The sequence below is a fragment of the Sturnira hondurensis genome, unplaced genomic scaffold, assembly GCF_014824575.4.
Source record: "Sturnira hondurensis isolate 20B ecotype Veracruz unplaced genomic scaffold, ASM1482457v3 Scaffold0008948, whole genome shotgun sequence".
In the NCBI taxonomy this organism is placed as follows: domain Eukaryota; kingdom Metazoa; phylum Chordata; class Mammalia; order Chiroptera; family Phyllostomidae; genus Sturnira; species Sturnira hondurensis.
This window is the reverse complement of record NW_028081579.1, coordinates 2,087,654-2,376,011: the sequence shown is the minus strand read 5'-3', so window position 1 is coordinate 2,376,011 and position 288,358 is coordinate 2,087,654. Positions and strand designations below refer to the sequence as shown.

At 39.9% G+C, this 288,358-nt stretch overlaps 1 long non-coding RNA gene, 1 other non-coding gene and 1 pseudogene across 2 annotated transcripts; 2 read left to right on the top strand and 1 right to left on the bottom strand.

The window, feature by feature from the left end:
• The first annotated feature begins 49,702 nt into the window (after window positions 1–49,702).
• Window positions 49,703–176,122, top strand: LOC118993875 (uncharacterized). The gene is made up of 3 exons (XR_005067960.1): window positions 49,703–49,776; window positions 175,110–175,190; window positions 175,860–176,122. It is a non-coding gene; the product is annotated as an uncharacterized LOC118993875 (long non-coding RNA).
• On the top strand, window positions 60,327–60,484 carry LOC118993946 (uncharacterized; annotated as a pseudogene).
• Window positions 176,123–221,257: 45,135 nt separating the features above from the next.
• LOC118993944 (U1 spliceosomal RNA) lies at window positions 221,258–221,421 on the bottom strand. Its single transcript, XR_005067969.1, has one exon. It is a non-coding gene; the product is annotated as a U1 spliceosomal RNA (small nuclear RNA).
• Between the last annotated feature and the right edge of the window lie 66,937 nt (window positions 221,422–288,358).

Genomic DNA, 288,358 nt, shown 5'->3' with positions numbered 1-288,358 from the left:
GGGTGTTGAGCCGCAAGGTCTTCTGTGCAGACTGGTGTCGGGACAGAGGGACAGAAGTGGAAAAGTCCAAAAGCGTGTTTAGGAAGTGGCTGGGGCAGAGATTTGGTGGGGAAATGGGTGGAAAACATGGTCACGTAGTCGGAGTGAGACACCCGGAATCAGGAGGTACAACTCAAGGAGTTAAGACTTCACTGTGTGTGAGAGAGAAGGTGAGCGTGGGGCAGGGAGGTTTCTATCCCCTTCATCCCCTTCCATCCCCACACTAACGGACTGGAGATATTTTGCCATCAGCAAATAACACTTAGACATGAGGAAACTGATCAGCGCTTCATCGGTGCTCTCCAGGAAGAGGTTTGCTGTGTCCTGCGTGTGCTCCATTCCGACTCAGACCATGTCAGTCTTGTCTGACGGAGAAGATCGCGAGGATACAGGGGAAGCCAGCACGATGAAGGCACCTGGACTGGGGGTCGAGACCAGGAAGGGACTCCCAGATGGACAATGGAGCAGAATCAGGCTCCGAGGATCCCAAAGAAGAGGAAAGAGATGTCTGGATTTCGTCTTTTTCTCATTAGCTGTGTGAATGCTGACCCTTTCAGCAGATGAACTGAACCTTTGTACTCTCCACTACCGTAGAACTTAGTGACTGGCTTTAGTTTTCTTAAAATGCACATACATACAAGCACACACACACAACTGTTACTAATGATTGTCTCTGGTAGGTAAAATTTGAGGGAGAAAAAGATAAGGATGGTTTTACTCTTTTGCATCAAGATGAAAGAAGGACTGGTAGGATTATAAATGGCTTTTACTTCCAATTTTATGCATTTGTGTAACTTGTAGGTTTTTTGTTAATTATATTAATTGCATTTTTGTTACTTGTGTTAACTGTATTTTTTCTTCAGTAGAATATAAGCTCTCTGAGAAGTTTGTCTTTTTTATTTAGTATCGCTTCTTTTTTGTTTATAGGGGCTATTTAATAACACCTGGAAAGTAACAGATGCTTAAGATACACGTATTTGTTAAATACAAATCAAAGTACAAGTGCACTTACTCAATAATGTTCAGATATTGTACTGAATTGTCTGCTTTTCGTATGTTCCTTTCTAATTCTTGCGTGGTGTCTTCTAATATAATACAGAGAATGAAAAGCTAAGAGTGGTGTCTCCCAAATATCTTCACAGCCAGAATTGCCGATGAGATTTCATTTCTGCCAGTTTGATACAGTCCTGACAAGAGGCAGTGTCATGCAAGGCCACCTTCTGCTGCTGTTATAACAGTAGGCTCTGGGTGGCTCCAGAGTGTAGCCGTCAGATTTAGCAAATAAAAATACGGGACCCCCAGTTAAATTTGAATTTCAGACAAAGGAGGAGTAATTCAGGACCCCCATTAAACGCAGGACCCCCAGTTAAATTTGAATTTCAGAGCATCAGTTTTTTTTCCAGTATAATCTGTCACGTTGCCGGGGATGCACTTATACTAAAAATTATTTATGGTTGATCTGAAATTCAAATTTAAATTGGTGTCCCGTGTTTTACGTAGCAACCCTACTCTGGAGCCAAGCACGATGGCCCTGGCTTCCTGACCTTGGGTGGATGGTACCTTGTCCCAGAACCAGCAGCTGCTGGCCCATTGCTTGACTTCCTGCTGCTGCTTTATGGAAGAACAGCCTCTCACCTAGTTTGGCCTGTTTTGCATCGTTCTTCTAATGGCTCCGCTGAGTACCTGCTTGCTTCTCTAGGCCTCCCGATGATGATGTGTAAAGACCTTTGTATTTATCCTTTGTATAAAATATCTGCTTAAAATGATAAGGGTGGCTTCTGTTATCTACAGTGAACTCTGACTGATACGGTTTCACATATTCAAAAAAACTAAGGGCTTTTCTCATGAATAGATTTAAGAGTAATAGTGTCTTTTCTACCATGAGGTGTATAGTTTTGTCATGAGCAATAGATAAACTTGAAAACAATAACTATAATAATCCTATTTTTAGCACTTATTTAAAGCAGAATATAATGTTCCATGCCTCACGTACATTGTCTCTACCTTCTAAACAGCCTTGTATGGTAGTGGGTGTCATTAGATGAGGAAACCAAGGCCCAGAGGGTCAAGTTTATGATCAGGGTCACACAGCTAGCAAATGGTAGAGCTGAGTGAGGGTCAACCTCTTTTCTAGTTTAAAAGCCTCTGCTTCTCTTTTTCCTTTTTCACCTAGAGAGAAATAAAACAAGCTTTTTATCTCACTCATATGAAAGCTCTCTGCCTACTGACTATTACTGTAGAAAAGGATTTCCAGTCTTTTAACACTTCGTATTGTACTGACTCATATACATATATATCTGTGTCTATTTCTACGTATCTGTGTATCTACCTAACCTAACTTTAGAAAATACACTATGATAAGATGATCTCAAGCTTTTATTTTGAAATACAGTCAATGGGCAGTATCTTACATTTTATCATTAATAGTAAAAGTCAGTAATTGGCAAGAAGGTCAGCGTGTAGACAATAAGAAAGTGAAGAAAGAGGAAATGATCATTTATTAAAAACTTACCGTGTGTCAGCAACTCAGCTATGGATTAAAGACATGTTAATTTTATCAATATCAGTGAAGCAGGTCTTGTTACTCCCACTTAACAAAAGAAATGTGTGTTCTGTAGAAAGGTTAAGTCATCCGTCTGCGCACTCCTGCTCCCATGACGTTACCTGAATGTTGCTTTACGTTTATTTACTCAATGTATTTCTTTAAATTGACTTGCTAGTATTAATTGAACTCATTTAAAAGGAAGGAATTTATAAAAATAAATGCATAACTGTCGAAAAGTTTGTCCTCATTCTACCTAAGTGTCTTTTTAAACGAGTTACTTACACTGTATTTTGGAAAACGTCATATTCTATAGTATTATGGTTTGATGGGTGCAGCCAAGAGAGAGTTAGGGTGAGGGAGGGAAGAACATATAATGCTTGTTGAGATGAGAGTTAGGGTGATGGAAAGAAAATGAACAAAAGCAGAAGTTGATTGGCACCTGGACTGGTAGATCGGAACCGGAAGTAATAATCTTGTGCTTTGAGAGTCATGGTCTACATCCTTAAGCATGTTGTAACAAGATGTAACAAGAACCTTCTAGAGGTTCTCCAATAGCATAACAAATGCTTTGTTAGTCAATATCTTAGAATCATTGATTTCCAAAAACAATAGGCATGTTATGAGCATTTGTTAGAAGATTCTAATATTCACCATCTCTTATCCTCACCCACCTTGGCTGGCTTACTTTATCCTCTGGAATACATTCCTTCCCCAACCCAGGAGGGTGGCTCAGTTCTTTTTGCTCTACACTTCCAGAGCACTACTGCCTACTGTTTTGGAATAGCCTTCATTCACGTCTATACACCCTTGGTCCATGGCTATTTTCCCCACTGGACTAGAAGCTCTAGGAGGGCCAGAATTAGGCCATTTTGTTCACCACTGTATCACCACTGATCACCATAATTCATGGCAGATAGCAGCTGCTTCATAAATATTTGATAAATTTGCTTAAATAAAATGCAGGTCTGGAGACTCATAATGCAGGACAGTATGACCCAACACACTACAGCTACATGTTTTACTATTTATGTCTACAATGAAGTGAGCATTATGTGAGAACCTATGTAAACCCAGAATCTTCATTCAAAGGTCAAGCAATGACAACATGCATCCTAAATTTTATCCTTACTTCACATTTCCTTTGAGTAGAGAGTTCCTTAGCATCCACACATAGCTTTCACAATGCCTAACTCTCCCACCCCCCTCACCTCTTAGAACCATAAGATAAGTTGAATAAGCTTAGAAAATGAAATTAGGAAAAAGCAAAATGTAATGAAGAAGAATAGTCTGACGTGAGAACATCGAGTACTAGCCAAAGAACAACTCTGTCGAGGTGATGAGGATGAAATGTCTGAAATTGTGATGTATCAACATCTCAAGGTAATCACTGTCATTTTTATCACTGGATGATGCTATGACATAATTAAACTATAACCCAATCAAGTATGGGAAATAAGAAACCAAAACAAATTTTTCATTGACTACCCTATTTTACAGATTGCACTAATCAAGGGGACATGGTGTGCACTGAACCTAGAATGGGGGTCGGGAGGAGGGAATAGTCAGAATGCAAATGTTTACATGCACGATCCTGGCTCTGTCTGCCGAGCTGGGCCTCCAAAGAGCAGACAGGAGCATTCTGCTCCTTTGGGCTCTTGTAGTTGGTTAATTCCCATAAAGTAAATGGAGCATACCATTATCATAGCCTTAAGCCACTAAATCATTAGGCGATTCAACTACTTTTTTTTCCTGATTTTGCCAAGAAATCTTGGGAACATGTAGAACAATATTTACAGTATAATTGTATTTTACTGTAAAATTGTACATATATACAAAAATATGCCTATTATATTTTCATAAAAAGTCATTTAATTTTTATACATCTGCCTTTAACAGTGAGTACCAGTGGAGAATATCTTGCTAGTGTAGGGATTTTTGGTAGAGGCTTTGAGGAAGGTTTAAGAGAACCTCAGGTTGTTTTTTTTTCCTTTTGACACTTTTGCATTCTCTGATTTATTTATTTTTTATTTTTATTTTTATTTCTTTTTCAAATATTTTATTCACTTATCTTTAGAGGGGAAGGGAAGGAGAGAGGAAGAGAAACATCAATGTATGGTTGCCTCTTTTGCATCCCCTGCTGGGAACTGGCCCCTGCCGGGAATTGGCCTGCAACCCAGGAATGTGCCCTGACTGGGAATCGAACTGTGATTGTCTGGTTCACAGGCCCGCACTCATATAAAAATATTCTCCTTTGACCTCTAAGTTGAATAGTTTATTTGAGACAACATTTAAGATTATAAAAGTTGCATTGCCGCCTTCTCTGGGTGTTCACAGTGGGCTCTGAACTTTTGCTAGTGGGCAGTGGCCTTGTAGATGTCAAGCTGGTTCAGGTAGGTCTCACCCACAAAACATTTCAGGTCCACGCACCCAGACCATCTCTTCAGAAAGCTTAGCCTTTACAGTTTTTATTTATTTATTTATTTTTAGAGGGGAAGAGAGGGAGAATGAGAGGGAGAAATATTGATGTGAGAAAGAAACATCAATGGGCTGCCTTTCCCATGCCCTCAACTGCACACCCTCAACTGAGGACCTGGCCCACAGCCCAGGCATGTGCCCTGACCAGGAATCCGGCCAGTGGCCTTTTGCTTTGGGGCACGAGACTCAACCAACTGAGCCATGTGGGCAGGGCTGGAAAACTTAGCCTTAAAAAATCTTTAAAAATACATACAGTAATAGTCATAGTTAAATTTCCAAGGAAAATATAAAATTGGCGGTGTATACCTGTGAGTCAGTTGAGGTCTTTTATCTTCCCAGGACTACATTTTAATTTATTTTCAAAAGGAGAAGATACTAGTATGCATGTGCTCACATGGCGATTTTGCTTTACTTTAAAACTCTGCTTCTTCGGAAGTATAAAGATCTCCAAAGCTTCAGATGAAAAGAAAAAAGTACTCACTGAAAACTGTTGTTCACATATCTGTCAACTTCATGGCACAAATTTTAATAGGAAAAAGAATATTAAGAGACAAGTGTTTGTGCTGAGTGTATGTATACTTTTATAACCATCACTTAAAAGAAATAAATTATTAAGTGGAAAAAACATCATTTGCATTCCAAATATTAAAATGCTCCTTAATTCTACTTCAATTGGTTAATAAATTATAAAATTCCATTTATTGTTATAGCGTGTATAAATTTTACTACTGGCACTCTAAAAAGTACAGTTTTTACTTTCTGTGGTTCTAAGACCTAAGGAATAGATCTTGGTGACATTGCGGGAACCATTTCCTTTTTCCCATAACCTTCCCATAGGAGAGCTACAAAGTCTATAAATCAACTTAGCTTGACTTATATTTAGAGAAAGAAAACTAATTGAGAGTTTAACTTCATGTTTTATGGCATTATGACTGTTACATAGTAGAAGTTTATTTTAAAAGCTTGTTATAAATCACAGAATTCTAAATTTATTAGACTGGGATACCACCATTTATTATAAGCTCTGAACAAACCTAAATTTGTCTTTTAGATTTGAAGACCAAGATAAAAATTTTAGTGTCCACATTAATGTATTTTATTACACACAAACTAGAAATGAGTTCTTCTTTCTTTAAAAATGATAGAGCAATCATTTCAATAAAGTCTTGGAGCCCTATTCTGAAAATTTACCAATTCTATAGGACAACTCTGTGCTTTTGAAATGTGGGAGACATCCCACCCCAAATTTCTGGGGAATATTTCATGCTGAGCAATGAGTGTCTGAGTCGTGTGATAGTTCTGTGGCACGAGCTCGTCCCCACGGAATGCTGGCTTCCCTAGTGTTGCTTCTCCTGCTTCAATGCCTGTGCTGTGTGTTTGCACACCAAGATCCTATACTGGAGCTCTGATGGTGAGTAAAAAGGTGGGGAGAAAATACTTGAAAATTGACTAGTTTGCCACACTAGACTTCGAATTGTAGCTTGGTCGTGAAAATGTGATTGTTGCATGTCAGTGTCCTCTACGTTTTCTTAAAGGGATGTCCTTCCTCTGGTGGGGGGCGGGGTAAGTGGGGACCCAAGGAGCATCCGTTTTACTTGAGGAGTATTAGAGGAAGAGAGGAAGGAGAAAATCATGGAATTTAACTAAAAGGCAATTTAAAACATTTTTACATATTGGCTAGAGAAGAGCTGTATCATGGAATAGAACTATATATAAGTTTCCATGAATCTGAAAGGTAAAAGACAAGGTTTAGGAGACATTTCTCCTGTTTGGGCGGCTGCCTTGGGAGGTGCCACAGACCCATAGGTGTCAGTACTCACGTCCCTCTGTGGCTGAGGACGCTGGGACAGCAGCAACCTCTTCCCACAGTGACGTAGCAACTCTGTTCCTGAAGCGCCCTCCACAACAGGTGCTTGCTCAAGAGCCCATTTTACAGATTGGGAAGCTTCAGTCCAAAGAGATCAGGTAGCCCATCAAGGTCCTACATTTAATGCCAGAGCCCCAATACAAACCAGAAAACCTGAGAAATTTGAAAATGCTGTTTTACGAATACTTGGAATGGAAATACTAATAAAGCTATGGGGAAAGGGCTGAAGCTGCACTCTGAGGTCTTTTAGAATTCCAATCTAGTGAATTCTTGACTAGGTGAAGAGTGATTCACTTATCATGTATTTGAACATAATATTTAAAGTACCATCTTCATGTCTACTTAGATCCATTCTATGCTATATAAATTATGTGGAATAAGAAGAATGTTTAAAGGCTTACTAAGTGTCAAGACCTTTTCTACATGCTCTATGATCTCTTTAATTGCTACAAACACCCCATGAAGTTATTACAGTCAACGTGCCCATTTTATGGATGAGAAAACAAGCAGAGAGGTGTGGTGATTTGTCCAGAGGCACACATTCCTTCCCCTGTTGAGGCGTCTGGCCCCCAGGGCCTTTGCTCTTCACCCCTGATTCCGAAGTGCAGAACAGAGCACAGACACAGAGGCCTGGCTGGAAGGTGGGGCTGCCTGTGGGGCCGCCTGCAGCAGCCGGTGGCGTCTTACATTTCGGGAGACCTTTCTCTTTCCGTGCCCCTGAAGTGACATACCTCCTTGAGGACTTCAGGGATGCCGTATTTTTATCCTCTGTCTGGAGTAAGCCCAAGTGGGAGATGCAATTTTGTTTTAAAATGAGGATTAGAGGATAAAATTCAACCTTAAAACCTAGTAATTATCCTCACTATGCTATGAAGTTGTAGCTTCCACTGAGTCAGAACTTTATTGTGTAGATACTAAGTCTCTCTGAACTTTACCCTTAAAAGTTTATAGGAAAAAGAAAGGAACCTCGGAGAGGAAGTGACTAATGCTGACCTCGCTCTCTAAACAGGATGAGGCTTTAGGAGTAGTTTCTGCCATTATGCTCTCCTGTGACCCACAAGCAATAAAGAACTGTCCTTTAAAAACGGCAGTGGCTTATCCAGTTCTTGGGCATCAGGCAGGGAAGAGCATGAACGACTTCTCTACACTTGTAATGTCAAGAGGAGTCATACTCGGAGACCTGTGTTATAGAAGAGGAATTGTTTATGGCTACTGAGAAATCCTCATGGAGCTGTCTGTCAAACTTGATGAAATGCATGAGTTACTTGGGTATCAGCTTTCTGTATCTAATATTCTTTCCAGGGCATTCAGAATCAAACCCTTTCCTTTCTGGCTGGTTTCATATGGTTAAACATAAAGCAGTTTTACTTTCTTTTACTTCCTTCCCTACCTGTTTTTGTTGACTCCCTTCACATCCCTTTTTTCTTCCTTTCATCCCTATTCTGAGACTCTAACTCAGTGTTTCTCAGAATGGGGTCTGTGGTCCACTTGAGTCAGAAGAGGCTGGGGGGCTTACGAAAAATTCATATTTCATAGGGTTTTGTGAACCAGTGTCATTAATACTGCAATAGAAATGCACATTTCAGTCCTTACCTCAACTGTACTAAATCAGATTCTCTGGGGTGGGGGAGGGGAGCCCAGGATACTGAGAACATTCTTATTCACATTGAAGCAGAGGAGATCTAGTCCCCTGGTTTTCTAGCTTCATTGTGCAAGGCTCGTTTCCACAGAACCTAGATCCTGCCCGGCCCAGAGTTTCTCATTCAGTAGGTCCCAGCTGGGCACTGAGAATTTGCATTTTTGTGGTGTTCCCACTTGCCCGGAAACTTGGCTTGGAGAACTCCACAGCTTTTTGAGAATCTCTAATCTTTGAAGTGCTGAAAACCTAATAAAACATGCCCTAAGATATTAAATGTGAAGCATTTTGGCTATAGAACTAAAAATATTAGCAAAACACCCAAATTTCTATCTATAGGACTGTGTGGACCATTTCTCACGGCATCTCTCCATGTTCAACTCACCTCACCCTTCCGAGGGGGACTCCCAGCCTGGTCAGGAAGCCTTGAGTCACACAGCTGAGCGTCTCAGCTTGCCCCCACTCCCACCCACATTTCACCTGTTGGAGGACGTGATTCCTTTTCACATCGGGGTATAGCTATTTGTATTTGGGGAAGATATTTCAACTTTCCTACCACACTGCAAACTCCTTAAATACAAAGTTGGCATCTTTTAAAATTTTATCTTGCCTGACAATGGAACTTGGTTGATATTCACCAGATCAGATGTTTGATTAATGAATAAATGTTTCGATGGGAAAGTGATAAATTTAATTCTTTTAAATTAGAGCTAGACTGTTAGTGCTTTATATTTTTCATTTGAAGTTTCTGTCTTCAGAGCAATGATGGCCATTAATTCAGCTGAGACAGTGGGCAGTGTTTGGGGTGACCCCCTTTTCCAGTAAAACTTATTAAAATCCAAGGAACACTCCAGGAAGGTGCTGACACTTTTTATTGGTTTCCTAGAAACATTTCTCTTCTCTGGCTATCCAAAGGGGATTTCTGGACCAGCATCACTGGCCTCCCCTGGTAGCATGTTAGAAACAGAATCTCAGCCACCCCGGAAACCGAATTATAAATTATAAATTTCCTGCAGAATCAGAACCTGCAGGTGCTTTGAGCATTTGTGTTGAGAAGTCCTGCATCATTCAGAACTTGCCTTTTTACTGAATATGAGTACTTAAAGATAGTGACAAGTTAGTGCTAGAATCTTTGTGATTGGTGATTATAAGTTTGTTCACATTTTTTTTACAATATATCCTAGTGGTAACTGGGAGTCCTGTTGAGGTGTGTACCCACCATCAAAGCTGCTTCTTCGATGGGTACCGTATTGTGCTAGACACTCTTAAAGAAACATAATGAGTCTGAGCTGTACGACAAAGCCTGACGTCATGAATGATGTGGGTATGCACAAATGAAGACAGAAGTAAACATAAGAAACACAGACGCAACGTCAATACAACATGAGTGGATTTGTTTTTGAAAAGTTTTTAATATTCATTCCCTATAATCCACATTTCTTTGATTTGAGAGTTTTTAAAACCAAATATATATATAACCGTAATATATGGTTATAGCTCTTCGGCTACAGAAATTTAGTATTCAACAGTAAGCTGGACAGGTTATATAAAGATTGATATTCCTCAGTACTTTTCAATCTGTCTCAGTTTGTAACGAGGAAGAATAAATATCCTTTGATATGGAAAATTAGTTATCCTGTGGGGGAGTCACGTGGTCTCTCTGACTTTCATGTAGAGCATAACTCATGCATAAATGGGTCAGGCATCAAAGGCATAATTAAAAGTTTTTAAACATCGTCAAAAATAAGGAATGTTTATGTGCTTTGTATTAAAATGTTTACTCATAATTTAGGGTTCAAAGTGTGTCATTGTTATCCAAATATGAAAATCTTCAGTTAAGCTTCTTTGAGATCACCATACTTAGACTATTGATCTTTCCTACTCCCCAGTAAATGGATTATGCAATATTTAACGTGTGAGGCTTAACTTTCTTGGTTATTAAGATCTCTTTCCTTTTATGACAGTTGTGAGTCTTAAAAGATGTTCATTAGAAAGGTCAGAACGCCTGCTTTGAAAGCATGTTCAGTAATGGATGAGTGTTATCAGCAAGGTTATAGAAGGCATTTGGGAACTTTTTATGTCTTCTTCATTGCTGTGTTCTTTTTCATTTCTCTGGGAGGTTTTATGTGACATAATTTAACCAAAGAAGAACAGTGTCATTAAAAAGCTATTTAGGATATGGATGGTAATACCAGTTGTAAACATCCTGCTCTCTTAGGCCCAAAGTATTAGAACAAAGGAGTAGGGCCATTCATTATATCTTTTTCCATTTTCCATAATATAGTATTTAGATGAATTATTTCTTTACTGTTGAAGACTTTACTTTGAAATGATCTACCTATTAGTTATCACTGCGGTTTAACTTTTAGCACATAATAATATATTATTCATGATGATTTTGTTTCGTTGATTTTGTCTTTATTTGAGACTGTGGCATTAAAAGCGAACAATGCCTGCTACCATTTCAAAGTACAGGAAGGTGATCATTTTCATGATGAGCAGAAACAAAATAGCACCGACCACTTCTTAACAAAAGTATTAAAACATCTTCATATTTGATGTGCATTCTTCTAAGTCACATAAACATTAGGGTTGTCAACAGTCAGTTCACTTATAACCTTTATTTCCCCAAGGAGAATTCCTCAGAGAATTTCACTTTCTCTTCTTCCTTTCCTCAACATGAAAGCCAAGAAGTCTCGAATCAGTGATGGCTTGCACAGCACGTGCTAGGCATCTGAGGTGTGTTTGTGGAGATCCATGAACTTAATGTTTGGGGGAAGTTTTGACCTCTCAAAGAGAAAGGGGAATTTCAAATGCAAACAAGAATTTCCATGATTCACAACAAAGAGCCTGCATTAATGGCTGGGATATAGAAGGTAGTCGTGTGTGTTTTGTATTGGTATTAATCCACTGACATGCATTTCATTCTTATATTAATGTACTTTAATGTTCAGAATAATAAACTTCTATATAAAGGCATATAAATTCCTTACTCTCACTCTATGTTTTTTGAATCAAAGTAAATTTAAAGTAGAATAAAATTGTTCCCAGAGATGAAATAGTTCAAAAGACTGAGGATCTTTTTTTTTCCTAAAGTACCTATCTAGACTTAGGTTTAGAATTGCATGTCTGGAAGAACGATTCATAATCTGCTTTTCTCGCCCTTTCTTTTACTTTTGCACATATTTATTTTGGCCAGCTGGTGAGACAGATCTTTTTCAGGGCTCAGGCTTCCAGTCTGAGTGTGGTTCATTCCAAAACCAATCTTTAGATCAAATTCCTGTCTTACTTGCTCTGGTGTCTGAACAGTGTTGATGTCACGAGGGCATAGTGACCCAGTTGTCTGTCCCAAATGCCTGGTGGCTTGCCAAGTAAAGAGCTTAGTTAGGTGGCTACACGCTACCTCACTCACGAAAGGAAGAAGTTCGCAGTACAAGCCTTAGGCAGCTGGTCTCACCTTTGCATCTCCCAGGTCAGCTGTTTAATATGAAGGTAGATGCAGAGGTCTCCTGATAGAATAAATGGTTCCTTATTCCCTTCCTAGCTTGGTTGTTACCTTGGCAGTTCATCCTTGGGCTTACACAGGTTAGTTAGTTGAAAAAATCAGAGGCTAGAAGGTAGTTGTTGTTTTGGAACTGTTTTATTGCTTTGATTCTGGAGGAAAACTGTAAAATTTGGTTTCATTACAGGTGGAATTTGTTCTAATGGGTTTTCAAGATTTTTGACTAAGTTTGGACCTATGCATCACAGTCAGCCTTCGAGGTGATCTTTTTTTCCTCAGAGACACTGAAATTCCAGACCTAAGCATCCCCTGAGAAAGCCAGTGGGATTTACTGACTGGGACCTAGTGTTCACTGGGGGCTGGGAAGGCTGAATGAGGTGCTTTTCCCTTTTCTGTTGCCTGCACCATTGGCACACAAACCACAGGGGGTTTAAGGGCTTCTATACCTCACACTGTGGTGGTCTTGAATGTGAGGGTTTCAGCTAATGTCACAAAACAGACATTCTTCCATTAAAACCCTGGAGCACATCACTTCCTTTCCTTTCCTTGTGGTCAACTACAGACCGAATGGCCCTGCTTTAGCCTTCCCTGCTTGAGACAGATGAGGCATCATGATGTAGTAGAAAGATCAGGGTGTCAGAACTAGGGTGTTTTAGTCCCGTCTCTACCAGTTGTGTCAACTCACCTTCCCTGAACCCATTTTCTCATCTCCAGGGTAGGTCTTCAAGTTCCATCTAGCCTTAAGGTCTGTGGATTTGGTGGGAATAATATTACCTGCTCAGCCTACCCGACTGGGCTGTTGGGGAATTAAAGGAGATCGTATTTATGAAACTACTTTGTAAATCCTCTACAAAAGATTAAGGAATGTGATACTATTAAGTCTCTCCAAAGAATCAAAATAGCTTGCAATTTACTTTTAATCTTCAAGACTGTGTATATATTTTTTTGTACTTGGGTCTTGCATGATGTACACCGTAATGCAAGACAAATGAACAGACTAATCTCTCTCACAGTAGATGTTACTCCAAGTATTATTCTAAAGCAATGGGCTGGAGGGAAGAATTATTATCATTTTTTTTGAATAGAGGTGAAATTAATCCCAGGTACACAGGCTTCTGGCCTTTTTTCCTACTCCTTTCAAAGTTCCCAGAAGCAGGTTATTTTACCACTTCACCAGAGATTGCTTAAACAGAGCTGGGCACTCAACATACCTTTGGAGAAGAAAGTCCTGTGGTTTGGAACTCTCCACAGCTGGGGGCCTGGGAGGGCTGATTGCAGGGGAAGCAGACTCAGAGCTCAAGAGGAAGTAATGGCATCCTTCATACCTGGCTGCCATTGCTGATACACAGAGGCATTAAATTAGGTCTCCTAACCAGCTCTGCTATTAAAAGAACATTTTCCATTATTCTAATTCACCGAGTGACACGGAAACTAATGTTCACCAGATAGTTTTTATGTCTGCATCCCATCTATTATCTATCTATCATTGAGCTAGCTATATCTGTAATCTCTATCCTATGTATCATCTAATCTGTCATCATCATCATGTATCTATCTCTCTTGTGTATGTATATCTAATCTTATCTATCATCTACCTATATCCCATTTATGTATCATCTATCTATTTAGGTATCCCTCAAACATCTATTTATCTATCTGTAATTGGATACAGCTGAGAGGAGAATAGAAAAAAAGAGTACTCTTTAGAATGCTGATTTGTTCTTTAATTCTGCACATACATTAATATCAATCCTCTTTATAACTATGCTATATGTGCCTTAAGAAGAGAAACCATGTTGTAGGCTCTTTCCTCATTCTCTCCCTTACCTTCCAGCACGAGATCTAGCCCTTGGCCCATAATAGGGGCTTGGTAACTCCTACTGATGAGGGGAGCATGTTCTGAGAGGAAGGGAAGGGCACTGAGGTAGGAGCCCCTGTTCTTATTCTTGCTCGATCTTGTGTTCTTGAGTTTTGAGCATCTGGTTAAGGCTAAGGGTTAAACACTGTCCTTACAACTGCTAGCAGAACTTGGGAAGATGTGAGGCGATGCGAAGTGCCCTGGGGATGGCATCTCACAGGACTTTCTACCCTTTTTCCACTTCTCCTTGTGATGAGGTTGAAGACATTTACTCAAGGTTAAAAACCTGTCATATTGAGCAAAAACCAAAAAGGACTCATGGACATGAACAACAGTGTGGTGATTATGGGGAGGGGGCTGGCTGGAGGTGGAAGAGAGTACAAGGACAATTTTTCTTAAAACCTGTTAGAAGAAACCATATTTTTAGGAAAAAATAGAGCTTTTGAAGAGTGGGGCAGATCAAATGAAGGGGGCCAGCAGCGTTTATAATGGTACTGAAATTTAATTTCAGTGCTGACCTTTTATTTGACATTTTACATAATGCTATGGATGTGCTCAGCTATTTGTTCTTAGTTATTTCCCATCTTTTGGGGACACTAATCTACTTAAATTTAAAGTCAATAAAAGAATAAAGTAAATTTTTGCTTAAAAAATCAACTTTTGAAAAAGTTTTATTCACAATAGCAACAAAAATATGCAAAGCATATGAATTAACTTAAGCCCTGTTCAAGACTATTAAAAAGTGCAAAAGCTTATAAGAGGCAACAGATACTGGAAAGAAAAACCATGTTCTGAGATGGGAAGAGTTCATATTAATATTACAAATGTGCTAATTTTTTCAAATAGATGCATGAAATTACAAATTCTGTTAGACCTTGACAACACAATTCTAAAGTCCATCTGGAAAAATAAATTGATCAGGTTGGTGAGAGTGTAAAAGCTTGAAAAGACTAAAATCTGGTGAGCCATGGAAACTCTTACACACTGTTTAGCAGAGTACATGTACAACCGATCTGGAGAACAACAAGACAATACCTAGTGCCAAGTTTAAGACATGTACATCGTACACTCAGCAATTCTATTCATAATTATATGCAACCTTGAGAAATTCCTACATTTAGATATACAGATAGACACAAGAAAGTTTCCAGGAAAAAAAGAAAGAAACACGTACAACTTTGTTTACAAGACAATGGGTAAATAATTTAAAAGACACATTTCACTCATAGAATGGATTAGGAAGCAATGAAAATGAAAGATAGAGCTACATAAATCGATTCCCAAACATAATATTGAATACCATCAATGTTAAACAAGTGTATATATCAACATATATAGTAAGGATATAAATAAACTCAAAAAAGCCTTTTCGTGCATGGTGGGTACAGGGATGGTGGTTTTATTATTCTATATGCCTTTTAAATGGTTGAAAAATTTTACAACATATTGAAACATCTTAAAAACAACTGTGTGAGACCAGCACAGTTCCCATTTGAACGAAGCAAAACCAATCATGAAGACCTCACTGAATCATGCCAGCTCTTACAGGATTTTTTGAAGCCAAAATAAAGTCCACAGTCCTGGCTGAGGAATGGAATCCTGATTAAAAAGTAGTTCATTTGTTTATTAAAATCTGCTACAAAATTAAATGGGGGTACAGTAAAAAGGGATGGAATTTTTACCAAATAGTGTTGGGGCAACTGGATAGCTATTTGCAAAACACATAGGGACAAACACTACTTTGCCACCACATACCAAACTAAATTCCAAGTGGATTAAAGAAATTTAAGTGTCAGAATTTCATAGAATAATATGAAAAAAAATTGATGAATGTTTATTTAATCTTGAGAGTGCTAGATTTTCTGAAACTGAAAAAAATCCAGAAATCATGAAACAGAAAAGGGGATAGATTTGACTATGTACAAATTTAAACTAATCTGTATCAACAACTATATAAACATGACAAAATAAAACATTAAAAAATGTTTGCAGCATATATACAAATAGTAGTTAAACATAGAAAGGAAAAATGCCAAATATGAAAATTTAAAAATGGGTGAAAGATATAACTCAAAAAGCAAGAAACTACATGAATAATATGTACTATAAAATATTCAAATAAATAATAAAATATAGCCCTGGCTGGTGTGGCTCAGTGGACTGAGCGCGGGCCTGTGAACCAGAGGATCGCGGTTCGATTCCCAGTCAGGGCACATGCCTGGGTTGCAGGCTGATTCCCTGAAGGCCAACTCCCAGCAGGGGACACACGAAAGGCAACCATACATTGATGTTTCTCTCCCTCTCCTTCCCCTCTAAAGATAAATAAATAAATAAAATCTTAAAAAATAATAATAAAATATAATAATATCTAGTATTCAAGAAAATGGCCACTTTTATTTATTGTAGGAAGGAAATTACATTGGTCTAAGATTTCTGGAAGATTTCTCAGTATTCATCAAAACCCTTTATAGCCCTGGCTGGTATGGCTCAGTGGATTGAGCACTGGCTTATGAACCAAAAAGTTGCCAGTTTGATTCCTGGTCGGGGCACATACCTGGATTGGGAGCCAGGTTCCCACTTGGAGGTGTATAAAAAGGCAGTTAATCTATGTCTCTCTCCTTCTCTTTCTCCCTCCCTCCTCTTTCTCTAAAATAAATAAAAATAAAAATTAAACCCTTTATAATATGCCTGGCCTTTGACCTGGAAATTAGACTCCTGTGAATGAGCCCTAAGAAATGATTACTGGTAGCCTGATCATAAAAGCTTAACTTTTAAAATGAAGATATTGGAAATACTCCAAATGTACAGAAGCATGTAAGTTAAGTAAATCATGGCATATTTATACAATAAAATGGTATTTCTTTATTAAAAGGCATTCTATTTCTCTATATCATAGTTCAATATTTTTCCATGGAAAAATGTTCACAGTATATTGTTTAACACATACTTACAAGATAACGTGCAAGCAAGCTCTTGTCTACATCTGTATCTAGAAGGATATATATAATATTGGGTTACTAGTCATTGTCATTGAATGGGGAATGATTAAAGATTTTTCCTTATTTTACTTACATATGATTTTTCTAATTTTCTAAATAAAGATGTAGTTTTGAAAAGAGGAAAAATTTACCTTTAATTTTTGTTTTTTTAATTTTTCTAACTTAATTTTTTAATTCATTTTTTATCGGGCTTAATCCAGAAGCAGTACAGTAAAACTGATTGAACTCTTCTTTCCCTTATGATCAACCTATATCCAGATAGGATGTACTTGAAATTAAAAGAAAATATCATGAATGGTTGTAGGAAGCATTTTCTTTCTTTCTTTTTATCATTGTTCAAGTATAGTTGTCCCCATTTTTCCCCTATTAGTCTCTCCTGCCCTGCCCACCCCCACCTCCCACCATTGTCTTTGTCTGTGGGTCTTTTATACATGTTCCTTGATGACCCTTACCCCTCTTTCCCCCGTTACTCCCCTACCTCCTCTCCTCTGGTCACTGTCAGTTTCTTCTTTATTTCCATGTCTCTGGTTCTATTTTGCTTGCTTGTTTGTTTGGTTGATTAGGTTCCACTCATAGGTGAGGTCATATGGTATTTGTCCCTCACTTCCTGGCTTATTTCACTTAGCATAATGCTTTTTAGTTCCAGCCATGCTGTCTCGAAGGGTAAGAGCTCCTTCTTTCTGCTGCATAGTATTCCACAGTGTAAATGTACCACAGTTTTTTGATCCACTCATTTACTGATGTGCACTTAGGTTGTTTTCAGCACTTTGCTGTTGTAAATTGTGCTGCTATGAACATAGAGGTGTATAGGTTCTTTTGAATTGGTGTTTCAGGATGCTTAGGGAATAATCCCAGTGGTGGAATTGCTGGGTCAAAGGCAGTTTCATTTTTAGTTTTTTGAAGAAATTTCATACTGTTTTCCATAGTGGCTGCACCAGTCTGCATTCCCACCAACAGTGCACTAGGGTTCCCTTTTCTCTACAGCCTCACCAGCACTTGTTATTTGTTGATTTGTTTATGATGGCCACTCTGACTCTTCTGTGTGAAGTGGTATCTCATTGTGGCTTTAATTTGCATCCCTCTGATGGCTAGTCATGCTGAGCATCCTTCCATATGTCTCTGGGTCCTCCATATGTCCTCCTTGGAGAAATGTCTGTTCAAGTCCTTTGCCCACCTTTTAATTGGATTGTTTGCCCTCCTCGAGTAAAGTCATGTGAGTTCTTTATATGTTTTGGAGATCAAACCCTTGTCCGAGGTATCATTGGCAAATATATTTTCCCAAGCAGTTAGTTCCATTTTCATTTTGCTGATGTCTTCTTTAGCTATGCAGATGCTTTTTAATTTGATACAGTCCCATTTGTTTATTCTTTCCTTTATGTCCCTTGCAGTAGGGGACATATTGGTGAGTGTATTGCTGCATGGAATATCTGAGATTTTCGTGCCTATGTTTTCCTCTAGGACTGTTCTGGTGTTGCAACTTGTATTTAAGTCTTTTATCCATCTTGAATTTATTTTTGTGTATCATGTAAGTTGGTGGTTGGTTTCATATTTTTCCTGTAGTTGTCCAGATCTCCCAACACTATTTGTTGAAGAGGCTATTTTTACTCTATTTTATGCTTCTGCCCCCTTTGTCAAATATTGATTGACCATAAAGAAACTTGGCTTTATTTATGGGCTCTGTATTCTGTTCCATTGATCTTTGTGTCTATTCTTATGTCAGTACCATACTGTTCTGGTTACTGTGGCCTTGTAATATAGTTTGATATCAGGTATTTTGATACCTCCTACTTTGTTTTTCTTTCTCAAAATTGCTGAGGCTATTTGGGGTCATTAATGGTTCCATACACATTTTTGAAATGTTTGTTTTATATCTGTGAAATATGTCATTGGTATTTTGATAGGCATTGAATTGAATCTATAAATTGTTTTGGGTAGTATGGACATTCTGATGATGTTAATTCTTCTAATCCATGAACATGGTATATGAGGAAGCATTTTCTATAATAGAGATTATTATGTCTGAGTACAACTAATAGGTGTTGGCTGGATTTTATGGAATGATGATCAGTGTTCCTGTCTTATATTCTTGAAATATATAAAATAAAGTATATTGAGTCTATCATATGTTTAACGCCTCAAAATAAGACTCACATGGTATAGGTGCTATTACTGTTATTTTTACACAATTAACAAGGAAAATATCCCTGTAGAAAAAGATTTTTTCACCAATCTTCAGAAGAGAGGTTCTGCATTAATGACTTTATAAAGTGAGTAAATTAAGATTATAAACCTGGTGGTTGTGGGCCATGGAAGAAAGCTTCCCCTTCCATTTGAGGTGAGAGATGTGGAGCTTTCCAGAGAATGTGCATGGGTGAGAATCACGTTATATATAATAATTAGCTGTTCGTTGTGTTGTGCCCTGCCCCTCCTTCCAATGGACAGACCTCCTTAATTATGAATGACATAGGCTATTATTTACATGAGTCCACTTCCTGAATATACATAAAACTTAGTGGCCCAATAGACTATTCGGGGCAGTAGGAAGTTAAAAATGTGGGGTTAAAAACTGATGATCTTGCTTGCTCATGCTACTGAATACTTCTGTCACAGGAGTTACTATGAAGTTGGATCATGAACCTGGCCTGGTAGACATGAGTTTTCTTGAGCATTCAACAAAGATTAATCTTCCTGAAGTAACCAACTTATCAAGTCATTATTTTGCTATTAATCTTTTTATGACTTCTAATTACTGTATAAAATCTGACTCCTCGAACCAGCGCACTTGGCCCCCCATTTCCTGACCACCCCACTTTTCTGAGCATGTTTCCTGCTCTCTCCTTTTCTGTGTACCATTGCCGATTCAGGTGGAACCATCTGCTCTTACTTTTAAGCATGTCCAATCTTTCCCTGTTTCTCCCTGAGAATGCCTATGCCTCCATGCACAAGTTAATTTTACCTCAGATTTTAGGTAAGTTCTTACTCAAAACTTTCCCTCAAATATGGAGATCGTCTCTCTCCATGAGGTGAACCAATGCAGACTTTATCTGTGACTACGTAGTGATCCATTTCTAACCTGTGTTACGGATTTTTGTGTACTTACAGTAATGACTTGTGTAAGCAAGTCCTGTGTTTAATTTATTTTTGTTTTGGAATGCATTTAACCCAGTGCTTTGTAATAGAAACTTTTGCTGAATAAATGAATACAGGAATAAAATGCCTGACCATGACCTTGGCCACAAATCCCTAGCTCACCTACTTCTACTTCTCATTTCCTTGGCCACACCTGCAGGACGTAACAGCCAGTCCTGTTGACAGTATAGCACATACTTTTGGTTCTTGTCTCTGCTGCTGCTGTGGGGCTTCCACCTGGGTCCCCTCAGAATCTCATGGTAAGTTTTGGGGGACCCTGGGTAACATGTCATGGGGTTTCATAAACCTCAGTGGTTGTTGTCAATGGCTGTCATCTGTTCCTCTAAAATTCTGTCTGTCTTTGGTAACTTCTCTGATAGAGGCCTCTGTTGCCGATTAACGTCACTTGGGGACTCACCAATGGTGCCCATGGCTGTGAGTCCCCTTTACGTATCTCATCGTGGGCCTGACTCCATGGGCAGGGTCTGATGGCCCTGGGCAGTGGGGATCTGGGAGGTGGGGATGGAGAGGAGTCAGGAGCTGGACCACTGCTCTTCTCTGCCCCATCCGAGATGGTATCCCATCTGCTGGCTTCTTCACTTATCTCTTATTCTCTATCTATTTTTCTTATGAGATCTTTGTGCTCACAGTGAGGAGTCTTTGAGGTGGGGGATGGTTGGAGGTGGAAGAGGGTATGGGGGAGTAAATGATGATGGAAAAAATAAATAAAATAGAATAAGAAGCACATCAACATAATCCATTTCATCTCTACTGCATTTGAGAAGCAACTAAACTACGCAAAGCATTGCAGTCTTCTTACTGACAAAAGCACGGAGAACCCATCTCCTTTGCAGTTTAACCTATTGTTTGGTGTCCCTCCCGTGCTGCTTACCCTTTGGCCCACCTTTGGCGCATTTGGAGGAAATGAAGTATCCCTCAGTTCAGAGGAGTGCCCTCCGGAGAGACGAGACAGGCATAAGGGGGTCCTCCTCTACAGGTTTTCAGCATAAAGAGGCCTGCCTCCTCCCCAGCAAAGGAAGTGGATGCCTTACCATTTGTACGTGGATTCCTTTGAGCTGCTGCCCTCTCCTACTCTGGCAAGTGCACAGGTTTGGCAGGGAGGTTGGCAAGCATTTCACAGGACCGTAAAGGTTAAGGTACGGTGGAGGTTGTTTAGTACAGGATTGTAAATATTTGTTAAAAGGTTTGTGTAGCTGCTTCTTTTGATACCTCTAATCCACCGAGACAGAAATAACTTCAAAGCCGTGCCTGGTCTGACTTGGTCCTCAACCAAAGGGAAAGATCAGCTACTGCTAAGTGATGTTTTCACTCACACCAGGCAGCCTGCCTTAGCAGGCGTCCCAGTGAATGAATCATCATTTAATTGTCTTCGGGCCTGCTTAGAAACATCAACAGGGCAGGAGCTGAGCTGCATGAATAAATGTGAAGGAGCCTTTAGTTGACAGCGTTCCATGCGGTCAGCAGCGGAACGAGAAGTGAGGTTTGTGTCTGTTCAAAAGAATGGGCTGAGCCAGCCCCGCCTGTGCAGAGGATGGGGCAGCTGGACTGCCGCGCTGCTCAGGGTTGGGGAAGAGCAGAGGGCTCTGCCCTTCGGGGCTTCTCTGGGGGTCTCCGAATTGTCCTGTGAAATCAGGGCGGCTGAGAGAGATTGAGGGCGGAGGAGAGAGGTATTTGGAGCTTATTTTACACTCACAGGTAGATTTTGGCAATTCCGGTAATTTTCTTTTTTATATTTTAAATTTCTGTAAGGAATTAGTATACTGTTGTATCCAGTTTCCTAATTTTCTTCTGTCTTCAAGTTATTCTTATTTTCATCTCATAGAGTCTCATTCTTCCTTAAAACACTGAAGAACAGATGAGTGATTAGCACAGGTGTTGTCATCTATAGGGAGAAAATGAATTCCATGAACTTCACTGTCTAACAAACACTATACAAAGTGGAGATGTTTTTTACACTTTCCACTATTTCCAACTTTACTGCCATAAGTGTTTTACTCTTGCTATTGTTGCTATTTCGATAGCCAATACTATTTTCTACTTATCACAGATCATTCACTACAAAAAAAAGGATAAGTTCTACCCCATTCTGTTTTATGTTTAAAGTGTTAGTGTCATACAGCTTAACAGTTGAAGAGGCTTTAGAAACCTTGGGAGATCTCTGGCTTGTGGTTGGCTTCTTCCGCAGCCAGTGCTTCCTGGCTCGGAGGATGAGGTTCAAGGTCTGACTGCTGTTTCCCAGCCACTTGCACCAGAAGACTCATTCTCTGGGTGATCTTACAGTTAGTCCACGGGGAAGAGAACTGAGCCAGCAAGAGAGCTCACAGGAGGCAAGAGTTCTGACATCACGGACCATAATGTAGGAAAGTATTTCATCAAAGAGGGTGCTGTCAGGTTGTAGTGCCTCAGAGTTTGAGAAGAGATCTGGTAAGTCTTTGTGATTTAACAGAAAGAAGGCCAAGAATCATGTTGTTAACATGTACTAGAAGTTTGAGTGTAGAGAATCAGACCATCAGCTATGTTGCTCAAAGAGGACTTCACGAATGAAGCGAGGCATTGAACAGTGCACCTGGGGAACACGTTTGGGGAAGTGTATCCCAGTCGTGCGCCTTGGGTGGTAGTGCAGAGTAGCTGTCTCTTCACCAAACCTGTGTCCTCTTTTTACTGGACACTGCACTGGGCTTTCTGAGATGCTGTCATGTAACTCAGCTGTGAGACATGCCATCTCCAGGCCCAGCCCTTAATAATCTCCGTCGGGTGATTCTCTGTGCCCACTCGACTTTTGGAGTGAGCCTGGAAACCACGTGGTGAGGATGGTCGGGCCATAAGATGGACAGATCCTGAATCCTTGAATCCTCACTTGGAGGAGAACCACTTGCCAAATAGGAACACCTGTTTCGAATTTTAAGTGAGCAAGCAATAAACTTCTCTTGTATTAAGGCTTCGACATTTTGGTTTATCTATCATAGCATCTAATATTGCCTGGAAGTGAAAGACAAATTTGAAGGGCAAGAAACAGATTGATGAGTCCAGGTGGGAGGGCTGGCTGGCAATGGGAGTGACTGGAGAACAGGTTGGAAAAGTGGGTGACGGACAGTGTATGGACTTTAGATCCCAGGGGGAGTGCTTGGATTTTCATAACATTCTTCACCCATGTACTTTCACATTAAAAATCTCACTCACATTCATTACTGAATTTTTCCCTATGAGGCACACATTTGTATCATATTTTACAGATGATGACATTTAGGATTAAAGCAATCAAAGTTGCCTAAGTTACTCAAGCACAGGGCTAAGATTTGAGCCCAGGGTGACTGGTTCCAAGGCAACCATTCTCCCCACTTTAACGTTCCTGGTTCATAGGGCCAATTGAAAGTTGGAAACGACAACAAAAAGTGTATGTGTTCAAGGCAGCACTTAAGGATTACTGACTGTTATGGGAGCAACTGCTAGGATAAATTACCAGGGCAGTGATTCCAAGTAGTGAACTTCTGAGGTAAGCCAGGAGCAACGAGACAAGCTTGAGTGAAGATGGCGGTAGGTGAGGAGGAGGGGAAAAGTCAGGATGAAGTTTTACGAAGTTAACATTTCAAACACCTTATGCCTCAGTGTGAGAGTCAGGCTGAAGCAGGATTAGAGACTCCTGCTGAGGTTCAGGTCTATCTCGGCCTGCTTAGCAAATGGAGACAAGGTGCCAGAGGCGTTCATCCGCGTGGGCACTTTAATTTTTCTTGGAAGGAGAACATCTGTACCCCTTTGGATGATAAAGGAGGGGTTTTTTTTTAATCTATTCCCCGCACCTTAGTCTTGATCTGACAGGGGTGGAGAGAGGAGCAGTCAGTGCAGATGAAGATGTTTTCACAACAGATTTTGTAAGACATGGGCACAAGCCGGGCTGTTCTGGGGCCCCAAGAGCAAAGCGGGACACGCACTGGAATGGGAGACCCTCTCACCTTTTTGCTGTAGAACCAGCGTGGCTCTGACCTATGAGGCCTGGAGGGGACATGCATCTTTGCACAGCTGGTGTGTTTGCTGGTTTGGGAGCATGGGGACAGCACCGGGGCATGAATGGCATCTGGGAGTGGCATGCCCTCAGTGGGGCAGTCAGTACCTGTGCTCGCCGAGGGAGCAGGGGCAGGCTTCCTGTCCGCACTCATGAGATGTGCCCAGGGCATCTCGGGAGCACCTGTCTGGGGTGACGGGGGGCCTTGCTGGTGAGGACAGTGGGTGAGCACACTCTGAATCATTGCTATTGATGTAGTTATTTGTCTCTAAAGGTTGGTGAGCCTGGGGGACATTTTGGGTCCCATTGGGATCCACAGTGAGAATACGAATGTATAATTTAACACGGAGACACCTTCCACGCACAAGATGGGATCATTTAAGGATTGAGGCCTGAACAACAAAAATGAGCTTATTCATACAGATGTAACTTAATCCTCACCCATTTTAAGCTTCTTATTGTGCCTTGTTACTTGACAGGACTTGGTCTGGCAGCGTCCTTGGTGTTTAAGAGGTTATATTTTCAGAAAATAAGGATTTTTTTTTTACTCGAATGTTTCAAAATGCTTTCATGGTATGTGAAGAAAGCCACTTGATTAAAGCGTTTGTAGTTTACGTTAAATCCTTTTCTTCTTTCTAAAGAATTCAAGGTTCTGGCACAAACTAAAAGGGTTAACCTACACCTGGCCCTTTCATTGTGTTGTTTTATAAGCAGAGAATATTGTGAGTAAAGTCCAAAAATATGAGTCTTCATGATAGTTTCTCCCCCCAACGCCCCTCTGCACCCCCGCCCCGCCCATGTAGCTCACGATGTAAATATGCTACTTATCTGTCAAGTTCTGTGCGGTGATGGAGTGAACTGCTCTTTGTCACCCCTTCATGACTAAAGAAAACCTGTAGAGGCTAAACTTTTGCTCATTAATCTGTTCATTTTCCCTCCAGGATCTTGCAAAAACCCACTCACTAGAAGCCACCCAGGGATGGCTCCACATTTGTCAGCTCCTTCTCCCCGTGTTTGAAATGCAAATAGAAAAGGCAAGCCATTTCAAAACACACAAAACCCACCTATAGCTGAGTGGAGATGAGCCCATTCTAAGCTGCCCGCTATTATTTTTCTTGCTTTGAGTGTCGTTACCGCCAGCTCGGCCTTGCTCTCATTTGTCAACCTCCTCAAATAAACAGCTCCCAGGGGACAGGAAAGCAGTGCTACACCTTCTCAGCCCCTCTGAGCAGCCCCGCTTATTTTGACAGATTGCTCCATTAGCAGAAGTCTATTTACTTAAAAACATAGCGCCAGCCTTCTATAAACACCGGTGAGGGAAAGACAGAGTTGTTCCTTGTTCTCGGCCCAGCGACTCTCCACACTGTTTCAGGTTCTTATATTTTGGACTGGACGATGGAGTCGTGGAGCAAAATGCTATGTGTTTTCTGCAGTAGCTGTCCTTGGCACTCTGGGTGTTGCCAAGACCCTGTGGTGGGGGAGCCCGTGTTATTTTTAGGCCAGGATGCAATGCAAGCATTGCATTCTGAGGGAAATCCCGAGGGAAATGGGTTGGCAGGGCATCTTATACAGGCTCAATCCAGCAATGGGCTAATAAGTCAGTTTCTGCCTTTTTGTTTTATCCTTCACATAAGATGCTTTAAGGCAAAGTTAGCACAAATCATTCATTCATCCATCAAGCCTTTACTGAGTGCCCACGATGTGTCAGGCACTGTAGTTGGCAGTGGAGAAATGGTGTTGGACAAAAACAGATAAACATCTTTGTTCTTATGAAGCTTCTATTGGTGGGGGGGAGAGACAGAAAAACAGTGTATTAGACAAAAACAATGCAGTTAAACATAAAGTTATAGATATTCCACATCTTTCATACATCTATTTTGAGATAACAATGGCATGTTATTTTACAGTTTATAATTTTTTAATTTTCTTTTATTTTTAAATTTTATTTATTTATTTTTAGAGAGGGGGAAGGGAGGGAGAAAGAAAGGGAAGAAACACTGGTGTGTGAGAGATACATTGATTGCTTGCCTCTCTCACGCCCCCAACTGGGGACCTAGCCTGTAACCCAGGCATGTGTCCTTACTAGGAATCAAACAGAAGACCTTTTGACTTGCAGACTGGAACTCAATCCACAGAGCCACACCAGCAAGGGCTATAAATCATTTTGAAAGTATCAGGTTAAACCATAGGCAAGTTCACATGTTTCAACTTCCCTGTCACCTCGTCTCATCATTTTGATAACTCTGTGGGTATTAGTGTTCCTCCTATTTCCAAATGGTGAAAGAGGGGATTATGTTAGCCCGAGAGCACCTCAAAATCACGTGCTCTCACTGAGCGACTACAATAGCAAAACTGAAACCACAGATCCAGTGCATCGCCAAGTTTTGTAAAAATACTGATAGAATTTAAACACCCAAGGTTAGTAGTTGCTCTGTCAGTTTTTATGTGGAGGGAGATTTAAGGAGATTCATAAATCAAGCTATTATCTCTTTCCCTGACTTTTTTCATCCTTAGTATCTTAAGGAGACACACACCCAAGAGACCTATGCTTGGGGAGGGGGATGGGATATGAGTAGTGTGAACCAGCACCGCGTGGCGTTGCCCTCTTCCACGCACGGTGAGACCCCAGAGTGTCCCACCTTCTGGCGTCTATCAGAAATGCTGGAAGAAGAGTTGTTCTGGGCCACACATTAAATACACAAACACTAATGGAAACGGATAAGCAAAAAGCAGGTTTTAAGAGAATTCACGATTTTGTGTTGGGCCACATTCATAGCCATTCGGGACCACAGGAGGCCCGTGGGCTGTGGGTTGGACCTCCCTGGTTAGAGCTTCCATACCTGAGTCTGAGCTGAATTTGTGAGGAGCTGGAGACTATGATTAATGGGAGGGTGTCTGGGCATCTGGGTTCTAGTAGAGCTCCCTTCAGAGACAAAGGTCTGTGCCGAGGTGAAACTGCTAGGAGTAGATCCCAGTTGAAAATGTAAATAATGCAAAAAAATGAAAAGTTCTGATGAAAATGGGAGAGGAGGGCAGAGGAGGCACATCCCGAAAGCCTAAGTTGGTGTGTATTAATTAATGTCTTCAAAATAATGGAAGAGGAAAATCTAGAGCAAGGAATCTGCAAAAGCTATCCACTCATCTGTCTGAAAAAAAAGAGCAGTAGAAAAGAATTGTGAGTCAATATAAAGTTATTTTAAAAAGAGGAGAGAAGTTAGAATAATAGCCCCTCTCAATGAGAGATACCAGAAAAACATACCCACAAAACATGATAATTATAAACTGATATTTCAAAACAAGCTAAAAGAAATAAAGTGATAGAAACTATGAAAGAACAATAAAATAGAAAAACTATGAAAGAAAATAGAATTAGAAAAACTCAGAAATGAGAAAATTGGGAACAAATGTAAGTGATAAATAACAATTCACAAGAGAAGTAAAAATGAGAAAAAAATGCAGAAATGACAAAACTAGGAAGAAAACAAAAGCAAATAAACACGATGAATATGCCTTAGAAAACTAGAAGAGCAAAAAGAGAAACATTTCAAAAATCAGCAAGAAATGAAGGAAGGAAACAGGACTTGAGGGAAAGTGATAAATTCAAGGATAAGCAAAGAAGGTTTAATACACATATGATAGGAATCCCCAAAATCTATAAGAGAACTTTCCTGAAAAAAAAAGATTTCAAGCCTTAAATTAAAAAGGTAAATATTTGGGTAAACTGACACGAGAAAGCCAACACTGGAACACAGACTAGTAAGCATATTGAACTTGAAAAAGAGAAAAAGTCCCTAGGGTACCCAGGCTGACAGACAATTCATGTAGGGAAACAAAATCAATTTTCACCGGACGATTTAAGAGCAACATGTTATGCCAGGAAACAATGGGAGAACATAGTTAAGGAAAGAAATGTAAGCTAAGGAGTTTCTCTCCAACCAAGCTCACTCCCAGATACAAAGAATCCCCACCTGCTGTGAGGACCCCGCCAGACCTCAGGAAGCCTCGGTCCCTGGCGTTGTCGCTGAGAAATCTCCTCGAGAATGTGCTCTAGGCCACGGCAACGACCAGAGAGGCCTTGGCGCCAGAGCACGTGCTTCTTTAAAATGAGGGGGGAAAGCAGGAGGAAGGATCGGGTCCAGGAAACACGGGGCCCATCGTAAAAAGGGTGAGAGGCAGAATAATCCGACAGCCCCTCACCCCAATGTGGGAAGCTGTCTTTGGAAGAAACATTTTACACAGACGCCAGAAAATGCGGGGAAGTTAGTCAGATGGTCAAAGTAAGCCAACGAGTAATTCCAGGATAAACAGGAAGTTATGGGAAAATTAAATGTAATCATAGTATATTACTTAAATGATATTGATTTAGTCATAAAATGGAAATGGTGAGTAGAGATATAAAAATAAGATAAATGTATTTGGAGAATAATGAAGGGTAAGAGATGATGTCATTGATGGTATCCTAATCAACCGTAGTAAAAAGTCAGTAGCTACTGAATCAAATAATAGAATTATATTGTTCATATGTCTTGGAAATGCGAAGGCATATTTGGAGAAGAAACAGTGAAAGATTTCAAAGACATTGCTTTGGGGGGAAAAGTTGAGGACGATAAAAGGGATGAGGGATGAGTGACTTGTTTGGTGATAAGCCTTAGAGTCCTATTTGACCTTTTAACCAATTTGGATGTAATCTTTGATAACAAATGAAAACAATTTAAGAAAACACAGTGAAAATTCCAAAGTCTCCATAGATCCCTGACTTGCAGACAAGACCCATTCTTGGCCCATCCACCCGCCCAGCTGGGCCTGTCTTCGTGGTCAGCTGTCTGTCTGGCAGCTCTGAGCTCCCTTTGAGACCCCATCCCTACCTGTAGGATAAGGACCCTTCTGGTTTCCTCAGAGTCTGAAAAAGAAGCACTGATCATAGAATGTGAAGGTTAGGAACGCCCTTCANTCTTTGATAACAAATGAAAACAATTTAAGAAAACACAATGAAAATTCCAAAGTCTCCACAGATCCCTGACTTGCAGACAAGACCCTTTCTTGGCCCATCCACCCGCCCAGCTGGGCCTGTCTTCGTGGTCAGCTGTCTGTCTGGCAGCTCTGAGCTCCCTTTGAGACCCCATCCCTACCTGTAGGATAAGGACCCTTCTGGTTTCCTCAGAGTCTGAAAAAGAAGCACTGATCATAGAATGTGAAGGTTAGGAACGCCCTTCAGAGATCATCCTTTGCGTGTTTTCCTATTTTACCGGTGAGGGAGTCAAGGTTGATGGCCACCGAGTGGTTGGCCCAAAGGCACTGCTTACTCATTTCAGTGTCTGCTTTGGATCTTGGGTCTCTTGACTCTGTGGTGGGTGTTCTTTCCACTGTTACAAAGTTCACCGTATTGGCTGTTCATTCGGGCCCATGTGAATATCTTCCTCTGCACTACCGATTTTCTGTGTCCCCTTTTCTAGATGCCCTCTTCACCACACCGTTTTGGAATCAATTGCCTTCCAGGTGTTTGGCCTGAGCAATTCACCCTGCCCTCTGCTGCTCTCTGCTGGTGACAGATGGTTTTTGCTGCTTCCCCTTCAGATTCTGGCCCCACCAGCCGCTAAAATGTTTGTTACACTTGGCACTTCTGAGGCTACCTTCACTGAGAGTTTCTTCTCTCAGTGAAGAAACTCCTTTGTTTCAAGGAATGATTGTGCCCTCTGACCTGGGTCAGTCCATGACCAGCCCTGTCTGTTCTGGGCCCTGGCTTACTGCTTAACTCATGATCCTTCAATGGATAGTGAGACAGCAGCAGGAAGCTGGTTAGAAATGCAGAATCTCGGACCTCCCTCTACACGCACTAAATAAGAATCTGCAGTCTAACGAGATGCCCCAAATGATTCACGGCACACGGAAGTTTGAGAAATGCCGCTCCACTTCAAACTCAACTACAATTCAGGGGAAAAGTGGAAATCACTCTTATCTACTTGGTCATTATCTCTGACCATCCTAATACCTGTTCCAGTCCTGCCTCCTGGTGATGATGAATTCTGGCCCAGAATGGTTATGCTTTTTCCTGCTGCTTTTCTGCCAGGATGGTTGCCTACAATAATAGAGAGCGGGAAGTAGCATGCAGGACATTTAAAATTTTAAAAACCCACCAAATTGAAATAAACTTGATCCACTAACTTAAATGACAGAGAGGCAAAGCACATGAATTGTGGGACAATATTTTAATCCTTCTGCATATTTTCCCACATGCCTCCTGCAATTATTAATAGAAATGCTGTGTTTTGGCTTTGAAGATAGACTAAAATTGTTCTGTAAGTTTTTACCTAATCTATTTTGTTTATAATTTATAAAATCTATCTCCATAACTGCAATGGTATGTAGGAAACATTAATCTGGTGGGTTTTGAGAGAGCAAGAAATGGACTGTTACTACCTAAAAAATAACTCAGGGCCGAGCTGATTCCTGCTTTCATTGATCTCCAATCTCATGCGGAAGACGGCCATTCAACAGCTTTTGATTTAATAACAGTTGTATCAAGTGTGTAAAAAGAAAGTACGAAATGATGAAAGACCAAATTGGATTGCAAGAAAAATGACACCTAAAGGAAACTGGAATTGGTGAGGGATGGGGGGCCTATAACAGATGAAATTCTAGAAGGGGAGACCAGGGTTTGGCTGCAGTCAAAATCAATACGGGTATTTCTGTGGAACAGAAATGCCATCCCTGCAGGCAGCTTTGTAAGGGATCGCACACTTTCACTTCTTGGAAGAGATAACAAATACAATAAAACATGGGACTTTCTTTAGATGTTTGGGTGCTTTTTTCTGAGAGGTTTCTCTTTGTGCCTTTTTCTTTTTGTATCCACTGTTCTGTGTTTAAGAAAGGAAATGTGCTTCTATTATGACTGGTGGCAAAAGTGAGCCAGACTGACGTCTTTGCCCTGCCGCAGCTGTGACTTCTCTACAGTAAGATGCGTACTGTGGGGTCTGAGGCTGGCAGAAAGAATAAAAGTAGGTGAGGTTACAAAAGAGCCAGAGATAAAGAACGTGGCTACATCGACATTTAAAATGTCCTACTTTCTGCAGAGGCCCATGTAAAAACTAACCTCTGGGAGCCATGTTTGCAGGCTCCTCACAAGCTTGAAGATGAAAAACAACCTCACCTCCAGAATTTACTGACCTATTTCTCATTCCATTCTTGCCCCGGTTAGGCTTAGCAACGTTGACTACCCTGGTGAATGAAGAAGGGGAGAAATGGAAAGAGAGAGAGAGAGAGAGAGAGAGAGAGAGACATAACTAGAATGACAGTTTGAGATTTGAGGAGGCTGAGTAAACTTAAGTGTAAATAAAGGCCCAAGAGCTAAAACAACACGAGTGTTGGAAAAATAAAGAAAGGTACATTTCACAGATCCCAGTCTCTGTACATAACATGTGAAATTTATATCTGCTCCATCACTGAGCAGGGCACACAGCAGCATCTTTGTGCCCCAGATCTCCCCAGGGGCACCGAGGTGTGCAACTTAAAAACCACCCTGGCAACTTTCCCCGAAGAGAATCATCTCCAAAGGTAACCAGTATTTACCTGCAAAAATATGAAGACTGGTCCATCCTCGTTGGCTGCTCCTTTGCTTAAAAAAAGTTCTCCACCTGCCATTGACCAGTATTGTGATGCCTAAGCCTGACATTTGTTAAATGCATACAGCACCCCTGGTACTATGCAACACTGGGAAAGAGATAGGAATATAAATGCCATACAGTCCTGCCTGGGAAGAGCTTATATTCTAGTCAAAGAACTAAGATCGAGTAAATAATTCAGAGGACAGGGTATAATAAAGTCTTACTGTGGTACAACTGAATAATGACATTTATAAAGCACCTACTCGGTACCAGCTTCTGTATGAGTCACTTTATCAACTCATGTACCCTGACAATAACCCTATGGGTTAGTAGCAATTATTATCTCCACTTGAACAAGAGGAAACGGAGACACAAAAGATTTAACACCATCACCAGTCTAAGCAGCTGAACTAGCATTCAAAACTGGCGGCCTGGCCCCGGCCGGGTGGCTCAAATGGTTGGAGTGTTGTCCTGTTCACCAAAAGGTTGGGGGTTCGATTCTGATCAGGGCACATAGCTAGGTTGAGGGTTTTAATTCCTGGGTGGGGTGCACACCAGAGGCAACCAATCGATGTTTCTCTCTCATATCGATGTTTCTCTCTCTCCTTCCCTTCCTCTTTCTTTAAAAATCAATAATCATACCCTTGGGTGAGGATTAAAAAAACACACAAAGAACTGGTAGCCTGGTCTAGTGCTTGAACTCTGACCTCTAAGCTTCACTTCCTCCTGGAGTTAGAAGGGAGAATAATACGGGCCAACGCCATCGGGGTGGTTTCTTGCAAAAAGCAGGGTCCAAATGTACAATTAGGCAGGTGTGCATTGCTAGAAGCAGAGGCAGGAAGGGCCTTCTAGGTGGAGAACAGCACGCACATGGCTCCAGGCAGGGTGAGCAGAGGGGCAGGAAGGAGGCACCCACTCAGAGGCCAGGGTGTTCCAGTGGAATCAGAAGGGGCCCCGGGTTCTACCCATTTTAGTTCAAGTTCTAGCTCATTTATTCACTTGATCAACTTCCCCTGAGCCTCAGTTTCTTCATTGTTTATGGGGAGGAAATCAATACTCTCAAAGAGCCACTGCTGCAGGTGGTGTCTTCCTTCACTAATTCCAGATGTCCTGATGGGTAATAACTTCCCAAAAAGGCCCATGGCAATTTTGGAACACATGACTTTGTGCTCAGTGTGGATTAGAATCCACAGCACAGTGAGATGTGTCTTAGTCTTATCCTGCGGGGCGGCAGGGGCACAAATCGGTGGCCTGAGCCCAACGTGAGCGGAGAGGGGTCCTTTGTGAGAGCCGCACTCACCGCTTTGACATCAGGAAGCCCCGGGGTGAAAATGGTCTGAAACCTGGCTACCAACTTTTACAAATCTTTGTGTCCATTCAAAACTTCCTGAAGAAAATAAAACTTGTTTCTTGTAGAAACACTATTTTGAATGTTGTCCAATGAAAGAATTTTCCCCAAAGTATCTTTTCTCCCCCTACCGCCCCCACCAGTACCTTTTAACCTGTTTGATACGTTGTGTCTGTAGGAATTCCTCCTTCTTAGAAGGCGAAGGCAGGTTCTGAACTGTTGTCAATGGCAACCATGAAAGAAGAAAGAAAAGGCGAAAGGTGGGAAGCTGGAGAGGGGAATGTAAAAGATGCCTAATAAGTACCGGCTGATATTTTCAACCTAAAAAGATCTTGCCCTGAATGGTTCTGTCAGCGAGGTTCCTCTCTGCTCCTACTGCCCGGCATAGTGTTTTGTCCCCTCAGCCCAGGCCCTGCTCTGTCACTCGGCGTGGACACAGCCAGCCACAGTTCACGTCTGTCTGCTCTAGGGACTGTGGTGACTGCAAGGAGCCTTCCTGATTATTTACTGTTGCTTAATTTATCAGTTTTGTATTTTCAGCATCTAAAGTCTGTACTGTGCAATATTATAGCCACTAGCCACACGTCCTATTGAACAATTAAAATGCGACTAGTCCAAACTGAGATGTGGATTTCAAAGACTTGGTGTGCAAAATGTATGTAACATGCCTTATGAATAATTTAAAAAGTATTGATTATACATTGCACTGTTAACAGTTTATATATATTGGCTCCAATATAGCCTATTATTATTATTAACATATTATTAACATTAATTTTACCCATTTTTAAAAAACTTTTTATGTGACTACTAGAAAATTTTAAGTTACTTTTGTAGCTTGCATTGCATTTCTGCCCGACAGTATTTGTCCCAATAGAAGGTGAGAGAATTGACAAACTCTGTTGTCCTCTGCAGTGTCCCCTAATCAACAAAGCTACTTTTATTCATTCCTGATGTGTCCCAGGCTGGTGAATGTGACACGAGCTACTCCGGCCCCCAGCACTTGACTGTGAAGTTCGTTCTCTGCTTGGGCAATCTGATCATTTTAATGGTCCCTGCCAGAAATAGACCCCTTCAGCTCAGGGTCAGCGGGATGTTTGGGCTTTCACACAGATGTCTCATTTTCTTGGCTGGCTGTGTTCCAGGCTGTCTCTCTGTGGCTGTGTTGCACTGTCTCTCAGGCACCAAAGTCAGCGTTGCCTTGTTCTCCTTCAGATCCTTGTGAGACAATCCGAAGGGAGCTTTTGCGCCCTAAAAGGCTTGGCTAAAGTCCTGTTAATCTTCAGAAACGATTCCAGAAGCCTCTGGTAAACGGTGTGATTTGGGTTAAAATGAAAATATCTTCCACTTCCTACACAAATTCTATGTACTGACATCTGGCCAACCCTATTGTGATCCCTACACTCCCTTGGCTTAATGTACAATTCACCTCATACATGCTTGTAGTCCTATGTACTTTGAGTAAGCTTTTCATATGACCAACCAGATGCTGGTTTATGAGTTCCTTTGAATGATGAATAAAGCAGAAAATGCATACGTGCCATCTTACTGACCAGATTGCCTGTTTCAAATCTCTTTTTTAAAGAATTTAAACCATATGAAAATCTCATCATGTGTACTTAATTTATCATAGTATACATTTATTTATTCATCCATTAATGTAGCCTATACTGTGCGGTACGCACTTCAGAGTACCCAAAGGATACATGCTCCTTCCCCTCAAGGCATCCTTGGAAGGCCCATATGCAAATCAATACAATGAGGCTTAGTTTGAACCTCTATTTTGGGGGCAACAACAGAGTGCTTTTTGGAGTTTAGCGGGAAAAGAAACTTTGCTCCAGGATGACCAGGAAAAACTTCTTAAAAAGAGTTATCATTTGGACTAAACTTTAAGAGATCAAATGTTGTCCTGTACCCTACTAGGTTCTTTCAGCTGGTCTGATAATCAAATCAACATGAGGCAGATTAACAAGAGAAAATAAGCAAATTTAATTACCCAAGTACATAGGGGAAGTTCATCTACAGGAGAGAGTCAGAGGCCCCTCATGCAGAGGGGTCAGAGACAGGAAGTTAAAGTGGGGTGTGCGTGGCGCCCTGAGCTGAGGATGAGAGGAGGCCGAAGCTTCAGAGGGGAAGAGGGTCATTCACAGAATGATGAGAAGAGCACATGTTCAATAATTAGGTGTCTGCCCTGCTCTATAGATAGGTCATAAAAAGTTATTTCTGGCGATAACTCTCATTGTGGGCTAGGCTCCTAATTTAAATTGGTTTTTTATTTTTTAAATATGTTTTATTGATTATGCTATTACAGTTGTTCCATTCTTCCCCCTTCACTCCCCTCCACCCCGCACACCCCCTCCCACCCACATTCCCTCCCTGTAGGTCACGTCCATGGGTCATAAGTTCTTTGGCTTCTACATTTCCCATACTATTCTTAACATCCTCCTGTCTATTTTTTACCTACCATTTATGCTTCTTATTCCCTGTACCTTTTCCCCCATTCTCCCCCTTCTACTCCCCTGTTGGTAACCCTCCATGTGATCTCCATTTCTGTGGTTCTGTTTCTATTCTAGTGGTTTGCTTGGTTTATTTTTATTTTAGCTGTGGTTAATAATTGTGTTTGCTGTCATTTTACTGTACATATTTGTATCTTCTTTTTCTTAGAAAAATCCTTTTAACATTTCATACAATAAGGGCTTGGTAATGATGAACTCCTTTAACTTGACCTTAACTGAGAAGCACTTTATCTGCCCTTCCATTCTAAATGAAAGTTTTGCTGGATAGAATATTCTTGGATGGAGGTCCTTACCTTTCATGACTTGGAATACTTCTTTCTAGCCCCTTCTTGCCTGTAAGGTCTCTTTTGAGAAATCAGTCTGATGGGAACTCCTTTGTAGGTGACTGTCCCCTTATCTCTTGCTGCTTCTAGAATTCTCTGCTTCATTTTAATCTCGGCTAATGTAATTATGATGTGCCTTGGTGTGTTCCTCCTTGAGTCCAACTTCTTTGGGACTCTCTGAGCTTCCTGGATTTCCTGGAAGTCTATTTCCTTTGCCAGATTGGGGAAGTTCTCCTTCATTATTTGTTCAAACAAGTTTTCCACTTGTTGCTCTTCCTCTTCTTTTCCCGGAACCCCTATAATTCGGGTGTTAGAACCTTGAAAGATTTCCTGGAGGTTTCTAAGCCTCTCCTCATTTTTTAAAATTTGTGTTTCTTCATTTTTTTTCTGATTGGATGTTTCTTTTTTTCCTTCTGGTCCACACTATTGATGTGAGTTCCCATCACTATTGATTCTCTGTACATTTTCCTTTATTTCCCATGTGGGTGGGTTAGCGTACGTTCTGGGACCCTGTGGGTCTCCAATGAACTCTCCTGTGAGGCTGGGAGTTTCTTTTGCTGCCGCATCAGCCCCCACAGGTGTTTTCAATGAGTGATTTGAGGCTTTATTTCCCCTCGCTGGGACCCTGCATTGTGTGGTTCATCCTGCTACCCCTTTGTTTTGCCTGGTTTATCTGTGCGCGAATGTGGGACCACTGGGTTGGTTAGCTGCTGCCTTGCCCTGAGTCCTCTCCACCTTGGCTGCCTGACTCCACACCTCCTACCGGTCTGGGTGAATTTTTCTTTAACTCCTTGGTTGTCAGACTTCCATGCAGTCTGATTTTCTGTCAGTTCTGGTTGTTTTTTGTTTTTAAATTGTTGTTGTCCTTCTTTTGGTTGTGTGAGGAGGCACAGTGTGTCTACCTATGCCTCCATCTTGGCTGGAAGTCCCTAATTTAAATTGTTTAAGGGAGATGTAAAAGTTATTCACGAGCCTATGGGGTCAACTGCCTTCAGCTCGGTATAATTCATGTTCCAAAGTGTCATGAGGAGGGAGGTCTGTTCTGAACCCGCTCACAGGGAATCATTGAAATCATTATCAAGGCCTTTTCCTTACAATGCAACTTGAATGATGAGACATTCTAAATTCCTCCATTTTTGTAAATTTTCCAAATGTTTACAGTCATCTAATATAGTGTGACAGCAATTGTCACGGAAACAACTAATCTCTTTTTACCCACATTTTTGATCACTTTATATAACATTTAACCAAATTATAGATGAAAACAAAATTAACTAGTATAAATAGATTTGAGAAGAAACACAATTGAGTCTCGGAGAGTGAATAACTGAAGAGAGAGAAGTGGCTCAGATCTGCCAGCTGCTAGCACTGACCTGGCTGGGGTTCTCCTTGGAGCATCTTTAGAGGGACCCGGGAACCGCGGTGAGCCAGCAAGCTGCAAGCTGGATATGTGGAGGTCAGCTAGCGTGACTTTACCAGAGCCAGGCCAGGAATTCAGTTCTCAGATAACTGGGCTGGATAGAACATATGACAGTCTGAAAGGGCAGTGTGTCCTCCAACAATACTCCTTAAATGTTTTGATTTGACTTGAAGGGAGCTGGACAGCAGCTAAGTCAACCCTGTGCTTCGATCCTCTGTATTCAGTGTAGGCTCAGTGAATGGTAGCCACTGACCAACCAGTTCTGGAAGGCTCAATTCATCTGAACAGCCAGTGTGTGGTGACGTTAAGGCCATGGAATTTCTGGTTTCCACCCAGGAGCAAGACTCCTTGGGGTGGGGCCCATCAAAGCTTCTGTGCCTAGGCCCTGGCTGGTGTAGCTTAGTGGATTGAGCGCGGGCCTGCGAACCAGACGATCTCGGTTCGATTCCCAGTCAGGGCACATGCCTGGGTTGCAGGCCAGTTCCCTGCAGGCCAACTCCCAGCAGGGGACACACGAAAGGCAACCATATATTGATGTTTCTCTCCCTCTCTCCTTCCCTCCCCCTCGAAAGATAAATAAATAAAATATTTTTTAAAAAAAGCTTCTGTGCCTAACCAGTGGCTCACCAGGGACAGAATAGGACAAAATATTTTGAGCACGAAAGATGCAAAGAACCAGCGTTCAGCTGTGTGAAGAGCTCCTGCATATAGGTAAGAAGAAAAATCCAATTGCCAAAGGGGAAAGTATCTGACAATGTTATTTACTCAAGAAATTCTCCGGGAGTATAGATTAAAATAATCCATTGGATTAACAAGAATTTAAAGCCTTAGCACATCTAGTGCTAGCAAAAATTTTGGTCAATGGGCATGCCTACCCGATTGTTATTGGGCACTAGCAGCAGTCAGCCTTGGTTCACAGCTTGGCCTTGCCGGGACACCCCCAGTCTCAGCACACATAACAGCCACCTGCAGGGCACTTAGTAGCTTACACCGGGTGACCCCAAACATAACACAGGTTGTGGCTAACACAGGTTGTTGCGATTGTGATTATGTGGACTGATAAAGTCTTTCTGAGGGATAATCTCCCAGCATTCACTTATTAGAAAGCATGTCTGAGTGCCTCCTCAGGGCCAGCACCACTCTGAAGGCTGGGATTACAACAGTAAACCAACAAAGCCCTGTTCTTGTGGAGCTTCCTTTCAGGGGAGGGAGGTAGCTAATAAACACACAAATAAATGTCGGAAGTTGATTAAAGCTGAGAAGAAAATAAAAGTCAGAGACACGACACCAGATGGGGGTGGTACTGCTTTAGCCTCCTCCTTATTTTAGTTAGAGTTTAATCCAGCCAAACTGAGGACATATGCCAGGGAGCAATATCTCAAGTTTTGCAGGGTTTTTTCTTGATCAAATTTTCATTAATTTATTTATTAAAAATTCATTGATTTTAGAGAGCTAGAAGGAGGGGGCAGAGAGAGTGATATCATTTTTTGTTCCATTTATCGGTCAGTTCTTGTATGTGCCCTGACCAGGGATCTAACTTGAAACCTTGGCCTATGGATCCGAAGCTCTAGCCAAATGAGCTGCCCAGTCAGGGTTTTAGTTATTATTTTAAATCAATTTTAAAAATTCCAATTATGACTTACATACATTATTATATTATTTTAAGGGTGCACCCAGTGATTAGACATTACATAACTAAGTGGTCATCCCAATAACTGGTGCACCCATCTGATGCTGTACATAGTTATTACAGCGTTACTGACTGTGTTCCCTCTGCTGTACTTAACATTCTTGTGACTATTCTGTCACTACCAATTGGGACTTCTTAATCCTTTCACCTTTGTCACCCAACCCACCAATCGTGCTTCCATCTGGCAACCATTAAAATGTTCACTATGAGTCTGTTTCTTTTCTGCTTGTAATTTTATTTTGTTTTTTAGGTTCAATTATTGATAGATATGTATTTTTTCTTTTTCTTCTGCTTAGAGAAGACCCTTCAACATTTCATATAATAGTGGTTTAGTAGTGATGTAATCCTTTAGCTTTTTATTGTCTGAGAAGCTCTTTATCTATTGCTTGATTCTAAATGATAGCTTTTCTGGATAATTATGGTCGTATGTCCCTGCTTTTCATAACTTTGAAATTTTTTTTGCCAATTCCTTCTGTCCTGCAAAATTTCTTTTGAGAAATCTCTTTTGTTTTGAGATTTCTCTTTTGAGAAATCAAAAGAAACAGTCTTATGGAAACTTCCTTATGGTACCTAACTGCTTTTTATCTTGCTGTTTTTAAGATTTTCTCTTTGTCATTAACCTTGGCATATTAATTATGTTGTGTCTTGGTGTTGGCCTCTTTGGGGTCATCTTGTTTGGAACTGCTGAGCTTCTTGGATGTATATGTCTATTTCCTTTATTGAGTTAGGAAGGTTTTATCATGATTCTTTCAAATTAGTTTTCAATTTCTTGTTCTCTCTCTTCTCTTTCCAGCAGGCTCATGATGCAAATGTTGGTACATTTGAAGTTGTCCCAGAGGCTCCTTACACTATCCTCATTAAAAAATATTTTTTCTGTTCTGATTGGGTATTTCTTGCTTCCTTACACTCCAAATCATTGATTTGGTTCTTGGCTTCGTCTACTCTACAGCTGATTCCCTATAAATTATTCCTCTGTTTCTGACTGTTTCTCCTTCTTTTTTTAATATTATTTTTTTAAGATTTTATTTATTTATCTTACAGGGGAAGGGAAGGAGAGAGAGAGAGAGAAATATCAATGTATGGTTGCCTCATGTGCGTCCCCTGCCGGGAACTGGGAACTGGCCTGCAACCCAGGCATGTGCCCTGACTGGGAATCGAACTGTGGATCGAACTGGGAATCGTGTGGTTCGCAGGCCTGCGCTCAATCCACTGAGCTACACCAGCCGGGGCCTGACTGTTTCTTTTTTATGCTGTTGAGATTCTCACCTAAATTCATTGAGCATCCATAATCAGTTTTGTGAACTCTGCATCTAGTAGATTGCTTGTCTCCACATTGTTTAGTTCTTTTTCTACAGTTTTGTTCTGTTCTTTCATTTGGACCGTATTTCTTTGTCTCCTCAGTTTGGCAGGCTCCCTTTGTTGTTTCTCTTTATCAGGTAGAGCTGCTGCATTTCCCAGGCTGGGGAGAGTTGCCTAATGTAGTAGGTGTTCTGTAGGGTGCAGTGGCAGAGCCTCCTAATCACTCAAGCTGGGCTCGTGAGGTGTGCCCCATGTGGGCTGTGTGTGCCCTCCTTTTGTTGTTAAGCCTTGACTGCAGTTGACATGTTGATGAGAAGGCTTTACTCCCAGGCTAATCAACATCAAGGTCTGGCTGCAACCGCCGATCACTGACTTCCAACCACCATGGAGGGTCAGTTCTGCAGGGGCCCACTCCACAGAGCAGTACTTACTTCAGTGGGGCTCTGGTGCTCATTGATTCTACCCTTGAGTATGCCACTTGTGGAGGTACTTGGGTGGCGATCTTGTGGCATAGTCTGGATCTCTCTACTGGGTGCACTGGCTCTGGGGCTTCCCAGAAGGTGTAGGCCAAGGTTAGCCACAACCTGTGTTCTGTTTGGGGTCACCCGGTGTAAGCTACTAAGTGCCCTGCAGGTGGCTGTTATGTGTGCTGAGACTGGGGGTGTCCCGGCAAGGCCAAGCTGTGAACCAAGGCTGACTGCTGCTAGTGCCCAATAACAAGCAACTCTGGGAGAGGTGCAGGGCATACTGAGGCCAGATGATGCTTGTTTGAGGCAAGTCTGAAGGATGAGCAAGACAGTCCATCTGTATGGAAAAGTCACTGGAATCAGCTGGCGTGGGCCTGAAAATTGGATAGGGTGGGTTCTCAAGGAATCACCAGGAAACACTAACAGTGTGATCCAGGTTGACGGAGACTCAGATATGGCACCCACCGGCTGGCTTTGCCGGGTGAGGACTCAGAAAAAGAACAATGGATTTTGCCATCACTTCTGCCTGGGAGAAAGCTACCCCTTTCTGAGCTTCTTCCCTGGTGCTGGACAATTCAGTGCCCCCTGTATGTCCTTGTTCCCTTTCAAGTTGCCACACCAGCACTGGAACTCAGAGGGAGTAGGGCCAAGCAAGTCTGTGCACAGTCCCTTTTAGAGGAACTGCCTGGGACCAGAAGCCCTCTGTCTCCGTCAGCCTCAGTTTCCACTGGTTTTTACAGACAGAAGTTAGGGGACTTCTCTTCCTGGCACTGGAACCCTGGGCTGGAGGCCTGGTATGGGGCTGGGATCCCTCACTCCTCACAGGGGACCTCTGCAGCGGAGGTATCCCCCCTGAGTTTTATCCACCACACATGGGTGTGGGACTAGCCTATTCTGTCTCCATTCCTCATACCAGTTTTGATATGACTTCTTAATTCCCTAGTTGTAGGACTTTCATTCAGCTAGATTTCAGATGGTTCTGAATGATGGTTGTTCTGTAGTTTAGTTGTAATTTTGATGTGGTTTTGAAAAGAGGCAAATAATTGCTTTTACTTATGCCACTATCCAGTACTATTTTATGTAGGGTGGTCAAGGATGGCCTTGGATAAGATGGTGTTTGACTATTTGCATTGGAAGGGTTTCATGACCCATTGTTTATGGAAGGAAACAAGTTGTAGAAACGAAACTTGGGTATAATCCCTTTATAGTAAAAAGATATGTGTGTGTATTTAAATACATGCAGTACATAGATATTACACAATCCATACACAGAGGGGCACACACCCAGACACAGGCTCAAAACACTTCACCTTGGTCATCTCTGGGGCCGTGCACGGGCTGTGATATGAAAGGGGGGCATATATTACTTGTGTATATTATTTAAAGATCAACATAAAATACTGGGAACATACAATAACATTTGAAAACAATTACAAGTTTAGTAGAAGATGACCCTGATAAAAATGTATTAAAACATTTTTTTTAAACCAAGAAGTTGGGGGCTGTGACCTTAAAAAAAATCAGCAGGCTTAAAAAAAGGAGACAGGATATAGGCAAACGATGACCTGATGTCCCAGAGGAAATCACACGTGGGGGCCACAGCTCACACACTGGTATCCCTGAGGCCTTGGGCTACGTAACCTCTCCAAGGGTCAGTTTCCTCATCTGTAAAATGGGATAGCTTCTCAGAGGAGCTGTGAGTAACACATGAATTAATTCGCAGACAGTGTTGAGAATACTGTTTGGTACACAGTTAAGTGCTTCATAAATATTAGCTTTTAAAAGGGTCCTTAGTTCCACGAAGTTAGGGATGGCTTCAGACAAGGCAGGCAGCCCACCAGCAGGAGGTGGTGCCCCTTGACTTGCTGTTTAGCATCTCAACACTTCTCAGATATCTGTGAAGTCTGAGGAATATACTTTTAGTAATTAATCAGAACACAAGAGCCTGGCTGGCATGTGGCGTACAGGTCAGGGAACAAGTGTGGGACAACGCCGAGCTCTGCAAACAGTGGAGCTCAGGTCCGACTCGCCGCTCAATAGCCTCCACCTTTGTTATTTGAAAAATAAACAGGTCCCCAGACTCCTGCTGGGTGCTGTTTGCACTTACAGGGAGAGGGAAAACAACAGACAGGCCCTCTTCCCTTCGCTGACATTTGTCTTAAACAAGCCGCACTGTGTGGGCCCTCTGAAAATCGAGGGCTTTGCTGGTTTTCTAGGAAATGTAAGTGAGCACATCTCAAAGTGAGTAACTTTAAAATAAATGACTAGACATTTTTACATCCCTAGAAAGCAACTTGCAAACTCTGTTCAGTGTAAATGGCAGGTATCGGTGACACATTTAATTTCACCAAGGACAAATGTTAAGGAACCCTGCCTGAACTTCTGCTGAGCGAGAGAAAACCCAGAATTTCCCAGTGTCCCACTGGACCGCCCCACTGGACACCCCTTTTCTTATTACAACCTCTCCCTTTTCTCTCCGAATACTATTACCAAGTAAGCGGAAGTATGGAAGGACCCTGCCAGGGTCACTGTGCATTAAAAGCTTTGAGACAGAGCCAGGTGTTGAATGCATTCACAGGACACTCAGTCACTCTCTGCAAGTCCCGACCTACCACCTCCCCGCCACAGTGTGTGGTGACCTCAGCAGGGTTTCTCCCACCCTTTAACCTTTCTTTTCTGTCGCCTGCCTTTCTGTTCAAGTTCCCTCTCTTCCTTCATTATTCAGTTCTGGTCTCCATTCCTTATCCCCTGTTCTGAGCATTTCCTCTATTCCCCTCCCCCCCACTTGTTTCCTGTGGAGCAAACTCGCCAACATTGTACCTAAAAATGTATGTTCATTTTAATATTCTTTTGTGTGCTCAAAATAGACATATCTACAGATGTGTCTCAGCTGAAAGTTGTTACTTACCAAGCTAGAGCAGGCTTAGTTACATTGCCATTTCCCCGTGAAATCTCACTGTCTTGCAAAATGTTTCATAGCATCTTTGAGAAGTAACATCTTTAGGAAATGAGCTGTACTTTATTGGAAGAATAACTTAAGAACTCTCACGATAAGGACCCAAGCAAGATCTATCTCTGTCCCTGCGTGTTGAAGAACTTAAGCATAAAATCAGTAGCAGCGTTCCTGGAAGATGGGTGACCTCAGAGATAAAATGCTTCTGAAGATTCCAAGGAATTCCTTTGGAGACTTCTTGGCTAATGATTGTTGTGACAGATGCTTCTACTTTCTGTTCTTGACACTTGAGTTCGCACGTGGGACACGGTGGTCAGCTATGGAAGAGGGAGCCAAAAAAAAAAAGCAGTGGCTTTATGAAACTCGTTTATTTTCTTTATCAGGACTGCTTCATGGTTTGTCAACTCAAAATATTAGTGAGGATTTAGGAAATTATCCTGCCCTTTAATTAGATGACATTGGAGGTGGATTAGTGCAGCCATAAGTGCTCTCTGGGGTGTTCCTAATTCAGCTAAGTCTCAGATGCCCGGTTTGTGCGGCCTGTTGATGATATTATTCTAAGAGGCAAAGGGCTGGGGATCTTGGGGCTGATTAAGAAAATTGGTTTTGCTCATAACCTAATGATAACACTTGAGGGTAATGAAAAGCAATAGCAACTTCCAAAGTCAAGATAGGTCGTCCAGCAGTGAACTATTACTCATCTCCTTCCCACGATTCACCTCATTAAGCGCCCAGCTACGTGAGGAAGAAACCAATGAGTCCTCAGTGCTGTTAAGGCTACCATTCTTGTCTCATTGTTGGGTTGACAGGTTTGTGCCATGTCCTGGGCTCTGCAGGATGCAGATACGGCAACATTGCCTGGTGTGCTCTTCTCACAAGGGCCCCAGATGGCCTCTCTCCAGGCATGGTGGTCAGAGAGAGGCAAACACAAGCGCCATGCGGTGTCTCCCACACCTCTGGCATCAATAATCCAAGCTACGTGGTCTTGCTATTCTTTATCACCATCCACACTGCGCCTAAAGTTTGTTTTCTTAGCCTTTGTTTAACAGCATTGGCCCTTTGGAGAAGCGTTGTAAAAAAGATGAGGATATGTATACTTCGGTCTGTTTCTTTGATTTGTGTAATGTCTCCAGCATTTATTTTCCCATAGGGATGCTGGCTTTCTAGGAGCAGTCCTTCTTTATTACAATTGAAAGAAACTGAAAAGTGCAAAAGTGATTTGTACCTTCTTTAGGGCATAAAGATCAGAAAGTGCACGGATGCTGCATGGCCAAAGCGATCGACAGCAGGGTATGAACGAGCACTTTGGAGTCCATTCAATCAGAACTCAGTCCAGTGGGCCGATTCTGAGGCCGCCGCAGACCTAAAGGAGCTCCGCTAAGGGCCTGACCAGAGGCAGCCTCAGGCTTTCTGATGGTGTAAGCGATACCAGTTTTAGGAGCAGATGTATGTTTTCTAATAACCAGGGCTCTGTCCTTAAAATTAATTATGAAGCCTCTACTCTTGGCAACTCCCAAATACCGAATGCTTATTAATGCCACTACGATTGATATTTTAGGTGTGCTTTTTAGTAATGTTTCTTAAAAAGGGGTGGTTTTTAAATAAAGTTTACTTTAAAATAAGTGTTGGCCATATTTGCTGGGTGAGAGAAAGCCTTACCGACATTCTGAGGGAGATCATGAATCATGGTCTTTAACCTTAAGCACATAGGGCCACTTACCATATAATGGCCAGGGTTTCTTAACCATCTGTCAGGGTACTTCAGTCAAAGTCCCATCATCAGAACAGTCCTTGCAGCAGTGTTAGGATGGCCATGTCCACTTGTCCCCACACATGGAATTTCCATATACTTGTACCTCAAACAAGTATAAAAAGTAAAATATGTCGTTAAGCTTTATACACTTATCCACTTAATGACTTTTATTCTCAAAATTAATCACCCCCATGTCCAATAATTCAACAGGTTGGAGTCCCTAAGCAAATATCAGCCAGGTGACATCCATTCAATGGGAAAGCTCTGGAGAAATAGTTGATGGAGACAGTCAAGTGCTTATAGGCACCAACGTGAATTAAAAACCAGCACGCTCCTCACAGTGTCGTGAGACATCAAAACATGGCCGCCCCAAATCTGGTATCAGTCAGCCTCACAGAGGACAAAGGTGGGGTTTAAGAAGACACACCTTGCAGAACTGGTCTTGTTTGAGTGACCTGACTGTCAAAGGGCAACATGATTATGTACCTGCTTAAAAATTCTTCATTTCCAGAATATATTAAGCTTAAAAAAATTAAGCAGTATTCTAAAACTATCTATAATATGGGCTACCTTTTGTGTATAACCAAGGCAGAAGATGAAAGTAACTGTTTAATTTGCTTGTATTTACACAAAGAAGGATAAGCAAGAAGCTAAAGAAGTGGGGGGATGGGGAGGAGAGGGGCACAGTAGGAGCATGCGTTTCAGGGCATGCCTTTGCACTGCTTTGAGTTTTAAGCCCTGTAAGTGTATTACTCATTAAAAACCAAAAGGCAAAAGCACAACGAGTTGGTTTGGGGAAAACTTAAAGCCAAATGGAATACGTTCTGGGAAATGTTAAAACGTGATGTTTTAACACATGCACAACATTCCCATGCGATAGGTCTGTGCCCCGAGAAACAGGGGACCTGGGTTCAGAATTCGGGTTTTGTTTTTTCACAAATGACTTTGACATGTTTCAGCACTGAGTCAGCAAAGGGGCTTCATGTGTGAAGCCAATCATGTTTGTGACTAAATATGCAATTGCCTGCAGCATTCTGCTGAGACAGATTTTAAGGCTATGTCCAGGTTCAGTAGTAAATATTTTAATATTTCTTTAGTGATCTCTGCCATAGGTGTAGGAGTGACAACACGTATGCCTTTTATTTGTCCTGTCTTCCTTTTCTTACTCTTATCTAAAACGTTTTAAATTATAGCTCACATGTGATGTTATCCTGTATTAGTTTCAGATGTATAGCATAGTGGTTAGAAAATCATGTACTTCACAGAGTGGTATTTGTCCCTTCCTGATGCTTTTTCCTGACCTGTAGGATTAAGGGATTGGACCAGAACAGTTTCAGTGTCCTTGGAGTTCTAAGGTATTAGTCATAAACAGGACATATTCCCCAAAGATAAAATGAAGGGAGAGGGCAGACAACAATCACCTGTCTTAAGCGGAGTGTAAGAAAGACTAGTGTCCTGGCTGCTATGGCTCAATGAACTGAGCACCGGCCTGTGAACCAAAAGGTCGCTGATTCACATGCCTGGGTTGCAGGCCAGGTCCAGTAGGGGGCGCTCCAGAGGCAACCACACATCGATGTTTCTCTCCTCTTTCTCCCTCCCTCCCTTCCCCTCTCTAAAAATAAAATAAATAAAATCTTTTTTTTTTTAAAAAGGAAAACTAAGTTTCAGGAAAGTTCCATCCAACTGTGGGTGAAGAGGCCTCTGGGACCCAGGCTGAAATGGTCTACACTTAGTGTCCAAACTTTTCTCATCTCTGGGCCACACTGGAAGAAGACAAATTGTCTTGGGCCACACTTTAAGTACATCGTGCCAAATAATCACCAAAAAATCTCATAACATTTTAAGTAAATTTACAGTTTTGTTTTGGGACACCTTCATAGCCATCCTGAGCTGCATGCAGCCTGTGGGCCACATGTTGGGTGTCCCTGCCTTAGTCAATCAGCTGGAAGGCACTTAGGGCAGAGGTGCACCCCTTCAGAGAATTTGCTTAAGACGATGCTTGGAAAAGGCAGGCTTGGTAGCCCGCATTCCCACTTCCTTTTGGAACATTATCACAAATGAAAGAGGCAACTTGGAAGAGCCCCCAGACTGCCAGCCCATAGTGCAGGGAAGAACTGAGTGACAGAAATGGACCGGGCTACTCTCTCTTCAAAGTCTAGGGTGACAGGGCAGATTTTTGAGGCTTTTTCAGGTTCCAGCCACTGGAAGCCTCTGGATCCTCCTAAAAGGAGCGGGCAGCCTGCTTGCTCTGTGTGGTTCCTTAAGAGCTGCCTGATCTCATTGCCTCCAGAAGTTCGAGAGCCACGGTTCTAGTCTAAGGCCAGGACCCGAGCAGGAGGCCACGTATGTGTAAGGAAGGGGCCTGGCTTCTCATGACCTGTAGTGAAACAGCAGGTGGAGATCTCTCGAGGCCTGAGAGGGCTTTCTGGTGTTGTGAAACCTTCAGGGTCCTGGAGATGAGACATTTCTGATTTCAGGAGTCTGCAGAGAGACCACAGACACCTGGAGAGTTCATTCAGAGCCCATGTGAGGCGCAAATCTTCTACCTGGATCCTTCCGTGCTCTGGAGGTACTAGCAAAGCAGGCTGAAGGCAGCCGTGCCAGCCTCAAGCTCTTGGCCTTGACCTTTCAAGTAGGGGATCCTTATTTCTCAGTATCCCACACTGACAAAGGCATTCAAGCTATGCTGTCCAGTGTGGTAGCCACTGCCCACACACGGTCATTTTAATTTAAATTAAATAAGATAAAATGAAAGAAAAATTCCAGTTCTCCAGTTGCACTAGCCGCATTTTCAAGTGCTTAATAGCCGTTTATGGCTGGGGGCTACTGAATTGGGTAGCACAGACATAGAGCATTTCCATCATCTCAGAATGTTCTATGGATGGTGCTGTGTCTGGAAGCCACTATGGACAGATGGATCCAGGACAGTAAAGAATAGTGAACAGCAAGCCTAAAGTAAGATGAAAGGGACAAGGTATGCGTATTTCCTTTCATGTAAGATGTGAATGGGCTAAATTCATTAATCAGAAGAGAAGTTCAGGTTGAGTTAAACCATATGGTATATAGTATTTAAAGAAAGTCATGCGAAGTGGCCAGTAAAGGTTGAAAGTTCTTGTAGATGAGAGATTTTCACGTAGCACAGACTTTATGTAGCTGTTTATCATCTAATTTTAGGAGGAAGGTTGTCAAGCTGTGATTTTAGAGGAGAATGCAATTGAGCTGGGGGGTGGTCATGAGAGAGGAAATTAACAAACTCATGGACAAAAGACATCACTACCCTTTTGTGTTTCTCACTGGGAACAGTATTCTGTTAGGGGTGGGCGGAGCAGGAGAGACGGAGGGTGAACCAGTAGTCCCTTTGAAATATGTCTTGCCCTGGAGGCAGGCTTCCGACCAGCTGGAAGGAGCCCTGCAGTGGGGTGGCTGGTGGGCATCTTCCTGGGAGCCCTTATCCTGCCTGCCTTCCCTTTAAAACTTACCAAAGAGCCTGTCTGGGGCGGCATTAGCACGCACGGCCACCTTGGAAAGTGCCAGGTCTTTTCCCCTGTACTTGTTCCGGCCCTCGGGGCAGGGGCTGGAAAAGGGAGTCGGGGCCCATATACCTTGATTACTCTCATCGAAGCCCTCCAGATCCAAAGATAATATTTCCATCTGCGTTGTTGGATCGTGTTCACTGCTTAGGGTAGTCCTGTGCATTTGAGCTTCCTTCTCTTCCTCTGCTGCTCCTGAAGTTCTCAGGAGATTACGGGATAGACAAGAATGGGACTTGAAGATTTTGGATGTGTACAGTATTTTAGCGATTACATAATATAAATCTGGCATAATCATGCTAAGAAATTTGAGTAAACCATGAGTATTTTCTCAGGATGTAAATATAGAAGAAAAAAAGAACCATGATGTTGGAAACGAAGTACACTTATATTTTTGTCTGTCGGCCTTTTCCTTGTAACAGCACATGACAGGTATTCAATACATGGCATTAAATTAATTTCATTTAGAAAAGTGAGTTATGTCCACAAATTCGTATCTTAGTAGAAATGCAATTCAAAGTCTGTGAGCTAAAATGATAAAACCTGAGCTAAAAGCTGCAATGACATCTACCCAAGTAGAATCATGGAAGCAAACAGAATTACTTTGTTTTTCTTTCTTTCTTTTTTGTGGTGCTTGGAGATGTAAGTGGTAGGCTCTGCTGTTGACAAGCCGAGAACCTAAATGACCTGGGTGTTTGGTGTTAACTCTTACTCTTTCTCCCCCAGCTCAGGAACTGCTGGATTGCAGCCCGGAGTCCCAGCTGGTTGGAGTGATGACAGACCTTCATACTAACACAGGCGTAGCGTGAGGAAGAACTAAGTTCCTGTTCATTTAAACAACTGAATATTTTCATCCTGAGTTGGCCAGTGTTATATACGTTGGGCAAGAGAATATGTGCTTTGGATGTTTTCACAGTCATTGTGTGAATGTGACAGAAACTCTTTTCAGTTCCCCTCCCCTGCCCTGCCTGTTCCTTTCCTTTTTTCTCTTCTTCTCACCCGGGGACATTTTGCTCTTTGTATTCAGAGAGAGAGAGAGGGGAAGGAAAAGGGAGAAACATTGATGGGAGAGAGAAGCATGGATTGGTTGCCTCCCAAACCAGGGATCCTGTGTGCCCTGACAGGGGATTGAACCTAAACCCTCTGGTTAGGGGATGGTGCTCCAACCCACTGAGACTCACCAGCCAGGGCCTCTTTTTCTTTTTAATAGGATGGATTTGTCCCTACATGTGCTTGGTGGCGATTACCCTAGCCTGGATCGTTCCTCTCCATTTGCAGGATGCAATGAAAAGAGACAGTCCACCAGCACAGAGCCACAGCTTCTGTGGGCGGGTGTACCCTGTTAATGGGAAGTGGCAGAAAAGTAGCCTAGGTGGGGACTGAAGGTATTTATGACACTTCGCCATGTTACCTCTTTGTGTCAGAGAGACAACAGTTATACCACGTTAGACAGTTCTTATAAATGTTCTTTGCTTATGTGTGGTGTTAGACAAACATTGGCACATTTGGGATTTCTCTCATTGGTGTGTAAGCATTAGTAACAGGGACCAGCAAGAACCTAATATTAGATGGGTGTGTGTTTTTCACTCTCATAATAGCCTTAGTTAAAAATACTTTGGCTTGTCATCAGGGAACACGGAGGGTCCCCAATGCTGGCTGAAACTTACTGATGTGTTGAAACTTAGTAATTCGAGGAATTTGGGGCCCTTCCCAATCACCTGCAGTTTTCCCTTTAACTGAATCCATTACTGCCCTTCCTACATTCCTGGGCAGTCTCCCAGCAGGGAGAACTCCCCTTACCTCCTTTCTTTGCCCTTTGTCTTCGCTTCCCACCCCAAATCATAGAAGTGGCTGTAAAACAACGGTTTACCAGTAGGTGGTGCTGTCTAACATGTAATGACAGTGAAAAGGATTTCAATTTATTTCAACAATCATCCAATTGATACTATAGGACGTGGACGCTGTAGATTTTGAAAATATCTCTTTTTTTTGTTTGAAAATAAAGAATTGTTTCAGGTAGAAAAATTGGGAAATATTCAGTCCGAATTTTTAAAGTAAGCAAGAAATCAGTGTTTTATTTTTGGAGAGACAGCAAAAGAAAATTTTTTAGCAGGCAAAGTTTTCCCTGACTTATGGTAAATCTACACTTGCCAAATGACATCTCTTTTTCTCTTTAAGTACCCAACCCCTTAGTCAAATTGTGCTACTTGCCTTTTTTTTTGGCTATTCATAGACTGTCCCATGCTATTTTTATTTATAGAGAATCGACTTGCTCTCACAGATGAACTCAGATGCCAAGCCCTCTGTGAAACCTCACTTCACCTCACTCGGTCCTCCAAGGTGGGAGGACCGAGTCCCCTTCTGCACCTCTGTGCAGCGCTTTGTAAACGCCAGCTCCAATAATAATTATTCACATATTATCGTGAAAGCGAGGAGTGCAGTATAATTACCACACGTCTAGAATGGTTCTTAGAATGAGCATTAATAAATGGCAATGAGCTTAGTTAAGTGAATAAATTCATCATAATAAAAATGGGTACAGAAAGATTTGATTCTAGTTGAGTTTTGAACCACTGCCAGTTCACTGGGTGCTGGGAACTGGCCACACAATGATAATTAAAGAGTAATGGTGAAAGGCAGTGTACCAGTGTATGAGGAAGTGCACCCTACACAGTGCTGTAGGAAGCCAATTACCATGATTGATTTACTGGTCATGATAATTGATGACATGAGAAAGTAAACAGCTCATCAGTGTGTTAGCATCTCTATTCAGACCTTTCTGCTTTGTAGCCATGCTCCTGTGCATAAATAAGAAACACAGTTAGGAATACAATATACTCTCTCTGTATTTAATTTAGGAAATGCTTTTCCTTCATCCACCATATTCCTGATGAAACTGAGCCTCCCAGATAAATAGCTGGAGGAGCTGTGCTCATCTACATTCAGGACGAGGCCTGTGAGCGAGATGCGGTCAGAGCTGGCAACACGGTGGGAACAAAGGCAACACGGTCTCTGTGGCTTGGCCCTCACCCAGCCCAGTAGAAATTTTTCCTCAGTCAATGATGTATAATTAAGGGGTAAAACAACAACAGCAAAAAGGGGAACTCACTGCTACACAGTACTATTTTCAAAATGCATATGAAGATCATCATAGTAAAAGACAAAGATTCAGAATGCACCTGCTTTGAGTTATTAAAAGACAAAAAGGAGCTCTGGGAAAGAGTACTTGAAGGGGGGTTGACAATGACTGAAAGAGAACTGCCGATGGAGGGAAAAATGTTGTAGAAATTAAAACTCTATTGAAGAATTAAAATCCACATTGGGAATAGTTAACACAGCATCTTCTATATAATGCAGAAAAAATGTAAGAAAGAAAATGATACATCTATGGGATAGAAAATGAAGCTATGAATAATTGGTATCTTTGAGAAGGAGGCTGTATGAATAGAGTAGAAGCTATAATTTAGTGTATTATCAAAGATATATAAAGAAAAGTTTCTGGGTCTGAAAAAAATACCTAAGACTAAAATGAAGAAGATATTTTAGGCAAAATGAATAAAATGAGGAGTTTTAGGCATATGCTTGTGAAAATGTGAACTTCCAGTACAAAAACAATTTAAAGTTTTCAAGCAGGAAAAATAAACAGGTTACTTGTAAGTCTAAAACAAATTGGATTGTCCTATAGGACCATGATGAGGCATTGGTGCCAGCCAGATATATATATGTGGAGAGCCTTGCAAGACTTTTGGTTCTGTCTGAAATATCCACAAGGACATTTGGTCCATGCCACAAGGAACTTGAAATGTCTGCTCATATGGACTTGCAGGACATTAGCTTCTGTGCAAATATCAATGGGGACATTTGGTCCATGCTAAAAGGTCCTTGATATCTGGTCCTGTCCAAAATGTGCACACTTAGAAAATGTTCCTGTGTTCCAAAAGCTCATAATGTTTATTACTATGTTTGGTTTATAGGAGTAACACAAAAAATACTATCGAGTATTATTGGTCCAATAATTATGTTGTGGCTATATTGCCGATAATAACCATTGTTGTGTCCGTAGCTTAGCTGGGAACGACACATGGGGCCAGGTAGATAGGTGCTGGTTGGAATCCTGGAGAAGAGCAGGGTTTATACAACTCTAGACCAGATGTCTCCGTGAGCGTTTGGACAAAACAAAATGTCTGCTCATGGTATAGAGTTAAGCCCCATTAATTATTTTAAATTGATACCCAAATATAATGAAATACAAGAATAAAAATGAAAAGACAGGATGAATTCTTGGGATGTACTGGCAAGGACTGGGAAGCAGAAGAATATTAAACTGATCATTATATAACTGTTGGATTTTTATAATGAGAAAAAATAGAAATTGAAATATAATTTAGAAAAATCTTGATTATGTTACTTAAAAACTAGCTCTGTATTGCCTAAATTATTGACTACAATGAGTATATAAATGTGACTTAACTCATTAGCTGTTATGTACAGATAAGACTAAAAATGAATTTAGTAAAATGCTAACAGAGGTAACCTCTAGTTACTAAAACCATGGATAACTTTTATAGTCTTCCCTGTGTTTTGTGTTTTGATAGAAAGTAAAGCAACAATAAAGCTACAAGTTAATCAAAGTAAAGCACAAGCAATGTTTTCCATTCATAAAAGAAAAAAGCAGATCTAAGCCACTGTTAAAATATTCAGGCAGATTTACTTTTTAATTGCATTGGTGAATAATTATTGACATTAAGTGGGAGAAAGGCAGGAAGATCTCTGAACCCACTTCAAGGTTCTAATCATCTGGACAACACTTCAAGTTTGTCTCTTCTTTACAAAGCCATAAAATCTTCTTAGGGCCGTTGGAGCTGCCTTCTGTAATCCTGAAGGCTGTGTTACTCTCCACTATTACAAAGCTAAGCCCATTGTCTTCAATGGTGTATCATTAGTGATCAGCCTCTCAGCTCTGCGTCAGATTGCAAAGGTGATGTGTAACAGTCCTAAGTTCAGGTACAGATGGGCTATGAATAGCTGGAGGTTTAATTTCAAACTTAAATTTAGTTTTCTGGGGAGCTGACCTATACCATAATATGTCACAAAAAATGTTTTTAACCTACAGCAGTCAGAACGCCAGTGTGTCTGAGATGCACCTTAGCAAACACACTGAAAACCACAGCAACCACTGCCACACAGCCAAGAGTCTCACTGGTGTTTGTCCCCTAAGCTCCCACACTGATCAGCTGTCTGGGCCTCCCCATGCTGGTGCTGAAAAGAGGAAAGAAAAGACAACACTGTACTGGAGTCAGAGAGGAGGTGGTTTGTTCCAAGGCCTAAACAAGTGCTGGTCTCACACTTGGGCTGTCCCAGGATGGGGCCTCCCCATTGCCAGGGAGCCTCAGGTCCATCTAACTACAGCAGGTGCAGCGTGAGACAAGGACAAAAGCAATTCAAGGGAAGAAATCTAAGACAACCTTTCTATTCTGTGGCAGCCAGAGTTCTAGCTTTTCCCTCATTTCACCAACAGCTCTGTACCACCTCCATACGGCTTTGGACATGACCCATTTTTTAAGTATCCTATCCTCTGAAGTATAGGAATTCAATGAAGTAAGTAAAGAACCCAGATATACCAGTCCTTTGAATGATACACAACTGGTAGAGAAGTAACTCAGTCCGAATGCTACCGTGAGATTTGGCCATGTGGGGAGTCTCACCATGACCACTTTGCTTATTTCAAACTAGGTGAAGACATGCTCGCCTCCTTAGTCAAACACAATTTAATTTTCACATACTAATTGCTTAACTCAACAACATCCATCCTCATACCTTTCTCCCTGTTAATGCACTTCACACAACGTCACGGGCTGTCAGAACCAGCAGCTTCAGGGGGTCTGCTGGTAACCAAGTGAAATAATAAATGTCTGGGGAAGAATTCTGAAGGATGGTGAGTGGAACTGTGCTCCCGTTGCTCACACTCCTAATCCCAGCCTCTTTGCCTCCACTGAGCCATGCAGTTGGTGAAGCAGATGGGTAGCTGTATCCAAGTGAGCCCTCGGGCTGTGGGATTCCTGATGAGAAGAGGGGGTGGGCTTTTCTTCTTTGTGGACTGGGTATGAACTTGGGAAGCAGTACTAGAGAGACCCTGGGATGGAGCAGAGGCTTTTGGGAAAAGCTTGGTCTGCAGAGGTGTGTGCAGACCACCACACTGCCCAGAGTGTAGAAAGGGAGTCTGGCTTTGTAAACATATGTCAGATATTCCAGGCTGCGATACGCCAAAAATCAGCTGAACAAGTAGGCTGAGTCTTTCTAGGCAGGAGGCTGGGGGAGTGTCAGATATGAACTCTGAGGAATTAACAACAAAAGGAACAAACACACGATAAAATAACAGCTTATCTGAAAGCACCCAGCAGCAGAAAGGGGAGTCGCCAGTGCAAACAGAACTCATGCTTGGCCAAATAGAGTTGTAGAAGGAGGCAGACGATAACTTAAGCAAAATGATAACAACAACAACAATAGCAACGACAACAACCAGTGCATTTAAGAAGATTCAAGTACTATAATTTTCCAACTAATGAATCCAGTTGTTTATTTGAAGGAGATGGAAATTGCTAGGGAAAAGATGTGGTTGACTCTGTAAGATCCACTATATTCATTGTAAGATTTCCAGAAGGAGGAAGAGGAACTAGTCAATAATTAAATAGTAGCAAAAAGTGTCCATGATTTGAAAAAAAGATCTAAATATTCATAGTGAAAGGGCTCATCAGATTTCAGCAGGATGCATGACAAAAGATATATCGAGGAGTGGTAAAAATTTTTGAGGTCTGTTAAAAAAAGATCCAATATTTGGAAGAGATAGAGGAGAGTGTTGAATGCTTTTCTTGTGCAGGGCTGGGCTTGACTTCCAATGACTAAGCTGTTTCACGAGTCTGCAGTGGCTGAGGTGAACGTGCAGATATTTGTCTCCTGGAAATGAGATCATTTCTATTTGGTGGAACAGATAACCCCACAGGATAGAGTTTGCGGCTCTGTAAGATATTAAGCGGTCTTCTATCTAACCTAGCAATTTTATCCTAACATTCCTTTATTTAGAATCCCCTTTGAATCTCACTCTCTCTTTTAAAAAACATTTTGCTGTAAAGTTTTAATAATTTAAATTAGTGAATTAAAAATCACTGATAAAAGTACTCATACTGTACTGTGTGAGAATCATGGTTTTACATTTTAGGACGTGATTCCTGTATCAGATTTGGAGATCACCCATTGCCGTGTCTAAGAGCACTCGCCTGAAGAGATGCTTTTCTGGAGAAGTCGCCTCGGGGCTGCTTTTGCTCAAGCATGTCTTTTCTTGCCCCTTGGAGTAAATCCCAAGTAGCAATAGAAATTTAACTTTGCTCATCATGCTCTGTTTGTTTCGATTTTTTTTCTTTCTCGTTATCGATTTCTGTGTTTTTGCTTTTTCTGGTTCCTGTGTGGTAGCAATGGTTGAATGTTTGGTCTTATGATATGACTCCTGATGATTTCCATCAAATGGATGATGGAGTGAGAGATGACAATTGAATTTGTGAATTTTTTTCTGTTTTCCTACTTGTGAGCTCAAGTCAATCAGTTTTTGTGTGTGTGTGACCATTAAGAAGGACTCTAGCTCTTGAGACTTAGACTAACACAACGAGTTTTTGTGTTTCTGTTGTTTTTTTTTAAATCCTCACCCAAGGACATGTTTGTTGATTTCAGAGAGAGGGGGAGGGAGGGAGATAGAGAGGAAAAGAAACATTTCAGATAGAGAGGGAGGGAGAGAGAGAGGGAGAGAGAGAGGGGAGATAGAGAGGGAAAGAAACACCCACTCTCCAGCTGCCTCCAGTATGAGTCCGGACTGGGAAAGAGCACCGATACCCAGGCGCACGCCCTGACTGGGAATCAGACTCGTGACCTTTTGCTACAGGGACTGATGCTCCAACCAAATGAGCCACCCTGATCAGGGTATTTCTGGGTTTATTTTTGACCTGCAGGTGAAGTTGTACAACTGGGCTAAAAGCTAGGTGCTTGTAATTCAGAAAAACTTTTACCACTTGTGTGTGAATGTAAAATATTTTCCAACTTCTGGGGAGTATTAATAAGTTAGATTACAATGTCATTGAATTAAAGGAGCTCTGTTTTAAATGATTTTTAGAGATAAATATTACTGCTTACATAAATTCAATGTCCCCAGAAGTTGGAGAAAATAAACAAAAAAATCTTTTACTACTTTAGATGCACTAGGCTTTTGAGGAAAAAGAATCTTTCTTACAGAAACTGCTAGCTTAGGAACATATTAAGAATCCAAGTTCACATAAGTAGAGTGAATCTTTGGACAAACTATACTAGTTTAATACTTTTCTTTGGTTTATCAGGGTTCACTGTAATATAGCATATACGAGGTCTATCCAGAAGGTATCCAGCCATGTGATATGAAAAATACATTTATTGAAGAAGGTACAAAACACAAGAAATATGTACACAGGACAATGATGCCTCAATCCCCTTCTAAATGGGCACTTTAGAACCTCATACAATTCTTCCAATTGCCATCTGCTGGCCCATCGTATTTTCCTGAATCTCAGTGATGGTCTGAAATCTCTTCCCTTTCAAAGGCAATTTTAGTTTTGGGAAAAGCCAGAAGTCACAGGGCACCAAAAGCCAGAAGTCACAGGGCACCAAAACTGTAGGGAGGCTGAGTCACCTGGGTGATTTGATGTTTCACAAAGAAACTACATAAGATGTGATGCATGAGCAGGCATGTTGTCGTGATGAAGTTGTCAATCACCAGTTACCCATAGCTGCAGCCTTCTGAATCATCCAAATAGTTTCCACGGAGTAAAGTTCCAGCTTAATGCAAAATTTGATGCAGATTTGTAGCTCTACTTGCTCAGTCATTTTGAATGTGACAGCCACACAGTACACATGCTCACTCAATGTGTCTACCACCTCAACTGACTAGTACAGTGAAGTCATCATTGTTCACACATGCACATTCCAGTCCACTCTCCTTGGCTGCCAGGTTACATTGATGTTGTGCAAAATGTTCTCGTTTGGACTTTTTCTGGACAGACTTCTCATATATATATGTATGTATATATGATTTGGTGATTTCTAATGAAAATGCTAGTTTAATATAAACTTCCCAGACTACTTACTTTGGCTTACTGATCAAAGGAACATGTTAACATTACAGATACATAATGCTTAAGGTTATAAAAATGCAAAGTTATGTTCATAATTCTGACTTTAATAACACTAATAATTTTTGTAATGTGTCAGTTTGAACATCATTTATAAGATTTGTAGGTAACTTAAAACCTTGATATTTTAAAATTTTTATTAATCAACAGATCATTAATGAACACAGATAATTTATAAGTACTATTGAATCTGAAACATTGATTAGTAAGCATAATGTCAGGTTTCTATTCTTTTGTATCTGATTTTCATACACTATAAAGTAATTGTATCTTTAGGATATTTGTGTTGAAAAATGCTTTGTCTTGTCACTTTTTGAAGGTGTAAAAGGATGTGTGTAGCTAGAGAAAGTTTTGTTATCAGTATTCATGAGTTATCAGTATTTATGAATGACGATCCTTAAGTGATCCATTGTCTCAACTTTCTATCTTCTAGTTTGCTCTACAAAAGAGAAGCTACTGTTTTAGTTAAAAGTTATAATTAATATGGGTGCTTGAGACTACAGTAGGAGCCGTAGTGATAGGGAAATACAACTGTTCATGTCCACTGGGTTTTCAATAAAAAAGGAGAGTGATTTAATCCTAAATTAAAGTGTAAGTTTGTTCTAGAATATAAGGAAGGATAGTGAAGGACAAAATCTGAGCATGTATGGGAAGTTGTAGAGGTTTTGAATAAAGTGAACCTTATTTGTTTTGAATTGTAGTAACTGAGTCTGAGAAGCAGCTATAAAATGTAGTACTATTTTGGCAAAGTTCTTTTTTTTTCCTTTAAAGGATTTATTCATCAGATAATTTAAGAAACAGAAAGGAGCTTGTGACTCTTCTGCTGCCGAATATCCTATCAATGGAAACCTAAAATTTAGCTTTCTCTCTGTTAAAATGATGTTACTCAATCCCTCCACCCCCCTAACTGCACCTCTCCATCCCCAGAGCTGTCAGCCTGCTTTCTGTCTATGAGTTTGACTCTAATTTGCTTGTCAGTTCAATTTGTTCATTAGATTCCCCATGAGTGAAATCATATGGTATTTGCCTTTCTCTGACTAGCTTATCGCACGTAGCAAAATGTTCTCCAGATCCATCCATACTGTTGCAAATGGTAAAACTGTCTTCTTTTAAATGGTGAAGTGATAGAAAGGGGATAAACAGTAATGAAAAATATAATTAAAAAATAAGTAAATAGTAAAAGCTCCACAGTAGTGCAGATAGGACATTCTCACTTAAAGTTTACCTTATTTTTTAATGCATTTCCTGTTGGTTTAAACTTATACTCACTGGAATTTTTCTATATTAGATATGATTTTAATAAAAACAAATAGTCGCCCTGCAAAATGGTAAATTAGTATTAGAACTCTTAGTTAGAGACAGTAAAATATTATTCTGCACCCTCTGTGAAATCTATTCAGATATTCTATATCTCATCAGAATAATTTTCTCTGCTTTGTTTTGACTTTAATAAACTCTTAATTATTATTACTAGTGTTATTATTATTATTTATCCTCACCTGGGGATATGTGCTTACTGGTTTTACAGAGAGGGGAAGGGAGGGAGACGTGGAGGGAGAGAAACATTGATGTGAGAGCACTGATTGGTTGCCTCTTGGATGCACCCAACTGGGGATCAAACCCACCACCGGGTCAGGTCTCACGTGCCCTGACTGAAAATTGAACCTGCTCCAACCAACTGAACTGCACCAGCCAGGGCCTTAATTATTTTTTAAAAAGCAAAAATAAATAACACAGCTTCTCAATTTTGAAAGAGCTTAAATTTCTTATAATCATGTTACTTTGTTTGATATTATTTTAAAATACTTTATTGACACTTTGATTAAATAGAGTACCAAATACTAGCTCTCAGCATCCACGATGCTATTTAATCAAGCAACCAAATCTCCTCCAATAACTCTTTTGATTTTGCCTTCCCAAGTTCAGAACCTAAAATTAGAAAAATAAAATCAGTCTGGCTTTTTTACTTGAAACTGTCTTTGAAAGTTATTTCCAAAGGGCCTTGAAAAGTATAAAGACATTATTTTACTTTATAAAGAAAAATGCTAGAAATAATTAGGATTGTTTGGTATGTTCCACATTTCATAATTAGCTTGGCACTATTTTAAAAATTATATGGGAATAATTGCCAAATCAGAAGACATGCTCAATCGCTTCTCGGCCTTTTGGCTAAGATCAAGTGCAGAAGACATGCTCAATATTCCCTATTAAGTTTGTATAAATAAAATGTTATTAATGCAAATATTTCAGAAATTATACATTTTATGAGAAGACACTTGAACTTTACCAGTGTTCTTATTTTTCTCATTCTCAGGAAAAACATTGATGAAACCCTTATGAAATACTTATGTACTGTAGTTTGTTATTTTCCTTCATTCTAATACTTATGGCCACTGTAATAAGTTGACTCTGGTCATTCAAACAGGTTTCAGCTTCCCTTAGATGTTTGCCTGAAGGTTTTTGTGTGAGTTACATAAAAACAGCATTTTGTTAGTCCCTTCTCTTTTTCTTTCAGATTCATTACTAGTTTCCAGGATGACTTCTCAGGTTGCACAATTTGCTCCTATTATATCATAAATCTTGCTTTTGTTGAATAAATTGGTTCTAGTTTAAGCACGATATTTTCTATTTTATCATCACTTTCCATTTAAAAAATACTGAAAATAAAATACTATTCAAAGTGGGCACATACACAGATACCCATATATGCATCTTTTCATTTTTATTGTAATTTTATGCCCCTTACAAGAGTTTTAAAAATCACTTTCACTGCTTATGTCCTTATAGAGTGTGATAGGGATAATAATGTTCTTCAATGATTCCACATTAGCAACATATCTAGCCTAATACACCTGAGGCTAATGAGTAATGCAATGTACTATTCTGAAATAAATGTACAAGATTGCTAGCTGTGGGCAGGCCACACTGACATGCTTTTGCTTCTTTCATTCATATAAAATTTCTTAAGAACTGGAAGTTCACAAGTAGTGAAGATTCTGTAACTAATGGCAGTTATATCTGTACCCCTCATTTTTCCAGTTGAATATGTTTAAAACTTGTGTCCATCTTGGTCACTGCATGCTCATTAACAGTCTGAGCCCTGGCTGGTTTAGCTCAGTGGATTGAGCGCGGGCCTGTGGACCAAATAACCGAGGTTCGATTCCCAGTCAGGGCACATGCCTAGGTTGCAGGCAGGTTCCCAGCAGGGGACCCAGGAGAAGCAACCACACATTGATATTTCTCTCTCCCTCTCTCCTTCCCTTCCCTCCTAAAAATAAATAAAAATAATAATACTCTGAAAGTTAATAAGCACTGTATTTTTATTGAATTATTGATAAATTAAATCAATGCATGAAATAACGACTCATTCACAGTAAAGGATTAGAGACAACATGTTAATAGAACTGTTGAGAAGTCTGTATTTTAAAGGAGACTGGCATGTATCACACAAAGAAAGGGCAGTGGTAGATATTTTATAACATTTCTGTGAAAGACCACTTCACTTATGAGTGCTCTGATTATATCAGCAGCCTGGCAAATGACAAACCTTCCTATACCCTGTTATTCTTTCTATATTTTGGAGGATCAGAAACTTGTTAGGCTTCCATATGTGTTTTTAAATATTCATCATCTATAAATTTCCCAAAGGCCTGGGGGGAAAATCTGTGATCACTTCCTACTCTTGACAGGAAGATCACCAGTTAGTTGTGTGCGGTGAAGGCTTCAGCTCATGGACCTCTGGTTCTAGGAAACAAAAATCAGGTACAACTACACAGAACTTTATTATTTGCTTGTGTTTGTTATAATTATTTTCTGATTTGACCTCATTAACATGATTTTTAAGATTCCAGGAAATGCCCAGGAAGATAAAGTTGCAAATACCTGTTTAAGGAGCATTCCCTCCCTGACTGGTGTAGCTCAGTGGATTGAGTGTGGGCCTGTGCACCACATGATCGTGGTTCGATTCCCAGCCAGGGCAAATGCCTGGGTTGCAGGCCAGTTGCTAGCAGGGGACTCACGAGAGAAAACCATACATTGATATTTCTCTCCTTCCCTTCCCCTCTAAAGATAAATAAATAAAACCCTTAAAAAAGGAGCATTCCCCAAACCCATTGATCTGAATACTAGATTACTCAATTTAATGCATAATAGCAGAATAAATATCCTTATTCAGGATGATAAATAACTCCAGTGACTATTCTTTAAGATTCACTTTGAAACCCTTCCTTGCTGTGTCCACCAAATCCCAAACTATTGCTGTGAGAAAAACTTGACTGAACCCAATCAAATTCCCCCTTCTTCACCTACAAAAAACAAAAACAAAGCCAAAAAACCCTGCCTACATCAGATCCTAAAACATTATAAACGGCTTCTCTTTGTGCTTCTTCTAAAATACAACTAAGAATCTTTCTGGGAAGTGATCCCCTTACTGCAGTGTAAGGGCTGGAGGGTGGACAGGGAGAGAGAGAGAAACATTGATTGGTTGCCTCCCATACGTGCCTCCCATATGTACCCTCAGACTGGGAATGGAACCCAAACCTAGATATGGGCCCTGATCAGGAACACCTCAAGCTTTGGGTGTTGGGGATGATGCTCCAGTCAACTGAGCCACCTGGCCAAGCTCAGTAGTTATTTAGGGGCATTTTTAGCGATCCAGTGTTTGACTGTAGGGGCAACTTTTCCTGCAAGTGCCCCGGTCGGTATGCCATGGATGAAACTAACACTACCAAGACACGATCTGTTTGGGGAGGAAAGGTGGCTGATCCCTTAAAGGGGAAGGGCCAGGAGCCCCTTCCTCCAGGGGCTTTTATTGGGTTGTAATACACAGGAATACAGAGCGGCAAGAATCAAACAGTAGATAACATTTCGAAGAAATCTGTGGGCTTAGTCTGAGTCACTGTCTGTCGGGAAAGGGGATTTGCAGAAACTTTGGGAGGCATACTTATTTCCTGCTCGGACCCTTATCATATGAATGAAAGCACTCAGCAAAGCAGTGTTCACAGGACTTTTAGGAATTCTTTCTTATACCTGATTACCCCCGGGGAACCCGCCATTCCCAGCACAAGGCTGCACTACCCTCTGTCATTGTTTTCAGGCTTACGTCAGGTAGAGGAGGCAGATATCCAAAGAATTCTTGGAGACTTCTGGCAGACAGACTGAGGACTCAGACTTCATCAAAGGGGTGAGGGTCCATCACCCCCTTTCTCCATAGCCCCCCCAAGTCCTTCCCTGGGGCCTCCATGTGATCATGCCTGTCTTAGGTGATTCCCCTCTTGGGGAATCTTACCCGCCATTGGCTAACTGATCAACCACTGGAGGCCAGTTATGGAAAAAGGAGCAGAAGTGTCGCTCCTGCCAGGGAGATAAGCTTTGTCTCCTTAGTGCCTCATGGTCTGAAGGTCACTCACTCAGCCTTAGCCATGGGTGGGGGGGTTCCAGCTCCTGAAACCAGGCAGGGCAGTTCTCAACATTTGACAATTTAGAAGGAAGAAACTGTGGGCTCTGACTGATTTATCCAAATTATTTAAATAAAGAAGTTCAATTTCTGAGGTTGTTTAATTCTGTGATCCTTGTGTGCTGGAGCTGGTTTGTACTGGCTCACTCCCACTCATCAGGTTAATTTTCAAATAATCAAATATTTTGCAAACTCTTTGTTAAAATATTGGTAGCTTTAAATTGGTCATTGTAGGCGTTGTTACGGCATGGCAATTCGGAAATAACACAAATCAGGGCTTTTTTATTGAGAGAGTTGTACCAGCTCACCACTGGTTTATTGCTGAATTAATTTCACATGGGATCCTCAAGGCATCCTTTGCTCATATTGGGAAAAGGGAATGGAAAACATCCCCTCTTTGGAGATAACAAGAACTTTAAAGCCCCCTTATTATCAGAGATGCATTTATGTTTTTCCATCACAAATAATTGTTGTGGAAAATGGCACATGTACCAATGGGAGATTTATTAAATCTCACATCTCTGATAGATATTTTCCTAATTCCATTACTTTTCCTATTGATAAAATTTTAAGTAGGTGGACTGAATGCATAAAAAGGTCCTATATTTAGGGGTTTCAATTTATTGGATATCTTGCAGAAAGTTGACTCTGGAGGAACAAATATATTAAGGGAACACCCACGTGGGCAGGGAACAGTGATGGGTCCCATGTCAGGGCGTGGCCTTCACCCACTGTCCCAAGTCCGCAGGCCTCCATCCTGGCTTCCCAAGTCATTCCCACTGTTGCTCCTGACTTCCCAGCCATGCAGCTGGTCTTGGTTTTTGGTGAATTTGAGGCCTGTCGGTTTAAACAGGTTGAAACTTAAAAAAGAAAAAACTTCTAATAAAATTAATGTAAAAATCAAAAACAAAGTAAATGCATAAATATATAACCATGGTGATACCTTGTACATAATTCTTAACAGAAAAACAAAACGGGCTTTGTTTTCCTCTTTGCCACATTTCCCTCCACTTTTTCTCATTATCTTTGTTTCTCTGATTTGGCGAGAGGGTTGGAGTGAGAAATGGTTAAAGTCTCCCCCCTTGGTAAATGCTGGATGGTAAATAAATGGATAGATGAGATTTGTACATATTTTATTATTGCCCATATTTTATTTATTCCCTGGGCTATATTTATCTCTTCTCTGAGAACACCCTGACTAAAGGAATCGGTGACAACAACACTCAGGAGAGCCCCATGGCTCTGTCTGTTGGTTTGTCTTCCTTCTTTTCTTTTTGTTATAAGGGGTTGAATTATTGGAATGAAATCAAAACTAACCCCTGGGGGAGTTTGATTGATAGAGGACTTACAATTCAAACATAGTTATTGTGCTTATAACTCCCCTTGAGCTCGGCCGTAGAAGAGAGCAACTTTTACTGTGTACGTTAAAAACAAAACCGAAACCAGAAAACAATCTCTGAGATCCCTGGGTGGGTGCTCATTTGTAGTATTTTTCTCCCTGACATGAACCTCTGGTTTTCCTACCGAGAAAGAGGCAGAGAGGTGAGAAAACAAGGTGCTGGTTTATAGGCGCTTATAAAATCATAGAACTGGAAGGGGCCTTTGGGTGACCACCACCAGCCTCGAAACACGCAGAAAAGAAACAGGAGGTTGAAGTTACATCCTTAATGTCGGTCACACTGTTAGTGGCAGAACTGGAAGCAGAATGAGCAAGTGGGTGTCATGTTACCAGATGTTACAGAGTCCAAAGTTATTCTGATTTTTGGCAGTAATGAATGATGTGATGTTGAGTTTATAAACATATACATTTTAAAACTTTTCCATTCCCTTTTCCTGTCTAGACAGATAGGAAAAATAATTGCCTCTGCCTCTCTTCCTTCTTTATCTGTTCCTTTCATTGTCTTTATAATTTGCATAAGTCTCACCAAAAGCCAAAAAGGAACAAACTTTAGAAATAAAATAGCTTCAGGTTTTTCCTCTTGTTGTTTAAGGGTCACCGGTGACAATCCGTGTTAGAGTCCCACGTGCACTCCCATGTATGGAAATCCATCTGAGTCACAAATAAAGGTAATGGAGCACTGGGGTTCTTTTCCCAAGGGTTTCTCAAAACCAGCTTCCAGCAGGTGACACCTATTATATACCAGTTTCTCCGACAGTCTGGAAAGACACAGCCCGCTAATTTAATTTACTGCTCCCCATCCGATGGTCTTAAGGAGTATTCAGGCATACTTTTCCTGTGGGTAAACTCTGCATGGAAATTACTTTTGGAATTAGCCACATTACCTCTTTCTTGTCACTAGAGTGTCATTCAGTAAATTGCTTCTTTAGTGTTCCTCAGTGGCTGGAAAGAATTAATGAAGTTACTAGAGTAATTTCTACATTGTGGAAATCTGACTATAATCTGTTAAAAAGAAACTAACTCCATATTGCAAGCATTTCTGAACAGTAATTCTGTTTGTAGGTTTCATCATTCATTCAGCAAACATTTGTTGAGTACCTTCTACAAGGTAGGCATTTTATCAGGCACTAGGGAGACATTATAAACACAAACCATCCCTGACACCACAAAAATAAGTCTAGTGAGAGAGTAGAAGGTGACAATTAAACAGAGTGTGATATTGTCTCATGAGAGGCATCACAGGGTCACCTAGACAGGTGGGGTTGCAGAGGCAGCTGTGGAGGTGGTTGTAGCAGTGAAGGGTGTGGTGTTGATGGACCACAGAAAGGTTCTCGGAGAAGGTAATTACTAAGTTGAAATTATTTCTCAGTCATTATAAACTTAGGATAGAATAGATAAGATAGATAAAGAATATAATATCAGAATTAGCCAAATGAAGAAGGAGCATGTTCCCTGAGTCCTGCCTTACAGCACCTCAAACATACTTGCCATGCATTTTAGTGCAAAATTCCTATTTAGCTAACATGAGAACAGTTCTACGAGGCTCACCAAGTTCTGACCCCAACACTTGGCTTGGCTCTTCTGATGTGCGGCGTGCACCTCACACCCGCATCATCACAACTCCCCGCAAATCTCTCACCTGGTCCATTGGAGAATGTATTACGTGCCACCATTTTTGGCCCCATGTCAGAATTTGATTCCAAACACCTCCTCCATCGCCTGTGCTCTGGTGAGGGGTATACCATACATCACCAGACTGCCTAGTAACATTGACATTTTTATGTGTCCCTGAGAAATAATTTCTGTAGCTGAAAGGCCAGAAAGTTTGGAAAGCAGGATTTTAGAGAAATAAGCCAAAGGAAGGCAACCTGTTAAATTCTGTAGCATTGATGCACTTTACCAAAAAAATGGCCTTCTGGGGACTGAGGTCACTGAGGTGAGGAAAATGATGCATGAGGCTGTCACATAAATCTTACCTGTGTCCCATAATTTTTAATCTGCTCCTGGTCAGTACAGATTTAAAATCCTCACTCCTGGCCAACAGGAATGGGGCAGTCAAGATATTCTTCCAGGAATCCTCAGAAGAAATGGATATTATTTTACATCCTTCTTGCTACAAGGACCAAGGAACCATAGGGTCATCCATGATTCTCGACTTAACATACCGGCACACTTCCACTTCTGATAACTGGAGCAGTTATTTTTATTTTAGTTTTTGCAACCTGTTTTACATTTCATTAACAAATATTCTCTTCAACAGCTTTCCTAGGCATCAAAGACTGTATTTTTTCTCAGAAAATTAATTTGTGGTAGAAAACACTGCCTATTTTGGGTACTGACTTGAATTAAAATGATGAATCATCAGGCAAGTAGTGGTGGAGTGCTTTTCAATATTGAGAGCTGTTATTCAGAAAGTGCTTACTAAAGCACTTACTAAATGTGCCAGGTGGTGTACTTGTTGATTATCATATATTTCCACACTTATAACACCCCTATCAGGCAGGTATTATGATTTCACAACTAAACATACACATCCAATACAGTAAACAGATTTTCAAAGACCACATACTACAAAGTAGGAACTCAGAACCAATGTTCTATCTGTGACATTGAATAGATTTCTGTCTTTCACAGACATATGTAGTAAGCCATCACTGCATTTCAATTACGAGATACTCTCTAAATGTGAAAGAGATAAATTGGATCCTATTAAGACATTGAGATAATCATCCTTAAAATAAAAAGTTTGAAAACAGTAATGCAGGAGACTTTAGTGGAAAGGAGGGAAACTTCAGAGAGAAATGGAATTTGAACTAAAACTTTAAAGATGTATGGGACATAGAGAAGAAGAGAGAGGAGAGAATATGTAGCAAAAGGGTTATTAGTTTGAGAAAATGCCACAGATGAGGCTATGTATAAAATCTGATGGTAGTCTGACTTTGCAGATTCTAGCCTAAGACCTGGGCAAGACCAGGGTGGAAGTCAGGGCTGGAGAGTGAGTGAGTGCTTGTTGGTAAATGAGTGAATGGCACCAGAGACAGATTATGTTTGACCTTCTGCTGGATGTGAACACTGACAAATTATTTTCCTTCACTTCAGAAAGAAAAACCCCAGAGAATTTCTTTGTTATAATTGCATTTCAGTGGAACAGCCCTGAATCTATGCATGCTAGAATATCAATAGTGATCTATGCCTTTGGAAGGCAAAGTTCCATGACCTTCATCAGAGGTCTCGTGTATGAATCAGTTTATAATGATTACCCCCTCCCCTTGTCTTTACAAACACATCTGGTGCCCCAAATTTCTTTGACCAGAAACCTTTCAAGGCATGAAGTTAAGAAATGAAAATGAACCAGGTCTGACATTGATGTATTCTCTATGAGAAATGCTAAATCATCTAATAATATCCACAGCTATGGTAAGCTTCTAATAACATTTTCTCCATAAGCTTTTTTTTTTTTTTTCTGGAAAAAAATGCATTTTCATTGGTCTTTCCAGTCCAGACCAAGGAAAGAACAAAGATGGTTTGATGCAGTGTGGCGGTTTGGGAACAGTGACTGAGGGGAGGGGGTAGGCATGATGGCATGGGTCTGAAGGTGACGGTTTGTCAGGGGATGTAATGTTACACGTTTCTGTAGGAAACCATGTCGGCTCAGCAGAAAGCAGCAAGGCTTCTGTTCAACCAGCATGTTGCCGGTTCTACATACCAATAGCACCAATTTCCTATTGATTAGGTGCCTGTTCAATTAGGAGGGGCTCATGTTGTGCTCGTTGTTGAATATTTTGAATATCCACCCTGGAAACAGGGCCCACTATATTATGCATGGGCCTGGTGCAAAATAAAAATGTGGGGCCACTTGTTTGGAAATCAGGAAAAAATGTGAAACGTGCTAAGTATAAAGCACGTTTATACTTATAAACGTGTTTTATAAAACACTTCCCTTTTCTCCTATCTCAGCGTGTCATAATACACACACACACACACACACACACACACACTCCTAACCCAAGGACATTTTTTAAATTGCTTTTAGAGAGAGAGGAAGGGGGAGAGAGAAACATCAATGTGAGAGAGAAGCACTGATTGGTTGCCTCCCATAAGCACCTGGATCAGGGACCCTACGTGCCTGGAGCAGGGATGGGGAATGAACCACAATCCAGGCATGAGCCCGGACTGGGAATCAAACCCACAACCCTTCAGTTACGGGAAGATGCTCCAACCAACTGAGTCACACCAGCCAGGGCTCATGGTATATTTTTTAGTTACTATTTAATGCCATTTGTCATTTACATAAATTAAAAATGTAATAAATAAAATTGTTAAGATTTTTAAGATGGTGAAATGAGAAGCCTTTTAGGAGGTTCATCTGAGTGAGGGGCTCTGGATATAAGTAGTATGCCCATGAAGCCAGCCATGGGTATTTTTTTATTGTATTTTTCCATACTATTTATTACCCTTGTTCTCCCTTGCTCCCAGCAATCACTACACTGTTGTCCATGTCTATGAGTCCTTTTTCCTTTTTGCTCGATCCCTCCACACCTTAACCCCATACCTCCTTAGTTCTCTATTCAGCTCTGTATCCATGAATCTCTCCATATTTTGCTTGTTAGTTCAGTTTGTTCATTAGATTCCACATCCAGTGAAATCATATGGTATCCATCTTTCTCTGACTGGCTCACTTCATTTAGCATGATGCTCTCCAGGTCCATGCATGCTGGTCCCAAAGGGTAAAACTTTCTTCTTTTGTGTGGCTAAGTAGAATTCCATTGTGTGTATATCCCACAGTTGTTGTCTCCACTCATCTACTGACAAGGCGTTTGGCCTGATTTCATATCTTGGAAGTTGTAAATAAAGCTGCAATGAACATAGGGGTGCTTATGTTTTTTTGAATTAGTGTTTTGGGTTCCTTTGGATATATTCCCAGAAGTGGGAATGCAGGGTCAAAAGGCAGATGCATTTTCAATTTCTGGAGGTTTCTCCATGCTGCTTTCTGCAGTGGCTGCACCAGCGCGCATTCCCACCAACAGTGCTGCAGGGTTCCCCTTTCTGCCCGTCTCACCAGCACTTATTGTTTGTTGATTCATTGATGGCAGCTGTTCTGACAGGTGTGAGCTGCTATCTTACTGTGGTTTTAATTTGCATTAAATTAAAACTATGACCATCTCTATGTCCTCTTTGGAGAAGTGTCTGTTGAGGTCCTTTGCCCATTTTTTAATTGGGTTGTTTGTTTTTTTGGTGTTGAGTTTTATGAGTTCTTTATAAATTTTGGATATTAATCCTGTAAAAGACAACCCACAGAATGGGGGAACCTATTCATCAGATGAATCACCCATCAGATGAATAGGTTCCCCCATTCTGTGGGTCTTTTAATTTTGTTAATGGTTTTCATTGCTGCGCAAAATCTTTTTAGTGTGATGTAGTCCTGATTGTTTATTTTTCTTTTGTTTCCCTTGCCTGGGGAAATATATCTAATAAAATATTGCTATGAGCATTTTATTCTCCTATGAGGAGAGTATAGTGTCCAAGATTTTGCTGCTTATATTTTCTTTTTCTTTTTTAAAAATATATTTTATTGATTATACCATTACAGTTGTTCCATTCCCCCCCTTCATTCCCCTCCACCCGCACACTCCCTCCCCCACCATTCTCCCCCCTTAGTTTATAACCACGTGTCTCAAGTTCTTTGGATTCTACATTTCCCCCACTATTCTCGCCCTCCCCCTTATCTATTTTCTGCCTACTGTCTATGCTATTTTCTGTACCTTCTCCCCCCTTCTCCTCCCACTCCTGTGTTGCTAACCTTCCATGTGATCTCCATTTCTATGGTTCCACTCCTGATCTAGCTGTCCTCCTGGTTTGCTTTTGTTTTAGGTGTGGTTGTTAATAACTGTGTGTTTGCTGTCCTTTCACTGTTCATATTTTTCATCTTCTTTTTCTTATATAAGTCCCTTTAGCATTTCATATAATAAGGGCTTGGTGATGATGAACTCCTTGAACTTGACCTTATCTGAGAAGCACTTTATCTGCCCTTCCATTCTAAATGAAATTTTTGCTGAATAAAGCAATCTTGGCTGTAGGTCTTTGGATTTCATGACTTGGAATACTTCTTTCCAGCCCCTTCTTGCCTGTAAGGTCTCTTTTGAGAAATCTGCTGACATTCTGATGGGTACTCCTTTGTAGGTGACTGTCCCCTTATCTCTTGATGCTTCTAGGATTCTCTCCTTCATTTTAGTCTTGGCTAATGTAATTATGATGTGCCTTGGTGTGTTCCTTCTTGGGTCCAACTTCTTTGGGACTCTCTGAGCTTCCTGGATTTCCTGGAAGTCTATTTCCTTTGCCAGACTGGGGAAGTTCTCCTTTATTATTTGTTCAAATAAGTTTTCCACTCATGGCTGTTTCTTTCCCCCTTCTGGTACCCCTATAATCCGGATTTTGGAACATTTAAAGATGTCCTGGAGGTTCCTAAGCCTCTCCTCATTTTTTTTGAATCCTCATGTCTTCATTCCTTTCTGGTTGGATGTTTTGTTCTTTCTTCTGGTCCATTCCATTGATTTGAGTCCCAGTTTCCTTTCCATCACTATTGGTTTCCTGGACATCTCCCTTCATTTCAATTAGTTTAGCCTTCATATGTTCCTCTAATTTGTGACTATAATCAACCAGTTCTGTGAGCATCCTGATAAACAGTGTCTTGAACTGTGCTTCTGAGAGGCTGGCAATTTCTCGGCCGCTGAGAGTTATCAGCTCTGGGACTTTGAGTTCTTCTTGTGCCATCTTTTGGGCTGTTCGTACCTGTTACTTAGCAGGATCGGATCCCTAGGTCTTCACCTGAGCAGGGCAACTCAGTCGCTGGGTTGTGACGCTGTATGTGGGGGTGGGGTCAAAGAGGAGCAATGGCGTCCCGTCTGCCGTCTCCTGCCGTGGCCCCCACAGGTGCGGCCACTGTCACTGTCACCGGGGCCCACTCGTTTCGTCCCACTGCACGCGAGTGTGCCACCGCTGTCAGCCCTCGCCCCCTGGGGCCTGCGTGGTCAGTCTCACTGTGCGCGAATATGTGACCACGGTCAGTCTGCCCAACACCCTGGGTCCGGGCCACTTGCGCGCCTAGGTCTGGGGATCTTTCCTGCCTGACCCTGCTCCACTGCTGGCTCCACCCCTCTTACCGTCCCCGTGGAAGGATTAGTTGTAGTCGGACTTCCATATAATTCAATTTTCTGTCCTTTGGCTGTGTCTTTGTTCTCCAAACCTTTGTTGTATTCAAACTTGGTTGTGGGAGAAGGCACAGTGTTTCCACCTATGCCTCCATCTTGGCGGAAGTCCTATATTTTCTTCTATGATTTTCAAGCTTTCAGGTCTAGCATTCAAGTCTTTGATCCATTTTGAATTTTTTCTTGTGAGTGGTATAAGATGGTGGTCTAGTTCCATTTTTCTGCACGTATTTGTCCAATTTTTTCAACACTATTTGTTGAATAAACTATTTTTAGCCCATTGTATGTTCTTGCTTTCTCTGTTGAAACTTAATTGACTATAAAGATGTGAGTTTATTTCTTGGCTCTCTATTCTGTTCTATTGATTTATGAGTCTGTTTTTATGCCATTACCATGCTGTTTTGATTACTGTGGACTTGTAGTATATTTAATATTAAGTAGTATGATTCCTCCAACATTGTTCTTCTTTCTCAGTAATGCTATTGCTATGTGGGGCCTTTTATGGTTCCATATAAATTTTAGAAATATTTGTTCTAGTTCTGTGAAATACATCATTGGAATCTTGATAAGAATTGCATTGAATCTATAGATTGCTTTGGGTAGCATGGACATTTTAATGATGTTAATTCTTCCTATCCATGAACATGGTATGTAGTCCCAGTTATTTGTATCTTCTTTAATTTCTTTCTTCAGTGTCTTATAATTTTCCATTTACAGGTCTTTTACGTCCTTGGTTAGGTTTATTCCTAGGTATTTTATTCTTTAGAATTGTAAATGGCATTGTTTTCTTAATTTCCCTTTCTGTTAGTTCACTATTAGCATATAAAAATGCAACTGATTTCTGGATATTAATTTTGTATCCTGCTGCTTTGCTGAGTTCATTAATCCATTCTAGTAGTTTCTTGGTGTAATCTTTGGGATTCTCCTGTGTATAGTATTATGTCATCTGCAATTAAAAACATTTTTACTTCTTCCTTTAAATTTGGATGCCTTTTATTTCTTCTTCTTGTCTGATTTTTGTGGCTAGGACTTGCTAGTACTATGCTGAATAAAAGACATGAAAGCAGACATTCCTAACTTGTTCCCAGTTTTACTCAGGAGGATGCTTGTAGTTTTAGCCCATTGAATATCCTGGCAGTGGGTTTGTCCAATATGGCCTTTATTATATTTATCTATGTTCCCTTTAATCTTGTTTTGCTGACAATTTTTATCATAAAGGGGTGCTAAATTTTATCAAATGCTTTTTCTGCATCTATTGATATGATCATGTGGTTTTTATCCTTTATTTTGTTTGTATGGTGATTCACATTTATTGACTTGTGAATGTTCTACTAACCTTGCATTCCCAGAATAAATCCCACTTGATTATGGTGTATGATCTTTTTGATGCATTGCTCTATTCAGATTGCTAATATTTTGTTGAGGATTTTAGTGTCTATGTTCATCAAGAATATTGGCCTATATTTTTCTTCTTTGTAATGTCTTTATCTGATTTTAAAATTAGGATAGTACTGGCCTCATAAAATGAGTTTTGGAGTCTTNTATGATCATGTGGTTTTTATCCTTTATTTTGTTTGTATGGTGATCACATTTATTGACTTGTGACTGTTCTACTAACCTTGCATTCCCAGAATAAATCCCACTTGATTATGGTGTATGATCTTTTTGATGCATTGCTCTATTCAGTGTGCTAATATTTTGTTGAGGATTTTAGTGTCTATGTTCATCAAGAATATTGGCCTATATTTTTCTTCTTTGTAATGTCTTTATCTGATTTTAAAATTAGGATAGTACTGGCCTCATAAAATGAGTTTTGGAGTCTTCCCTCCTCTTGAATTTTGTGAAGTAGTTTGAGAAAGAGAGGTGGTAGTTCTTCTCAGAATGTTTAGTAAAATTTCCCTGTGAAGTCATCAGGTCCAGGGCTTTTGTTTATTGGAAGTTATTTGATTACTGCTTCAATTTCACTAGGTGTAATCTGTCTACTCAGATTTTCAGATTCTTCTTGATTTAGTTTTGGAAGATTGTATGTTTCTAGGAATTTATCCATTTCATTCAGGTTGTCCAGTTTGTTGGCATATAGTTGTTCATAATATTTTCTTACAATTCTTTGTATTTCTTTGCTGTCAGCTGTTATTTCTTCCCTTTCATTTCTGATTTTATTTATATGGGTCCTTTTTTTCCTTGATAAGTCTGGTTAATGGTTTATCAATCTTGTTTATCTTTTGTCATTGATCTTTTGTATTATTTTTGGAACTCTTATTTCACTTATTTCTGTTCTGGTGTTTTTAATATTTCCTTCCTTCTACTTACTTTGAGCCCTGTTTGTTGTTTTTTTTCCAAAGTCCTTTAAGTGTAAAGTTAGATTGTTTACTTGAACTTTTTCCTGTTTTTTTTTTTTTTGAGATAGGCCTGTCGTGCTATGAATTTCACTCTTTTGATTGCTTTCCCAGTGTCCCACAGATTTTGAATTATTGTGTCCTCATTGTCATTTGTTTCAGGGTATCTTTTGATTTCTTCTTTGATCTCATTGACACATTCATTGTTTAATAACATGTTATTTAGCTTCCATGTCTTTGCACGTTTTTCAGTGTTCTTCTTGTGGTTGATTTCTAGTTTCATGGCATTGTGGTAAGAGAAGATGCTTGATATGATTTCAGTCTTCTTAAATTTATTGAGCCTTGTTTTATGTCCCAACATCTGGTCTATTCTAGAAAACATTCCATTTGTACTTGAAAAGTATGTATATTTTGCTGCTTTGGGGTAAAAAGCTCTGAAGGTATAAATTAAATCCATTTGATCTAGTGTGTTTTTAAGGCTGTTGTCTCTGTGTTGATTTTCTGCCTGGAAGATCTATCTGTTGAAGTCAATCGAGTGTTAAAATCCCCATATATAACTGTACTTCTGTTGATCTCTCCCTTCATGTCCATCATGATTTGCTTTACATATTTAGGTGGTCCTGTGCTGGGTGTGTAAATGTTTACTAGGGCTATATCATCGTGTTGGATTGTTCCCTTTATCATTATGTAGTATCCGTCTTTATCTCTTCCTATGGACTTGGTTTTAAAGTATACTTTGTCAGATATAAGTTCTGCTACCCCCTTTTCTTTTCTATTTTCATGAACTATCTTTATCCATTTTTTTTTTACTTTTTGGTCTGTGTGTATCTTTCAATCTGAGATGAATCTCTTGGAGGACACATTTATTTGGTCTTGTTTTCTTATCCATTCAACAACACTATGTCTTTCTGTTGGATCATTTAAGCCATTTATATTCAAGGTGATTATTGGTAGATATGTATGTAGTGCCATTTTATTGTTAAACTGTTTCCCTCTGTTTTCTTTTTTTAGTTTTTTAAATTTTCTTTTTTCTTAAAGCAAGCATTTTGACATTTATTGCAGTACTGGTTTGGTTGAACAAACTCCTTTAGCTTTTTCTTGTCTGGGAAGCTCATTATTTCTCCTTCGATTTTAAATGATATCCTTACTGGGTAAAGTAGTGTTGGTTGTATGTTCTTGCCTCTCATCACCTTGAATATTTCATGCCACTCTCTTCTGGCCTGAAATGTTTCTGCTGATAAATCAGTCTAATTGGTGTTCCCTTTGTATGTAACTACCTGCTTTTCTCTTGCAGTGTTTAGGTGTCTTTCCTTGACTTTAAACCCTTGCCAGTTTAATTATGATGTGTCTTGGTGTAGGCCTGTTGGGTGAAACTTGTTTGGGAATCTTTGAGCTTCCAAACTTGTATGTCTTTTTCCCTCCCCAGATTAGGGAAGTTTTCAGTCATCATTTCTTCAAATAGGTTCTTGATCCTTTCTTCACTCTCTTTTCCTGTTGGTATTCCCACGATGTAGATTTTATGCTTCATGTTGTCCAAGATGTTTGTTAAGCTCTCCTCATTTTTTAAATTCTNGTAACTACCTGCTTTTCTCTTGCAGTGTTTAGGTGTCTTTCCTTGACTTTAAACCCTTGCCAGTTTAATTATGTTGTGTCTTGGTGTAGGCCTGTTGGGTGAAACTTGTTTGGGAATCTTTGAGCTTCCAAACTTTTATGTCTTTTTCCCTCTCCAGATTAGGGAAGTTTTCAGTCATTATTTCTTCAAATAGGTTCTTGATCCTTTCTTCACTCTCTTTTCCTGCTGGTATTCCCACGATGTAGATTTTATGCTTCATGTTGTCCAAGATGTTTGTTAAGCTCTCCTCATTTTTTAAATTCTTTTTTTTATTTTGGTGCTCTGCCTGTGTTTTTTTCTACCTTGTCTTCCAAATCATTGATTTGATCTTCTGCTTCATCTAATCTTCTATTTATTCCTTTTAGTGTATTATTGATTGCAGACATTGTATTTCTTATTTCTGACTGGGCCTTATTTATGTTTTTTTATTTTTTTAATGCTTTTGAGTATCCTTATAATCATTGCTCTAAACTCTCTGTCTGATACATTGTTTGCCGCCATTTCATCTAGTTCTTCTTCTGGAGAATTTTTTTATTCTTTCATTTGGGGTTTGTTTCTTTGTCTTCCCATTTTGACTGCTTCTTTGTTTCTATGTTTCTTCATTTGTTTCTATGTATTAGGTAGATCTGCAAAGACTCAGGTGTAGGCCTTGGTCAGACACTTCCTGTGACTGGCCCTGGGAAACCTGTTTGGAACTATCAGCAATCCACAGCTTGTGACTCCCTCTAGTGGTCTTGAGTGTGAGCAGAATGAACCAGGCTCTGCAACAAGGCTGGCTTTACTAGCACCCGGCCCAGGTGAGAGTCAGGTAAAGTCTTAATCTCTTCATTGCAAATGGCTTCAACCTGTACTTATGAGCCAGGCCTAAATACCGCACTACATGCAGAGTAATTTCTGTGGGTGGGGCTATTGCTTCCCCTCAGGCTGATATCACTTAGAGAGGAGTGCTCTGCCTGAGAAAGATGGCTTCTACAGTATGGGGGATACCTCAGCACAGGGATCCTGATGGCTGTTCCTTCATTTCTCTCCCCAGAGTCACCAGTCCCCAGACTCTCCTCATGTGTCTCTGGTTCACTCTGCCCTCCCTCTGCTGGAGTCCAGGGCAAGTGCTGCATATGAAATTTTGTGAGTTGTCCCTTTAAGAGGCTCTCTGCATCTCCAGCCATCTCTCCCATGTGGACAGAAACCTCCCTGCTTTTCACAGCTGTATATTATCTGGGTGCCTTCTCTGTAGACTGAGGAACCCAGTTTACGGTTTAGATGCCACACTTCTCAAGGGGAGCCCTCTGGCTGCTGAAATATCTCTCTGGAACTTCGGCTGACACCTCTGGGAGCCCAGCCATGCCCCTCACAGCTCTTTTGCACTCCCTACCAGTCACATTGTGGTGAAGTGGTTTCTTCCTTGGTTATAAGGCTTCTCTCCAGCTAGTGTTCAGTTGGTTATTCAGGATGATTTCTCTACAATTTAGTTGTAACTCCAGGTTGGCCCTGGGTGAAGGTTAGTGTAGCTTTCACTTACCCCTCCAGAATCTTGGGTCTCTTCATACTCTTTCATTGAACCCTGGAGGAGGAATCCAGGAAAAGCTGGAGGCTAACTAGCATTAGGTGAATCCCCACGTGGATGAATTGACCCTGTCTATAAGCTGCCAATGTGTAAATTTATGTCAACCCAAGTAGAAGTCTATGCGTAGGATTTCAAACCCTATTCTCTTCCCAAGTGGTTGATTTTAACCTAAGGATTTGGGAGTCCATGTTAACGATGAGATGGAAATGTGGAAAAAGAATAAATACAGTGAATGAAACAAATCAAAAAAGACTTAGCCCATTATTTCAGCCTTCCCCATCTAAGAGTTGTAGCTTAATGTGGAAAAAAATGGGAGAAAGAGGAATGGGATGTTGGAAATGTGGATTCATAGTTGCACACATAAAAAAGACCTAGAAAGTTTATTTTAATAATTATCCATTATTTTAAACTTTTATTTTAAAGTTTATTTTAAAGCTTTATTTTAATTAGAAAAACTTTATTCTAATTACATGAGTCAGCAGCATGAAATAACAGTGGGAATCAAGTGGCTAATATGCTATCAAGCTACATAAATAGAAATATAATATCTAGGACAAGAATGGCAGTAATGAAATTCAAACCTGTACTCTTCAAACCTCACCTGTGGTATTTTCTTTTTTTTTTACTTCTACAAATCGCATTATAAAAGTGAAACAAATGAAACTGTGATTATTAGACCTGAGTAGGAAGAAGGCAGTGACTCAAAACCATGTACTCTATGTAAGATCTTAGATCTAGGATGATAGTAATTTGCCTACATAAATATTCTTAGAGTTTTCCTAGTGAATTATCAGTTTTTACATGGGAATTTTAAATATAGTATTGAAAATTTTAATAGCCAAAACAAAATAGAAATAAAAAGTAAGTGGAATGTATTGCTGGCCTAGAATAAAATATCTAAGTTCTTACCTTGTTCTCTGACCCTTATTCTCTGAAGCATCTTTTAAAAATCAAGGTGTCTTCTGAACTGGAACAACTGAATCATTAAAGGATTATAGAGATCAATACTCTAACACCCAGCCCAGTGGGATGAGATAAATTTCATTTTATAATAGGAAAAATTGAGATTATCCCAGTGGTAAAATTTATTGAGCGCCTTCTACATGTCAAGTTCTGTGCCAGGTGCTTTACTTCATTTCATGCTCTCCTAGCAACAACCTCAAATGAAGCAAGAATTATTACTTTTAAACTATTAAAAATGAAATCCTGCTAATGTATGCTCATTCTGGAAAACTTAAACAAAATTATTGAAAGGAAAATGATAAACATTCATTATCACATCCTCAAAGAAAACTAGTTAGTAATTTGTGCTTTCTTACAAATATTTCCTTCTAAAAATGGTGTGTACATTTTAAATAGTTGAGGTAGTGCAGCATATATAAATTCATGAACCACTTTTAAAATTTTTACCTCAGCAAGATACTAATTTGATTAAGAGATAAAAGCTGAAGAAAGTCGGGAGTGACTTCCACTGTGAAGCCTTTCGATGCTATGTTCATAAACCCTAAATGGGCACTTCTTTGTGCTTTAAATTAGTTTTGTGCTCAAGGACTGATGGAGTTGAAGTGTTGGTCCCTAGGATATCTGGAAGGCAGTCATTATTCTGCTCTCTAATTAAAGAATAAATGTCCAGTTTTGCTATGTGCTTTTTCCAGGCCTGTGCTAATCAGGATGCTGGACCTTCAGGCTTTCAGATAATTAGGGATGGATGTTTTGCTCTGGTTGTTCAATAAGCTTGCCTTTCCTTTTCAATGCCTTCTCATTATCAAAAGACAAATTGTGTCAAAGAAGATTAATATACATTTATATGGTTCAAATGCCATGACTGGTTTGTAAATTACTCAAGAACCTGGGAGTATTTAACTTGGAAACCTGGTGTGTTTATAAAGATGAGAGACAAATTATCTTTAACAAGGGACATACTCAACTGCAAGGGACTGTTGGTGACAATGTCATGTGGCAGGCTGCATTCTTCCCAGCTGTCTGTTTCCCAGAGCGACTGAAATAGGATTCAGCTAAGGTCAGATATTGTGGGGGGTGGGGGGGAGGCGAGCGGCGCGGATAAACCACTGCTTTTGGATCTCATTTCATCAAGGGAAGGCACTGCCTTGTTAAAATTACTCTCACTATTCTCAGGAGGGAGAGAAATAGAGATTCAAAGCAGACACTGAATGCTCAGAGCAAAAATGCTATGGACTGTAACTAGCCTAGAAAGAAAAACTCAGAAGCAAACACAAGGAGGAGGTATTGGCCATGGGCTTTCTGTTTGTGCTAAGAGCTATATTCCCATCTGGAGTAGATTATTAAGAAGATCATCACCATCACATTTGGTAAAGATAAGTGAGTGGGAAAGAGGGCAACTGTAACAGAGAAAGGGTCTGCCTCCCTGCCTCCATCTTCTTCAAGACAGCTGTGTTTTTGCATACAGACATACTAATCACCAGGGGGATTCCACTTGTGTTTGAGTTTTACAAAAACAGCTCCTCCCATATCCACCCCCCACTTGTCATATAAGAAGTTTGAACTCTGCACTTTCTTAAGATGGATTTGAGACCCCACTAGGGCTTCCATCTTCTCCATCGGCATTTTCTTGATCAAGAAAACTTTCCTTACTCCAAATACTGATGCTTTGAAGTTTGGCCTGTTGGAGTGTTGGGCACAGGGGCTTTGGACCAGTAACACTACTTGACTTGATTTCTCTGTCAGGCTAGTGGATGTAGCACGTTGTGGGTTGAATTGTGTCCCCCCAAAGACATGTCCAAATCTACACTCTGGTATCTGTGAACACGATCTTAATTGGAAATAGGGTCATTGGCCATGTAACCAAGTTAAGATGGAGTCATACTGGACTGGGGACATGGGGGAGGCCCTAAATCCAATGACTGGTATCCTTACAAGAATGGCTTGTGAAAATATAGAGACATACTCAAGGAAGAACACCATGCGAAGAGAGAGGTAGAGATCAAGCCAAGGAATGCCAAGGAATATCAGGAGCCACCAGAAGCCAGGAATAGACAAGAAAGGATGTTTACTTAGACCCTTCAGAGGGAGCATGGCCCTGTGAACATCTTAATTTTGGATAACTAGGCCCTGGAACTGTGAGAAAATAAATTTCTGTAGTTTAGCCACCAAATTTGTGCTTACATTTATGGCAGCACTAGGAAATTAATACCTAATGTGTATGGGATTGATCTCTATCTATACCAAGAGCCTTTTAGAGGAGAACTTTCTATTCTCAGACTGAATTTTATACTGCTTTTTATTCTATACGGCCTACCACAGTAGAAACAGAAAGAGGGTATTATACCTCAGAGAGCCTCACGGGCACACTTTCCATTATAGGTTGGGTTTCCTCAGAAGCTGTCGCTGAGATAAAGATTTGTGTGCAGCTAGTTTCTTTGGAGGTGATCCAAGGAAGTGGGGATGCAAGATAAGTGTTGCAGACCGCTCTGCCTGGTTCTAGGAATTGTATCTCTACCCCTTGTGTCTAAGGGCGAGGGACAGCCTTTGGAATGTGAGCCGCAGGAGACAAAGCTTGTGTCTGGTAGCAAACGCTGCCTCAGTTTCCTCTCCTTGCCCCCAAAGCTTGGTCAGAAGTCAATGACGGGTAAGACCCCTCACAGCGAGGGGCAACCTAAGCCAGACTCGATCGCTTGGGAGGCCTTCATGGAAGGACTTGGGGGGATACAACAAAGAGGGAGCAATGGACTCTTGCCCCTGGCTTTGACATAGCCCGAGTCCCCTTGTTCTCTGGGAGAAGCACTTCCTGGCTCTAATCCCCTTAAGCCTGAATACCTGTTGGGGAGGGGTGCAGCTCCTTGCCTTGCTAGAGGGTGTCCTGGGGAAAAATCTGGCATCACAAAGACTTCCCAATAAACCTGTGAAATCTGCTCCGGTAAGAGTGCTTTCATTCATATGTTAAGGGTTCGAGCAGGAACCCCTAAAACTCTGTTCCTGACGGACACTGACTCAGACTAAGCCCTCAGATTTCTTTGAAATGTTATCTACTGTTTGATCCTTGCCGCCTTGTATTCCTGTGTTATTACAATACAATAAAAGGCCCTAGAGGAGGGGGCTGGAGGCCTTTTTCCCCTGAGAAACTGGCCACTGCTCACGGCCTTTTTCCTCTGGGACAATGGCCACTTCTCCTCCCCAAGCAGATGACATCATATCTCAATCATGATTACTCTGATCTGTGGCTGCTGGGGGGACTTGTGAAGAAAGTCGCCCCCACAGATAGGGAAGGGAGGAAAGCAAATAGACTGCTAGTTGTTGATCAGTTTACCACCATGAGCAACTGGGGCACAATCCCATTGGGGAGCTCTGGAGGACAGTGTAGAACATGCCTCAGATTTTCCCTTCTGGAGGAGGAGGAGGGAGGGTAATTACCTGTCTTTTCACCACAGATGCTCCCTTTTTCCTCCCAGAAGTCTGTCCTTAGAGTATGCAGCTTGCATTTTAATTTTTATTTTTAATCTTCACCCAAGGATATGTTTCTTAAATTGATTTTAGAGGGAGAGTAAAGGGGCGGGGAAAGAGAGAGAGAGAGAGATAAACCTTGATGTGAGAGAGAAACACTAATCAGTTTTCTCCCATACGCACCCTGACTGGAATTGAATGCACTACCTAGGTGTGTGCCCTGATTGAGAATAGAACCTGCAACCTTTTGGTGTATGGGATGATGCTCCAATTAACCGAGCCACCCCACCAGGGCCCAGCTTGCATTTTTAGAGCTTACTTTCCATCTCTGTGAGATCCACCTCTTAATCTTCATTTTTGAATTTCAAAATCATAATGGGAAGGACTTTTTATCAAGAAAGATAAATCAAACTGCATGTATTCTCATTTCTTTTTGTGATAATGTTAGAAACTTCTGGCCCATCCCTTTTTATGCATCATTCTAAAAGACTCCCTCCTCCTAGATTTTCTTCTTCACACGCATCTCTGCATAAGAATCCTTGTCTACACCATGGGCTGTGCACAGTATCTGGGAAGTTTAAGAGAGTAAATCCTGGAAAGGTAGCTTTGAGGTCAAATGTCCATATTCTCTGATTCTGCTTAAAGCAAGGCAGTATAACTCCTCTGAGGATTTGAATTTGCAAGCAACTTTCTGAGGGTGAAATTCTATTTCATTGATCTTTTAAAAAAGTTCTCAGTCTTATTCTTACTTGCTGAGTCAGAATAGCTGCTTTAGAAATGTAGTTTTAAGCCTTGAATTTGATTTGGCAAAGAGTATATACAAAAAAAAGTTAGCAAAAGTTATATTGTTGTCTCTCTAACCAAAGAACTGCTGAATGTGTCCAGGGGCTGCATTTATTTTTTATTCACACAGAAAGACTTGCTTGCCCTACAAAAACATGCTGTCACTCTATCAGAGAACCTTTTGCTTATTTCAAGTTTTGCAAAAACATTCAAAGCATGCATGAGAGAAAGTTTTATATCAACTCAAATAATAGTGAGTGGCACTGGAACACCTGTTAAATGAACCTGGCTTCCATTCTGGCAGCAGCAGCAGCATTGAACTTTCAAGGTGTGATAAATTATTATCCACCATCTGTTTTTCAAAACATTATTTCTTCTTGAACCAAAATTATAGTCCAGAAAATGAGCTCTTAGCAAAGCAACAAGTCATCACTCATATGAGGCTATAGAAAGAACTTGAGCCGGAAATTATTAGCACAAATAATTTGCCAGAAACAGAGTGGAATCTTATTAAAGGCCAGAGAAAATGGTCAGTTAGATAATGAGACACAAAATAAGCAGTCAGTGATGGGAAGAGATGGGGAAATAGTACCTTCAGAGTTAATCTAGAGGATGTTTCTTACTCTATTCTGTCATTTAGGAAAAAATTACCAACCATCTCTACAAATTTTTTCCTGTGGCATTTGTTCAGGTTTGCTGTGTGAGTGATGCCCCATAGTGGTGAAATGTTGTTGTCCTGTTGGGGTTTTTTTTTTGGTCCTGATTGTAGTAAGATCAGTGTGTAGCAGGCATGTATATAAGATTCATTTCTTCTTTTCTTTGAGAAGATATACAGATGGGCAACAGATATATAAAGAGATCCTTAACGTCACTAGCTATAAGGGAAGTGCAAAGCAAAAGCACAATGAGATACCACCTCATACACATTAGAATGACTACCATCAATAAGACAAGAAATAACGAGTGTTGGAGAGGTTGTGGAGAAAAGAGAACTCTCATTCACTGCTGGTGTGAATGTAGACTGGTATAACCATATTGAAAAACAACATGAAGGTTCATCAAAAATTTGAGGATAGGGTTACCATATGGCCCAGCAATTCTTTTTCTGGGTGTCTTCTCCAAAAACTCGAAAATGTTTATTTGTAAAGACATATGCACTGCTATGTTTACTGCAGAGTTATTCACAATAGCTAAGACATGGATACAACCTAAATGTCCTTTGACCAATTACTGGATAAAAAAGAAGGGCCATCAAGGAACATGTACAAAGGACACATGGACAAAGCCATGGACAAAGTTCAGGGTGGGAGGTGGGGATGGGTGGGGCAGGGGGTGTGGTGGAGTGGAAATGGAGACAACTGTACTTGAACAACAATAAAAAAAAGATTTGGTATATACACTAGGTCTGTCCAGAAAAAGTCCAGCAATTGTTAACATAATGAGAATGGTTTGCATGACATCGATGCAACATGTCAGCCAAGGAGAGTGGACTGGAATGCACATGTGTGAACAATGACAACTTCACTGTACTAGTCAGTGGGGGTGGTAGACACCATTGAATGAGCTTGTGTGCTATGTGGCTGATACATTCAAAATAACTGAGTGAATAGAGCAACAAATCTGCATCAAGTTTTGGTGTTAAGCTTGAATATTCCCCCATGGAAACTATTTGGATGATTCGGAAGGCAATAGCTACGGGCAACTGGTGATTGGCAGCTTCATCACAACAATGTGCCCACTCATGCATCCCATCTTGTGCAAAGATTTGTGGTGAAATATCAAATCACCCAAGACTTGGCTTCTTTGCAGCCCAGATTTGGCACCCTGTGACTTCTGGCTTTTCACAAAACTAAAATTCTCAGACCGTTGATGAGATTTAGGAAAATATGGGGCAGCTGACAGTGAGTGGGAGAACTATATGAGGTCCCAAGGTGTCTACTTTGAAGGGGACTGAGGTGTCATTGTCTTATGCACAATGTTTCTTCTGTATTCTTCAATAAATATCTCTATTTTTCATTTTACATGGCTAGATACCTTCTGGATAGATTTCATGTGCAATGGAATATTACTCCACCATAAAAAGGTAAAATATTACCATTTGCAGAAACATAGATGAATCATAAGGGTATCATGCTAAGTGAAATAAGTCAGATGAAAAAACAAGAAAAATATGATTTCACTTACATGTGTGATATAAAACAAAAAGCAACAAATGAACGAACAAAACAAATAAACAAGTTCATAGGCACAAACAACAGTATGATGTTACCAAAAGAAAAAAAAATTGGGGGAGGATGAAAATGGTAAAGAGCTCAGATATATAGTAACAGAAGGAGACTAGATTTGGGTGATAAGCACACAATGGAATATACAGATGATTTGTTATAAAATTGTAAACCATAAACTTATATGTTATTAACCAGTTTACCCCAATAAATTTAATTAAAATGAAATATATCTGGTGAAATATAAATAAGCTCTGTAGTTTAATTAAGAGTTTTGTACTAACATTAATTTCTTTTGTTTTGGAAACTGCACTATGGTTATACAGATGTAAAAATTGGGGGACTTGGACTCCCAGCCAAGATAGAGGTATAGATAGACACACTGTGCCTTCTTGCACAACCAAAAGTAAGGACAACAAAAATTTAGAAACAAAAAAACAACCAACAGACAGAAATTAGAACTGTACAGAAGTCTGACAACCATTCTTCCAGACCGGTAAGAGGGGTATAGTCAGCAGCAGGAGGAGAGGGGTCACAGCAGGAAAAAGCACTGGTTGGCAGACCCGGGGCACACAGGCAGCAGCTAGCAGACCCTAGGAGAGGGAAGGCAACAAGCAGACCCAGTGAGGTGGGCAAAGTGACCAGCAGACCACTGTCACACATTCACGAGCAGATAAACCAGGTGAAAATGGTCAGCAAGATAGACCGCACAACCCAGGGCCCCAGTGCTGGGAAATAAAGCCTAAAAACACTGACTGAAAACACCTGTGGGAGTTGAGGCACAGGGAGAGACTCCCAGCCTCACAGAAGAGTTTGTTGGAGAGACCCACAGAGTCCTAGAATGTACACAAGCCCACCCACCCGGGAACCAGCACCAGAAGGGCCCAGTTTGCTTGTGGGAAGCTGAAGAAGGGACTGAAATCTGAGAGAGAGTGAAGCAAGCACCATTGTTCCCTCTCTGACCCTGCCCCCACATACAACCCAGCAACTGGGTCACCCTGCCCTGGTGAACACCGAAGGCTCTGCCCCTCACTACATAACAGGCATGACCAGACTGCCCCCCCAAAAAAGGCTCAAATGCAAGAACAAATCAAAGCTCCAGAGACAATAGTTTTAAGTGACCAACACATAGCCAACCTATCAGATACACAGTTCAAAACTCTGATAATCAAGATGCTCACAGACCTGGTCGAATTTGGTTGCAAATTAGATTAGAAAAAATGAAGGCTACACTAACTGAAATGAAGGAAAATGCACAGGGAACCAATAGTGATGGAAAGAAAACTGGGACTCAAATCAATGGAGTGGACCAGAAGGAAGAAAGAAACAAAGAAACAAGAAAAGAAACAAGAAATGGAACAGAAAAGAAGAAACAAGAATTCAAAAAAAAAATGAGGAGAGGCTNTGCGATCTTCTTGATAGATTGCATCCACCGTCTTTAGGCCCCGACAAGCCCACCCACCTGGGAACCAGCATCAGAAGGGCCCAGTTTGCTTGTGGGAAGCTGAAGAAGGGACTGAAATCTGAGAGAGAGTGAAGCAAACACCATTGTTCCCTCTCTGACCCTGCCCCCACATACAACCCAGCAACTGGGTCACCCTGCCCTGGTGAACACTGAAGGCTCTGCCCCTCACTACATAACAGGCATGACCAGACTCCCTTCCCTACCCCCACCCACCCCCGCCAAAAAGGCTCAAATCAAGAACAAATCAAAGGTCCAGAGACAATAGTTTTAAGCGACCAACAGATAGCAAACCTATCAGATACACAGTTCAAAACTCTGGTAATCAAGATGCTCACAGACCTGGCTGAATTTGGTTGCAAATTAGATTAGAAAAAATGAAGGCTACACTAAGTGAAATGAAGGAAAATGCACAGGGAACCAATAGTGATGGAAAGAAAACTGGGACTCAAATCAATGGAGTGGACCAGAAGGAAGAAAGAAACAAAGAAACAAGAAAAGAAACAAGAAATGGAACAGAAAAGAAGAAACAAGAATTCAAAAAAAAAATGAGGAGAGGCTTAGGAACCTTCAGGACATCTCTAAACATCCCAACATCTGAATTATAGGAGTACTAGAAGGGGAAGAGGAAGAGCAACAAGTGGAAAACCTAATCTGAACAAATAATAAAGGAGAAATTCCCCTTTCTGGCAAAAGAAATAGGCTTCCAAGAAGTCCAGGAAGCTCAGAGAATCCCAAAGAAGTTGGACCCAAGGAGGAACACACTAAGGCACATCATAATTACATTAACCAAGATTAAAACAAAGGAGAGAATTCTAGAAGTAGCAAGAGATAAGGGGACAGTCACCTACAAAGGAGTTCCCATCAGACTGTCAGCTGATTTCTCAAAAGAGACCTTACAGGCAGGAAGGGGCTGGAAATAAATATTCCGAGTCATGAAAGGCAAGGACCTCCATCCAAGATTGCTCTATCTAGCAAAGCTATCATTTAGAATGGAAGGACAGATAAAGTGCTTCTCAGATAAGGTCAAGTTGAAGGGATTCATCATCACCAAGCCCTTATTATATGAAATGTTAAAGGGACTTATCTAAAAAAAAGAAGATAAAAAATATGAACAATATGAACAGTAAAAAGACAGCAAACTCACAGTATTTAACAACTACACCTAAAACAAAAGCAAACCAAGCAAACAACTAGAACAGGAACAGAACCACAGAAATGGAGATCTGTGAAGGCTTAGCAACAGGGGAGTGGGAGGAGGAGAGAGAGGGAAAAGGTACAGAGAATAAGTAGCATAGACAGTAGGGAGAAAATAGATGGGGGAAGGCAAACCTAGTATGGGAAATGCAGAAGCTAAAGAAGTTAAGACACATGGACATGAACTAAAGGGGGGGGGGGAATGTGGGTGGGAAGGGGTGTGCAGGGTAGAGGGGAATGAAGGGGGGAAATGGGACAACTGTTTTAGCATAATTAATAAAATATATTTTAAGAAATTGGGGGACTTGATGAGGAAGTATATGGGAAAGCTCTGTACCAGTTTTATAAATTTTTAGTAAATATCAAATTAGCTCAAAATAAAAACTACAAAAATACATGTATATTTTAAAATAAAAATTAAGTCCATCTATTTGTCGGTGACATGAAATTAAACTGGAGATGAATAGGATATTTTTGGGTATGTTCTATTTTACTGAAATAAACAAATATGTGTAATACAGTTCATAAAATATATTATCTTTTAGGAATTGCACAAAAGTTGACTATTGATTTTGACTGCGACTACTTTTCCTTATTTAAAATTATAAAATTAATTATAAAATTAATTAAAGTTATAAAATTAATCTATACTATACTTTATAACTGATATAAAAAGAACCCAACACCAATGTAACTTTATATTACACTATAATATAATAGGTGAGTTTTAATGTGATATGTGCTCAATAAAATTCCTTTGCAAATATATTTTTATTACTAAAACTCATTTGCTGATGTATTTTAAAAGTGAAGATTTTTCACAGTAGGAAAGTTAACCCATTATCTTAAATTTATTATCTAAATTGCTAAGTATTCTATATTTAATGTTTTCCTTCGGCTACTTATTCAACTTAAATCTCTGGTGTTTTAAGTAAAGTTTATATTCTTTCTTCCTGAACTTTTCATACCAGTGTTCTAGTATGCATACTTAACAAACATAGAAAAATGAAAAGTTTTCCCAGGACTAGACTGTAATAATTCCTCCCTGAAATTAGGAATAGGATTGTGAAAGCCTTAGGGATGAGACAAATTTGAGTTGAGGAACTGAAGAGTCTGTGCTGGAGAGAACAGGAACAGGTCTCAAGTACACGTGTGAAAGCCCTGATAAATGCCTACATACAGCTAAGCCTGTGTCTACTTAATGTCTGTGTTTGTGTCTGTATTTATATCCATCCATATGTATCTATACATATGGATAGACATAAATAGACTATAAGTTATGTTTTACATAGCCAAAATTCTTTTAAGAACCACAAATTCAATAAAGTTAATTTTAATTTCTTTCATCTTTAGATGAGTTTTGGGGATGATTTTTGCTGATGTTGGTGATAAATGAAGAAAAGTGTGTTTTCCTGGGAGGAATTATTCTCTCATTCTCAAGTCTCCAACTTAGACTTTCTTCATTCTATTCTGAATTTAAAGTTGTACGATTCTTTCTTGAGGTTTACCAGCTTTGGGTGCATTTGAATGGCAATGTCTAAAGGTCCCAAAACACCTTTTTAAAAATATATAACATTGTATATTTGTTTGCTGATCACATTATGACATATAATTTAATTACAGAACATTTGGAAGAATTAAAAAAGGGTAAAAAAAATCCATAATCCTATTATCCAAAACCAGATATTATTAACATTCTGGTACATGTCCTCCTAATATATAGTTTAAAAATTTCCAGACCCCCTTTTTCCAGAGGCATAAGTGAAGTTAAAACAATAGTAATGATAAGCTTCACCAGCTTGTGCTTTCTCCAGCCAATGTAGAGCCAGAGTCCTCCTCAATACCATGCTATTTTGGGCGTGGTCAAAGGGACTCCAATGGCTTCTCAAACAAGCATGTCTTCCCCATTCCAAAGTCACCTGAAAAGCAGTTGAATGATGGCTGTTCAGCTTTCTTAATGTGTTTATCCTGCTTGATAAAATTCGAAGTGAATTGTTTTCAGATCCCACCGAAACTGCAAAACCAGAATGGACTGAATGTCCTGAGTTCTTCACTGCGGCCAAGTCATACTGTGTTCCATGCCCCATCTGCTGTGTTGCTATCCTGGGTCCCCAATCCGGGGTGCTTGGCCCTCATTTCTAATAGAGTATCTCACAAAAACATCTCCTTACACCAGCATCTGCTCCATTCTTAGGACTCAAACACATGGAGTCTTGAGAACACCACCACGCTGTTTTCTCAGCACCCTTTGTTTCTGCCCCTCTGTGTCTAGCAGGACACTTTTCTGTTTGCATAATGATGTGTGCACACAGATCTCTACTGGCCCCAACACAGCCAGATATGCTGTCATACCCTAGGCTTAAGCTGAGATCCCTGTGGTAAGTTTGTTTCACGGGGACTTTTTATTTTTTGCAGTGGAAGAAAACTTTATTCAAAGCACTTTAACCAAAAATAAAAAAGAAATGGTCATTGTTTTCTCTTTCTAATTCTCAGTTTGGTTTTATTCAAGTAGTGAGCATGATGACTATGGTAGCCTTAAAGTCCCACCCTAAAGAGCTGAGCAATTATAGCAGGAGGAGAAAAGTCCTTGTGAAGTTGGCTCTGATAAAGTCCTCATTGATGATTCTGATTGTCCTAGTTTAGGTCATGTGCTTATTAGGTAATAATCAATCTAGCCAGAGGATTAATTATTCGGATTGGCTACAACTGTGTTGGATGTTGGATTACAGCTATGTTGCCTGTTGACCCCAAAGCCTGAAGACGGATGGAGACAGTATCAGGCACATCAGTAATTATCAAGAGCTGAAGACAATTATTGGAATCAGAGTGAGGAAGGACTGGTTTCCCAAACATGTATGAAGCTAGTGTTAATAAAAAAATTTTAACTTCCAAAGCTGAAAGCCTTTTTAAAAAGAAAGGGTTTAGACAGCATGGATGGAACTGGAGAATATTATGCTAAGTGAACTAAGCCAGTTGGTGAAAGACAAACACTATATCATCTCACTTATAAGAGGAATCTAATGAACAAAATCAACTAGTGAGCAAAATAGAACCAGAAACATGGAAACATGGAGCAGACTGACAGCAGCTAGAGGGGGAGCGGGGCGGGGGCGGGGGGGGGCAATGGTGAAAAGAAGAGGGAGGGACTAGTCAAAGAACACGTACGAATGACCCATGAATGTGAACAACAGAGTGGGGGTTGACTGTGATAGTGGGGAGTGGGCTTGGGTGGAGGAGGACAAAGTGGGAAAATTGGGACAACTGCAATAGAATGACTACAACAACAAAGACGGGTCTTGGGTCATGTGGTTGGGTCTAAACCACAAGCAGCATGGCTAAGTAGAAAAGAGAACATGTTTATCATCTCAAAGTTCTGCAAGTTTTTATACATCAAGTAGTGGGAAAAAAGATCTAAGTAATTCTGAAAGGATTTATACTAGCTACAAACACAGGGTGTGTCAAGGGAGTGGGCTAAAGAAAGCAATAGTCACCTGGATAGGAATTCTGAATTCCAGCAGATATATGGGACTCTGAGAAATCTGTAGAGATGGTCCACAGCAGTGTACGGGCTGTTTTGTTCCTTTCTTTTACTTTCTGGCTACTATAATTTTAACTGAGAACATCTTAGGATACTTTTTCTTGTCACAGGCAACACCCAAATATCTATTGTAACATTCATATTTTGCCATGATCATAGAAATAAGCTCCCTGAAAGCAGAGATTTTGTCAGCTTTATTCATTATATTCTCAGTGTTATGTGATGGATTTTAAAAATTATTTTTCACTGAACATTATCTCATGATCATTTCCCCATGTGATTAAATATTTTTCCATTACATAGTTTAAAAAATCTTTTTTTATTTTTTAGTTTTTTCAATTATAATTGATACTCACTATTATTTTATTTTAGTTTCAGGTGTACATCATAGAGGTTAGACATTCCTATAATTTATGAAGTGGTGCCCCCAATAATTCTTGTATCCACCTGGCATCATATGCAATTTTTAGTGGCTCTACAGTATTTTGTTATTTAGATAGGCAATAATTTATTTAACCAATAATGAACAATGGACTTTTTCTGTTTGAATCCGAAGTCTTCCTAAGAGCAAAGCAGTCACCCTAGGAATTGTTACATAACCCATCCTGCTTGTTCTACTTTCCTTCTCAGCCTCCATGGAGCGGAGAGAGACAGGAGAGGTTGAGTCAATGTGTTACCATTTATTGTATTGTCTAGGACAACTCTGTGTTTCTCTTCTACTCATACAATACTTTTGACACCAGAGTCATGTTTTTTCCTCCACGCATTCTCCAGCACCAGTGGGGTGTCCTGCAATCAGCTCAGATCTGACACTAACTGTAGTCAGTGCAGATCCCACAGGTTAAGGGCTCAGCCCCATAAGGCTGTTGCCACTTCAGACACCAGGCACAGGTGTCTCCAGGTTCCCTTAGCCATATAACTTATGTGTGACTCGGCTATAAATGGAAGGTTCCCATGACCGTCTCTTTGGCTTTGATCATTTGCTAGAGTAGTGAACAGAACTCAGGGAAATACTTGTACTTACTGGCTTATTATGTAATAAAGGATACGGTTGACTTGCTAGAGGAAGGAATGTATAAGGCAATATATATGGTCTAGAAGAGTTCCAAGTACAGGAGCCTCTGTCCCCAGGGAGTTGTGGTGTGCCACACTCCCAGCCTATAGGTGTGTTCATGAACCTGGAAACTCCCTGAACCCTGTGTTACCGGGAGTTTTACAGAGGCTTCATTCTGGGAAGCTTCTATCATGGTTTGGCGTTTCTAGTGACCAACTCCCATCCAGGAGTCTGGGAAGAGACACCATCTGAATGAAAGGCATTTTGTCCTGTTATTTCACACTTATTTACCCTGATTTTGACCTATTCAGGAAAGAAACAACGTCTGCACTACCTATGAAGTTCTGAATGCGCTGGCTTGGCCCAGTCCTGCTTATTTGCTCACATAGATGACCCCCCCTGTAATCCTATACTTGGTGTGTGGCATAAGGCTTCTCAAGTCATGCCCACGTCTTTTGCCCAAGTGGCATTTGAAGCTGTGTCCCGATTCCTAATCATTGCCATTGAATCTTTTAATTTCAATATGTTATCAGGAGAAAGGGTGCCATTGTCTAGTTTCAGTTTCCCAAACAATCATCTCTCCACTTGATCAGCCGCCTCTCACCCTGAGAGCCCAAGACCACAAATGTTTTGGGGTCTCCTCCTTTTTATTGCACTGTCTCCCCCTAAAGTCTTGTCAACTATGCAAAACTATTGTATTTTTAGTAACTAACCCTGCTATCCTTCCTTTAACATCATTGATTCCTCTTCTGACTGGTGCTATCCAGTAGAAAGAAAACATGAGTGTTCATTGACTGATTCACTTTGAAAGTCTCTTTGCCCCTCATAATCGTATCAAATCACTGAAATGTTATCCAGAAGGCCTCCTTAAGTGACGTAATCTATGCACCAGATCTCTCAGTGTCTCCTTTCTTAAGATGTAAAATGAAAATAATACCTATCTCACAGGGCTGTTATCACCTTAAGTGAGTTTGCAGTATTGCCTGGCACATGGTCCTAAGTGCTCAAGAAATATCAGTTGAATAACCATTACTATTATCATTGCTATACTCTTTGAGAGTGAGTTTTATATTTTATTGTGAAGTCACTGGAAGGGGCTCACACTCTGAAAATTGAATGTATAGGGTAGCAAACATGAATTAACATCAAAGATGTAATAACGATGAACTGATATGAAAATTTTGATTTGCTTCAGTATGTTCTGCACAAGGGTAGTTTTTGTTTTCATGATGTTGAGCTCTTCTGTATCCTGAAAGTTCTATATTTGCTTACCTTTGTGGGGGCCAGCACTTCCCCAGGCAGTTGGTGGTCAGCTTTTCTAGTGGTGGGAGGAGCAGTTTGGCGCCTTTCTGAGAGGCCTTGTTGGGACTGGATTCTTCGTGGTGTGGCATCACGAAGGTATCTGTGGTTGAAAAATAAACTGAGGCACATAAACAATATAAAAGTTTGAGCAAAAATTGATTTGAACAGGGCAACATGAAATCCAGCAAACCAGAAAAAAGCTCCAAAAAGCTGTACAAGAATAAGAATTTTGTAGGCAGAAGGGGGCAGGAAGTAACAGGAGTTATTTTAGGCAAAAAGCAGGTTGGTTATTGCAAAGTTGCTTTTCTTTAGGCAGGGGTCTGTCAGGCAGAACATATAACTAGTGCTGTTCTGACGATTCCTAATTGGATTAAGACTCCATTTCCGGGAAATATGAAACTGTAATTGAGCTAGGCCTTGGTTTGGGGACATGGGATTTAGCATAAGCGACTTCCTTTTGAGCCTGTTGTCTTTTTTTTTTTTAACTTTGTATAACACCATTAAACCTGAGGGGCAGAGTTTATGAGCCCTACTATCTTTCTGTTCACTTTATGTTCAATATCTTTTGGTCTTCTGAAGTACTGCATGANCTTTTCTTTAGGCAGGGGTCTGTCAGGCAGAACATATAACTAGTGCTGTTCTGACGATTCCTAATTGGATTAAGACTCCGTTTCCGGGAAAGATGAAACTGTAATTGAGCTAGGCCTTGGTTTGGTGACATGGGATTTAGCATAAGCGACTTCCTTTTGAGCCTGTTGTCTTTTTTTTTTTAACTTTGTATAACACCATTAAACCTGAGGGGCAGAGTTTATGAGCCCTACTATCTTTCTGTTCACTTTATGTTCAATATCTTTTGGTCTTCTGAAGTACTGCATGATAATAATAAACAATAATAATAATATTGTCACCAGATTAGGAGGCTGTCCCTGACTGTGCAGTTGGCCAGAGGGAGAAGGACAAGCCTGAAAGTCAGTGATTCCAGAGTTGCATTCGGTCTCATGAGGAGGTCACAAATCAAAACAGTGGCCTCTCTGACTGATGGGTCCAGTGTGCACACAGTGGTAGAAAAGGTACAGAGACAATTCTGTGCGTTTTCAGTAAATTAATGCTTGCATGTCTTCTCCCTTCAAAGGTGAGCTACTCAAGGACAAGGGTCCTGTCTTAAGCATCTTTGCATATCTGGTACCTGCCTAAGCATAATCAAATAGCTCCAATTGGCCTGGATCTGAGGAAGGGAACTTTCCTGATCTCACTGAATTTCCATCACAGCCTGAGGGGTAGGCAGAGGTGGACTCATGGATGAGCCAGGAGCGAAGCTGTGCGTGGTTATATAGAGAGTGGGAGAATGAGAAGCCAGTTTCCGGGCTGACCACAATGCCTGGACAGGTGTGTGGTATGGGGGTCAAGAGTAGATTCTGGAGCTGGACTGCCTAAGCTCAAATCCGGGTTCTGTCACTCAGTAGCTGTGTGACCTTAGACAAGTCACTGGACCTTTCTTTTTCTCCACTATCAAGATTTAAAATGGGGACAATAACAATAATATTTTCCTCATAGGGATGTTATCAGATTTAGTAAGTTTACAGTATTGCTTGGCATATCCTAAGTATTGAAGAAATACGGCTAAAATAACTCACTATTATTTGTTCATTATTATTATTTTTTTTGTTATACTGCTTTTCTCCAAGAGTGGGTTTTATGTTTTAGTCTAAGGGCACTGGACTCAATAAATGGGAAGGCTTTATGTCTCTGAAAGCAGAATCTGAAGGATATCAGAAGTAAAATTTTTGCTTGACTTCTCCTAGTATCTCTTAGCATATTTCTTTCACTGTGTTTGGCTCTCACTTGGGCTCAGTTTGAGTCATTCCCTAGGAAAAAACAGTACTAAAATTCTACCTAAAGAACAGTTTAAACACTAAACAATTTTATCTTAAGACTATCACTGATCCAATAAAGGAAACACGCAGAATGCTACAAATCTGCTAACTTTTTTGGATTTCTGTTTACCAAGTTAATACACAATTTTAGACATTTTAGTCCATGAAGATTTTTATTTTATAAAGTGCTGAATGTATTATATATATTACATACAGAGAAATTCATGGAATCCAATATATCTAATTTATTTTTTCCTTAAATACTGGTTACAAAATTATTAAAATAAAAATTTTCTTTATACTTATTGCTCTTCTTGATTGACCAAATTAATTTTGTTTTTCTAGTTCACTAGTAAGTGCTAAATCTAGAGACACATGTGACCATTTCTTTTAGGGTTTGGAACTGTTCCATGGGTGCGGTGGGTATTAAGAGAATGTGGGGCAATGAGAGATGTTTTTATGTTTTGCATATTTTCTTTCTTTCATTAGAAAAAAACATTTTTAGAAGTGCACAGATATTTGTATTTTTCAAAAGGCAATCTTTATTATATCAGGAACAATTGGTTGGGATAAAATCATAACCAGATATTACTTTCAAATACAAAGTTTGGAAATTTTCTTGTGGATCCAAATTTCTCCATTGTAAAATTACTCTCCCCCTTCTCCTGTCCATCTGCTCTGGAGAGGAGGGAAGAAAGGAAATGACTGTGCTCAGTCCACACTCAAGTGCTGTGATGTTAGGTGCTATCCCCTTGACTACAGTGTAGCTGAACGAATTATTTGGAATTCTCCTGCTGGGGAAAGTTGCTGATTCTCCCCAACTCATTTATTTACTCAGCCACTTACATGGATTGATGAGTACTCCTCAGTATTTATTTTGTACTTTTCATTATGATGCAATATTACTTAGTTTTGTTGCCCAAATTATTCCAGCTTTGTTGCTCAGAGTTTCATTGAAAGCTCTTGCATTTGGATCTTGGATTCCTTTGCATACAGTCATCATTTTCTTAAAAGTACCTCCTCACTTTCTGATACTGTAAGATGTTCCAGGTTCATCTGTATATTTCCTGTCCCAGTCCTAGAATCAGCTATTTCTCCCAGGACAATATTAAAACCAAGATCCTGGCACTGGGTGTGCTTCTCGATACAGGGCATTCTCAGCTGAAAGTACGGGGGATGTAGGTGTGCATTCTCTCTCTCTCTCTCTCTCTCTCTCTCTCTAATATATATAATATATATAATAAATATATAAATATATATATTTATATATATATGTATATAAATATATATATATAAGTGTATATTATATATAATATATACACTTACCTAAAAATACGTGGGTAGTCAGCCGCCTGTATTTATATGATGTAGTTGATCTAATGAGTTCATGCTGATGATTCCAACTCTAATCCATTACTACATGGATCATTCTAGTTTTCTCTCCTTACTTATCTGTAATGCCCACTCTCACCATCTGCCATGCATTTACTCAATCATTCCATTTTGGTATGCTTTCAGAATTGTAAACCTATACTCCATTGGAGAAAAAAAAGCTTTTATCAACTGGAGTATAGTGCTTTTGCATAGTTGCTCTTGCCTCTAGTCTTGTAGACTCCATTCATTCCCAAAGTTGCTTAGGTCAGCACCTTACTGCTCTTGTTGGGGAGGAGCAATGTAGGAGACCACTCTGCGTGGCCGGGGCCCAGCCCCCAGTGGCAAACATTTACTACAAAGTAACTTCCTAAAATCCACGCTAAACCTTCCAAGGAGAGTGTAACTGGTTCAACCACTTTTGCCTTTTTCATTTGCAAATATCCCTCTTCTGTGATGTGATTAGCGGCATTGGCTCCTTTGTAAAAGGTAACTGTTGGGGCCTAAAGACGGTGAATGCAATCCATTAAGAAAATCGCACCAGGAGGGCCTGGCTGAGGCAGCCCCAAACAGGATGCTGCAGCCCAGCCAGGTAGCCCCCACCCTTGTAGGCATCTCTTAATCACGAGTACTACCTACCAATTAAGATGCTGATCACGCGCCCACCCACCAACCGTCGCCAAGAGCATGCAGTGAGCATGCACAGGACAACCTATCGGGACCACCTCCCCTTTTCCCTTCCTCTCTATAAATAACAGCCCTGCCCAAAATAAAATTTGCGGCTTGATCAGAAACCTGTCTTGCTGCCTTTCTACGCGCCTCTTGCTCCCATCCCTATTCATCCGTTTCAGGTAGACTCGGGACCCCCGTTGACTGTTCCGCGGGACGGAACAGGTAACCACCTAAAGCAACCTGTGCATAGTAAATGAGGACCATCATGTAATGTGTGGAGAAACCCAATAAAAGCCGGTCGCAGCAAGGGCCAAGCCATGCTGTCCTTTTTCCTCCACCAGACTCGGCAGTCTGTGTGAATGTCTCATTTCATCCACAGTGACTCGGACACTGAGGACCCGTGTCCACATCAGAACAAACTTTCGTGTACCAAATTAGGTTCTTCACCTGGTCTAATAATTAAGTTAGCATGAGACAGATTAACAAGAGAAAATAACCAAATTTACTCACACACGTACACATGGGAAAACTACATACATGAAAGAGTCAGAAACTTCACCTACGGGAGAGGTTCACAGTCAGAGTTAACATGGGGTTCATACGGTGTTCTGAGCCAAGGGTGAGATGAGGCTCTTTGGGGCTTCAGGGAGGAGAAAGGTCATTCTCAGGAGAAGAGCAGATGTGCGTGATTAGATGTTTGCTCTGCTCTACAGGTAGGCCATAAAAAGTTTTTTCTGGTAATAATTCTTATACTGGGCAAAGACCCAAACTTAAATTCTTCAGGGAGATGTAAAATCTCGTGAGACTGAAGGGTCTCAATTAGCTTTAGCTCAAAATATTTCACATGTCAGAGTGGCACCACCGGGGAGGCCTGTTCTGAACCCCTCACCCCACATCAATGAGGTTGTTTCATATGTTTGGATTTTTAAACTTCATTTGTATGTTGACGCTATTACAGATGCTCCCATTTCCCCTGGCCCTCTACCCACCTCCACCCAGCCCCTGCCACACTTCCCTCTGGCCATCACCACACAGTTGTCTGTGTCTATGGGATATACATATACGTTCTTTGATATATGAAGGGAAAGGATAATTCCTTCACCTTTCATTCAGTCGTCTGATGCATTTGTAATATATTTAGATCATTTTGTCACACCCTGCATTCTCTGCTGGGATCCTATGACTTCTGAAATTGGTTTTTAAAAAGAATTTCCATGCATTAAGGTGTTCTTTGTGCTCTGAATTTCTATGGGTTTTGCCAGATACTTACTGTCTTGTGTTCACCATTATAGTATCACACAGAATGGTTCTAGCATCCTAAAATATAGTCCTCTGTGCTTCCCTTATTCAATCACCTGCTCCCTCTGAGTCCTTACAGACTACTGATTTGCTTGTCGTTTCTATAATTTGCTTTCTCCAAGCTGCCTTGTAATTGGAATTACACAGTACATAGCTTTTTCAGACTGGCTTTCTTCACTTATTAATAGGCATTTTGGTTCACCCATGTCTTTTTGTGGCTTGATAGCTTTTATTTTCCTGAATAAGATTTCATTTTATGCATTTGCCACAGTGTGTGTATCCAAATGAACATCTTGGTTGCTTCCAGTTTTTGTTAATTATAAATAAAGCTACTTTCAATAGTCGCATGCAGTTTTTACATAGGCATAAGCTTTTAAATCAGTTGGAAAAATTCAGCAGTTGCTGAATTGTGTGGTAAGACATGTGGTTCTGAAAGAAACCACCAAACTGCCTTCCAAAGTGGCTGTACACTTTTGCATTCCCATAAACAATGAATGAGAGACCGTGTTCTCTGCATCCTCACTTGTCCTTGGCATTGTCAGTTTTCGGTTTTAGTTTTTTTATATGCTTATTTACCTTCTGTATATTTTCTCTGGGGAGATGCCCTTTCAAATTTTTTGTCCATTTTTTTTCATTGAAGTTCTTGGTTTTTGTTGTTTATTGATGTATAGGAGTTCTTTGTATATTTTGGATATGACTCCTAAATCAAATACATGCTTTGCAAATATTTTCTTTTTTTGTCTCTGTCTTTTCTTTTCATCCTTTTAAGGTGTCTCTCCCAGTATTTTCCCCCTCACCCACCACAGGCAAATGGGCCTTTTTCCAGTTCTTCAAAATGACCGCTTACGTTTTCTTACCAGTTTGTAGCTCCAGTGGCTTTTGCCACAGGTAGGTAGAATTTGGCTGTGACTCTGAATTTTCCTGTTTCTTCAGACTGGGGAGTGGTGGTTTGCCCTGCAAACTCAGTTCTCTCTCAGATCCAAGAAAAGTCATTGGTTTTCAATTTGTTCAGTTTTTCCTTCTTGTAATACCAAGCCTTTTATGTGTCGTAGGTGAAACTGTAAGTCCATGTTTAATGGCCAAGTTATTTTAGTTCACTAACCTTTAACAGGTTGCTTCTTACTGGGGCAAGACGTGCCTCTACCATGAGATTCCTTCTTTCTCTGCTCCTCACAGCCTGTTTACTCATGCAGTATTTGGCTCTTGATGACCTCTGTGAGAGAATTTCTTTTCTTTGTTTTTACTATCTAGTAGTTTTATGGTTTTTCATAATTAAATCTTTGATTCATCTTGAATTTATTTTAGTGAAGGAGTGGGATCACCATCATTTTGTTTTAGCCCAAATGTCAGGCCCCTTTTTAGATGACTATATCTTTTCCTCACTGATAAAAAATATTTTTCTTCTTTGTGTACTAAATTAAAAAATATACATTTGATCTAGTTCTGAATTCTCAAATTTGCTCCAAATTTTTCTGTCAGCTTACTTCTGAGCCTGTACCAATTTTTAATGTAAGTTTTATAGTTGGGTGAGTTACAATCTTGGTGAGAAACATGGTGTTTTAAAAATAGCAATGCATTGCCTGGCTGGTGTGGCTCAGTAGATTGAATGCTGGCCTGTGAACCAAAGTGTCGCTGGTTTGGTTCCCAGTTGGGGTGCATGCCTGGGTTGCAGGCCAGGTCCCTGGTGGGAGGAGTGTGAGAGGCAACGGCACATTGATGTTTAAAAAAATAGGAATGCATTAATTGTATAGATTATTATAAGAATAATTGATATCTTTATAATATTTGCATTGCTTCTCCAAGAACAAGTATCTTTTTGTTTATTCATCTTGCATTGTTTCCCTTGGCAGATTCTTTTTTTCATTTAGATCCAACACACTTTTATAGTTAGAGTATTTTATCTTTTCATGATAGATTCTTAGCAATTATTTGTACATAGAAAAGCAATTGATTTTGGACAATTAATTTTCTAACTAGAGATTTTACTGAATTATGTCATTGTGTCTAATAGTTCTTTAGTTGTCTCTCTTGGGTTTATAGTTATATAACCATGTCATTTTTCAAAAAATGATAATTTTCCCTTTTTCTTTCTACTTTTTGCCTCATTTAGTTCCCTTGCTTAATGACAATGGCTGATTGTTTTTAGAACAATATTAACTAATAGAACATTTTATTATAATAGCCTTTTTTAAAACTGCAATTATCTCATTGTCTTGTTAAACCGTAATGTCCTTAGGGTAGGCACTTCTATTTCTGATGTCTGACATAACGTAGTAATAAAATAGGTGACAGATAGGTGGTTGTTGAAATTAGGCAGGGTGAAATAGACTAAGCTGAACTGAAGTCTGCAGACAGATACCCAACCGAAATACGTTAGCTTATGTAAAGTGATTATTCTTGAATGTCACAGAGGCAAAAGAGCCTTTTCATCAGATCCATGCAAGTCTGGTGTAAGTCCCATTGCTAGAACCTATGCTTTTTTACCACACTGTGCCCTTAAAGAACTGTATCCTTTGAGCCTATCTTAGGTCAGTAAAAGAGAGGGAACAGTGTAGCCCAAGGCCCACCTTTTAGGCACGACTTCTCTAGAAGATAGAGTTTAAAAATAGTAAAGACTATGTACACATTGCAGAAGTCAAAGGGCTTTGCAGATTCTCCATAGCCATTCTGTAGCAGGAATCTCATCATGACACTTTGACAGAAGCAATGGGAGCCTTCCCTGGTTCTTGGTGGGACTCCAACAGTGGTCTTGTTTGGGGATCGGAGAAAGGAAGCAGCAACTTGGCTTTCCTGCGCGTGATAAGCATGAAGACACGTGGACCAATGTGCAGAGACACACGTATAACTAAGGCAGCTCTGAGAGCTATGTCAGTGGGGCCTGCCAGGAATATGGTCAGAGTAACAGAGCATCAGCAATGGGAGCACAAAAAAGACAGCTCTTGGGCCCTGGCTGGTGTAGCTCAGTGGATTGAGCACAGGCCTGCGGGCCAGAGGATCTCGGTTAGATTCCCAGTCGGGGCACATGCCTGGGTTGCAGGCCGGTTCCTTGCAGGCCAACTACCAGGGGATGCACGAAAGGCAACCATACATTGATGTTTCTCTCCCTCTCTCCTTCCCCTCTAAATATAAATAAATAAATAAAATCTTTTTTTAAAAAAAAGACAGCTCTTGGTTGGAAAGCAGAATTAGAATAGCAAGTGCAGTGAATAAACCAAAGACACCCGTGGTATGGGTTTAGTAGCAGGAGCCAAAGAAGTCACAATTTAATGGGCTCTCAAATTAGTGTGCAAGCTTGAAATCCAAAGGCTTGGGCTTGTGGCCATATGGACAAGTGTCTCTGGCTGAGCACTGGTTCCTGTAACTCCAACATGGAGGCCCAAGAACGGTGCTCTCCTTCCCATCTCTACTCTAGTAAGTCCTCTATCATGCATCCCTGCTTAAGAGAAGATTGCTTTTAACTTTTCCTTCAGAAAAACTGGTATTATGATGGATTTCCTTTTTCCATTGAAGTTAATTGACCATGGGCAATAATACTAAGCACTGTATCTAGTGGAAAGAAAAATAGAGGGATATTGTTCACAAATTGCTCTGGGGTGGCAGAGGGCACGGCTCATTGAGAAACTGAGGCTTCTGATGAGCTGGGTTAATTGAGGCAGGCAGGGTGCTTCTCAGTGCCCAGAGAATTATTCCCAAGTGGGGTGTGTACATTTGTTCTTTCATTTGTTGTCGCAGTTGTTTATTCACGAAACCCTTTTTAAGTGTGTGTCATATAGCAGGTGTATCATGCACAGAACTGTTGAATCAAACAAGAATAGACTATCTTCCAGGCTAGTGTGTAGAATATGTCCATTTCCTGTCTTTATATTATATGTAAACATCATTTTGGTCATGAAGCTCTGTGAAAAACTTAAGGAAACAATGGCCCCTCTCCCCAGGATAAAGGACATAAGCCCTTAATTTGCCATTGAGTGTCAGGGGATGGGCAGCCTCCTGACGAGTGCCTGTGGAGTCCCCCAGGTTGACACTTCCCACCAGGAAGGTGACAGGCCTCAGGATGGATGGCAGAAAACCGAGAGCTTTGCCCATTAGAGTAGTGAGTGCCATGTTCTCTGACTAAGTGCTGCTTTGACACTTCATCCACTTTTATAACCCATCTGGCTTTCTCTTTTAATTTGAACTATTAACTATTTCCCCTTTGTGGTAGTATAATATCAGTGAACACTGTTGAGGGCTTGGTTGGGGATGGAGACTGAGCATTTTGTAATATTGCAGCTGATGATATGTGTTTCCACAACAGCATTCTGCTTCCAGAGAGCTGGAAGAGATTTTGGTAGGACTGACCTACGGTCTTGCCTCCATCCATGGCCTGTTCACAGTAGTCAACACACAGATTCCTGATTCCCATGTCTGTTCTATCACTGGCCTCCCTCTCATGTCAGCCCTGACTCCATCTCTAGTTCCATTTTCTGCACTCTCTGTAACTTCTAACAGGAACTTTTTTTCCTAAGGGAGTAAGACTTTGTTTCCCAGAGTTGTTAGAGATGAATATGGGGTTGGTGAGGTATTTTCTCATTAAAAATGAGGTAGTAATATAATATCCATCACACAAAATTTTGGGGAAAAAAGCATTTCATCTTACCAAAGAGATTTTTAAAAAACCCAAAAACATTTTTTTGTGACTCCCCAGATGAATATAATCATTTTGGTTAGGAAAGTAGTTTCTTTGGACAGAGCTTTCCTTTCTATGACGTAGGACACTAGTGTTGCCCAAATACAATCGAACAAAAAAAGGGCAGGATTGTGGACATGAAATGCTGTGATACTCACAACGTCAGAGGCCAAGTGACACCACAATGATTTCTCATATTTTTCAACTTTCAAAAGACTCTAAGCACTGCTTTTATTGAATATTATATGGAGCCATCAGTCTTTTTATCAGAGTTAGTATATGTTCAAAAGTAAATAAAATATTTTTCTGTGTCAAATGGCCAAAACGTTACCCACTGCACTGGCTAGTAGGAAATTCGTAGAGTTTGCAGTGGGAGAAAGGGCTCTGGCCCAGCCCCGGAGCCCGGAGCACCTGCCATGGTGGGGATTGCACCAGGTAGTTATCTCTTGTTATGTGTTTTCCCACTTCAGCCAAGAGTAACCAAAGCCATATGGTTATTCTTAGAGAAGACATTTTTAATATTTTTAATATATTTTATTGATTATGCTTTACAGTTGTCCCATTCCCCCCCCCTTTACTCCCTTCCACCCTGCACACCCTTTCCTACCCACATTCTCCCCCTTTAGTTCATATCCATGTTGTCATACTTATAAGTTCTTTAGCTTCTACATTTCCCATTCTATTCTTACCTCCCCCTGTCTATTTTCTACCTACCATTTATGCTACTTATTCTCTGTATCTTTACCCCTCTCTCCTCCTCCCACTCTCCCGTTGCTAACCCCCCATGTGATCTCCATTTCTGCGGTTCTGTTCAAGTTCTAGATGTTTGCTTAGTTTGTTTTTGCTTTTGTTTTAGGTGTGATTAATAATTGTGAGTTTGCTGTAATTTTATTGTACATGTTTTTTATCGTCTTTTTCTTAGATAAGTCCCTTTAACATCCCATGTAATAAGGGCTTGGTGATGATGAACTCCTTGAACTTGACCTTATCTGAGAAGCACTTTATCTGTCCTCCCATTCTAAATGAAAGCTTTGCTGGATAGAGCAATCTTGGATGTAGGTCTTTGGATTTCATGACTTGGAATACTTCTTTCTAGCCCCTTCTTGCCTGTAAGTTCTCTTTTGAGAAATCAGCTGACAGTCTGATGGGAACTCCTTTGTAGGTAACTTTCTCCTTATCTCTTGCTGTTTCTAGGATTCTCTCCTTAATTTTAGTCTTGGGTGATGTAATTATGATGTGCCTTGGTGTGTTCCTCCTTGGGTCCAACTTCTTTGGGACTCTCTGAGCTTCCTGGATTTCCTGGAAGTCTATTTCCTTTGCCAGAATGGGGAAGTTCTCCTTTATTATTCGGTCAAATAAGTTTTCCACTTGTTGCTGTTCCTCTTCCCCTTCTGGTACCCCTATAATTTGGATGTTGGAATGTTTAGAGATGACCTGGAGATTCCTAAGCCTCTCTTCGTTTTTAAAAATTCTTGTTTCTTCCTTCTTTTCTATATTTTTTCTTGTCTACTCCATTGATTTGAGCCCCAGTTTCCTTCCCATTACTATTGGTTCCCTGTACATTTCCCTTTATTTCACTTAGCATTGCCTTCATTTTTTTTCATCTAATTTGTGACCGGATTCAACCAATTCTGTGAGCATTCTGATCACCAGTGCTTTGAACTGTGCATCTGATAGGTTGGCCATCTCTTCATTGTTTAGTTGTATTTTTTCTGGAGCTTTGATCCGTTCTTTTGTTTGGGCCATTTTTTTTTGGTGCCCCTGTTATGTAATGAGGGGTAGAGCCTTATGTGTTCGCTGGGGTGGGTCAGCCCAGTTGCTGGGTTGTGAGGCTGTTTGTGGGGCAAGGATCCGAGAGGGAACAATGGCACTTACTCTGCTCTCTGCCAGATTTCAGATTTCAGATTTCCCTCCCCCTGCTTCCCCCAAGCAAGCTGGGCCCTCTGGTGCTGATTCTCATGTGGGTGGGCTTGTGTACATTCTAGAACCCTGTGGGTATCTCCAGCAAACTCTCCTGTGAGGCTGGGAGTTTCTCCTGCTGCCTCAACCCCCACAGGTGTTTTCAATTGGTGTTTTGAGGCCTTATTTCCCCACGCTGGTACCCTGGGTTGCGAGGTCTGTCTCGCTCCTCAGTTTCACCTGGTTTATCTCCACATGAATGTGGGACTGCTCAGTCCACCGGCCACCTTGTGCACCACACCCCTCCACAATCTGCCTTGCCGGGTCTGCCTGCTGCCGCCTTGCACGCCTGGCGTCCGCCAGCAGCCCTGCTGCAAGTTCCACCCCTCCTACTGGTCTGGATGAATATGTCTATTTTAACTCCTTGGTTGTCAGACTACCATACAGTTCAATTTTCTGTCAATATTGGTTGTTTTTTTGTTTCTAAATTTTTGTTGCTTTGGTTGTGTGAGGAGGCACAGTGTGTCTACCTATGCCTGCATCTTGGCCGGAAGTCCCAGAAAACACATTTTTTTTTTCAGGGAAACTTCTTTTGGATTTTCTCATATGGTGTAATTTAAAATTCATACATTTCAATTGAGACTCCAGAAAGAGAAAGATTTCCTTTAAATCCATACTTCACTGTTGGAGAGTAAGAGTCATGGGCGAGCTATGAAGGAACAGTGCTTTGTTTGGGGTAAAGAACTACGGTAACTCTGTGAAGGAAGTGGTTTAAATATAACCACCAATCCAGACATATACAATACAGGTCCAAGGATCTGTGAATATAAAGTACACAGGGCTTGATATAGGGAAAGAATTCAATACAGTCAATCATTTTTTCCTAATACGCCTACTCCTAGTGCTACTACTGCTTTTCAAATCATATTTATAAAAAGTACCTGTGATAGTTCATATCCATCATAATAGAAATGCTCCTGAAGTTCTTTTCACATTTGCTGTGGCAGATGCCTCAATTTCCAAAAGATTATAGGTCCTCTCAGTAAGAATGCAAGCATAGAGGAACCCCTAATTTTAAATAAACCTGCCAGCAACATTTTCTAAGTTTTTAGAGTGTGTTGATAGCATCTCTTGGAGGGGGTGGGTTATTAATATTTAGTGTTATGAGCTCAGTATACTTGTTTCTCAGAAGATAATATAGAAAATTGGATTTTGGAATGGAGAATAATCTGGGCACCATTGGTGTTTATAGACAAGTGTGATGGTGGTCGTGGGGAGGCTGGGAGAGGGCCTGGGAATTACCAGCGGGTCTCAAATCTGTGTGCATTAGAATCACTTGGTGTGCTTAATAAAATGGCCGACTTCTAGAAGCTAGTCCCCAGTGATTTCGACTGAGAAGACAGAGGCTAAGAATAAGGAAGCTGCATTGTCAGGAGGCCCCCGCTCTGATTCGGATCAGCTGATCCGTGTTCTACCCTGTGTTGTGCTGGGGACCCGGTCTTGACTTTGACTTGTGTGCTAGTGCTCCTAGATTTCTTTCTGAATAATAGGAACTTGTGGAATATGCTCCTTCCACATCCCTGAGGAATGGTAGTGTCCTTTTCTAATTGCAATATATTAACACACTTGGTTTACAAGTAAGCAAAACAAAAACACGAATTATGTTTAAAAATTCAGATGGTATCAGAGTAGCGCAACAATTCACATTATAATAAATATTTTAGTGTGATGTGCAAACAAAATATTTTTACAAAAATTTCATAGGATACTACTCCCCCCCACCCCACTAAAATGATAAATGTTCAAAATATAGCTCATTAGTATCTAAATGTTCATGATTCCCAGGTTATTTAAGGGCTGCAATCAATAATCTCTCACTTTATATCAACTCTTCTACTACATTAATCTGTATTACAAACCAATCTCAAATCAACATACTTTCAATAAAACATGAGAGCATAGTGCTTTTGATCAATTATACCCTGACAGTACTTAAATACAGTTTCCACACAGAAGTCACATAATGCTTGGACAGAAAACCAACTAGATTAATGGTACATGGCTTAGCATATCACCCCAGAGATGACAGATTCCTTCCCTTCCACAGTTTGGCAGATACCCTCCACTGATCGTACCACCCCTCCCAGCTAAATCAGAAGCTGCCCTAGAATTCTTGTTAACAAAGGTAGTCACTGCCAGTGTCTCACAGTTGGGTTGAGAATGAAATAGTATTTGCCATACCTGCCCCGCACCAACCAAAAGGCCTTTCTCCCTATCGTGTGTGGATATTACTCTCTCCGTCCCCTACTCTGGCCAACCTTTCAGAAACTAGTCATCTACGTAACTATAATGAAGTAAAGGCTTGGTAGAAGTTACCATTTTACCGTGAAGTAAATCAAGAGCNCGTACCACCCCTCCCAGCTAAATCAGAAGCTGCCCTAGAATTCTTGTTAACAAAGGTAGTCGCTGCCAGTGTCTCACAGTTGGGTTGAGAATGAAATAGTATTTGCCACACCTGCCCCGCACCAACCAAAAGGCCTTTCTCCCTATCGTGTGTGTATATTACTCTCTCCGTCCCCTACTCTGGCCAACCTTTCAGAAACTAGTCATCTACGTAACTATAATGAAGTAAAGGCTTGGTAGAAGTTACCATTTTACCGTGAAGTAAATCAAGAGCAAGATTTCCTTGCTCTTAAAAGGAAGCGTGAGACTTCATGTCTTTTCTGTTTTTTTAAAAAAAATTTTTGTAGGGATTCTTCCAGTAGTGTCACATTTGTTCATAAATGTGCAACATATAGTGTATATAGAAGACAGTGGTTCCAACTAATATATTCAAATTCGTCAAAGTACTGAGGAATCAAGAAGCCTGTCTTTCTATTTGGAGCACCAATTTAAAATCAACCAGCCAACAAAAACCTTAATTATTTTAGGAAAGTATCATGTGTCTCCATTTAACCATTTTCAAGGCTTAGCCAATGTGTTAATCTGTTAGGATTGTTATTATAAAAATATCACAGACTGGGTGGCTTAACCAACAGAAATTTATTTCTCACAGTCCTGGAAACTAGGAAGTTCAAGATCAAGGCACCAGCAGATTCATTGTCTAGAGAGCGCCTGCTTCTGTTTTAGACAGTCGTCTTCTCCCTGTGCCCTCGCATAACACAAGGGGTGAGGGACATCCCTGGGGTCACTTTTATAAGGGAACTAATGTTATTAATGAGGATTTTGCCCTCATAATCTAACCACTTCAAAGGTTCCACCTCCACATACCACATTTGGGGTATTAACTTTCTTTCTTTTTCTTTTTTTAAAAATATATTTTATTGATTATGCCATTGCAGTTGTCCCATTCCCCCTTCACTTCCCTCCACCCTGCACACCCCTCCCCCACATTCCCCCCCTTTCGTTCATGTCCATGTGTCACAAGTTCTTTAGATTCTGTATTTCCTATAGTATTCCTGCCCTCCCCCCTGTCTATTTTCTACCTTCTGTCTGTGCTACTTATTCTGTGGTATTAACTTTCAACAAATGAATGAGAGGGGCATGGTGCATAAACATTCAGTCTGTATCAACCAAATTGTATTTTTGTCTACTTTACTGTAAAACCTACATTTTGTTAAATTGCGAGGCTTAGATTATGTTTTAAATTTAAAAATAAGATAACTATTTGAGAGACATTACAATATTTTTTTAAATGTTTTATTTATTTTTAGAAAGAGGGTACAGGAAGGAGAAAGAGTGGGAGAGAAACAGCAATGTGTGCTTGCCTCTCATGTGTCCCCTATTGGGGACCTGGCCTGTAACCCAGGCATGTGCCCTGACTGGGAATCGAACCAGCAATCCTTTGCTTCACAGGCCCATGCTCAATCCACTGAGCTATACCAGCCAGGGCACAATATTTTGAAAAGTATATAAAAAATTAAAATCATCAGTAAAATCATTACCCAGAGCTAATCACTTTTATTACTCGAGTATATTTTCATCCATCCTGTTATCTACGAATCTTCACATGAATGGGAATGTTTCTTTTATTTTCCACAATATTGAGCCTACTTTGTATCTTGAAACTGTAATATTTTAATATTTAATTTAAAAAGAGAGTATAAAATTAAATTATGTTTTCAAAACACGCTTTTATGTGCCTTAGTCTGGTTCCTTTGAGAAGCAGATGCCAGAATGTGATTAAACCTGCAAGGATTTTATGAAGTGTCTGTATGAGAGAAAATAGGGAGGGAGTGAGATCAGGCTGGGCTGGCTGGCATGCTGACTAAGGGTGGGTCTGCCCTAGTACCCGTCTCCATGGTCGTCAGCTGGGAGCAGGCCTTGGCAGGGGTAGCCTCGGTGCAAGTTCAGTCATGAATTTTAAAATGCTACAGCCAGGTGGACCCTTGGTCAATATAGTTCCTGTAGTTGGAAGCCTGTGATGTACATTCTTATGGTCCCCACACTAAAGTTGCATGATAGTCCACATCACAGAGACAGATTTGTCCCCCACTATTTTTGAACAATTTTGCATCAGTTATTATTTTCTTAGGTGGGTTCCTAGAAATGAAGTTGCTGGATCATGGTATGAAATTTGTTTCTAAATATATTATGCAATATTGACTATTTCCAAATAGTTTTTCCAAATTCATTTCTGCATAAGCTATGTTTTTTTACTTTAATCTTTTGAGTCATTCGAAGGGCATACATCATTCTACTAGTGGCTATTTTTAGATTTTCAAAAGAAATTTTCACTCTGTATTTGACAGCAGCCTATAAAACAGTTTTCAAAACAATTTTAGACCTTGATTTTTCTTAGTTTGTCTCCTGCATCTATATGAATATTATATGGAGTTTGAGGCTAAGTTTATTGTTATGTTATTAATTAAAATACATTTCTTGCAGGTATATAGTACTTTAGCAATTAGATAAAATTAGAACTAGTAGACTATTACTACCATAAATAAACCAAAATAAACAAATGAAATCCCTTTTCTAAGAACCATACTTTACAAGAGAATCACCTATGATGGTTTAACTAAGGGTGTCTTTTGATATTGAGTTTTGTGTTAATAGCAACATCCCAGGGAAATGGAGCTACCTTTACTGAAGTAGGATTTTTCCCCAATTGATGTTGAAGCAAGGGTTTCATTGTACTACAGTGCACTGCTCCTGGGAGTGGGCCGCTGAGAGCTTCTTCCTCCTGCTCATCAATGAAGTTCTTTGCTGGGTAGGATCTTCCATATCCAGCCTTAGGCCAACATCATCCTTTTAAGGAGGGTTGATTTCAATTTTTCCCGGCCATGTTGATGATAAAATGCTGACTCCATGATAAAAATATAGTTCTATATCTATCTACTCTTTCCTGAGGGAAGAAAGTTTTACTTGCTTCTTATGAAGGTATTAACCATGTGAATAGATGACAAACTTCCAACCATCTGTGCATGCTTTCAACATTGGGGAGTGAATTCTTCTGTGAACCATAATTTTCTTGTTTACCTACGTGCATTTTGTACACCTTGTCGGGGAGATAAGCCTCAACGTGTCTGTGTCCCCATCCAGGGTGCCAATCTGCAGAATCACAAGGGGCGTGGAGCAGCAGAATTGGCAGGGGATTAGCATCCTGTTAAAAGAATAGCAGAAGTGTCCTGCACAGTGCTCACCACCCAAAACACCATTTAGTTTAATAACAGCCCCCCTCTGTGAATATTTAACTTTCACAATATTTGCTTTACTGATAGTGGGCCACTTTCATATATGAAATATAAGCCTGTTGCCTATTATTAATGAGGTCTGAGTTGACCTTCAGAATTTGCTATTCTTTCAACAGTGATATGTATAATTTACTGCATGGTATAATTTAGTACCTGGTAACATACATTCAAAATATGAGAACACTAGGATTTAAAATATCATAGGCTTGGAAAGAATCTTAAATAGGCCATTTAACATATTCATTCAACTGTCTATTGCAAATCATCTATAGGCTAGGTACTGAAGGGCATTTAGTGAAATATTAGATGCCTTCTACCCACTTACATATTCAGGCTCCACTTTCAGGAAAAATGAAATAACCTTGTAAGGATACAAAGCAATACTGTTTGACAGACACTGAGTCTCTTTCTGAGTTCAGAGTAGAGGAAGAGCGATGTGGGCAGTAAAGGCCTAGCAGAGAAAAAAACAAAACAAAACAGTTGGAATGCCCTGGAAAGAAAGGTAAAGGGTGGGCAGGCAGGTGAAAGAAACAGCAGGAAGCCAGACAACACCTGCTGGCAACGGTGAAAACTCACCCAACGTGTTTGTAGGTCAGCCAACCTCCCAGCTGGCTCAAGCTGTTTATGACTCCGTGAGGGTGAAAGTCCTGACTTCTGTTTTTGTTGCCGTTGTTTTTTGTTTTGTTTTGTTTTGTTTTGTTTAGAAATGTTGAGGGCTGGGATGGGTTAATGCCTCTTGGAGGAATATGTAACTTCTTTGATCTAGTGATTTATAGAAGCCTTCTTTGATATCAACATAGGCTTATTATCTATGACTCTCCTCAAAGCACCTCATGTTTTGTCAAACATATTGCTTCCTGTCCCTGTGGATTAAATTTATGAACTAATATTGTATGACTGCAGGTGGAGAAAGGTAAGCTACAAAGGGCACCTGAGGCCAGTACTATATGATGTGGTGTCATGCCATGCTTAAAAGTTAAGACTTTAATTATTAAAGTGTTAGGTATCCATTGCTGGGGTTGGCTTTTAAATGGGAAAATGACATAACTGGGTTTGCATTTTAAACTAATGACCGAGTACAGGGGTGCTATTGTATGGCTGTCAGACTGCCTGGGTTTGGATTCCTTCTTTGATCTTGTTAGCTCTGACTTTATCAACTTCTCTAAGCCTTTGTGATCTTATCCATAAAAAGGGATAAGGACTGTTACTTGTCTTACAAGTTTATTATGAGGCTTAAGTGAGATAATGCATGTAACATACATAATCCATGTCTGGCCAAGAAAGGGAGCATTTAGTATCTGTTGGCTGTTGCTATTCTTATTATCTCTCCGGTGGTAGAATTTAAGATGGATGACTCTGCTAGCCATTCGAAGAATGGGCCTGGGGACAAAACACCAGCTAGGAATCCATTCATGGCAATATTTTAGGAGAGGCATTAACACACGGAATTAAAGCAACAGCTTGAGGACTGAGAAGGGCAAAGTTAGTGCCATGGGAGTAAAATGAACAGGTCTTGGTGACTGAGTAAATGCAGGGGGTGAAGAAGGGAGAGAAATCGTGGGTGATCATAAGGTTTCTAGCTGAGGTTACCGGTGGGGTGGTGCATGAAGCCGGAAGACAAAAATCTTTAGCAAAGAGAATACATGTTCTTTTAGAGGAGTCCATATTTCACCTTTGTAATGGCCAAGGTATCTCACACATACTAATAATAAAATAATAATAATAAATAATTGTTGAATATATATTATTTCTATCTATCCCAAATGCAGAACAGAGTGTCAGGGGACCTTGCTGGTGCCTCAGTCGTAACCGCAGAGTGAAGTCCTAACAGCTGGAGTGCATTTCCAAAGCGTGAGGGTTTTCTTCAGTGGCAGGTGCAAAGGAGATGAGAAATGCTGGGGAATTCTTGTCCTGCCACAGCCCTCAAACGTTGTTTGACAACAGTTGTGGGTAAATACCTTAGCACCTTTGCACCACAGGTGGCATTTTTCCAAGGCATGCATTCTATTCCTGGAATTCCCTGGTGGGATTCTGTTAGGTTCCCATAGTTACCAAACAAGTTGGGTAACTTGTTGGACAATTAAGATTTTTTGGCTGGCTTTACCTCTTGGTCTCACTGCTCCAATCTCCAACTAATTTCTCTTGGATCACCTTCCAAGTGAAGTCTTTGCACTGGAATTCTTGTCTCAGGGTTTACCTATAGAAGAAATGAAACTAAAAGAGTAGGGAAGCAGAAAGGAATGTGAGGAACAGGAAAATATGTTCTGTTTTAGACATCTTCAAGGGAAGATGCCTTTGGGATATTCAAGTAGAGATGGTCCACAACGCTATGGAAATAAGGAAATACAATTTAACATTTAAGTTGGGCTCTGGTATTCTAGATTGGTGAGTAAACTACAAAAAAGTGTAGTTGAAATCTTGAAAGAGCCCTGGCTGGTGTAGCTCAGTGGATTGAGCATGGGCCTGCCAACCACACGATTGCTGTGGTTCCATTCCCGGTTCGAATCGTGGTTCGATTCCCAGTCAGGGCACATGCCTGGGTTGCAGTCCAGTTCCAAGCAGGGGACTCACGAGAGGCAACCATACATTGATATTTCTCTCCTTCTGTCCTTCCCTTCCTCTCTAAAAATAAATAAATAAATAAATCTTTAAAATCTTGAAAGAATATACTCTCTCATTTTACAATAGCTCGTAAAATGAGAAGATTGAACAAGCTAATGGAAAACACACACACAAAAAAACGGACACAAAAATTATGTTCTTAGAAAGATGAGAGTAGAATAAGAGGGTGATGTTGTGGAAGCCGGAAAACAAAAATCTTTAGCAAAGAGAATACATGTTCTTTTAGAGGAGTCCATATTTCACCTTTGTAATGGCCAAGATGTCTCACGCATACTAATAATAAAATAATAATAATAAATAGTTGTTGAATATATATTCTTTCTATCTATCCCACTGTAAAAACATAGGGGAAGCTGAGGTGGGAAAATTGAGGGGTGAAGAGTAACTTAGGAATTATTCCATCCCGCATAACTTTTTTGTTCTTTGGTTGGTTGTTCTCTGCTTTGCTTGCTGTAAAATGGATTCAAACTGGGAGCAGTAGGTCCTACCATGTTTCCTCAACTAGCAGTCCGTATTCTACATGTGTCTATTCCCAGTACAACAATGATAGCAGTTTGTTTTGGCATGGGGTAAAAGAACGAGTTGTAGAAATCTCGAAGGAGGGGGAGGGAGGACGAACAGGGACCCTCACGCTATGTAGGTCTAATACTTGCTCCCCATCTTCTGCCACTGCTGTTTCTTCAAATTCTTCCTCCACTGCTTTGCTACTGCTTCTTAGGTTAAAATGGGAAGTTGTAACATGATGTCCTCGTGATATCATTTACCTTCTGGTTCTGAGTTTTGATGTCTCCTTATTTCTATTGCTTCTCTGCAGTTTGAGATAGTACAGAGCAGCCAAAGCTTTCAGTTCCTCATATCACAACAAGCTCTTCCACATTATGAAACGTTTCCAGTCTGTAGTCCATGACTTATTTATTGTAGGTAGACTTAGTTGTAATAAAATTGCTGAACTTCTTAAAATTACTACACTATCTTCTGGAGTTGTAGTAGGATTTAACTTGTAAGGCAAAGTGGCATTTATGGTTATGAAGAGGGAGGGTGCAAACATTTGTCTCAGATTTAAGGCATTTCCTGTTCTTCTTTAATGCATTACACCTGGTTCGGCAAGACCGTCCAAAGAAATTTCTTCAAATTTTTCTAGAAGACAGAAGAAGTGGCTCCTGGTTGCAACTATAAGAGATGAACTTATAGATATTTGCTATCAGGTCAGCCAGTTTTACAAATCATTGTTGTTTAAAAATACATATGTAAAGAATAATTTCTGTTTAACTCTATACATTTTTGACTGTTCAGCATCCCTAAGTGTTCAACACCCCTGAGATTGTTCTCAATGACCTATTGTCTCCAGAAATATTTTCTACATTGTCTACTGTTGTACTAAGTCAATTACCAAGTTTTCTTTTCCCATTTATATAAAGCTATTAAAATAATGTCCTGTCCTGTGCAGATACAATGAGCAATCACTGACAGTTTTCCACTTAATTACATGCTTCACTGGGTGCTTTTTGATTGAAACTATTCTCTCGTAATTTCTTTTGTTTTATGGTCATGATCTGAACCTCATAACACAGGGGTGATAAAAAAATTTGATTCAACAAGATGGCTTTTCTGGGGAGTAGCTGTACTTGTCATTCCAGTGAAACATACAACATCCTTGCTCTTTTTACCTTCAGGCTGGGATGTTGGATCTGTGTTTTCCCTTGTGGGTCACTGAACCTTTCATTTTCCATGAGGTATTATTATTCAGCCTTTGGGTCACGACTTCTCTGGAAGCTCTTCTTCAGACTCCAAATACCTACTTCAAAGGCCTTTGGTGGTGTTTGGCAAAAGCAGTATCTATGATATTTCTATATGGAATTTTTTTTTCAAATTTCCGACCTCCTGGTCATTGACCCAGTAATGACTGAGCTCCTACAACCCACATGATGTGGCAGGCAGGTCTCAGACAGATTATTTATATATTTTAAACCATGTTTTATTGATTATGCTATTATGGTTGTCTCAATATTTCCCCTTTTGCCACTCTCCACCCAGACAACCCCCACACCAATGTTCATGTTCATGGGTCATGTATCTAAGTTCTCTGGACACTCCATTTCCTATACTGGAGTTTATATCCCCATGGCTATTCTGTAACTACCTGTCTATACTTCTTAATCCCCTACCTTTTCCTTTTCCCCCCACCCCCTCCCACCAGGTAACCATTCAAATGCTCTCTGGATTCATGATTCTGTCTCGTTCTTTTTTACTTAGTTTGATTTTTAGATTCAATTGTTGATATGTGTTTATTGCCATTTTATTGTTTATAGTTTTGATCATCTTCTTTTTTTAAATAAGTCCCTTTAACATTTCATATAATAATGTTCAATGATGATGAACTCCTTTAGTTTTTTCTTCTCTGAGAAGCTCTTTATTTTCCCTTTGATTCTAAGTGATATCTTTGCTGGGTGGAGCAATCTTGGCTGTAGGTCCCTGCTTTTCGTGACTTCCAATATTTCTTGCAAATCCCTTCTAGCCTACAAAGTTTCTTTTGAGAAATCAGCTGACAGTCTCATGGGAACTCCTTCATAAGTAATTATCTACTTTTCTCTTGCTGCTTTAAAGATTCTCTTTTTATCTTTTACCTTTGGCATTTCAATTATGATGTGTCTTGGAGTGGGCCTCTTTGCATCCAACTTGATTGGGACTCTCTCTCCTTCCTGGACTTGCATGTGTATTTCCTTCACCAAATTAGGAAAGTTTTCTTGCATTATGATATCAAATAGATATCCAATATCTCGCTGTTTCTCTTCTCCTTTAGGTACCCCTATGATGTTGGACTACTTGAAGGTGTACCAGAGGTTCCTTACACAAGCCTCATTTTTAAAAATTTTTTTCTACTTCTTGTTGTCCTGATTGGTTGGTTTTTGCTTTTTTATGTTCCAAATCGTTGATTTGATTTCCAGCTTCATCCACTCTACTGTTGTTTCCCTGCGAATTGTTCTTTATTTCAATTAGTATATATTTCATTTCTGACTAGATTCTTTTGATGCTGCTGAGGTCTTCACAAAGTTCCTTTAGCATCCTTATAACCAGTGTTTGGAATTTTGCATCTGATAGATTGCTTTTACTTTGTTTTGTTTTGTTTTTCCATTTTGTTTACTTCTTTTTTCCAGAGTTTTGAATCTGTTATTTCATTTGGACAGTGTTTCTTTGTCTCCTCATTTCAGCAGCCCCCCTGTGTCTGTTTCTATGTATTAGGTAGAGCTGCTTTGACTCCATGTCTTGGTAGTGTGGCCTAATGTGGTAGGTGTCCTGTAGGGTTAGTGGCACAGCCTCCTTTGTCAGCCAAGCTGGGCACTTGAGGTGTGCCCTTTGTGTGGGCTGACTACATTCTCCTCTTGTAGTTGACACTTGGTTGCTGTTGGCAGGTCAATGGGAGAGATTTACCCAGGCAAGTCAGCTTCAACAATTGGCTGTGACCACTTAACCACCAACCTTTGCCCTCAGTGGAGGATCAGCTGTGCAGGGGCCGGGTGGCAGTGCTCCAGTGTGGTCTTTAGCTGTCTGCTGGGTGAGCAAGCTCTGGGGTTTCCTGGGTGACGCAGGCCAAGGTGCCTACCCCCACCTATGTTCTACCCAGGGCCACCCTGCATGAGCTATAAAGCAATCTGAGATGGCTGTTACTTGTGCTGGGCTTGGAGCTTCCCAGATAGAGCCAAACTGTGAATCTAGGCTGACTGCTGCTAGTGCAGAACCTGGGGCCATTTAACAAGAAGTACAGGGCTGGGGGTTATTGAGGCTGGCTGTTGTTTCTTTGATAGGATTAGAAAGTTGTGAAGCATGAGACCTGACCAGCCTTTCATATGGTAAAGTCATGGGTAACAGTTTGGGTGGGCCGGTAAGTTGGGTGGGATGGTGTTTGAGGGGATCTCCAGGGTGAGGCAAACAATGTTAGCCAGACTGACGGAGTCTCGGATATGCCCCCCTCCCCCACCCATTGTGAGCTCTGAGGCTTTGTGAGGGGAGGGCCCAGAAAAGGGACAATGGCTTCTCCCCACTTTTTTTGTCAGGGAGAAAGCTGTCCTCCAACTCCTGCCTTGATGCCAGACACTTTGCTTCCCCACTGTATGCCAAGGGTGCCATTCAAGCTGCTACTGTGTAGCTAGAGCTTGGAGGGAGTGAGTCTGAGTAAGTCTGTGTGTGGGATTTTTTACAGGGAACTACTTGGGACTCCAGAAGTTTCTTCTACAAACTCAGCCCCTGCTGGTTTTTGCAGCTAGAATTTGTGGGGACTTATCTTCCTGGCACTGGAACCTTGGGCTTGTGAGCCTGGTGTGTGGCTGGGACTCCTCGTTTCTGAGATATCCCTCCCAAATTTTTATCCATCACATATGGTGTGGGACCAGCCCATTCTGTATCTCTGTCCCTCTTACCAGTCTGTGTGTGTGTGGTTTCTTTTATTTTATAGTTATCAAACTTCCATTCAACTTGATTTCTGATGGTTCTGAGTGATGGTTGTTCTATATATTAGTTGTAATTTTGATGTGGTTGTAGGAGGTGAGCTGTGTTTACCTATGCTGCCATCTTGACTGGGAGTCCAAACAGTTTTTATAAAAATCACCTAATCAACCAATAGTGTTATTTACTGAACCCAGAAATAACTTTGAACATAATTGGACCAACGGATGTTTTGAAAAGAAAGCTTTGTTTGAATTTTTTTATATGACTGAAATTAACCCTTGTTTTTGTTTTGTTTTGGTTTTGTTTTTGTTTTTTAACGTAACAGTCAGTAATCACCATTGGCAGCCTGGTTGTCCTCAGGAGGAATAAGCCATCTGTTGGGTTCAATATTCACTTTTTTCCCTTTCTTAAATTTTTTTCTCCAGAAGAGCTAGAGAAACTATAGATTCACTTAGTTTTCTTACAGTATTAAGACAACTAAAATAAAATTACTCCAAGAAGAAATAACAACTTAGGACTTATTTATTAATCACTGGTTAACATAGCACCGTATATTAAAAAAATGTTTCAACTGAGAGGCCCCTTAGGGAAAAATTCTTGATCAATTTCCTTATTTCACAGACAAAGATAATTAGGCACAGAAGTAAAGTGATTTCTCTTGACGTTTACTCTTTGTATTAGAACTGATAATAGAACACAGATCTTATGACTCTTAGTCCAGTATTCTTTCTGTTATAGCTTGCTCATGAGGTCTTTTCATGAGAGCAAGTTTTGGTAGGAAAAGGAAAATCTTAAAGGTGCTAGGACAGAAATGTCAGGTTGACGGGGCAAAGGAGGGCTGAGGTTATTACCAAGATCATCTTTCTGAGGGCTGGCTTGCTTGGGCTGTGCATTTTGATTGCATTTGTAACCGGAGAGGTACCTGATATTGTCGCAAATACCTCAAGTTTAAAAGTGTTTTGTCTATTTAAGACTGGGTCATTTCTTTTTCTTCCTCTTTTTAGTCAATTTGGAAACCCAAAGTTCATTAAAAAATTTACACAACAAGAGAGGTATAGGGCCATTGATCGATTTTACATCTCTGCAAAGTACAAGATGGAACGATCACTAACCATACCCATTGGGCCTTGGATGGCCTGGGGGAACCTGGAGTAGCTCTGGGTAAAGTCAGAAAAGGAGCAATTAAGTTTAGTCATGTGGTTAGTAAATGAAGTGAAACCTGAGCTTGTCCTTAAAGGCCAGGCAGAATGTGAATAGATTCACAAGAACTGTCTGGCAGGGTAAGGGTGCTCCTCAAAGGTGCACATTTGTAATTGAACCTTGGCTCTCACTCTTGAGTAGAGTTTTGGAAATTAGTGGAAGATGAGCTTGGAGAGCTCTAGTGGGCCTTGACTGGAGACTCCCTGAAGGCTCCCCACTGTGGATTGGATCAAGTCGACGGTAGGTTTTTGAGACAGGGAGGAGCATGGGAATGTAGCACTGTAGGAGATTCAGTCTGGTGTCCTGGGTGGATTAGAGGAAGTGGAAGCATTAAAAGGAGGATACTAGAGTACCCACGACAGGGAGTGATGCCCTGGCAGCCCTGTGAAGTGGAGGAATGACTCTGTGAGACAAAACCAAACCAGCGTGGATTATACTTAGGACTGACTGAATATAGGATAATGTGGGAAACATAACTTGAAGATTTCAAATTGGAAAGAAGACTGGTGTCAGTGATAAATTTTATAAACTTTGGATTAAAATACAGCAGCACTTGGTGAAAAGTTGAATATCAGGGATGAGGAGAAGGGAAAAGCAAACAGCGATCACAGTATGAGCCTTTCAGGTTTTGGCCTCCACCCTATGATTTGTCTCTCTCCCTGGATGGACTGGGAACGCGTTATGGGTGAGGATTATGTTCCATTTCTCTGTTCCTGATGTAATAGGTGCAGCCAGGAGGGTGGGGGGCAAAAAGGGGGATTTGGAATGGGGTCTAGAACTCCAGGTGTCCAGGAAATATTAGAAAGACATATAAGATGTTCTCACCCCTTACCCTACCCCCCAGGTATCAGTTGGGGGAAGGGACACATGGAGCAGGGCCATTGAGAGCTGTTTTGCATAGCAACAGCTTTGCAGCTAACCTCTGGAATGGTCATTTAACATATCTGTAACCTTTAACTGGTTTCATAGATATGTTAAATAGCTGTGGCCATGCTTTGAGCCAGAGAGAAGGGAATGACTTCTACCCAGGATGTAACAGGGGCTAGTCCCCTGAGGTACAGCACCTGCGTGAGAGCTGGGAGTTGATTGGCTCCACACCATGGGGCCACACCTGCCCAGACTCACTATGGCAGCCCAGTAAAGCTGGGAGGGTATGGGAGTCCTGGCAGGTGTAACTGATTGTAGGAGGAGTCGGGAATGGGGCTGCAAAGGAGGACTGGCACGGGGATTTAAAGGCAGACGCAGCAGCCGTTGGAAGGAGAGTGATGCAGTTTTAGGCAGAGTGGGGACCCCCTCTTGCCCAGGTGGCGGGGAGAGCCACTTGGTTTTGGCAGAGTGAGGACCTCCACAGCCATGTGAGAAGGAGCGCCACTCAGCTTTGGCAGAGTGGTGACCCTACCCTCTCCACTGCTCTGGTGGAGAGAAGATCCATGGAGTTTTGGCCAGAGTGCAGACCCCTGCAGCTCTGGTAGAAGAGGCGCATGAGGCTTTGGGATGCTCCCTTTGGCCGTGTGGCCTGGGAAGGAGGAGAGACTTTGCCTGGAAGAAGGGTGAAAGAACTCTTTGCCAGTAGACCATGAATAGGTGCCACATGTCTTTGGAGTAATTAGAGATCCTGCCTGGACAACAACACACCTGATGGTGCCAGTGGCCTGAAACACAGACTTCTGCTTCTTTTCCTGAGATACGGTACCCTGAATTAGGGCAGGGGGGAAGGAAGTGCTGTGGGAGTCTGTGGTTATCCTAAAGGACTTTGGTATATTAATGGGGGCATTGGGTCACTGCTATATAAGTCTGTATAACTTTACATAGACCTTTCCTTTCCTTTTCACAAATCTCTGGCATTCAGAGATGTCTTTCCTTCGGTGGCGGACAGAGGAGCTCAGTAGGTATTAGTAAACCGTCCTTGGGAGGGGCCCCTGTTGTTCTGTAGCAGTTTTTGGCATCAGTGAGCCAAATATTGCTCCCACCCTTGGACCTCTGTTCTGTAACACTGATACATAACATAGAAACACATATTAAGTTTTCATTAGGATAACTTGAACCTGGATATCCAGGAGAATATATTATTATCAACAAAAAGTATGGGTTATGACTGAGGAAGAAATAAAATTCAGAAATTCTGTGCTTTTGGAAATGGCAGGAACTCCATGAGAAATGTCTTGACTATGGTTGGAAATAATGGATCTTGGGTGAAATGTCAGGCCCAATAAAAAGTTGTGAATTGGCAAGATGGAATTTAGAGTTCTGAGAGTGGGTGAAGTCTCTGAGAATGGAGAGTTAGGGAGGAAAGAGTAGACATTTTAAGTACAAACTGTCAGTTCCCACAAGAGTACTTCTTTTGAAAAAAAATAACTACGTTAATCTATTGTTTACTGTTGAGTTTAGGACCTTCCATTTGCTCAGCAATTTTAAGCAGTTCCCTAATTTACTTGATACATTTTCTCTCTGTACTTCCATTCTCAAAAAATGAAGTATAGCTTTACAACCAGGTCAAGAGAAGAACAAGATAGTCCAAAAACCCCAATTCCCTTGATGGCCTCAGTGAGGCACGTTAACCTTGAGGCATTAGCACTAAGGGGAAGACTTGGAGATTAATGGAAAGATGATGAAGGGAATAAATACAAAATATAAAGAAATAAGACAAAGTTGCAAAAGAAACTTGAGCCAAAGTAATGTGAACTTGAGCATGGGGAATGAATCTTTTATTATTATTTATTACTAATCCTCGAAGAGAGAGGGAGGCCGATAGAGAGCATGAGACAGTAGATTATGGAAAAATGTGATTGGAATGTCTAGAACATCAACTTATCTTTTCATTGTTGCATTAAAAAATGAACATATTGGGGACGGAAATACATTCTGTGTTTGTGGGTAACTATGTCATTAAAAGCACATTACAGCTTCTTTCTTGATGTTAATGTGCTCATGAGGCCTAGCGAATCATGGCTGAAGATTTTGCTGAACAAATCAAATGGCATTTAATGAAGATTATGAAGATTATAGCTAAGTAGTGCAGGAGGGCAATGGCCTTGGGCTGAATGGGCATCTTTCTGAAGTGCCTCATTCACCTGGAGCTCAGACCAGCCTCAGGACCTGTGGAATAATGGGTCTCCATGGAAGCTCAGTGGATGGAGTTGTAAGAAATGTGGCTGAGATCACCAGATTATGTAGTCCTCTGTAAGCCTGTTTAAGGAATTTGGATTTTCTTGAGGAAGTAATGTGATATATTCTCTCTTTAGAACACTTTGGCTGAAGTTTCTAAGGTACTGTGAATCAGTTAGTACAAACCAGAGTGAAAGGGAGAGAAATAATGCAGGTAGGAGAACTAGGATTGAAGCAATGGGGATAGAGAGAAGTGGGTAGATTTGGGAGTTCTCTAGAATCATGGGATGGGATGATGGGCTGGGTGTGAAGTGGTAGAGTCAGGAATGACTCCCAGACCCCTCCTTGGCATGAGCCCCTAAGTAAATCTATTTTCTCGCTAAGAGAGGGAACCTTGGAAGAAATACCAGGTCTGGAATATTAAATTTTTTTAAAGGATTTTAAAAACTGTTAAATACATAATATATAAAATTTACCATCTTAATCTAAGTGTAGAATTTGGTAGTGTTAAATACATCCTTGTTGTACAACCAATCTGCAGAAGTTGCCTCCTGCAAACTGAAACTCTATACCCATTAAACAGTTCCCCATTCCTCCCTCCCCCAGCTCTTGGCAACAACCATTCTACTTTCTGTCTCAATGAATTTAACTCCTCTAAGTAGGAACCTCACAGAAGTGGAATCCAACAGTGTTTGTCTTTTAGTGACTGATTCGTTTCCCTTAGCATAATATCCTCGTTTCACCCATGTCATAGCATGTGTCAGAACTTCCTTTTGTTAGGAACAAGAAAAATAGTCTCAGCCCCAAGGAGCCTGCATCCCTAGCAAACATCCTGTAAGTTGATTGCAATCTGGTTAGTTTCAAAATTTTCCTTTCAGTTGAGACAGACCCCACCCTGTTCCCACGCTCGGGCTCTGTAAGCCAATAGCTAACTGCCACATCATCTGTGTAATGCTTGCTTGCTTGCCTCTATATAAGGACTTGGCTGTAAGCGCTAGGGGTGACTCTCGTTTGCAGCCCTGTGGGCACTGTGTCGCTGGATACTTTGAGAGTTCGCCCATGTGCAGGTTAAACTTGGCCAATAAAGTAACATCTTTGGAACCCTGAAAGTCTCCGACATTTGTTCTCGCGGTTGGTGGATTCAACACTTTTTAAGGCTGACTGCCACTGTGTTTCGCTGTATGTATACGCACTTTGTTTATCCATTCAGACATCAAAGGACACTTGACTTGTTCCTATCTATTGGCTATTGTGAATAATACTGCTATGAACATGAGTTTCCAAATACCTCTTTGAGATGATTTCGGTTTCTGAAAGTGAGATTTGGGGATCATACGGTAATTTTTTTTCAATTTTTTTATGTAACAGCCATACAATTTTCCATAATGGCTGTAACATTTTACATCCTCCCTAACAGTGTGTGAGGGTTCTAATTGCTCCATGTTTGCCAACCCTTATTATTTTCTGTTTTCAATAAAAAGAAGTCTTGAAATGATACTATGTTTATGAGAAAATTGTCCCAGAATAGCTAACACTGAGACATATTCTCATAAAACTATTGGATTAATAAGAAAAAGAACAAAACTCTTAGAGTGTTAAGGTAAAACATTTAGTCACTTATAATGGGGGAAAAGCCATAGTTAAAATTTTTTTCAGTAATACTTTATGCCAAAATAGAACATTTACTGTATTCAAGAAAAGAAATGTAAGTCAAGAGTTGTATATTCTGCAAAACTGACCATTGTTAAGTACAAAGGCCATAGATACTGTTATGAACATGTGAGAACTCAGGGAATACTGTTTTCAACATTTTTTCCTGAGGAATCTTTAGACAATTATCATGACTAGAGATCATTGACTATACGTTGATCTGTGAGTATTGAATACACATTTACATGTAAAACTGAGACTAAATGACAGAGTTAAGGGAAACACTATAGCTCTATGCTAATAGTGTTCTGACAATGTAGATACAGCACAAGTCTGAAATGGTAGGAGAAGATGGATACATGTATAAAACATAGTACGAGTTTACTGATGGACTTATTAGTCTATCTTGAAATATAATGGTATTTAAAATCTGATGCTTGTGCAGAGGAGGAACAAAAGGTAGCTAGCTATTATCAGTATCGTTCACAGTAGTGACCCAACAGAGAGCATCCTAAGTGACTAATGAAATTGTATATATTTTTATGCATTGCCTTGAAGGAAAATTATGTATTTTTCTTACCTCACCTGACTCTGAAAGCAGCAGAAAAGAGCGAGATCTTTGTTGCAAGATCAGTTATACTTTTCCTCCCTGTTTTATAGGACACATAGACATTCACCATCCTTAATGGGTCTGGTTAATGTGGTACATAGAATAATGTCCCCTCCCCCTCAAGGTATATGCATCCTGATCCCTGGTGTCTGCAAATATGTTAGGTTACCTGGCAATGGGGATATAAGGTTGAAGATGGAATCAAGGTTGTTCATCATTACCTGACTTAAAATGAGAAGACTGGCTTGAATTAGCTAGGTAGACCCAATGTAATCATAATGATCCTCAAAGGGGGGTGATGGAAGCAGAAGACAACCAGAGAGATAACAACCTGAAAAAGAGCCAATCTGTTGTTGCTGGCTTTGAAGAGGGAGAAAAAGAAATGGGCTAGGGAATGTGGGTAGCCTCTAGAAACTGGAAAGTGGAAGGACCTGGATTCTCCCCCTAGGGCCTTTAGAAAAAAATGCAGCCCTAACAGTTTGATTGTAGCCCAGCAAGACCCATATTGGACTTCTTAACTACAGAGCTGTAACATAAATTTGTGTTGTTTAAGCCACTACATTCATGGTATTTTGTTACAGCAGCCATACAAAACTAACACAGCTTACATACAAATTCATCTTCGTAGAGTTTATGTTGTGTACTGTGATTAGTGTTCCAAGTTCATTCTACCTTTTTTGTAGTGCAGTGGCCTTCAAACTTTTTTGGCCTTGGTCCATATGGACCATAGGATCATTTAAAGACTACCCAACACACACATACAACTCTGAAATAAAAGGTGGTGCAAAACAATCCTCCTTTATGACATAGGAATGTACTTTATTCCATTTCATTAAAAATCAGTTGATTTCATGGCCCATTAAATAAATTGATTTTATGATTTGCAAGTAATTTTCAATGTAGAATTGGAAAAATACTCTCTTAATATGTCTTCCTGCCTGATGAAACTATACTAGAATGCTAAAACCTTCATTTCCTAGATGCCTTTGATAAGGATCCAAATGTGATTAGATTTGGCCAATTAAATGTATTTGCATGAAATTAATGGCCACATTTCAACATTCCCCCTCACCCTCCCCACCCTGGCTTTTGTTTCGTGTAGAAAACAGAGTTGTGAAGACACTGGGTTTTTCCTCATTCGAATTCTTGTGTTCAATCACTAGCTCTGAGAGGTCGGACTTGGAGCAGAGCACAGACAGTGTGCTCCTGAAGTCAGCCTTTCCAGTGGCATCTTCCTCATTGCCCTATTTGCTGATTGTAGCAAAGGAAGCTGTTCCCCCGACAGGTCAGTTCAGAAATGGTTTTATGGGAGCCATTAGTTTCTTACCTAGAGCTTACTCCTCTAGCTCTGCCAATGGTTTTGTAAGCACCGGTACCTTTTTTTAAGCCTATTTCTTTTGAAAATAACTCCTCTTTTCTGTAAATCAGTCCTGACCAGGACAGTATTATAACACTATGGGTATGATCAGTGAAAATGTCACTGGATGGAGGACCTGGCCCTGAGTGGGTCTGCCTGGGGCCAGCTGGTACTGTGTGGGTTCTTGCCTTCATGCAGGAAAGATTTCACAGCACAAGTGCACATGACTTTGAGGGAATGTTTATTACAAAAGGGGACAGTAAAATGAGGAAGGGTTTAGCACAGGAGAAGCAACAGGACAGCTTAGGCTGGGGCTGCCTTAGCTCACTGGTAAGTCAGAGAAAAGGGGCCTTGGGGACAGGATCAGGGGGTTAGCCTGGGATGACCTGCTGGTTACCCATTGCTCCCCTGATTGCAAATCTTGGGGTCCCTTAGAGTCTAGGAGATGTGGGTCTGTGAAGGAAAAAAGTGAGGGAAGAAGAGGGGAAAGGGAATGGTGCCGGCCGCTCCTCAGATGGAGACTGTGTATGCTGCGTCCTTTGTCTTGAGGCTTTCATTTCTCTCTTGCAGGCAGGAATCTTAAGGGAGGCTGCAGGGGAGGATTTCAGCAGAGTATTCATCAGTTCTCCAGGTGTGCCCTTTCAGGGTCCTGGTTTCTATTGACTGGTCAGCGCCAGGGCAGGGGTCGTTAGTCGTTGTAGGTGGTCCTGGCATTCCTCACCTGCTTTTGCTGCTTTTCTGGGCCTGGAGCTGAAATACAACTGAGGCCTAGATATTACCTCTAGAGATGTGTGTTGGGAACTGCCCTGCCTAATTTCGGAAGCTGTAATCCCCCGTGGCTAAGGTTGAGTAAAGGACCTTGGGACCATAAGCCACTTAGGAGACAAAGTTTATCTTCTTTGTAGGGGCACCACCTCTGCCCCCTTTCTCTTCACCCTGCTTGGCCCTGGGTGGATGACTGGTTAGCCAGTGATGGGTAAGATTCCTCAAAAGAGGGATGACCTAAGACAGGCAGGATTGTGAAGGGGCCCTTGTGGAAGGACTTGGGGGACTATAGGAAAAGGGGGTATGGACCCTTGCCCCTTGGCTTTGACATAGCCTGAGTCCTCATTCTGTCTGCAAGAAGTCTCCTAATCTCTTGGCTGCCTTACTTCCCCTGCCTGACGTAAGCCTGAAACAATGCTGGAGGTGGGTGCAGCCTTGTGCTGGAAAGGGCAGATTTCCCTGGGCAATTTGGCCTAAGAAAACAATGCATAAAATCCCATGAAACCTACTTTGCTAATACCCTCAATTTAAATGGTAAGGGTCCAAGCAGGAAGTGAATTTGTTCCCCAAAGTTTTATGACCCTTTAACTATCTGACCCTGACTCAGAATAAGCCCTCAGTGTTCTTTGAATGCTATCTATTGTTTAACCATCTTTGCCTGACAATGATTGGTGAGCTTTATGTATACGCCCTATATGCCTGTGCAAATTGAACCCAATAAAAGCCTGTCAAGGCAAGGGTCCAGGTGCTCTCCCCTTGAGAGAGTGGCTGAGGTGCTCTGAGGTGCTCTCCCTTTGAGAGAGAAGCTGTGCAGTCCCTTTTCCTCCACAGGACTTGGTAGTCTGTGTGAATTTGTCTCCTCTCATCCGTACTGCCATGGACCCCAGGACCCGAGATCCGTGTCAGAGGTGACCTTTTGTATTGGGCTATAAATTGATCGGCCATTTTGTTCAGCTATCTGTCTCAGTTTCCCTATTCCACTTGTCCTGGTTTCATGGCCTGTCTCAGGAAGATCTCTTTTAAAAGATATAGGCAAATTACAGATGGATGAGACGATCTGAGAGTAATTATGAGGTGCTCATATCAGAGGTGCAGCTTCTTTCCCTTTGGAACAATTCTGACTGTGGCTATAGAGCTTTTCAAAGTGATAACTAAACTCTTAATGGTCTTCATTCTTTTGTTAAGTATCTGAAATCATGACTTTAGGCCATTAAAAATGGGTGTGTTGGATGATATATTTGAATGTAATTGGAATACGTATTTTTAATTTGTGGGTGATTTTCTTTATATTCATTGGTCCGTGAGAACTCTAAGAAACAAGGTTTTTAAAAGCATGAGCAGGCCCTGGCTGGTGTAGCTCAGTGGATTGAGCACAGGCCTGCGAACCACAGGATCGCGGTTCGATTCTCAGTCAGGGCACATGCCTGGGTTGCAGGCCGGTTCCCTGCAGGCCTGTGTCCCAACTCCCAGCAGGGGATGCACGAAAGGCAACCATACATTGATGTTTCTCTTCCTCTCTCCTTCCCCTCTAAAGATAAATAAATAAAATTAAATTAAAAAAAAAAAGCATGAGCAGACTCTGTGCAAGCAAATGTACCTATGAAAAAAATTTAGGTACCTGCATGCCTCAGTCAGTGACAAAAATGAAACAGAGAGAGTGAACCTGAGACCATAAACACCTGAGGTCACTCAGCTGGCACCCCACAGGCTGACCATCAGCCTTGTTCATTAAAGTGTATCATTAATAAACAAGCAATGTATTTGCTTGTCTATAATGAATAAAGTTTGTTTACAAAATTACAAAAAATGTAAACATAAAGGTAAAAATATTTTGGCTAAAGGAGAAAAAATAAGAAAGACAAGCTGAAACCAGGGGAGAAATGGATATCTATCATAGATCTGATATACTTTTTAAGGGGCAGGAGGAAAAGGAAGTGATTTACATCATACTCCATCAGGGGACACTTAAACTGTGACAGTTTTCTGCTCTTTTGGCAACATTTGAGGTCACTACAATTCTGCATAATGACCATCTATATGTTAACCATCATTAGTTAAATAAATATGTTTAATCTTTAGGAAGATTTAGAGTATTTTCATTTTCTGATACAATTTTTTTTCCTGAGCCCTCTCTTTTTTCCTCTTTTTTTCCCCTAAAGGGCAAAGGGAGGAATAAATGAGAAATAGCTCCTCTGAACAGAAAAAGAATGTTGAGTTCAGTTTCATTACAGCCGATTTGGATCTGAGTCACGGTGACCACCTAGGTGTCATGCAATTTAGTGATAGAAGGAGGGTCTGTTTTTCAGTTTCATTCTCTTAATTAGCTACAAATGACCTTTAATACTCACCAGGCTGCCACTTCATGCTCTTTCTCTTATCAGCCTAGTATGTAGGCTTGCTTTGTGGAACTTTATTTAGCCTCTATATTCCTTGAAATACTTGGCCTGAAATACTTGCTGCAGGAAAAAAATTGTAGCAAAAGGTGAATAAACTTGTTACCAGACAAAAATGGGGTTTAGCTGCCCACCTTGGAACACAGGAATATTCTGAGGACAAAGGTCGGTGGGGAAGGAAAAAGGTCTTAATTAAGATGTTGCACAATTTGGGGTACTGGGAGACTCCGTGGCTCTGGGCTTTTACCAGAAAGACTGAAACACAAAACTATGCCCAGAATTTCTGCTGTTTCTTCATCTGTCCTTTTGGGAGCCTGAGGCTGCTAGACCAATGGCTTTCTGCCTTCAGGCTTTCCCTGAAGCCTGCAGGTGGGGTTGGTGCCTACCATCACCATGCCATGGCTTCCCACACCAAGGGCCCTGGGTCTCTGCCAACTGCCACAGCCAGTCATGCAGGGGCTCAGTGACCACCACTAGCCACGTGGGTTTCAGGGTCCTGTGAGTGCTCCAGCTCTCACATCTGTGCATGAATCCCAGAGGAAGAGAAGGACCAAGTCTCTGACCTCCCTCCTTTTGAATCTCCCAGTACTAGCCTACACGTGCTCAGGAAGCGTTCAGCTCCCCATCCAGTCCCATCCTTTTTCCACACTAGGCTGGCAGGTCTGCAGAGCCTCCTACATCCATGTTAAATGGTTTCCCTTCAATCAGGAACTGGAAGTGGGTAGAAGGATGTTTCCCCCCATCGATCACCCTCACCCTAACGCAGGCTCCATATAAAGCCTTCCTCCTGCTATGTCTCTGCCAGGGGAAGGGAATTTGTCATCATATGCCACACCAAGTTGGTTACTAGGGCAACATGACACTACCACACTGCATTGGGGCCCCTCTACCGCTGTTCTGGACACCACTTTGGTATCAAATTTAGTACCTTTATGTTGGTAATGTGGACAAAAAGGGGTCAAATACAAAACTTGACAAGCTTAGGGAAGGCCTGGCAGCCTTACAAACTCAGACACCTAACATAACCACAAAGAATGGTCTGATATTAAAACTTACTAACTATGGCCCTGGCTGGTGTAGCTCAGTGGATTAAGCTCGGGCCTGGGAAACACACGATCACGGTTCGGTTCCCAGTCAGGGCACATGCCTGGGTTGCAGGCCAGTTCCCAGCAGGGGACTCATGAGAGGCAACCATACATTGATATTTCTCTCCTTCTCTCCTTCCCTTCCCCTCTAAAGATAAATAAATAAAAAATCTTTAAAAAAAAAACCTTACTAACTATGAACTTTCAGTCAAGATGGAGGCATAGGCAGATATGGCTCACCTATTCACACAACCACATCAAAATTACAACTAAATTATAGAACAACCATCACATCAGAAATCAAGTTGAATGGAAGTCTGAAAACTACAGAATTAAAGAAACCACATCCATCCAGACTGGTAGGAGGGACAGGGATGCAGAATGGGCTGATCTCTCACCCACAAGTGGTGGATAAAAATCCAGGAGGGATATCTCAGGAATGAGGAGTCCCAGCCCCACACCAGGCCCCACAGCCCAGGGTTCCAGTGCCAGGAAGATAAGTCCCCACAACTTCTGGCTGTGAAATCTAGAGGGCATTGAGTTGGTGGAAGAAACTGTTGGATCCCCAAGCAGTTCCTCTTAAAGAACCCACACATGTACTCACCTACTCAGACTCACTCCCTCTGAGATCCAGCACTCGGGTTGCACCTTGAAAGGGACCAGTGGTATACCAGGAGAAACCAAAGTATCTGCCACCAAGGCAAGCAAGGCCATTGTCCTCTTCTGACCCCTCACCTCACAAAGTTAGCAAGCAGGTGGCATATATGAGACTCCATCAACCTGGATATCATTGTTTGACCCCACCTTGGAGACCCCAGAGACTCTCTCCCACACAACTTATTTGGCCCATCCAAGCTGCTTTTCCATATGAATGTTAGGTCTTGGCTCATACTTTACAACTTGCCAAACCTTATCAAATGAGCAACAGCAAGCCTCAGTGAGCCCAAGGCCTGGGACTAGCAGCAGCCAGCCTAGTTTCATAGCTTGGCTTCAGCTGAGAATCTCTAAGCCCAGCATAAGTAGTAGCCGTCTCAGATTGCTTTATAGCTCAAAAGGGCAGCCTGGGAAAAACAGCTGTGGGAGCTGAACTTGGCCTGCATCACCCAAGGAAACCCTAGAGCCTGTGCACCCAGTGGACAACTACAGACCACTTCAGAGTACCACCATCTTGCCCCTGCACAGCTGGTCCTCTATTGAGGATGGAGGTTGGTGGTCAGTGGTCACAGACAATCCTCTAGCTGACTGGCCTGGGTAAATTCCTCCTATTGACCTTTTAATAGAAACCAAGGCTCAACTACAAGAAGAGGGTATATCAGCTGACATGAAGGGTGCACCTCAAGTACCCAGCTTGGGTGATAGGGGATGCTGTGTCACTGGACCCTATAGGACACATACTACATTAGGCCACACTACCAAGACACAAAGTCATGGTAGTTCAACATAATACTTAGAAACTAACACAAGGAAGCTACCAAAACAAGGAGACAAAGAAACATGGCCCAAATGAAAGACTAGATCGAAACTCCAGAAAAAGAAGTAAATGAAATGGAGATAAGCACTCTATCAGATGTAAAGTTCAAAACACTGGTTATAAGGATGCTCAAGGAACTTAGTGAGGAACTCAGCAGCATAAATAAGAACCAGTCAGAAATAAAGCCTACACTAATTGAAATAAAGAACAGTTTACAGGGAAACAATAGTAGAGTGGATGAAGCTGAGAATCAAATCAATGATTTGAAATATAAGGAAGCAAAAAACAACCAATCAGAATAATAATAAGAAGAAAGAATTTTAAAAAATGAGGATAGTATAAACACCTTCTGGGACAATTTCAAGAGATCTAATATTTGCATCATAGGGGTACCAGAAAGAGAAGAGAAAGCAAAAAAATGGAAATCTATGTGAAAAAATAATGAAAGAAAATCTCCCTAAGTGGGTGAAGAAAATAGACATGCTAGTCCAGGAAGCACAGAGTCCCAAAAAATATGGATGCAAAGCAGCCCACTCCAAGACACATCATAATTAAAATGCTAAAGATGAAAGACGAAGAGACAATCTTAAAAGCCACAAGAGAAAAGCAGATAATTACATATAAAGGAGTTCCCATTAGACTGTCAGCTGATTTCTCAAAAGACACTTTGCAGGCTAAAAGAGACTGGCAAGAAATATTCAAAGTCACAAAAAGCAGGGATCTGTAGCCAAGATTGCTCTACCCCGCAAAGATATCATTTAGAATCAAAGGGCAAATAAAGAGCTTCTTAGACAAGAGAATACTGAAGGAGCTGATCATCATCAAACTATTATTATATGAAATACTAAAGGGATGTATTTAAGAAAGAGAAGATTGAAATTATGAACAATAAAATGGCAAAAAATAGAAATCTATCTACAATTGCATGTAAAAAACTAAGCACACAAGAAGTACAGAGACAGCATCATGGATACAGAGAGTGTTTTGATGGTTGTCAGATTGGAGGGGGTGTGGGGGCATGGGTGAAGAGGTGAGGGGATTAAGAAGTACAAATAGGTAGTTACAGAATTGCCATGGGATATAAAGTACATATAGTAAATGCTGTAGCCAGAGAACTTACACACATGATCCATGGACATGAATAATGGCTGGGGGATTGCCTGAGAGAGTGGGCAGTGTTGGGTGTAGGGGAAGGTAGTGGGAAAATATCAGGACAATTGTAATAGCGTAATCTATGAAATATAATTTTAAAAACTTATTAAGTAAAAGCGGTCATTTTGGACAGTCATTGTTCTAGGCTAGAATCTTCCCTGACAAAGTCAATATTTACTTTAATTGAGCCTGCCTATTGTCTTTTTTCATCTATGGTAACATATATTGGAAAGTCAACGTACCTTCCCTTTTTCTAAATCCCAGAGGCACAACCAGCAAAACAGAACAGAGACCACACAATCCCCTCATTTTTATTATTATCACGTTAATTGTTGACTGATAACTATCCTATACCCACCTATGTAAAAGAAGTATGTGTCTATCATTTTTCCTTTTTCTCCAGTTCTAGGTTTTTCTGTTTCACTTTCTCCTACCTCCTTAATCTATCACCAGGGAATTTCATTTAACCCCTTTATTCCTCCTCTTTTTATTATAATGTATAAAGTCCAAAACTGTCATTTGCTGGAGCAATTCTTTAATCCACTGAGGTTTTGCTTCTCAGCAATTGTCATCATTTTGGGTCAAATAAACTTATGAAAAATTCTGACAGGTTTGAATGTTTCTTACATTGACAGTAGCTTTGAACAATACTTCAGTAGTTATTCTATGACGAGCAAGTGCTATAAAAATAATTGCTGTTATGGTGTTTAAAAGTAACACTTCTCATTCTTGTTATTAATTTTCACATTCAAGGGCCAAATGGTTAAAGAGATTGGATTATCTACAGTCCCAGCAAAGTCATTAAAGCTGTTTTGTTCTTCAAACAAATGTCAAAAAACAACAGACTTTATTTAATCTGTTAACTGCCAATCTTCCAAGTAGTTGAAACAAGAGAATCTGAAGAGCCTTAGGGTGTAAGCCTGAAACTAGAGATTAATGCCAAATGCCCTTCTCTGCCTCCTCCTCCTTATTCTAACTAGGATTTTCCCCACACTAAATCATTACCCCTGAGGGTACTGGAGAGTCCTAGCAATTGAAATATAGAAAGACATATTTAGGACTCTCCCAAATAAAAAACTGGTGGCAAAGTTTGACTGATAATCACATAACACTCCTTGAAAACATCTGAGTGAAATTCACATCTCTAACCCTTTCTTGCTAATAATAATAATAATAATAATAATAATAATAATAATACAACCAATGTTTATAGAACATAAAATTATTTGTCAGATGCTATACAAGTATACCAATTCTGTTGCATTATATAAACCTCACAATTACCTTATGAAATAAGTGCAGGTTTTACAGGTGATAAAATTGAATATAGAGAAGTTCAATAACTTGCTAGAAGTCTTACATACAGTGTGTGGTAGAGCATATTTCTAATCTAGGCCTTATGTTTTCTGTATGTCCTGTGTTCCTAACTCATAGAGCTGAACAAAATGAATGAAGCAACTCCCCACTGTGGCTTCTGGGCTGACTCAATAGTTCACGATCAGTGGATCATGTGTGAAAACTGTTTGCTGTAGTCTGGATGGTAGTTGGTAGGGTATTCTAATAAAAAGTCCATGGATGTGGAGGAATCATGACAAATGATAAATGCATTCAATCAGATTCTTTTGATGCCCTCGAGGAAAGCTGTTATACATGATAAGGATAATTTAAGGATTACAGTGAATTTAAAATAAGTCTTTGATTTATTAAAATAATAATAACAAGAATCTTAAATGTTTTAATTTAACTTAAAATATGACTCTACATAAATCTAGACATGTTAACAATTACTTTTTTTAAGTATTTATTTATTTGCGTTAGAGAGCGGGGAAGGGATGGAGAAAGAGAAGAAGAGGAACATCGATGTGTGAGAGAAACATTGATGGGTTGCCTTTTGCACATCCCCAACCAGGAACCTGGCCTGCAACCCAGCTATGTGCCCTGACGAGGAATTGAACTGGTGATCTTTCAGTCTGAGGGCAGTGCTCAACCCACTGAGCCACACCAGCCAGGGCTTAACAGTTACTTTTTAAAAAGGTTTTAGAACTCATAGATTAAAAGTATTCTAAGCATTTAAATATATTATCACTAGTAAATTCCTGTTAGAGAATTTTGACAAAACTTTTTTTCAAGTAATCAAATAACTTTCATAGTCTAATATAATAAAGTATAAATATGGTAAATTCTACATTGTTTAAACAAACAAGAGTATTATCAAACAAATATTTTTATATATTTAACAAACTGGGAAAGTTGGCCTTTGTGCTTTCTGTCACTACCAGAACCGATAAGCAGAGACAAGGACTGAGTCTTTGTGGGCCCTGTATTCAGATGCTAGTGATCTAAAAAGACAGGGGTTATGCACCCTTAAAAACCATCTCAACATCTCTTCTCCAGCCAAGTTTTTCAAAGGGAGAAGGAAAGGGTAGTTAAGGGGTTTGGGAAAAAGGTTAATCAGATAAGAGTTGTAGTTCAGGGGCAATTTTACTAGTATTTCTTTATCTTCTGATCAATAATTCTTTATCCGAGAGTCATAGACTTCCTAACTGTGGAACACAATGGCTCAGATACCGTCTCCCTTGCTTACAGACCCTCCGGGGCACAAAGGCTGAACTGCTTGTTGACCTTCCAGAGTCTCGTGGGTCATGCATTTCAGGTCCTGGAACAACAGCTTTCTACAGGCATTAATCACTTAAGCCTATCAACTGTAATTAAAGTTAGTATCTTTAACTCTTTAGTTCCCCTATCATGTACAAAAGGCTAGACACAAATTAATATTTTTTATTGTGGTAAAATACAAATACAATAATGTTTACTCTTTTAACTACTTTAAAGTGTATACAGTTCAGTAGTATTAAATGTATTCACATTGTTGTGTAAATGAGGCAAGATAGTAAGAGGCTAAGGAAATTCCTTGACAGTCAAATAAGGGAAACTGAGGAAAAATAATTAAAGAAGGCCAAAGAATTTGAGCAATTTACAGATAGCTAATGCACCATAGGCTTTATCTTCCCTAACCAAGGACACTTAGGAGCAAATGATTTACACATTCCAGACCATCTTGCAGCAGACCAGCCTTTGTCCTTGACCCTCTTAAATGATGTTCTTTAAAAATGAAACTAAATAAAAAATAACCTTGACAGCTCTATGTACACATTTTAATGATTCAACATATTGAAAAATACAACTGGAAAGTAAATATTCTTAACAGAAACTAAATATTCTGTTAAGACCCTCCCCTGAGATATCCCCTAGGATTCCCACTGGCTGAAGAAAGATAAAATTCCTCAAGATGGAGAACTGCTTGCTCTCTCTAGGGGTGTCCAACCTATGCATGCAGCTTAGGGTGGCTCTGAATGTGGCCCAACACAGAATTGGAAATTTGCTTTAAACATTATGAAATTTTTTTTGTGTGATTACATGTTGCAATATATTTAATGTGTGGCCCATGATAACTCTTCTTCCAGTGTGGCCTGGAGACACCAAAAGATTGGACACCCCTGCTAGAGCATGCCTGTGCCTTTCTCCCTTAGGCGTGTAGCTCTGCTCTCTTTCTCCTAACTCTAAGAGTCCCCACAAGACTTGCATCCAGGGGAGCAGGGGGCAGTGGCAGCTCATCTCTGGCTTACCCCTTGAACCTGTTTCCAAGGTCCCCCTTTTCTCTGAGTTCCCAGTGAACTAGAAGCAGTCTTGCTCACTTCTGTCACTGTGACTTTTACTTCTCAGTGAATTCACACAGCCCAGGGTGGCTCATTTCTTTCCTATAATTTTTCTAAAAAGCCAAAGCAGAGCATCAGCTAGGCTCTCTACTGTTGCTTCTTTTATCCTAAGCACTTCCTTTGTTTCACTGTCTCCAGCTTTAACAAATGTACTCTCAACATCACCCAGGCATGTGCTGTGAAATCTTTCCTGCAAGAAGTCAAGAACCTACACACCACTGGTTGGCGCAAGGCACACCCACTCCAGGTCAAGTCCCTGTCTGGTAACACAACCATAAGTACCTTTCATCCCTGTGATATTGTTTTGTCTTGTAAAACTGAAACCCTTTATATATTAAACAATAACTTTCCATTCCCTGTTCCCCTCAGGCACTAACAACCACCATTATGCTTCTGTCTTTTTTTTTAAGATTTTTAAATTTATTATTTATCTTTAGAGGGGAAGAGAAGGAGAGAAGGAGAGAAATATCAATGTATGGTTGCCTCTTGTTCATCCCCTGCTGGGAACTGGCCTGCAACCCAGGCATGTGCCCTGACTAGGAATCGAACTGCGATTGTGTGGTTCGCAGGCCCACTCTCAATCCATTGAGCTACACCAGCCAGGGCTATACTTCTGTCTTTATGATTTTGCTACTGCAAGCATCTCATATAATATAATCATATATCATTGGTCTTTTTGTGACAGACTTATTTCACTTAACATGATGTCCTCGAGATTCACCCATGTTGTAGCATATTACAGAATTTTCTTTCTTTTTAAGACTGAATAATATTCCACCATATGCATATACCATATCTTGCTTACATATTTATCTATCAATCAATATTTGACTTACTTCCATGTGAGTAAATGCTGCTATAAACATGGATGTACAAATATTTCTTTGAGAACCTGCCTCCAATTCTTTTGGGTGCATACTCAGAAGTGTAATTTTGGATCATATGCTCATTCTGTCTTTAATTTTAGAGGAACTGCCATACTATTTTCAAAAGTCTACACTACTTTACCTTCCTACCAACAGTGTACAAGGGTTCCAATTTCTTTACATCTTCTCCAACACTTGTTGTGTTCTGTTTTATTCGTTTATTTTAAGATAGTAGCCATCCTAATGGGTGTGAGATGGTAACTCATGATACTTTTAATTTGCATTTCCCTAATGGTTAATCATACTGGGCATCTTTTCATATGCTTATTGGCCAAAGACATCATAAGAAATGAAATCTACAGACTAATATCCCTCCTAGCAGATACAAATACTCTTAACAAATTATCATTAAACAACTCAGCAACATATAGAAAGGCTAATACACAGTGACCAAGTGTTACTTATTCCAGGAATTCAGGTTGGCTTAACATCTGAAAATCAGTTAATTTAACACATCACATTATAGGAATAAACTACAAAAACCACATGGTGAGCTCACAAATCACAAGAAAAAAATTTGACAAACTCCAACACCCATTTATAATGAAAACTCTTTTTTTTAAAAAAGATTTTATTTATTTATTTATTTTTAGAGGGGAAGGAGAGAGGGAGAGAAACATCAATGTATGGTTGCCTTTTGTGCATCCCCTGCTGGTAGTTAGCCTGCAAGGAACCGGTTTGCAACCCAGGCATGTGCCCTGGCTGGGAATCGAACCGCGATCGTCTGGTTTGCAGGCCCGCGCTCAATCCACTGAGCTATGCCAGCCAGGGCATATGATGAAAACTCTTAAAAGACTATCAGTACCAGGAAACTTTCTCCACCTGATGAAGGGCATTTATCAAAAGTCCACAACTACTAACATATTTAATAGTAAAAGACTGTAAACATCCAGCTTAAAATGAAGAAATAAAAGAATAGTATAAGATATTATAGTACTATTTATTGTAAGACATGATGCTGTAACATCCTAATGAAGCCAGAAGAGAACTACTAGTACTAATAACCAAGTGTAGAAAGTTTGCAAGATGTAAGATCAATATACACAATCAATTGTACTTCTGTGTACTAGGAAAAAAGAGGGGGTATAAAATAAATAACTTCATTCACAAATGCATCAAAAATTAAATACTTAAGAATAAATTCAACAAGTTACTGAAAAGTATAAATCATTGCTGAGAGAAATAAAAGAAGATCTAAATAAATGGAGAGACAATATGTGCTCCTCTGTTCCAAGACTCACCCCATCAAAATCCCAGCAGGTGTTTTAATATCAATTAACAGCTATTCTTAAAACTTATTTGGAAAGACAATGGTCCTAGAACAGCCAAAACATCTTTGTAGAAGAAGAAGAAAATTGGAGGACTTAATTTAACTGAATTTCAAAATATAGTATAAACTATAGACATCAAAACAACTTGGTATTAGTATAAAGATAGACATATAGATCAATGTAACAGAGTTGAGGTCCCTAAATAAATTCTTACATTTATAGTCAGTTGATTTTTGCAAAAGATTTCAAGCATTTCAATGAAGAAAGGGTAATCTTTTCAACTAGTTGTGCTTAGACAATTTGATATCCATATGCAAACAAAAACAAAACAAAACAAAACAAAACCCTCAGACTTTTATTTCACACCCGACAAAAATTAACTCATAGACCTAAATAAATCATAGACCTAAATGTAAAAGTTAAAAACAAAAACATTCTAAAAGAAAATGTAGGAGAACCCTGGCTGGTGTGGCTCAGTGGATTGAGCACCGGTCTATGAACAGAAAGGTCACTGGTTCGATTCCCAGTCAGGGCACATGCCTGAGTGGCAGGCCAGGCCCCCAGCTGGGGGTGTGCAAGAGGCACAGAGGAACCAATCAATATTTCTCTCCCTCCCTTCCCCTCTCTCTAAAATAAATAGATAAATAAATAAAAATTAAAAAAATAAACTCTCAACAAAAAAAATAAGAAAATGTAGGAGAAAATCTTTGAGATATTGGCTTAGACAGAGGGTATTTTTAGACATAAAAATAAAAGAAGGAACCATTAAAGGAAGAAATTGGTAAACCAAATTACATTAAAATTAAAACCTCTTTTGCTCCAAAAGAGGCTATTAGAAAATTACAAAGACAAGTCACATCCTCAGAAAAGAATAATTTGCCAGTTATAGATCAGATAAAGGACCTGCATCTGGACTAAAGACAGAACTCTTACAACTTAAGAAAAAGAAGACAAACAACCAAATTTACAATAGGTAGAGTCAGAAGTGCTCCTAAATAAATTTTTACAAAACTCTCCAACCATCTGCACAAACTTCTTTTAAGGGTTGTTAAAAGGATCAAAACAGAACAAGCTTGTAGAAGTGTTTAACATTAGACAGAAATTGATAGATGTCTAAAGCATTGCATTTAAATCCTGATAAGGAGTGTACCACTTGAATCAGGTGGATAGAGCTATTAGCTTCAGTGTCTAGTATTAGAAATTGGGATAGCAGGAGATTAAAAGATGTCTCTTATTTGGAATAAAAAACATAGTTTTTCTACCTCTCTGTTCATCTGCTGTATTTTGCTGTCTTGATATTGATGCCTGAAGCGTGGACTGATGTCACTGCTTTGTTGGCTCTGTGACCACCCAGCCCTCGTTGCATTGTATCCCACTTGGTGCAGGATGGGGCACCAAGGGGAGGAACAGTTAAATGACTTGATTTGAGAAGAGTGTCACCTACTTAGAGTTATGTTCTAATCTTCCATCCTTTTCCACTTCCTGAGAAGTAGCTGAGCTATTGCAGAGATCACCCACCTGCCTAGCAGCTTGGAGAAAACTGGCTTGAGTGTTAATAACTCTCACCAATGGAGAAATGAACATGCATGCGTGTGTGTGTTTCTAGTTGTTAGTCCTGGCTAACTGGAACACAGAGTCTTGAACCAATTTGTTTTCTAGCTTTAAAGAGAGGAAGCAAGTGGCAGATTATGAGGCAAAAAGTACATCGATGCCTGTTTTTAGAATAGGCATTGTTGGGTTAACAAGGAAATACGGGCGTGGCAGCCAATGCTCCTCAAGCCTTTTCCTTAACAAAGGAGAAATGCGTCTGATTCAAACTAATGCAGATTTGGTAATTACCATGGTTACTAAAATGTGTGCACTTGATACTCCTTGAAAGGAAGCAGAAGAACCACAGTTGTTCGATTCACAGTAATAAACCTCTTCAGGGCAACTAAAAATGGAAGAGTCAGCCTATGTGTCTAAGTAACTTGTTTCAGCCGGAGATAGAGATTACTGATTTAAGCTAAACAAATGTGATGAGATGCTTAAGGTAAACAACACAATGGGAAGCTGGGTTTGGTAAACATGCAGACACATGCTTGAAGGAGGAAACAAGGCGATGAAAGCACCGAACTAATGGCTTAGAGGAATGAAAGAAGATGCTTTTCCTTAGTACATTTATTAGGCATAGATTGGACTTAGATAATGGAATGATAGCAAGACAGTAACAGAAATCAAAGCTGTATTCACTGAGTTGCCCACTATGGCCAGAGTTTTAGTTTTGGGAGTATCTACAAAGCACCAATACTTTTGATGAATGAAAACTGATGCTTAGGTTCATTCCACATTTTGACAGTATAGAAGAAGGGTTTGTATTATTTGATCTTTCAGAAGAGGAGAAGGCTCTTCCCTCTCAGCATTCAATACATTTGTACTTGAACGTCAGTAGCCATTGGAAATAGAACTTCTGGTTTTAGAAGTTTGCCCATTGAGGATATCTTGCTCAAGATCACAGAGCTTCTGCCTGTTTTTCTTTATCTACCACAGTTTGCTTATTAACATGGGACAGTTAAAAATCATACATAACATTGATGATGGCTGAAATGTAAGTAAATAAAAGACTGTGTGAAGCATGGAGAAAATTCCAGGATTAACAACTGGATTAACACACACACACATGCAAGTTTATGTACTCACAGTGAGAGATAGTGACACTGGCCAGATTTCTTCAGTAAGATGCAAATGCAAAGAGTTATTCAATTTTTTAAATCTTTATTATATTCTTTTTCAGTTAACATATATTGAGTCTTAACTATGTGACAGGCAGTTTGAAAATTCTTTTCTTATTCAATTATAGGGGACACTCCTTCTCAATAGTAAATAAATCTATTTTAAATGAATATGTGATAATACATACATTCACATAATTTGGGTATGTCCTCATAGATCATTAATTCTATGGGACTTAAAAGAATCTTTGAATTTAGTTTTTTTAAATGTGCTCCCTTAATTTTTTTAGCTCAATTTTTTCTTTCCAACAATCCTTTGTATTAAAACTTTTTTATTGTTGTGTATATCAAATTATAGTTTTTTCTCATATTATTTTGATTTCTAGTCATTTAAGAATTATTTATAAGTACAGCAAAGAGTGATCACTTTCTAAATTATATAAACATCTAATCACTTTGTTGCATACTAGAAATTACTGTAACATTGTATGTCAACTGTAATTTAAATTTTTAAAAAACAGTTCTTTATATCTTTAAAATTCCCTACCTTATTCCCTACCTTAGAATTCAGAAAATGCCTCCTAATTACTTGATCAACAGTCAGGTTGCCCAGCTTGCCCTCGTGTCAGGTGCAGGGCCGGCTGCTGGGGCTACTGAGTGTCCAAGGCTCCGGGCTCCCTGTCTCAGAGCGGTGTTTTCAGGGTTACTGGGAAATCTGACCTCTCCATTCCCATTGTTTACAGGGTGGTTGACACAAGTTTCACTTGGACAGAAATGCTGTGACATTTTAGAGGAATGACCAAGAGCCACTCTCTCCAGCCTCTTCCCGAACCATCAAGGAAGTGCCACTTGCTAGAAATGTTTACGTGCCTTTGATAAGGCCATCCCTTTGAGGAGTCATTCCAGTCAGAGACGTTTGGGCCTCTCAGCCTTCACTGAGGGGGCATTTACTGGACTGTAAACTCACAGGGCACTGGGGAGTGGAGGTGCAGGGTCTCCCATTCATCACAGAGCCCGGCACTCAGAACAGGTCTAGGCTTCGTGAGACTGGGGTGCAGCCTCGCCTTCTCCTTAGCATTGCTTGTTTGGTGAAATGTTCACTTCATTTTTTTATTCAAAAATATTTATGATGGTTCCAGGCACTGGAGATAAAACAGAGAACAAGAAGCGAGATCTCTCTCCCCAGAGTTTTTGGGAGAGTGACAATTGCTAATAAACCACAAGTAAACTGACATATAAATAGTTTCAGATTGTGGTTTTGCTAAAGAGAAGTCAAGGAGGCTGAGCTAGGGAATAAGTGGCAGCAGGAGAATAGATGGGACCACTTATTCCTGGTGCTTCCTTCTCAGGGCTTGGAAACAAGACCCCCCATACAGAATCATCTGAAAGTGTTGCTTTAAAAAATTATGAATGAAACCATGTGTATAACAAGGTTCTCTGGGGACCTTGGCCTTGACATTCTGTCTCTCACTCCCAAAGTCTTGATGTTCCCGCATGCTGGAGCCCCCTTCAGCTGACAAGAGTTTTCTTTCAAATTAAATGACTTATGGGACAGAGACAATGCCTTCTGTGGAAATGTTCTAAAGGCTCAGTTATTAAAACTAAAATAACTCTCAGTGAGCACATTGTGTTTTTAGTTTTTAATATTATTTGTATGTGCTCTACACTGAACCAGTTTTACACAGAGGTACTCTTACACTGATCATATAATAACATAGAATTAACATAATTAATGAATTCTTTTGTTTCCCAGAAGGATCATGAGCAACTTGGTTTGGTTTGACCGGCAGGGTGCTAGGCTCACAGCGAACAGTTAAATGTATTTCTTGGATGTTATGACTCCTGAAGAACTAGACCAATGTGCTGTGACTGGAAACCATCACTGGAGGAACTACTAGTAAACTTATATTTTTACAAATTCTTCTCTGAGAGATTTCTTCAAACAAGGAGTGTGTGCACACACATGATGTTTTTCAGAAGCATCTACTATCTACACAAGCAAACAACTTAGAGGAGAATGTAAGACGACTTTAAAAACATAAAGAGTGATTTTATAAACTCTCTTTTTTCTAGGGAGTGGACTTTACATTTTCCTTACAGTGAGAGCCACTGGGCAGTGCCCTTGGCTGGTCACACTCTGTGCTGTCTATTGAGAGTGTCTCCTGATATGCAGCCAAACTGACAGAGCAGTGAAGGGAATGTCAGGGAATAAAAACAGAGCTAATGACCAGAACCACCCCTTCCTTGCCTGAACGTAAGTCTGAAGTGAACTTCACCAAATGAACAGAGCCTGCCTACCTAGGACCTAAACAGGGAGGAGAAGTAACAGGGAGGAACTGCTTGGTAGACCTTTCCTGCACATAAAGTGGGTCTCCAGCTCGTAAAGAAAGCCCCAATTCTTTCCTCACCCACCTCCAAGAGGTTTCTTGGCAGGATGCCTCTCTTGCTTTGTGATAGCCCAGGTTGGCTCATAGAAGCAGCTTTTCCATTGCTAGAAGAAAAGAGAGAGAAGGGCAAAAATGGGAGAAGCCAGTAAACATCCTAACAATGATTTCTATTTCCTTCCTTCCTTGTTTTCCCTCCTTCTCATTGTCTCACCTTTTACTGCTTCCTTTGTTCATTTTTGCAAAAGTAGGGTTTGCCTAACTGCTCCTATCATGTCCTGAGAAGAGGAAAGCTGTCAGTGGTAAAAGAGATATTCCTCCCATTCAAGTACTAACCAGGCCCGACCCTGCTTAGCTTCCGGGATCAGACAAGATCGGGTGCGTTCAGGGTGGTATGGCCGTAGAGGAGATAGATATTCCTGACAAATTTCACCTAGTGCCTTGCTCCTATTTTGTGGCCACACCCACAAAGAGGCGATGATGTCTCCCAGGTCCTATCAGCCACAGTGACGAATGTCAATACCCAGGGAAGAATCTCAGCCTGAAGCAACTCCCAGCAAATTCAGTTGGATATACTTTTATGTTCCTTTGGAATCTGGGGAATCTTTAGATGTCTATAATTGAACAGATGGTGGGGCTGGCTTTTGACATTTCTTTGGTTCCCTGAGTGGTTTATCCAAGAGTAAGAATCTTCCCTGTAGTTTTGAAGGTGAACCCTTCTTACCATCTTTTCCATGATGACATACAAACTGGAAATGACGGAGACCAGTTGGTTAATAACATGTCTCAGACTTTAACGTGCACACGGATTCCACTTCTGAACGTTCAGTGTGGCAAGGCTGAAGCTGCTGTGTTAGGACCACACTCGGAGAAACAAACGGCTGTTTTATTTGAATACCCACCCTTCAGAATGGACTCTGAAGGGCTTATGCCTACTTTTCAAGGATTTAACCTTTGCCAGATCCAATGTGATGTGAACTTAAGTAATGCTGAGCGGAACTCTCCTGGTGTCGCCCTGCAAATTAGCTTGGAAAATAACAAACTGAACACCAACTGGTAGTGCCCACGACTGAAGACTGCTGACTGGCTGAAGTTTCTCATTGCCTTTAGAAACCTAGTCTTTTTGACACGATGAAAACAGAGAACTGCGAGGAAAACTATAACCATAAAAGTCAATGGCAGAGGTTGTCTCAGTTAACGGGACTCCTGTGACTGGGAAAAGGAAACCCCTCTTGTTCCTGCCAATGACTCTGTGAATTTGAAAAACAAAGTGACTTCCCTCTGCCTCTGTTTCTACAGTTAAAAATTGTGAAAGCGAGAAGGCCGCTCTTCTCCAACACAGGGAGGGATTAGTGAGGTTTTTTTTAAATTGAGATTATACAAACAAACATGGGATTTATGACTTACAATACTGCATATTTTATTCAGATGGATCTAGGCAGATGTGTAAGCAATATAATTTTGAATAATAATGTTTACTGTATGCCAGCTAGTCCAAATGCTTACCATGTAGTACTACATTTAATACCCCCCAAAATCCTATTAGAAAGATATCATAATTATCCCCATTATGTAGATAGAGAAATAGAGATACCAACACAATAAATAACTTTATCCTAGGTCGAATCAAGCACACGGGCCCTTTGTGGTATGAGGCTGCAAGTTTGATTTGCCAGAAGACTTTTTTAAAGTTGAAATAATTTGTCAACGACTACCTAAAAGAAGCAAGCTACTCCCTGCTCCTTTTGAACAACCAGAGTGTCTGGCAGCTTTAGGCTTGCTTTCCTGCACAGCCGCCTGCGGCTGGGACAGAGCAGCGCGCTGCCCTCAGCACAGTGTGAACGTGTGAATGCGTGAACGCTCCCACACATCACAGCTCTCACCCGACCACTCCACTTACGTTAACTCTTTCCTGGCTCTAGTTACCATTCGAGTTTGAAATCCCTGTGCACATTCTCAAGGACATTTATGTAACTAGGAATCACCACCCTCAGCTTGCGTTTCTCTGAGCTTTCACAGGGCAAAAGCCACTGTACTGGGCTCCACAGGGCCCGGGCACTAAAGGCATATGGCTAAGCCTTCAAGATTTTATCTTCTGTGGTCCCAGACAGAAATATTTTTAGAGTTTTAGAAGTATAACATTTCCTGTTAGTATCATTGAAGCATGTCAGAAACACTAGGGTGTGTGGATGGGTATGACTTCACACTGATGTCGCAGGGGTACTGATTCCCTTCTGCTCCCATGGCCTCTGCTCTTCCTCTTGGACTTACCACTTTGCTTTTCTTCAATAACTCATTAAATAAGATGTACAAGGTGCCTAGTGTCTCTCTCTAAAAGGGGAATGATTTCAAAGATTTGTATGTATCTATGATATACATATACAAATGTATATTTGTATACATATAGTATATGTAAGGGGGGGGCAAAAAACCTGGAATTATCTTTCTGGCTTGGGGCTCCTTGTAGTACAGGCTTCCCCCACTCAGTGAGTGTTCTAAGAACCTGTCTGTGTCTGTGCCAGGTGCTGTGGCTGTGAGAGGCTGCCTTGGGCTTCAGTAAATTTTTTTTGAAGACTTTTTGCTCGTGATGGATGATTTATGAGCTCATCTGCCCACACCACACTGAGTATTCAGCAGTTTTTGACCCAAAACATCATGATCTCCATGCCCCACCCTCCCTATTCATCGGATCTCACTCACACGGAGCAATTTTTTTTTGTTTCCCCGATGAAAAAACTCCTCAAAGGGAAATGTTGTCGATGTGCAAGAGGTGAAACAAAAAAAAGGCAGAAGCACTAAAAGGCATAAAAATCGATGAGTTCAAAGACTTTTGATCAATGTAAAAAGGTCTTGATAGATGTGTGTATCAAATGAAGAGTACTTTGAAGGTGACTGAAGTTTAACTATATAAGAATAAATACACAATTTAATAAGTAAATTCTGTTTTTCTGTTGTGTATTTATGTGTACGAACATATATGTATACACTTATACATAGGAATATATATATATTTATATATTGGAATATATATATGCCATGTATATATTTAGAGAGAGAATGTGAGTGAGATATATGGGTTGTTTTACTTTTTAGATGTTTTATCTTTCAGAAAAGAATTGGGTTATCTTCTTAAAGAGTTGAATAAAGGTCTTTTCAAAGCTAATTTGCACATTACTGGTCCTTAACTTTCTACCATCTGGGTCACCAAACACATGGTTCTTCCAGAGAGACTGTCCAGGACCTGGGGACAGTTAGATGGGAGCGTGTGTGAGTATGTGTGTGGGTGCACACAAGTGGGTGCGGGGGGCGGGGATCTCTTCTGAGTAGGTGGGGCCTGGATAAAAGGAAAATGCATTTTCTGGCCTGGGTGAGCAGGAAGGCATAGAGTGTATATGGATAAGGTAGGGAGCAGGCTTTTAATTAGCCTGGAACACTAGCTGGTGTGGCTTTCTTATTTTTTTCCTGTCTCCAAGCAGTCCTGTAAGGATGGCCCCTTAGAGAGAGCTCATTAGCATTTCTGAGGCATTCCAGAGTCCATGGCCTCTAACGAAGCAGCAGCTGCTATCAGTCTCCATGTTCTCTGACTTCCGAGTTCCCTCAGTGAAACCCCCTGCCCCCCACCCCCCGCCGACTCTGCAGCAGTTTCACAGGATGTGTTTTTGACCGTCTGTCTCCAGGAGGTACCAGGGCCCCCAGCAGCATGTCCAGCTCCAAGGGCAGCAGGGGTGGCAACGCTGACCTTGTCCTGGACACTGTCAGCTGAGGCCAGGTCAGACAGAACACAGGAGTAACGGAAAGGAAGGGCAGGATTAGGGGAGATTTCGGGGAGATTCCGGGCAGAATGGGGAGGTTTGGGGAGGGAAAGAAATATAATAGCAAAGTTACTGAGCTCTCACTTGTGGGACTGGCACTGCCTGAAGTATTACAAGGTACTATCATCATTCTCATTGGTAAAGGAGAAAGCAGAAACACGGCCAAGGTTAAATAACGGGCCCGATGTCACATAGGTAGTGAGTGGCAGAGCTGGGACCCGGGCAGTCTGCTTCGACTGCCCAAGCACATCGAATATCCTGCTAGGGTGGTCAGAAAGCAGAGGGGAAGGAAAGGAAAAAGGCCCTGGCCAGGGTTGAACTGGTTAAAAGAAGGCAAAATGAGGAAGAGAGTGGAGAGGTTTCCACACTGGTCACATTGCAGGTGACAGCCCCTGACACTTGAAATGAGACTTGGAACTTGTGAGCGTGGCTCTTAGCCTCAGGCCCCTCATCCACAAACCATGTGTGATAACCTGAGTAAGTGCTTGTCAGGATTCTGTGCAATAATAGTGTAGACAGGACCCACTTTGGGCTGAAAATTGAATATTTTGTTATGTGGTGGTCCCTAAGTCAGCGAATTTCAACTCTTTCCATTGCACGGCACACGTGAACTAGTTACTAAACTGCAGCACAGCAAAAAGATATTTTTTGCCGATCTGACAAAATATATAGGTATACTTTTTCTTTATTCACACCAGACAGCTACTGTTGTGTTGGCTGTTACCTTTTTTTTTTTTTTAATTTGACAAACGAAGGCAAAAGAGGTCAGTGCCCCTGACTAAATAGTCAGATGTTGCATGTTTTAAAAATTCTTACAGCTCGCTGGGTGACAGTTGCTGCTTTAAATGTAGAGGTCATTTCTGTCAGCAGAACGAGAAAGAAGCTCAATTTGACTGTTACACCTGTGTGCACAGAAGCTTATTGCTTCTGGACTCATTTTTCTGGCTGACATCCTTATGTCCCTGTTGTTAGGCAGAGCTGTCATCTTCTTTATCTGGCTCTCGCTGCTCTGTTGATTTTTCTGAGCGTCAGAAAGAACAGCTCGCTTTCTCCCTTTCATGGGGTCAGTGATCCTGGCCTCCAGAACTGGCGTTATTGACCATCCTGTTCGCTGCTGCCAGCACTAAGAGGTATCAGTGGCAAAATCACTGCTATGAACCCAACAGCGTTCGGACTCCCAAGAACCACATTGTCTTTCCCTGTCTTTCCATTGCAAAGCTGTCTGTTCAAAGTCAGATGGAATGGATTCTTCTATTTTCTGTGCAGTGACTCATAGCATCTCAGAGTTTACCAGTCCCTTTGTCACTGACCTTCATGTTGTGCAGTGGATGCTTTCCAGGTGAATGAGGCGGGTAGAGGAGGCAGGCTGTGCACAACTCAGCTGGAAGGAGAGGAGGCAGCAATCCCATCTTGCTCCCCATCTCACTCCTGTATAGCATATGTTACCTCGACACGTCGTCATCTTTATCCAGGGCTGGTGTAGGCAGAGCAGCGAATGGGGATGGCCTAGTGCTCTGCTAGTTGCTGCACCCTTCTCTGCAGGTTGTTGATTCTCCGCAGGTTGTTCATTAATCCTCACTTGAAATGTCACCGTTCCTAGCAGTGTTTGAGTTTTATTAGAAAAATGGTGAGGAAAGAAAAGCCTATAGGACCCCAAAGGATATATCTTCTAGAGGCAGAATTTCAGGTTTTGACACAAGCATTCTTAGCACCTGAAATTCCCAATTCTGGGCCTTTTCACTTTGGATTCCTCCTGAAATGCAGTAACTGTTCAAATATATTAAACTGAATATCAAGCATTATGCATAATGTTCCACTTACTGGGCACTGTCATTTGCTAAAAAAGAAATGAGGAAAAAAATGTCATTAGAATTTTTAAGTTTGTTTCACAAATGTTTCCATTACCATTATTCTATCCAAGTTTAAAATTTTTAGTGTTCAAATTTTCACTACAAAACTAATTCATATCCTTCACATGCTGGTAAACTTTATCATCATGAGGTATCTCCTTCCTTCCTTCCTTCCTTCCTTCCTTCCTTCCTTCCTTCCTTCCTTCCTTCCTCCCTTCCTCCCTTCTTCCTACAAATGTTATTAGGAACCAATTAAATTCTAGAAAACGTATTAAACACCAATCATGAGAAACCATGGTTGCCACCCTCGGTGAACTCACAGACTAGTTAACAACCCCTAGCTTAAGGGTCACCTAGTGTAGGAAGGCTTTCCCAGGTTTAACCTTCATTGCTGTCTTCTTCTATATGTTCTCATAAAAACCTTTCTTACCTATATTATAGAAATTCTGATAGTGTGATACAATTACATTTTTTAAAAAAGCTTTTAACCTTTTATTTTTATTATCGGCTTGTGGTTTTTTAACTTTCAGTTCCAGTTGGCAATTTGCAATTTTATTTTAACTATACAGTGAATGTTTTCATCAATATTTTTCACTTAGTAGCTGTATTATCTTGGTAAGTTTCTTAACCTGCCTCACCTCAGTTTCCTTATGTGCAAAATGGGAAGAATAAAAGTATCTGCATTACAGGTTTATGGCAGATGTGGAGAGGCACTGCCTAGTCACCCCCTTTTGGAGAGGACTTATCATCCAGGAGCAGGACCGCCTTTAGGGTCTGCCTCCGTTGCCGAGCCACACCACCCGAGGTCACGCCCTTCCCTGGCAGTCTGCATCCAGTGACTGAGCAGTGCTGTGTAGGGCTTGTATAAAAGATGGACGTTTGGGTCCTATATGGGGCAACCATGGTGGGGAGATTATTTGCTTCAGAGACCCCTGTTGAATGGGCTGCATAACAATTCTATTTCTCCCCCTTTGCAAGGGGCTCCTTTCTCCACCTGGGGCTCTCTTCTGGTGCTTCCTTTTAAAGACTTCTCTTCTTTTTACAGGTTTTAATTCCTAATAAACACCTTACTTTCCCACTCCCCCCCTGCCCCAAACTCTGTCCCAGCATCAATTTCTGGAGAACCCAACCTGCATCAGGATTATTGAGGCAGTAAGATGCAGGGCATGCAAGCCACTCAGAGCAGTCCTGGTACATAGTTTGTACACATTAAATACTAACTTATTGTTGTTATCACTAACAGTATTATGATGATGAACTGTATGGAACACCCCAGAAGCAAGGTTCATGACACTACCGTATTTTTCAGACTGTAGGATGCATGTTTCCCCCCAAATTTGGGAGGCATAATGGTTGTTAATGCTGCTGTTGAGTTCTGTTTACATTCACATTGGTGAAATATTATTTATGTTATTAAATATTTTACCACATTTTGCTTCAAAAATTTTTTTCCTATTTTCTTCCTGTAGGTGCATCTTATGGTCCAAAAAATACAGTAACAATGTTTGTGACCCCTGAGTGTGTCTGGTAAACAGCACAAAAGAATTATGAAGTAACTTAAAACCATACAGTAAGGCAGTTGTTGAAACAGAGATGTTTAACCTGGACGTGGGAAGCTGAGGAAGAACCTGGTATCTATCTGCCAGGACTCAAAATGTTGTTACCTGTGAACCCAGAAGTGAAGGGAGGGAAAGCTTTTGAACATGGCTGCTTGAAATGGTCCAGGCTCTGAGCGGAGGAACCCTTGTCCAGGATATTGTTGAGAGGAACTTGAGGCTGAGCAGAAGGGGTTTAGATCTGAGGTCTGCTGAGGTTACTGGTGGGAAGAAAGTTTAGAAATGCCTTAAACTTTCCATAGGAAGCAGAAAACTCATATTTACTTCCCCAGTATTTCCAAAACAAGTATCTTTGAGTTGTTGGCTATGTACTGTTGACTCTCTATGAATGATGAAGCGACTTGTAGTGGCAAAAATTTCAATTCCTACTCTGCTAGTTTAATTCATCTATTGTAACATATGTGCTCTAATAGACAGCAAAATATCTGCACAAGCTCCTTCTACGATAGAGTGCCCGGAGATGTGGAACTTGAAAACACGTGCATGTGTTTAGCAAGAGACACTGTGGAAAAAGTTCCTTGAGGGCAGGGGGATTGGGACACTCTGACTCTGGAGGAGACCTTTTTGTTTGGGGAAGAAGGCTCAACGGGCTCCTTTTGGTAAAGTAGATGTGAGGTAAGATCCTGCCCCTGACTGCTCTGGGCTTCTTCTTTTCTGTCCCCGTTTTAAAAGTTGCTGGGAGAGAGATGAGCAACTTTTGCCAAAGGGCCAAAGAGCCTTCTGGGGTCGTGATGCTCTGGCCTTTGATAATTTTCTTTAAAGTTTGAGAGTCCTCTACCTGATGTAGTGGGGTGGCTCTGCCTGGACCAGTCTTGACGTGAAAGGGCCTGGGAGGAAAGTCACGCTCCGTATGCTGATCTGGCAATGCTGGCCAGCAAGAGGTTCTAGAGAGCTCGCTCAAAGCACTGCACGTGGCTGACTCAGCACTTCTGGCAGCATAGAGATGTGTGTGTGTGTGTGTGTGTGTGATGACTGGGTCACCACGAAAGGCACAAATAACATCCTTCACCCAAGATTACCTTATTCACACATTTTTATCTTCTGTCAGGCCCCGGCCATGCCCTTTGTCCCACCACAGCTCTGAGGACGATATGCTGTTGTCAAACACCTCCATTCCACGCTTCTCCCCGTGGCGCTCGGCAGGCTATGTAGACAGCAGCTGGAGAGGAAGGTTTCATCACCTGCAGCCAGTTCTGGGTGACATCAGGGCTAGTTGCCTGTGGCAATTTGGGTGGAGCGAAGTTACATGTAATAAACAAAGTTCTCTCCTTTCTCCCTCTCTTTCTCTCTGTGTGTTCATTGTAAGGGTAGATATTTCCAGTCCATATCAAAAACTGATTTCCTGGATCAAGATGGGGACATTTCAAAAGAGCACTTTTGTGGTGTTCTAAATGAGCACATACATATTTTCAGTGGATGTAGTGCTAGTTCAGTTTGACATGCAAGCTCAGCAGAGTGTCCTATGCAAACTGGCCCACCCTCTTTTCTTTGGTTATGCTAATCCGACAGGCACATTTCACTGCCCCCCCCACCCGGCCCCCACCCCACATCTTCTTGATTTGTCTTGGGTCATTGCCAGGCTTAACATAAAGGGTGAGGGTCCTGTCTCCTAGGAAGTTTCCCATAATGCTTTGTGTGGGGATACCAGAGGTAGTCAGAACGCTGGGAAGAGGCTCTCCCTTTTTCTGCTCTCTTCTGAGAAACTGCCACCAGAAAACCTGGTATCTGCGTAGCTTGTGCACAGATCACTAAATTACTCCTGGACTCCATGATTTTTGGCAGCAACAGCAGCAAATACAATTAAGAATGATGCATTTCAGGGGACTGATTAGACTTTCTGATGTCTTTTCTCTGAATTACTAATAACTAGGACTGGCACTCTTTGAATAAAACGCTGGGGATTGATATGCTTATTATGAAAAGGGAGTGAGACCCTAGTGAGAAAGGAAAGGCATCCTCCAGATAAGTGGGAGTGACCTGGCGTGGATTAATGTAAGTATTGAAAGGGGTGTAAACTTCTTCTATGAGGTGGAATATGCTAAATGCCATGGGTTAGGATAAAGTAGCTCACAACAAACTCTATAACCACACCCACCGTGGCGTTGTCAGAATCCAATGGATTTGATTGGATTTAGTAAAGGTAAAATTTCAGACCTGAATTAACATTGACCATCATATCAATCATTTGTCATGGTGTGTCCATCTCCTCTGTNCCCTCCCCCCCCCCGCCCCCCGCCCCACATCTTCTTGATTTGTCTTGGGTCATCATTGCCAGGCTTAACATAAAGGGTGAGGGTCCTGTCTCCTAGGAAGTTTCCCATAATGCTTTCCCATAATGCTTCTGACTACCAGAGGTAGTCAGAACGCTGGGAAGAGGCTCTCCCTTTTTCTGCTCTCTTCTGAGAAACTGCCACCAGAAAACCTGGTATCTGCGTAGCTTGTGCACAGATCACTAAATTACTCCTGGACTCCATGATTTTTGGCAGCAACAGCAGCAAATACAATTAAGAATGATGCATTTCAGGGGACTGATTAGACTTTCTGATGTCTTTTCTCTGAATTACTAATAACTAGGACTGGCACTCTTTGAATAAAACGCTGGGGATTGATATGCTTATTATGAAAAGGGAGTGAGACCCTAGTGAGAAAGGAAAGGCATCCTCCAGATAAGTGGGAGTGACCTGGCGTGGATTAATGTAAGTATTGAAAGGGGTGTAAACTTCTTCTATGAGGTGGAATATGCTAAATGCCATGGGTTAGGATAAAGTAGCTCACAACAAACTCTATAACCACACCCACCGTGGCGTTGTCAGAATCCAATGGATTTGATTGGATTTAGTAAAGGTAAAATTTCAGACCTGAATTAACATTGACCATCATATCAATCATTTGTCATGGTGTGTCCATCTCCTCTGTTAATTCAGGAACCTTCTTTATGTGGTGAATGTTCCCTATAAAGGCAAAACATTCAGTCATAATTCAATACATTTTAAGCACAAAATTATTTCTTCAAAAACCTCAGCCTAAAAATTTGATGAGAAGATGGCAAGTCGAGGACACTAGTGCTTTTGTAAGCACTAGTGACAAAGGGCAATGAAGGTGCTCTAGCCAGTAACGACGCCTCCGTGAGCATTCCTGTGATAAAGGAAGCAAAAAGGAGTTCAAATTCAAATGCCAGCAGGGGCAGATCATGAAACCATTTGTAGAGAAGCCAGAACAAAGGCTCCTGTTTAACTCTACCTGTAAGTGTTTTGGCAGAAATTGCACAAACATTTAGCTCAAGGAACAGAAAGAAATCATGCTTACCATCTTCTGTGATGACATACTATCTGACATTCTGATGTTTTCCCAAATACCCTGCAATGGAGTGTGGTAGCTTCTCTGTCCTTTGAAGTCATTTATAAAAATATCTTTAAAAATTATTTTGCTGTTTTTCAATTACAGTTGTCTGCATTTACCTGCTCCCCCAGCCAAACCCCTCTNATGACATACTATCTGACATTCTGATGTTTTCCCAAATACCCTGCAATGGAGTGTGGTAGCTTCTCTGTCCTTTGAAGTCATTTATAAAAATATCTTTAAAAAATTATTTTGCTGTTTTTCAATTACAGTTGTCTGCATTTACCTGCTCCCCCAGCCAAACCCCTCTCCCTTTTTCTACACCCCCCCCTTGGTTTTGTCCATGTGTCCTTTATAGTTGTTCCTGGAAACCCTTCCCTCCTTCCCCCCATTCTCCCTTCCAACTTCCCCTCTGGTTTCTATCAGATTATTCTTAATTTCAGTGTCTCTGATTATATTTTGCTCACTTTTTTATTTTGTTGATTATGTTCCAGTTAAAGGTGAGATCATATGGCATTTGTCTTTCACTGCCTGGGCTTATTTCACTCAGCATAATGCTTTCTAGTTCTATTCATGCTGTGGCAAAGGGTAGGAGCTCCTTCTTTCTTTCTGCTGCATAGAATTCCATTGTGTAAATGTACCACAGTTTTTGGATCCATTCATTTACTGATGGGCACCTAGGTTGCTTCCAACACTTGGCTATTGTAAATTGTGCTGCTATGAACATTGGGGTGCCTAGGTTCTTTTGGATTGGCGTTTCAGGGTTCTTAGGGTATAATCCTAGCAGTGGAATTGCCGGGTCAAAAGGCAGATCTATTTTTAGTTTTCTGAGAAAATTCTATACTGTTCTCCATAGTGGCTGCACAGTCTGCAATCCCACCAACAGTGCACTAGCGTCCCATTTTCTCCACATCCTCTCCAACACTTGTAGTTTGTTGCTTTGTTTATGATGGCCATTCTGACTGGTGTGAAGTGGTATCTCACTGTGGTTTTAATTTGCATCTCTCTAATGGCTAGTGATGCTGAGCATCTTTTCATATGTCTCTGGGCCCTCTGTATGTCCTCCTTGGATAAGTGTCTGTCAAGTCTTGCTCATTTTTTTAAATTGGGTTGTTTGTCTTTCTGGAGTGGAGTCATGTGAGTTCTTTATATGTATTTGGAGATCAAACCCTTGTCTGAGGCATCATTGGCAAATATGTTTTCCCATATGGTTGGTTCTCTTTTCATTTTAATGCTTTATTCTTTAACCATGGGACCTCATCGAAATGAAAAGCTTCCATAAGAATGTCTTTGAGGTCTTTAAATGCTAAAAGCTGATTCTAGAATCTTCCTCTTTTCTATAACTATCCTGCTTCAAGCTCAACTAGCTACAGAGTTTCAAAAAAACAAAAAGAGAGAAAGAAAAAAAGGAAAAGATGGGCATTTCATTCAATTTCTCCAGCTGTTTCCCTTTACATGTAACCTTTGATTTAGACAATTGTCTCCCAAAGGAATAACACTCTCTGTCACTAATCTGTAGATAACGCAGCTATGGGACATAGGAATAGATACAATAATAGGTTTAAGTCTGTAGATTTTTCACTTAGCCATTACAAAGGCATGAAAGGAGCCAGATCAAAAAAAAATATCCATTTGTCCATAGAGAGACTAGATGAACTTCATGAAAAGAAGCCCAGAATGTACAAGATTTTTTTGTGTGCAAATTTTAAGTGTTTTTAAATGCTGTGTAGAAAGAACAAAATTAAGGACATGCGTCAGTCATCAGTCTGCTTTTTTCTTCTTTACTTTTTAAAAACTACTTATTTATTTATTTAGTTTTAAAGATTTTATTTATTTATTTTTAGAGGGAGGGGAAGAGAAGGAGAAAAAGGNAGCCAGATCAAAAAAAAAATATCCATTTGTCCATAGAGAGACTAGATGAACTTCATGAAAAGAAGCCCAGAATGTACAAGATTTTTTTTTTTTGCAAATTTTAAGTGTTTTTAAATGCTGTGTAGAAAGAACAAAATTAAGGACATGCGTCAGTCATCAGTCTGCTTTTTTCTTCTTTACTTTTTAAAAACTACTTATTTATTTATTTAGTTTTAAAGATTTTATTTATTTATTTTTAGAGGGAGGGGAAGAGAAGGAGAAAAAGAAGGAGACATGCCCCACATTGGGGACCTGGCTGGCAACCCAGGCATGTGCCCTGACTGGGGATCAATCCAGCAACCCTTTGCTTGAGAGGCCCATGCTCAATCCACTGAGCTATACCAGCCAGGGCTTTTTTTTTTTTAACTTTTAAAGCAATATTTTAAACACTCTAGTGGACTCATTCTACTCCGACAAGAGCAAAAGTATAGGCAGTATAGAGTCCCATAGCAGCTTGTTCTTAATAGCAAAAAAAACAGGAAATAATTGTTTCCACCAGTACATTGTGCAAATTAACTGTCAGTAAACTATGACCAGATTGCAATCATAACTTTTATAAATTTAATTTAGTTTATTTTCAAATTGGAGTACAGCCACAGCTGACAATTATGTGTTTTACATGGCAGAGGTGAGTGGTTGTGAAAGAGACCATATAACTCAGAAAGATGAACATATTTACTATATGATCCCTTGCAGAAAAATATTTGCCAGCCACTGATCTAAGTGGTTTCACACGTGATCAATGGAACACTCTGCTACCATTAACAGAATAGAAAAGGTTGATCTATAGTGATAGAAAAAGGTATCTAATATCAAGAAAAAGTAAATCAAAGTAGGGTGATGTAAGTACATTTAGATCCCATTTGGCTAACAAAAAACAAAGATAAATACATATTAACTTTTTCTAGAAGAGTATATAAGGGACCTTACAGTAATTTCTTCTGGGAAGTGGACATAAAAGGTAGCACTGGGGAGAAGGAAAGAGGAGGGAATTGGGGAGCAATATTTATTTGATATTCTTTTCTATCATTAAAATTTAAAAATTTCCACATACTACATTTATATTTGAAAGTAAACTAAGATTTATAGGAATAATAAGCATATGCTAAAAACATTTATATGGAGCATTAATTAATATCACATTCAACCGCATAATAATGCATCTTTTCCTCTTATGGATATTTTGTTTATCTTGACTAGTCAATAAAGTAAATAATTCTCATGTTTAAAGATTTACATGTTATTTTAGGTTCACTGTTTGCTTTAGGTGATTACAATTTACCTCTTTATTTAGTGAAATCATTAAAGCATTTTATTCCAATTAAATAGCTTATATCTTTTTAATATATTCTCACTATGAGAAATTCATATAATTGTTGTTTTCCAATATAATTTATAAAATGTAGGAGACTGTTCTGTGTGGCGTGGGTCCAGCTCCCACTCAGAGATGCACAGGACCCACATCCACGGACGGGTTCTCCTGTGGGGAATCGGGCCTGCAATGTGTGTAGGCCACTTGGAGTCTTGCTTTTTGCTAAAAACTCCTTCATCCGGATATGTGGCATATGTTTACTGCAAAGTAACTTCCTAAAATCCTTGTTAAACCTTCCTAGGACCAGTGTAGCTGGTCCAACCGCTTTTCCCTTTTCATTTGCAAATATCCCTGTTCTGTGATGTGATTAGCAGCATTGGCTCCTTTGTTTTCTGTAAAAGGTAACCACCTAAAGCAACCTGTGCATAGTAAATGAGGACCATCAAGTGATGTGCCAAGAAACCCAATAAAGGCTGGTCACGGCAAGGGCCCTCCCTGGCTTTTGCTCCCCTTGACAGAGAAGCCATGCTGTCCCTTTTCCTCCATTGGACTCGGTAGTCCATGTGAATGTCTCATGTCATCGATAATGATGCAGACACTGTGGGCCAGTGTGTGCATCAATAAAATGTTATTTAGACCCCATCTGAGTCTTTAAAAGTGTTTCTCCAATAGCAGATCTGTTTTTTTAGTTTAAATTATGTAAATACATTGGGGTGACATTGATTAATATTAACACCATGTATGTTTCAGGTATACAACCTTATAATATGACATTTACATACTTTGTTAGTGTGCTCATCACCTGAAATTCAATATGTCACCATACACTTGACCTTCCCCTTACCCTCCTCACCCCAAGTCTTTAGAATTTTTTTTAACACTTTTTGTTTTTAATTTTACAGAAAAATATTTCATTTGGGACAATTTTGATACTAGTTGATTTTGTTTAATCTGAAAAATGAAAAGACAAATATCATAGACCTTATCTGGTACAGTTTTTATGTTATAAAATATTTTTCAGTGTTCAATCAATTATCAATTCTTTTAAAAATATAATTTTGGAATAGTTTTAGCGCAATTAAAATGTGGACAGTTGCAAGAAAGACTTTATAAATAGTAAATATGCGTGGAACTAATTCAAAGGAGACTTTATTCTAAATTATCTAAATTCTAGAATTTTAGACTCTTTGAACATAGATGATAGTAGGAAAGTTACAATCAACTGTGAAAAATTAGAGGACATGAACTTCAAATAAGAGCAATATCAATGCCCCTTTCAGCATGAACACTTTATTTTTTGGAGCCTGTGCCTGTGCTTTTCTTCTCTAAAATGGGTGTGGGCTCTGGCTGGTGTGGCTCAGTGGGCTGAGTATGAATCTGCCAATCAAAAGGTCGCCCGTTTGACTCCCAGTCAGAGCAATCCTGGGTTGCAGGCCAGGTCCTTGGTTGAGGGTATGTGAAAGGCAACCAATCAATGTTTCATTCTCACATTGGTGTTTCTTTCCTTCTCCTCCCCTCTCTGTAAAAATAAATAAAATCTTAAAAAAAAAGTTTACAATGGAGATGGTTATACCTACTTTGTCATTTTTTGTGAAAATTACAATAAATGGATTCATGCATACTAGAGTAATTTTTTAATTTTAACCTGCATATCAGACCTTTTCAAAACATGGTATACAACCACTATGGGTTTGCAAGATGATTTTCAGGGGGATGAAAAACTTTATATTCTAATGATGATATATTTCTTTCACATTTGCTTTTTACTTATGATGAGTGATAGGTTACACGTATGGCAGTTTCCTTGGGGGAACTTTCAGAAGTAAAAATGTAAGTCAATTTTGTGAAAAATATTAAGTTACTACAGGCAGAATGCAAATTTGACAAAAATCATGATGATCTTACGTGGTTGACTAAAGTTCAGGAAACTTGGCATGATAGAGACATAAATTTAATTTGGATTTTTATATTTGGCTTTATGGTTTTCCATTGGCATTGTTTAATCTGCCATGGCTGCAAACATACTATGATAATTCAACACACACGGAGCCCCTTTGCAGTAAAGGAAGAAGGAAAAGAAGTGGATGCTGGAAATATTAAAGTATTTAGGAAAGGAATCCCAGTATAGCTGAAATGTTGGCCATTGTGGGGTCCGTAATCTGAGGTTAGCATAGGTTGGGCTGATTCCACCAACAGAAGGAAAAGAACAGTTAACCAGAGGATTAAAAAGTATACTTCCAGAGAGAATTTACAACACTTCTGAGAAATTAACTTTTGGCATAGTATAGTAAAGAATGTTCTGGAGAAGTATAATTCTCATGATGAGCAAATCCAACTGCTTGTCTCATCCCACACCCTCCAGATCGGCCAGCCCAGTCCGTCATCACTAAAGCTGCTGAAATCAGGTAAAGGCAGCAAATAGGAGAGAAGAATAGTCTCAGGAAACCTACCTCTGAGTTTACACCTAAAACTTCCTGAATTCTGCATGAATGTGGCTTTCTTGACTCTAGGTGACAGTGGCAAACCAAACTCAGGCTGGAAGAAGAGTTGGGTCGGGGTGCATGTCTTCCTTTGTGACCAGGAAGGCAAAAATGTCATGTTCGTAACACAGTGATAAGCACACACAAGCCTTTCATCCCAAGCCTTTCTAATTCTTGGAGCAGAGAGCTCCAAAGGCAAAGAGCCCTTCTCCAGGGTGTCTGTACATTTTTACCTTTCTTTTCCACAAATCTGCCTGAAAAAAGTACACTTTGTTCCCTCATTTAATTTCATGCCCTTGATAGAGGAGTTTTAAGCAAGCTACTGCATTGAAAGAAGAGGACTCCCAGGCTCTCACTAAGTTGCAAGCTCTGCCCTTCATTTAGAAAATGGAACGTCTTGCTCTTTAGTACCTGCCTGTGTGAGTACTGATTTTTGTGTGTCTGCAAATTCAGATGGCTAAGGAACTGCCTATGCAGCCGTTCAGAAACAAGATGGAGCAGCTACCTTGATTATTTACTTAAATTTTTTTTTGAAGCCTTCCATTTAACCCCAGCAGGGGAGTAGGGATTTTTCAGCTACACATAGTGATTTTATTCCTCTGGAGTCTTATGTGAATTATTAAGCTTTTCTAGAAAAGAGAGCAAATAGAGTTCTGCAAGGTAATCAAAAGCAAATATGTTAATTTGGGTCTGCAAGACGGTATTTTTACCAGAAAAAAACATTAAGCTTAGATCACTTATTCATCTAAATTAAGGGAATCGAAAAGGAGAGCAAGGCTGGCATATTACCTTTGCTGATGGTCGAAACCAGCCCAGTCTTGGATTCCTTCTTAATCGTCTCTCTCAGTGTAAAACCTAGTTACTAGGATACGGCCGTGTGGCAGCATCTTTATTAGAACTTGTGTGGGAGAAGAAAAGGGCAGAGGCTCATTTCCAATAATGGTTTGACAAGCAACACAGAGAAAAGGGCACAAAGGAATTGAGGTCTGTGGTGTTTCCCTACATCGAGGTTTTGAAATAATAGCACTTATCTAAATGGAAAGTCTCCAGGAATACATTTTATTAATCTCAGGGTTGAAAGAAAAAGAGACATGATAGCATATTATCATCAGAATTAAAACCAGGAAGCCTAAAAGGATATGTAAGTATCCTTTCTAAAGGATCAGGTAAATACCAAAATATCAGGTAAAGTACAAAACTGCTATCATCTGTCACTGATGAAATGTTCTTATCTTAACTCTGGCTAAACCCAAGAGCTCTATAATTATACAGATAGAAGTCACACTTCCAAATATTAAGAATCAAAAATAGTCAATGGCTGAATGTCTTAAGCATTTAGAAAACTTCACAAGATCCAAGATACTCTTCCTGAAGAAAGTCTACAGCAAGGTTATTAATTCTCTTCACTAGTACATCTTTATACCAGAATAGAGATATAGTTGTAAAATTTGTACTGGTAAAACTGTATTTGTTTACTTTACAACTTTCTTTTTTTAAAAAAAATTATTTATTTATTTATCTTTAGAGGGGAAGGAGAGAGGGAGAGAGACATCAATGTATGGTTGCCTTTCGTGCGTCCCCTGCTGGGAGTTGGCCTGCTGGGAACTGGCCTGCAACCCAGGCATGTGCCCTGACTGGTAATCGAGCCGCGATCCTCTGGTTTGCAGGCCTGTGCTCAGTCCACTGAGCTGTGCCAGCCAGGGCTTGTATTTGAATTAAACCCTATTCAACCATTATCTTTTAACAAAATAAGAGCTATACTAAATACGATACTGAAATTTACATAAAGATAGAAAGCTCCATAGCAAAACATGTCTAAATTATTAACAATATAATGTTCTGAGAGAGAAAAATACCAAGAAAATAAAAATACCTGACATTCCACATGCTCTGCCTTCTTGTGCCTTCCCTGCTCTCCAACGCAAATCTCACCACTCACAGAGCCAGTCCTGGCTGGGAAGAGCTTGTGTGGTTTGGCTTGCAATAAACCTAGCACTGAAACTCGGGTTTACCAATTTATTAGCTGTGTGACCTTGGAAAGGTCATAAACATCTTCTGTGGCTCAATTCTTCAACTATAAAATGCCTTAATTGCAATACTTAAATGAGATCATGTGTTTAAGGTGCAAGTATTTAATAAATATTTATTATTTGTATTATTATTATCACCATTTTGAGAGGTAACCAATAAAGAACACCCTTCTTTCAAGCCAAAAGCTGGAACCAACTGAGATATGACTTGGAAGTCAGAGGGATGGATCTCAAATTCTTTTTCTTTTTCTTTTTTTAATTTTGAGTGTTGTTCAAGTACAGTTTTCTGTCTTTTACTCCCATCCCAGCCCACCCACGCAGCCCTCCCCACATTCCTCCCATTTCCACCCCGCTCTAGTTTTTGTCCATGTGTCTTTTATACTTGTTCCTGTAAATCCTTCCCCTTTCCCCCTGAAATTCCCCTGAAATTCCCTCCCCTCTCCCCTCTGGTCACTGTCAGCCTGTTCTCTATTTCAGTGTCTTTGGTTATATTTTGCTTGTTTGTTTGTTTTGTTATTTAGGTTTCTGTTAAAGGTGAGACCATGTGATATTTGTTTTTCACCCCCTGGCTTATTTTACTGAGCATAATGCTTTCCAGTTCCATCCATGCTGTTGCAAAGGGTAGTAGCTTCTTCTTTCTTTCTGCTTCATAGAATTCCATTGTGTATATGTACCATAGCTTTTTGATCCAGTCATTTACCGATGGGCACCTAGGTTGCTTCCAACACTTGACTATTGTAAATTGTGCTGCTATGAACATTGGGGTGCCTAGGTTCTTTTGGATTGGTATTTCAGGGTTCTTAGGGTATAATCCTAGCAGTGGAATTGTTGGGTCATAAGGCAGATCCATTTTTAGTTTTCTGAGGAAATTCCACATTGTTTTCCGTAGTGGTTGTATCAGTCTGTAATCCCACCCATAGTGCACTAGGGTTTCCTTTTTTCCACAACCTCTCCAACACTTGTTGCTTTGTTTATGATGGCCATGACTGGTGTGAAGTGGTATCTCATTATGGTTTTAATTTGCATCTCTCTGATAGCTAACAATATTGAGCATCTTTCATGTGTGTCTGGATCCTCTGTATGTCCTCCTTGGAGAAGTGTCTGTCAAGTCCTTTGCATATTTTTTAATTGGGTTGCTTGTCTTACAGTGGAGTTGTGTAAGTTCTTCATATATTTTAAAGATTAAACCCTTATCTGAGGTATCCTTGGCAAATATGTTTTCCCAAAAGGTTGGTTCTCTTTTTATTTTAATATTGTTTTCTTTAGCCATGCAGAAGCTTTTTATTTTGATGAGATCCCATTTGTTTATTCTTTCCTTTATATCCCTTGCTCTAGGGGACATATCAGTAAAAATGTTGGTGTGTGAAATATCTGAGATTTTCCTGCCTATGTTCTACTCTAGGGCTTTAATAGTGATACAGCTTATATTTAAGTCTTTTATGCATCTTGAATTTATTTTGGGGTATGGTGTAAGTTGGTGCTTGAATTTTATTTTTTTTGCATGTAGCTGTCCAGCTCTCCCAACACCATTTGTTGAAGAGGCTATTTCTATACCAGTTTAAGTTGCCGCCCCTTTGTCCAATATTGATTGACTGTAGAGACTTGGTTTATTTCTGGGCTCTCTGTTCTGTTCCACTGGTCCATGTGTCTGTTTTTATGCCAGTACCAGGCTGTTTTGATTACAGTGGCCTTGTAATACAGTTTGACATTAGGTATTGTGATCCCTCCTACTTTGTTTTTCTTTCTCAAAATTGCAGCAGTTATTTGGGATCATTTATGGTTCCATATAAATTTTGAAGTGTTTTTTCTATGTCTATGAAATATGCCATTGGTACTTTAATAAGTATTGCATTGAATCTGTAAATTGCTTTGGATATTAGACATTTTGAGGATGTTAATTCTTCCAGTCCATGAGCATGGTATATGTTTCCATTTTTTTGTGTCTTCCTTGATTTCTTTTTTCAGTGTTGTGTAGTTTTCTGTATACAGTCTTTTACGTCCTTGGTTAGGTTTATTCCTAGGTATTTTATTTTTGTTTTTGCTATATCTAATGGGATTTTCCCCTTGATTTCTGCTTCTGCTGTTTCATTGTTGATACACAAAAAATGCCTTTGATTTCTGGATATTGACTTTGTATCCCGCTCTTTTGCCAAATTCATTTATTAGGTTGAGCAGTTTTGGGGTGGAGTCTATAGGATTTTCTATGTACACTATCATGTCATCTGCAGATAGTGACAGTTTTGTTTCCTCCTGTCTAATTTGGATGACTTTTATTTACTTTTCTTGTCTAATCGCTGTGGGTAAGACTTCCAATACTATATTGAATAGAAGTAGTAAAAGTGCACAACCTTGTCTTGTTCCTGATCTTAATAGAAAAACTTTTAGTTTTTGCCCATTGAGTATGATGTTGGCTCTACGTCTCTTGTATATGGCCTTTATTATGTTGAGGAATGCTCCCTCTATTTTATTTTGCTGAGTGTTTTTAAATGGGTGCTATACCTTATCAAATGCTTTTTTCACATCTATTGATATGATCATGTGTTTTTTGTCTTTGCTTTTGTTTATGTGGTGTATTACATTTACTGATTTGTGAATGTTGAACCATCCTTGCATCCCTGGGATGGATCCCACTTGGTCATTGGTGTATGATCTTTTTAATGTATTGTTGGATGTGCTTTCCCAATATTTTGTTGAGGATTTTAGCATCTATGTTCATCAGTGATATTGGTCTGAAGTTTTCTTTCCTTGTGCCTTTATGTGGTTTTGGGATTAGAATGATGTTGGCTTCATAAAAAGAGTTTGAGAGTTTTCCATCATTTTGAATTTTTTGGACTATTCTGTGAAGAATAGAGGTTAGCTCTTCCTTAAATGCTTTGTAGAATTCTACTGTGAAAACTTCTGGTCCAGGGCTTTTGTCTGTTGGGAGTTTTTTGATTACTGCTTCAATTTCATCTGCTGTTATTGGCCTGTTCAGGCTTTCTGCTTCTTCACTGAGTTTTGGAAGATTATATTTTTCTAGAAATTTGTCCATTTCACCTAGGTTTTCAATTTCTTAGCATACAGTTCTTTATGGTAATTTCTTACAATCCTTTGTATTTCTGTGGTGTCAGTTGCAATCTCTGCTCTTTCATTTCTGATTGTGTTTATTTGTGTCCTCTCTGGGCTGTATTTGTTGTTGTGCCTCGAGTTCTTGTAGGTGTAGGGTTAGGTTATTTGTTTGAAATGTTTCTATCTTTTTTGGGTAGGCCTGTATCACTATGAAGTTCCCTCTCAGGACTGACTTTGCTGTGTCCCATAAGTTTTGGGTTGTTGTGAGTTCATTTTCATTTGTTTCCAGCAACGTTTTGATTTCTTCCCTTATTTCATTCTTGACCCAGTCATTGTTTAATAGCATGCTATTCAATCTCCATGATTTTGAGTGTTTGGGGTGTTTTCCCTTGGGGTTGATTTCTAGTTTCACTCTCTTGTAGTCAGAGAAAATGTTTGGTATGATTTTAATTTTCTTGAATTTGTTGAGGTTTGTTTTGTGTCCTATCATGTGGTCTATCTTTGAAAATCTTCCATGTGCATATGAAAAGAATGTGTATTTTGCTTCTTTGGGATGAAAGGCTCTGTATATATATATCAGTTAAATCCATTTCATCCAGGGCATTGTTCAATGCCACAATATCTTTGTTAAAATTTTGTTTGGAAGATTTGTCCATTTTTAACAGTGGGGTGTTAAAATCCCCTACTTTAATTGGATTGCTGTCAATATCTTTCTTAAGTCTTCTAAGATTTTCTTTATGTATTTGGGTGCTTCTGTGTTGGGTGTATATATATTTACAATGTTTATGTTTTCTTAGTGGATTCTTCCCTTGATGGGTCTCAAATTAATATTAATAGCTGAATTAAAAACCTAACTGGGTAGGGAGCCACAAAGGGCTTGTTAATGGTTCCTCTCTAGCTCTGATAGAGCTGATAGGGACAAGTGTCTTACATCAGGGAAGAGGACAGACCAGGACATACTGTCCCATAGGCAGGGCTGCCTGAAGAGAAAGTGTGCCCAGAGGACCTGAGTCATGCATCTCAAGAAGGTTGAGAGAGTCTTGATGTCCCTCCATGTAGAAATATAAGAGAGGCACTGAGCCCTGGCTGGTGTAGCTCAGTGGATTGAGTGAGGGGCCTGTGAACCAAAGGGTCACCAGTTCTATTCCCAGTCAGGGAACATGCCTGGGTTGTGGGCCAGGTCCCCAGTGGGGAGCGTGTGAAAGGCAACTACATATTGATGTTTCTCTCCCTCTCTTTCTCTCACTTACCCTCTCTCTAAAAATAAATAAATAAATAAATAAATAAAAATTTAAGGCTATTAAAAAAAGAGAGACGCATTGAGATTTCTCCCAAATTATTATTATACTTTTGATGGCTTTAATTTTAGATTTTTTACCAGCTAAAATGTTGATTCCAATACTTATAAGTTTATTTGTGTGATATATATATATATGCATTTTCATGCTTTTTTGATATTTTCTATTACTATGGCAAATTGAACTATAGTTCTCAATTGTCACCTTCCTTATACCAAAGAATTTTACATACTTGCCCTGTACTGCAAATTTCTTAGTATATGCCCTACAGGTAGAATACATTCTTGTTCCATTAACTTTGACCATGGTCATGTGACATATTTTGGTACATGGAATATTTGTGATATGAGCTAAGCCATGTCTGAGCAGAAGCTTTAAATGAACTTGTATGATTTGTCTCCATCTGTCCTGAACAGGACATCTGTTCTCCATCCTGAGAACTCCAGGCCTTGGGTCTGGCTGCTCCTTCTCTCTGGATCCCAATGTGGGTGAACATAGAGCTGGCCCAATGGACCCAGGTCAGCCATAGGTAAGCCCCTACCTGGTTACCTAGGTAACATACACCCCTGCTGCTGATCAGCATTCTTTGTGTAAATGAGTAAGTATTTCTGTAAGCCATCGGGACTTAGAGGTTGTTAATATCACAAAACAGTTGATTAAACAGACGCAACTTTTTACTGCCAGACAGCTTGCAGGGTCATATCATAGGTGAGAGACAAGGTCAGCAGTCAAAGCTCAGGACTAGTTCATTTAAAACCTGTAAGATTGTTCTGCATCAGCTCGACACCTGTTCACCTGTTACTAACACGATAGTGACAGCCAAGCTTCTCGCTGTTTGCACTTTTTGCGCTGCACCAGGAGCAGGATGTGGTCAGACGCTGGCCAGGTGCTGAAGTGGCCTGTGAATGCCAGCGGCAGTGCCATCTGTACTGGGGGCACCTAGATCTCCCAATCTGCTTATTTAGAGCAAATGTTTTCTTAAAGTGCCTCTCCTTGTTTTAAATTTTAGTAAGTGCAAGGCAGTCAGGAGTATACTAAATTGTCTTAGCCCTTCTGCATGGAATAATTTAACATGTAAGCTTTCCAAGTGTGCAATTGGATTGGTGAAAGTGAATTTTAGCAAATAGGTTAAATCTTATTGTAATAAAACATTATGACAGTGTATTTATGACCAAAAAGATTTTCAAAGGGTAGGAGCTCCTTCTTTCTTTCTGCTACATAGTATTCCATTGTATAAATGTACTGCAGGGTTTTTTTTTCATAGCTGTTCAAGTACAGTTGTCCCCATTTTCCCACCATCACTTTCTCCCACCCCACCCACCCCCACCTCCCACCTTCAATCCTTCCCCCCTTTGACTTTGTCCATGGGTCCTTTGTACATGCAGTTTTTTGATCCACTGATTTGCAGATGGGCACTTAGGCTTTTTCCAGCACTTGGCTATTATAAATAATGCTGCTATGTACATTGGGGTGCATTAGTAAAAAATTTTTTTCAAAAACCCTGAAATCATACTACCATGATAGAGGAGATAAAAAGAGGAAAATAATATAATTCTGTTTTGTTTTGACAAAAGACAAAGCAGTAATTTTCATAAATATTCAACAACTAAAATTAAGTATGTGAACATTTCAAAATATCACCGCTTTTTAGTAGTAATTATACTCCTTCACATTCCATAGCACTTACTTTTCTCAAGGTACTTCGCTATCTATTTTCTTTAACTTTCCCAGCTAATTTTATTGTTATTTACACATTTCATACCCATACCATCTGCTCAATCTAAGTCAATGAAATTTCCCAAAATACTGACTATTGAAAACTTCCACACCAAATACTCTCAAGGTTGTCTTCCTATTTTTTGCATCACTAATGCACTTCCTGCTTTTGGGGCTTAGTCCTTTCACAAGACCAACTCAGATTTATACCTTGACTTCTTGCTTAAACTTTTTGTATTATAAAATTTTAAGCACAATGAATAATGTAAAATAATAATATGCATACACATACAATCACACCCCAATTTTTGATAATTTTATGTTTTTTTTAAATAAGGCACTAGAGAGAAAGCTGAGGTCCTCTGTGTAACTTTTCTTCTTTTCATTCCCTGTTCTCCAAGTGTACCTGCTGTTCCTGAATTTGCCACAGTTTTTCATTCTTTTAAGCTTTACATAAATGTTGCATAGTTATAATTGTTATGATGCGCATTCCATTTCTCAATATCACATATTGAAATGCATCTATCTTTACTAGTGTAGATCTACAGCATTTATTGAAACTTTTGCTTAATAGTCTTTTGTATGAGCAAGTGACAATTTATCCATTTTCAGGCTCATGTCTATATATTTGTGGTGTTTAGCAGACACTGTAGTTTTGCCCCTATACCCTTGGCAGATTGCGTCTTGTGAGACTCTGCTGGAGGGTTTTGTTCTGGCTAGGGGCACACTCGGGCCAAAAGCAGGGCATACTGAACTGCCCGAGAGTCTGAAGCAGTCTTCATTCAATGAAAGACAGGGATTTGATGGATAAATAAATACCCAGCTCTTTTCATACCGCTCATGAGAGAACTCTGAGGTGTGTTCTACACCAGTTTTTGCCTCAGTTGTCTGTGATGGCAATTTGTTGACCATGAACCTTTAAGCTTTCTGCCTTTCCTTATCTTACAACTCTGCTTGCCCTCTCACTTTGTCCTGGGATGACCCCTCAGATGACCTATGTACACTCAGACACTTACTTCGGAATCTATTCTTGGGAACCTAAACTAAGACTACTATTCAAAACCTGCCTGCAACAAACATGCTGTATTTGACCATTTCTCCTTATCAGCATGCAGGTGAAGTTCTCTTGGGCAGAGTCAGCAAAATACAGCCCAGGTATCCAAATCCAGCCTGCCACCTGTTTGTTTATAGCCAGTGAGCTAAGAAAAGCTTTTTACATATTTAAAAAGTTGAGGAAAATAAAAAAGACAATAGTTCATGACATGGAAATTATATGGAATTCAAATTTTAGTGTCCAAAAAGAAGGTTTTGCTGGAGTTCAACCAGGCCCATTTCCTTACTAATGATTTATGGCTGTTTTTACACGATCACAGCAGAGATGTGTAGTTGCTCCAGACACTAGACAGCTTGCAAAATTTAAAATATTTGCCATCTTTCTCTTTACACAAAAGAGAAGTTCACTGACCCCTGCTCCAGGGTATAAATCTCAATGTAGAATTTCACTGTTAAAAATAATGTATATAATTAACTAGAAAGTATATATATGCTCTCCAAAGTGGGGTTACAATTTATACTCTGACCACCAGGAGCATTTGAGTGTTTCCATTTTCCATATCCTCATCAACAAGTTTTAAAAAGCCTTTATAATACTTGCTAATCCCTCTTTTAAACAAAAAATGTTCATATCTCAGGTTCTTCTAAAGGCAATAGTATCTACAGTTGATTATTTTTTAAAAGTCTTTATGTCTATGGTTACCTTTAATTTGTGACACATGATATAGGTTTTCCATTTATGGGAGCGGTATAAAGTTTCTTTTTAATTTTTTGTATTCTCACCTGAGGGCATGCTTATTGATTTCTTTTTTAAGAAAGAGGAGAAGGAAGGGAAAGAGAGAGTGAGAGAAACACCCATTGGTTGCCTCTCATACACGGTCCAGCCAAGGACCAAACCCACAGCCTGTGTATATGTCCTGACTGGGAATGGTTTATGGGATGACGCTCCAACCAACTGAGCCACACTGGCCAGGGCACCTTTTTTTTAGCAAAAAAAATAGTTGAGTAAAAGAGAAACAGTTAAGCATGTGACATTGAAGTGATGTGCAAATATGGCAAAATCCTAAAAACAGATTCTGAATGATTGAAATTTGTTTCAGTGAAGGAGTGGAAACCTGTAACCTGTGTTTTAATCCTGGGTCATTCACTTGTTAATTGTGTGTTCTTGAACAAAGTATTCATCCTCTCTAGATTTCAGTAAAATGGAAATAATTGCTAAAGCTTTCTTACCTATCTCATAGCAAATATTATTTTGGACATTTACTGAGGTTGTAAGCTAAAGAATTTAACAAGAGTGTGGAGCATTATATAAACTAAGACATCGGTGTGTTGCACCATTTCCATGAACAACGTGTATCACAAGTTAACTGAAGTTTTGACCTTGTTCCCCGAGGGTGACCAACATGGTACACTTTCCAACATGGTGTCTGGTTTCTGCTCATGTTGATACTGCTGTCAATAGTCCCAACCCCATACCCTTCATTTCTACTTGTAGAAGTCTATGGACTGTTCTTCAGCCTTTTTCCATGAAGATTTCCCCCCAAATTCCATTCCTGTTGTAATCTTGCATGATGTCTTCCTCCTGAAAATCTTTACACAATTTGCAGATGTTCTCTCACAGCATAGGACACGGTCCCGTGCTCATTCGCTGCACTGCTTATGTATTAAGCACACAGAATGTTGTGTGCTTCTGACAAGTGTCCTCAGACTCCAGCGTACTTCTTTGCACACAATACTAGCAAGTCAGTGTGTTGATTTTTATTTTTATAAGTTTCCATTACTTCTTTTTAAAGTATATTTGCCCTAACGTTGTCTACATGGCTGAGAATATGAGCCCTTAATTCAGTGTTTAAACCCTGTCTGGTGGGTCTCTACCTACTTCTTGAGGCTCATCTTAAAGCAGCCTGTTCTCTACTTCAGCCACAGTGACCTGCCAGCCCCCGCAGACTGTGTTCTCCTTCTGCATCAGGGTCTTTTTGAATGCTATTCCAAGTGTATGAAATGACCTCTCCCCTTTCACTTTTTAATTTTTACTCATTTTTCATACTTCATCTCAATTGTTTCTTCTCCACAGAAGCCCCCTCTTACCTCCTTCGTTATGTCCAATGTCCCTCTTGTCTACCATGATAGTGCCACAGACTTTTCCTTGGCACTGTTTATCATAGTGACAATTTTATATTATTTTTATGGTTATTTAATGAATATTAATCTTCCCATTAAGGCTTATGCTTCATGAAGACTTGGGGATATTTGTTTCCCCACATCATTGTATCTCTAGCATCTGATAGAGTGCTGGGTACATAGTAAATTCCCAATGAATATTTGTTGGATGACTGACTGAATGGATTAGGTATTATTCTGTCCCCTGCAAAATTAAATCCAAGGTGTGGTCCTAGCTTGCTTTCATCTTCCATGATCAGCAAGGGAATACATATGAGCAGGGCATAAATTAAAGTTTATCTGCTTCTGCCAAGTAGTCTGGGAAAATTTTCAGGGTGTCAAGACACCAGTCACAGGTTTCAGGAATCACTGACATCCTGCAGCCGTTTTTAGTGACCTGCTATTGCTGACTTTTGCCCTTTGGAAATTATATTGTCCCCAAGTAAATGCCAGAATGCTGTCTGTGATCGTTGGACTCCAGCTGCAGGCCACTCTAAATATACTCAGGTGCCATTTAAATTTAAATTTCTATCTAAAAATAATCAGGTTGTTGAACCACAGAAGAATAATACGCAGTTTAAATTCAGGTTCCAAGACGCACATTGATGTTTACAAAGAGCCACCTTGCATTTGGTTGCTGATCCTAAAGAACCCGTCTTACTGTGAGGCACAAATTGCAGACAGTCCTGTAACATCACACATCAAATCTGACGCTAAGAGCAGTATATACAGGGTCCAGCAGAAGTAGTACCTGCGTGAGTGTGGTTGGTAGAGTACTAAAATGGGTGTTATAATTTATAGCTTTAATTTGAACATTTCACCTAAAACGTCATATGGTGTGCTTGAGTGTGATATTGTGATCTTATAAAATTACATACTTATAATATTGTAATAAAAGATTTTGTAATAAAAAGGGGGTGTTATTTGTGCCAGACTGTGTGTGTTTGTGTGTGTGTATAATTAAACTCTATATTTTAAATACACTTATGTTTTAAATATACTTTATTTTATTTCATTTTGTAAAAATACACTTTACCAATTATGCTGTTACAGTTGTCCCATTTTTTCCCTTTTCTTCCCCTCTTCCCTGCACCTCCCTCCCACCAGCATTCCCCCACCTTAGTTTATGTCCATGCGTCATACATATAACTTCTTTAGTTTCTGCATTCCCCATACTATTCTTGACCTCCCCCGTCTATTTTGTTCCTACCATTTATGCTTCTTATTCCCTGTACCTTTTCCCCTCTCATTCTCCTCCCCTTCCCTGCTGATAACTCTCCATGGGATCTCCATTTCTGTGACTCTGTTCCTTTTCTGGTTGTTTGCCAAGTTCATTTTTGTTTTTGTGCTTTTAGGTTCAGTTGTTGATAATTGTGAGTTTGTTGTCATTTTACTGTTTGTATTTTTGATATTCTTTTTCTTAGGCAAGTCCCTTTAACATTTCATATAACAAAAGCTTGGTGATGATGAACTCCTTTAATTTGACCTTATCTGGGAAGCACTTTATCTTCCCTACCATTCTAAATGGTAGCTTTGCTGGACAGAGTAATATTGGATGTAGGTCTTTGCTCTTCATGACTTTGAATACTTCTTTCCAGCCCCTTCTTGCTTGTCAGGTTTCTTTTCAGAAATCAGCTGATAGTCTTAGGGGAACTCCTTTGTAGGTAACTTTCTCCTTTTCTCTTGCTGCTTTTAAGATTCTCTCCTTATCTTTAGTCTTGGGTAATGTAATTATGATGTGCCTTGGTGTGTTCCTCCTTGAGTCCAACTTCCTTGGGACTTTGTGATCTTCCTGGACTTCCTGGAAGTCTATTTCTTTGTCCACATTAGGGAAGTTATCCATTATGTTTTCAATTATTTGCTATTGTTCTTCTCCTTCTGACACCCCTATGATTCAGATTGGAACATTTAAAGTTGTTGTGGAGATTCCTAATCCTCTCCTCATTTTTTTGAATTCTGTTTCTTCATTCTGTTCTAGTTGAATGTTTATTTCTTTCTTCTGGTCCAAACTGGTTTCCTTCCCTTCACTGTTGATTCCCTGTACATTTTCCTTTATTTCACATCTCATAGCCTTTACTTTTTCCTGTATTTTGTACCTATACTCGACCATTTCTGTGAGCATCCTGATAACCAGTGTTTTGAATTGTGTATCTAATAAGTTGGCTATCTCTTCATACCTTAGTTGTATTGTTTTCTGGAGCTTTGATCTGTTCTTTCATTTGAGCCATGTTTTTTTTTTTTTTTTTTTTTTTGTCTCAGTGCACCTGGTGTAGTAAGGGGCAGAGCCTTAGGTATTCACCAGAGTGGAGCAACCCTCTTTGCTGCCTTGTGGTGCTGTATGTGGGGAGGGGTCCAAGAGGGAACACTGCCTCTTGCTCAGCTCTTGCCAGCTTTCAGTCACTTCCTCTGCTGCCCATAAGCAAACTGGGCCCTTCTGGTGCTGGTTCCAGGATGGGTGGGCTTGTGTGTGTTCCAGGACCCTGTGGGTCTCTCCAGCAAACTCTCCTGGGAGGCTGGGAGTTTCTCCCACTGCCTCAATTCCCACAGGTTTTTCCAGTCAGAGATTTTGAGGCTTTATTTCTCCATGTTGGAACCCTGGGTTCTGTGGTCTGTCTCACTTCCCAATGGTTCCTCCCTGGTCCTCCAGTCGCCACCTTGCCATGAGTCCCCTCCACCTGCTGCCCATCTCTGCCCCTTCTACTGGTAGGTATGAATGTGTCTTCCCTAACTCCTTGGTTGTTGGACTTCCATACAGTTCAACTTTCTGGCAGGTCTGGTTATTTTTTGTTTTTAAATTTGTCGGTGTTCTTCTTTTGGTTGTTTGAGGAGGCAAAGTGTATCCATCTTAACTAGAAGTGAACTCTATGTTTTAAATATACTCTATATCTGAAAAGCTTCTATCATGTTTAACAACACTAGACTTTATTGACACTTATTAGTCTTAATACTATGGCAAGAGATTATGGCATAGAGGATTTTAAAAAGTAGATATCTTTTGGCTTATTCCATAAGGAAGTTCTCTTAACTCTACCTTCAACCCCAATCTCCTTTTGAAAATTTTCAAAATAATCCACGAGGTTGTCTTTGAATGCAGATAAAACACTCTAACTTCAGAATACCATGTTTATATTTTCTTATTGTATTGTAAATACTCTCATAGTGTTTACAGCCTTTGGGAGAACATGGACCACGATCAGAAGTTGGCAGTTGACAGGATGTGTACAATGGCAGCACATCTGTGTTGTCACTGGGCCCAGGGCCCCGTCCGCAGCATTGCCTGTCATCTCTCCGCATGCCCGTTTGCAAGTGCCGCTCAGGGCCACCCAACTGAACCACAGAGAGTTGTCTTCTCCTATGTTTCAAGGTGGACTAAGCCTTACTTGTCTTGATCTAAACATACCTCTTCACTTTTTAGACCCTGTGAGTGAAGGAACAACTACATGCTTGCTTTAAACCAGAGGAAATGATCAGAGCGAATGGCCTGGATATTATGACTGTGAGTATTGGTTTAGTCATTGGCTTAATCAGGAAGAGAAATTATTGCAGAAAATGTTCACATGCTGTCCTGGATTTTCTAAATTAACAAAAATTCTTGGTTCCATTTTCAAAGAGGCCTGCTGGGAATCATTCCTGATTTTGTGGTTTTAAATCATTCCGGTTTATGTGACATTTTTGCTGGGTTGGTAGTGGATTGGCACAAAAATGGGGGGTGAGGGGAAGGTGCTTTTCAGTACTAGAATGGACCAGGAAATGAGAGCACCTGCGTGAGAGATATAGCTGTTTTGGGGAAGAAGCTGATCCTTATAGACTGGGTGATAAAATTTGATGAGTCAGAAATTATATTATCATGTATTTCATAAAAGCATTCTAGCACTGTGTTAGTGTCCTGGTGCCAGGAATGTTATTTACAGAGGAACCATTTATATTTCATTTTATTTTGCTTGATTGCCTCCATTGCATTGTGATAAAACTTATGCGGAATTTTTGAAAAAGAAGAAATTTTAATAACAAACTTTAGAAATGATACTGAAAATTGAGTCTGTGGCAATGTAAAAATCTGTGTTTTAAATTAATTTTACTTGGTCGAATAAACAAATGTTGGTGTGAAAAGGCTTTGTTTTTTTTTTAATCCTCACCAAGGATATGTTCTTCTTGATTTTTACAGAGAGAGGAAGATGGGCGGAAGAGAGAGAGAGAGAAACATTGAACAGTTGCCTCTGTATGTTCCCTGACCCCACACACAACCCAGGTGTGTGCCCTGAGAGGGAACCAAACCTGCAAACTTTTGGTGTATGGGATAATGTTCCAACCAGCTGAGCCACCCAGCCAGAGCAAAAACGGGTTTTTAACTGCAAAATGCCATAAGGCTGTATCAACAGTGCTATTTCTGGAAGTTTCGGATGAATTAAAATTCTTCCCTTTTACTTGTCTTTACTTTCTAAATATTTTATTTTTAATAAAGAAGTGCACACACACGAACATACAGGCATGCATACATGTGTGCCTACATACACAGTTGCATATATTTAGGTGGATATTTTCCTTAGGCAGAGTCATTGTCTCAAAGGAACATCCATGTAAACTTCCAAAATCCCACCTCGGAAGTGTTGTTCACAGGGTAGGAGAACTAAGGAGAGCATGGGAGAGGGTTGGACAGAGAAAGGCTGGACACTCTCCCTTGTCTGTAGCTGTTGTCTGAGCTGGGGCTCTGAGCTCCCCTTTCCCTCTGGGTCATCCCTTCCCTATAGCTTTGCAACTTTCATATTCAGGACAGGACACATTAATTACTTGGCATGTTAGTAACATCCCAGGAGTTTTTGCTTCACAAAGACTTTCACTTGTATGCATCACGAACTTTCCTTAGCAAAATTTTGTAGTCTGTTGGTGTCATAGACGTTGTTTGCATATACAATAGTCATCTCCTTGGGCGGCCACGTTTCACGAGCTCTTATCCAGCTGCAAGGGGTAGGGGGAGTGCATGTTTTTTAGACAAAGTTGCTTGTGATCATCCCGTTCCCCTTGTCAGCCGTGGATGCGAGTGCATACATGGGACAAAATTCTGGCTAATTAAAAACACGTGGAAGTTCATTGGCAGGCTTTTGGGAAATGTTTCCTTAATCTTAAAAAAGCGATCTCACAGTGCCTTGTCATTTTTTCTCGATTTGAGTGTTGTATAAAGATGAAAACTGTAGAATTGCTGCAGCCATCTGGCCGCCACAGTGAATGAAGGACAAAGTCAACCTGCTGAGGAAGGTGTGAGAGGAAGATGGGAAAAGCTTGGGGGCCCCTGTCCATATCACTCTGTCCCTGACACCTTCTGCCTCTGAATCTCCCATAGGGCAAGGAGCTTGCTCAAAGTTTTATCCACTTAAAAATTTTGGATGTTGTTGTTGTATCTCTGTTACTCAGGGCTAAAATCATCCTAACTGATTCAGCCTATGATTAAATTTCAGAGTAAGTTTTTTCTCATTTCTGTAAAAGATAACTAAAAAAATAACTGCCATTTGGACAAATATGGTGTTAATACAACTCCTGCCCCACAAAATGCCTCATTTTAAAAATAAGGAACACACCCCTCTCACACACAAATACACACACACATTCTGCCATGCTTTTTTTCTTTTCAAGATTTTAGTTATTTATCTTTAGAGAGGAAGGGAAGGACAGAGGGAGAAAAATATCAATGTATGGTTGCTTCTTGTGCATCCCCTGCTGGGGACTGGCCTGCAACCCAGGCATGTGTCCTGACTGGGAATCGAACTGCGATTGTTTGGTTTGCAGGCCTGAGCTCAATCCACTGAGCTACAACGGTCAGGGCACTGCCATGCTTTAAATCAACTGTTTAGTGCTTTACATTTGAAAGAAGAGTTTGGAATCAATTTAAATATCTACCAACATGGGAATAGTTGAATATGGTGTATAACAGACAACAGAATATAGTAAGCAGTTAAAAAGAATGAGATATATCTATAAGGAGTTATCTGGAGAGATCAACATGTATTTTTAATTTAAAAAATGGATTGAGAAAGTTTCAGAGAATTGAACAAATTGATGGTGATGGTTACCTTTGGGAAGAAGAGCTAGATTGGGGGAAGTAAAGGGGATGTTTAAAAATTTTGCTCTATATTTAAGTAATATTTAAATTTTTACTAGCAATTTATTATGTATTACTTACATAATTAAAACAAAAATCCACAAGTCATGTTAAAATATTTACAGCTGCTTTTAATTCTGATTATTACTTCCCATCTAATCCATTAAACAAAAATATGTATATAACTTGCTTTCTTTTATTACTATTCTGAACACTATAGCACTAACCTTCCCCTCCCCCAACCTTCCCCTGACACACATCCATTAGGCCCATGTTTTGCAGGTCTTTTTTATTGTGTGTAGTGAAGGAAGAGAGCATGTTTGCTGAAGTCAGATTCCTGTTGTGGTCTGTCATCTTAGGGACTAAATTCCTGGTTCAGCCAGGAGTACATGATGCTTTTCTGTGAGTGCTACAAGGTGGAAAGAGTATTTTGGGGTCAACTGCTCACAGAGGGCGCACAAGGACCAGAGTACCCTGTGGTAGGGGATGGAATCTCTGAGGCTCATGCTATACAACATCCAGACCTCTGCAGGTTTCTGCCTTCTCTCCACTGCCACCGCCAATGTCCTTTCCATCTTTTTGCTTAGATAGCTGAATTTACTTGCATGCAGCTAAGAACTGACGGATACAACTAATATTAACTACGACGGACATGTCTCTTTTTATACGTGAGATGATCAATAATCTCTAGGAACATCTTATGGGAAAAGGCTATTCTTGGAACATAAATGTCCACAACGGAGTTCTAATTTGTGATTCACACGGCAGCAAGGCAGCTCTGGGGCTTGCTCTATTTAATCAGAGTGATGATGATGCATTGTTCTTTTCCATCCCTCGGGCTGCTTTCACTTTTGATTACACGGAGAAAGAACAGAGTCCCATAATGAATCAAGATGTCTTTCACCTGCAGTTTGACTTTTAAAAAAAGTTCTATTTGTAACTTCTTGATGGTCGTAAATTGTGGAACTACAGAATGATGGCCGGTGCATTTAGTTCCTGAAAAGAATTCAGTAGTTATCTAGGAACAGAATCTCACGATATCGGTAAAAAACCAAACCTTACCCCAAATCATATAGCTATTTAAAGGCAGAAATGGGCTTAGAATTCAAGTCTTCTGAATCCCAGTCCAAAGATCTTTTCCTACATGCCACTCTCCAAAGATTTCATGATAAAACAAAGAAACAATGATGGAGTTAAAAAAACCTGCTTTGCTTTGAAAAGAGTAGTAAACCTATGCATACCAAGTGCTCTTCAGACTATATCTAAATAGTAACCCACCCAGCATTTGCTTCATTTACCACGTATGTTGTTTGCTTAACAAGTTTTAGGAAACTTTGCTTTCGACAAGAAATGGGGAAAATAAAACATATTTTTAGATGTTTCTTTTCCCCCTCTTTTCCTTAACTCTATATGTCAAACATATTCTTTTCCCTAGGGTAATCAAGGTATAAATAAGCAGAAAATCCATCTTTGATATTTCACCTTCCTTTCAAAAAGTGTGACTGTTTTCTGAGGTCCAACTAACGTGACAGTTTTTACTGCTCTGGGTCGTCTCCATATTTCCAGGCTTTGGTATTTCATATGATCTTTCTTTTATGTGAATTTCATGAATCCTGTTTGAGTCTGTCCTCTCAGAGAGGATTTTCAACCAATGAGTTTTGCGATGGTGGTTTTACTTTCATTCACCAAGTGGGCACTGAGCATCTATAATGTACTCTGCATTAAGATGGAGAGGGAGTGACTAAGGATAAGAAAGAACAATGCCTGCCCTTAGGGAACTCACTCTGCTGAGAACAATCTGCGTTTTAAAGTGACAGGTGATAAGGAACGATCCACAACAAAAGGAGGGCATCATAGTTCTTTAAAAAATCCATTCTTGTATCTTTAAGAACCCATATGAAGGAACTCTGTTAAGAAGTTCTTACTCGGTTTTGCTTTGGACAGTCTGCTGGTGGCTCTACAGCCATCTGTGAATTTCACTGGTAATTAAGATAAAATATATTTCTTCCTATGAATAACAATGAAATTATTCCTAATATTACAAATGGCCATTTAATTTCTATTTTTTTCCAAGATAAAAGAAGTACATGTTTTCAGCAAACGTGGATAAGAAAATTCGGTGAGCAGACTGGTGTGAGTCAAATGGCGGCAAATAGGGCTGGTAGGCTACGGGCTTAAAATCCCCTTGGACTTGGCAATGACAGTGGAAGACTCCATGTTTGCGACTGACATGCAGATACTCGTATCATTCAGCTCGTCTTTGAATGTACTTTTGTGTCAGACGCTATTCCGGGTACCTGAGATACATCAGGATGAAGATGCCTGTAATTGTGGGACTATATTTTTATACTTATTACTTAAGACACTTAAATTCATTCCCTATACATTCAAGATAAACATACCACATTAGTACAACATGCAAGGCCCTGCTGATGTCTTCAGTTCTTAGTGCTCTTACTCTCTTATTCTGAGCTTCATTCATACAGAGATACTTCCAAATTCTGAAAGCAGACAAACAAACAGGTTCTGTCCAAACTTCTTATTTCTGTGCATACTCTCCCCTCTGCAATGATCTTCTCAAACTTCTAACCCCTACTCAACCTTCAGGCCTCAGCTAGCTCAAATGTCATTTCCTCCAGAAGCTTCTCCTTACTTCCCAAACAGGTCTAGGCAACTCTTTAGTGTTCTCTTAACCCCCTGAGATTGTTATCACCACACTCTATGAAAACCACCTCTTTATCTCTTTGTCTTTCCCTCTAGACCAGAGAGTCCTTAAAATCAGGGGTTCTATCTTGTACACTATCACAACCCAAGTGTGCCTGACACCTCAATATTTGTTTAAAATTGACAACACACGAGGAGCCAATGAGAGAGGTTACCAGTCAATTACATCAGCCAGAGGATTTTCTTAAACAATTCAGTCAGTTAACTCTTTACTGCCTGAATTAAATATCAAGTCTCTATCACAAGTTTCTAACCAACGCATCAAATACGTTGTGAGTCACAATTATATGATTCAGCCAGAGTTAGCTAGAGTTAGATGCTGTTGTGTCTTCAGGGAAACCAGCCTCGAGTTGGAGAGAGAAAATTAATATAATTAGGGAGCAAGCTTGAAAGCAAAACAATTAGAAAAAAAGCAATACAGGGTATGCCTGGAAGTACCTAATTCTGTGTGGCAGATTGAGCTCATTGTTGTCACTCAGAGGAAACAGAGTCCATGGAAACAAGCATTCTCTACAAGCTCTTCATGTGCGTCATTTCGTCTGAACCTTACAGATCCCCTCTTCGTGGTAGTTATTGTTCCTGCTGTTGTACAGGAGATGCAACAAGGAGAGAGGTTGAGGGTCTTGTTCCGGATCACACAACTTGTGAATAGTGGCACCGAGATTCGGGCCCTGACTCACCCAACTCCAACTTCATGTTTCCTTTTGAACGTTTAATCAGGGTTGAGGTCATCCAGCGTTTGAGTTGTAGCACTAGATGAAGCACCCATTTCAAAGGGAATACAGTTCTGCACATGTTAGAGTACCTGGTACCAGACTTCACAGAAATAAAAACAAAGCAAGAAAATCAGAAGAAATATATAAAAGAACTATTTGTAAAACGTTGGACACCAGGCAGTGGAGGACTGTGATCCCTGAAAGAGGGGAAAGAAATGAAGTGAATCTTACATTTTCCTTAGCTTTCTGCCTGGAGGCATTTCTGGACCACAGTAGAGGGAGGGGACCCAACCAAAACACAGGTTTCACTGAGTGGAGGAGAAAAAGATTGAGGAAGTGAGGGAAGCTCAGCTGGCTGGTGTTTGTACAGAAAAGAGCAGAGAAACACTTCAGAAATCTGTATAGGAATCATTTCAATTCTCTTACTGAATACTCACCACAAATGATGCCAGGCAAAGGACAAATGGAACGCTTTCAGCTGAAGCAATTCTCATACTTTATGCCAGGCTGGATGACATTTGGTCTCCACCAGCCAGAGGAGAGTCCGCAATGAACAGTTGGGATGTTCGTTAGAAAACCAAGGAGGCCCTTGTCTCAGTGGGAAGCCTAAACGAGACCCGAGTAGTATTTAAAAAACAAAACAAAACAAAAACCCTCATAATAAGCTGATTCACAAATAACTAAACTACCTGTCAGAAACATGTTTAACAATTTTTAAGAAAGTAAACAAAACCTGGCACTCAACAATATAAAATTCAAAATGCCAGCATATACTTAAAAATGTAATAAATGTAATGAAACAAAAAAAATGTGACCTATTACCAGGAGAAAAAAGTCAGCTATGTCAAGCAGACACAGATATAATACAGAAGTAAAATTAGAATGCTAAGACTTTCAAAAATAGATGGGTTTTAGAGGAAAATGTGAACATAATGAGAAAGAAATGGAAAAAGACCCAAATGAAAATCATACATCTGAAAAATACAGTGTCATAAATGGCAAATTCACTGATGGTATTAAAAGATGGGAACACTGCTGGGGGAAAAAGTAAGATCATTGATCTCGATGACACAGCAATATGTATTATATATTATCCAAAGTATATATATTATATATTACCCAATACTTATTATGTATTATCTAAATATATATTATGTGTTACCCAGAGAACAAAATGCATGCGAAAAGTGAACTGAGCCTAGTGACCTTGGGGACAATATAAAGCACTCTAAAATATGAGTTGACGGAATCCTAGGAGAGGAGAGAGAGGAGCGTTAAAATGCTTGAATAAACAAAAGCTTAAAATTTTCAAATTTGATTGAAGTTATAAATTGACAGACTCAGTAAGCTCAATGAACTGCTAGGAGAATAACACAAAGAGAACTGCACTAAACGATACCAAAATGAAACTGACGAAAATCAGTGATAAAAGTAAAGTCCTTAAAGGATATGGAAGAAAAAATCCACATTACACATAGAAAAAGGATACATTTCTCTAGGCTTCATGTAAGAAATAATGTAAGCCATAGGATACTAAAAAAAAATCTTCAAAGTTTTGAAAGTAAATATTATTCAATCTGGAGTTCTATATCCAGCAAAAAAGATCCTTGAAAAATAAGAGCGACATAAAGACGTCTTCATGATCAGGGAGACCTGCGTCAGGAGGCCATCTGCTGTCTGCCTCCCCCCTTGCTTCTCATCTCACTCGCAAGAGAACTCAGTCCAGACAACACGTGTGGTGGAAATGAGAGAGCAAGTTTATTTATGAAACACACACGAACACAAAGGTGTAAGTAGGCACCTGGATAGTCTGAGTGCCTCACGTACAGAGGAAGTAAAGTTGGTAGGAAGTTTCTTAGTGAACTTGTTCTACACACCAAGCACCTGGCTACAAGTGGGTACTCAGCTAAGCTGAGTGCCCCAATTATCAGGGGTTATATACTTTAGTCAGCTTCCAGGTACCCCTCCTTCTTCTCCTTCTAGACCTTGGGATTCATGTACAGCTTACAAGGCTTTCTTTCTCAGTTAGTAAAGGTTTTTTGTTGTTGTTGTTGTTCCAGAAATTGCTGCAGCGGCTCCCTTTCCCCAGTATGCAGAGTTTAGGGACTCCCTGCTTCCTGCTCTGTGGTTGCTTGTGATGTTTTTGGAACGCCTGGCAGTCTGCCTGGGCCAGGCTCAGGACTGCGGAATCCATGGGTGAGACGTGTCTCTGTCTGCCTCTCTGCCTTAGTTTACTACCAATCCTACCTCACATTCAGACAGACAAAAGTGGGAAGGCTCCAACAGACCTGTTTGAAAAGAAAGGTAGAAAGATTTCTTAAGCTGTGCATGCAGAGAAATGATTATAACGATTGATCATGGAATGTACGTCAAGTACGGGAAGGAATGAAGATGTCGAAGTGACGGGGTGAAGGTGTATTGTCAGTAGAGTGAGTGGCTGTCTAGGTGGTATCATGGGTATGTTGAATCTGAGCTTTTAGAGAGAATCGGGTAAAAAATAGGGTTATCGAAAATAGAATGCATGAAATGAAGAATATTGAATGATTTATAGTCATTGGTAATGATGAGGTTGATAGTGAGGACCATAGGAATGAAATTTCTGTTAAAAATGAATGCTGCAGAAATAATACATGACAGAGATATACCTGTAGACATGTAAGTTTTATCCACTGTGACAGAACAGAGGAGCCCCATACCTTTCATTACCTGCACGAATCTGACTATTCCTTTGTTTTTCTTTTGTGCTTAGCTTTTTATTATTCATGCCATTATATTTAGCAGCAGTTCATTTTTTCATTGACTTTATTGGGCTGACATTGGCTAATACAGTTATTTGAGTTTCAGGTGCTGACTAGTCTTACAGGGCTTCTTTCTGGCCACAGTCTCCTACCTAACTTCTACGTACTGGCTCAGGCTCGGGGCGGGGGGGGCGGGGGACACCTTCCAGTTCTGACTCTATCGTAACTATTTTCTACTGAGTGACGGGCTTGACAAACAATATAAAAGCAGACTTCTATATAATTTCACCAAATTAAACATATTATCAAAATTTTAAAACTGTCAGAGAGAGGCAAAGACAGTGATGGGAGCAGCCTGTAAAAGTGCTTTGGGGGAAATGGCAGTTCCAATTAGACCCATGGGTCATCACCCCCACAACCCCCTGGCTGACCATTTGAACACTGTGTCAGCAGGGACATGTGTGCCATTTCAACTAAGTGGCCCTGAGTAACTCCTCTTCGATTGCAGGTCACTGTGACTTTTTTGTCTGAGAAATTGATGGGCTGTTAACACTGGCTGAAACAGACAAATGCTGCCGTCACGTACAGCTCTGTCCAGTGTTTATAAAACTTCCCACTTTCAGAATAGTTTTCCATGGACTTCCCCAGGATTCATGTATTTTCTCTAAGTTGAATAACAGCACAATGCAGGAAGAAAAAAGAAGTCTGTGCTAGAATAAGGAGAGAGAAAAATGAATCTATTTGAGAACTTAAGAACAGATTTCAAACTAATTCAGCTAATCCATTTTCAAAAAACTATAATTCTAATCCTTCTGAAAAATACTTTTTTTTCTCCCCCAAGGGATGCACCATGTGTAAACAATGAAAGGACAGGAGGGCCTCTTTCAGCAGCCCACAGGTACTTCTCTTAAATGTGACCACTCTAAATGTAACTCTTTGGAGATGGCTGAAGATGAACTGCCTCGATGAATTCTCCTATGTCTGGTTTAGTTTTCAGTGGTCTCTCTTTCCTCTGAGTGCCAACAGGATGCATAACCTGCCATGCTTAGTTAGGCATGTCTAGACTTATCCTGTTTTGCTTTTTTCTTAATTCTTTTCTTTTCAAGCTTGCTCTCTAATTATATATATATATATTTTTTTTCCTCTCCAACTTGAGGCTGGTCTCCTTAAAGACACAACAGCATCTAACTCTAGCTGGGCATGTGGCTGTGATTCATAATGCATTTGGTGCATTGATGAGAAACTCGTGACAGAGATTTAACATTTGATTGAGTTAGTAGAGAGTTAACCAACTGAATTCTTTAAGAAAATCCTCTGGCTGGTATAATTGGCTGATAGTCTCTCTCAGTGCCTCCTCAGGTGTTGTCATTTTTGAACAAATCTCGAGATGTCAGGCACCATGTGAGGCACTTTGGGATACGATAGTGAACCAAACACATTCCCTGATCCTAAGGACTCTCTGGTCTGGAGGGAAAGACAAAGAGATAAACAGACACCTCGACCTGTTTTGGAAATGAGGAGGAGCTTCCGGAGGAAATGCCCTTTGAGCTAGCTGAGGCCTGAAGGTTGAGTAGGGGTTAGAAGTTTGAGAAGATAGTTGCGGCAGAGGGGAGAGCATGTACAGAAATAAGAAGGTTGGACAGAATTTGTTGTTTGTTTGCAGTATACGGAGTTAGCTCTGCAGGGCTGAAACTTAGAGTGAGAGATAAACATGTCAAGAGCTGGAGAAATTGGCAGGGCCTTGTATGTTATGATAATGTTGGATTTATCTTGAATGAAGACTAATGTGAACGCTCTTAAGCAGGAAAGATAGCACCATGGTACTATTACTGAAAGAACATTCTAAAATAAATATAATGGAGGAGGACAGGAATAGGCATGGGGAGAAAATTAGGAGGTAGAAAATGATGGTATTTCATTAATTTTAAGACATACTTTTTCCACATTTTATTATCTCTGAAGTCTGATTCATTTTATCATTAATGGCATGTCATAGATTAACTGAAGTTTTTATTTTCTTTCTCAGTGATCCAACAAATAATAATTACATCTACATTCCATGCGAGGTTAGATTCAACTAAACAAAGTGATGAATGATTGTAATCTTAACTAAAATAGTACTAGAGTAGTTGAAGAAGTGGATGTAAAATGAAGATTTATTTTCGAGGTCAAATTGTCAGGGTCTAATGACTACGTTTGAGAAATGAGGCTGGGGAAGAAGCTGATGATCTATTTTTACTTTTACTTTTTTTTTTTCATTTGGCAAGTTTCTTTCCTGCATTGAGATTAAGAACTTGATAGAGTTTGTGGGGGTGAGGATGGTAAGGTAGGGGACAGGGAAGATAAAGCGCAGTTTTGCACGTAATCAGTGTGAGTTGTGGGGACCATCCTAGTCAGAATGCTCCATTGGGGATTGATGAAGGGAACCAGAATAAGAGGTAAAGCTCTTCTGGGACGTTTCTTACTCAGCAAACCCGTTAAATGACCACACTTGCCCTGGGCTGCTAGAGGCTAGCCTCTCCTTCCAGAAGCTACTCTTCCACTAGGTCTTCTTCAGAATTAAGCATCTCTAAAGCATTACCTTTGATTCTGAGTTCTCTCTCTCTCTGCATGTGTGGTCGGTTTCCCTGAAGAAAAGTCTAATTTTCTCTTTCCTGGATTCACCAGTCTTCTAGCTCTGTTTATTTTCAGAATAAGCTCAGCATCTTACAGAAAAGTCAAATGTACATTCATCCTTTTTATAAAGACCCCAAATTTAGAGAAATTACCTGGAAAGTGCTGCCTTAATGACTTCAAAGACCGGGATGGATGAATATAACGCTTTGCAGGAATAGTGGAAAGATAAGGGACAGAGTAGACTATTGTGATCATGCTCCTATCGACCTGCTCTCTCCCGATGAATCCCTCTCAGGCCACCAGAATGAACCACCTCCTGATTAGGTGTCTGCCAAGGGAAGCTAATGAGAAGAGGTTTCTTAAGATTTTTAAAATTATTTTTGATGTGAAATGGAAGTCCCTGAAACAGGCCTGAGGACCAGAGGTCTTCCAGATGCCCAGGGTCATTTAATCAAACCTGACACTCCTTAGTGAGGATACTGAGGGTGTCGTTAACATTATTTAATTCAGAAAAATAGAACAAAATGATCTCTGAGAGGAGTCTATAGGAACTCCTGGAAGGCAGCAACCACACAGGAAGAATTTTTGTTTGCTTCCAAAAGCTGGAAAATACCCTGTGCTTGGATCTCTTGACTTTGATAATGAACCTGGAATGTGGTTTCCCTGCTCATCACTAGGCTCAGAAAATATCCAGCTGAGTGAGGTGAAATATTGGTCATTGGCCTGGATGTTGTGCAGACAGTGGGGGGCTTTCTGGTTTGTTCCCAAGAACTGTTGCTCCAAGGCCTCAAGGGTTCAGACCTGGAGTTTCATCTCCGTGTATGTATCGAGCGCCTTAACAGGCCATTTTGTAGAGCGAGATCACAGAGTTCAACAATGGAAGACCGTTAGAAAGAGAAATACTTTGTTGCATGTAGAAACATGCCCTTCAGCAAACGTGTTAACTTATTTTAACCCGGACTCTTTCCTTCTTGAATGCAATAAAGCCTCTGAAATGACTGCACTTGGCAAGAGGGTCTCTTCTGTCATTCATAGGAGGAGGGAATTCACAGAGTAAGTAAATTACTTACGTTTTCAATAAAAATGTTAATATCTACCTTAGAGGTGAACAAAGGTCACTGCATTTCAATATGAGATGATCAGATTTGTAGGGACTGAGGGAGACAGACCAGTGAATACTTACTTGGAGCCCCAGCCACTCAGCTCCATGAATGCAGGGAGGGAGGGAGAAAGGGAAAGTAGAGAGGAGGTGGGATATTGGGAGTGTACGTGAGCACAGAAAAGAAAGACTTGGAGGTATGCAGGGGTTCAGAGGAACTCAGACTATGCAAACGAGTGAGGGAGACAGCAAATCAAACTGTTTTCATGTACCATGCAATGCTGCGCTAGTAGCTTTCTCTCCAGTGTGACTTTTTTCTCTGACTCAGTTATGTGACCCTCTGAAACTTCTTTTGGGCTCTTCTATCAGCAGTCATGAAAAAAATTTAGAAAATAACTATTTTTTTAAAATTGCATAAAATGCAGGTACTGTTTAAAGAAGAGCAAAGTAATTCTAATACATAGAGAAATGTTCACACCTATTTGCATTATTTTGTATTTCAAAACTCAAACTGCATTCCACCAAAACCCACAAGGTTCACATATACCTTGTTAATGATACCGCAGAGAGACTTGTTCATACAAGATTCTCCCCAGATCACTTTTTTCTACATAATGTTGTTAACAATGGCTTATCATTTAACGAGCACTTATTATATACAAGGCACCGTGTTAGAAATAGTTGTATGCACTATCTCTTTAACTTTGAAACTTTCATAGGTTTTACAATTAACCTTATTTTACAGGTTTGTAAAGTGAGGCTGCCTAAGGTCAAAGGGCTAATGCAGGAGAGTTGAGTGTGAGGAGGACTCTGTGGAGAGAATTCACTGTAAATGGCATTTTTAGGCTCCAGGCTTCCATTTACTTACTCAGGCCCAGAAATAGACAATCTTTGCACCTAGATTCTATTTAAGGATTTTTTCAAAGATAATTTAAGTACAGCTAAATGATCTTTGAAAAAAGATAATTTTTTTTTTTATCTGGGAGCTTCATGCCTAGGTCAACTCCATTTGTAAGTAGTGAAGTCATTGCTCTGTGTGATAGATCTGAATAATTGAATAGTGATTGACATCCATAAGGACCTCAGGTGTTCTGGGGCCTTTAAATGTCTTGTTCCTCAAAAGCTTTGTTCAATCTTGTAAAGATGAGAAGAAAAGCCATGTATGGTAGTGTCCTTCTTCATTGAGGTCTGCCTGTACTGTGTTTCCTTCCTATCTCTACTAGAGACAGTTGGCCTATTTCAGCTTCTATAGTTTTCAAGGCCACACTATGTCGACGTTTACATTGCTTATAAATGAATACAAATTATTAACAGTCCTATAATAATTTCATACAGACACTGAATTTAATTATTAGCTTTTTAAACCATCTTCTCAGCCAAAACTGAAACTCAGGCTGGGAAGATGACTTCTCAGGGCCTCCTGGGCTCAGTTGAACTCTGTAATCCTAATCTGTCTCAAATCAGTTCAGTGGCTGGAGACTACCCTCGCTAGAGTTTACTGCAAAGGAAATGAGGAAGGGATCAGGAGACCCCCCCGCAGCCTGCGAGCCCATGTGCCTGTGAACATTTTCTCCTCGATCTATTGCTGAACAGGTGCTGCCATCTTCTTAAATGTCAAGATTTGAAGAAATAACGTTTTAAAAAACAACAACAGAAATTTCCCAGGGGGATTATATCCAAATGTCAGGGTTGAGCTGCAGTAGAACACAGATAATTTCCGGAAGCATGGCTTTTTTTTTTTGATGTGTTTGTTTTAAAATGTTTGTGCAGGCATAGGTTAGAAGGCAAAAGTCAAGACATTTGATAAACTGCTTATGGAACATGGCCATCCGAGGATTTTTCATCCAGAAAATATTTGTATACTGTTTCCCGACTACCAAGTAGTGTGTCAACCGGTATTGTTAAACTAAACTGCAGGTTCTGCCATATGTTGGCATTGTCCTCATTGTAGGTTCATCACAATAAATGATTTTATCACTTACAGCTTATGTCAGGGACAATAAGTTGAAATTTTCCTGACTGACCTCTCAGGTGGAATGCTGTGGCAGGCAGACTAGTCCAGACCCCAAGGTGGCCCCAGTGAGTCCCACCTGTGGATAATTTCCCCCCCTGAAGGCAGGATGGAGCTGTGGTTACTTATGGCAAATAGAATATGGCAGGCAGAGTCCTCTTCCTTGGTTAGGCTACATTGTATGACAAACATTTTGGGATGTCACTCCTGTGGTTATGTGATGATGTTATACAAGACTCCTCCTTAGGAGACCAGAGAGAGGCCTTCTCCTCCTGGCCTGGAAGAAAGAAGTTGGATATTGTGAGATGGCCTGTGGAGGGGGACACAGGACAAGGACCAAGGGCATCCTCTAGAAACCTGAGAATAGTCGAGAGCCAATTGCAAAAAAGACCTCAATCATTCAACTGCCAGGAAAGGCATTTCCCCAACAACCAGAAGGAACTTGGGAAAGAATCCCAAGCTCCAGAGGAAAACTGGGTCAACTTGACACCTTGATTTCAGCCTTGTGAGATCCAGAAAAGAGGATCCAGCTAAACTGTGCCCAGAATCCTGGCCTATGGAAACTGTGAGATAATAAAGGTGTATTAAGTTGTGGTCATTTGTTGCACAGTAACAGAAAATAAATATAACTTCTACAGCTGCCTGTGCTATTCATTTTCATTGTCCTGTTGAGAAGACCCGAGTGATGGCACAACTCTAGGGTATTGATATAACTGAAAATGGTTTCGGCTTATAATGAAATTTAAAACTCACTCAGAGGTTCCTCGTAAATAATCAGCCCTTTAATTGTATGTAAAAATGAAAGGCTAAAAAAGGGCAAGTCATTTCTGCACTTAAAAGAGATCAGATATAGGAACCAATTTTGGAATGTTTGAGTGGGCTAAGGATTTGTATAGAGAATCACTGCTTCCTGTTTTCACGCTTGGGACTTTTTTAGACGTCTGAGCTGATAAGCAGTATAATCACAAAACACAAAGGTGTTTTCATGACACCAGTTGCTCTGTTTCCTGGACTTATGATGGGTAATGTAATCAGAAGGGGGTGCTCTATAGAAGAGGGTGGTTGTGGACTATGACAAGATTCCTGAGTAAGGCTGGGAACTCTTAACTTAATGTGAGGACATCTTTAATTAGCTGCTTGTTTCAGTTTCTTTAATAACAACAACAACAACAAATGCTACCTAGATTTGGAAACTATAAAATTAATGTAATCTCCAGGTACAATGTCAAGCCATACATAAACATCCACTGAGACCTCTGCTTCTGACCGCTGATCTTGAACCCTTTCCTCACCAGCAACAACGGTCATCAGTTTCCTGTGCATCCTGTAAGGAAGGTGTGATACACTTAGATGCTCATGTCGTTTTGGAGCTTTGTGTGAACACATATCATTTTGGACACATGTAGGAAGACAGGACCCACCCACTCTGTTCTTCTCTTATTTTTTCAGTGTAAAAATACATCTGGGAGATTTTTTCATATTAACAATGAACTTACATTGGTTTATAATGTTTTTAAAATATTACAATTTAAAATCATTTTAAAACATTACAATTTTAAAATATCACAGTGTTACAAATATAATGTATAAAATATTACAATGGAAAACTATCACACTCTTAAAATTACAGTTTAAAAAGTATACATGTATACTTTTATATACATATGACCCATATTGTGTCATAAGCACTTTGCATGTGTTAATTAATTTAATCTCAACAACAACACTATGAAATGGATACCTCTGGCTGCTTTGCAGCTGGGGACACTGAGGCACAGAGAGCTTAGGGAGTTTGCTCAGGGTCACAGAGCTGGTACATGGTAGAACCACTCAGACATCAGAGTTCAAGGGCTCATGCCCACTTAACTCACACAAAATGCTTCAAAGCATTTTTGTGTGTTCACATTTGCACTCATGTACAAGTCTATCTCTATGAAAAATTCCTCAAGATCAAATTTCTGAGTTGGAGGATATGCATATTTTTAGTTTTTATAGATGTTGTCAAATCACCTTCCAGGAAAATTATGACAATGTGTACACTCACTTGCCACTGTGCAAAAATGCCTTTTTCCTCAGAACCCTGCCAAGGCTGTATACTATCAAACTATTGCCAATCTGGAAGCTAAAAAATGCTATCCTTATTTTGCTTTAATTTGCATTTATTTGTGAGAAAGGCTGGGCATCCTTCCATCTACTTATAAGCCAAACCATATGTGATTTTTTTTTCTTCAGGGAAATGCCATTAATCTATATTGTTCTAAAGGATTTAGGGTATTTTCCTTATTGATTTTTAGGGAAGTTTTATATTTTAAGGAAAATAGTTTTTTACCTCTGAATTTATTGAAAGAAATTTTCTCCCAATTTGTTTCCTGGCTTTCATCTTTGTTTATGCTATTTGGTCTTAACCACACAGAAGTTTTAAATTTTCATGAGGATTAATTTACCAACACACTCTCTTATGGTTTCTGGGTTTTCTCGTCTTGATATACAAAGCTGATCAACTTCAGTGGTGGGAATGCAGACTGGTGCAGCCACTGTGGAAAGCAACATGGAGTTGTCTCAAAAAATTAAAAGTGGAACTGCCCTTAGACCCAGGAATCCCATTTCTGGGAATATATTTGAAGGAACCCAAACACTAATTCCAAAGAACATAAACACCGCCATGTTCATTGCAGTGTTATTTATAATCACCAAGATACAGAATCAGCCCAAGTGTCTATCAGCAGATGAGTGGATAAAACAAGTAGAAGATATTTATACAATGGAATACTACTTGGCCATAAAAAGAAGAAAATTTTACCCTTTGCAGCTATATGGATACACCTGGAGAACATTATGCTAAGTGAAGTTAGCCAGCCATAGAAAGACAAATGCCATATGATTTCACTGATATGTGGAATCTAATGAATAAACTGAACTAACAAGGAAAATGGGGACAGACTCACAGATGAAGAGCAGGATGACAGTTAGTGGAGGGGGCAGTGGAGGGGGTCGAGGGATTGAGCAAAAATGGAAAAAGGACTCATGGACATGGACAATAGTGTGGTGATTACTGGGGATAAAGGAGTATAAAGCAGTAAAAGGTAGTGTAAAAATGCAATAAAGATTAATAAAATAGAAAAAATATTCAACTTTGGGATTTTGAAAAATTAAGATATATTTTTGTTAGGGTTTAGATTTTATTATTATTTTCCTTTTAAAATGTTAATTAATTAAAAATTAATTATTATTATTTTTTTTTTGCAGAGAGAGGAGAAGGGAGAGAAACATCAATAGGAGAGGGAAATATCCACAGTTACAGTACCAAACCCTATACATACTATGATTTTTCCTATACATACATGCTTATGATAAAGTTTAATTTATAAATTAGGTGCAGTAAGGCAATAACAATAAATAACAAAAAAATAAAACAATTGTAACAGTAAACTATAACACAAATTATGTGAATGTGGTCTGTTTCTGAAAATACCTTGCTGCACGGTGCACTCAGCACGGGCTCACCGGACAGCGGAGCGTCCACGGCCTGAGCAGGACGGAGCCAGCCGGCTGCTGTGAGATTGTATCACACTACTCGGAGCAGCGGTGCAATTTCGAACTTACGATTTTTAAGGCACTAATTTTGTAACAACTGACAAATATTTTGTGGTTTCCTTCTTCCTTCCTTTTCTTCTTTCCCTTTTCTTTCCTTTCCTCCTTCCTTTCCTCTTTTGGGTTGTGTAGATGCAGAATCATGTCATCTTTTTCTCCAAAACTCTAATTTTTGTTCTTTTAGATAATTGAATTGATTGCTGCTTTCAGAGCAATGTTGAATAAGACAGTTAAAAAATATTTTACCTTGTTCTTGATTTGAATGGGTAAGAAGTAATTTTCCAAATACTACATGATTGCACTTACACGATGGGTAACCATTAAGAGTGTTTCATGTAGGCGCTAGTAAATGTTGGTTATCAGATGTATATCCATTGTTAAGCACTATCTTTCAGATTTAGTCAGGAATTGTTGAATTTTACTAAACAGTGTTCTTTGTTATTTACAGGAATAACATGGAGGTTTTGTTTTTTGATTTATCTATTATAAAGACTTACAGTAATTAGTTTCCTATTATTGGTTTTCATCAATCATGCTTTTCTGAGTAATCAGAAATAGTAATAGTAATAGTAATCAATAATCAGCCTATCCACTCGCTTATAATGTATTTGTATTTAAATATGCTCCTGAAATGCATTTGCTATGGTTTATTTAGAATATTCATTAAAAAACCAGATTGGTCTGCAATCTTGATGGCAGGCTATCTTTTCAAAGTTGGTTGTCAATATTACGCTATTTTAAGAAAAAGTACTTGGAGACTTTCACTTGCATTCTGGAATAATGTAAATAACACTGAAATAATCTGTTTTGTCTATAGATATATTTAACTTTTTTACTTTTAAAAACTCTGGGCTTTTTTCGGTAGAGAGTGAGTTCTTATTAGACTCAGCAGAATCTGATCAAATTTTTTAATGTAATTAGTTATTTTTAGCTTTCTGAAATCAGTTTAGTAATAATTTTTCTCAAACATGAAATCCATCCAGACAGTGCAAATTTCTATAGTGTTTTTAAAAATATTTTGCTAATATTGCTATTTATTTTTCCTGATTTTGCGTATTTGTGGTTTCTTTCCGTGTATTTATTTGATTTGCTGTCTGTTAATCTATTTTCATGTTGTTTTCTCCAATGCTCAAGAACTACCCTCTTGTCTTTGTTCCTTATTTTTTAAATTGTATTTACATTATAGAAGTAAGTTTTACTTTTATCTTTCTTAAAATGTTTTTACTCTTTATTTTTTTTACTTGTTTTTGTTTATTTTCAGTATTCTTACATAACATGGTATAAATTTCTACTGAGTATTGCTTAAGTTATATTATAAAAATTCTAATTTGTAGTATTATATTTATTATAATTTTCTACAGTACTTGGGGATATTATCGATCCTTTCTTGCTTCCCAAAATTTTCATGTTTTTCATTTTCCTGGGGATGTATTTATGCATTGAAACATTGCTAAGTTTCTATTATTTTATTTATCATTCATAGATAGAAGCTAATGACTATCCTATGAATGATGAAGAAATTGCAGTCTTTTTCTCTTGTCTTCTGGAGTTTATTTCCTAAGTTTTGTTTGTTAAATTATAAATTGTTTTTGCTTCGTAATACTGGTATGTTATATTCTGTATCTGTAATTTATTTAACATTACATCTATTTTCAAAATTATTCTGTACTTACCATTATTCATTCTAAAATGGCTTGTCCAATTATTTCTTGTTCTGGGTGTCTTGCATTTAAAATCAAACTATTTTATTCATATCATTTTCTTGTATCTTATTTCCTTTCTTTTACTGTGTGCTCTACGATCTTCTTCTTAACTATTGTTTATGATTTCACTATTTTATTTTTACTTTTGATAACATTTTATTACTATAAAACAATGTATACATGTTGCAGAAAATTATAAAATAAAAATAATCAAAAACAAAACTGCAAGATCACATTCTGATCCCCACAGACTACCACACCACTAAAAGGAGATAGTGCAGACTCTTGATATTTTCCACAGGTATATAAATATATACACATGATATTTTCCCTGTCATCTAAAATATAAAAGTTATTGCTAATGATCCAAGTCCAGCCTATTTTCATCAGCCTTTAGCACCTTGCTCTTTGAACTGGATGGCAGTACACTCTCAAACTTGAAGGCTAATAATCTTACTGAGCTGTTCCGGTGTTGGTCATTCTACAGTTTTTCCACCAGGATAAAGAAGCTGCACGTGTGCTCTTTTGACTTGCAGATTCAGGATTCACTTTATTTCAGGGTTCTGATGTTAGAGTCAAAAGCATAGCCGTTTATAGGCTCTAGTATCTCTGAAGATCATCTTCAAGTGTCGTGGACCACCAGAAGAGAACACACTGAGCCTCTCTGCAATGGTGGTGATGGTGGCATCCCAAACTATATGGAAAGAACATCTCCCAAACCACTTAATGCATAGAACTATGCCGCTGCCCGCAGCAGCAAGGGTGGTCGCGAGGTGAGGCGAGGGGCTTAAAAGAATGGAGAAGACCATAAGCTCTGCTGGCAAATGGCAACTTTATTCAAGGAACTGCTGGCTTATATGCAGAACTGCAGTGGCCTGAGAACAATGTTGTTTTACAAAAGTTTGTACACTCCCGAAAGCTATCAAGAGGGCAAGATGTTCTCATATCCGGAGAACATTAGCCCAAAGATAACAGTGTCCTCATGACTATCACTTTCTTGGAACATGACGCATATGCCAAGATCTTGTTCTTTCCTTCAAGGCTGAGAAGGAGAAGGTCCGGAAGATGTCAAGATACCCGCCGGCTCCAGGGACCAGAAACCAAGTCCCTCCACCATTTTCACAGTGGGGGACTCTGTCCTTGGTCCCCTGCGGCCTGGCGGGCTCCCACAGAACTATGACTTTATTGATAGTTTCACAACTATTTTCATGAGTAAGAAGCACAACCAAATCTATTTTCAGTTTGTTTATTTTTTGAAAAGGCCATTTTCCAAATACAACATGATTGCACTTACATGTGTAATCTAAAGAACAAAAACAAACAAAATCACAACAGACTGACAGACACAGAGAACACACCGATGGTTGCCAGAGGGTAGGGGGTTTTGGGGTCTGGATGAAAGAAAGGTGAAGGGATTAAAAAACTCTGATTGAGAGTGACGGAATAGTCATGGGCATGTGAAGTACAGCATGGGGAGTATAGTCAATAGTATTGTAGTAACTGTGTATGGTGCCAAGTGGATACTTGAAATATCAAGGGAAACATTTTGTAAAGTATATGATTACATAACCCAGCAAGTTTCAAACAGTATACTGCAAGAATTTTTAAAACATGCATTACCTGACTGTTCAGTCAAAGGTACCGATCTCCTTTCTCTTAGACTGTCAAATAAAAAACTGACAACAGCCAACAAAACAATAGCCACCCACTGTGAATGCCTTGTCTTGAACCATGAATACATAGGCCATATAACAGAGTTGCATCTTATTGGTCTCATCTCATAATAAGGTTGCATCTGATTGGTTAATTCTTGGTACCAGAAATCCTTATATACAACCATAGGTATCTGATTTTTTTAAAAGTCACTATGGAGCAAAAGGGGTAGGTTATTATTATTATTATTATTGTAAATCAATAAAAGTTATGCCCATTTTTGTCATATTGGCAAAATTATATTTTTAGTTGTGCTGTAGAATTTTAGTGATTAGCTATGTGTGCCATGAGAAGCAAAAGATCGCATATTGTTGGCCTAACTGCTACACTACAAAATAATATTAAATGTGAAATATTTAAAAAAATTTAAAAGCCGCCCCCCAAATCAATAGAAAGAAAATTTCTAGTTCTTTGTCTCTCAACCTCACAATTTCTACTATCAAGTTTTAACTGATACAAACTCATGAAGGATTTTTGTCGTTTTGTTTAATTTCAAACTGTTTCCCATCTTGCTCCTTGTTTTCCTGGTCCTCCTTCCTCCTGTTTGTCTCTCCACATGCACGCACGCACTCACGCTAACACAGACACGTGCACACATTTTAAATTTTCCACTGCTCATGTCCCCAGCATGGTAACAGCCTGAAAATTAACACCATCATATGGTTCTGCCTATGAAATCATATAGCTGTATTGAATATATACCTACTCTACTCAGATACTCACTGCATACCTGTATAAAATGCAAGATAAGTGGAGGTTTGGGTTTCTGTTGAAATTTCCCAGGAAAAGGAAGTGAGGGTCAAATATAATCCATTCTGCCTAGTGATATTCTAAAAGTGATTTTGGATTTCCCTTTTCTCCCTCCTCGTGAAGATTCCAAGACAGTCATGGAACACCATGAAGATATATAACATGAGGAAAACAACATGAGGATATATAACAGAGATAACAGAGGGTGGAGGAAAAGAATTAAAACGAGGCAAATTGGTTTCATAACTTAATTGTCATTAGAAAACCAGGTTAATGAAATGCATTTCCCTCTAATGGCTTTCACTTCAGGATGCTGTGTGGTTTTCCCTGAAATGGGATAAATTTTGCTTTTCAAATCATTTTGATCTCCTCTCGTTGTCACGTTCTGTCTAATTTTGCTGAGTGACTGACTGTACATTGACTACAGTGATGGAGAGTTATCACCACCATTATTATCAGAGATCAGAAAATATGACTGAAATTATATCTTTCACTAAGGATTCTGTGACTTAATTTTCTTGCAGTTTAATTGGTATGGGAAACAGGAAATGATATGTTACTTTATAATCCCATGGGCTTGTATGTGCAATGCCTAGTAGAATCTGCCCAGGCTAGGCACCCTTAAATACTGATTTGGTATTGAATAAATGAATGAATGATAGATGAATAAAAGAAAGTGATTTAAAGAAATAATCATAAGGTTTGGGCTTATTATAATAGATGATTTATGACTAACATAATTTTAGTAATTTCTTCTTTTATTATTTGGCTCACATCAACAACATAGTCAGTATTGTGGAGACTTGCAAACCTCTGCTACTGAAAGGGAGAAATTCTGTGCCCTTGGATGAAGATGACCTTTTCTGGACAAAGGTACACTCACTTACACACATGCCCATGCTCATTCACACAGACACTGTTGGGAGCCATCCTGCCTCGTTTCAGGGACTATAGCCTTTTGTCCCATGGCTAGAGCTGAGTGAAAATGCCTTGGGGACATGAGTCATTAAGGAGAGAGGACATTACCTCCTGGCAGGTGCAGCCCCTGCCTCCCTCACTTCCTCCTGCTAGGCCTGGGTGGATGACAGGTTAGCCAATGACCAGTAAGACCCCAAGGCAGGGGGGTGATGTTCTAAGACGGACATAGTTGCAATGGGCCATCAGGGAAGGTCTTACAGGGTTCCAGAGAAGGGGCAGAAAGACCCTCACCCCTTGGCTTTGTCATAGCCCGAGCCCTCAGTCTTTCTGCAAGTCTCCTAGTCTCTTGGCTTCACTGCTCTCCCTGCCTGATTCAGCCGGGGAACTATGCCAAAGACCTTGTACTGGATCATATGGCTCCCTGGGGGGGAATCTGACCAGAGAAAGAATATACATTGTTTCCTTTGAGACCTGCTTTGCCCTGCTATGAAACAAACACTTGAACTAAAGCCAACACTGACCAAAGACAACCCCTATGTTTCTTCAACTATTATTTGTAAATGATGTTAGTTTTTCATGACTGCAGCTTTTTAGACACTGTTTGATGAGCTTTATATGCAAACTCTGTATCTCTGAGCTGAATCCAATAAAAATGCAGGGTGGAAGGTATTCAGGACCTTTTTCCTTTGAGGAACTGGTCACCTTTCCTCCCCAAGCAAATCATGAGTTGGGCATTTTTATTTCTCATCTGCAATGACTGGGAGAGTTCTGCGGGCAGAAGCCTCCTATCAAGACACAATCACATCCAATGCAGAAACACTATAGCTTAAATTAGTGTTGCTCCTGGCATTGTACTATAATGAGGGGAAAGAAACTGGGAAATAGACCAGCTTTCCATTTCATTGTACATTATTGGCTGACCTGAGCTGAAAGCTGAAAAGGTTAGCTCTCTGGCAGTGTCTTCAAAGTTTGGAGATTTATTCAGGATAAGCATCTGGAAGATTGGATACTTATCTATACAATTTTTCCCATCTGGCCCAAAATGTAGTTAGAGCTATAACAGAATTCTTACTTTTGTGATAAAGTTGGACCTTCCTCTCACCAGCAAAAAAGAGACCGTTAGATTTAGAAAAATTGGGGGAGGGGGCAATTTCACAGCTTCCTGTGATTCACCTGTGTCCAGGTAGTGCTAGTGATAGCCAAAATATAATTCACATGTTTTCCACTCTCTGCAAAACCTTCCTTGGGAAATTGGGGTATGATGGAATTTTATGTGCATTTTTCATTCATAATAATTCAAATGTGAATCATTTCCATGTTATAGATCCTCCAGCAGATTTCACAGCTTTCTCTCTGTCATCAGCTTCACATAGTACTGGTGTTGCTTGATGTCCTCAATGAGACCATCCGTTGTGAAGAAAAATATGAATGCAAGAATAGCAAATAGAGTTATAATTTTTGGAAAAAAGAAGATACAATTCTTATTATCATAGATATGTTTATAATCCTAAATAGTCAAGAAAATCAACTTTAACGTTATTAACACTAGTGATAACATTCAACTAGGAGGCCAGAAAGAAAATAATATAGAATTATGTTTCCATTAGTAATAATCATAAAATAAAATAACTCAGAACTTTTTCTTCACCACAGATGTGAAAGAATCAGGCAGATTCACAATGGGGCTGCTGAGGCGGGTGCATAGTAGGCTCAGTAGGAAAACCCTATCCAGCTGTGACTCCACCTCTTTTCTTCCTGCAGCCCTATTTTCTCTTACCATTTCTTGCAATAAACTTAATCATTCATACACACACACACACACACACACATATATATATATACACACATGAATGGCCTGCATATATACAATCTCATGAGTCAGCAATGAACCCTCTCCTTTATTAAGTGAAAGAGAAACTGAGTCAAAAATTTGTCTGGGAGTAGAGCGGTGATTGCTAAGGCTGGTTGTGGGCAGGGGATGGGGGGGCGTTTAGAGTTTGAATTTGGGAAGATGAGAAAGTGCTGGGGATGGGTGGTGGTTGCATCATTACATAACAGCGAGTGTATACTTAATGCTGCTGAATTGTACTCTCAGATAGTTAAGATGGTAGATTTCATGGTAACACATTTGTTAAAGTAAAAACACTTAAAAAGAGAAAACTCAAACGTGATTGGGTCGACTTCTTGGGAAAGAGAGAATTAAATTCCTTGAATGAACTGCATTTTAAACAAGAACTTATCATTATATCAGCTGGTTTGACATCACAGAAATGCTCAGTGAGTGCACACCATTTTGACACTTGCGAGGATATGCAGATAAACGATTTGAATGACATTTTCCACAGCTGAGATAATGGCACTCTCTTGTGAAGGGACAGAGCTTTGGGTGGCTGGACAACTTTCCTGGGCCACAGGCCAACAGTGAACACTGCTCCTGGGGTTATAGACTTGACCTGTCATACACAGAATTCACCTTGCAGAAGTTGCTAAATTAGGGTATTTTAAAAGGCCAGGAACTTACAAATCACTCATAATTTAATGTTGAACCCTCTCCCCACTAGAATCACAGATTTTAATACAATAAGAAATTGAAATAATCTAGTGCAGTAGTTTCCTTAGAATAGAATTTTAGTGTTCAACTTTGAAATTCTCCAAACACATTGAAAAGGTTGAAAAATAATCACCCACATTCACTACCAGTATTAAGCAGATGGTAACATTTTGCTATATCTGGCTCACATCTCTTTTTAAAAAATATATAGAAAAAAGGGCCTTATATGTAAACCAGCTTCACAGTTTCCAATCCCTTTTATCCCCAAGAAGTAACCTCGAGTTTGAAATGCATACAGGTTTTTAATCTTTTCAACATATCATTTATTCAATAACACTAGATGGTATGATTTTACATGTTTTAAAATGTACAGAAATGGAATTATATTGTAAATGTCATTTTGCAAAGCTTCTTTACTCATTATTGACTTTTGAGATTTTACCAACATGGTGTGTTAACATGTTGGTAAAAGGAGATTTAGTTTATTTATTTTAACTGCTGTATTACATTCCATTTCACATTTTAAAAATGTTGACATTTCCAGGTTCTCATTATTCTAAACAGTGCTTCTGCAAGCATCCTTGCATGTGTCTGCTTGTGCACTTAGCCCTTTTGCTTCTCCAGGAACGTGGAACAGGAAGTGGAACTTCTGGGTCACAGACCATTTGTGCCTTAGGTTTATTGCTCTTGTTAGTTGCTCTCTATAGTACTTGTCATGATTTACATTCACACCAGCAAATTGCCACCTGACTAAGGGTTTATGTTCTCAGATGTATTCATTTTTTCAAATCTGGTAAGTATAAAATGGTATCTCATTTTAGTTTATTTTCCATTTCCCTGGTTTATTAGTGATGCTGAGCATCATTTGTTTCCTCTTCTGTGACTTTTCAAATTGCATGGATTATTTATTGATATTTTCACCGGTTTAGTATTTTTCTTTATGATTTTCTATGACTTTTTTCTGTACCCTGGATTCTTTGTTGATTACATGTGTTGCCTATGTCTTCTCTTCTTTCATGTTTTCCCTTTCACTTTGTTATGTTATGTCTTTTATTGAAGAGAAATTTTAATATTTTTTGTGTCTTAAGAAATTTTTATCTTCTCCAATGTCACAAAATATTGGCAATTTTATTTGAAAAATTTTCACATTACTGATATTTCTCCTTTATTTCATCTGCATTTTTTTATGTGAATGACATAAAGTAACAATGTCTTCTTTCTTTTTTTTCCATATAAAGAGCTGATTTTCCAGAAGTATTTATTGACTAGCCCACTCACAACTGATTGGCCAGATCTAGTCACATGGCCTCAGCCACCATAAAGAGGCAGGAAATGCCATGTCTATGCTGTGTCCACAGTCAGGGAGAATTGAACATAGTGAAGAACAACAATAATTACCTACTTGTATGTGTCGGTTTTAAAATATGTTCACAGACATTTTGACACTTTTCTTTTCAAAAGATGAAGTTTAGTTCTCTCCTCTTGAATAAGAGCTGGACTCAGTGACACACTTCTAATAAATAAAATGTGGCAGAAATGATGGTGTATGACTTCTGGGAAAAAGGCAACCAAGGTATTGTGGATTTGTCCTTGCTTGCTTTTGGATCATACACCCTGAAAGAAGCTGGGTTGTCATGCCACAAGGATGCCCAAGCAGTCCTATGAAAAACACATGTGGTGAGAAACGAAGGCCTATTTGCAAAGGATAGTACTCACTTGCCAACCATGTGAATAAACTACCACAAAAGCAGATTCTCCATCCCCAGGCAAGCCCGAAGATGACTCCAGCCTTGGTCAAAATCTTGGCTGCACACTGATGAGATTCCCTCAGCCATAACCACTCAGCTAAGATTTTCTTGAATTCTGACTAACAAAAGTAGTGAGAATCAGTAAATTCTTAGTTGTTGTAAGCCAATACAGTTTAGAGTAACTTGTTATACAATGAGAGAGAATTAATAGTGTTTCATCAAATTTTAAGGTTATATTTGATTTAACATGATTTAAAACCTAGGCCATGAGCCATACTGTCCAGGGCCCACCCCACAATTCTTTTGACATTGTCTCTGTCAGTGCTGACTCTGACTAGTCTGCAGCTTGTAAATGAACAGCACATTTGTATAAGAATTGCACGAACTAACTTAAAAAGATACAGACTTTCACCGTAAGTCATCCAAGTTCTGGGAGATTTGCTGACCTTCAACCATAGAACCAGGATGACAGAAACTGGGATGATGAACTTGCAGAGCATCGCTCAACCAGTTTGAGGTCCTTATAGGAACGGACTTTGCTGGTCTCCATGTAGATAACTTTTCCTTTTCTAAGATTCTATTTATTTACTTTTAGAGAGGGGAAGGGAGGGAAAAAGCGAGGGAGAGGAACATCAGTGTGCAAGAGAACCACCAATTGGTTGCCTCTTGCTTGCCTCCAACTGCGGATCTGGCTTGCTACCCATGCATGTGCCCGGTCTGGAAATGGAACTGGCGACATTTTGGTGTGTGAGATGACGCCCAACCCACTGAGCTACACCAGTCAGGGCTGCACGTAGGTAACTTTTCAGCCACCCTCTACTTAGTATCTGTTCTGCTCTCCCTCTCCTTCCGTATAAAGACCTCTGCCTGCACTGAGATGTTAAGATGGACTTTGGGACAAAAGTCCCCCATCTCAGGTGCCGGCACTTGAATAAACCACTTTCCTTCTCACCAGCACCTGTCTCTCGAGCGCCTGTCTCCTGAGTTTGGTTTCCCTCGGCAGGCAGCCAGATCTGCTTTCAGTTACAAAGAGAGACTGGGTGCTGACTTTAAAAACAGCAATTATTATTTTCTACATTAAAAGTTATCTTTTTTCATATCAAGTGGGTCTCTGGTTCCTTTTGGAACCTGGTGCTTTCATTTTGCTTTTGATTTGCTCTAATGCAGTGGTGTATTTGTTAAAGCTCGAATCCTCTCAGGCACATGTCATTAGACCCCTATAGAGCTAGCTGTTCATGGCCTTAAATATTTTTTTTATCACTGTGCCTTTAAGCTTTCAGCTCTATTTCCAGTTCTGGTGTACATATGGCCTTCAGCATAAATCCCATCTACAAAATGGTTTGTTCCAATGCTTTTCTCATTTCTCTCAATTTATTTTTATACCTTTTAGTATCTCTGCTCAGCTCTTTGAACTTTTTATTCATTAGCTCAAAGTACAGTTTTTGGCTAAAAGATTAAATTGGAAAAATGCTTAGCCAAGTGGTTGGCTTTTAACATACAGATTTACATTTTTTTACTTTTCTATATTTGTATTTCCTGTACAGTTTTCCATTTAAAAAATCTTGTTCTCCTCCTAAAAAAAGCTAATTGCTTAGAAAAAATATCTTCTTGGTTTTAAAAACAATAGCTTTTAACCTCAGCTTTTCCTGTCCCTCCCAAGAGACAGTCATTTAGTAGGAACTCACAGTGTATTGGAGGAACTATATTTGCAACATAGTTTTAGAAGATAACATCTCCCTTTCCAATGAAGGGAGGATTTTATGTGGGTCTCTTCTTTATGGTTAGATGGCAGAATGTTTTATTGCTATTTATAAAAGCCTGCATTAAAAGAATACAATATTGGTTCTCTCAGAGTGAGAGCTATTTGGAAAACTAATTATCTCCAAATGACTGCAAATTTTTAAGAATCTGCCAAGAAGACAAATCAGGAATGCCATCTAAACGACTTACTGCAGCAAGGGATATTTTGGAGCTCTAAGGACCTCCCCATTTAAGCCCTTCTGCTCCCTTCCTGCCCTCGCCTGACTCGAACCTCTGCAGGAGACCGCAGCTCGTATTTCACAGAGGAAATAGAAACCAACAAGGAGAACTGCACTCATTCTCCTGCCCTTCCTACATACTTCCTAATGCCCTCCCTCATCCCCTCAGTGCAGGACTCTGGACTGCTTCATCTGAGCGAGGCTGATCTTGTCATGTGAATTCCTTTAGCTTTAGGCTCTGGATCTATCAAATCCTGCTTTGGTTTCCTCACTGCCTCTTTCTTTTCAGCCTATATATACACCCCAGTTTCTTTAGTCTTAACAAGAACAACAATAGTAACATCACATACATGCATTTGCTCCAGCTACTGTACTCTTCTCCATTCGGGAGGCTGTTACTGAACCACCAGGGCTGTCTAGCAGGTGAGGCACTGGCTTGAGCAAGGAATCCTGATGCAATCTGAGCGCAGTTGCGATGAGAGCTGTATTATTAGATCCGCTTCTACTTACTTTTCATTTCTCATTCTACTAACTATGTAGCTCCGTTTCGTTGAGTGTATTGTAGGGGGTAAACACCTAGGCTAGTAAGTGCTTAAATGCCAAGAAATGATCTCATTACCTTCTCCCAATGAAGTAGTCACTAAGGTACTGAGAATGTACTATGGGCTAGGCAGAGTTAGCATTTTATGTGGATTATCTCATTTTATCCTAATGATAACCTGATGACACAGATAATATATATTTTTAATCCTTACCAGAGGATACGATGATTGATTTTAGAGAGAGAGGAAGTGGGAAGGAGAGAAAGAGAGAGGGAGAAACCGATGTGAGAGAGGAACATCAATCGGCTGCCTCTTGTACACACCCTGACCATGCATCGAGCCAGCAACCTAGGTATGTGCCCTGACGGGGAATCGAACTCTCTTGTTCCTGGTGTATGGAATGACGCTCCAACCAACTGAGCCACCTGGCCAGGGAGAGACAAATAGTATTATTATTCCCATTCTGCTGATGCGGAAATTGAAGCACCAAACGTTAAGTAACTTCCTCAAGCTCACAACAAACAGGCTGCAGGGCCAACTGTTTGCCTTTCCAAGGCCTCAGGAGTGTCTGTCTTCGGGGTTCAAACACCGTGTAGGTAGAATGCCAACATTCAGATAACAGAAGTGTCCATTCTCCGTGATTCTCCCAGGGCCCCTGACACACCCCATAGCCCTCATGTGCACTTACTCGTTCCCTTACCACAGTGGTTTTCCACCAAGGCCGTGTGTGAGCATCCTGCCTGGCCCCCGGCTAGACCGAGTGAATCAGAGTCTCAGAACTAGGTGTGGGCACCTGTGCTGTGTAAACTGCCCCACTACTGCCCCAGGGATTCTGATATCCAGGGGAGGCTTCATTTCCCTCTGTCCCTCACTATCCTACTCGCTACTGCCTTTCTTCTTCTCAGTGGAGAAAAACATGCATTTCAAATGATGAAATCGTTTTGTAATCAGCTTCTAGTGGATAGTGTTACTGAGAATAATCTTCTGTGTTTAATTATTTCCCTAAAAGGTAAGAACAAGTCCTTATGATACTTATGATATGGGGACATGATGTTTACAAACCCCAATTTTCTTCTGGACACTAGAAAAACATGAGTCAGGTATCTGCAAGCTGTTTCTAGTCAAAGATTCATCTAAGGTCTGGAAACATGCAGTGAGTCAATGTTACCTTTCAGTTTTTCCACTGATACCACAGTTGTCGTGAGCGGTTGTTTCATGATATAGTCTTTCCTATAAATCAGCCCTCAAGCTCGAATTGTGTGACTTGGGCCTTAGCAATGATACAGAAAGAGATCACTCAGGAGAACTAGTGAGGAGCCAGTAGGAGCAGTTTGCCAAGGCAACAGTAAAGAGTCTAGGATGGGATTGGCTGAGGAAACGGAATGCCTCCAGAGCACAAGGAATTATGGGCAAGGAGATTTGAAATGAAAGAAAGGTTCTCCGGCAGCTGGTTCTTGGGCTCTCTTCCTTGAGCATACCTGTAGCTGCCTGCATCTTATGTCTTACGTTGTTTTCGTTTGTAAACTAACCCTTTGGAAACAGAATAATTACAGCTAACAGGGGAATGATAGAACTCAAGTGTTTGGCCTTAACTGATAGGCTTAAGTGATTAAAACTGTAACTAAAGAGTTAAAGAGTTTAGCTTTAATTGGTAGACCTAAGTGACTAATTCACGTGGAAAGCTGTTATTCCAAAATTGTGTGGTTTTTGAATATAGGTTGCCTTCCTTCATCACCAAACCTTTGCCTCTGGAATTTTGTCTAGAGGATGGTGGCCGGCAGCAGGGCCCCAAATTGCTGTTCGGTAACAGCAACCGAAAGTGCTGGGCCACCTATACAGCCACCAGCCCTACCTCCAGGTAACAGCACTGAGGAGTAACAGTCAATACAGGTGACTCTGCTATCACTCAGCTTTTATTAATGCAGGTTCAGTCCAAATCTATAATAACTCAATAACAATAATAATCACTCAGAAACAATCAGCAGTAACATCACACAAGAGAACTAGAAGGTAACAAGCCCAAGTTCCAAGAGTCTAGATCAGGTCCAGCTCTGGGAGGCAGCCGTGTGGTTGACATCTTGCAAGGCAGAGTCAGAGGGATGGGACTGAGGTGGAGCTCTTTTCTCCCGAAGCTGAGCGTGCAGGGCGTCTCAAGGAGACTTGCTCTCCAGATGTGTTGTCTGTGGTCTGGAGTCCTTTGCTTTTTGTTCCTCTTGGTTGCAAAATCATGTTGTTTTTGCACAGTGCTTACCACGTTAATAGGTTAACATGTTTACCTCAGTCTGGATAAGAACCTGTTGCTTTCTTCATTCCCAACACTCACACAGTTTTTACTTTACATAAGCTCCGATAGGCACCTCGTTTACGTTTCTCTGCTGCTCAGGCTCTGAGAGGGTGGTGTTACCCTCCAGATAGGCACAGGTTGTTTACCGAGATATGTGACTTGTGCAGGAGAAGTTGCATAATCTCTCTGAGTCATTGCTCTACTGCACATCCTCCAAACATGGCTTCAGTCTTTTCCACACATGTCATATATTCCGCTGCATAGACAGTTTTGCAGAAAAATAGTGAATTAACATAATGTATTCAACACATTAATTATTAAGCTTAATTCTCTTTGTTATTTAAAAATATAATTTAGCCCTCGCTGGTGTAGTTCAACAGGCTGCGAAACAAAGGGTCGCAGGTTCGATTCCCAGTCAGGGCACAAGCCTGGGTTGCAGGCCAGGTCCCCAGTAAGGGGCACACAAGAAGCAACCTCACATTGATGTTTCTCTCCCTCTCTTTCTCCCTTCCTTCCCCTCTAAAAAATGCATAAAATTATAAAAAATATATTTGAAAGTACTATGTTACTGAATGTGCTGTATTGTAAGAGGTAAAAAAAAGGGATTTTTGAACTGATTAGCTTCTCTCCTTTGCCATTTTCAAGTTACTTTAACTCTTGTATTCTGTAAAACTCAATGCCAAAACTAACTTTGAAAAAAATAAATACTTTAAAAACATCTATGCCACTTTGTAGAGGGAAAATAATTATTTTCAAAAGACCTCTTTTTACTGATGCGGAGAATAATCCACGGCTCCCCACTGAGACTCTTTCCTTTCTGTCCTGGTGGGATATCTGTCAGCAAAAATGACTGCAGAGCCTTCTGAACATCAGGCTTCATCCTCAGAAATTTACGGAATTTCTAAGATTTATGACACTAATGGAACTCCCCCGGCAGCAGCACGATCCATTTTGCTGATATACAGGAAGCTGACACAACCCTAATCTCCTGTTGCACGTATCTGAACACTGAAAAACCAACATCTTCATTAGCATAGAAACAACAGATGTGGAAGCCTTCAGTCCCTGAATGAGCTAAGTCCTGTGACAGAATCATATATAAAAGAATTGGGCTCGATCATGTTTTAAAAATTGTTAAGATAAACACTGGCCTTTGTGTGCTATATTGCCTTATCAAAGGGCATCATCAGAGAAATGCAATTGGGGACTTTTAAAGGGCAACCTCAATTTTATAAGATAAAGTTTGTGGCATGAAACATAACTAGTATACAGATTTAGCTTCAGGAAGGAATAAGTTTTACATTTAAAAAATGTAACTCTGAAATATGAGTATGTCAAAATTAAAGAACACTAAGCTGAAGTCAAATTGAATTTCAACTGCAGTTTTCCTATTAACTAGCTGTGTGATCTTGGGCCAGCTACTTGATCTTTTAGGGCACAGGTGGCAAACACGGGGCCCATGGGCCAAATCTGGCCCTCTACTTTATTTTATCGCCCCCTGCACCTTATTTCTACCCCGAGGCAGAGCCCAGCTCCTTGTCCCCAGTTAAGGAGCAGTTACATTTATGCAGTCCTGGAATTACATTCGATCCTTTGAAGGCAATGGCGGGGCTGATGTGGCCCCTGGTGAAAATGAGTTTGACACCCCTGTTTTAGGGCCTCACTTTCTCTGCTAGACTAGGTAATCTCCAAAGAAAGCACACTCATTTTATGATTTTATTAGATTTCACATAGTAAAGGCTAAAAAGTGAACTGGAATTGTAATCCACAAGACCGCTCTTCTGCAGGAAAAGGAGTGACTCCGGGGCAAAACAACTGCATTTTTTGCAGCGATACTTAAACGCCACGTGGGCAAGGTCTTAACGCCCTGGTTTCCTCATCCATATATTAGAGATGATGATGCCTCACTGCATTGACGGGGGTTTTAAATGAAATGCCATGTGCATTGGTTTGCCTGGGCTGCCACAGCTAACATCATAGACTGTGTGACTTACACACCGGAAATTTATTTTCTCACAATTCTAGAGGCTGGAAAGTCCAAGGTCCAGCTCCAGCAGGGTTGGTTGCTGGTGAGAGCGCTCCCTTGGCTTGCGGATGACTACCTTCTTCCTGTGTCCTCACAGGACCGGAAAGGAGCCCGGATGTCTCTTTCTCTTCTTCTAAGGGCTCCAGCCCTATCAGATCAGGGCCCCACCCTCATGCCCTCATTTAAGTTTTACCACCTCTTCATTCATACGCTCTATCTCCAAACACAGTCACATTGAGGGTTAAGGTTTCAACATACGAATTTGGGGAGGGGAATACCATTGATTCCATAGCATCAGCTATGAAAATTCTTTGTAAACTCCTAATTTTCTACTAGCGTCCTAATAGAGATCAGTAATATAAGCATTTTGGGCATTCCTATCCAATGTTCATGGGACTACCCAAAGCTACATTTTTAAAGGACTCTAGCAATCTTTATTAAATTGTAATGTGCTCATATCTTTTGAACTAGTATTGGCACTTTAAAAATTTGTATTCCTGGAGCAGTCTTAGAATTACACAAAATACATGTATGAAATAGTGAAATATTGTTGAAAAATTGGAAAAAATCAGAAGCAAATGTAATACGCTATAGTATATCATACAATAAAGTATTTTTATGTATACTATATACCCATAATAAAATATTACATATCCATTAAACACGGAGTTAATCTATACTTGCTGACATAAAAAGATGTCCAGGACTCACTCAAGGAAAAACAAGTGCCAATTGCTAAAAAGCTTCTATAGCATGATTGCTTTGTTGGTGAAACCTGTTGGAGGAATTACGCATTGAACTGTTCACACAGCTTTCTCTGAGTGGTGTGAGGTGCCAGGAGGCTCTCCCTCTCCAAGTTATACTTTTCCTGACTTTGAATTTCATTTTAAGAGCATATACCACACTGGCTTTAAGAAAATAAAAGATTAAGAGACTGCAAAGCATCACTCTCAGATTCTAAAAATTCTTCAGTTTACATTTGAAATACTTTTAATATTTATTTTTCTTGAGAAATAAACATATGTAGACAATTAAAAACACACAGCAGCCCCTGGCCTTACGTCTCTCTATTGCTGGTCACCTGGGGCAGCCTTTCAGCAGTTCCACCTGCCATCTACTTACGTATTGTGCAATAACATAGAGGCTGGTGTTTGATTATTCCGTTTCAGACATTGTCTCCTTTCTCGAATCTGCAGAAGGTTTAGACCGCCCTCTTCGCCTCTTGGCTCCCTCTCTCCCAAAACATGGGGTGTGGCAAAAGTAGGTTGAAAGTTGTTCATGTGGAAAATGATATAATAATTAATAAATAGTAATACTAGAATAAACTCTGTATTTCGCATACTCACAATTGTAAACCTACTTTTGTCCTACCCTATGTAACCCTCATCCTGTCACTTTATGTAGATAGCATAACTTTTGGCTTAATTACTATCCAGGTTTACGTCAGTATTACAATGGAAATATTGTTCATGGCTGAACTGCCCAGTACATTATAATGAAACAGCATGCCTTATACAACTTTTGTGTTCCTATAGTTACTACTCACCTTATCTTTTGTTCAGCTTTTTATGTGCATATCATTATCTCATTCCTAAATCTTTCCTTCAGAGTTGTACAATTTCTTTCAATGTGGTCAAATACAACAAGAAGTCTATCCTATTTTCAGTGTCATCTGAAAATAGGATGGACCTATTGGCTTGTCATCTCTCCTGGCTTGTCATCCAGAAGCCAATAGTTACCAGGGTTTGAAGAGCTAATGCTTATGAAATGGTAATGAATCTCCCACCCCACTCCATCCCTATTTTTATCCTTAATTTTTTGATCCTTTTCTCTTTTCGGTCAGCTAGATCATTCTGTTCTCATTTCCTCAGGTTAAGAAAATGACCGCAAAAATCGGGGAAAGTCAAGGAGGCGTAGGAGTCTTTGTCTAACTTTGAGTTTCAAAACTTGTTCTCTCGGGTGCTGGAAAGGGTTTATGGTAAATCAAAATATTTTTAATAAACCCCTCAGAGTAAGAGATGAATGTCTCCTGCTCTTCCCCTCCCGTCAGAGGGGAAATGATGAAGGAGAAGAGTGAGTCTGGGGTCACTGGGAGTGAGGACATAGCAGGGTCAGTGTTGACTGATGGCCAATTGTCCACTCCAGTGAGCACATCAGACCCCACACCTGCAGCCCACGCTAACAATGCCCTTTTGGATTCCCGGCGAGAACATCCCTCAGCAGCTGCCAGACCCTCAGAGAACCCAGGGAGGGCGATGGCAATGTCTGTGTCAGCACGCCTCTCACTGCCTGCAATGACACAGGACACTTGCAAACCCCAGAGGAGCCTGGGGGTCTGGATTCCGAGCATTTGGTGATGTGGAATAAAACCAGCTTAACCCTCTTCATGACTTGGGTCAGTGGTAAAGCACAGTCTTATTACGGGTGCAAAGGCTTGAGTGCACATTAAGCTGTTTTGTAGGCTGGCCATTAGGATTGTTGAATCAATGAGTTGGAGAATAAAAATAATGAAGAGTTCACACAATGGCCCAGAGGAAGAATAGAAGGAGCCTAAGTTCGGGCAAGTCAGTTAATTACTATATCTAATCTCTCATCTAAAATAAGGACAGCAATAGCTTTCTCCCTCCTGCATGGTTGCTTGGCAATGGTGCAAGTGAAAATATATTGAAAATGTAAATGCATAACACTAGGCATCACTTTATATATAAATTGAATATTTGACCTATATTCATTGATTTTATAATTCAACAAACACAAATAGGGTATAAATACCAAATCTGAGCAGATAAGCAAAGCATATTTTCATAAGTAAGCCCATTTTTAGTAAAGCAGCATGAGGAAAATTATGTCATTTGCCTCTCTAAGTGATTATACCTGAGAAAGGTCACTCAAATGCTACATGTAATTTGAAACACTTCTCTGCTATTTAAGTTATATTTCAAGTGCAGTGCTTCCTTGTCAGATATCATCTGTAAACACTGACTAAGCCCTGCGAGCCCACAGCATGCTTGTCACCCACAAGATAAGTTATGAGACCTTGTCCTGTCACCTGAGAGTCTTCAACGTGACCATGACTGAGTGCTGATTCTAGTTGTAGAGAATCTCTAAGAATGTAAACTCAAGTAAGTTCGTCTGCCTCATGGGAGAGCAGACTACAGATTTTTAGGAGTAGTTGTTCTCATCAATTGTTACTTATTTCTTCAGCAGTGAGGAAAAAGTGGAAGAGAGAGAAATCTCTTCACAGAATAATTCTAATTAATAAATAGAGAAGGAATGAGCAAAACTGAAAATCATCACTAGGCAAACATAATTGTTCCAGGCAAGGTCTGCAGATGGATGCTAAAATTAGTAGGTCAGTTATTTGATGGGAAACTGGATGTTGGTATAATCTTAAAGGGCAACCTGAGTGAAGGGTACATGGGGACCCCTTAACATTTTTTATTTTGCAGTTTTTAAGTATGAAATTATTTTAAAATAAAAAATTAAAATATGTATGAAATTCATGTTACATTTTCTTACTCAAAATATTTTTTTGTTTTTTTAAAGATTCTTACCGGATGATATGTTGATTAATTTTTAGAGAGACAGACAACGAGAGTGAGAGAGAGAAACAGTGATGTGAGAGAGGACCACTGATTGGTTGCCTCCCCTGTACGCACCCTGACTGGGGATTAAACCCACAACCTAGGTACCATATTTTTAGGACTATAAGATGCACCAGACCATAAGACTCACATAGGGTTTTAGAGGAGAAAAATAGGAACAAAACTTTTGAAGCAAAAAATGTGGTAAAATATTTAATGACATAAACAACATAATATTTCACCAATGTAAATATAAACTACATTTACTAGCCAGGTAAGCTACATTTGGACTATAAGACACACCCCCATTTTCCTCCCAAATTTGGGGGGAGTGTGTCTTATAGTCTGAAAAATACGGTATATGCCCTAATGGAGACTCAAACCTGTGATCTTTTGGTGTACCTGAGATGCTTCAACTAACTGAGCCACCCGGCCAGGACATTTATGATTTCTTCATTCTACTCTCACACTTATGCTTTGTCCCATGTTAACCTCCAAGAGCATATACTGTACCTCCCTTAAATCTTTTACATATTTACATATTTACTTTCAAGTGCTCCCTAACTATTTTCTAGCAACAATAGAACTAAACATTCAATCAAGAAGCACATCTTGAATACATATTATTTTCATAGAAGTATGCAAACAACTGCCAGGGACTTAAAGGAAGTCCGTGATTCAATCCATCCCTTGAGGAGATAATAGGCACATTGGGAAGACAGGTATGCCACTGAAAGAATAAAATAGCAATGTGAGAAATTCTGTGAGCCATGCTTCATTTTTTATGTCATTGGTTACAGGAGTTGATAGAGGCAGAGAAAAGTGGCACGTATGCAAATAAGAACAAGCTAGACCTACAACATAGGTAGGTCTTGGATGGTGAGCAGACATAGGGAGTCTGAAGTTTTTGTGGAGAGTTGAAAGGTCATGAGAAGCAGTCATGAGGCCTGTCCACGTGGGACAGAAAGTTTGAGGTGATGGGAAGGAGAATGGGCCTTGATGGAGCTGACCCAGATTAGAGGAGGTTAAGAGTTTGAGGTCCATGAAAAAAAAAGGAGATGATTTTAAAGGCTTTATTAGGAAGAAATTACTTTTCTAGCACCAATCTGAACATATATGGTAGATCTCAAGTCAGAATCAGCTCCAATTTTGAAAATCAAATATCTAAAATGGACCTTTGAGAGACCTTTTCTGAAATGCAAACCAGAATATCCTCACCTTTTTGACCCTATGCCACCCCTTTTCTCCCTAAACCATTCTTGAGGTTTTCTTGTCCTTAGGATAAAGAGAAAAATCCTTAACAAGGTCTCAGGGCCCTCCAAGATTGGGTCCCTCCCCCCACACCTAGACTTCTCAGTGCCCTGTTCCTCTCAAGGTTTCTCTCCCCTTGTTTCCTTGAGGACCCTCTTCTGTTTAGATCTCTGCATGCACTCGCCCCTCTGACTTATCTTTTGATGGGTCTACTTCTTCTCACCTTCAGATGTCAGCTCCACCCCTCAATTGCCACCTCCAGGACAAAAGCCTCACTCCCTACTCTAGCTGGATCTACTCATAATACCAAGTGCCTCAGTTTGTAACACTTAAACCATATTGGTGCATTTACATAGAGGATTATTGACTTTCATTGTGTGACCCTTTGGCTAATGCCTTTCCCTTTTTTCAGACTACAGACTTCTGAGGGCAGAGACTGTTTTCGTTTGTGCCTTCTATTGCATCTCCTGCCCCTGGCATACAGTAGGTATGCAATGAAAGTTTGTTGAGTAAGTAAAATATTAAAACATTCATTCCTCCATTTCCAAGACACTATCCTGTTTGAATGATATCGTCTTCTGAATCATGAGGAAAATGTTCTATCTCAACTTTGAAATTATAATATATATGGCTCAATATTTTATAACGTTCAGAATGTGGACTCTAAAAGTGGTATTCAGATGATTACATTGAACTGAATTACTAGAGCTTAAATGGAACTTGTTGCTCAATAGATTGATATTTATGGGCAGAGCACTTTACTCGGCACGGTGAGTTATTCCCAGCAAAATAAAATATGGTTCCTGTCTGGCTTACAGTCAAGTAGGGGATCTGTATAAAACGACCCGTATTAGGTGGTAGATTGTGAGGGCTGTAGCTATTACAGAAACATGGAAGGGGAAGATTTATTTTGACTAAAGGAATCTGGCTAAGCTACAGTGAAAAGTAAGATTTTGGCAACCAGACTTTGGGAAGACAAAAATTCCAGGCCAAAAGAAAAGAACTAAAAATGCAAAGCACAAAAGCATAAAGCACTAACCAAACCAAGTGGCCCAGCAGGGTTAGGGCTGAGGGTGAGTAGGCTGCTGGCAGATTGTAATGGGGAATAGACTAAGAAAGTTTGGTTTGAACTAATGATATGTTATACTGTTTGCATTTATCTGATGAGTAATGAGTAGTTACCAAGGACTGTGAACCGGGAAGTGCCAAAATCAATTTTGTGGCAACTAGTGGTAATGTGAAGGGATCGATTAGAAGAGCACTCTAAAGATTAAAGAGTATGGGGAGACTGGCAACATTGAGGGGGAAATAAAAAACACATTACAAGAGCCTAAGAGAATCTAAGGAGGAGCCGACTGGGTTAGCAGCAGTGAAACCGGAGTGATGGATGAGTAAGCATTCAGAAAGTGCAAAGAACCTGATCAGCAAACATTTAATATAGGAATTAAAGAATAGAAAGCTAGAAAGTTTTTATCTCATCATTTAACTGATGATAATTTAATTAAAAGCAAAAAATAGTAGTGCAAACAGGTTAGCAACGATAACCTATTCTTGCTGTTTTAAACCTTCTGGTAACACAAGTCTTATTAATATTATCCAAATTCCTTGATGATAAAGAATTACATCATTCGGCTCTGGCTGGTGTAGCTGAGTGGGTTGAGCTCAGGCCTGCGAACCACACAATCGCAGTTCGATTCCCAGTCAGGGCACATGCCTGGGTTGCAGGCCAGTTCCCAGCAGGGGATGAACAAGAGGCAACCATACATTGATATTTCTCTCCTTCTCTCCTTCCCTTCCCCTCTAAAGATAAATAAATAAAATCTTTTTTAAAAAGAGAACTACATCCTTCGCATTGTTACAGGATCTAACAAAATGTATTTGTCTGTAACTGTGTTCAGACTTGCCCGCTGTTGAGCTTTTTCTGCCTTAAAATACTGGAGAATTCACTGGTATCTATTCCTTTGCCTGCCTCCTTTACCTCCTCAGTTTTTTAGTTGTCTGATTTTATTTATAGCCTAATGTGATTATGCTTTACTTGTGGGGAAAAGGAATAACCCTTTTATTTTGCTTGCTATGATTCTCTTGCTTTCATTATTCTTTGAGTAGTCCAACCCAATGGACACCAATTAAGTAACTATCTGCCTAATATCCGGGGAGTCTCTGGTGATTAAGGTGCTATCCCTTTCTTTAAGGAGCCCATATAAGTATAGGTAGAACTTCAAGCCCAATTAAATATAACATGATATGGAAACTGCTGAAAGCTACCACTTAAATCTCTTCTTCATGTATTTATTTTTTCTTCCTTTAACAAACATGTATTTTGCGAGCCTCCAGCAAGTCTTTGGCCAGGAACAGAGTTTACAGTGGTGAGCAGGCCAGACTCAGGATGCATGCTAAAGGGGATTCTAGTTAAAGAAACTCACACTAAAAGATAAACAGTAAGCCAGTAAATACAATTAGCATGTAAATACAAGTTGAGGCTATATTATGAAGCATTGGCAATAATGGCAATAATAGCGATATTTTGTTAGTATGTTCTAAGTTCAGGCATTCTGGTTCCAGAGCTGATCACTTTATACTGCATTATGCTCCAATACAGAAAATATATTTTCTTGGGGAGGAAATATAGTGTGACAAGCAAAGCCTTGTCTAAGACAATGTTTAGTCTGGGACAAGCAGTATACAAGTCACAACTGAAATAAAGAATCAGGGGAGAGCTTTTCTGACAGATGAATTAGGATGTGTAAAGTTTCTAGGGGAGGAAAGAGCTGGGTATTTTGTAGGAATAAAAAATAGTTTAGTTTGAGTTGGAGATACAACTCAGTAGGAGTTGAACAATAGGAGAAAAAGATTTGAATGGGATTGAAGAAGTAAACAGGAAATCAGATCATGCAGCAGAAAAGAGTTTGGTGTTTATTTTAAGAGAAATGAGAAAACATTAAGATTGTGTAAGTAGAACTAGTGACATTATACTATTATATTTAAACATGATAAATCTGACTTCTAGATGAAAGATGGGTTAGAAAGTGCAAAAGAGGAAGTTAAAGTGACAAATCAGGATTTGAATTCAAGTTTTTGTGACTACAAAGATGTGTAATCACCATATTATGCTGTCTTCTCCACTGGAGTAGATTTGCAACCTGGCAAAAGGCATTGTCCTACCAGGCATCAGAGATGCGTAAATTGTAGCCTTTCTGGTCTTCTCTTTACTTCTGTGACCCCCATCCTGTCCTCTGTTAGGTCTTAGGACAGAGACGTAGTCAAAGATTTTCATGAAAAGAGGAAACGATAATAACGTCAATGACTTTTTAGCTCATATTTACTCTCTCCTCTTTTGGACATAACTTCCCATCTCTGCTACACTGGCATATCACCACAGTTTTTAAAGTACAATGTTTAAAGTGATTTTTACTGTGCATAATCAATTGCTTGGTGGGGTGTGGATGATCAACATGCAAATGCCTGGGTCACACCTCCCCAGAGACTGCGCTTCAGTGCGTCTGAGTTGAGGCATTTTATGTAAGCACTCCAGCTAATTCTGAGGCAAGCAATCCAAAGATCCAAAGACTATATTTTGCAGATTTGTTGGTGGACAGCTTTTCGGTTTTATACCAAGTGTGGTACAATGACTTGGGCATATCTATTTTATTAATACTATCAACATTAGAAACCATCAATTGCAAGTAAGCCCAGACTTTAATAGGCTATATATTTTGGTACACTTCTCTCCCTAGTGTAATATAATACAACACACAGATAATCACTTTTGTTTCTTTCTTCAAGCAAGAGAACAAAGAATTTATATAAACAATTTCCTGACTGGCCAGTCCCTATGTGGGCTAAATATATCATTCAGATTAATGTTAGAAGGTTTTTCCCAGCTAGATGAAAGCAGAATATTGTCTTCTCAATATTAATACAAGGTTACATATAAGACCTAAATAATTATTACCCAATAACTCTTTTGGTGGTGGTTTTGTAATGTAGAAAACCCTTACAAAGAAGTAATTATGAATGTAAGTGAATCAAAGTTCTTTACTACAGATCTCATAAAAAATAATTTCTAGCCCATATATGTGGTTATATAAAAGGCAATAATAGTAGCCAATAAGATGAGTTACAATTATAAATCACTCTACAATTCAGCACCCTAATTATATTTGAGAATCATATTCTAAAGAACTCTTTAATTTAGTCATCACCTGGCTTGCTTCTTACAGCTGTGCCTTCTGTGTGAATGGCTCATATTGTTACTGACTTTCCTGCCATGTAAAATATGTTTCTTGGTTAATATTATGTGTAATCAAGTCTTAGGACATCTAAGCTTTCTAAAATACATTGGCTTTTAATCTTTTATGTCTGTCTAAATCAGTTTGCATTTTGCATTCCCAAAATGAACAAGGCAAAGAATCTGAACACGTGCTGTGTCGGTTGGGGGCCAGTCTGAATTTGTGTCAACTCCAATTAGCCTCTTGAGAAAGGAGATTTTACTTCCTTAATAGTCTTAAATACAAAAAAATGTGTAATAAGTGTAAGATAGCTCAGTATGTACCCTTATAGAGGCAGGATTTCGTTATTCATGTTAGCAGATGGTTTTAAGAGTTATTTATTTTTGAGCACCTAATAAGTACCAGACACTACTCTAGGTTCTTGGGTTACAGAAGTGTAAAAAAAATTGTTCCTGCTCTTGGAACTTATATTCTAGGGAGCGAGCCATAAAATACACGGGAAAGCAAGTATAATATGTAAGTGCAATGCAGAAAAATGAAGATGAGTAAAGGAATGGAGTGTGACAAAAGTGGTCAAGGATGATGTCCCTACAGATGACAATATGTGTGTGCAGACCCTTGAATGAAGCAGTGAGCTATCCCATTATCTGGGGGTAAAGAACCCCGAGCAGAGGAAATAGCAAGTGAAAAGGCACTAGATAGGAACATAAACGGTATATTTGAGGAACAGAGAGGAGAATAACAAGGAGACTAATAGGTGATAGGATTGGAGAAATAGTGGTAAACTGGTAGTACAAGGCTCAAACAGCTTTGGTTAAGTAAGGATGCTAAGTAATATATGAAAAGCGTGGTCAATTAAAAATGGCCAAAAATTATTTGCTCCTCCTTCCATTGAAAGGTGGAATCTAATTCCTTTCCCTTTGGATCTGGCCTGGCCTTAGTGACTTGTTGAACCAACAGAATGTGGCAGAAGTGGTATTCTTGGACAAGAACAGGTCGTAAGAAGGCTTGCAGCTTCTGCCTAGGCACCTTGAATCCTACCAGCTGCCATAAAAGAAGTCTGATAACCCTGAGACAATCAGAAGCTTGAGGAGGTCCAAGCTACTCATGCAGAGAGCCGTATAGGGAGAGAAGCCTAAGATATTCAGCCAGTCCTAGGTGTTCCATCCATGCCATCCAGCAGTAACACCAAATGATGGTGAGGATCCAGAGAAACTGGATCACTCATATATGTTGCTGGGTATATAAAATGGTACAATCATTGTGGAAAAAACAGTTAAGCAGTTTCTTAGAAAACTAAATATACAACTATCTTACAACCCAGATATTGCACTCCTAAGCATTTATTCCAGAGAAATGATGACTTAGGTTTACACAAAAACCTGTACACGGATACTTATAGCAGCTTTATTCACACTAGGCCCAAAGTGGAAACAACCTAGGTATTCTTCAATGAATGAATGATTAAACAAACTGTGGCACATCCATACTGTGGGGATATTATTTAGCACTGTGAGTTATTGAACTGTTGATACATACAACAAGTATATATATATATATATATATACTCAATATATACCAGTTATAACCAGGGGAGCTGATGGTGCACATCTCAGTCTAACAGCAGGAGAAGGCCAGTGTCCCCGTTCAAAAAGGCAAGCAGGAAGGGAACAAATCCTCCCTGCCCCTGCTTTTTGTTCTCTTCAGGCCGACAGTGATTGGATGATACCCACCCGTGTTGAGGAGGGCAATCTGCCCCAGTGAATCCACCAATTCAAATCGTAACCTCATCTGAGTACACTCTCACAGACACACTCAGAGATGAGGTTTAACCTGGGCACCTGGCATGGTCAAATTGAAGCATAAAATTAACCATCCCAGCTGTTTATTTGGACAGCTGCCTCCTACATGCTTCTCTTCTCACTGTTCCCTCACCCACCTCTGGTCATTCACCTCCTTCCTACTCACTCACAGGCTGGTTCCCAGGCAATCCAAACATCACTTTCCTCATCACTCGTAAATTAATGAACATTACTTGCTCCTAGCACTTCTTCTCTTTAAGGCTCTCAGCAGTCTCAGAAGCTCTTGTCCAGCCTGGGCTTCTACCTGTGGCACTCCTGTGCCCTGGGATGCTTTCTGTGGGAAGCCTCCAGCCTGGAGAGCAGAAGTTTTACCTTTTCCAAAACTCTCCCTTCTTACTGCTCAGAAATTTACTGTCCTTGCCAACAAGCCTGTGTGCCCTGTGGAAGTCCATAGTGTATGGTTTGTCTTTTCTGCCCTGCTGACGATGCAAGCTATCATGCCTGGCTCTACCTTCATGGCATGTACTGAAGATCTGTTCAGCGAGTTGCACAATTGCTCACCTTCTTTGAGTTTAACTTCCAAAGCTGTCCAACTGATAGTACCAGCAAGCTCCTGGCTGTCAGGGATACTTGTCTCTTTCTCACACCAAATACATGCTAATTTCCCCTCTGAACTAGTGTAGCACGTACTAATACTACTTTTTATCACGACTTAGCAGCTCTCTTAGTCATCGGAATGCAGGCTGCCCTGTGTCCTCAGAGAGATGATAAGCATCTGTTGGGTAGTGGCTACCGCTTAGAACTTTGGGTCTCACTGTTGGTGAGGGTTTAATATCCTTCAGATCCAGTTTTTGCAAGTCGATGATTAATATTAAGTTTTGGTTTATTTTTTGTCAGGGGAGAGCACAAATGCAGTCCCCCACTACCACAAATTATGCAGTCGAGTTTCCCACATTTGGGGAAATCACAGGGGTCAGGACATCCGGAGTGCAATGGATAAGCCTCGCCCTGGGAAAACCACCTTTGTGATCATGGTGTCTCCCCTGCCGGGTAAGTATAATATTAAGTTTTAAAATGATCAAATGAATAAATGTGTGAATTAATAAATAGTATGAGCCCAAATAAAACTCATTTCAATTTTTCAATTATAAAGAAAAAGAAATAAATTCTTGTTTAAATCAAGAAAAAAGATGTTTTTTTCTTCCTATGTCAAATCAAAAAAGAAGTGAGATGAAAGGAAAGTATCGTTGTTGCCAATATTTGATTGAAGAAAAGGCTTGCTCATACATTTGAGACATCAGTAATATAAATCTTTAGCTAGATATGAAGCATTATACAATACAAAATGAAAATTTCAAAACATTATGAAATATTTTTATTTGCTAAAAAGAAAGTTTATTATTTACATATTATCTCATAATACATGGTTAAATCTTCTCCCTCCAATTGATAAAGTATTTGCTATTTCAATGAGCTTCTGTGAATTTAAACATTTGATTAATTCATAGATGCACAAATATTGATGCTTAATTGATCTACATGTTTTTGTTACCTTCTTTTCAATTGGGTATATTTGTAACAATTGTTAATCACTAGAACAAATAAACACTATAAATATAGCATTTAAGAAAATCAGGGATAATATATACTAATATTTTTAAAGTATTGTGGATTAAAAATATCTGCAAAGATCTCAAAATATGAGAGNATTGATGTTTCTCTCTCTCTCTCCTTCCCCTCTAAAGATAAATAAATAAATGAAATCTTTAAAAAAAAGGTATAAAAAAATAAAAAATAAAAAGAAATACATTTAAAAAAAAGAAAGTTTATTATTTACATATTATCTCATAATACATGGTTAAATCTTCTCCCTCCAATTGATAAAGTATTTGCTATTTCAACAAGCTTCTGTGAATTTAAACATTTGATTAATTCATAGATGCACAAATATTGATGCTTAATTTATCTACATGTTTTTGTTACCTTCTTTTCAATTGGGTATATTTGTAACAATTGTTAATCACTAGAACAAATAAACACTATAAATATAGCATTTAAGAAAATCAGGGATAATATATACTAATATTTTTAAAGTATTGTGGATTAAAAATATCTGCAAAGATCTCAAAATATGAGAGATAATGTCATATATATTCCATTACATACATATAGATTTTATATAACATTAATTAATATGAGAGAGAGACTTAAGAAACTGGCTCATATGATTGTGGATCCTGCCAAGTCCCAAATCCACAGGACAAGCTGGTAGGCTAGAAACGGAAGTAAAAGTTGATGCAGCCTTGAGTCCAAAGGCTGAAACTCTGACAACTCAGAAGCAGAATTCCTTCTTCTTCAGGAAACCTCAGTCTTAGCTCTGAAGACTTTCAACACATCACAGAGGGTAATCCACTTTTTTTAAAGCAATTTTAAGTAAATGGTAATCACATCTTAAAACAGTTTTACAGCAATATCTAGACTAGCGTTTGATTACATAACTGTTTTCCATGGTCTAGCCAACCTCAAATGTAAGATTAAGAATCACAATATATTTTTACTAGTCATTGATTTGATACAAAAGTCTTACACTCAAAATTTCCTTCCATATTAATATATTGTACATTAGTGATTTTTTAAAAAGTCAATTTCTCAGCCATAAATTGGTGGCAGAAAGAAATCATTTTGCTTTACAGAAAAGGATACAACGGTTGGGGATTCGAGTGATTTGCTTGAGGTCATTGGTAAGTCTGTAATGTAGCTTATTAATAAAGAATCCAACCTTTGTTTCCAATCCAGTGTATCAAGGTCACACCAGCTCTATGAGATCTTGGTGTGCACGACCATTCCTTACACATCTGCAATGTCCACTTTGGTTTCCCACTGAGGCATTAATGCAAGCCATCCATAGGTGCTTTCAAAATGGTGCTCAACTAATGTCAGCTTCTTTCCCAACAACGACTTCTAGATTATGTAAGGCTAATCTCCCACTGGCACATTGAACTGCCCTTGCTGCTTCTTATCTCTACTTCTGACTTCTTTAATTTACCATCTTCACAAATGCTATTTTAAAAAAGAGTCAGCTATATAAAGGGCTGTGGCAATCATGTGCCTTTTGTTTGCACCTTCTAGCTACTTGAATGGTTTCTTACTTTCAGATTGTACTCTCCACATTTGGATCCAGACCTTGAGTGCTGTCACCTCCCATGTCCCTTAATTCTAAACTTGCCATTTGTTCACTATTCTGATAGGGTTTGAATCCTGTATTGACCATTATATGACTTAGTGATACTACGAGGTTTAATTTTTATCTTCTATTAAAATGTAGACAAAAATTCTAGCCACACCATTTTTTAAAATGTGATATGTACTACACATACCTGCCCACAGAGCATGGCATCTGCTTCCTATTTGACAAATGCTAACTACCTCACCAGCCACTTACGATGCTCTGTATCTGCTTATGTGACTCTTAATCTGCCTCTGGTCTCATTCTCCCTCCCCTGATCAAATTGAGAAATGCCATTTTCTACAGTAGTTAGGATCACAGTAACAGATGCTGACAGGGAGAGAGTTGAAATATTATTTCACTCCATTGTAAAAGTTTCCAAGCTAATTCTTAATGATAATAATAGGCTTTAGTAGAATCCCTAATCAAATTCTACCACTTGGAGGTACAACGCAGGTTGCTGTTGGGAGGTAGAGGGTTGACTTGAAAGAAAGGTAAAATAATGAGGTACCCAAAATTATACTCTGAAAAAATTATCAAGTCAAAGTGGAATCAAACTCTTTATATGGCAATTATTTGTAGTGTTTAAATGTTAGTTGCTAAAAATGTAATCTCTGGAGATAATCAATGAGTATTTCATAGGCAAAGCCTGTAATGAAGAATAGTCATACTTTTTACTTTGTCAGGATGAATATTCTGTGAAATGGTGCATTGTTTAGAGTATGTGATATTTGTCATCGTGAAATTGGAGTATTAACTGGTGCCCTAGTCACCTAATACATAACAGTTGTCGTAACCATATTATCCACAAATATCATTAGTTAAGAGCTTCATGAGTGTTCAGTACCATATAAAATAGCATATACACTATTTTCAAGCATGCATGTAGACCTTTGTGTTATAAGTATTGGAAAAGCTGAAAAGTTACATTCTAATTTTATATAATATTTCAAATAATTTTTATTTATAAACATAAAGCATGGGTAGTAATGGTGGTAGAGATAGTGATGATGATGGTGATGATAGTTTGCTGCTACCATAGGTGGGTACCTAACACTTTGTACCTCCTTTTCTTAAAACACATAACACATATGTGTAGTTTATTTGTGCAGCTGTCTCATACACTAAATCACGAACTCTTTGATGGCAGACCCTGTGTCATTCATCTTACCCTGGTGCTGAGCATCTGCCTGACATCTCACTGACAGTCACTATGCCTTTGATGGAGTGCGTTTTGTTAAAGGGTGGAGGGAAAGAACTCCATCATGTCACGATTCTAGTGTTTACCAGGCTCGGGGAACTGCACTAAATCTAGTGTTCAGCTAAAGTAGTTTAGACACAAGGCCTATCCTCATGCTTCTCAGAGTGGGCTGATTTAGAGAATTTGAGTGTTTACTGTCACAAGACTCTGAGCTTCCCTTTCCTGGTTGTCTTGGAGTTTGAGGGCTGTTTCCCACTAGGTGTGTTCCTAACGGCTCACCCATGATTTTGAGTTTGGGCAGCTATGGCATCCAGGCTGCATCTAAAACACATACCAGCTTGTACCCAGTCTCATGGGAATTTGGTTCTAGGCACGCTTTTAGTCACCAAATGTGCAATGTGTTAAAAACTTAGACATCCAATTGGATAGTCTGGTGGTGAGGGAGGGGGAAATCACTGAACTGTGCAGCAACTCTATGCTTTAATTAGTCAAGCAAACAAAACGTGAAGTTAAAAGCCATTTTGTGTCCTACAATACTTGTAAAGTCAGGTTCATTAAATGTTAGAAAACACTGTGATATGTTACAGAGAACTGTCAGACCATCTTCGTCATTTTTGCTATAAAAAGTCACAAGCAAGTTAATTAAATTACAGATTGCTAGGTTTTTAAAAGGGCATATGCTTTGGTTTCATGCGGTTTTTAAAATTTTAGGCATAAAGACTGATTTTAAAATGGCACGAGCCATCCAAAAGTGATTGATTTTACTTACTTCCAAGTGTCAAATTATGAGCAGGGGTGAGCTCTCCGTGAATGGCGGCCATTCTGCTGCCAGTGTGCAGAGTTGGCTGCATTCCCACCAAACGCAGCTCAACATCGGCCGTCATGCAATCAACGGGAACTGTTGATCCTGATAAGAATTTTCTAGAGGTAGTTTTTTTTTTATTTTGAAATTTTAATACCCTAGGTTATGGGTAGATTAGGAGGAAAAATGTATAGAAGACAACCAAAAACAGTTATTGTTAAGTCCAAGACCACTATATTATGTATCTTCATACAACGTATTTTTATTTCTAGTTTGGAGACTAATAACATTAACACAAAGTGGTTGTCAAAACCCAAGGCTACCAGAATATTAGGTCTCAAGAAAATAACAACAAAACCCCTAAAACTACAAAATAAATGTAGATTTTTAAAGTAAAAAATCACAACTATCACAGAATTATTTTTAAAAAAACCATATATCAGAGGTGGAGTAAAATTTATCATGTGTGCTAAAATAAAGGTGAAAAAAGAGGAAAAAATGACTTGTGGATATTACCATGCTATTTTGAATTGTTTTTGTTGAAGCACATTATTAAATAGAAAATTCTAAATGAGTGCTTGCTTTGTTTCCCTCCCTCTCAGTTTGGACCGAAAGGTCCAAAAGGGCAAGAATTATTTGTAGAGATAGACAAGATAGAGATAGAGGTGGAGATAGATAGATAGATAGATAGAGGCAGGGATATAGATCAATTTGTGTGTATATCATGTATTTTATGTATCTATATGATGGAGCTTGTCCAGAAAAAGTCCAGTCATTGTTAGTGTAAAAAGAATGCTTTGCATGACATCAATGTAACCTGGCAGCCAAGGAGAGTGGACTGGAATGCACATGAGTGGACAATGATGACTTCACTGTACTAGTCAGTGGGGGCAGTGGACACTCTTGAGTGAGCATGTGTTCTGTGTGGCCATCACATTCAAAATGACTGAGCAAGTAGGGCAAAGAATCTGCATCAAATTTTGTGTTAAGCTTGAACATTCCTCTACAGAAACTATTTGGATGATTCGGAAGTCCACAGCTGAGGTCAATTGGTGATTGGCAACTTAATCAAGACAATGCACCTGCTCATGTGTCATGTCTCCTGTAGTTTTTTGGCAAAACATCAAATCACCCAGGTGACCCAGCTCCATACAGCCCAGATTTTTCACCCTGCAACTTCTGGCTTTTCCCAAAATTGAAATCACCTTTGAAAAGGAAGAGATTTCAAACAGTTGATGAGATTCAGGAAAATACAATGAGGCAGCTGATGGTGATGAGGACTGTGTGAGGTCCCAGGTGCCTACTTTGAAGGGGTCTGAGGGTACACATTTCTTGTATCTTGTATCCTGTATCTTCTTCAAAAAATGTCTATTTTTCATAGTACATGGCTGGATACCTTCTGGACAGACCTCCTATTTCAAGTGAACAGAAACCCAAAAGAGCTGGAGTCACAATAACTGTATTAACAAAACTGATTTTATTTTTTTTCTTCCAAACCTTAATAGCTGATTCACTTTTTAAAGTATATTTTATTGATTATGCTACTACAGTTTTTTCAATTTATTTCCTCCCCTTTATCACCTGCCTCCCTGCACCACTCCCCTCAACCTCCAGCATTCCCCCCCCAACAGTTCAAGTCCATGGGTTGTACATACAAGTTCTTTGGTTTTTCCATTTCCTATACTATTCTTAACTTTCCCTTGTCTGTTTTGCGCCTACCTATTCTGCTTCTTATTCCCTGTACCTTTTCCACCCATTCTCCCCCACTCCCTGCTGCTAACCCTCCATTGATCTTCATTTCTGTGATTCTGTTCCTGTTCTAGTTGTCTGCTTAGTTTTTGTTTTCGTTTTAGGTTCAGTTGCTGATAGTTGTGTTTGTTGTCATTTTACTGTTCATATTTTTTATCTTCTTCTTCTTAGACAAGTCCCTTTAACATTTCATATGATAAGGACTTGGTGATGGTAAATTCCTCTAACTTGACCTTATCTGGGAAGCACTTTACCTGCCCTTCCATTCTAAATGAAAGCTTTGCTGCATGAAGTAATCTTGGATATAGGTCATTGCCTTTCATGAGTTTGAATATTTCTTTCCAGCCCCTTCTTGCCTGCAAGGTTTCTTTTTGAGAAATCAGCTGATAGTCTTATGGGCACTTCTTTGTAGGCAACTATCTCCTTTTCTCTTGCTGCTTTTAAGGTTCTCTTCTTATTTTTAATCTTGGGTAATGTAATTATGCTGTGTCTTGGTGTGCTCCTCTCTCCTTGGGTTCAATTTCTTTGGGACTCTCTGAGCTTCCTGGACTTCCTGGAAGTCTATTTCCTTCCAGATTGGTGAAGTTTTCCTTCATTATTTTCCTTCAAATAAGTTTTCAATTTCTTCATCTTGTTCTCCTCTTTCTGGCACCCCCATAATTCAGATTTTGGAATGCCTAAAGTTGTCCCAGAGGTTTCTAAGCCTCTTCTCATTTTTTTGCATTCTTGTTTCTTCATTCTGTTCCACTTGGATGCTTATTTTTACCTCTTGATTCAAATCGTCGATTTGAGTCCCAGTTTCCTTCCCTTCACTGTTGGTTCCTTGTATATTTTTCTTTACTTCACAAGGTGTAGGCTTCATTTCTTTATTTTGTGACCAAGCTCAGTCATTTCTGTGAGCATACTTATTACCAGTGTTCTGAACTCTGCATCAGACAGGTTGTCTATTTCCTTGTGGTTTCGTTCCTTTTCTGGAGCTTTCATCTGTTGTTTCATTTGGGCCATGTTTCTTTGTCTTGGAGCACCTGTTACATTATAAGGGGTGGAGCCTTATGTGTTCACCAGAGCTGGGCAACCCTCTTTCTTGCGTTGCGGTGCTATCCGTGGGGCAGGGGTCAGGAACAGAACAGTGCCACTTGCTCTGCTCTTGTCCCACTTTCCACCACTTCCCTCACTTCCCACAAGGGGATTGTGCCCTTTCAGGTGCTGATTCACAAGTAGGTGGGTTTGTGTACATTTTAGGACCATGCAGGTCTCTCCAACGAACTCTCCTGTGAGGGTGGGAATTTCTCCTGCTGCCACAACCCCCACAGATTTTTTTACACGCCATGGTTTTGAGTCTTTAGTTTCCCATGCTGAAACCCCGGGTTTTGTGGTCTGCCTTGCTCCCCTGTTGTTTCCCTGGGCTTGTCTGTGCTAGAATGTGGGATTGTTCTTGTGGTCCACCAGCCGAGCTTTGCCCTACATCCTCTCCACCCAGCTGCCGGTCTCTGCCCCTCCTACCGTCTGGGTGAATGTTTCATTAACTCCTTGATTTTGGACTTCCATGCAAATGTTTATCTGGCAGTTGTGGTTGTTCCTTGTTTTTAAATTGGTTGTTAACCTTTTTTTTTTGGTTTTGTGAGGAAGCAGAGCTTTTCTGCTTACACCTCCATCTTGGCCGGAACTAACAAAATAGGCTTTAAAACAAAGGCTATAAAAAGACAAAGAGGGGCATTTTATATACAATAGCCATGATGTAGAAGTAACCTGCTTATTGCTCCTAGGCTACACACCTGTGTAGTATCTTATTCTACTGAATGCTATGGGCAATAGTAACACAATAGAAGTATTTGCATATCTCAACACATCTAAACATAGAAAAGCTACAGTATAAATACAGTATGAAAGATTAAAAAAAAGATATACCTGTGTGGGCACTTCTTGTGTGTGGAGCTTATCGGATGGGAAGTTGCTATGGGTGAGTCATTGGTGAGTGAATCTGAAGGCCTAGGATACTACTGTACAGGACTGTAGACTTGATAAACACCATACCCTTAGGCTAAACTGTATTTATAAAACTATACGAGATTAAATCAAGTACCAGAGAAAATGATACAGGCAAGAGATGCAGTAAACACGAGATATGTGAAGCTGCTGCCAGCATAATATTGCTTATGGTTTTACAGCAAACATTTGTTATAAGTACACAGAGTGCACTCTAAAATAACAACAAAGCCCAAGGTGCTGTGACTCAGTTGGTTGGATGTTGTTCCACAAACCGAAATATTACCACTTAGATTTCTGGTCAGGGCACATGCATGGGTTGCAGGTTTGGTCCTTCAGGGACCACACAGAAGGCAACCAATGCATGTTTCTCTCTCACATTGATGTTTCTTGCCCTCTCTTTCTCCCTCCCTTCCCCATTCTCTAAAATAAAAAATAAAAAAATATTTAAATTACAATAAAATATAGTATAATAAATACATAGGCAAGGAACAGAGTTTGTTATCATTATTAACTTTATGAAATGTACATAATTGTATGCACTATATGATTATATAACTGGTAAGGCAGTAGGTTGATTAACACCAGCTTCATCACAAACATGTAACTAATGTGTTGCACTATAATGTTATGGCAGCTACACCATCACTAGATGATAGGAATTTTTTAGCTCCATTACAATCATATGGGACCACCATCATATATCCAGTACAGCATTGAACCGAACGCCATGTATGCAGTGCGTGACTGTGTTTTATATTATATTGGGCCATTTGACATTATGTTACACTATCTCCTTTTTAAAGTTATATTTTTTTGATTATGCCCTTGCAGTTGTCCCAAATTTTCTGCATTTCCTGCCCCCTCCCTGCTGATAACACTCCCTGTGATCTCCATTTCTGTGATTTAGTTCCTGTTCTAGTTGTTTGCTTAGTTTGTTTTGTTTTGTTTTTAGGCTCAGTTGTTGATAGTTGTGAGTTTGTTGTCATTTTACTGTTCATAGTTTTGATCATCTTCTTTTTCTTAGATAAGTCCCTTTAACATTTAAGGGAATTATTATAAGGGAACATATAGTAAGGGCTTGGTAATGATGGACTCCTTTAACTTGACCTTATCTGGGAAGCATTTTATCTGCCCTTCCATTCTAAATGAAAGCTTTGCTGGATAGAGCAATCTTGGATGTAGGTCCCTGCCTTTCATGACTTGGAATACTTCTTTCCAGCCCCTTCTTGCCTATAGAGTTTCTTTTGAGAAATCAGCTGATGATCTTATGGGCACTTCTTTGTAGGTAACTGTCTCCTTTCCTCTTGCTGCTTTGAAGATTCTCTCTTTATTTTCTCTTTAATCTTGGATAACTTAATGACGCTGTGCCTTGGTGTGTTCCTCTTTGGGTCTAATTTCTTTGGGACTCTCTGGGCTTCCTGGACTTCCTGGAAGTCTATTTCCTTCACCAGATTGGTGAAGTTTTCCTTCATTATTTTTTTCAAATAAGTTTTCAACTTCTTGATCTTGTTCTCCTCTGGCACCCCTCTAATTAGGATATTGGAATGTTTAAAGTTGTCCCAGAGGTTCCTAAGCCTGTCTTCAATTTTTTAAATTCTCGTTTCTTCATTCTGTTCTAATAGAATGATTATTTCTTCCTTTTGGTCCAAACTACTGATTTTAGTCCCAGTTTTCTTCCTGTCACTGTTGGTTCCCTGTACATTTACCTTTATTTCACTTTGGGTAGTGTTCACTTCTTCCTCTGTTTTGTGAGCGAACTCAACCATTTCTGTGAGCATTCTGACTACCATGGTTTTGAACTCTGCATCTGGTAGATTGGCTATCTCTTCATTGCTTAGTTCTATTTTTGGAGCTTTGATATGTTCTTTCATTTGGGCCACATTTTTTGTCTTGGCATGCCTGTTACATTGTAAGGGGCAAAGCCTTAGGTATTCACCAGGGTGGGGCAATACTTGTCACTGCATTGTGGTGCTGTATGTTGGAGAGGGGTCCAAGAGGGAACAATGATGCTTGCTCAGCTCTTGCCTGGCTTTCCATCATTTCCCCTCACTATCCACAAGCAAATTGGACCCTTCTTGTGCTGATTCCTGGATGGGTGGGTTTTTGTATGTTCTGGAACCCTATGGGTCTCTACAACAAACTCTCATGTGAGGCTGGCAGTTTTTCCTGCCACTGCAACCCCCACAGGTTTTTACAGTTGAATATTTTGAGGCTTTATTTTCCTGTGCTGGAATCCTGGGTTGAGTGGTCTGTCTCACTCCCCAGTTGTTCCTCCTGGTTTATCTACACTGAAATGTTGGACTACCTGGTCACCAGCCTCTGCCTTGCTGTACATCCTCTCTGCCTTGGCTTCCCATCTCCTCCCCTCTTACCAGTCTGGATGAATGTTTCTTCTCTAGCTCTTTGGTTGTTAGACTTCCTTACAGTTTGATTTTCTGGCAGTTCTGGTTATTTTTTTTTTAATTGTTGTTATCCTTCAATTGATTGTGGTAGGAGGCAAAGTGTGTCTACCAATGCCTCCATCTTGGCCAGAAGTCTTTTTTTTTTCTGGAGTTTTGTTCTGTTCTTCATGTTTGGGCCATGTTTCTTTGTCTCCTCATTTTAGCAGCCTCCCTATGTTTATGTCTATGTATTATGTACAGCTCCTATGATACCTATGACTCTTGGAAGCATGGCCTAATGTAATAGGTGTCTTGTAGTATCTTATGGCACAACCTCCCTTATCACCCAAGTTGGGTACTTGAGTTGTGTGGGGTTTTTTTTTGTGGGCTGAGCACACCTTCCTCTTGTAGTTGAATCATGGTGGCTGTAAGTAGGTAAATGGGAGGGACCTGCCCAGGCCATCCAGCTGCAAGGACTGCCTGTGACCACTCACCACTGACGTCCACCCTCTGTGGAGGATCAGTTGTACAAGGGCAATGTGGTGGTGCTCTGATGAAGTCTGTAGCTATCCATTGGGTGCACTTGTCCTGCGGTATCCCAGGTGGTGCGGGCCAATGCCAGTCCCTACCTGTGTTTTACCTTGGGCCACTGTAGGGGACCGGTTTGTTTTGGCCTGGCAAATGTGACTCAGCTCTGTATGGAAAACCTACAGAAACGAAGTGGTGGGCAGGAGCCAGATCTTCAAACCGAGTTTTCCTGTGGGAATCAGGCCTAGAAACTGCAAACAGATTGTTATGGCTTGCTCTTACTAAAACTCCATCACCCTGGTCTAAAACAACAAATGTATATTGTCTATCTTCAAGGTAATATCCAAAGCCTGTATGAGTTTTCCCAAGGACAGAGCTAATGAGCTTATTATCATTCCCCTCTGCATGTTATTTTCATTTTCTTGATTGTACCTAAAATGTAGACAATATTCTATGTAATAGATAATAAATCTTTCTATGATGTAAGACCCCAGGAAAACAATAAAAGCCTGTCTAGGCAAGGGTTGGGGTGCTCCCCTCTTGAGGGAGTGGCCGAGGCACCCATAGGCACTCTCCCCTTGAGAGAGTAGTTGTGCCTGTTCCATTTTTCCACACAGGATTGTTGTCGCCTGTGCATTGATTCTCGTCAGCCACAATAGGCGGACTCTGCTGGCCAGGGTCTGCCACATCTGGCGCCCACGAACAGGGAGGCGAAGGCTATCAGCTGAGGCTATCAGGTTGTGGTCAACACAACAATGTGGGTGGAAGGCGCACAAAAGCCCAGGTAAGGGCCAACGACCCCAAGGGCTTTACGGAGGGCGTAGAGTGTGTTGTATTTTAGGGGAAAGGGTATTTTTCCAAAGTCACTCTCTCTGCGACCGCACTTTCTTCAGTAAGCAGAAGCCTTGGTCTCTTTCTCTGGCAATTGTTGCACCCCACAGGCACAGGTTGAGCATTTAAGAGCCACAGCGGTGCTCGCTGCAACAAAGACACCTGTGACAGGATGAGGCGGACGTGGGCCAGGAAAGAACACTAGGTTTCTTGCCAAGTGCAAGCTAAAGCCCACACAACGAGAGGTACACTGTAAAAAACACCCACAAGCCCATCCCCGCGGCACAATCCCCAATCAGGTTTTAGGCTTGGGAGAGAGAGCAATGAACTTTCCTTTCAATTAGCTTTTTTTTTTTACAAGAGCCTCTGTGTATTCTTTTTTTTTTTAAAGCTGCTTTTGCAGCCCTTTTGATTCTGCCTTTTCCCTCTGCCTGCCTGTACACAGAAAAGCAGACAGTAACTGAGTGTTTCGGTCTCAACCAGACTCCGAAGATTGGTTTGAGAACTCAGAATTAGTTAACAGAATTGTTTATGTGTACCCTGGCACCGAAGATAAGAGGCATCTTCACCCTCCGGCTTGAGATCTCAAGCTTTCCTACGTGAGTAGGGGCCTTGCAGAGGTGTCTGGGGTCAATCCCTGAGATGCGAAGGGGACTCACAGATAATTCCAGTCACAGTAATTTAACTCTGGGCTCGGTCAGGGAGCGCGATATAAAGGTTGGTCACCTGGCGCTTCGAGCCCTCCCTCACAGTCTTAGATGCACGGGAAAAACCTGAAACCCATAAGCAAGGTTAGGGTACCCTGGATACCAGGCAGCCCTCTCTGACGGTTTTCACCAACAGTACATTTTTGACCCACCACACTATACCCCCCAGTAGCTAATTAGTTAAGGGTTAGGACGGGCTGCGGAATCTGAAATGGCAGAAATCGAAAATAAAAAAGAAGTCTTTTAACAACAAGAACAGGCTCTCTAAAGAACAAGATCAATGTTTTATGCTAATTTAGCAGGCTTTTTTTAAAAAGCTACTAACTGTCTCCCTAATAAAGAATCTTTAGACTTAGTTACTTAGGAAAAAGTTGGGCAGGAATTGAGACAGCACCAGGTGGTGTGAGATAAAGACTAGTGTCTCACTCCCTCCTTTAGAGAATTTAATTTGAAAATACTGTTTGCCTGAATTTCGTTTTTTGTTTTTGATTTTAAAAGTAACATCTCAGTCTCAAAATGTTTCAGTAGACAGAATGAGATCTCTAATATTGTTACAGCATAAAGATTCTATTCAGAAAGAATTTAAATTGATTATTAAAGAAAAAAAGATCTCACTTCCCTCAGATAGTAAAAAATGCAGGAATGAAAACAGTGAGAAAACGTGTCTTTTCACCATTCTGGATCCTTTTTCTGAAGACCCAGGGACTGCTTTGGTCCTGGGAACAAGCTATGCCAAGCTTAGCATCTTCCCTGCCTCTTCTTCAACCTCCCTAAAAATTTTCAAGGGCTCTAGATAATGAGAGAGCTCACTTTTGAGCCCATTGCAAGAATGCAATAATCACCAAGAAAAAAAAAAGTAAATGTATTTGCTAGTAAAAAAAACCTGTTTCTGAAAGCTATGAAATGTGTTCATAAATTTGTCAATCTAAAGCATGCTAATTACTTACTTTAGTTGTCACTAAAGTTAAGAATTTTAATTAAATTAGGAAAACATGTAGTTTCCGTAACAAAAGGTATAAATTATGGCATTTTATCTTGAAACTAAATAGAATTAAATGTGAATTATTCTAAAGTTAATCTTGTCTGAATGCGTTAAAAAGCGCAAACTAAAGTGAGCTAGAAGAGTTGAAGAAGGATTATGTAAGTTGAAGAGGGTCTGTGTAAGTCGAGATAGTCTGTGCAAGCTAAAAGAAGATTGTATTGGGGAAAAAGGAAAGATTTAGAAAGTAAATGAAAAGAAAGAAATAAAAGAATTAAGAAAGTAAAGGGTTATTAAAGAGAAAGGTAAAAAGATATATACCACATTGGTGTGTAGCATAGGAAGAAAGGCCTGTTGCAAACTGCAAAGCCAAGTGTTAAGGGCTATAAGCCAAGTGGAGCCCTCCCAGAAGGGCAAAAATCAAACCCCTGAATCTAAATAGAAAAAGCTAAAAGACTGTTTGTTTCTTTATTATTCCCAAGCTAAGCAAATTATTAAAGAATGCCCTGACTGCCAAGCCCTTACTAAGACATCTCCATCCATGGGAGTTAACCCTCGAGTACTAAGTTCTCAAATAATTTGGCAACAGATGTCACTCATTACACTCCCTTTGGAAAATTCAAATACATTCATATTTCTCTTGATACTTACTGTGGTGCATCTGCTTTAACAGGAGAATCTGCTAAAAATATACAAGTCCATTGGCTTGAAGCCTTTAGTCATTTAGGACGGCCTCAGCCAATTAAAACTGATAATGGCCCTGGATACCTTGTACATTCTACTCAGGTCTTCCTTCAGCACTGGAGTACCCAACATAAAACAGGAACACCTTATAATCTAACCAATCAGGCAATTGTTGAATGGGTACATCCTACCTTTAAAAATCTTCTTAAAAAACAAAAAGGGGGAGTCAGGAGTCTACCCCCCAAATTTGACTATGTTAGCTATGTTTACCTATAATTTTCTAAATTGTGATGAATCACTCTGTACTCCAACTGAGAAACATTTTCAGAAACAAAAGCCAAAGTCATCTTATCAAGTTTTATACAGAGATCTGCTGGGAGATAGTACTTGGCAGAGTCCTGTAGATCTCTTAACATGGGGAAGTGGGTATGCATGTGTTTCCATCCCTACAGGTCCTGCCTGGCTTCCAGCTGAAAGGGTGAAGCTTTATAACAAAACAGACATCAAGCTCTGCTACCTGGAGATGAAAACCGATCAGCTAGCAGACCAGGTGGCCCAGCTGACACTGGCCAACTAGAAGAAAATAAGCACTGGATTCTGGTGCCAAAAAAGACAGTTTATGTTGCTAAGTATTTACTAGTTTATTTTTCTGTTCTTATTGACACTTTGTGTTTTCCTTTAAGGGAGAAACTTTATACTGCAAGCAAAGAGCAATACAGTAATTTTCAGTTTTCCATAGTAACCATAATTGGCCTGCATACCCAAGAGAGGATTTATCATACTCTCAATCCCTCTTCGGTTCCACCTTGTACTTTAGACATAAGCCACTGAGACTCAGTCTCTGGATCTTTGTGCAGAGGACCGAATGCTACTATTGCTTTTCTCCCTAGAGGTCCTTTTATAGTAGAGAACTGGAGAGCTAATTGGAAGGTATTGGCTAAACTTGGCACAACAATAGTTTCAGCTCTGCCTGAAATCCCATATACTAATATGTGGTGGGAGGGGCCCGGTACCGGGGGCACCTATTATCAGAATTGTTCCTCCCAACCACACTAGCCCTTGACATTACAATTCTTGGACAATGGGCTTGCCTTTTATTAATAGAATGCATCTGTATATAAGAATTGTATGTGACCCTAAAGGTATCCAAGGATGTTTTTATGAAATTGACCCTCTAAAACAAAATAGGGTCACAGTTTGTACCTCTCACCTTTACTTGTTTTTGGCAACTCCAGGGACAGCTCAAGTCTTTTATAATAAATCAGCAAAAATTGATTCTTTGCCTGTTCCTGCAGGTTCCATATACGCCAGCTATTTTACTCATCTCAATGTTACTCAGTTAAGCCTCACTACAGTTTATATGGATGCCAGTTAATGTAACCATAGAATAGAAAGATCCCCATGGCATAATAGCGCTTAACAACGCGCTGGCCTCTTCAAGAGTCCACTGGTTTGTTGACACTTTAATTGCATTTATTGTCTCTGGTATAGTTGTCACAGCTACTGCAGCCACGGCAACCGCTGCACTCATTGGGTCAGTTCAAACTGCTCATACTGTTGATGTTCTCTTAACCAACTCCACTTTAGAAATGCTTCAATCGGCCCAGATTGATCAAGAAATCCTGACTCGACTTTCTGCAGTTGAATCAGCGCTCAACTGGATCAGTGAACACCAGAACGCACTAGTGACCTGTCAGCAGCTGATCTGTGAACCTGGTTTCTCCAAACTGTGTGTCACCCCACTACAATGGAACTCCAGCCAATACTCCTGGAGTGATGTTCAACATCATCTCAGAGGAGTTTTTTCTACTAATTTAAAGGGACAAATCAATAAATTGCAACTGGAGTTACACCAACAGTTGCAGGACATTCAACGCTTAACTAAGCAGGAGACTGATTTTAATAATGTTTTGTATATCATAATGCATTTACAAATTATTTGCCCAGCGTCACAAAAGAGACCAGCAAGTAGCAAGGCTTGTGGGATTTGTCACCACAACAGCCTTAACAAAAAAAAGAAAGAAAGAAAAAATAAAAGAAAAGAAAAGGGGGAATTGTAGGAGACAGGTTTGTCTTTGCTTGGCAAATGTGACTCAGCTCTGTATGGAAAACCTACAGAAGTGAAGTGGTGGGCAGGAGCCAGATCTTCAAACCGAGTTTTCCTGTGGGAATCAGGCCTAGAAACTGCAAACAGATTGTTATGGCTTGCTCTTACTAAAACTCCATCACCCTGGTCTAAAATGACAAATGTGTATTGTCTATCTTCAAGGTAATATCCAAAGCCTGTATGAGTTCTCCCAAGGACAGAGCTAATGAGCTCATCGTTATTCCCCTCTGCATGTTATTTTCATTTCCTTGATTGTACCTAAAATGTAGACAATAATATTCTATGTGATAGATAATAAATCTTTCTATGATGTAAGACCCCAGGAAAACAATAAAAGCCTGTCTAGGCAAGGGTTGGGGCGCTCCCCTCTTGAGGGAGTGGCCGAGGCACCCATAGGCACTCTCCCCTTGAGAGAGTAGTTGTGCCTGTTCCCTTTTTCCACACAGGATTGTTGTTGCCTGTGCATTGATTCTCCTCGTCAGCCACAACAGGCAGACTCTGCTGGACAGGGTCTGCTACAGGCCGCTTTGCCCGAGCTATAAAGCAATCTGAGGTGGCTGCTACTTGTGCTGTGCTTGGTGATTCCAAGGCGGTGCTGAGGTGTGAGTCCAGGCTGTCTGCTGCTAGTGCCAGGCCTGGGGCCACTTAACAAGAGGTGCAGAGTCTGTGGGCTCACTGAGGCCAGCTGTTGCTTGTTTGAAAGGATTTAACTTCCAAAAGTAACTAACTTTTTATACTAACTTTCAGAAGTAGTATAACTTGAGCCAAAACCAGTCCTTCATATGGAGAAACTACTGTTAACTGCTGTAAGTTGGGTTAGATGGAGCCTCAGGGGATCTACAGGGCAGGGTAAACAGCATTAGGCAGGTTCATGGAGTCCCAGACACAGCACTCACCTTCCAACTCTGTGGCTTTGTTGAGGGAAGGCTCAGAAAAGGGACAATGGCAGAGGAAGAAAGGAAGTTTGGATCATCTTCTTTTTCTTAGATAAGTCCCTTTAACATTTCACTGGAGAAAGGAAGGTCCTGCCTTTTCTCTGGGAGAAAGATGTCCCCCAGCTCTTGCCATCAATGCCAGAAACTTCCATTCTTCCCTGTCTGCCACTGATGCCTTTCGAGCTGCTACCCTGGTGCTGGAGCTCAGAGGGAGTTGAGGCTGTGTAAGGCCATGTGTGGGTTCCTTAAAGAGAACTGCTTGGGACTCCAGAAGTGTCTTCTACGGATACAATTCTGCTGGTTTTTGTAGCTAGAAGTTATTTGGAATTTATCTTCCTGGTACTGGAACCCTGAGCTTAGGGAACCCTGGTATGTGGCTGAGATTTCTTGCCCCTGAGATAGCCCTCCCAAAATTTTATCCATCACACCTGGATGTGGGACTAGTCTCTTCCTTGTTTCTGCCCCTCCTACCAGTCTGGATAGATGTGGTGTTTCTTTAATTCCATAGTTGTCAGACTTCCATTCAACTTGATGTCCGATGGTTGGGAGTGATGGTTGGTCTCTATTTTAGTTGTAATTCCGCTGTGGTTGTGCAAGGAGGTGAGCCATGTTTCTCTATGTAGCTCTCTTGTTCAAAAGTCACTATCTCCTTAAAGATTATTATTTTCAAATTATTTCACATTTTAATTTCAAATACTCTTGCTTTATGTGTGTGTGTATTCAGCTCTGATTTCCAGAATTAGTGTAGATGGCTTATCTCCATTTCATTTAGTTGCTGTTCTGGGAGTTTCTCTTCTTCTTTTGTTTGGAATATATTCCTGTATCTTCTGATCTTATCTAACTTTCTCTGTTTGTTTCTGTGTATTGGATAGATCAGATAGACCATGTCCGCTGGTTTTGAGTGGCCCATCTTGATGTGGTTTTTTCTTTATATCCTTAAATATAAAGAAGACTGCAGAAAATTTGCTCTGCTGGTCTTCAGGTTGTTCTCAACCATACTTGCTCTATATGTAGTTGTAGTTTTGGTGTATCTGTGGGGGCTAAACTCAAGATCTTCCTACTTCATCATCTTGACCCGCAGCTTGAGAATGTAGCATCTGTGACTCCATGCTATCCTGAGGTTCAATCTGTATTTTTCTATAGAATAGCTAAAGGGCCGAGTGCAAACCAACTTATTTTGAACTTCTGCTTCTTTGCTTCTGGAAAATGGAATAGAAAATCTAGCTGAGTTTAAGTTGTCCTAAATAAAATAGATAGACTATTTAAAATGTATACAATTTGCCATGAACAAATAAAGCCTAGAAAAGTTTACAACATTGCTTGTATTTTCAAAGAGAATAAAATACAATGTGGAAACTGCAAATAACATGAATTCCATCAAGGTAGAAATATTTATATAAATTATGGTTCACATAAAATATGGAAAATTATGTAGTTAATAAAAACAATGAACTAGATCTGTGTGTACTGACCCAGAAAAATGTCAATGATTTACTTTTCAGTGGAAAAAAGAGTTGCAAATAATATATGTAATACAATCCCATTATGTAAAAAGCATTAAGGCAAACCATACACTTGCATTTATGTTTAGAATACTTTTTGAACACAGAGAAAATTAGAGAAATATATATTCACTTACTTTTACCAACTTCAACTCAATGTCACCTTCTCAGCGAGGTGCTTCCTGACAGCAGTATTTGATGCAGACATCGGCCCACAGTGTCCTTGTCATTATGAATGAAATGAGACGTTCACATGGACTACCGAGTCCTGTGAAGGAAAAGGAACAGCATGGCTTCTCTGTCAAGGGGAGCAAAAGCCAGGGAGGGCCCTTGCCGTGACCAGCCTTTATTGGGTTTCTTCTCTACACATTACATGATGGTCCTCATTTACTATGCACAGGTTGCTTTAGGTGGTTACCTTTTACAGAAAACAAAGGAGCCAATGCTGCTAATCACATCACAGAACAGGGATATTTGCAGGTGAAAAGGGAAAAGCGGTTGGACCAGCTACACTGGTCCTAGGAAGGTTTAACAAGCATTTTAGGAAGTTACTTTGCAGTAAACATTTGCCACATATCCGGATGAAGGAGTTTTTAGCAAAAAGCAAGACTCCAAGTGGCCTACACACATTGCAGGCCCGATTCCCCACGGGAGAACCCGTCCGTGCGCACAGGTCCTGTGCATCTCCGAGTGGGAGCTGGACCCACGCCATGCAGAACAGTCTCCTACCACTATTCAAGACTGTTCACCTGGCCAGACCTCTACCTTAGTTCCTTCTGCCTCCCTGTGTTATTTTCCTCTATAGTGCTTATTATCTGTGATATAATATTTATTTTGCTTATTTAGTTTTAAAGTATTTGTCTTCTTCCACTTGCATATAAGCTGCAGGATATATGGTTATTTTGTCTGTTTAGTTCACACATTAAAAAAAAAAGACCTTTGTCATAACAGAGCCTCACGAAAAGTGAATAGTTAATACATATTTGCCAAAGCAGTAGGTAACAAAGCCATTGTGGTTGCCGATCTTAGAAGATGAGGACAGTGAAGTTGGTGATGAGATTGCAGTTGACTTTATTAAAAACCTGGTTGTGTTTGCATTAGGTGAAAGGCACATATTGCTTTTGAACTCTAAAAGAGTCATGTAACAATTTATTAAAGAGCAAAACACCTAGTAAACTTCTTAGTATTACTGATGCTGAGTGAATAATGATTCCTCACCTCCCTCTCAAGCTCCTCCTCATCCCCTGCTCTGCAACATCCATGCTTTTCCTCTCTGCTGAGGAGAGGATTTTCTGTCTTTTAATATTTAATGTCAATTTAAAATAACCTGTAAGCTTTCTCAAAGTTGTTCGCATTTAATTGTGCTGCAAATTTGCTTTATTTTTCTCTGGTCAAAAAAGAGAAAACAATGACAAAATGGACTTCTGGGATAGGCTGGGGTCCATTTGGTTTATGGGGTAGCACAGTGATGAGTGAGGAAAACAGGAAGGCAAAGAGGAGGTACAGAAAAAGAAAAAGGTATTTTTGGCCTGGGGACCAGCAGATACCAGGGGCTAGACCCCAAACAAGTGGCGGCAGGGCTGGACACTAAGGATGGCTTGTTACTTGGTGGGAGGTGGAAGAAGTTTGATATGCAGAAATGAGAGAGGATAATGGATTCCTGGAATCTATTCTGAATGCCTCCTGGTTATCTTAGAATCCTGGTCTAGAACAGCAATTTTCAACAGGTATGCCGAGGGCTTTTTCAAACATGTAATACCTGATTATGTCGTCAGGGGCATTGACCTCTTCTTCCTTAGATTGTACAATAAAAAAATGGCAAAAGACAATACAACAATAGCCAGTGTGAATGAGTCAAAATTATACCTAATTTTTGATGAAATCAGAAAAAATATAATATTTTTGGTGTGCCGCAGAATTTCAGTGATTAGTTTATTCGTGCCATGAGATGAAAAAGGCTGAAAATCGCTGATCTAGAAGGTTGGTGGTTTCGCGTGGTTTAGTGCCCTCAGGTTGCAGGAAGAACCTTGAAGGAGGCTCACCCTCCTAGCTCTTGCATGGACACTTCAAATGCCATCCCGCTGATACAGGGGGCAGCCAAGGGGGGGCCCAGAAAAGATTTGGAATGGTGTCCAGAACTCAGGAATATTGGAGGAAATATTAAGATATCCTCACCCCCCCCCCCCAAAGGTGTCAGTTGGGGGAAGGGATGAATGGAGCAGGGCCACTGAGAGCTGTTTTGCATAGCAACAGTTTGGCAGCTAACCTCTGGAATGGTTATTTAACATATGTATAACCTTTAACTGGTTTCATAGATATGTTAAAGAGCTGTGGCCAAGTTTTGGGCCAGGGAGAAGTGAGTGGCGGCTAACCAGGCGGGAACTGGGGCTGCTTCTCTGAGAGAGTGCCTGCTTGAGAGGTATGTGGCTTTAGCAGAGTGAGGACCCCCTCTTGGCCAGGTGAGGGGGAGAGCCACACTGTTTTGGAAAGATGTAGACCCCTGTAGCCATTAGGAGGGAGAGCCACGCGGTTTCAGCAGAGTGCAGACCCCCTCTTGGCCAGGTGAAAGGGAAGACCACGCAGCTTTGCCAGAATGGAGATCCCTGCGGCCAGGTAAAGAAGAAAGCCGCACTTTTGGTGAAGTGCGGCTTTGGTAGAAGAGGCCCACGCAGCTTTGGCGTGCTCCCTTTGGCCGAGTGGCCTGGAAAGCAGGAGAGACTTTGACTGGAACTTGGTACAAAGAACTCTTGCCAGTGGAAGGTGCCGCATGACTTTGGATTACTTGGAGATCCTGCCTGGACAGCCGACACAGCTCACAGTGCAAGTGACCTGAAAAACAGACCTGTGCTCTTTTCCTGATTTACAGTACCTGGAGTTGGGACAGTGGGAGAAGGGAGCGCTGTGTGTGTGTGTGTGTGTGTGTAGGTGTATACCCTTAAAGACTTTAATATTTTAAGGAAGGCATTAGGCCTAAATAGCATTAAATAAACATTTTGTTTCCTTTTCACAAATCTCTGGCATTGAGAGATGTCTTTCCAATTGGCGGCGGACAGAAGAGCCCTATAGATATTAGTGTATCGTCCTTGGGAGGGGCCCCTGTTTTCTGTAGCAGTTTTTGGCATCCCTCGGTGGGCCAAGTATTGCCCCCTCTCGGACCCTTGTTCGGTAACACCGCCTTCCCAGATAAACAAGTGTGTGGTGTTCAGAGCTTGGGGTGATAATGCACAGTTCTAGGGCCCTGGGCTGCTGAGGAAGTAGCCACTTCTACGAAGTAAGGAGTGTGTTAATATTCTGAACCTACCAGTGAAATGTAGGTAGTAGATGAAATATTCTTTTCTAACAAAAAATCTGAAACATGATCACAGAGCCAAAAGGTGCTGCCAGGTCTAAAGTGAGAGATTCTGAAGCACATCCCACAGGATGTTGTATCCAAGGCAAGATTTATGAACTTGAACCTGAGTCTAGTGCTCAGCGGAGAATAATCTTGGCATGATATTCAAAGGACTTTTCTAAGTCTCCACTTCCACATATAACTGAAGAAATTGTTTTGTAACTGAATTCCTCTGACAACTGGTATTTCTTACTGACGTAAACTTTTGGAACTTTTTTGCTTTAATTAAACCTATTTGTGCTTCTTTGTGAGTCATTTCAATGCCGGGCTGGGAAGAACAGGTAGGTTAAAAAAATATGTTCTCTAAACCTTCACCACCAGGCTGAAAAGAAAACAAATGTCAGGATCTGCTGTATAGCATGGTAAATTTAATTAGCAGAGACGGCTCCTGGGTGAGAGCGCGGGGCAGGAAGCAGCAGCAGTCTGCTGTGGCCGTGAGGCAGAGCCGAACGTCAGTGCTTAACTGCAAAGCAGGAGGCCATTATCTTCTGGCAGCAGTTCCCGTGGTGACTTTGTTTGTTTGATAACGAATTATTAAAGCAGTGGGAGAGCAGTGTCCTAGGGGGCAAAGCACAGCCTCTGACGGGGGCTCTCTCCTGCCTGTGGGGATCTGCTGTTTCGCGATGCCTGCCTACCTTTACAGGCTGGAAAGTCTGCAGTGACACGGAGCACCTGGAAGGGGCTTAGGCCCCGTGTGGGGCACCTCTAGGCTTCTAATCACACAGGTCTGGATGTGTGGGGGTAGGGCTCGGATCTTTGTCGTTAGCCAGCTGTGAGATCCCAGCAACTGAAGCTGACTGAACCTACCGGACAGCCATGAGAAAGGAAGCCTTAGACCACCTACTTCAGGGAGAATAATTAATTGATCGGGGTCCCACATTCTGAAATCCAATACGCAGCTACTAAAGCAGGCCTATCGCAGGGAGACAAGAGACACTTTGGTGACCTTGGCTCAAGGAACTCCCTGGCTGACCATCCTTAGCTCAGGAACTCCCTGATGACATTGGGGGACTTCCTCAGCCCCCCACAGTGCGCTTCTCCTCTCCTTCACCCAGAGGCAGGCAGGACTCACAGAGTGAAAGCTCACCCAATCTCTCAGTTCCTTTCCTATTTCCTCTCCCACAAGCATCTTCCCTAATAAAATCTTTGTAGNAGGGAGACAAGAGACACTTTGGTGACCTTGGCTCAAGGAACTCCCTGATGACATTGGGGGACTTCCTCAGCCCCCCACAGTGCGCTTCTCCTCTCCTTCACCCAGAGGCAGGCAGGACTCACAGAGTGAAAGCTCACCCAATCTCTCAGTTCCTTTCCTATTTCCTCTCCCACAAGCATCTTCCCTAATAAAATCTTTGTAGTTTTAACCCCAAGGGGGCATCTATTTCATTGATGCCCCAGATGAACACAACCTCATTTTCCTCATTTATGAAATAGAAAATATTCCTTCATGCTTTCATTGCAGAGGTGTTATAAAGATGAAAGGAGACAATGAGTGAGGACGCTAAAAGCAAGGCCTGGCATTGGCAGCTGATCCTATATGCGTGGTAGCTGTTCAGTTGAACTGCACGTGGACTGAGCCACAGCCCAGACCCTGTTGGGAACCCGTGTCCCCAGCATGAGTAAGCTCTGAGACCATGGCGAAGGGCACGTTTTCCCACCTGCCTCATGAGTTCTGACATATTGGAATTCAAATACATAACTGATACATTTCTAATAGTCTAGGATTTTTTTTCAGGATGATACAGAATATACAAGAAAGGTTAAAATTTCCTCTGTGAGGTATGGAGGAGGGGATTAATTCTGTCCCTTTGAACCTTTGAATTTCAAGGAACATGTCAGTCACCTCTCCCAATGATACCTGAATTTAAGTTAGACTTCTGGTTGCACTCCTCATTATAGGAATCAGTGAGCAAGTGGAAGGCAGTGGAGACGGAGGGGCTTCCCTGTGCAAGGGCTGAGTGTGTGAGAGTGGGGTGCACAGTCCATGTGAGTGTCCCACTAATAAGGGATGCAAAACAGTCCTGCTCTCAGCCTAGCACAGGGGATGAGAAGCTCATTTTTATCAAATTTATTCCAGACACCTAGGAGCCACAGAAATCTGATTTTAATTACAGAAAATTAATCAAACTCAGAGGTGTGAGTTATCTCTGAAGCACAAATATATGATAAATACATGGATATCATGTGCTACATTTTTCCGGGCAGACATTTTTTTCAAAAGGCCAACTGGCAAACGAGAAACCGAGTGATGGTGACCAGCAGTGTTCACACGATCCTATCTGGTATCAAGAACATTTTCAGTCATGTCTCACCAGCCGTTCTGCAGGGGGTATATTTCTGAAAGGACAGTTAAACCTTCAGCATAGTTACGCTTTTAAGTCCAAGCTGAAGGTTTTCTTTATTGACATCCACTGTCCTCCAGCCAGTGAGCTCTTTACCTCAACTTTCCTGCTTCGAAGGCATAATTTTCACCAGAAACAAGTTTTATTCTGTTGTTTTCACAGTCCAATTGTTTTTCAAATCTGTTTGGCTTTTGACTGTGGACCAATCACAGTCACTGCTTACGCATGTGCCTGCTCAGCAGGACGTTAGTATAAATGCTCCCTGGTACCCAGGTGGGGAGCAGACCTTTGCGTAACTGTCTGAGAGCCAGATGGTTGGTGACTTAGCACTCAGTCTAAATGTGTCAGAAGCTTTAAACCCTGTTACACATCCATTAGGAAAAGAATTACAGATGGCGATTATTAATATTCATTGTGAGTCTAATTTGTCAATGCCGAATGGAATCTAACTGCAGTTTTTTTTTCCAAAGGCAGGAGCTTTGGGCCATCAGTGTGGAGATGCAAGGAAGGATTCACAGGAGCCCTGAAAGGGAATTTGGTCATTTCTGCCCTTAACAAATAAACAAACTGAAGAGCAAGGGTTGTATGAGGTGGGGCTCAGAGCTGGCCAATTTTCTCAGGGCTCATTCTGGCTGTCCTAGAGCCTGCTTGGCTGGCTTGCACTACTTCAGGAGCCACCTTCCAACTGGAGCCCTGCAATCCAACACGCCCTACTACCATGTGGAATCAGAGGATTCTGCAGTCAAACGCTCTACCACTGAGCTATACCCCCTAGAATCAGAGGACTCTGGGGCTGCCAGGGAGCTATGAGCTTTCCCTTCCTGGTTCTCATAGGTAGAAACAAAGCAGAGCTAACAAAGCACGTAACTATCCTGGAGTCTCGCAGTTGGGTTGAGTATCTCTGAAGGGTTCCACAGCCTCAGAAAGTGAAGCTATACACAAAGCCTACTGCTCCGAGGTATGGTACTCATCACAGACCAGGCTGCCTTCCTATTTGGTTTTACTTCAGTGAAATTAATTTGGAATTATTTTTATCAGTATTTTATTTTATCAATACTTAATTTACTGGTAATACTTAACTCCATTGATTCATACTTATTCTTTTTAAAAATATTTTTATTGATTATGCTATTACAGTTGTCCCATTTCCTCCCCCTTATTCCTCTCCACCCTGCACACCCCCTCCCACCTGCATCCCCCCCCCCGCTTTAGTTCATATCCATGCGTCATACATATAAGTTGTTTGGCTTCTACATTTTTTAGACTTTTTAAAAAGATTTTATTTATTTATCTTTAGAGGGGAAGGGAAGGAGAGAGAGAGAGAGAGAGAATATCAATGTATGGTTGCCTCTCGTGGGTCCCCTGCTGGGAACTGGCCTGCAACCCAGGCATGTGCCCTGACTGGGAATCGAACAGCAATCATGTGGTTCGCAGGCCCGCGCTCAATCCACTGAGCTACACCAGCCAGGAGGCTTCTACATTTTGTATACTATTCTTAATCTCTCCGTCTGTTTTCTACCAACCATTTATGCTACTTATTCTCTGTACCTTTTCCCCTTCTCTCCCCACCCCACTCCCCTGTTGCTAACTCAGCATGTGGTCTCTGTTTCTGTGATTTAGTTCTCATTCTAGTTGTTTGCTTAGTTTGTTTTTGGCTTTTTTTTTTTTAGGTTTGGTTGTTAATAGCTGTGAGTTTGTTGTCATTTTAGTGTTCATAGTTTTGATCTTCTTTTTCTTAGATAAGTCCCTTTAACATTTCATCTAGTAAGGGCTGGGTGATGATGAATTTCTTTGACTTCACCTAGTATCTGGGAACCACTTTATCTGCCCTTCCATTCTAAATGACAGCTTTGCTGAATAGAGTGATCTTGGATGTAGGTCCTTGCTTTTTGTGACTTGGAATACTTCTTTCCAGCCCCTTCTTGCTTGTAAGGTTTCTTTTGAGAAATCAGCCGACAGTCTTATGGGAACACCTTTGAAGGTAACTTTCTCCTTTCTTGCTTCTTTTAGGATTTTCTCATCTTTTGTCTTCGGTAAGTTAACAATGGTGTGCCTTGGTGTGTTCCTTTTTGGGTCCAACTTCTTTGGGACTCTCTGGGCTTCCTGGACTTCCTGGAAGTCTTATTTCCTTTGCCAGATTGAGGAAGTTTTCCTTCATTGTTTGTTCAAGTAAGTTTTCCACTTGTTGCTCTTCCTCTTCCCCTTCTGGTACTTGTATAAATTGGATGTTGGAATGTTTAAAGATGTCCTGGAGGGTCCTAAGCCTCTCCTCATTTTTTTGAATTCTTGTTTCCTCATTCTGTTCTGGTTAAATGTTTCTTTCTTCCTTCTGCTCCAAACTGTTGATTTGAGTCCTGGTTGGCTTCCTGTCACTGTTGATTCCCTATAGTTCATTTCACATAATGCAACCTTCATTGCTGTGTGGATCTTTTTTATGCTGTTGAAGTACCCGGTGAGCTCCTGGAGCATCCTGATAACCAGTGTTTCGAACCGTGTATCTGATAGGTTGGCTACCTCTTTGTCGCTCAGTTGTATTTTTTTCTGGAGCTTTGAACTGTTCTTTCATTTGGGCCATTTATTTTGTCTCAGTGTACGTGTTGTGTAGTAAAGGGTGGAGCCTTAAGTGTTCACCAGGGCGGGGCAACTCCTGTAGCTGCATTGTGATGCTGTATGTGGGGAAGGGGTTCTAGGCGGAACAGTGCTGCTTGCTCTGCTCTCTGCTGGGTTTCTATCACTTCCCCCACTACCCACAATCAAATTGGGCCCTTCTAGTGCTGATTCCCTGGTGGGTGGGTTTGTGTACGTTCCAGGACCCTGTGGGTCTCTCCAACAAACTCTCCTGTGAGGCTGGGAGTTTCCCCTGCTTCCTCACCCGCCATAGGTGTTTTCAGTCAGAGGCTTCGAGACTTTATTTTCTTATGCTTGGAACCCTGGATTCCAAGGTCTGTCTCACTTCCCAGTTCTTTCTCCTGGTTTATCTGCATGTGAATGTGGGACCCAGTCTGCCAGCCACCCCCTCGCCCGGTACTCCAGCTACTGCCTGGCTGAGAGTCCTCTCTACCAGGCAGCCTGACTCCACCCCTTCTTTCCATCTGGATGAATGTGTCTTCTTTAACTCCTTAGTTGTCAGACTTCCATACAGTTTGATTTTCTGTCAGTTCTGGTTGTTTTTTGTTTTGAAATTTGTTGTTGTCCTTGTGTTGGTTGTGCGAGGAGGCACAGTGTGTCTACCTATGCCTCCATCTTGGCTAGAAGTCCAATTAATACTTATTCTTAATTTTAAATATAGTAATATTTGTATATTGGTGGAGGCAGAATATTTGTATTATTTTCCTCTTTCTTGCTATGAGTTCTTTCTGACATCAGTAACAAAAGAGATGTTTAAGAAGGGAATTAATCTCACAAAAACTCACACCTCTGAACTGAGGGGAAATTTAGTTTTTCCCTCTACTCTAGTCTAACCTCTCTTTAAAAATGACAGATGAGCATTTACAGTTATGAGCTGTCTTTTCTCACATCTTGAATTTTCCTTTGCCCAAGAGAACCTTCTAAGTTGATGTTCCATTAGCTGAGATTCCCCTAAAAGCAAAATTCTTATTGAGTTGATCAGCTACAGTTTTTATTTTTGGTGTGGATCTACCAGATCTTGTTAGTGATTAGGGAAATAATTTACTAAAAATTATTTATTTATCTATTTATCTATTTTAACAGATAAAAATTATTTATCTATTTTAACAGATAAAAGAGGAAGGTATGCACCACTATACCTTGTACTGATGATTGTAAAATGGTCTCAGTGACTTCCGCTGTTACAGATTAGCAAAATTTTGTTTGGTAGAATAAAGATTAAATTACTTTGTGTTTACAAAACTGTAATAATACTCCTTAATGTATATTTAAAAACTAGCTCAGTATGGTCTCCTGTAAAATTGTAAGCATGGCCCAATAGTAAAAATGTTAATTAAATACTAATATTAAAATAATAGAGTAAAGAAAGAATGATATAACAATATATTTTTAAAGATTTATTTACTTATTTACCTTTAGAGGGGAAGGAGAGAGGGAGAGAAACATCAATGTATGGTTGCCTTTCGTGCGTCCCCTGCTGGGAGTTGGCCTGCAGGGAACTGGCCTGCAACCCAGGCATGTGCCCTGACTGGGAATCGAACTGCGATCCCCTGGTTCGCAGGCCCGCGCTCAATCCACTGAGCTATGCCAGCCAGGAAGTGACATAATATTTATAATTACCAAAAATTTTAGTGAATTTCAACCATCATTACTAATAAAAATTGTTGGAAAGAGGAAGAGAAATACTCTTTTGCATTAAATACACACACACGCACACAATTCAAAAATTAACATCAAATACATGAAATAGTTTAACATGAAAAAAATTCCATTAAAGTAATCCACACACTACCCTGATCACTATGAATGCTGTTTTTTTTTACTTAGCCTGAACTTTTGGGGGGAAAAAAGCACAAGTAATCATAGGCACCCTGTGTTTGTCTTATCAGTTAGTTATTTCCTAAGAGACTCTGCCTCATTACCATGTCACACTCAATTTATTTCTATAATCATTATTTTTATTTCTATCCTTATTCTTCATTCTGAAAATTAAGATGCTGACTTATACTATAGGTTCTTTCTTAAATGTCTTATTAAATACCAGGAACAGCATTTTTGGTGGTCCTGGTGTGTTTTACCAAAGTAGCAGTTTTTTAAAGACCCCTGGGAGGTTATGAAATTGGGGGCAACGTCGGAACTGGATGGTGGGCTCAACTACCCACAGCCTGACCGGGCCCCTAACGACCGTTTGGCAGCAATGTGGCCGTGTGCGGTATAACTACCATTTCGGTTTTCTGTAACAGACTGCACTTCTGCTTCTCCAGACCAGATTAGCCACCCTGGTTTATCTTTTGAATAAAGTTATTGACCTCACATTGATGTTTTAGCCAGTCCCAACCTCAGCACCTTCACCATGCAGCGTTAGCAATGAGCTCTAAACATGTTCTTCACACAAATGGGTCCGGGCATTGCGGTTAAGCAGGCAAATCTTTTGGAACCACACAGTCTGGATCCAAATATTGCCTCTGCCACTGTCTAGCCAGGTGACTCAGGACTTGTCACTTACTATCTCTGTGCTTCAAAGTCCTCATCTGTAAAATGGAAATGCCAACAGTACTAGTATTTGCTGTATAGTTTTGTTACGAGGATTAAAACAGTTCATGTGAGTGAAGTGCTGCAAAGCGTTTGCCACTCCTAGCAAAGCTTTTGTGAGACGTGACCCGGCTGGGTAACCTGCTGCATCTGTGCACGATGCAGAAACTCTTCCTGATGCAACTTCCGTACACGCCCCTCACTGCTGACCAGCCGGACTGGACCAGGAGTCAGGTCCACCCACGCCTTCACATATGTTACTGTTGCAGGGACTCTAAGCAGCAGGGACGCTATGCCTCATCCTACTCTCACTTTACAGACAAGGAAACTGCAGTCTAGAGAGGCGAAGCCCCTTGCCCAGGCTCACAAAGTCAATTCACAGCCACTGCAGAGCCAATATGTCTTTGTTTACATAAAGGACAAGCGATCTGAATGTCATTTCGGTCACATTCTTTTAATTAAGTTTCTGCTTATAAACAACAAAAATTATGAACAATAAAGCCAACCAATCAATCTTACTAGGCTATTTTCCTTGTGGGAGAGTTGAATGTGACAAATTTTCTAATTCTAAATTACTTGGGACATATAAGCAGATGAAATGATATCATGTCCTTTTGGGATTTCCTTTACCACTTTTTAATAATTCCTTACAACTGCGTGTGAAATGTAATAGTCCTTTTACCCACGTCTCCCTGGGTCTCACACAAGGTCACTCTCATTTGATGTTTGATGAATGTTGAAGAGAAAGAAACTCTGTCACCTATGGTTTGTGACATGAAAGTTAAACCCAGTGTCCCAAAACTCAGAGCAGGAAAATAAGCCAAACTTCTCTAGTAATAATCCTTCCCAAACATTATTTCCCAAGAGACTCTAACTCATTACCATGTCACACTGAATTTGCTTCTATAATCATCATTTTTATTTCTATCCTAATTCTGACTTCCAGCCCAGGTTCCTTCTTAAATGTTTTATTAAACACTAGGGACAATCTTCTGATTGATATGGAAGATGGCCTGAAGTAGTTGTTTTAATGTTCATGACTACATTTGGCGTTAAAGGGCAGAAAATACTAGCTCTCTGTGAGAAGGTCATCATTTATTATTTGTTCATTATAAAGCTGGCTAAAGTAGGAAAATGAAAGCCAGACCTCAAAGGTGATCAACTCCAAATATTTTCTATTGAAATCACAAAACACACTAGTCTAGCTCCGTGAGTCTCTGGAGTAAACAATTTAAAAAGCAACCAACACCATAACCCTATGACAGACTTATCGGAAAGAACATGGACCCTCTCATTGATGCCTGAAGTCTACAATGAAAGAATCATTCTTTAGGTCACTGTTTTCCTTCATTTTCAAAGTCATCTGTTTCCTCCAGCCTCTTGTGATCATATTTAGACCCATCTGGAAGCAAGCGCTGTGAGCAACACCACTGAGGAAGAAAGAAGAGAGTGTGAAGAGGGAAGGCAAACTTTCACAGAAGTGGGCCTTGGAACCCCTCCTGGCATCATCGTCCAGATGAGAGAAGACTCAGCTCTGCTCTTGGTTCCTCCTCTGGAGTCCAGCTTTGTGATACTTTCTGGAGTAAAAGTAACTGGAGAGCTTAAGGTCTGTACGTTTTGTCAAGATTTATCATCAAAGAAATGCTTTTTTTTGGACAATGATAAGCAGAATAAACTAACTTTATGTATGTTTTAAATGTACTGAGACTGTGAGGAACTGATTACTTAGGAAAATTATATTCTAATGGTTGTGTTTTTCATTTTGTTAAATCAGAAATAATACGGTAGTGCAAAAATAGTTTCTAGTCTATTTTCATGTGTTGTTTTTTTAAATTGGACTTGTGTTATATATTGAAATCCAAAGCATATGTTTCCCTGTAGTGCCGGTGGCAACCCAGGGTCTGGGCTACCTGTAGGTCTAAGTAGATGAGTGAACCTCCCAGCACTCTCTGGGACCGAGAATGAGGACCGTACCAGAGAATCCAGCACATCCTTTCCCAGCAGCAGACACACACACAGATGACCAACAGACATTAGGCATCTGTGTCCAGGTCTGCTCTACTGCAAGAACATCGCATCATATTTAGGCTTTTTATAATCTGATAAAACCAGAATTATTCGGATGTGATGTATAAGAGGTTTATTTTGAAATGACTTTAAAAAAATATTACGCAGGTGTAGGTTTATTTAATTTCAGATAGTTATATCTAAATCTAAAACTTGAACAGATCATGAAATGATTAATGCAGGGATGGGCCTTATCATCCAATATAACTTTTCCTTAAAATATAGAGTGAAATATCTTTTTAATGTTCAATTCTGCATTTTATGACTCATACTGCCCTTTGAATCATGCAATATATTAAATGATACCAAACTATAGAGCTGAATTATAAATCAAAATAATTAAAATGACCCGAGACAATATGATAACGAATAAATAGATAAGTGAGTAAATAGATAAATAGGTGGATGGATTTTAAGCAGGAGTCGGTCACCATGTTTTTCACAATTCACGTAGTACTATACTGTTGGTACAGGAAATAAACTTAGAAAAAGGTGAGCAGAGCAGTTATTATGCCAAATGAAATAAGCCAGTCAAGAAAGACAAATACCAGATGACCTCACTTGCATGTGGAATCTAATTAACAAACTAAACTGATAAACAAAACAGAAAGAGAGGCATGGATACATGGAACAGACTGACAGCTAGCTGTCAGAGGGGAGGGAAGAGGGGAGACTGGATGAAAGGAGGCGAAAGGATTAGCCAAAGAACACATATGCGTAGCCCGTGGACGTGGACAAGGGTGTGTCAGATGGCCAGAGGGAAGGAGGGGAGGAGGGCTGGGTGGAGGTGGGCAAAGTCTGGGGGTGGGGGCAAGGGGACATCTGCTATAGTGTCAACAATAAAAATACAGTTAAAAATAAATAACTCTAAAGATAAAAAGTAACTTGGTAGAGAGTGAACAGAGTTCCCCTCAAATTTATGACACAAAGCATTTTGAGCAAGAGGACCTGGTGGCGATCTCACTCTGAGCTCCAGAACTATAGGACCAGCGTTCATATTTTACAGCAACTACGTGGCTCCGTGAGCTCGCACAGCATGACATCACGAATTAGTGGTGTGCAAAGGGTTTTAATACAGGTTTCTCTGACTTGGAAACTACAGTACCACGTGTGCATGCTTTTGTGTGTTCTCATGTTCCATGCACATCACGTGGTGTTTTAATTAAACCCTGGGAGTTGGAAAAGCTGTTAACATTAGTCACGTACATTATTACATGACCCCACTACAAATGAGAAGAATGATCTGACTATATGTCACAGGTTTTATTAAAAAATAGTATGACTAACATAAACAACGAAAATTATCATATCAAATACTAATACTAATCTGAATTTGGCAGTTATTTGTATTAGCTATAGTTAATGTTAAATAAAAATATGTCTGAGTGTTAATGTCTAATATAAAATAAATAATATATGTGGAGAGATTTTTCTCTAGCAGCCAAATTAAAAGTGAAAGTCTATTATGACATATAAATTTTTTAATGTTCAAATTATTTAAGAAAAATGATCCTGTGTTCTGAAGGAGTAGCTGAGAAACGTCTAGTGCACCATTGATTTCTTTGCTCTGTAAAATTATGTGAGTACATGCCCTTTACTGAGCAGATTTATATTATGGTAATATCATTATTTTTGTCATGAATATAAATTATTCAAAGCTAGTATTTCAGTCATGACTAATTTTGTACCATGGTGACTCATGTCTCACCATTAAATAAAGAAATGTACTTTTAGATTTTTAAAGAAAACTAAAGCTAAAGATTTGCATAGTTAAATTTTAGTTATATTTCTGTTTACTTAGGTATGTTGAGCTAAATATTAAAGTGGCATATATATGAACTCTTTTGGCACTATTTAAGAAGGAAAAGCGTGACATTTGAGAGTGCCAGAGACCTCTATGCTACGTTTACCCTCAGGTTATTTTCACTAATTTGAAGTCTCTGTCGGCTGCTAAATTGCCAGTGTCATGGCTTAGTCATGCCGACTAGTCTCAAACCATGTAATAGATTTTGTAACTCTAACAAACATGAGCCCGTTGGACCGATCTTTCTTACCCTGAGAATCGAGACTGTATCAGACACCCCCCCCCCCCACCAAAAAAGAGACACTGATTTTCACTTTGGGGGAAATTGCCTCAAATGGCAGAGATTGCCCATGAATGTATGAGGATGAACAGGTCTCAATTTCTCACAGCTTTTTTGAAGAGGGAGGACAAATTTTACTGACTTCTGCATCTCAAAAGGTAAGAGAAAATGGAGACAGGTCATCAAGGAACCCACTGGTTAATGGCTTCCAGTCATGCAGTAGCATCTCAAATCTACAGGTAGAAGACCACTGGGGTCCCCTGTGTCAGGCTCAAGGTTCTGAGGACTATAGTTGTCTGGTTGTTGATGGAGCAAAAGTGGGCAAACCAAGAACTAAATGCAAGAATCTTACACCACAGGAAACGACCAGTGTTGTTTCTGATGCATAAATGTCATCAATTTGTTACCAGTACATAAAATTTCTTGTACCATGTATCTGTTCTTGTATTTTGTAACTATTTGTTACATAAAATTTCTTGTACCATAATATGCTAAAAAATAAATACTAAAAGTTCTTTATAACACAAAAACGAGTATTTAACTATAAATAAATAAAAATTGAATTAAAAAATTGAAAGATTTTTTTCCCTGAAAGTTTGGGCCAAAAATGTGGGTGTGCTTAATACATGGTAAAATATGCTAATTATATTTAATAACATGGACCTGGATAATGTTATTATAAAGCTCTTCCATTTGATGGATTTGATGGAGTCCTTATAAACAAGTGACTCAAATATTTATGTAAAAAATAGAAGTACAAACAATGCCTGATTGTCTCCCTAAGTCCACTCAGTTCTGTTTAGCATAGTACCTACATGAAAGAAGTGTTCGATAATGTTAGCTTTCATTTTCACACAGAAATAATACTTCACCAGAAAACTAAGCCATAGTTGTGCCTCAATTTAGTTTAAATTTCAAAAGGCTTTGTGATTCCTAAAAGGTGTTGAAGGTTTTGGAATATATTTTCTGATGGATAAAAGCCGCTTTGATAATTTTCAAGTTGTGTGATGACTTTCATAGTAGAAATGTGTTTTTGATTTTTCTTTTAAGAATGGGTATAAGACAGATTTTAAACTGATGGTCTAGTGAATAACTCTTTCAGTAAAATGAGGAGAGCTATTATGACTTTTTCATTACATCTGTTTTGAATACCATTGCCTCATTATACCAATATTGGCTATTTTGAATAGGGATATGATTTTACATGTACAAATTATTAAATAGTGAAAGAGTAATTTGACATCTTCAGCTGGCTCTCTGGTTATAGATTTGGATTTCCCCTACTTTCAAAGGCTCACTACTGGGATTCACTGTATAATGAATAGATAGACACCCCATTTAGGAATCACTGCCTATGGATTGCTTAATAATGCAGAACATTCTGTTTGTTCATCAAGAAACAGAAAACCTGCTTGTAGAAGAGTAGTAGTGGCTCTTAGAGATGATCTAGTGTTGTCCAACCCTGCAATACACTGATTTACTAAAAATCATACAGAGAGCTCACTGGGCAAGGCTGAGATGAAGTCTCAAGTTTCTTGATCATTAGTTCAGTGTATATCTGCCACAGACATCTCACAGCTTCTTGTTGAGTGTGTCCCAGGTTGAGGACCTCAGTGTGACCACCCTCAACCCGTTATGCAATCCTGCATGGTCATCATCAAATTTAAGTGCTAAGAATGTGGTTCTTTAATCTCTAATCCTTGCAGAGCAGAGGGAGAGTTATCCTATCAGTATTTGTAGAGATGATCTCTAATTTACACACCTCTTTTCATTTACTCACTCTTCACAAACATACCATTCATGAACTTTTTCTGTGGTCATAGATCATTCCCATTCTATCCTACTGTAGAGGCTGCTTTCATTCTAATTTTGTCTCCCAATTTCAGCTTCTTCTTCCATCTACTGGCACTTCTTCTTCAGGTTTGGACAACACTTGAAATGTTTCTCCATTTTGCCTTATTATTTACTGGTGGCCAAGGAAAAAAAGCACATGATTTCAGACAATGTCAAGATGGGCCGTGGAAACACTTGGGAAGATAAAGTGGGAGAAAAACCTCTCTAATGTGCTGTCTCTCCGAAATACCCATCAAGGCACACTAGAAGGTTTAGCTGTTCTTTGTGGAGTAAATTCTCTCACCTCATCCTTCCCCTGTCTGTCATTCCCCAACCCGGTGTCTACCCCCAACCACAGTGTTTCCTCTTTTCTCCCCTCAGATCCCTTCCCTGGAGGTGCCCTGTCTCAAGTCAGCAGAACACAGCCAGTACCTTAAAACTTGAGGAATGTGCAAGGCCAAAGCTGAAACAGACTTTGTCTCACATTGTGAAGTAGATATGAACCATGCATTCCAATGTGAAATCAAGAATCCATTTTTATTTAAAACGTTGTTATGTATCAGCACTCGGCATTTGATCATGCAAAAGGCTGCTTAAGACCAACACTGTGTAGCACGAAAGTGAAATAAACTCATCTTCACTTTGAATACAGTTATCTAAAATGTTTGCAGTCAGAAATTTTAAAGTCATTTTGACTGTTGGATACAGACCAATTTTGTCTCATTTTAAAAAGGCAATATATTATCTTGATTCATGTATAAGGGGATCACAATCTCTGCAGTACTTGATCTAATATAACCTAGTGGTGTTTCATGTACACTATACTTTAAAAACTTGTGGGTGGACCTGTAGACCAACCCCATATAAAACATTATCTGCTTGCCATTGTAGAAAAAAGTATGGAATTTTCTCAGAAAACTAAAAATGGAACTGACTTTTGACTAGGCAATTCCACTGCTGGGATTATGCCCTAAGACCCCTGAATCACCAATTCAAAGAAACCTATGCACCCCAATGTACATAGCAGCACAATTTATAATAACCAAGTGCTGGAAACATCCTAAGTGCCCATCAGTAAATAAATGGATAAAAAAACTGTGGTACATTTACACAATGGAATACTATACAGCAGAAAGAAAGAAGGAGCTCCTACCATTTGTTACAGCATAGATGAGCATTATGCTAAGTGAAATAAGCCAGGTGGTGAAAGACAAATACCATTTGATCTCGGCAACAAATGGAACCTAATCAACAAAACAAACAAACAAGCAAATTATAACCAGAGACATTGAAATAAAGAACAAGTGGACAGTAACCAGAAGGGAGGTGGAAGGGGACAATGGGAGAAAATAGGGACATGGTTATCAGGTAACGTGTATAAAGGATCCATGAACAAAGCCAAAGTGGGGTAGGATCAAGGGTGGGGGGCAGGGATGAATGGGACAGGGGAGAGTGGAGGGAGGAAAATGGAGACAATTGTACTTGAACAACAATAATATAAATAAATAAACCAAAGTTAAAATAAAACAACACTATCTGCTTGGGGAAAATTGTTTCTAAACTCCAATGAGTCAATTTACAAATTTTCCAAATTATTAAACAATTAAAGACTACCTCTCTTCTACAAAATATTTATTTTCTCAATTCATATGACTTGAAATTGCTCACAAAGTAACATAGAATCTAGCTTTTTATTTATAAGTGGAAAAGGCATAATTAGAAAAATCTATTATAGGCAAATTGGTAAGAAATTATGTTTATGCATATTTTATTACTGCTCTACAATATGTTATGTATCTTTAGCATTATATTGTTCTCATCTAAACCCCACTGTTTCTTTTTTTAAACAGTGCTCTAAAATTTCAATTAAAAAACCACTGAATTTTAATGTTTCTGCTTTGTAAAGTGTTCTCTGACATAATTGGACAAGTTATGTGTTGCTATAAGTCCAGGATTAGAACTGAGTAGCTTATCTAAATGAAGAAAAAGTAGAAACTTCTGCTTTGTTGTCAGATTCTTCCCTTGGCCTAAGTGACATGAAATCATCTTTCAGCCACTGATGTCCTCTAATACTAAAACAAGGTCCACAGGGCAGGACTTTCGTGGCTCAGAAAACCTGCAGAGATGATGCAGGGTGAGCCAGGATGGGCATGATGATGGTGAAAAACTATCTTCACCAGCTCCTTCTACCTTCTGGGAAAGAATTGCCAGCAATATATTAAGTTTCAAAAAATGAGCTCATAGATTCCCAGCAGTGAATCAGTAAAGCAGGAAAATGGTCAAATCTGATAGTCATATTTATTACATGAGAGCGGATATTATTAATGAACAAAATGAATCTTTTTTTAAGGTTTAGGCTTCAAGCTCATTTTTTATAATTTGCTTATTGTAGTAAGGGTGTATTCAGTTAGACCAATAACTGATTTCAATAACTGAGGCCTAAACTTTTTTTTACCATCATATTTGAAAGGATTTGATGAATGGGATAATAGAAAGAGGCAGTATTTGCATCCTAGTTTTGTGCATGCGCACGGTGACCCGAATTTAATGTATTTATATATTCATGTTTCTAATAACTGATTACAACTTGGATGAATCTCTTCTGTAGCTGCAAATCCTTTAAAATTTAGAGCAGAAAGCTCCCCACAGACTCTACTTATATAATAATTCTATGGTCATTTTAAATGGAATGATAGAATAGGTTTTTTAAAAACACATTTATGTCATAGAAATACGATCTTAAATTGATAGCAACTGGTTTTCTCAAAATTCGTCATAATTTAAAGCAGTTAAAATGTGATGGGAATGTTTGAGGGTAAGTGTGTACCTCCCAGAAACTTCAGTACAGTATGGCATGATTCATGGATTCAGGCGTCAGATTTTTAGATCTAAAACAAAGCTGGGAATTAAAAGCAGGAAAAAAAACCTTCTGCGATTAATGCCTGAAAGCCAGGTGCTTTTCTCTGCCGGAAGAGGACACGTTAATTTGCCTCACTCAGTCACCCGGCTAGCTGTGTTTACTGAGCACTTATTAACACAAAATGCCAGACATTGCACTGTGGGGAGAATACTCTGTCCTCAAGGAGCCCCAAGTTGACTGGGGAAATAAATAAATGACACCAAAGAGATATGATAAAACACTAAAGTTATATAATAAAAGCGTACATAACATTCTAAGACAGCATAAGAGAAGTAATTATGCATGATGAAGGTTCACACAGGATATGATATTTAAATGGAAGTTTAACTGATGAGTATGCATTTGGAAGACAGGGTAGAAACAATTGAAATGTCAAGCCACAGCAAGAATGTAGCATAAGGTGTTTTGCTCAGAGGAGAGCTAGGAGTCTATGTGGCCTGGGTTTTGGGAGAATGCGTGGGGCAAGGATCCTTGCTCTCCCTCCAGTAAATGAAGAATAGCATTCTCTCCTAAGAAATCACTCACCATTCATCCATCAAATGTTAATTGAGTGGATTTCTTATGACAAAGTCCTGTCCTATGTACCAAGGCTTCTTGTCCACTGAGGATTTTGATTCAAATAAGGAGATAATACGTAGTGTGTTAGCTGACCAGCCTGGGCAGGGTCATGGAGAGGGCTGGGAGTAAAATACAAACTAACAGCAAAAGAATGCAGCCTGGAGCAAAGTATTACAGGAAAAGGCAGCTGAACTCACCTCACAGACCCTGAGGACATCACTGCATCAGTGTGCAATACACATTCATATCCATCACGATTCTCTGAGTAATTAAGAAAGTGTTATGTTTTGAAGTTTTTAAATAAGAATAGAATTTAGAGGTCATCATGTCCCCTCCATCCCAAATCACCACTGAAAACTAAGATCTGGTTTCTCCTCTTTGACTGAAAGTGAAGTGAATTTCATTATTCGTGAGGCAGTTTACTCTCATTTAAGACAGCTCTGAAGGCGGTAAAGATCTTCATATATTCCACTAAAATATGCCACCTTATTAATTTCTTCCCACAGGAGGTTCCTGAGAGGATGGGATAAAATGACTATCTTCTTTTCATAACTTGGACTTGTATTTGATACTGGAGAAGTGGGTGGGAAAATGATCTTTACAAGCTTTCATTCCTGTAAGATCTCCAAGGTACAGAGAAGTTTTTTAAGTCGATGAACACCCACAGGGGCAACCCCATGGGTGTCCTATCACGTGTGTCATACCTGACTGCACATACACCCAGCTATGGCAATGCCAGGCAGCTCCCACCGTAATGTGTCTTCTGCATATTTATGTATGTAATTCACAGTGATATTTCCCTTCTCGAGGACAAAAGCCAGTGTGCCAAAGTGACGCACAGCCATTCTGAGGCCTATGCAAAGATTCATCTTGTACAATCTGTAAACACAAGAAAATATTGCAAAGCTTTCTCTAGAATAAAATTGGAACTTATCTAGAGCCAGAATCTCCTTACATGATGACCGAGGGGATTATACCCTTAAATTCTATGCTCAGTAAAAAGAACTAGAGTCAACTATGCAAACTGGTTGCAGTTGCTTACTGAACTCAACTATTTCCTAATGTTTCCTAATTCTAATCAACTTGAAGATCCCCTTTCTTATTTTGACTTATCTACATTCATGAAACTTCTGACAAATTTTGTGAAAAGAGTGTTCCACTCCTTTTTTAAAAATTGTTGTTCAGTTCAGTTGTCTCGCCTTCTTCCCAATTGCTGTCCCTTGTCTGGTCCTCCCCCCATTCCCACAGTCAGTTCCTCTGCCGTTGTCCTTGCCCATGAGTCCTCTATTCATGTTCCCTGGTTTGCCCTTTCCTCTCTTTTCCCCATTACCCCCTTCTCTCCTTCCATCTGGTCACTGTCAGTTTGTTCTTTATTTCCAAGTCTCTGGTTCCATTTTGCTCATTTATTTGTTTTGTTGATTAGGTTCCACTTATAGGTGAGATCATATGGTATTTGTCTTTCACTGCCTGGCTTATTTCACTTAACATAATGCTCTCCAGTTCCATTCATGCTGTCACGAAGGAGCTCCTTCTTTCTTTCTGCTGCATAGTATTAAATTGTGTAAATGTACCACAGTTTTTTTGATCCATTCATTTATTGATGGGCACTTAGGCTGTTTCCAGCACTTGGCTATTGTAAATTGTGCTGCTATGAACATTGGGGTGCATAGGTTCTTTTGAATTGGTGATTCATGATTCTTAAGGTGTATTCTCAGCAGTGGGATCACTGGATGAACCAACCGTATGGGAAAACATATTTTCTAATGATAACTTGGACAAAGGTTTGATCTCCAAAATATATAAAGAACTCACAAGACTCCACACCAGGAAGACAGACAATCCAGTTAAAAAATGGGCAAAGGACCTGAATAGACACTTCTCCAAGGAGGACATACAGAAGGCGCATAAACACATGAAAAATGCTCAACATCATTAGCCATTAGAGAAATGCAAATTAAAACCACAATGAGATACCACTTCACACCAGTCAGAATGGCCATCATTAATAAATTAATAAACACTGAGTGCTGGTGAGATTGTGGAGAAAAGGGAACCCTAGTACACAGTTGGTGGTAATGCAGACTGGGACAGCCACCGTGGAAAACAGTATGGAATTTCCTCAAAAAACTAAAGATGCAACTGCCTTTTGATCCACTCTTTGAAAGCCTTCCCACGCCCTATTCTCTGTTCAGTATATCTCAGAGCCCTACTGTCTCTGGCTGCTTAGGAATGTGCTTCCCCTTGTAAACTACCTTAGTGGGCCAGGTTGGTACTTTAGTCAGTTAGTCAGTCAGTTAACTAATACATGAGTCTTATAATGTGTCAAGCATTGAGCTAGGGTGTAAGAGTAAATGAGAAAACTTAAATCCCTGTTCTCACAGGGCTTCATACTCTAATGGCAGAGGCAAATAAATAAAAAAGCAATTTTAAGGGTACATGATGGATATTATATTTGAACACATATATAAGGTGCTATAAGGAACCTATCAAAGGAAAATTACCTGGGAGGCTTTTAGAGAAAAAAAGCAAAGACCTGAGGATTAATTTTCATAATAACTTCAAGAGGAAGGTATAATTATTGTCATTGATGTCCATGTATTATGCCTATTTCATATCAAAGAAGGCATCACCAATCAGTGAGGAAGGAAGAAGCAAACTGAGTCCTCTAACTTATTATCACTAGAATGGCCTATATGATAGCTTGATTCTGTTAACCATTTAGTTCAACTAACTTTGCTTGTTCAGATACCATACTCAGGCAGAGATTGCTAACTGTCTTTTTAGTAACAGCATCTCTTACTTCTGCTCTACATCTACGTGTTAGCAGTATATATGGCCACCTCCTCAGAGACTACACTTTCCAGCTTCTCTTGCAGCTAGGGGTGGTGATATGACAATGTTCAGGGCAATGGGATGTGAGCAGAGTACTGTGTGAAATTCTTGGTCATAGCTTTAAAATAAAGATGCATCTCTCTCCCTTCCCCAAATCCTTTTCTTGCTCTCATGCTGGAGGATATTGATGGTTGTCAGACAGCTTCAACCAACCAGGTGGGCAAGGGCAGTCCCAAGAAATAACTAAATTCCACTGCAGCAGAATTTGAGCAGGTTAGACTGTTTATCCTGACTATTATGCAAAAGCCATGGTATTCTAGGGTCTGTTAATTAAAATAAAATAAAATAAAATTAAATAATTAAATAACCAGACATGAAACTCCCCCGACAAGTTAAAACCTTGTAAGCCACATAAGCCAAACTAAATCTAACCAATTTATTTCACGAACATAAGTGAAACTAAGGTTATTCCTTGTAAATGTCTCTGATAATCATAAAAAATTATATCTTTCTAAAAGAGTATAATCACTTTTCACCAATCCTCCACCATCTGGAAACCCACACTGTAATAACTAATTATTGCAAAGGTTAAACAACTTCCTCATTTTCACTTTATAAGTCATTCTGTAAGTCACGCCTTTGAACTCCATCTTGGCTTTGGAAGACTCTCAGTTCACGAAATATTCTTTTGTGCACAATAAACTCTTACTAAATACTAATTTATTGACATAGCTTTAATTTTTACTCTTTCTGAATTTATGATGGGTTTCTGTGATATTAGACTGTACCCTAATTAATACAAATAATTAACAGTCAATCTTCTAGCAATTATTTGGTTTCCAATACAAAAACAATTGACATTTTACAAGATTTAACATCATGATTATAATTTTCTTTCCCATGTGATTTTGCTTCTTGAGAAAGATAAGCTGATCTTGCAAATGTAAATGTTCTGGGTTCAGGCCATCATTTTGAAAACTTGGTTGTTGTTAACCCACCTTTGAATATTCTTGCAGAAAAATTTAGTATCTCATCCTGTAAGTGTGTGGGCCAGACTGAACTTGAGTAAAAAAACAAAGCAAAACAAAAAAACACCGAAGTTTTCTTTTAAGAGACAGCTAACTCACCTTTCTTTGATGGTTATGATTTTAATTTATTTGATCTTTTTAAAATTCATTTTTCAATTATACTTGACACCCACCATTGTTTTATATTAGTTTAGGTATACAGCATAACAGTTAGACAAGTCTATAATTTATAAGTGATCTCCTCAGTAATTTAAGTACCCTCCTGGTACCATACTTGGTTTTTACAATATAATGACTGTATTCTCTATGCTGAAATGTACACCTCTATGACTAGTTTGTAACTACCAATTTCTATATCTTAATCTTTTCCCCCCTTTCACCCAGCTCTCCAAACCCCCTCCGCTCTGGCAACCACCAGGTTGTTCTCTGTATCTGTGAGTCTGTTTTGTTTTGTTAGATTTTACATGTAAGTGAAATCATATTGTATTTATTTTTCTCTGCCTGACATATTTTATTTACCATAATACCTTCCAGGTCCATTCATGTTGTCACAAATGGTAAGATTTTATTATTTTTGTGGCCAAGTAGTATTCCATTTAACACTTTTATCCACTTGAATATTGATGGACTCTTGGGTTATTTCCATAACTTGGCTATTATAAATAATGCTGCTGTGAACAGAGGGATGCATACATCTTTTCAAATCAGTGTTTTGGGTTTCTTTGTGTGCATACCCAGAAGTGGAATTGCTGCATCATAAGGCAGTTTCATTTGTAATTGTTTGAGGTAACTTCATACTGTTTCCCACAGTGGCTACATCAGTGTGCATTCCCACCAACAGTGCAAAAGGGTTCCGCTATTCTCCACATCCTCGCCAGGATTGGAGATTTATTGATTGATGATACCCATTCTGACAGTTTGAAGTAATATCTCATTGTGGTTGTACTTTACAATTTTCTGATGATTAGTGATGTTGAGCATCTTTTCACATCTATTGGGCATCTGTATGTTCTCTTTGTAGAAGTGTCTATTTAGGTGTTTGCTCACTTTTTAATTGCATTATTTGGTTTTTGGGTGTTGAGTTTTGTAAGTTTTTAAAATATATTTTATTGATAGTGCCATTACAACTGTCCCATTTCCTCCCCTTCATTCCCCTCCACCCTGCTCACCGCTCTCCCCACATTCTCTGCCTTTAGTTCATGTCCACGTGTCACAAGTTCTTTAGCTTCTACATTTCCCATACTATTCTTGCCCTCCCCCCCGTCTATTTTCTACCTACCGTCTATGCTACTTATTCTCTGTGCCTTCTCCCCCGCTCCTCCTCCCACTCCCCTGTTGCTAACCCTCCATGTGATCTCCATTTCTGTGGCTCTGCTCCTGATCTAGCTGTCAACTTAGTTTGCTTTTATTTTAGGTTAATAATTGTGAGTTTGCTGTCCTTTCGCTGTTCATATTTTTATCTTCTTTTTTTAGATAAGTCCTTTTAATGTTTCATATAATAAGGGCTTGGTGATGATGAACTCCTTGAATTTGATCTTATCTGAGAAGTACTTTATCTGCCCTTCCATTCTAAATGAAAGCTTTGCTGGATAGAGCAGTCTTGGATGTAGGTCTTTGGATTTCATGACTTGAAATACTTTTTTCCAGCCCATTCTTGCCTGTAAGGTCTCTTTTGAGAAATCAGCTGACAGTCTGATGGGCACTCCTTTGTAGGTGACTGTCCCCTTATCTCTTGATGCTTCTAGGATTCTCTCCTTCATTTTAATCTTGGCTAATGTAATGATGATGTGTCTTGGTGTGTTCCTCCTTGGGTCCAACTTCTTTGGGACTCTCTGAGCTTCCTGGACTTCTTGGAAGTCTATTTCCTTTGGCAGACTGGGGAAGTTCTCCTTTATTATTTGTTCAAATTAGTTTTCCACTTGCTGCTGTTCCTCTTCCCCTTCTGGTACCCCTATAATTTGGATGTTGGAACATTTAAAGATGTTCTGGAGGTTCCTGAGCCTCTCCTCATTTTTTAAAATTCTTATTTCCTCCTTCTTTTCTGTTTGGTCATTGCTTTCTTCTTCTGCTTTCTTCTTTCCTGCTTTCTTCTTTCTTCTTTTTTCTTCCATTGATTTTAGTCCCAGTTTTCTTTCCATCACTATTGGTTCTCTGTGCATTTTGCTTCGTTTCACTTAGTGTAGCCTTCATTTTTTCATCTAATTTATGACTAAAATCAGCCAGTTCTGTGAGAACCCTGATCACCAGTGTTCTGAACTGTGTATCTGATAGGTTGGCTATCTCCTGGTCACTTAGAAGTATTGGCTCTGGGGCTTTGAGCTGTTCTTCTGCTTGAGCCATAATGTTTTGGTATGTTCACACCTGTTACATATGAGGGGCGGAGGCTTATGTGTTCACCATGGTGGGTCTACCCAGTCGCTGGGTTGTGACGCTGTATGTGGGGGTGGGGTCAGAGAGGGAGCCATGGCGTTTGTTCTGCTCTCTCTCAGATTTCGGTCCTCTCTGCCACTTCCCACAAGCAAATCGGGCCCATCTGGTGTTGGTTCCTGGGTGTGTGGGCTTGTGTATGTTCCAGGATCCCGTGGGTCTCCCCAGCGAACTCTCCTGTGAGGCTGGGAGCCTCTCCTGGCACTTCAACCTCTGAAAGTTTTTCCAATCAGTGCTTTTAGGTTTTATTTCCCATTGCTGGGGCCCTGGTTGCATGATCTGTCTCTCTGACTGTTTTTAAAGTGCCTGGTTTATCTGTGCGCAAACGTGTGTTCATGGTCAGCCAGCCACCTTGTGAGCCTTACTCGGTTTTCGTCCTGTGCCCACCCAGTCCGCTAACCACCACCTTTTCCTGCTGGGACCCCTTTCCTTGGCTGCCAACTCCGCCCCTCTTACAGGTCTGGATGAATGGTTCGTTGTTAGACTTCGGTACAGTTCAATTTTCTATCGGTTTTGGTTGTGTTTTTGTTTCTAAATTTTTGTTGTCCTTAAATTTGGTTGTGTGAGGAGGTACAATATTTCCACCTATGCCTCCATGCAGGCCAGAAGTCCTGAGTTTTGTAAGTTTTTTAATAAATTTTGATTTTAATCCCTTATGATATATATCATTGGTGGATATCTTTTTTTATTCCATAGGTTTTCTTTTTGTTTTGATAGTTTACTTTGTTTTGTTCAACACTTTTTAGTTTGATATAGTCCCATTTGTTTATTTTTTCTCTTGTTTCCCTTGCCCAAGGAGATACATCAGAAAAAATATTGCTAAGAGAGAAGTCAGAGAATTTATTGCCTATGTTTTCTTCTAGGAGTTTTACGGTTTCAAATCGTACAGTAAGTCTTCAATCCATTTGAGTTTATTTTTGTATATGTTGAAAGAAGATGGTCTAATTTCATATTTTTATGCATGGATCTGTACAATTTTTATGACAACATTTATTGAATAGACTCTTTACCCCATTGTACATTCTTGGCTCTCTTGTCTTAAATTAATTGTCCATACATGTGTGAATTTATCTCTGGGCTCTCTATTCTGTCCCATTGATATGTTTGTCAATTTTAATGCCAGTGTTATGCTCTTTTGCTTACTATAGTCTTGTGGTATTGTTTGATATCAGGTAGAATGATACCTTTAAATTTTTTCTGTTTTCTCAAGATTGCTGTGGTTATTTGGGGTCTTGTGTAGTTCCGTATAAATGTTTGGTCATTTATTCTAGTTTATGGAAAACACTATTGGTATTTTGATAGAGATTGCATCAAATCTATAAATTGCTTTGGGTAATTTGGACATTTTAATGATGTTAATTCTTTCTATCCATTACATGATATTTGCTTCCATTAATTTATATCTTCTTCAATTTCTTTCTTTATTGTCTTGTAATTTTCCAAGTATAGTCTTTTACCTCCTTGGTTAATTTATTCCCAGCTAATTTTTGATGCAATTGTAAATATAATTATTTTCTTAATTTCTCTTTTTGACAGTTCATTATTTATGGATAAAAGTACAAGCAATTTCTGAATATTTATTTTTGTATCCTGCTGCTTTTTAAAATTTATTTATTGGTTCTAATAGATTTTGGTGGAATCTTTAGGATTCTCTTTATATAGTTCATGTAATTGGCAAAAAGTGACAATTTACTTCTTTCTTTCCTATTTCTATGACTTTTATTTCTTCTTGTCTGATTCCTGCAGTGAGGACTTCCAATATTATGTTGAATAAGAGTGTTAAAAATTGACTTCTTTGTCTGGTTTCTGATAGTAAGAAAAACACTGTTAGCCTTTCCCCACTGAGTATATTAGCTGTGGATTTATTGTATATGGCCTTTATTATGTTGATGTGCATTCCCTCTCTTCCCACTTTGCTGAGAGTTTTTATCATAAATGAGTGCTGTATGTCTTCAAATGTTTTTCTTCATCTATTTATATGATCATATGATTCTTATCCTTCATTTTGTTTATGTGGTGTATTGTATAGATGTTGGAGACTGCTCTGACTGGTTTCCAGAATTGTAACTAACCCCCATGGCTAAGGATGAGTGAGTGACCTCTGATAGGAGACAAAGCTTGTCTCTGGTAGTGAACACTGTCTCAGTTTCCTCTCCCTGCCCCCAAAGCATGATCGGAAGTCCATGTCGGGTAAGTCTCCTCACAGCAAGGAGCAACCTAAGCCAGACTCGATCACTTGGGAGGCCATTATGGAAGGACTCAGGGGGCTGTGACACAGAGGGAACAATGGACCCTTGCCCCCTGGCTATGTGACACAGCCCCGGTCCCCATGTCCTCTGGAAGAAGCACTTCCTGGCTCTAATCCCCTTAAGCCTGAATACCTGATGGGGAGGGGTGCAGCTTCTTGCCTTGCCAGAGCGGATCCCAGGGGGAAAAATCTGGCACCACAAAGATTTCCTAAAAAAACCTGTGAAACCTGCTCTTCTAAGAGTGCTTTCATTCATATGTTAAGGGTCTGAGCAGGAAACCCTAGTTTCCCCTTCCTGCAAAACCTCCTTTCTGACAGACACTGACTCACACTAAGCCCTCAAATTTCTTTGAAATGTTATCTCCTGTTTGATCCTTGCCTCCCTGTCTTCCTGTGTATTACAACCCAATAACAACCCCTGGAGGAAGGGGCTCCTGGTCTTTTTCCTCTGAGAAACTGGCCACCTCTCCTCCCCAAGCAGATCACGTCTTGGTAGTGTTTACTTTCATCCGTGGCAGACAGGGGGGACTTGAGGGCAAAGTCACCCCCACATGTGGCACCCAAACAGGGACCTGACGGAACCAGGACCTGCCTTTGATCAGAGGCTTCGAGCCACAATGCCAGGGACACACACCTAAGAGGAAGGAAATCAACACTTCATTCCCAGAGGGAACAGGGGCAACTGTTGGTAAGGCCCCCCAGGCGTGTTAGAGATACGAGGGAAGGTTACTTTTACCACCACTTGAGTGGTTTTCTTTTCATTTTTTAGTGGCCAAACTGCTAACCAAGGCTGACTGCTAGCAGTAACAGGCCCAAGGCAGATCAGAAAAGATCCAAGGTACCTTGAGACTTGCCTTTACCTGCCAGCTTCCCATTAGGCTCAGCCACTGAAAGAGCCTCTGGCAGTATGCTAGTTTCATCGGACAAGTTCTTAGGGAGTCACCAGGTATGGATGGGTGAGTGATGTTCACCAGGTTAATACGGTGACAGTGCTGGGTCTCAGATTTTTCACCAAAAGTCTCAGGGTATACCACAGCCAGCTGCCACCTGCTTGAGACCTTTGCAGGGGGTTAGGGGTTTAGAGAGTCATCATGGCGGATCTAGTAGGGTTCACCAGGCTAAAGGAGATTAGGATTTGGCCTTTTTGAGGGAGGGCTTAACATAAAAAAAGGTGGTACCTGTGAGCTGTGTGAGAAGATGTCTCTCATCCTAAAGTCACACAACTCAATTTTTCCCTGTGTGTCTCTGGCACTCTCTGAGCTTGACCAGAACTCCTCAAGAGCTTTTCAACAAAGACTGCAATATTCCCTGGGGCCTGCTGACAGGTCCCCTGGCCATGTGCAAGTTGACCAGTGTTGACCCCAAGGGTTCATTAGGGCAGAACTAGTGTTGCTCACAAGGCTAATGCCATGTCGGGGGAATGCTTAACCCAGGAAAGGTGGTGCCTGTGGGCTGTGTAGTAGGAGGGTCATTAAACATAGGCTCATTAAATGCTATCCTTCTAGCCTTTCCTTTGAAGCTACAAAGATTAGTCTCTCTCTGTGTGACTCTGGTACTTTCCTGAGCCACCATCCCTGTGCTGGGGCCCAGGGTGAGAGCCAATGCATGAGAGTTTGTGCGATTCTCCTTTAAGAGGACACTCAGGCTTCTAGCAGCCTCTCATCTCACCTGTGTGGACAAAAGCTCTGCCGATTTTCACATCCAGGTGTTATGTGGGCTTCACTTACCAGCACTGGTGCCCCAGACTAGAGAGACTGGCATGAGGCTAAGACCTCTTGCTCTTCCAGGGGACCTCTGCAACTGAGATATCCCTGTGGATTCTCAACCATCGCATGTGGGTGCAGGGTCATCAGCCTGTTTTTGGTGTCTACCTTATAGCCTCAGTGTGGCTTCTTTGGTGTATCCTTGGTTATATGACTTCTCTCCAGCTTGCCTTTAGTTTTTTATCTAGGTTTATTATTCTATAACTTAGCTGTAATTTTGATGTGATCATAGGAGGAGGTGAGTGCACCTTCTACTTACTCTATCACCTTAGACCTTCTCCCTTATTTGACTTTCTATAAAAACAGAGCAGAAATAAATGAGACAGTACTGTATCAGTAAAAATCTCCATTATAAATAGTTTTTCAAAACAAAAGTAATGTTGAGTTTGTTCTGCTTCTCCAATCTGCATGTTATTATTTTCAGCACCCAAAATTTTGTAGTGTGATGAGCGTTAGCTTTTCTCCTTTCACTTCTTGCTTTAACTTGGTTCTTTCTTGTTACCTCCCTACTGGGTGGGTTACAAGGGAAAGGGAGAAGTTATATCAATTTTTAGTTATAACAAAGTAAAGAGTTTTATTTGGCAATAAAAGCCGGACAGCAGCTGGCAGTATAAATTCATTTCAAATAGTCTTGGCAAAGAATTGAATCCAGCCTCCACAACAGAACTTGAACAGACCTCAAATGACTGCTTTGGGGCCCACTGAAAATTTTGATGTTCTAAATTACTCTTCTTAGGATTCACAAGCTGTGATTTTGCAGTAAAACAATATAGAGAAGGCATATTGAAATGTGGTGTTATTGACTAGTGGAGGTTTCAAACATATGACAGACTAAGCTCTTTTCCTACTCCTATTCCACTTAAGAACACAAATTTTGATGAAATGATTGCATTATTAAACAAGCACCATCCATCACTGTGCAGATATTTAAATATTACAAATGAAGACATTGCAGCTTACATTGCATAGTTAAACCATCTGTTTCAGTAAAGAACATTTGGAATTTTGTTATGTGCTGTGTAATCTTCTATTATGGGAGGGGACGGGGTTTCCCACAAAGGACTATTTTTTGCCTCTCAACTAAACTAAATTTCCTAATTTTAATGATCCAGGAAAGGGATTTAGCAAAGAAATTGCATAACTAATTTTCTCAGATCAAAGGAGTAATTTTCAATATGTAGCAGTATTTTTACCATTTGGGGAAGCAAAGCAAAAATATATTCATTTCAAAAAAGCAAAACTTCGTTCAGGATATCAAGCCTTGATTATTTTATGGAGAATTATATCACTGCTCTCTTTCAAGAGTGAAGGAAGTAGAATACAGACACTCTGAGAGTATGCAATTTGAGATCCAGTAGAATGAGCAGCAGTGTCCAAGGCTTGATGGATATTATTTATATGATAATAAACAGCAACAGATCCCTGTCAGAGGCTTCATATTCTGTAACAATATCTATTGATGGCTGTGAACTCTGAACTGACAGTGGACTCAAGTCAGCTAGCCATTATTGACTGAGTTAATATTTGTAATTTTATTTTCAAAACATCAGTTGTCAAGTTACTAAAGCTAATATTTAATATTAAAATGTTTTAAAGGTGTTTCTTTATGACTAAAAGCTTAAGAAGGATGTGAGAGCTTCACTGTGGATATACAATAGGTTTCCTTTATAAGAAAGCTTCATTTTGTTACAGGAAGGGCATTACAGAAAAGGCTGTGAAAATAACAGATTTTCCAGACCAAGGGAAGGCGGGAGGCATTTATGCCACTCTAACAACTGGACTACAGGAAGTTGTCAGCAGATTTCTCCAGGGATTCTTTGTAGAGCTGAAAACCTGTTATAAAACTGAAAGAGTTTCATCAGAGTCATCAAAATGCAGTCATTCAATCAATTTGAATGCTAGAAATTGATTTTAGTTAAAAAGTGGAAGCATGGATATTGTATCTGAGTTACTCAAATTTCCATTTACCTTGTGAGTTGGACCAATAGTTAAAACTCCCCTGAATGTAGAGGTGAAAGAAAAATTTAAATAAGTAGAATTTACAAATTTTCTCCCTACCAAAAGAAGGGTCTTTATAAGGAAAAAACAGAAAGACTAAGTCTTTTGACTAACAATCAATATTCAGGCAGTTTCTGAAATAAGATTTCCTGCCAAAACATCCCAGAAGGCTCACGTGCTTCAAAGAAAGAAAGGCTGCAACGAAATGCCTGCTATATGCCAGGAGTGTGCTAAATAAACACTTCACATAATAATTACATTTAATTCTCAGAACAATCCTATGAAGCAGAAATTATCATTGCCATTTTGCAAATGAGGAAATGGAGATTGAGAGTACAAGTAATGCTCACAATGACAGTTAAAGTAAGAACTGAGAATCAAAACTGTTGGGGACCGCTCTGCCTGGTTTTGGGAATTATAACTCTAACCCCCACGGCTAAGGATGAGCGAACAACGTCTGGAATGTGAGCCACAGGAGACAAAAGCTTGTCTCTGGTAGCATATGTTGCCTCAGTTTTCTCCCTGCCCCCAAAGCATGGTCAGGAGTTTATGACAGATAAGTCTCCTCACAGCAAGGAGCAACCTAAGCCAGACTCGATCACTTGGGAGGCCATCCTGGAAGGACTCGGGGGGCTGTGACACAGAGGGAACAATGGACCCTTGCCCCCTGGCTATGTGACACATCCCCAGTCCCCATGTCCTCTGGAAGAAGCACTTCCTGGCTCTAATCCCCTTAAGCCTGAATACCTGATGGGGAGGGGTGCAGCTTCTTGCCTTGCCAGAGCAGATCCCAGGGGGAAAAATCTGGCACCACAAAGATTTCCTAAAAAAACCTGTGAAACCTGCTCTGCTAAGAGTGCTTTCATTCATATGTTAAGGGTCCGAGCAGGAAACCCTAAAATTTCTGCAAAACCCCCTTCCTGACGGACACTGACTCAGACTAAGCCCTCAGATTTCTCTGAAATGTTATTTCCTGTTTGATCCTTGCCGCCCTGTATTCCTGCATATTACAACCCAATAATAGCCCCTGAAGGAAAAGGCTCCAGGCCTTTTTCCTCTGAGAAACTGGCCACCTTTCCTCCGCAAGCAGATCATATCTTCGTAGTGTTTACTTTCATTTGTGGCGGACAGGGGGACTTGCGAGAAAAGTCGCCCCCACACAAAACCAAGTTTAAATGATTCCAAAATCCTTTTTTTCCTTACTATACCATAAATAGAATGTCAGTGCAAAGTGGCTAGATAGTAAAAATGACTTCGCATAATTTTATTTAAAATTTAATATGGCAGAATACTAAAAAAAATGACCCATTTTTAGCAAGCAGGAGACTAAAAGCAATGTAACAGGATTTCCAGCTACGTTCATTGGGTTCTATTTGGTCTCCAAACTCTTCTTTTTTCTTTGTCTTGCAGGTGGACTCACCCTCTTTGCCAGCTCTGACCCACATTCACTCCTGGCCTTAGCTGGTCCAGGTTTCAGGAAGGTAGAGACAAATCTGTGTGTAGTGGATAGAACAATGCACCCCTTCCCTCCAAATCCTAACCTCCAGAATTTGTCACCTCACATGGCAAAAAGAGACTTTGCAGATGTTAAGGACTGTGAGATGAGAGGGTTATCCAGGATTACCCAGGTGGGCCAGATGAAATCACAGGCTCTACAGAAGATAAAGACAAGGAAACTGATCCTCCCCTACCTACTACACACAGCCTTGTCAACACCTTAATTGTAGAACTTCCGACCTCGAGAACTATAAGATAACATATACATGTTGTTTTAAGATACTAAATTCATGGTAATTTTTTATGAAAGCAATCTGAAATGACTATACTGGGTCCTTGCTCCACTCCCCTTTAGTAATGTTGGATTTAATTTATGTGTTCCAGGTGTGGGAAACAGGTCTTTGCTTTGGTCCCAGTGTTTGAGTCCGCCGAGCTGAATATCCCAGATCTTAGTCTTTCCAGAAATCTCTTCTTGCTCAAGTAACTTAAAAATCAACACAGCTAGAAAAAGGGAAGTACTTTGAGATTTTTATTACTAATTTCCCAATAAACAAGTGTAAAAACAAAAATAAATAATTGCTCTACATATTTTGTCAATGACAATCTTAAGTGAAATGAGCTATGTTTCCTATCATGTATTGAATTGTTATTATTGTTTAGGTGAAACTATAGTGTGCATGAACATGGGTATGGAGTAAGCCAAAACATAAAGGCCCACGTGATACCTCTAACACCTTAGAGCTGGGTTTCTGCTGATCGTTTGAGCACTTCCTCCTCTCAGGGCATAGGAGACCCGGGTCTGATCTAAAGCTTTTTTTCCCTTAAAAGATTTCCCAGGTCAACTGACTAATTTTGGTTTTCTTGTGTTATAGCTATAGTTATTTTATTTTGTGATTTGTGTCTTTATTTTTTTTTAATCGATGCCAAGTATTGCACCAGATAGTTTGAGTTTTACCTAGGTACTGTTTTCCTAAATGTAAATAATTTTCATTCTATAATGTTCACCTCCCCCAACTCGCTTTTCTTTTACAGAAATAGTAGGAACATTCTCTCCTTTTACTGCTCTGTAAATCATAATACAGTATTGATCTATACGGTTTAAAAGAGGAAATATGAGTTATCTGTAACTTTGTTACATCTATGGTTGGTGTCTATCTTGGACAGTTTTGATGATAAAATGAATATGTACTTTAATAAATTACTTATCTACAACCAGAATATATTATAATTTAGTCTTCTGACTTGGCTGCCTGAGTAGAGTGGCAGATGTTCGCCTGAAGTTTATTTTTGTCTTAGAAATAAGAAGACTTTGAGCTACAACAGAAAATACAATTTACTAATTCACTTACCTGGGAAGCCCTGGAGCTTTAAACCTGGCAGAATTCCAGGCCTTAAACGCCATTGTTGGGCTTCCTGCTCTCTCTCTCCAGGGTCTGTTCTCACTGTGTGTTGACCTTATCCTGTTTTCCGACAGATGAGCATCTTCTGGGGAAAATGGTTGCTGGCTGTCTCTAATTCACAAACCAACCCCCTCCCCACTCACCCTTTGTATTTAGCAGTGTAATGGGAAAGAAACTTCTGTGTGTGTGTGTGTATGTGTGTGTGTTAAGAATTTTAGAGAGAAACAGAGAGAGAGAGAGACAGACAGACAGATAGATAGATAATCAATTTGTTGTTCCACTTAGATATGCATTCATCGATTGATTTTTGTACGTGCCCTGGCCTGGCATCTAAGCCGCAATCTTGATGTATAGGGAGGATGCTCCTCTAATCCACCAGTCCCCAGGCTTTTTGGCACCAGGGATGGGTTTCGTGGAAGATAATTTGTTCATAGACCAAGGTGGAGGATAGTTTTGGGATGATTCAAGCACACTACATTTATTGTGCAATTTACTTCTATTATTATTACACTGTGATATACAATTAAATAATTATACAACTCACCACATGCTAGGGTTAGCATGTGAGCTTACCAAAACTGTGACTGAAGCAAGTGCACAGTAGCGGAAAAAGGCACGAATGGAAGTGGTAAATGAAATAAGGGGCAGGCTACGCATGGACTAAAATAAATGTCAGATTCTGGCTTAAAGCCTGCTACCAGATGCAACTGTACAACTAAAGAATGTCAACTCACTTGCCACTATGAAGCCTGCCACTAGATGCAGCTTAATTGTAACTTGCCTCTCGCTTTGATATGAGAATGCAGGCAATGGATTTATTATGGTTTCTGTGTTGTCACACCTCTCTGCTAGTGATAATCTATATTTGCAGCTGCTCCCCAGCACTAGCATCACCACCTCAGCTCCACCTCAGATCACCATGCATTAGATTTTCATAAGAAGCATGCAACCTAGATACCTTGCATGTGCAGTCCACTATAGGGTTTGTGCTCCTATCAGTATCCAATGCTGCCACTGATCTGACAAGAAGCAGAGCTCAGGCAGTTATGTGAGCAATGGAAAGCAGCTGTAAATACAGATGAAGCTTTGCTCACTTGCCCACTGCCCACCTTCTGCTGAGCATCCCAGTTTATATGACCAGTATGGGTCCATGGCCTGGGGGTTGAGGTCCCCTGTTCTAACCAACTAAGCTACCAAGCCAGGCCCAGAAAGGAAACTGCCTTAAAATTCTTTCTGCTACATTCTCTGTATCAACTCCAGAGAATTCTGATTGGTTTCACTGGCCTTCATGCTCACTCTTAGACTAATTAGTTGTTCTAGGAGAATGAGATATTGTGGTTGGATAAGACAGACCTTTATCAATGCTGATCTTATGGCTAGAATGAAATGATGAGGTATAATCAAAACAAGTACACTTTGGTATGGAGCAGGGGATGGTGGCAAGTCCTTAAAAAATGTATTTAGTCTTAGAAAACATATCTCTGTGTGTGTGTTAGTGTTCCTAGAGCTAAACACAGTACTTCACCAATAATGGCATGCAATAAACGTTTGAATTGAATTTAATTAAATTGCATTACATTTTAATCTTAATTGTTATATTAAAGTCATTATAGTATAGTATAGTGTAGTGGACAAGAGCATTGCTCTGGAGCAAAATGACTGGTTATATCTGAGCTCTGCCTCATTATCCTCATTTGTAGAAAGGTGATAATATTAGGACCTGTGTTTTAGAGGCCTGTGTCCAGTGAAGTAAATACAATTAAAGCACATAATACTGTCTATGGTATATAGTAAACACTCAAAAAATGCTACACATTACATTTTTTACTTTTATTGTATGTCTGTGCATATAAATATATAAACAGAGATTTTCTAATATATATGCATGTATTATATTATACAAACATATATATTCGAGTGGGTAAAAAACACACATATGATTTGTAACCATTCAAAAGTTGTATTTATTTCTTAGTAAAGTATCAGACTCCTTGTTAGATTTTATGGATACAAAGATGAGAAAGATATATTCCTTGCCCTCAAGGAACTCATGAATATATGCCCTTTGAATGTTATATGCACATATATACATATCAAATTACAAATCATTTTTGGAAAATAAAGTTCCAGTTGTTTCTATTTTTTGTTATTTTTAATAATATTTATTAATTATGCTATTATAATTTCCCTAATTTTCCCCAACTTACCTGCCCCCACCCAGTATCCCCCACTTCTTCAGGCAATTCCCACACCATTGTTTATGTCCATGGGTCATGCATCTAAGTTCTTTTGTGTGTGTGTATGTCACTAGTATTTATTTATTTTTTCTTATTTTTTAAATGTATTGTTAAGTACTGTTGTCTATACTTACCCCCTATGACTCTCCCTGCCCCAGCCATCCCCACCTTCCTCCCCTTATTCCACCCACCCTTGGTTTTGTCCATGTGTCCATTATAGTTGTTCCTGAAAACCCTTCTCCATTCCCCCCACCATTATCCTCCCTACCTCCTCTCTGGTTACAATCAGTTTGTTCTTAATTTCAATGTCTCTGGTTATATTTTGCTTGCTTGTTTGTTTTATTAATTAGGTTCCACTGAAAGGTGAGATCATATGATATTTGTCTTTCACCACCTGGCTTATTTCACTTGGCATAATGCTCTCCAGTTCCATCCATGCTGTCACAAAGGGTAGGAGCTGCTTCTTCTTCTTCTTCTTCTTCTTCTTCTTCTTCTTCTTCTTCTTTTTTTCCTTTCTGGTGTGTAATATTTCATCGTGTAAATGTACCATAATTTTTTGATTAATTCATTTACTGATGGGCACTTAGGCTGTTCACAGCACTTGACTATTGTAAATTGTGCTGCTATGAACATTAGGATGTATAAGTTGTTTTGAATTGGTGATTCACAATTCTTGAGGTATTCTCTCAGCAGGGGAATTCCTGGGTCAAAACACAGTTCCATTTTTAGTTTTCTGAGAAAATTCCATACTGTTTTTCACAGGGGCTGCACCAGTCTGCATTCCTACCAACAGCACACTAGGTTTCCCTTTTTTCCACATCCTCTCCCAAACTTATTTGNTTTTATTCAAACTTGGTTGTGGGAGAAGGCACAGTGTTTCCACCTATGCCTCCATCTTGGCGGAAGTCCCGATTCACAATTCTTGAGGTATTCTCTCAGCAGTGGAATTCCTGGGTCAAAACACAGTTCCATTTTTAGTTTTCTGAGAAAATTCCATACTGTTTTTCACAGGGGCTGCACCAGTCTGCATTCCTACCAACAGCACACTAGGTTTCCCTTTTTTCCACATCCTCTCCCAAACTTATTTGTTGATTTGTTTATGATGGCCATTCTCACTGGTATGAAATGGTTTTAATTTGCATCTCTCTGATGGCCAGTGATGCTGAGCATCTTTTCATATGTCTCTGGGCCCTATGTGTGCCCTCTTTGGAGAAGTGTCTGTTCAGGTTTTTTGCCCATTTTTTAAATTGGGTTGTTTGTCTTTCTAGAGTGGAGTCACATGAGTTCTTTATATATTTTGGAGATCAAACCCTAGTCTGAGGTATCATTGGCAAATATGTTTTCCCATAAAGTTGGTTCTCTTTTTATTTTAATGCTGTTTTCTTTAGCTATGCAGAAGCTTTTATTTTAATGAGATCCCATTTGTTTATTCTTTCCTTTGTATCCCTTGCTTTAGGGGACATATTGGTGAAAATATTGCTGCGTCGAATGTCTGAGATTTCTCTACCTATGTTTTCCTCTAGGCCTTTTATGATGTTATGCCTTATATTTAAGCCTTTTATCCTCCTTGAATTTATTTTTTGTGTATGGTGTAAGTTGGTGATCAAGTTCCATTTTTTTTTTTTGCATGTAGCTGTCCAGATCTCCCAACACCATTTATTGAAGAGGCTATTTTTGCTCCATTTTATGCTTCTGCCCTCTTTGTTGAGTATTAATTAGCCATAGAGACTTGGGTTTATTTCTGGGCTCTCTATTTTGTTCCACTGGTCTATGTGTCTGTTTTTATGTCAGTACCAGACTGTTCTGATTTTACTGGCCTTGTAATACAGTTTGATATCAGGTATTGTGATCCCTCCTACTTTGTTCTTCTTTCTCAAAATTGCTGCAGCTATATGGGGTCATTTGTGGTTCCTAGGTACTTTATTTTTCTTGTTGCTATTTCAAATGAGATTTTTTTCCTGATTTCTGTTTCTGATATTTCTTTGTTGGTATATAAAAATGCCTTTGATTTCTGAATATTGACTTTGTATCCCGCTGTCTTGCCAAATTCACTTATTAGGTCAAGTAGTTTTTGGTGGAATCTATAGGATTTTTTATATACACTACCATGTTATCTGCAAACACTGACAGTGTTGCTTCCTCCTTTCCAATTTGTATGCTTTTTATTTCTTTTTCTTGTCTGATTACTGTGGCTACAACTTCCAATACTATGTTGAATAATAGTAGTGAGAGCAGATATCCTTGTGCTGTTCCTCATCTTAGTGGAAAAGTTTTTAGTTTTTGTCCATTGAGTATGATGTTGGCAGTAGTTCTCTTGCATATGGCCTTTATTCTGTTGAGGAATGCTCTCTCTATTCCCACTTTGCTGAGTGTTTTTATCATAAATTGATGCCATACCTTATCAAATGCTTTTTCCTCATCTATTGATATGATCATGTAATTTTTGTCTTTCATTTTGTTTATGTGATGTATTATGTTTATTGATTTGTGAATACTGTACCATCCTTGCATCCCCAGGATGAATTCCACTTGATCATGGTGCATGATATTTTAAATTTATTGCTGGATGTGGTTTGCTAAAATTTTGTTGAGGATTTTGGCATCTATGTTAATCAGTGATATTAGCTTGTAGTTTTTTTTCTTTGCTGTGTCTTTATGTGGTTTTGGGATTAGAATGATGCTGGCTTCATAAAATGAATTTGAGAATCTTCCAAATTCTTGGATTTTTTTGAGTAGTCTATGAAGGATAGGGGTTAGCTCTTCCTTAAATGCTTTGTAAAATATTCCTGTGAAACCATCTGATCCAGGGTTTCTGTGTGCCAGCATTTTTTTGGTTACTGCTTAAATTTCATCAGCTATTATTGGTCTGTTCAGGCTTTCTGCTTCTTCTCATATAAGTCTTTGGCTACTTTATTTCCTATACTGTACTTTACATCCCCATGGCTATTTGGTAACTACCTACTTGTACTTGTTAATTCCCTCCCTTCTTCACCCATCCTCCCACACTGTCTCTCTTCTGACAATGATTAAAATGTTCTCCATATCCATGATTCTCTCTCTATTCTTCTTGTTTGCTTAGTTTGTTTTTTATATTCAATTGTTAATAGATATGTGTTTATTGCTATTTAATTGTTCATAATTTTGATCCTCTTTTTCTTAAATAAATCCTTTTAATATTTCATATAATAATAGTTTGGTGATGATGAACTCCTTTAAATTTTTTTTTTTTTTGCCTGGGAAGCTCTTTATCTGTCCTTCCGTTCTAAATGATATCTTCACTGGGTAGAGCAATCTTGGATGTAAGTCCCTGCTTTTCATGACTTTGAATATTTCTTGCCAATCTTTTCTAGCCTGCAAAGTTTCTTTTGAGAAGTCAGCTGACAGTCTTATGAGAACTCCTCTAAGTTCTTTTCTTTTGATGCTTTTAAGATTCTCTCTTTATATTTAAACTTTAGCATTTTAATATGATGTGTATTGGTGTGGTCTTGTTTGCATACATCTTGTTCAACACCCTCTGTGCTTCATGGGCTTGCATGTCTATTCCTTCACCAAATTAGAGAAGTTTTCTTTTACTATATTTTCAAATTGATTTGCCATTTCTTGCTCTCTCTCTTCTCCTTCTGGCACACCTATGATATGAATGTTTGAAAACTTGAAAGTGTGCCAGAGGCTGCTTACACTTCCTCATTTTTTTTGCGGGGTAGGGGGATTCTTTCTTTTTCTCATTGTTTTGATTTGTTGTTTTTTGCTTCCTTATTTTCCAAATCATTGATCTGATTCTTGGTTTCAAAAAACCAAGAATTGTTTTGGTGTGTTGAAACCAAACCAACAAATCAAAAAATCAATTATTGTTTCCATGTAAACCAAACCAACAAACCAATTATTGTTTCCATGTAAATTGTTCTTTATTTCAATTAGTGTCTCCTTTGTTTCTAACTGGGTCTGTTTTATGGTGCTGAGGTTCTCACTAAGTTCCTTGAGCATCTTTATAACCAGTGTTTTTAACTCTGCATCTGAAGGATTGCTTATCTCCATTTCATTTAGCTCTTTTCCTGGAGTTTTGATTTGTTCTTTCATTTGGGGCATGTTTCTTTGTCTTGTCATTTTGGCAGCCTCCCCATGTTTGTTTCTAAGTATTGGGTACAGCTGCTTTGACTCCATTTCTTGGTAGTGTGGCCTAATGTAGTAGGTGTCCTACAGGTACCAGTGGCACAGCCTCCCCTATCACCCACGCTGGGTACTCAAGGTGTGGCCTTCATATGGGCTGAGAACACCCTCCTGCTATAGTTGAGCCTTAATCGCTGCTGATTTACTCAGACCAGTCAGCTGTAAGGACTGGTTGTGACCACTGACCATCAACCTCTACCCTCTATTGAGCATCAGCTGTACAAAGCAGGGTTGTGTTGCTCTGACGTGGTCTCTAGCTGTCCCCTGGGTGTTCAGACTCTGGAGTTTCCTGGATTGTGCAGGTCAAAGTCAGGCCTCACCTGTGTTTGAATGAACACCCTGAATGAGCTATAAAGCTATCTGAGATAGCTTCTACTTGTGCTTAGCTTGGAGATTCCCAGGTGAAGCCCAGTTGTGAATTTATGCTAGTTGTTTCTAGTGCCAGGTCTGGGGCCACTTAGTGAGTGGTATTGGGTTTGGAGTCTCACTGATGCCAGCTGTTGCTTGCTTTCTTGAGAGGATTTAAGAAGTTGTGAAGCATGAGCCAAGACTAGCAATTCTTATGGAAAGTTCACTGTTAACACCTTGGGTGGGCCCGTAAGTTGGGTGGGACACAGTCTCAGGGCATATCTAGGATGTGGCAAACAGTGTTAGCCATGTTGATGGAGTCTCAGATATGGCACCCACCTTCTGGCTGTGGGCTCTGTTGTGGGGAAAGGTTCAGAAAATGGACAATGACTTCTGACTGCCTTTCTGTCTGGGAGAAAGCTGTCTTCCAGCTCTCACCTTAATGCTAGACACTTCAGTTCCTCTCTATATGGTACTGATACCTTTCATGCTGCTACCCTGGTACTGGAGCTCAGAGGGAGTGAGTCTCAGTAGGTTCGTGTGTGGTTCTTTGAGAGGAAATTCTTGGGACTCTGAAAGTTTCTTCCACTGACTCTTCCCCCACTGGTTTTTGCAGCCACAAATTATGGTGACTCTACCCCCACTGGTTTTTGCAGCCACAAATTATGGTGACTTATTTTTCTGGAACTGGGAACACTGAGCTTGGGGACCTGGTGTGAGTCTTGGACTCCTCCCTCCTGAGATTTCCCTCTGGATTTTTATCTGCCACAGGTGCATATGGGATCAGCCCATTCTGTGTCGCCATGCCTCCATGCCTCCCCAGTATGGATGGATGTGGTTTCTTTAATTCCATAGCTGTCAGACTTCCATTCAACTTGATTTCTGATGTTTCTGAGTGATGGTTGTTCTATAGTTTAGTTGTAATTTTGATGTGGTTGTGCGAGGAGGTGAGTGATGTTTACCTATACCTCCACTTTGGTTGGAAGTTTCTAGTTGTTTCCCTTTGTAAATTGCTTATTTATTTTTAGTAGGATATTTCTAAAGTGTTTTTCATATATTCTTGCTTTATTAGAGCTATGGGTTCTTGGTGTGAGGTATAAGGTACCATTTTCCAGCTTATATAAAATATTTTCTTTTTTTCCAATAGAAAGAGCATTGACTAGATTGCTCTCTGCTCCAATGGACACACACACATTCACATGCATGCACATGCATATATACACAGAATTTTAGGGTTATTTGCTACGATAGAAGCCTCCATCATCAGAAATTGAGTTATGTCTATATTAGGCTGCTGGACAGAGATTCCTCACTCTAGTGAAAGTTAAGAGAGTGTCAAGCATACAAAAAGATGAATCACACAGATATGTTTGTGCAAAACTCCAGGTCATGGAAGGTGTGTGTGCCAGCCTCCACTAAGGCTGTTGTGCCATTCTTTCTTACAACTAAGGTGGAACTTCAGATTTGGGTAGCACAGAGCTATGTCTTTTGGCTAAGACTCCTTTCTCCTTGGCATGTCCTTGTTCTTTCTTTCTCCTTCTATCTTTACAGGACATTTCTTTCATCTTTTGAGAGCTTATTCATGAATAAACTTTATGGCACGTCATAGAGAGAGAGAAATTGAAAGAAATTATTTCTAACAATGAAAGCCAGTGTTTTCACAGTGAGAGAATCAACTGGAAAATCTTATTTACAGAAACATATTGCCTGCTAAAAAAATAATGCCTAGGTGTGTAGGTAAAGCCACTGATTAATCTTTTATGTGCCCCACACACCAATTTGGAGTTCTTTATGGCAGATAGTGCCTATTTCTTAAGAGCTTTCATTGGAACAAAGCTCAGCTAGGCTAATCAGAACAACAAGAGGGAGGAATAGAGTGTGAAAATCTAGTCACTAACTGTCCACTGATTTAGAGATGTTTGTCTAATGCTAAGTCTATTTTTAGTTTCTTTCTTTGAAAATCTTAATTATTTGAGCAGTGTAAATTTTATGATTCTAAATACAGTTGTAAAATTTCAAGAGCTATAGGAAAGAAATACTTCTCTTTCAATTTCCTTCATCTTTATATTTCGTCCCTTACTCTTTGCCTTATAAACATTTTTAAAATCAATTTTTATTTTATTTTTTCCCATTTTTTATTTAATTATTTTTCAAGTACACTTTTCTGTCTATTACTCCCATCCCATCCCACCCCCATGCTCCCCCCTCCCTCCCATTTCCACCCTTCTCAGTTGTTGTCCATGTATCCTTTATATATGTTCCTCTAAATCCCTCCCCTATTTCCCCTGAAATTCCCTCCCCTCTCCCCTCTGGTCACTGTCAGCCTGTTCTCTATTTCAGTGTCTTTGGTTATATTTTGCTTGCTTGTTTGTTTTCTTGTTTAGCTTCCTGTTAAAGGTGAGATCATATGGTATTTGTCCTTCAACACTTGGCTTATTTCACTCAGCATAATGCTTTCCAGTTCCATCCATGATGTTGCAAAAGGTAGGAGCTTCTTCTTTCTTTCTGCAGCATAAAATTCCATTGTGTATATGTACCATAGTTTTTTGATCCATTCATTTACTGACGGATACCTAGGTTGCTTCCAACTCTTGGCTGTTGTAAATTGTGCTGCCATGAACATTGGAGTGCATAGGTTCTTTGGGACTGGTGTTTGAGGGTTCTTAGGATACAATCCTAGCAGTGGAATTGCTAGGTCAAAAGGCAAGTCCACTTTTAGTTTTCTGAAAAAATTCCATACTGTTTTCCATAATGGTTGTACCAGTCTGCAATCCCACCAACAGTGTTCATGGATTGGAAGAATTAACATCATCAAATGTCCATACTACCCAAAGCAATTTACAGATTCAATGCAATACCTATTAAAGTACCAATGGCATATTTCACAGACATAGAAAAAACACTTCAAAAATTTATATGGAACCATAGAAGACCCCGAATAAGAGCTGCAATGTTAAGAAAGAAGAACAAAGTAGGAAGGATCGCAATACCTGATATCAAACTGTATTACAAGGCCACTGTAATCAAAACAGCCTGGTACTGGCATAAAAACAGGCACATAGACCAATGGAACAGAATAGAGAATCCAGAAATAAACCCAACTCTCTACAGTCAATTAATATTCGACAAAGGGGGCAGTAACATAAAATGGGGTAAAGATAGCCTCTTCAACAAATGGTGTTAGGAGAACTGGACAGCTACATGCAAAAAAATGAAACTCGAGCACCAACTTACATCATACACCAAAATAAATTCAAGGTTTATAAAAGACTTAAATATAAGCCATGACACCATTAAAGTCCTAGAGGAGAACATTGGTAAAATTAATTTTTAAATTATGGGGTTAGAAGTCTTTTATACCTCTTAATGTTTTTTTGTGTAATTATTTCTTTTTTTTGCCTACTTTTCTATAGTTGTCAAACAGTATATTTTATACTTGTTTAAAATATATATATAGGATAATTATATGTATAGGCTATAAACTTACTACTAATTTTATTTGGTATTACCAAGAGACATTTTGAGCCACATACACAAGACCTGAGCATTGATCTTTAGGATTTTATGAACACACACTCATTGTTTCTTTCCCAAGTTTTAAAATTATTTTAAATAAAACATTCCCATGTTAATAGCAGAATTTTCTTGTTAACAGTAACAAATGGCCAACTACTCCTTGCTTTAGAATGAACCAAACCTTAACAATTTCTGGCCAGATTCTATTAAAAGGGGAGGAACAAAATAAATCACATATATTGACTTTTTTAGGCAGACAGAATATCATTAAATTGTCATTTTAGCTTGAAAATGTGACTTTGTTGACCTGAAAGAATTCCTGTAACTCTGACAGAAAAACTAGTCATTCCACTCACATGGGAACAAGAAGTCCAGTATAACTTAAAGTAAGGGCCAATGCAAGTTCCCCTGAGGGTGATTGCATGCCCGCGTGGATTTCAGACCTAGCTCTTGTTCTCCAATTTCTCATGAGTGTACAAGCATGGAAAATAAATTAGTTCCTTCAAAACAGTTTAAATGAAGGTAGCTGAGGGCATGCGCTTGCCTAAAGGCAGGGGTGCTGATCTATCTAACCTTCTACATAAAGCCCTTTTGTGTGTTTCGAACGGCAACTCAGTGACCTTGTTATGTCCATGTAGCTTCCCAAAGTACCTGACTATCTGCCAGTGATTGGTAACCTGATGCTGTTAGTCTAACATTTTATATAGATCATATGAAGCTGACCTTTTTTACTAGCTGATTACACACACAAACAAAACCAGTGAAATTATCCTAATAACTGATCAATAAAAAGTATATGCACCAACTCCTGTCAAAGTTAAATATCAGCAGACTTTAATTAGTAAATATTTTTATAGTAAAATTGATCTCATTTGCTTTAAACATGTAAATCTTATTCATTTTCTGTTGTATATTTGCACATAAACAGCTAAATTATTTGGCAACCTCTTTGTGGGGTTCCTTTTTCCTCACTGCCAATAAGTATAGTAGATTATTCTTCAACTTTGTTCACTTTTTACTCACAACTTGATTTAATAAAATCTTTAAAAGGTCTTTAGTTTTCTATTGCATTCCAGTTGAAAATGGTAGTGTAGTTGTTATCACTTTCAAATTTGCCTGGCTTCAACTTTCCTCATCTTTATAATGTGGTAGTTTCAAATGAAATCTTAATTATGCATAGAATTAATAAAGGGCAATTTATATTACCACAGGGTGTTGACTGGTTGTCTGGTGATAAATAAAAGGCTGGATCCTTAATGAATTTTTTATAAAAGGAAAAAATAATTAAATGGCCATTTCATTGTGATCAAGAAGTTATTGAAGTTTTGCTCCTTTTACAGAAGTATTTTGTCTGCCTATTTGAAAATAAAAAGCAGAAAGAATTGTTGTGCATAGGAACTTGGGGTGGGTGACCAGTCCATAGGCTTTGTGCACCAAATATCCAAGTCAATTAAATGAGTTTATGCAGGGACAAGACTTAAAATATGATGAGCAAAGTATTGTACAGGAAAGAATTATAAGTACACAGCTTCTGCACATTAGGAGGTTGTGTGTCAGTGCTGAAACTACAGCAATATGCACGTGTAAAGGAGTAACCTGTTAGGCTGAATTGGGTAAAAGAAAAAAATGTTCATTTTTTTAGGGTTTCCAAACTGTGATAAAAGAAAAGGGACTGTGTGCCCTGGGATATGGACATAACAGTGAGCCACAATATCACCTGTCTGTAGTTGAATCAGTGTTTACAATGAGTTCAAATATAAGGGGTAATATTTTTGTTTTCCTTTTGTTTTCTTGTTATGGTTCTCCTACACTTAGAAGATAAACCTTAAGACCCACAAGTTTGAAGACACAAGTTCAATTTTTAAACATTTTGCCATATTTGCAAGCATATGAATTATCCAATCTGTTTGAACCTTAAAAAAAAGAAAAAGAAGATAATTTAAGAAATACAATAGTATATCGCACTTCTGTCAGTTATTTTAACTTTTGGCATCTAGTCCAGGATGTCATTTATTTATTTATTCATGTACTAAACATATGTTGATCACTTACTAAATATCAGGCATACGTGATAGGTTTAGATTTATTTGATTTGATTTGATTTGATTTGATTTGATTTGATTTAAATAACAACCAGCCAGCTAGCTGGGAACCTGTGTTTGAGTGATAACAGAGTGCAGGAAATTTTAGCCCATCTGTGACAGCATAAGATCTTGAAAACTCAGCTGGCATTTATTTTTTTACTTGGAGGAGAGCATTAGAGAATTCAGAAGATTATGCCCCAAGTATTTGAAACATGTCAAAGGAAGAACATCAATGAAAAAAAACACCTACACTATTAATGGAGGAGAATAAAGTAAAAGCATTTGGTAAAAAAAAAATAAAAATAAGAAAAGTATTCTCCAATAGATAACAAAAAGTCTGCTGAAACTTCACTTTCTCTAGGTCATTAATCCTGCAGTTGCTGAGTCTGCTGGGTTGTTTTTATTCTTCATCCATTCCCAGCAACCTGATTGATCACCTGCAGCCTTTTGGGCAGAGCTGCAGGCATGACACACAGG